This window comes from Haematobia irritans, chromosome 5 (genome assembly GCF_050003625.1).
Source record: "Haematobia irritans isolate KBUSLIRL chromosome 5, ASM5000362v1, whole genome shotgun sequence".
In the NCBI taxonomy this organism is placed as follows: domain Eukaryota; kingdom Metazoa; phylum Arthropoda; class Insecta; order Diptera; family Muscidae; genus Haematobia; species Haematobia irritans.
The window spans coordinates 86,085,762-86,295,916 of NC_134401.1; the positions used below are offsets into that span (position 1 = coordinate 86,085,762).

The 210,155-nt window shown below is 32.3% G+C and overlaps 14 protein-coding genes and 4 long non-coding RNA genes across 23 annotated transcripts; 8 read left to right on the forward strand and 10 right to left on the reverse strand.

The window, feature by feature from the left end:
- Nucleotides 1-3,848: 3,848 nt before the first annotated feature.
- On the reverse strand, nt 3,849-5,043 carry Jwa (PRA1 family protein Jwa). The gene is made up of 2 exons (XM_075309901.1): nt 4,519-5,043; nt 3,849-4,453 (listed from the first exon to the last, which is right to left on the reverse strand). The coding sequence occupies exons 1-2, from the start codon at nt 4,868-4,870 to the stop codon at nt 4,221-4,223; spliced, it is 585 nt and encodes a 194-aa protein (XP_075166016.1). The 5' UTR covers nt 4,871-5,043; the 3' UTR covers nt 3,849-4,220.
- A 1,216-nt stretch (nt 5,044-6,259) lies between these two features.
- Nucleotides 6,260-6,776, reverse strand: LOC142240929 (uncharacterized). The gene is made up of 2 exons (XR_012723436.1): nt 6,531-6,776; nt 6,260-6,473 (listed from the first exon to the last, which is right to left on the reverse strand). It is a non-coding gene; the product is annotated as an uncharacterized LOC142240929 (long non-coding RNA).
- A 2,027-nt stretch (nt 6,777-8,803) lies between these two features.
- On the forward strand, nt 8,804-16,292 carry LOC142238208 (uncharacterized). Its single transcript, XM_075309786.1, has 4 exons — nt 8,804-8,830; nt 10,043-10,150; nt 15,485-15,644; nt 15,702-16,292. Exons 1-4 carry the CDS (start codon nt 8,804-8,806, stop codon nt 15,812-15,814), a joined length of 408 nt encoding a protein of 135 aa, XP_075165901.1. The 3' UTR covers nt 15,815-16,292.
- On the reverse strand, nt 10,771-13,309 carry LOC142238207 (uncharacterized). Of its 2 annotated transcripts, XM_075309785.1 has the most exons (5): nt 12,994-13,309; nt 12,839-12,921; nt 11,739-12,777; nt 11,498-11,671; nt 10,771-11,444 (listed from the first exon to the last, which is right to left on the reverse strand). In XM_075309785.1, exons 2-3 carry the CDS (start codon nt 12,903-12,905, stop codon nt 11,909-11,911), a joined length of 936 nt encoding a protein of 311 aa, XP_075165900.1. In that variant the 5' UTR covers nt 12,906-12,921; nt 12,994-13,309; the 3' UTR covers nt 10,771-11,444; nt 11,498-11,671; nt 11,739-11,908. The 2 variants fall into 2 exon arrangements, with proteins under 2 accessions (XP_075165900.1, XP_075165899.1); XM_075309784.1 differs by having other exon boundaries at nt 12,839-13,308.
- A 1,147-nt stretch (nt 16,293-17,439) lies between the features above and the next one.
- LOC142240430 (cytidine deaminase) lies at nt 17,440-22,655 on the forward strand. The gene is made up of 3 exons (XM_075312138.1): nt 17,440-17,595; nt 17,658-17,850; nt 22,271-22,655. Exons 1-3 carry the CDS (start codon nt 17,532-17,534, stop codon nt 22,473-22,475), a joined length of 462 nt encoding a protein of 153 aa, XP_075168253.1. The 5' UTR covers nt 17,440-17,531; the 3' UTR covers nt 22,476-22,655.
- A 1,937-nt stretch (nt 22,656-24,592) lies between these two features.
- On the reverse strand, nt 24,593-99,675 carry anne (polyamine-transporting ATPase anne boleyn). 3 transcript variants are annotated; one of them, XM_075311189.1, is made up of 10 exons: nt 99,435-99,675; nt 88,953-91,672; nt 51,169-51,457; nt 50,929-51,098; nt 39,791-40,152; nt 39,494-39,692; nt 39,121-39,425; nt 38,862-39,062; nt 36,070-37,912; nt 24,593-29,931 (listed from the first exon to the last, which is right to left on the reverse strand). In XM_075311189.1, exons 2-10 carry the CDS (start codon nt 89,560-89,562, stop codon nt 29,192-29,194), a joined length of 4,719 nt encoding a protein of 1,572 aa, XP_075167304.1. In that variant the 5' UTR covers nt 89,563-91,672; nt 99,435-99,675; the 3' UTR covers nt 24,593-29,191. The 3 variants fall into 3 exon arrangements, with proteins under 3 accessions (XP_075167304.1, XP_075167306.1, XP_075167305.1); XM_075311191.1 differs by lacking the exons at nt 88,953-91,672; nt 99,435-99,675 and adding exons at nt 62,548-62,740; nt 78,338-78,537; XM_075311190.1 differs by lacking the exons at nt 88,953-91,672; nt 99,435-99,675 and adding exons at nt 62,548-62,740; nt 78,201-78,537.
- Nucleotides 33,157-33,919, reverse strand: LOC142239403 (heat shock protein 27-like). The gene has a single exon (XM_075311193.1). The coding sequence runs from the start codon at nt 33,811-33,813 to the stop codon at nt 33,187-33,189; it is 627 nt and encodes a 208-aa protein (XP_075167308.1). The 5' UTR covers nt 33,814-33,919; the 3' UTR covers nt 33,157-33,186.
- Nucleotides 99,676-100,445: 770 nt separating the features above from the next.
- LOC142239405 (uncharacterized) lies at nt 100,446-102,703 on the forward strand. The gene is made up of 5 exons (XR_012723018.1): nt 100,446-100,875; nt 100,941-101,354; nt 101,419-101,747; nt 101,812-102,140; nt 102,205-102,703. It is a non-coding gene; the product is annotated as an uncharacterized LOC142239405 (long non-coding RNA).
- Nucleotides 102,704-103,154: 451 nt separating this feature from the next.
- Nucleotides 103,155-104,393, forward strand: LOC142239406 (uncharacterized). Its single transcript, XR_012723019.1, has 2 exons — nt 103,155-104,117; nt 104,174-104,393. It is a non-coding gene; the product is annotated as an uncharacterized LOC142239406 (long non-coding RNA).
- A 2,730-nt stretch (nt 104,394-107,123) lies between these two features.
- Nucleotides 107,124-108,214, reverse strand: nero (deoxyhypusine hydroxylase nero). Its single transcript, XM_075311192.1, has one exon. The coding sequence runs from the start codon at nt 108,095-108,097 to the stop codon at nt 107,195-107,197; it is 903 nt and encodes a 300-aa protein (XP_075167307.1). The 5' UTR covers nt 108,098-108,214; the 3' UTR covers nt 107,124-107,194.
- A 1,225-nt stretch (nt 108,215-109,439) lies between these two features.
- Nucleotides 109,440-111,187, forward strand: LOC142239408 (uncharacterized). Its single transcript, XR_012723020.1, has 2 exons — nt 109,440-110,139; nt 110,208-111,187. It is a non-coding gene; the product is annotated as an uncharacterized LOC142239408 (long non-coding RNA).
- Nucleotides 111,099-119,771, reverse strand: thr (three rows). The gene is made up of 6 exons (XM_075311196.1): nt 119,345-119,771; nt 118,049-119,077; nt 115,756-116,730; nt 113,171-114,007; nt 112,913-113,116; nt 111,099-112,635 (listed from the first exon to the last, which is right to left on the reverse strand). The coding sequence occupies exons 1-6, from the start codon at nt 119,651-119,653 to the stop codon at nt 111,229-111,231; spliced, it is 4,761 nt and encodes a 1,586-aa protein (XP_075167311.1). The 5' UTR covers nt 119,654-119,771; the 3' UTR covers nt 111,099-111,228.
- Nucleotides 119,772-133,238: 13,467 nt separating this feature from the next.
- Nucleotides 133,239-140,382, forward strand: Oda (Ornithine decarboxylase antizyme). Its single transcript, XM_075311197.1, is given in 4 exon segments — nt 133,239-133,491; nt 139,259-139,424; nt 139,426-139,477; nt 139,555-140,382. Coding segments are annotated over 4 exon segments (819 nt in total). The 5' UTR covers nt 133,239-133,417; the 3' UTR covers nt 140,082-140,382.
- SmD3 (small ribonucleoprotein particle protein SmD3) lies at nt 137,531-138,399 on the reverse strand. The gene is made up of 2 exons (XM_075311198.1): nt 137,924-138,399; nt 137,531-137,866 (listed from the first exon to the last, which is right to left on the reverse strand). Exons 1-2 carry the CDS (start codon nt 138,240-138,242, stop codon nt 137,742-137,744), a joined length of 444 nt encoding a protein of 147 aa, XP_075167313.1. The 5' UTR covers nt 138,243-138,399; the 3' UTR covers nt 137,531-137,741.
- A 3,571-nt stretch (nt 140,383-143,953) lies between the features above and the next one.
- Nucleotides 143,954-146,189, forward strand: LOC142240923 (peptidyl-prolyl cis-trans isomerase-like 3). The gene is made up of 3 exons (XM_075312672.1): nt 143,954-144,071; nt 145,613-145,849; nt 145,905-146,189. The coding sequence occupies exons 1-3, from the start codon at nt 144,069-144,071 to the stop codon at nt 146,148-146,150; spliced, it is 486 nt and encodes a 161-aa protein (XP_075168787.1). The 5' UTR covers nt 143,954-144,068; the 3' UTR covers nt 146,151-146,189.
- A 3,560-nt stretch (nt 146,190-149,749) lies between these two features.
- On the reverse strand, nt 149,750-191,910 carry whd (carnitine O-palmitoyltransferase whd). 3 transcript variants are annotated; one of them, XM_075311386.1, is made up of 10 exons: nt 191,626-191,910; nt 161,199-161,423; nt 160,375-161,112; nt 158,352-158,551; nt 157,946-158,284; nt 155,226-155,291; nt 152,987-153,119; nt 152,677-152,925; nt 152,255-152,614; nt 149,750-150,187 (listed from the first exon to the last, which is right to left on the reverse strand). In XM_075311386.1, exons 2-10 carry the CDS (start codon nt 161,337-161,339, stop codon nt 150,047-150,049), a joined length of 2,367 nt encoding a protein of 788 aa, XP_075167501.1. In that variant the 5' UTR covers nt 161,340-161,423; nt 191,626-191,910; the 3' UTR covers nt 149,750-150,046. The 3 variants fall into 3 exon arrangements, with proteins under 3 accessions (XP_075167501.1, XP_075167502.1, XP_075167500.1); XM_075311387.1 differs by lacking the exons at nt 155,226-155,291; nt 191,626-191,910 and adding exons at nt 154,859-154,918; nt 177,955-178,320; XM_075311385.1 differs by lacking the exon at nt 191,626-191,910 and adding an exon at nt 177,955-178,320.
- A 1,210-nt stretch (nt 191,911-193,120) lies between these two features.
- On the reverse strand, nt 193,121-195,276 carry trsn (translin). Its single transcript, XM_075311388.1, has 5 exons — nt 195,128-195,276; nt 194,979-195,066; nt 194,820-194,916; nt 194,644-194,759; nt 193,121-193,635 (listed from the first exon to the last, which is right to left on the reverse strand). Exons 1-5 carry the CDS (start codon nt 195,200-195,202, stop codon nt 193,262-193,264), a joined length of 750 nt encoding a protein of 249 aa, XP_075167503.1. The 5' UTR covers nt 195,203-195,276; the 3' UTR covers nt 193,121-193,261.
- Nucleotides 195,277-204,415: 9,139 nt separating this feature from the next.
- Pef (penta-EF-hand domain containing protein peflin) lies at nt 204,416-207,199 on the forward strand. Its single transcript, XM_075311108.1, has 4 exons — nt 204,416-204,602; nt 204,656-204,863; nt 206,393-206,536; nt 206,604-207,199. The coding sequence occupies exons 1-4, from the start codon at nt 204,591-204,593 to the stop codon at nt 206,828-206,830; spliced, it is 591 nt and encodes a 196-aa protein (XP_075167223.1). The 5' UTR covers nt 204,416-204,590; the 3' UTR covers nt 206,831-207,199.
- Nucleotides 207,200-210,155: the final 2,956 nt, after the last annotated feature.

The window sequence follows — 210,155 nt, forward strand, 5'->3', positions numbered from 1 at the left end:
GTACTTGATTTGGGTGTGAAAAAGTCTCTTTCGCAATTGTGGAGTGAAGGAGAAGGATTAAAACAACAAAAATATTATTTATTGGCTAGATTTTAATCATGATATAATACTTACCATGAATTATTGTTGTTATAACATCTGTTTACTTTTTTTAAAACAAATTTCACTTAAAATTTATAAAACTCCAACATCGTCAAATGGACGAATTTAATGCGTTTATAGAGCAAACTCCCAAATTCCTCCAGCAGCAATTGTACAAATTGTGGATGATGCAATCAAAACATTTGAACGAGTTACTAGAGGAATTTGGAAGTGGAGCGGATGGTGGAGACTACAACATTAGGGCTGTTTTCTTTTATCACTGGATACCCCAAGCCTTGAAGGACGAAAAGAAAACAGACTACTCGTTTGTCCAGAACAACTCCAAAAATATGCAACATCATGTCATCAGCTGTTTAAAAACAATTACAGAAAAGTGAAATCTTGCATTTTTAATGTATGAGAAGCTCGAATGGCAATAAATATTTACTGTTGCGATTATTTATGACACTTTATCACTTTGAAATTCATGTTTTTCGATAAATTAGTCACAATAAATTGGTATTGTGAATCAAAGAAGCGTCACTTTATTAATATACAATTTGGCAACATCGGCGCAACTTGCACTGATGAGTTGTTCTGGATACAACACCAGTGCAACGATGTTCTGGATAGCCCATACAAATGTTGCATCCAGTGCCAAAAGAAAACAGTCCTATTGTCATCTCTGTAACGGAGGTAGATGCTACAGGTGAGGATTCTACAAGTCCTGAGGATCTTGGGGATTCTCGGGAACTTCGGAAATCGCTTTTGCTGAGAAATCGCAGGAATCTGAGAATTCTCAGGATTCTGATGACGAAGAAGCACCTTGTGTCAAGGTAGTTAAAGGTATGCATGTAAGCATATTAACTATATTTATTTTTATTATAGATTTAATTATTGAATTTATTATATGTATATTTTTTTATTTGCAGCGCCTCTCCGGGATCACGACATATGGCTCCGAGGAGCCGGCGATCTCTGACAAGAACACTTTACTTTATTCCATTTGGAAAGTCGAAAATTGTTCACCTATACCTTTCACAGTTTTACGGCCATTTTCATGTAGCTCCGTTAGGCTTCAACTGCCAGTTAACAGAAAGAAAAATGGAAATATCTTTTCTCCGGTTCACTTCAACGGACAAATTTTCAGCAGTTAAGTTTCTAACTGGCATATGGAATATATACGCAACATGACAGATATGTACATAGCACGGTTTAAAAGTTCGTTAGCTAACGTAGCACTAACGGAGCTTCATGAAAATGGGGCTTAAGCGTAATAACTGCGTTTTTAGCACTTTATTTTCGTTTTTATTTAAGTAAATTTTAAAAAGCTAGTTGCGCTTGGCGTTTCACAAAATATAAAATGGCTCTTCTGACAGTCGTGATGGCAAAATACTTTCATGTACATTTTGTACTTTTTGATATGCTTCCCCCATCACAGTTGGCGATTCTTGTAGTGACATTTACGAGTCTGTGGTAGCGATGAGGATGAAATGGAACTTTGAAATGCTGGCACGGGATAGACGCTGGATCACCAGCCGAATATAGCAGAGTTGCAACTTAAAATCAACATAATTCATTTTTTAAGGAATTATGTTTGATGTGTTTTTATTTGTATAAATGTTATACCTGGAATAATTTATAAGTTTTTATTCAAATTAATAAACTTCTAAACTATCGTATTTTACTTGACCACAATGATTCTTTTACAACTGTTTTAAAATTTACTTTTTCTAATAGTTTGAAGGGGATTTATTGGCGTCATTCTAAATTTATCTAAAAAGTCACCTAATAATTGAACTCATGCAATACTTTTTTGTTGTAACTTGACGTGGTACAACTTCTCAATGGTGACGGCACTTTTGCGACGAGTTTTGGATATCGTATACGACTGTTTTCGACGTGGTCGGGATTCTCAGAAGTGCCGTCAAATTCAAAAAATGTAGACAGGGATGACTACTGCATGAGATGTCATGATGCAGAGGAGAAGGAATCAATTCAACACCTCTTGTGTGAGTGTTACCAAAATCTTCAGACTCCATCTACCAATCCACAGCTCTGGTTTCTGTTGTTTTACGATAGAACCTATTTTAATTTATTTTCGTTGTTTTCACTAAACTAAATTGTCTGTGACTATAAGTCAGCAGAAGAATACTTGAAAGCAATTTAAAATGGCTTGATTTTTTATAGAACATTTAGAACATCAGCGCTTCGCTCGCTTCACATTTAGAACATCAGCGCTTCGTTTATGCGCTTTACAGACTATCAGTTATTCCGGACGACAATGCTCGTGTCGAACATATCCCATATATTGTGCACATTATAAGTTAAGTCCGAAGGCATAATCAATACTGCTGCATGTTTATGGGATCGATAACACATTTACCGATTATTAAGACATCGCCGACAAGTCGTATCGATTCGACACACTGTAAGATTCTTTACAAACACCGACATTTCATCCGGAATAACTGATAATCTGTAAAGCGCATTACGCATTTGGTTCGACACATTAACCCTCTAATGCCCAATCCCACCTTTAGGCGCGCTTCATTAAATCAGGAAGCTTTTAGTAAAACACAATAAAACAAAAATGGGTAAAATAAAAAGAAAACTCAGTTAAAACTTTGCAGCACAGCAGAATTTTACCGTATAAATTTTTCTTTAGTTTTCTTGCTTTTGGGGCATTAGAGGGTTAAAATAAAAAATAAGAAAAAAGTATTAAGCAGGAAAATGTATTTTTTTATTGCTCAAAATTCTAAATCATATCTTCTTTGGTTCTTTTCATGTTTTAGAAAATTTGGATTATGAAAATTCAAATATGCTTGTGCAGACCTTCAGTGCATACTGACAAACTTATTTGGGTGTAGTTTATCGTCATCATCATTGATAAGATTTCAATTCATTTTAAATGAATTAGCTCATAAATTCGATCATCGAGCTCTGCTTAAAACAACTGATAATTTGATAATTTTGATTTGATATTCTTCGAAAGTGACTACCCATATCGAATAAAAAGTATGAATATAGGACCTAATTAGACATAGAACAGAAAGAATAGTAGTGAAATATATTTTTTATGTTTTATTTATTAGTAGGTAAAATAACTTAGGTTTTAACAATATTTTTCGTAATTATTACGTGTGTTTGCAATCACACAAATTTTATAACTGATGTTGAAAGTTTAAGAATCATAAAAATTCGGATTGATGTTTAACTTGAATAGCTATCGTTTTTGTTTGAGAACAAAACAAGTATATGTATATAAAAGAAACTTCTTCAATATCTTAGGGGTATATATTTTGAGAGAATAGAAGAATTCTGATGCCAATGCATAAGGCAAAATATAACAATTATGAGTATGCAATACTCTATGCTTAGCTGTAGATAGATATTTGGAAGAAAATTGGATTTGGATTTTGTAACACTTTATTCATAATTGTTGATTAATAAAAATAGATCTTTTTATGTCACGCAATAAAATTTTTTCCTTAACATTCGATAGTCATAATATTTTTCTTTTATTTGTGGGAGCTAAAGCAATGAAAAAAGTAGTCAACAACGCATAATTGTAACATTGAGCATGAAATGAAAATAATTGCTTTACTCAAAGTGGACCAAAATAATTTTAGAAACATCTAATAAATCAAAAATTAAGAGGGAATTACAAAGGAATATGATTGTCATACATATTTCTAAAATGTTCCCTTTTAAAATATATTCCTTAGTGTGAGAACAATACAAACCCAATACAATAGTTTATGCCATTTATGGAGCGAGAACATAAATATATTGGATTTTAAATAAATTTCATCGCAGAAATGGCACAATAACTGTTGAAAATTCACATAAAATAACCTTGACTAAGGATTACTACAAATATGTTTATAGACTTTGGATTTAGGTCTCAAACATGGGGGTAATATTGTCCAAATCAAAATCTTTTGCCAAACATTTTTGTAATACAAATTTCGACACAAAACAGCTCCGCTTTGGCTTCACCGAGTAATACAATTTTCCAATCCTTATACATGGCTTTAACTGTAATTGAACAAATAAGTATAACAAATCTCACAAAATCATTTTTGCCAATCCATCACATCCTCCAACTCTTATTGCTGCACACAACAATGAATAATTTAACTGAGAACACGATCAGCGGCAATGTTGAAAGCATCCAAAAATGCCCCCATTGGTGTTGAGGGGCCAATATTGACGCTGGCAACAGTGTTGGCGACCTTATTCTTCAGATTTCTCAATCTCAACGACGAATGGATGAATGTCAATGAGAAAGGCAGCAATAAAGTGAAGCAGGACAAGAGAATAGCATCAAACCAGTGCAGCAAAAGGTAACCGACAAGTAAGGCTCCACCTATATTCCAAAATATAAAAACTTCATCAAAAAGGCATATAAATCTAATATGTATAACTACCCACCGAGTATGTACCACTTTTGAGCATCGCTACCACCACTTGGTACTTTAATGCGCAGGAAACGCGTTCGATTACCTCCACTGAAGAAATGTAAGAGTATTGCAATTATCATGGCCTGTACGGTAAGTCCGCAGATTATTTTTACCGGATTTATTATCATCATAAGCCCATAGATGGCCAAAAACAATAGAAAATAGTTTGTCTGATAATACAACAAGTTTTTCACTACACGATTTCCCCATTTGTCAAAATCCTTAATATTGGGAATTTGGAATCTTGCAGACCCCAGCACAAAATCATCAAGACTTCGTAGTGGTGGCAATTCCAAATTCTCGGTAACTACATCTGCTGCCATTTTCGTTGTCTTCGATTCGTGATAAAGTAGTCTGAGAACTTTTTTATTGTCACTAACGACTTTCCAATTATTAAACCCGTTTGTTTATATTCCTGCGAAGTCCTTAACTCCAATTGATTGGTTTCCACGCGTTTAATAATTCTTCTGTCTTGGAGTTAAGATTCCCAAAAACAGATGAATCACAGAGATGACGTCGAAGGGTAACAAAATCTACTACTAATTTTGACACTAATAAACCGACCTAAATAAAAACGCAAGCGTATAATGGATACAACTAAGTTCACGAAAAAGATAGAGCTGATTAGCCAGCTGATGTGAAATTCTTGTTTTGAATTCTTGATAGCATAAGGCCGGTATGCACCTCTAGCGAAAAATTTCATTCCCATAAGAAATGCATTGCTATTTATGCTAACGAAATTTTCGGTAGCGTTCAATTTCGTAAGCTGGTACGCACCTCTAATGAAAATAACAGGGTTGTCAAAAGCATATTTTGGCAGCAAACATTTAATTTATTACAATTATTGTGTGCGTAAAAGTTTTAAAAGGTCTGTAAATAATAAACAATTTATTTGAGGAATATTTGGAACATATACTAACAATTTTTAAAAGCGATTAGCTGGTTTGAAATTTGTGTACACAGCCCTGTTTTTTTTGTTGTAGACTTAAATAAATTTTTGCTACCGAAAATTTCGCTAGAGGTGCATACCGGCCTATATACGTAAATACTCGGTGCAATAGCATATCACTGCTATATAGAAATTGCGAAAAAAAGCGATATATACTAGTGTTGGAAATTTTGATTACTTTTGACTACTCGTTACTACTCGTTACTTTTGAATTGAGTACTCGTTACTATTCGTTACTTTAATAGAAATTAAAAAAAAACATTTTCTTGTTTTTAAAGCTTAGAAAAGCGGATTCCATGTACCACTTTTGTAATAAAGTTTTAGATATACAGGTCTCGTTAGAAACAAATATCCACCAATTTCATTTTTACGATGAGAGCCAATGTTGAAATATTTCAAGGGTTTTTGAATAAGTTTGGCACCTTCTATAAAAAATAGTTTTGACATTATTAATCATACTATTCGCATGAGACGTTGTTTCCAATCAACAGTTAAAGGCCGGTACTATCCCTGCCAACATTTTTTGAATTTGGGGACTCTTTTGAGAATCCCCACTACGTCGAAAACAATCATATACGACATCAAAAACTCGTCGGAAAAGCGCCGTCACTATTGAGAAGTTGTACCACGCCAAGTTACTACAAAAATGTTTCGCATGAGTGCAATTATTAGGTGCCTTTATAGATCAATTTAGAACGACGCAAATAAGGGACCCTCCAAACAATCAGAAAAAGTGCATTTTAAGATAGTTGTAAAAGAATCATTGTGGTCTAGTAAAACACGTTTGTTTAGATATTTATTAATTTGATTAAACATTTACAAATTCTTAAAAATATAACATTTATACCACTATCACATTACATTTAACATAATTTTTGGCATTAATGATGATGTTGAGTTACAAGTAGCGAGTTACATGTTGCTGCGTCTATCAACCAGTGTTTTTATTCCATGGAGGCAGCGTGTCTGTAAAATATCTGAAAAACAATCACTTTATTCCATTTGGAAAATCACCAAATTGTTCACCAATATACCTTTCACAATTTTAAGCGTATAATCTATGTTTTCAGAACTTTATTTTCGTTTTTATTTAATTAAAATATAACAAGCTGGTTGCGCTTGGCGTTTCACAAAAAAAATGGCTTTTTTAACAGTAGGGATGGCAAATTACTTGCATGTACTTTTTGATGTACCTTTTCATGATGGTTGAAGTGACATTTACGAGTCTGTGGTAACGATGAGGTTGAAATGGAACTTTGAAATGCTGGCAGGGATGTTCATTCTTGCGAAAAATTTTTATGGAAACCATTATTTCGCACATAGAAAGCGGCGTTTTTTAGGTAGCTTGGAGCGCTATTTTACAGGGAGCGATATTGGATTAAGTTGGTGGTTGTTGCTTGTTTTTACAAAATAACATTTTATTTTTCCTTGGGCAATTGATCTGCTATTCTTTTGATCCTTTGTATAGTTTCGGAACAAAAATATAGTCCGTGTTTGATTTATAAACCCGCACAAATAGTTTTTAATAAATAAATTATTTCTTAATTCACATTGCAAATGGCGCCGTGCTATAAACGTCAGTTTTTCAACACGAAAAAACAAAGTATCACAAATGGAAAAAATTTCGCAAATTTTTCGCATTTTTTGGTTTTGTGTGGAGTTTCAACGCGAAAACCGAACAGAGTACCGGCCTTAATGCTTTAAATTCGAAACGCTTCCATCTAAAGGTGAGTATTAAGTTCGCGTTTGGCCGCCAAAATCGCCATTTTTCACGACTACTCTTCTTTAATAATCCATTTTCAAAAATAAAAACTTTATGAAAAGTTTCTTTGGGATATTCCCCATCAAGTTATAATAAAATTTGCATCAAAATGGAATAGCTTTATACTTCTTTTTACTGATTTATTTTTCAATTATAGCGGCAAAACGTAATACCCATCTTAAAGGTGAGTAGTAAGTTCAAGTTTAAGGCCGGTACTCTGTTCGGTTTTCGCGTTGAAACTCCATACAAAACCAAAAAATGCGAAAAATTTGCGAATTTTTTTCCATTTGTGATACTTTGTTTTTTCGTGTTGAAAAACTGACGTTTATAGCACGGCGCCATTTGCAATGTGAATTAAGAAATAATTTATTTATTAAAAACTATTTGTGCGGGTTTATAAATCAAACACGGACCATATTTTTGTTCCGAAACTATACAAAGGATCAAAGGAATAGCAGATCAATTGCCCAAGGAAAAATAAAATGTTATTTTGTAAAAACAAGCAACACCACCAACTTAATCCAATATCGCTCCCTGTAAAATAGCGCTCCAAGCTACCTAAAAAAACGCCGCTTTCTATGTGCGAAATAATGGTTTCCATAAAAATTTTTCGCAAGAATGAACATAGTACCGGCCTTTAGCCGCTAAAGGTGTGTACTATGTTCGGTTTTCGAGTTGAAAATCACTTTATTTTCGCGATTACTTTTCCTGAAATAATCAAAATTATAAATGAAAACAGACATATTCCTGTAAAGTCTTGCCGAAATCTAGAGGAACAAGAAATTGCACATCAACTGAGTTAATTTATCTGCTTTATATTGAACTGTTTTAATAAAGTAACCGCGAAAATTTCAACGCGACAAGCGAACATAGTACCTACCTTAAGGTGGGTATTAAGTTCGAGTTTAGCCGCTAAAAACGTCATTTTTTCACGATTACTTTTCTTTTATAATCCATTTTAAGGAATACAAACTTTGTGAACATTTGCTTTGGGCTTTTCCCCATCAAGTTATAATAAAATTTGCAACAAATATGTATAATTTCATGCATTTTTCTTACTGATTTAGTTTTCACTTTAGCTATTTTAGCGGCTAAACTCGAACTTAATACTCACCTTTAAAGTGAAAACTAAATCAGTAAAGGCATCAAATTATTTTTGTTGCAAATTTTATTATAACTTCATGGGGAATAGCCCAAAGCAAATTTTTACAATGTTTGTATTCCATAAAATGCGACTAAACTCGAACTTAATACCCATCTTAAACTAATGAAAATTTTTCATTATTACAATTGCTCTTCCCAAGTGGCAAATGCAATCCTTTTCAAGAAATGAGTTACATTTTTCACTTTCTGTAATACTTTCTTTGAGGTGAAGCCAAATTTTGTTTTTCACGTCATTTTAATAGGGAAACCCGATTTTCCAAAACTTTAATTACTACCCTGCCAGCATTTCAAGGTTTGTTTTCATCGCTATCCTTTTCACGGACGCCCAACAGAAACGTTTGTCAAGATAATTCGCGATAATTCGAAAATTACAAAAACAAAATGTTTACAATCGTAATGGCGACTCAAGTATGTATGTTTTCAGCACTGTCATTCCAGTAACTGTTATGTTCCCATTAATGTAATAAAGTATTTGGTTAGTGTTTCGATTTCATTGTGCACGATTTCTTTTATAAACGATTTCTTTTATAAACCAAAACCAACTGTAAGTATATTGTGAATATTGAAGTGTTTATTTTATACAAGTATAAGCAAAGAAAGCAATCTGGTGATATTTTAAACTAAAATTACAAAATTTGAGGTGTGCGTGTTCCAAAGAATAAAATTAAAAGAAATATCTTCCAGATGGAATTTACCTTTTCACCGTATTGTGTTCAAAGGTATTTTATTAAGTGCCAATTGTTCATGGAAACAAAAGTTATAAAAAGTAAAAGACTAAAAATACAGCTTATAACATGAACTGATACACATCCAATATTTTCCCTTGTTTTATAAGTTAACACAAATTAAAAAGTTTGCATATTTCTTGTTGTTGTTATTTAACAATTTCATGTAATACGCTTTGGTACATCAGCTTGTAGCCAGATCAAGGAACTCTGTGACTAAGGTGGGTGTGTCCAGAGCGATCTGGCGGTAAGTCGGGTTGGTTTAGCAGGACAAGAGAAAAGAAAACCTGCCAGCGTTCTGGCAGGTTTTTATGTTATTCCACTGCGTATCACTAGTTTGCGGTGTCCACACTGGCGCTGTATAGTTTACCACTGACCGGCCAATTGCCTTATAGGTAGCATAGTAAATTCAGTCTCTCTTTTGTTGGAGGTTTGGTCAATGGTGTGGCAGTAAGGACCTAAGGTTAATTTCATTTACATTTGACTTGACCCATAACAAGTTGTAGTAATCACACTTAATACTAGCCATGATAAAATTTAAAAGATATCAGTTTATCATAACATACCTGATCCCTCACCAACCTTTTTTAATAGTCCCATAGAAAAGGACCTATAACCTAAAATTTTGTAAATTAATAGTAATTTTGTTTTACTTAGAGCATGTGTTAAACCCTTTTCGTTTTAAGGCTTTCGTTGTTGTTAATAAAGTCAATAGATGGACAAAATTTCTAGTTTTTAAAATGTTTAAAAACCTAAAAACTAACTATATTGCAGTTCTCTAATATAATTAAAATACTCTGAATGCGACTAGCCAACAAAATGTTTGCAAAAATTTTGCTTGCTGTTATAACTTAATTTGAGAAAGTTTTTAACAAATTGTTTTCTTATATTACAGATTAAGTTGTTCGCTTCATCCAAACTAAAGCATATTTTAGCGCAATTTCCTTGTTGTCATAACTTTATTAAAATATTAAATTCGAAAGCCGTTAATTTTACACAATTGGTAAGTACGATGTTTTTCATTTAGATTTTGTAAAGACTTAAGGTGTGTATTAAGGTCGAATTTAGCCGCTAAAAGCAAAAATAAATCTATAAAACAGAATAACATAACTTGTTTTTCAAATTTGATAATAACTTCAAGGTGAATGATATGAGGAAAAATTCATTTAGCGCGATAAAGCGAACTTAATACCGGCCTTTAAGTTGAACATGTTTGTATTCATGTATGTATGTATATATACATACCTATGAATATTGACAGTGGCAGCGAGAAGATATCAAATTTTTTTTGCCCAAAATGCAAGAGTTTGGCAAGCATGGCATGTGGTTTAAACAAGACGATATATATAACAAGACGATATATATATCGTCTTGTTTAAACCACATGTCATGCTTGTTAAGCTCTTGCATTTTGGGTAAAAAAATTGGATATCTTCTCGCTGCCACTGCCAATATTCATAGGTATGTCCTGGCATTTGTAGCTTTTGCAATATGTCTGGTATTGTTTTCACTCCAAAATCGAAAATTTACATGTTCGTTGACGAAAAATGAGCTTTGTGCTGAACACAAATTTGAACTTCCTTACTTACTTTAATGAAGGTCGACATATAAAAAGTTAGTAAATTAATTTTCCATTTATACATATATATTAAAAAAGATAAGTTTCATAAAACACGTGAAATTTGTTATTTTGCAAGTTGCGGTAGCTTGGATTACCAAATACTATTTACAAAGTAATACATTAAAGCATCAACATTGGGATTCGTATTTAGGTAAGGTGTGTGTGTGTAAAGTACATTATATATAATTTAACAGAGATATATCAACTTAAAAAGTATAGAAAATATTAAGTGTATAATTAAGGAAGCATTTCGATTAATAAACGAATAACTAAAATCTATATAATTTATTATTAGTATTATGCATTAAAGTTCAAGTTTTCAATTCCGCCAAAATTAATCTATCAAAATAAGCAATGAAGCAAGAAACCAACATAAAACTATTCATTAGCCTGGTTGGATCTAATACGCCAATTATATTCGACCAATTATACAATTATATTGTGCCCTTATTTTACTAGGCTATGCCATCAAATGCATACTTGAACAAAGTAAATAAAAATAGGATTTGCGAAAGATTCGAGGCATCCAAAGAGTGAGAGTTACGATGTATGACCGTAGCCGCTGGGGGATTGTTTGTTGCAATTGTTGGCCACATTTGTTAGGCATAACATTCGATTGCTGTTGTATGTGATTAGCATAAATAGTGCGTAATGTAGAATCAATTGAAGTCGTGAACTGTTAAAAGCAAAAAAAATTAGTTTATAAAATCAAAATATTTTTACATGTACTTTTCTAAAGATGGTCTTTCTTTTGCAGTTTTTATGCGTTGAGAACCGTAGCCCGCTTGCGGTGGCTGCTGGTGTTGGACTTTAGCTATAGATGATTCATCTTTATTTTCATTATGAATACGGTTGCGATCATTGGGGGTGTTTTGCAAAATTTGACTGGGGCAAGAGCCGGACCTGAAGATGTAACAAAAAGAAAAATTAAAGATTGTAATATTAACTTTATATGAGTAGAGAAAGTTACCTAACATGCACTGGAGTAATTGTTGATGTGAGTTGTTGTGTTCCGCTTTGTGATTGTTGGTGTTGCTGCTGCGTAGGTTTACTTGTGTTTGCTGTGGAATGCTGAAGCAGCCACTATTGCTGCCCCTGGAGAGTTTGATCTTGATTTTATGTGCGTTAAAAAGTTTTTTTTCAATCCCGCCGAAGCGGATGATGTTGATGTCGATGATGATGATGAGGATGAAATACAACCTGTAGTTGTTGGCTTCTCTTTGAGGGCTTCTTTATCCGTGTTTCCTTTGAAGACAAATTTTGTTGTGGAATGTTTGAATTTCCAGTGCTTGCCCCCATATGATGTGGTGGTAGATCAGGCGGCAATGCTTGGGGAGGTGTTAAATTTGCCAAGGTAATACGGGCGTTTATATTCTCCAAATCGTGACGCATTGAAGATGAATAATTTGATTGTTGTTGTAGTGTTGGATTACCGCTAAATGTGTGATTACTCATTTGCATATGGCTCGATATGGTGGCACAATTTGCAGGTGGAATTAACTTCCAACTATGCATTAGGTGCTGTTGATCCCTGGCTCTTAAGGGTGTCACATAGTTTCCCGGAAATATTCCACTCACATCTTTCCAATTATTGCCTTTAAAGCAGCCATCCAAACATCTTTCAGTTACCATATAAACACAACCTTTTTTCAATTCCAATTCATCGTTCTTTCGTGGTTTGTATGGGTACAAAGCCAAATAGCCCCAAGGCAAAGAAGGTGGGATGTTCTGTTGCACACACAAAACATTATGGCGCGGTGTTGATGCCGCAGTGTTTGATGCCTGCTGAGATTGATTTTGTTGCGGCGAAGTGTTTTGACTAATGTTAGCAGCTGATAAATGATGTTGTTGCTCTTGGGCTGCTGTAGTTTGACCTGTAGCCATTGAAGTACTTGGTCCCATTTCGGGTTCAAAGTCATTTGGAACACTTAAGATTTCAGCTGAATGTCGATTTGTGCTTTGCATAATATTTAAGGCACTGCCATTATTTAATAAAGCATTTAGTGAACCTAATGAAAGAAATGGAAGCTTGTTAGATAAAATTTCTTCTAAGCCTTGGTGTCAACTTACCTGTACATAATTGATGGGAAAATTTCCTTCCACACCAACTTTCAATTGACCAACATTTTAACCGCATACATTGGGGAACAGACCTACTTATTAAATTTAACCATCGACAAATTTTCATAACTTTTGCTTCCTCCTTTCTTTCGTAAATATCATACCGAAATCCAAATAAATACTTTCATACATGTTTGAACCAAACATAATCAAAGAAGAAGACGTGAAATGGGCATGTTGTTATTCTTTTTCCTCAAGAACCAGAGATTAGCCCCATACATGTTCGATAAGTAGTTACAACTTTTTTTCGGTTTCTCTTTTAATTTTGCATTCGTAACAAAATCTAATTCGCTTATTTTAGCAATTTTTTAACTTTTAAAAGAACCAAAACACTTTATGAAATATTTTATTAATAATTTAGTGCAATCAACACAGAAATTTTCGGGAACTTTCGAGAAAATAGCAAAATAAAAATTGTCTACATCAAACCAGTAAGTTCGAAGTGCTTCTCCTACAAGTATGGGGCTAATCTCTGGTTCTTGTCACTAACACTATCAAAGCCCAATTCATGTCTTCCTCTTTGATTGTCTTTGGTTTGAACATGAACTCATGCACCTATCGGCAAGAAAGAACAAGCGATATGTACATCTTGGGAAATAGATAATCTTTGGGCAACACCGCCAGTGAAACAAAACACGAAACGTACGTCAGTTGTTTAAATCAACACAGATACTCCAAATACTCCAAATGGGATTTGGAGTATGCCTATTTCCCTATAAACACGGGAATTCCAACTCCAAAGGGCTACAACAACAACACAGATGGGTAAAAATCACATTTTAAATAGAAACAGTCGTTTTCAACTGACATGTCCACAATTTATTTATTAACGGCAAGATTCTCATCCTCCGATTAATATTTAATCGGAAGATAGACCACTGGTTACTATTTTTTTTTTGTATGGGATTTTATCGACACGATAAATAATAATAAGACATTGAGAAACTGGACCTAAGTATTTATTATACCCTCCACCATAGGATGGGGGTACATTAACTTTGTCATTCCGTTTGTAACACATCGAAATATTGCTCTAAGACCTCATAAAGTGTATATATTCTGGGTCGAGGTGAAATTCTGAGTCGATCTGATCATGTCCGTCCGTCTGTTGAAATCACGCTAACTTCCGAACGAAACAAGCTATCGACTTGAAACTTGGCATAAGTAGTTGTTATTGATGTAGGTCGGATGTTATTGAAAATGGGTCATATCGCACCACGTTTACGTATAGCCCACATAAAAACGGACCCCTAAATTTGGCTTTCGGAGCCTCTACGAGAAGCAAATTTCATCCGATCCGGCTGAAATTTGGTACTTTACTTTTAGTTAATTTTTTCTTCTATGAGAGGATGTAATTTCGTCAATTGCAGTTAAAAAGTACAACAGGCCATTAAAATTTCCAGGTTTTAACAACGCTTTGTGGAAATTTCAAAAAGTGGAGTAAAATTTAGTTCAATTTTCGTGCGAGGTAGTTCATTCTTCCTATAAAACAACTCACTTTTTTTTCTGTGTAGTAAATTTTGTCAATATGTTATTTCTATAGAAAATTTTGTCAAAATGTTATTTCTATAGAAAATTTTGTCAACACTTTATTTCTATAACAAGATTTATCAAAATTTTATTTCTATAGAAAATTTTATGAACTTTTTTTTTCTATAGAGAATTTTGTAGGTCCGTATAAATGCATATCGGGCGAAAGATATATATGGGAGCTATATCTAAATCTGAACCGATTTCAATCAAATTTTGCACTCGTGACTATACTACCAATTGTACTCCTAGTGCAAATTTCAACCAAATTGGGGTAAAACACTGGCTTTAATGGCCGTATAAGTTCATATGGGACGAAAGATATATATGGGAGTTATATCTAACTCTGAACCGATTTCAAAAAAAATTGGCACACTAGACTATACTACCAATTGTACTCCTAGTGCAAAATTTCAACCAAATTGGGGTAAAACTCTGTCTTCTAAGCCGCATAAGTTCATATCGGACGAAATATATATATGGGAGCTATATCTAAATCTGAACCGATTTCAATAAAATTTTGCACATTTCACTATACTACCGATTGTACTCCTAGTGCAAAATTTCAACCAAATTGGGGTAAAACTCTGGCTTCTAGGGCCGTATAAGTGCATATCGGGCGAAATATATATATGGGAGCTATATCTAAATCTGAACCGATTCCTTCCAAAATCACTAGGGTTCTATTCTGACCAAAAACACATACTTGTGCCAAATTTGAAGTCGATTGGGCTTAAACTGCGACCTAATCCTTTGATTACAAAAATGTGTTCACGGATAGACGGACATGGCTATATCGACTCAGAAGCCCACCCTAAGCATTTTTGTCAACGACGCCATGTGTCTATCTCGTCTCCTTCTGGGTGTTGCAAACATATGCACTAACTTATAATACCCTGTTCCACAGTGTGGCGCAGGGTATAAAAATTTAAATTTGTTTAATCATATCATGTGGAATTGCTAAAATATTTTAGTAAAACTTTTCTACTATAAACCTACATTCTCTTTTTAGGTGTAGTTTTTGTAGCGATCATATTAATTTATTTAATATTTATGCATTTTCAGAAAAATTTAATACAACGTGTTGGGGGAAGTGATATGCCTTCCTTTATGCGAGCCGCAATTAAATCTGTGATAAGCGACAAACTAGCAGTAAATCTAACATGGCGTGGAACGCCAACTAAACCAAGTATACAAAGTTTCGTTTCATTCAAAATAATTAAAGGTTTGTTGATTACTCTTTTTACTTAAAAACGTACTAATGTTTTGCTTTCTTACTTAGATATCTGCAACTTAAAATATACACATTGTACAATCACGGACATCAACAGAGTATGTCAGCAGCATGTTCTTCATGCGAGAGATCGCTTAATTAGCCGTAAAAACAAAAATTAAAGCAAATTTTTCAAAACGTCAAATCATGGTCCATTTCGATTCGTATCAATACAACGATAAATTCGTTTTTAAAAATTATACACATTTCAATAAAAATCTCATCATATTATATGCTACAGCCTTAACGTGAGTATTAAGTTCGAGTTTAGTTAGCCGTTCTGCCATTAGCCATTTTGTCAAATGACTTTTCTTTAATAACCAATTTTAAAGAATATAAACTTTACGAAAAGTTGTTTTGGACTGTTCCCCATCAAGTTATAATAAGATTTGCATCTAATAGTTATAACTTTATTATTTTTTACTGATTTGCTTTTGATTTTAGCGGCTAAACTTGAACTTAATACCCATATTTAGAAGAAATCTAGAAGTACAAATAATATTTAATTTAAGTACTGGTACACCGTTATGTTCAATGTGAGTTTATTCGTATAAATTGCAATAAATCTATTTTTATTCAAATTAATAAAAATCAAAACAATCGTTTTACTTGACCATAACGACTCCTTTTCAATTCCCCTAAAATTCACTTTTTAGACCCTTTTTAAACTCACCTAAACGATCCTTTCTAGCGGACCTTGTCTAACACTTTGAAGGGGCTCCTGTTGGCGTCGTTATAAATTGATTAAAAAAGACACCTAATAATTGCACTCATGCGAAACCTTTTTGTAGTAACTTTTACGTGGAACAACTTCTCAATAGTGACGGCGCTTTTCCGACGAGTTTTTGATATCGTATACGATTGTTTTCGACGTGGTGGAGATTCCCAGAAGTGTCGTCAAATTCCAAAAATGTTGGCAGGGTACTTTCCCATATGGTATTGAAGATATCATTTACTAGTAACGAGTACTTGTAATCAAATACTCGTTACTTTCCCAACACTATTTTGATTTTGGAATTCACTCTTCAGTTGTCAAAATGCCGACCAAGCAAGGAGAGCAGCGTATCAAAATTTTGCTCGCGCACAGTGTTGCCAGGCGATTTTTCATTCTTCCCCCCAAATCTTAAGAAAAAAACCCCTAAATTGGTCTAGCCTTTTTCAAAAACCCCCAAAAATTTAAGAATGTAAAAAGTACAAAAAGGGTCCCAAATTTCGTGAAAAAATCCACTTCGAAAATTAAATTTAACACAAATATATATACTGAAAGAAGAGTTTTCTTTTCTGAGAAACGAAATTTTAGACAAATTAAGTTTTCGTTTGATGCTAAAAAATTTTATTTTGAAGTAAATAAAACATAAAATTTGCTCATTAAGATAATACTTTATAACAAAAGACAATTTCGTTTGTTTAAAATTTCGTCCCTGAAGAAATTATTTTTTCTTTAGATGTAATAATACAATATCAATTTAACAAGCAGTCTTACTGTTAAAATGCTTTCAGCTGCAAAGTTAAAATATGATTGTTTCTAATTGCGGCAAATATTAAAGATGCCCTTTCAACAGAAGCGTTTAAAAAAGATAACGAAAATAATGATATTGCATACTTGCTTGTATTTAGGATCTTCTTGTTGGCTTCCTTCATCTTTTTCATGCCAGAATTGTTCCGAATTTGCTTTAGAATTGCTCCACTTTATAAGGTCTAAGATATTTTTTTACCCCCAAAAATCCCTCTAAATAAATGTTACCCCTAAAAATCCCCCTAAACGTGAAAAAAACCCCTAAATTTGGGGGGAAAACACCTAACCTGGCAACACTGCTCACATGCTGTATAGCAACAAAAATGTCAGAATATTTTGTAAATGGCACTAAAGATGGTGTAAATGTAAAGGAATTCGATAAACTGGGTAGGTTTATTAGCAATTAATTTGCAAGGATGTTTTTAATACCGTTAATGTCTTTGTCTTAGATTTATCCGTGCGTGAGTTAATATTAGAAGCTGTCGAAGTCCGTAAACATGCGTACTGTCCTTACAGTAACGTTGCTGTGGGTGCTGCTATACGTACCACGGATGGAAGTATTTACACCGGTTGCAATATAGAAAATGAGTCATATACTGCCAGCATTTGTGCAGAAAGGATCGCAGCAGCGAAAGCTATCAGGTATTGTCTGTGAATATCCATCTTATTTTAAATTCCTTAAATCAAGGGTTTGATTCCAACATAAATAAGTTTGATAAGTTTTTTTCTGTACGAGTTGGAAGAATCTTAAAAAGAGAGTTGTGATTACTAAAAGGTTTAAGGTTGAGGTATACGCTAACGTTTTGTATGGCTACTGGAAATCATTTAAAACTAACACAAATAAGAAGAAGCTTTGAAAATTTTCTGTTCTCTAGGAATGTGGATTCTCCTCGTTGGTAGTACGAAAGGCTTAAATCTACTTTAGTACAAGTGGTCCAATTGACCAGCGTGTAGACTTTTCGATTCTAAACACAAAATGTAACATACCACTTTTTGGCGGAAAGACCTATTTTCGGAGTTACGGGCCCCTAAAGTTATCATTGCCACGTATATTGGATTTAGTATCCATCGCACATAATCATCCTAAAAGTAATATATTTAGAATAACATGGACCCCACTTTGGACTCTGTCCATAGGAGAAAGTCTAAAACCCCGGCCGAAGGCCGGCTACCTATCCTCTTTGGGTTCGCGTTAGCCCACTTTGGACCCTGTCCATAGGAGAAAGTCTCAAATCCCAGTCGAAGGCCGGCCACCTATACCCAATTTTTAAGGGTCGGTATCTCGAAAAGTACCCTCTTCCGACAAAATTTTTACTTAATATTTTCTGCTTAAAATGTACCATGTTTACCAAATACGCAAAAAACGGAATTTTATTAATTTCATGAAAAATTGCTGTCAGAATTAAGAAAAATATAAAGGAAAATACCGATTTTCAGATGTCGATATCTCGAAAACTAGGCTTTTCCGCCAAATTTTTACTTTACATTTTCGATTTGAAATCCCTTCTCCTACACTCAAAAAAAAATTTTTGTTTATTTTTAACAAGTTGTGCTAAAGTAGATTTGTTCCGTACAAAAATCAAATTTTCGATTAATCGACACTTTGTCAAAGAAAGTCGAAAACACGAATAAAAAATTTGGACATCTTTAAATTCGCCTTTTTTAGAAAAGATATGAGAATTCGAGGAATTCCATTAAATTAAATGGGATGTGTTGGGAAAATAGTTTATTCTAACAATGTTGCCGTCCTGCCACAGGAATGTATATGGACAGAAATGTAGTGTACGTAGTGCGATCACTGGAATTAAGTGAATCGTATGTTCTACGAAAGGTTCGTGAGGTCTATGCCATTTCGGTCGATTAAAGAATTTTTGTGCCGCTACTCAAAAAAGAAAACTATTTCTTCAGCGTAGTTTCTCATAAAGGTGGGTACTAAGATCGAGCTTCGCTACTAAAATCAAAAACTAATAAATAAAGGCAAATAACTTTATATGTTTTTGGCACATTTTTTTATAACTTGAAAGCGTAATCCAAGGTACCAATTTAAAAGTTTAAAATACATTAGTACGGAAAAGTAACCTTGAAACAATTACTATGCATTATCACCCGATAATGCGAAATAAATGCCTTAAGGGCTAAAACCCTTAAGGGGGCTATATCCCCCCTAGCTAAAATTTAATAGATTCTATTAATGTTTTATTTTATAAAAATGAAACAGACATCAAGATAACTAGACAATTAATATTTAATAAAGCAACTAAAAGTAGTTGTTCAAAAGGCACTTCCAAAAATGTCCTCACAAAGAAGTTAATTATTTTAATTCAGTATATTATATCTCGTTTTTTTCATATTTTAATGGTAAACTTTTGTTTTTTATACCCAGTAGCATATAATGGTGACGGGGGTATAATAAGTTTGTCATAAGTATAAGTGTAACACATCGAAATATCGATTTCTTCATCGGGGAGAAATTCTAAGACGATATAACCATGTCCGTCCGTCTGTCTGTCTGTTGTAATCACGCTACAGTCTTCAATAATGATGCAATCGTGCTGAAATTTTGCACAAACTCGTCTTTTGTCTATAGGCAGGTCAAGTTCGAAGATGACCTCTATTGACCTCTATTTTGATATAGTCCCCATATAAACCGACCTCCCGATTTGGGGTCTTGGACTTATTGTTTGGGCTCATAGTTTTTATCCAATTTGCCTGAAATTAGAAATCTAGAGGTACTTCAGTGCCATAAAGTGGTGTGTCCAAAATGGAGAGTATCGGTCATGTTTTGGTATATCCCCTTTATAGACCGATCTCCCGATTTTACTTCTTGGGCTTCTAGAATCTGTAGTTAAATCCAATTTGTCTGAAATTGGAATTCTAGAGGTACTTTAGGGCCATAAAAGATGTGTGCCGAAAATTGTGAGTATCGGTCCATTTTTTGGTATAGCCTCTATATAGACCGATTTTACTTATTGGCTTCTAGAAATCGTAGTCTTTATCCAATTTGTCTGAAATTGGAATTTAGAGGTAGGACCATAAAGAGGTGTGCCGAAAATGGTGAGTATCTTCCATGTTTTTGTACAGCCCCCATATATGCCGAACTCCCGATTTTACTTCTTAGGCTTCTAGAAAACGTAGTTTTTATCCGATTTGTCTGATATTGGAAATGTAGAGGTGTTTTGAGACCATAAATAAGTGTTTCGAATATATTGTGTATTGGTACATCATGATAATTGCTTGAAACTAAATGTAAAATTTCCTAAATTTACTTCTGGTAATTATTTGCATAATGGGGGTAAAAATCTACCGATTTTAGATTTCAAATAAAGGCTTTGTTTCATCATTTTCTTGCACACTTACACGAAATTTTTATGATTCCTCTAAAAAAAAAACAAAAATGGTTCTTATAAACCCATAATCTAATCTATCATCAGCCCTCCTGAAATTCTATATATTACCAAATAACCCCTTATGACGAAGAGATTCCAAAGCATACGATTAATATTTGATTCATGCTGGTGGGTATATAAGATTCGACCCGGCCGAACTAACTTCTGTATATACTTGTTTTTTTCAAATAGGTTAAAAATAATTAATAAAATGGTATAAATTATTCATTCTAGAATGCTAAATCCATTCTAGAAAAATCGAACTTTTGAATATAGTCCGGGCAAACGTTTCAGACAACCATTAGAATGCATTAAAAATTATAAAACTAATCTATTTGAGAAAATATCACAAAATTTTTTAATTGACATTAAAAACACGGAATTCTGATGACACCTTAAGAAGTGATGCAAATTCAGTGCAACGGCTGTTGAAATGAGGGACATCTGTCTTATGACAAGTTCATAATATGAAAAATTTTATCACCTTCTGGGTGCTAAAATTTTTCTGGGGTGGTCTAAGCCCCCTCCCCAGAGTCTTCCTACGCTTATGGCTAAAATATTTGTCTTGAAATACAATTCGGTTTTTGATATTTTTGCAAAAAATTTTCTTCTGCTGTTGGTAAAAGATAAAGTTGATATTTTCACCCAATTTTTATGCATTTTTAATAATGAGCCTCTTTTATAGGGTCCTAATGAAGTCACCCTAACAATTTTTTATCTTAATTTGTCTTAAATCTCATTCACATTACACTTCCAAAATCCAATTTAACTAGATTTCAACTGTTGTTTGCCTTATAAATAAGGGATTTCAAATCCACTTTTAATGGATTTCGAGACTAATGTGTATGAGGTATTAATTTGTCGTTTGACATCAACGAAATTTGTTTGGCTTGTAAGAAACAATTTTAACAATAAATGAAAATTCGTTGGTCTAAAATTTCGTTTTCCAGATAGTATTCGACAAATGTTCTTTAAGGTACATAAATAGAAACTGACGGTTCTCGTCGATTAATATTTAATGCATCCTCTACATATATTTATTTCTCCGGTTTACATACTATTTGCCAGAATTTTAATCTTTAACAAAATTTGTCGGAATTTCAATTACTCAACACATAAATTGTATTATTTCCCATTTTCTAGGAAAGATAACGGTTTGATATCAAATCGCTTTCAAAATTATTTTTGGTGTTGGATTTTCACTGTTGGCTGTCATATTTTGCACAATTTCAATCATCTTATTTTATACAAAATTGGAGCTCAAAGTCCCGGATTTCGGCAACCGTCATCGCCCGTTCTTTAGAAATTCATGATTTTTACGTTATAAATAAAACAAGTAAAGACTTTCGCATATATAAAGTTATATACATGATATTAATGTTCGAATTCAAAGATATTGTGTCTATAAAAAATTCTACCGATAAATATTCTAACATTTTTCCGGGGGTGGCTTAGCTGCCCAGGACCTACGCCAATAGATACTTCATTATGCTTTTTCTGGTTTACATTCCATGGTCTACTTCTAACTTTTTTGCTAATGCTTTGAATAAAATTACGTGTCACGTATAATTCATTATTTTCTATTTATTTCTCACCCAATCTTCCGCCTTTTTTTTTTTATTGACAGTGAAACACAGTTCGCTTATTGGAATTACATATTATTTTTTTTTTTACAGCGAAGGTAAACGTGAGTTTGTTGCTTTAGCCGTTGTTGCTCAGCAGGAAGGTTCATTTGCTACCCCATGTGGTGTTTGTCGTCAATTTTTGGCCGAGTTCGCATCAAAACAAGACTTTCCAATATATGCTGCTAAACCAATAAGTCCCCCTTTCCGAGTATTATGCACGAGTATAATGGAATTATTGCCCAAATCGTTTGTTTGAACCATAGATATTAATTACATATAATTTCGACAAGATCGTTTGCAGTTGTGTTATTATCTTTATTTTCTAAATCATTGTGATCACTACCTAACCTAACTAATATTAATTGAATTGGACGAACCCCATATAAGCTATGTTTATTTAATAAATATTAAAAATTAAAAAAAGGGAAAAAACAAATATGTAATACGAAAATAATTGAATTAAGTTATACAGGAATAGGTAAGTAGTGTGGTTGATGGGACGCGTTTTGAATCTATTATATGCGTCCCACCAGAAGCGAAGGATTTTGAACGTTTACACGTTGTTGTGTTATCGTCTATTTTGTATTGCGCTAAATTACCATGAAATATGTATTCTGATTCAATCACAAAATTAATTGATCCAATTAATTTTTAATTGAAATTTCTTCAATCACGAAAATAATAGTCAAAGAACAGTATGAAACTAATTACTTCCGAAATTTTCAAGTATATTTTTAATTGTCATTTAATTAAAATAATAACTGGTATAATAAATATTCGAATTAAAAATGTTTATAACTGATTTTAACTTTTTATATGACTAAAACCGTAATTAGAAATTAATTAGAAATATATTTTTCTGAGTACATTTAGGGCTGTGGTTTAAACCTGAAAACGCCATAAGAGCTAAGATGAAATGGGAGATGTTTCCCTTTATACCTTTTGATCATGATGGGAACATTTTGCATAGACTTTTAATTAACAGTTACTGTTAATTGAAGATAAACGAATAAATATTGGTCTAGGTTTCAATATAAACGGTGACATATCTATGGGTACCGTTTCCAATTGCAATTGAGATTGCGTTTTCTAGAATATAATGCACACATGAAGGACGATGCTCCCCACCTAACGTTTTTTTTTTGAGTACCAAACTACTATATCTGGCGTATAGCACCAACCAGGGGGCTAATCACGGCATTCGATATCGAGAACTTTTGATCGAAATCTAAATTTTTCGGATCACGGTAAATTGCAATCGTAAAACATTTTTCACTTGTTTTTTTACATTGTTTTCGCCATATAGGAATGGTAAATATATTAGTTTTAGTTCGAGTTGTTGCTAATTTGTAGTAAATTTACATATAATTAACATATTTTGAATATTTAGGACTAATGCAACTCCAATAAAAGTTAAACAAAAATTGGTCATAGTCGAGTTCGGGAGTGAGCATCCTAGCTTGGCAAAGAACCATATATAAAGTGCACATGCTAGATCGATATCCTAGAGATTGTGATCAACCCATTACCGTACTATTCCGTGACAACATAACGCTTCTGGACCACCTTGTAAGAATAGTGAATTATGAAGGCTTCCACTCGAAAAAAGTTTTAAGACGGCAGACAATTGTAAAGCGATAGAATTGACGTTGACATGCCACCAAAAATTATTTTCCATTTGAACGCCTCCTTCGTCAGCCGAAATCGTCCATTGAGCCTGCAAAAGGTGACTATCTGACAGTGCATACCATTTCAAAACCATGGACTTACACCAATAACAATGTGCACATTTATTCCTTATTTGTCGCCGAATTTTTTTATTTTCATCTCATCCTCCAATTAGGAAGGAATTCGGAGGAATGTAAAAAGAGATATGGGTCCATAAGATATAATGCAATACCATTTACTTTTTACTTTGAAACCTCCAAAAATATGTTTTTTTTTTCTACATTCTATTTTGTGACGCTAACTTAATTTTGTCATTTCATTTTGTTCTGCTTCGTTTTTTGCTGTTGGCAATTATAATTTCGATCGAATGCCGTGATCCAAACTTTTAATCGTATCGACAATTTTTTCGATACGATTATAAATTTTATATCGAATGCCGTGATTAGCCCCCAGACCCATCAAGTTTCCTTCGTACATACTAATACCCGATGACTGCTAAAGCCATATCGTATCATAAAATTAAAGGATTTATGCGAAGTGCATTTATATGATGCGACTTTGAAATGCGAAGTGCATTTGAATGATGAATCATGAATTACAAAAATATAACAGCTGTTTTTGCAAATTCTTTTTATGAGTGTATATAAGGAATAAGAGAAGAGAGTGTGTATAATTTTTCCCCATTAAAAAAGTTGCAAAAAGTAATTATTTTTATTTTTTTATATTTTTTTTTTGGCTTTCATAAATTATGATTTCTTCTTAAAACAGAACTTAAGAACATTTGTTTAAATATTGTAATTATATTTATATATGTATATATTTTATCTTCTTAATTTATATAAATTACGAAAGAAAAAAATTCTAACAAATATGTATATGTATATAAATCGTACATTTAAAAAAATGAAATATTTTAAAAACAAAAAATAATGTGTATATGTGTAGGGAACTAATACATAAAATATTTTCTTTTTGAAATTAATGGTAGCAATAATAATACAAATCTAATGATATTAAGTTACAATGGTCTATGGGATAGGTAGACAAATTTTTACAACAATATTGAATAATTTATTTGATAGGGTATTCGCAACTTAGCTAAGCGTAAATTTACTATGAATAAAACTTGTATCATGCTGCATCAGAGGAATAAACTTGAAAATTCGAAGATCCTGATTCCTCTTCCACGTATAGGTATTAATATATAAGGGATTTAATTTAGTTGAATATACACATATAATTTTTAATTTATTAATATTTATTAATAATTTATTAATATAGGTATGTAAAATAATTAAAAATTGAGAACAAATTTTGTTTTCAAATAAAAGTAATTTACAATTCGCTTTACTTTTCCACATTTCTAGTTTTAGCAATATTACATAAATAGCCGTAAATCATATAGTAAACTCAGAATATATTTAACGAATATAACACTGTTTTCTATTGATTGCTTCACTGTAGTATAAATACATATCTCTAAGATTGCGACGATTAAACATAAAACACTAATAGATTACGGAAAAATTGATATTAAAAAAATATATAACAAACCGGCAAATAAATGTATAAATAAATTTACTTACTTTAAACCGACAATCAAAGTAAGTAATAACAATTATTATTATTATATTATTAAAAAAATCGAAAATATTTTAACATAAGGCAATTTCATTTCCAAAAGAAGAAATACTTCTATCTATTGCTGTAATTAGAATGGAATGGAATTATACCATCCAAAAAGGATTTCTAATTTTTTTTAAAGAAAAAAATTAAGAAGAAATGAAATTACCTCTAATAAGATTTGTATTAGAGTGCATTGAGTGCAATAGTGGTTTAAGCATTCCATACCATAGCAAATTCGTTACATTTTTTTGAGACATTTCGGATTCTATAAGAATTGTTGGTTTAGTAACAGAATCTAAGATTCCATAGCAATATATCATTAGAGACATACAAGCATCTAAATTTTTAAAAATTTTAAACAATGAGACGAATTATCATCACATATTACTTGGGGTATATTTTTTGTGTGTTCCTGGAGAGAAAAAAATCTTTTTCATGTTATTCAAAGATTCAAAAATTTTCAGAATTTTCAACCATTCACCTTTCACCCTATATTAGGTTTTAATATTTCCATTCTTGTCCTTTTTTATCATTCAAAGTTTATAAATTTCAAATTTTACCATTCCCTTGTGAGTTAGATCCCTAGTTAGTATCTTTGAATAATCATGTCTGATACTGATTTTTTTGAGCAATTGCGATCCAAATCAACCCCAGATGATGTGTTGATTAACTTGATCAATAAATGTCCTCAAACGAGTACGGAAAGTAGCGAAATTGTTGCTTGGAAGGATCATTACTTTGCAGAAAAACACGCTCCGAAATCTAAAAATCCATCAGAAGCATCTCTAAAAACTGCTGGATTAAATCTTTGCAAGTTTTTTGCTGGGCAAACAACCAAGTACTCCGGCATGTTTATGGACATGTTCATTGTACTTGCATGGTATCGTTTGAACCATAAAGACGTGTATACTGAAACAACCTTTTTGAAATCAAAGTCATAAACAGCAATTTCTCAAAGCTATCCACTAACAACAACAGTAATACAAAAAATATATATTTACATATATACAAACGCCTCCACTAGGCATACAAACATGAGTAAAAAATCAAAAATAATTGGTTCTTCTCCGAGAGCTGAGAACCAGAACTATTTTCATCCAAACCGTTGCAATGTCAAGTCCTTCTCTGCCCAATGCGCGGGGAATCATAAAACCGCAGAATGCAAGGCATCAATAGAAAAATGTGCAAATTGCAGTGGCTCGCAGTCTTGCATAAAATCGCAAATGTTTCAAATCAATATATAATAGGTGGGGATCTAAATAGTAGAAACAATTCATGGGGCTGCACCAGAAATAACTGTTGGGGAACATTTTATTTGAGAAGGCTTAAGTTTCTTTATGCTCCTGGATACTCATATATTCCAGCGGATCATCGAAGGCAACCATCAAACTTAGGAATTTCCTGGTAACTAGTTCCCAGATTACAAATTACTCAAAGAAATTTAAAACTAATAAATCACCAGGTTTAGATGAAATTAATAACAGAAGCCTTAAAAATCTTCCGAAAAGAAGTATAAATTATTTCACACTAATCCTAAATTCTTGCTTAAAATATTGCTACTTTCCCAGAGATTGGAAATGCTCCAAAATTATCTCTATTTTAAAACCGAAGAAAGAAGCAACATCCTCAACATCTTATAGACCAATGAGCCTTTTATCATCGGCGAGTAAAATCTTAGAAAAAATAATCAAGGACAAAATTCTCGAATTCAGTGAAAGAAATAATTTAATCCCCCAACACCAATTTGGATTCCGAAGGGAACATAACACCTTTATTGAAAATCTGAAATATGGTTCGCAACAATTTTAGCCTTGGGAAATCAACTGGGAAGGTCTTATTGGACATCAAAGTAGCATTCGACGCCGTCTGGCATGATGGTTTGATTTTCAAATTAAAAAAGTTAAATATCCCAATTGGATTAATTAAAATAACTCAAAGTTTTCTGGGCGATAGAACGTTAAAGGTTTATCTTGGGACAGTTTCTTCAAATTCTAGAAGTATCACAGCCGGATGTCCTCAAGGATCTTGTCTATCGCCCATCCTTTACAATTTATTTTTGTGGCTGCAAACGGAGTTCAAATCTCCCCCACAACCACTTTAGAAACTGATCATAAGGTCAAGCCCAATTTGACTCGTTATATCGCGGAGCCGGAAGACAACCTCACTTCTCAAGAAAGCGGCATAGCCGACAATGTAGAAAAATCTGAGGACGTAGTGGTCGATTCTAATGTAAGAAGCATCTCCAACCAAGAAATCTCAGCCCTCTGGAAGAAAATTAGTGAAGGACTAATCGGGTTTGCGGCGCAAGGAAGTGCCAAATAAGAGGCGATGGAGGCCAAAGCTGCTCTCGGATTAATTGTCATGCATTGTTTAAAAATACTCAAGAAGAGCTACTTCGGTTGGATTACCAATGTCCAAAACTTTAGATAAACATTTTAGAGCTGTCTTTGATGTCCCTGAAGGCTTTCCCCTATTAGTACCTCCTCATTCTTCTTCGTTGAATCAAATGGAATCATTGTTCAAGAATTCCAGTGAGAATTGCCTGGCTTTATTGACCTTGTTGCTGTGCAAATACATTTCCATCCTATCATCAGCGACCGGATCATCCAAAGAATTGGGAGCTACTTTTTGGATCATGTCTCACTCATGTCGGTATGTATGGTTTGGCCCCGATTAAACATCTTAGCAGGCATCTGCTGCTATTGGAATGTCAAACAAGGATTTTGCAGCTATGATTTGTACCGCCTTTACCAAAACATCGATAGATAATATTGTCAGAATGCTCATGGTGTCTGATAGACAGGTAAGCTTATGGGCAACACCTACAATTATAGTCCATATGTAACCTGGAGGTTCAATCGGTTATATAATTCAGCGCATTTCAGCCGTGTCAACAACCGATCAAATGTGGCTCTGATCATAAGATGTGCCGCTTATCTATCATTGACAGAAAGAGGAACACAAATTGAAAACATGATACTTTTGAGTTCCAGAGCTTATAAAGCAATGTTCGATAGAGAGGTGATCATTGCAAGTCGTTACATGAGCGACAAAATGATTGAGAATGACCGAGGTGTAACCGCCGAGGCAAAGGAAATGTATGGCAATTCAGAGTCCAGAGGCCGAACTTCACATAATTTCCCATCTACCGGTCCAAGTCGCCTCCCTGACAGATTTGACTGAAAAATGCACAAGTGAACTTCCAAAGTGTACTTATATATAAGTTAAGTGCTACATATAGGCTAACCACTACTGTATTCAATCAACCTTTGGGTGTGTGTGAGTGTGTATTCACTAACTCTGTCTTAATAAAATACAAATAGTTACGACTCTTTGAAAAAAAAACTATGTTAAATATTATCTTTATCATTATAATTAAATTAAATAAATACCCGAAAACTCTAGGAGTTCTTCTAAGTAACATAGTTTAGCAGTATATTAAATAATTCAGAATTCCTCAATTATTTCGATATTAAGTTTTCCTTATTGATTGGTTCTGTTTTTTTTCCATATTCCATAAGTACAAAATAATATAAATATTCCTACAAAATTGAACTAGGTTTTGTATGCATGCATGCAATTACTTCACTACCCTAATCTTATATCCTTTGTTTTTTGTTACAAATTTCAACATTCCTATCTTCTAATATAGAATTTGGCCTTGGCTAAAACTGTCTTTTAATTATTGGCAGCAACGGCATCTGTTATTGTGGTAACGGCGGCGCCTGTGGTGGCGGTGCTAGTGATTGCGTTGGATGAGGGTAGCGTCATTGTCTCTTGCGTAGACATTGGCGTCATTGGATCCATATCAAAGAAGCTATTCAATGGATTATTATCGTCCGATACGGGAGTATCGAAATTCTGTTCGGCACTAATTTCATAGTAGGCTGGATTTATTTTATTCTGTTGGCCATCCATGGGATTCGATTCAACAACTTCTGTGATCTGTGGCCAATTCTTATAGAATTTCAAATCATACTCAATTTGCATATAGCGACGATTTGAAGTACGCACATCACGGTCACGACGTGCTTGGAATTTTTTGAATAACAAATACTCCACCACTAAAGTTTCAATGACTATGTGTGCCACAAAAGCAGCGGCCCCATACACCAGCATCCAATAGCGGAATCCCATTTCGGGTGGTAGGATTAATTGTAGGAATTCTGACAACCAGCCCGGTGGATAAATTATGAGGTAGATTACAATACATAGATTAACAATGAGTGTTAAACAGAAGGGTATATTGGACCATATGGGCCGACGATAGGGAGCACCTTTGGAGAATACAAAAGCTAAGATGATATATTGAAAACTCGATATAGCAAACATTGTGTAGTTTTCCCAACAGCCCAGATGTTCATCACTGCTGTGCACAAATGGCTCGAACCATTCTTGTTGATGTACATGAAACCAACCTGTAAAGAAAAAAAGTAATAAAAATGCATTTCTCATTCAATTTGATGTAGGTATATAGAATAAAAAAAATCTAAAAATTAAACGATTTTTTAAAATAATAATAATGCATAAAACACCTAATGTACTGTTTGGTATGCCAAGTCCGATAGTTTTGTCAAACTGTATACCGAGCCATTTGGTGAAGTTTTTTTTACACTCGGAAATGTCACCAGCATTACTGAGACGAAAAACAAACACTTTGTATGCAAGGTAAGCAAGCTAACCATAGCACCACGGTGGCTCTCGCATATAGCATGTGTGAGGATGAAGCCCTGTGGAGACTTAACTACATGATGTATATGAAATATCTGCAACGAAACCTACACAAGCCGTCACTTCAAGCACACGTCACACAATTCAAGTTGTAACTTCATTTTCCAGTTCTCAATCGAGTTAAATAGAATCCTTGCAAATGGTGAAACAGAATAAATAGAACCTAATAAAGCAAACACGAAAAATGTTCGAAATTGCATTCATGTCATAATTTCCATAGCTCTATAGAGAAGTTATTTCGTTCTCTCAACGATAAGAATATGCAACACACAAACCAAATGTTGCCAGCATTAGGGATTTCCCCCAAAATTGGGGATAATTTTTCGTGAATGGGACGAAAATATATGGCCTTGTCGGCTTGGTTGTAAAATGAGGTAAATAAAAAAAATTGTTACTGGAGATTTGGTGGGGAATTTCCATAAATTTGGGGTTGTTTCTGGGGATTTTTTTTTGAAATCGGTTCAGTATCGGATTCTGGAATATACAAGGGTGGAAATTTATATTTTACTCAACTTGACTAAGGCATTTTTCTACAATAGTGAATTCATTTCGTGAGGACTCAAGGGTAAATGTTGCTCATTCATCAGTGTTCATCATTGATTTGGAGAATATATACCATAAATATAGATATAATGAACATGGTTCACCTTCATATTTATCTACCACCCAAGTAAATTTTCAAATACATGGTGCTGAACGCCCATTTTAATTTTTCGAACATTTGGAAGAGGATCACCGGTTTTTTGTTTCGAAATCTTAATTTTTTGCAGCTCGCAAACTGGAATGGTAATAATTTTATATATTTTTTCCAAATGATTAAATTATTACTGGCAAAGCCTATTTGATTATTTTTATTTTACGTAAAAACTTGTCAAAGATGTATTGGGGAATTTTGGGACGAATGCGCACCAATTTGGGGTCAAGATTACAAGATAGATATACATTAGTTTTATTGAATAACCTAATATTTGTTCTTGTGTTTTAATATATCCGGCTGATGAGTCCTTCTCTGTAGCTGGTCAAATCCCCCTGCCTCCACCCCGCCATGGTCCGGATCATGGTGTGTACGCTATCCCTATGTCATGGGGACGAGGCCCTCACGGTCGGAAGGGGCGGGAAAGTGGGCGATGGGACCGTTCGCAAAAAAAGAGAGTAAGCAAAATACTAGCAGCACTACGCACATTCTCCATTCCTATTTTGTTTGTTGTTGGCTATTTGAAACACACACAAAATAAAAAGGACAGACCCGCTCACAGTCTGCATTCACTGACTTCTGCCAATCAACTGATAGACGATAGTGTTTGTTTTTCGATTAATAGTTACATCGAGTAGTATACGAAGTTTCGTCTTTGCTAAGACAAAAAAAATAATTTTCACTAAAAAGTTTCAGTTTTACTCGTGTAATCATGACAACAAAATTAAAAAAAAAACAAGTAAGGAAAGTCTAAAGTCGGGCGGGGCCGACTATATTATACCCTGCACCACTTTGTAGATCTAAGTTTTCGATACCATATCACATCCGTCAAATGTCTTTGGGGCTATATATAAAGGTTTGTCCCAAATGCATACATTTAAATATCACTCGATCTAGACAGAATTTGATAGACTTCTACAAAATCTATAGACTCAAAATATAAGTCGGCTATTGCACTAGGGTGGACGCAATTTTAGTAAAAAAATATGGGAAACATTTAAATCTGAAGCAATTTTAAGGAAACTTCGCAAAAGTTTATTCATGATTTATAGCTCGATATATATGTATGTATTAGAATTTTAGGAAATTAGAGTCATTTTTACAACTTTTCGACTAAGCAGTGGCGATTTTACAAGGAAAATGTTGGTATTTTGACCATTTTTGTCGAAATCAGAAAAACATATATATGGGAGCTATATCTAAATCTGAACCGATTTCAACCAAATTTGGCACGCATAGCAAAAATGCTAATTCAACTAAATCGGAGTTAAAAATTGGCCTCTGTGGTCCTATGAGTGTAAATCGGGCGAAAGCTATATATGGGAGATATATCTAAATCTGAACCGATTTCAACCAAATTTGGCACACTTGAATACACTACTAGTTGTACTCCTAGTGCAAAATTTCAATCAAATTGGGCCAAACCTCTGGCTTCTAGGACCATATTAGTCCATATCGGGCGAAAGATATATATGGGAGCTATATCTAAATCTGAACCGATTTCAACCAAATTTGGCACACATGACTACACTACTAATTGTATTTCTAGTGCAAAATTTCAACCAAATTGGGCCAAAACTCTGGCTTCTAGGACCATATTAGTCAATATCGGGCGAATGATATATATGGGAGCTATATTTAAATCTGAACCGATTTCAATAAAATTTAGCACACATGACTACACTACTCATTGTACTCCATGTGCAAAATTTCAATCAAATTGGGCCAAACATCTGGCTTCTAGGACCATATTAGTCCATATCGGGCGAAAGATATATATGGGAGCTATATCTAAATCTGAACCGATTTCAACCAAATTTGGCACACATGACTACACTACTAATTGTATTTCTAGTGCAAAATTTCAACCAAATTGGGCCAAAACTCTGGCTTCTAGGACCATATTAGTCAATATCGGGCGAAAGATATATATGGGAGCTATATTTAAATCTGAACCGATTTCAATAAAATTTAGCACACATGACTACACTACTCATTGTACTCCATGTGCAAAATTTCAATCAAATTGGGCCAAACATCTGGCTTCTAGGACCATATTAGTCCATATCGGGCGAAAGATATATATGGGAGCTATATCTAAATCTGAACCGATTTCAATCAAATTTTGCACACTCGACTATACTACCAATTGTACTCCTCGTGCAAAATTTCAAGCAAATCGGGATAAAACTCTGGCTTCTGGATCCATATAAGTTGATAAAAAATGAAATGCAAGAGAAGACAAAAATTATTTGGCAGTTACGGCTTCCTTTTCAGAGCCTCCATTCTGGGCTTGTTTTAAGGATTGGGCGTCCGGTTGTTTAACATTCAAATGAGCTGGACCTGTTTGTTGAATCTGCACAATGCGTTCGTTCGTTAGAGCCTTATTTGGTGGAGGTGGAGCCTTTACAGTCAGTACTCCGTCCGACGAAATGGTCGAGTGTACGTCTTTGGCATCGTAGTCCTTGGGTAGGGTGTACTTACGCACAAAATGGCGTTGTATCATACCATGTTCATCTTCTCGCTCCTCATGTTTGCCTTCAACAATAACCATGTTGTCAACCGTCTTCACAGTCAATTCACTTGGTTTGAATTGAGACACATCCATGCACACTTGGAAACCGTCTTTACCCACAGTTGGTATTAGGCTCGTACATGAATCGTTTCTTTCACGATGTTGCCGGCGTTTGCTTAGTGCGTATGGTGAGTAAAGGGGTCGGCGCGCATAATGGCTCCATCTGGGACGATGAAAAATGTCCACAGGATTGATGCCCAATGCAAAATCATCATCCAAGAATCGATCCCATTCATCCATAGCACGATGTTCAGTATCCATATCACGAGCCAAATGCATTAATATCGGAACCAGCGACATGTTAAAGTTTTCAGTTTCTTTTGTATAAAAATTTAAAAAAAGTTAACTGCTGTAAGCACAACGACGCGCACAAGTTCAATTTTTGCACTCAAAAATGCAAAAAGTTTATACGGTGTAGAGTTTGGCGACCTTCTAAAAATTAAAACACTTACACTGCTACACAAAGTCATATATTTGAATGTACCAATATACTTATACGAAAAGCTACAAATCGGCAGATCTAGCAGAAGGATTGTTATAGTTCCGATGCGACATAAATTACTACTTTCTGAATGGCAATTCTTCATAAATTCCGTCCGTCTTTGGAACATCTTACCACCCCAAATACAATTTATCAGCAACGCACACTCTTTCAAAAAAGCATTACATGGATACTATCAAAATATACTTTTAACTAATTAATTATTATTATTATTATTATTTTTTTTTTTTTTCATAAAGACTATTATTCATTCATGTATTTCAATTATGTATCATTAATACTCCTGTGCCAAAAATTTTAATCTCTATTCAACTACATTATATATTTCTTATACTTATTGTTTAAAATTTGCATACATATTTTGTTTTTATCTAAATATTGTATATTCTATATAAATTAAACCATTACAAATCACATACGATAACTAAAAGATTTAATCTTGTAGTGTGTGAATGCAAACCTAATAAATAAATAAATAAATAAATAAAAATAAGTGCATATCGGGCGAAAGATATATATTGGAGCTATATCTAAATCTGAACCGATTTCTTCCAAAATCAATAGGGTTCTATTCTGACCCAAAACAGGAACATGTGCCAAATTTGAAGTCGATTGGACTTAAACTGCGACCTAGACTATGATCACAAAAATGTGTTCACAGACAGACGGACATGGTTATATCGACTCAGGGAACCACCCCGAGCATTATTGCCAAATACACCATGTGTCTATCTCGTCTCCTTCTGGGTGTTACAAACATATGCACTAACTTATAATACCCTGTTCCACAGTGTGGCGCAGGGTATAAAAATAAAGACTGCACAATGATTCCTTTTGCATGTGATGGCTCAGTAATGCTAGACATTGTAATCGCTTCGGTTTCATTTATTACTCGACACATTCGAAATATTTGTGAAGTGAATAGCCTTCACTAGAATATGGAGTACATCGAATAGGTATGTACAGTCCTTTGATGCCAATGTTGTACCTCCTATGTGGTTCCAACAGTAACCACTTAAATTGGAAATTTGTGGATATGCATAGACCAGGAATATTAAAATCACTGCTTAATCGCGAGTTAATCAATAAGTTAATCATGTGTTTTTGAGTCCGATTCAAATAATCCTGTCTGCCATAGGAGGCCACGATTATTTCAGCCAAACAAATTCCAGGCAAGTGCAGCCGCCTTATCTTTTATTTATTCATAAAATATAGTAATTTGGATGCCCTGTATACTATCTGTAAGCAATGGTCATAACAAAAGACAGTTGCTGTATTGCATTTCTTTATGATACCTCCAATTGAATCGGCAAAATTTTCCTTAAAAGGTGTGTAAAATACTATTTGTAGAAATATTCCAAATAAACGGTGTTTTGAAAAGTCGGTTTTCGGTTTATCCAAAAAACCCTTTATAACACAGAAAGGACTTTATAACAAATTGGAATTTCATTTGACCAAAATTTCGTTCCAAAGGAAAATATTTTTTCTTAGGTTTAAAGACACAATATATCTCCAGTTTTATCGAGTAATGCGAAAACGTCCTATAGAGAGTGGCGTAGTGGAAGATTATTTTGTGTTACTTAGTGAAAAAATATTGAAAGTCGTCAGTTGTTTCTCATTTTCAGTATTTCTTTACAAAAAGTTCGACTTCGACAGAAACATATGACACAGTAGAAAGGAATCCCATTGAAATAAAGAAACCCGATTAACAGATGGTCAACAACCGGTTTTTGAGGTTAACCGAAAATGCCAATGTCAATCCGGTTAACCGGCTTCGTTTTTAGACATCCTAATTCCAAAGTAGTTCCAAATTAGACGCGATAAAACTTCCACTGGAGAAGTAGCCCTTTTAACATTCATATATTTGTTGAATTTAGTCTCATTATCAATATCTAGAAACTCTGTCATGTCCATAAAAGTTTTGATTTTATGTTCGTCTACAGGAAGTTTTGTATTTGTTTTTTTATGCATCTCTTTAAACTTGTAAAAAATAAACTCAAAAAATTTTAATAACTTCATTTAATATCACTAGATATTGTATTGTTTAAACTTACCTGCCACTTGGAATGCAATTACCACCAACAAATGCAATACTATAGACGCCAACGGTGTCAGCGATATCAATGATGACAGGGGCACCTGTTTGACTAGTGGTCCATTGAATGATTCCGTTTTACCAAAGAAAAATGCAAAAATTGATATCAAACCCAAATCTATATACAAATACTGTTTGTCAGTTAAATTCGAATCGATGGAATACAAAATCATAACCGATATGAATTGCACCATGGAATAGGCAGCCATATACTTGAAAATGCCAAATGAGGTAACCAAAGCAGCGCGTCCCTCTTTTATAACATTGGGTACAGCTGCAATGGTGGGGTTGCGCGAGGTAAAAGGCGAGGCAATCGAAGATTCAGTCTCACTCAACGAAATACCAGTATGGGCTACTTTTAAGGCACCACAGTCGTTAGCACCATCTCCGCACATGGCCACGCAATAATCTAATCCTTGCAATTCCACTATCAGCGCTTGTTTTTGTTCTGGTGACATGCGTGCATAAATAACCCCACGTGTTAAAAAATTCGATAGCAATTCAGGATAATGCTCTTTAACGATTTGCCAGGTTTTACCGACCATGGCAAAACGGTAATTATCACGCCATTGCTTATCCATTAGAGATGCTGCTTGCGTTCCAGATTCACCTTCCCCGGGTGTAGTCAGGCCCAATTCGACATCATTGTGAGTCCATGTGTCAACAGTTTCCACACTGCCACAACTCTTACTATTGGGCATGGTAATAGAGGCGGCACTGGACAAAGACGCCACATCGCCATTCAAACGATGATAATTCGTATCATAGTTAATTGTATCATTGGTATTGGATGAGGTCAAAGTGCCATTGGTTTTACCATTTGTTAATGAGGTAGAAGCACACGAAGCACTGCCCAAGTCCAAGGTATAGTAAAGCTCATAGCTATTATGATCGGCCGCTTCTTCGCAAACTTCAGCACCAGCCTTGTGACGAACATTTACTGTGACCACAGCCTGATTGGAACTAACTATGCCACAGTCTCGGGCTACACTTAAGGCGGTTAAAATGTTATCACCCGTGACCATAATGGTGCGTACATTTGCCTTGGTTAAGGCTCCTATTACATCTGTGGTATCGGGTTTAAGGCGATTTTCCAAAACCACAAATCCCAAAAATTCCAAATCACTTTCAGCACTTTCACGAGGTAAACGCTGTACTTTGGTATAATTAACTTTGGTACTTAGAGACTTATAAGCAAGGGCTATGACACGATATCCTTGTTTGGCAAACACCGACAATTGTTGTGTAAAATTATCCGGTATACTTTCCGGTTTGCACAGTTGCTGCAGCATCTCAGGAGATCCCTTGCAATAGACATTGAAATGTTTCTCACTCAAACGTCGCGTTATCACCGACATTCTTTGAAGATTAGAGGTAAAGGGAAATTCGCGTACTATGCCATGATCATTGACAGCTTCACCATTTAGCAAACCAACATCTGAGAGTAGATCATCCACTGATGATTGACGTTCAACCATTTTGTGGTCGTGGACATCCATGGATTCCATTTGGATTTTTGGTGGTCGAACAACAGTTGGATGAAGCAAACCATATTTTTGATTATCCGGTACACCTTGGGCATCTTCCAAAATCCAACCAGTTGATTCGAACATTTTCAAATCCAAAGGATCACCCATCATTTTGTTGTTCATAATGGTAATTGAGTGACAAGTAACCATGCCAAAAAGAAAATGATCAAAGGGTAAGCGTTCGATTTGTTTAATAGGAATTTGAAATTGACTAGTAGCAGATTTAGGCACAACACCCCACATATCGAGGCCATCTTCGGTTAAAGTTCCTGTCTGTAAATAAATAAGTATAGTTTAGTTTAGTTAGATGAAACATAGAACAGGGGAAACAAGGTCTCTAGGGATTGTAATCAGAACCAGTGCTGCCAGTATTGGGGATTTTCCCACAAATTGGGGATACTTTTTCGTGTACAGGGACGAAATTTTTGAGTTGGGGACTTGGGGATTTGGTGGGGAATTTCCATAAATTTGGGGATTTTTTCGAGAAATCAGTTTAACCTTTTTTTCCGAAATTTTATTTCTATACGAAATTTTTTCTATAGGAAATTTTGTCAAAATTTTATTTCTATAAAAAATTTTGTCAAAATTTTATTTCTATAGAAAATTTTGTCAAAATTTTATTTCTATAGAAAATTTTCTCAGAAGTTTATTTCTATAGAAAATTTATGAAGTACATCTTTGCTAAATCTACCAAAATTTGACATTTTTGGAGAAAAGAACCAGAAAAATGCTGGCAACACTGATCAGAACCAAAACAAATGGATTTTTTCTCAAAATTTTGACAAATACACTTTTTGTCAAAGGAATATTTTAAATAAATGCACTTTATAACTTCATCCAAACGTATATCTGTGAGAAAATAAAATATTTTCCCTCACGTTTTGCTACAAATTTCACCAAAGAAGCCTTATCATTGAATATAAAATAGAATCGTATAATGCAGGTTTACGTGGATATAATTAAGGCTTATCCGAAGAATTCGCAAAAAAAATTAGTTAATATTTAGACTTAATCCTATCAGTTTGCTGCAGGGGATTTATAAATTATGAGACTTAGCTATCGATTTCAATTAATCTATTCAAAAAATCAACTAGACGTAGTGAAGGAAACGGAAAAAAGTAAAAAGAGTACATTTTGATTCTGATTACAAGTCCTAATTTAGAGGTTTGCTAATGTCACTCAGAAATGTCGCCAGAGGGGTTTAATCAGAGTTGAAAATTACCTTATCGAAACAGCAGCAATCTATGCTGCCAGCAACATTTATCGATCTTGGGGATATACAGTAAATACTATTACGTTCCAAACGTTTCTGAGCATAAAAACGTCCAACGGTCATAGCTGCAGGCAATGCCGGAGGCACAACAATGGTAATTAAATCCAATGATTCAACAGCTATTTTAACGGGATCAACTCCCCTTAGGATCTATGGGATAAAATTAACAACTATTAGAAAATGCTAATAATGGCATTAGATTACTTACCTTACTGACTAGAGTATACACGAATCCAATTAATGCAATTACACCCAAAAATTCTATGAACTTATAAGAGTCCTGCTCAAATTTATAATCAACTGGTGGTGGATATAAAATTGAACGTATCAAGCCACCTTTGGCCGTTATATTACCCGTATTGATGACAATGGCCAGAACCTTTTCAGAGCCAATGTAGCGCGTCTGGATGACTTTGGTGCCGCAGAACAGTGTGTGGCGTGCATGTTCCTTTTTATCAAAGATAACATCACGTTTGGAAGGCAAGGGCGTTTTTGTAACTGGCACACTTTCACCTAAGGGGGGACGAAAGATTCCATGGTCAGTATTTGTGATAAGGCCAACACTCCGTATTTCTCATTACCCGTAAGCATAGCTTCGTCAAGGATACAATTGCCGGACAACAAAACAGCATCACATTGCATGGTACAACCACTCGAAGGTATTTCGATAATATCACCTGGCACCAGCCTTTGAGTTGGTAGCTCCCGCACTTCACCTTTTTCACCAACAATCAAGGCCGTACCCGTATTCTGCACTGTCTCACGGAGAGCATCTTGATTCTACAGATACACAGGTATACAAAAAGAAAATGAATGAAATACCAAATGAAGATGTCAACGTAGGTTGCTGACCCATAACCATTATTCCTCGAACATACCTTTTTTGTTTGAGCAATTGACATGGTGATGCCAAATACTGACATCAATATTATAACACAGGCATAGTAGTAGTAATCATAGGTAAACCATAATACAACCGAAAAAATTTGGAAAACATAAAATGGATTAAGTACTTCTAAAAACAGCAACGTTTTCAAATCCTTGTAAGGAATGGTTATTTCATTCGGTCCATATACTAAGCGTCTAGCCATTTGCTCTTGGTTATTCAAACCATGTTGTTGATGGAAATATGCATTCGATATGTCGACATCTAAACCTTGAAGTTTGTCAAATGTTTGTGTTTGTGCATTCCAAGCGTAACGTAATTGTTTGCAGTTGAATATACGGGCACTTGTACAATCTGTAAAAAAAGCAAGGTAAGTTATTGATAGGCATATGGATAAGAGCTTTTGCAAATGATTGTGCAGAAGACAAGAAACAAGAGCAAAATATTTTCATTTAAAAAATAATTAAAAATGGCAATCTAACTAATCCATTGGACTTGAATTTTTAATTTTGCTATAAAACCAAATAGATTCTAGCTTTGGGAGGTCAATAAATAAGCCTCGTTTTTGCATGTATTGAGGCTAACTCCAGTATTAAAACCCCCTTTTCGGAAGTTTTGAGCGTAATTCACTGTGGATTTAGAAAATTTTTCCTAATAATTAGTTGATAGGATGCTGGTGAGAAATGTGGTAGTTTCGAAACGATCCTACCGTCTTGCAATCCAAAGGGGTTTGCTTCAATCAAAATTGCAAAACGGCAATGACGCGACTTTTCAACTTTTAAAAAATTTGCAGTAGAACACATTTGAAACATTTTAGGCATTTTCAGAAGTGCCACCCTTTTCAACATTTGAAAATTGTAGACTTTTTAACTTCTCGATCGGATTAAATCCTTGGTTAATGCTGAGAAACAGCACTTTAAATTAGGTAATCTGGATTTTGCGGCTTACACCATCTAAATGGACTCAACACACTTTTGTCATATGAAAAACAATTTATTCACAGTTTATCGACGGAATTTCTATGGTAAAATTAGGCTTGAAGTTTTCTTTATTTTTTTTATATGGAGGTAGTCGATTTGAAACAAATAGAAAATTAGTAACAGCAGAAACCGGCCGAATGGAAAAATGTTCTCCATATTTGAACATGATGTTCTGCTTACATATTTAGTACACCCAAAAAAATTTGTTCGCAGAAAAGTCTGCTAAAACAGCAAAAAGTCTGCTGAAAAGTCTGCAGAGAAAGCAGTCACTGTTTTCTGAAATAGCAAACATTGTCTGTTATTTTTTAAGCTCGATTACACTAAAACATGTTTTAGTTTGGTTGAAATAAATAAAAATGTCAACTTAGTTGCTATCGTAACACAATTAAAACAATATTTTATGAATATCTATGGTACTTGCCTAAAAAATCTGAATATTTATCAAATTGAGGTATAACAACAAAATGTTTGCCGATCGCATTTAGGAGCTTGTATGTATATTACAGTGCATAAATACACCAAAAGTACTTTTGGTTCTTAAATATGCTTTTGGGAAAAATGTATAACCTAAAAATGTTATAATTTGTTGGCGTTAGACCCCGAAGTACAAAAATATAACAGCAGACATCGAGTGCTGTTTTTCTATGAGGGTAAGGTACTCGCTAACTAAACTTTGCCAGAGGCATAGAAACAAATACTAGTCCGTCTGATTTAGTTTTATTGACTCCCAAAATTAACACGCATCCGTAGTAGTTAAATCGTAATTTGCTCCGCTCCCGCTCCGGAGAAAAAAAACCGCTCCGCTCCGAGAAAAAAAAAATCGCTCCGCTCCGCTCCTCTTCGAGAAAATTATAGTACAAACATTGTATTATTTGTTCAATTGAGTTTTATTTTATTTAGAAAAATCGGGCGGTACATATATGGGAGCTATAGCTAAATTTGAACCGATTTCGATGATTTTTTGCACATATAGTTAGTGCTATAGAAGATTACATTTCGCCAACTTTGAGTAAGATCAGTTGATAAATAAGGGTTTTATGACCTAATTTGACAAAATCGGGCGAGACACATATATGGGACCTATATCTAAATCTGAACCGATTTCGATGAAATTTTCAGACTTAAAGGGTGATACAGAAGATTATTTTGTGCTAAATTTGACGACGAGCGGTTAGTAAAAAAGTGCAACGTGATCCCATTTGTCGAAATCGGGCGATACATATATATGGGAGCTATATCTAAATTTGATCCGATTTCTTCCAAATTCGATAACGTTCGTCCTTGTGCCCAAAAAAACTTCCTGTACCAAATTTCATCAAAATCGGTTAATAATTGCGACCGAAATCCTGTGAACAACAAATACATGGACAGACGGACGGATGGACGTACGGACACCAAGCGCTAGATCGACTCAGGAGGTGATTCTGAGTCGATCGGTATATATTTTATGGGGTCTAAAATCAATATTTCTTGTATGCACATTTTTTGGCAGATCAAACTTATTATACCCTAACCACTATGTGGTTTAGGGTATAATGACTTTAAAACAATGTGTTGAAATATTTTATTAATTTTGAAGATTTTTTCAGAAATATTAAATCCATTTTGACTTCATTAAAACGAAATTTGTATTCATGTTAGGATACACATTTTTATGTCGAATCACTTAGCTATAAGGACAAACAGACTTCATTGAAAAGTTTAGAGACTTTTAGACAAGGAAAAACTTTTTTTCAGAGAAATACGTCTTCTATTCTAAGCAAAATTCGTATTCGTATTTTAAGCATGTGAAATATTTGGCCTCCCGACAATATTCTTTGCGGTGCACCATCTACTATTTAATATGTGATAGAAACCAAATTTATGAAAATGGACCAAGGTTAGGTTAGGTTAGGTTAAAGTGGCAGCCCGATTAAGATTCAGGCTCACTTAGACTATTCAGTCCATTGTGATACCACATTAACTAAAAGTACCTATTACATATGGGCACTTCTAGTTTTAACCGCTGAACCTTCTTGATTATTTTTCTTTGTTGAACCAACCAGATTGTTCCAAAAACATTAGCAGACTGCTTAAGTTAACGTTTTCCAGATCCGCCAGTAATCTGAAGCTATATGCTCCTAAAAGTTGCTTGCGCTTTACACAAAATGCAGGACACTCACACAAGAGGTGTTTAATTGATTCTTTTTCCTCCGCATCATGACAGCTCATACAATAGTCATTATACTTCGCGCCAATAGTTTTTGCAAAATCGCCTATCAGGCAGCGACCCGTTATAGCAGATATCAGGAGTGATATCTGACGTCTCGAGAACATTAGCATATCTAGTGTGCGGTTTAAGTTGAAATGGGGCCATATTTGCTTGGTGTCGTTACAACCCTTGCAATTCTCCCATCGAACATTTGCCATCCTAACAGCCTTCGCACGCAGCATGAGCTTGCAGGTAGCTAGGGGCATACCAACAAATTCCAGTTCCCCTGGAATATGTAAGGTAGTCCCTAGCCTTGCCAACTCATCCGCTTCGCAGTTCCCCGGTATGTTCCTATGGCCAGGCACCCATATTAGGTTAATATTGTACTGCTCAGCCATCTCATTGAGAGATTTGCGGCAGTCGATGGCCGTTTTCGAGTTGAGGAACACAGAGTCCAAGGATTTTATTGCAGGTTGACTGTCTGAGTATATATTAATGCCAATATTTGTTGGAACATTACTTCTCAGCCAATTCGCCACCTCTCTTATTGCTAATATTTCAGCCTGAAAAACACTACAGTGATTAGGTAATCTTTTCGCTATTCGAATTTCCAGATCTTTAGAATATACTCCGAACCCCACTTGTCCATTCAATTTGGAGCCATCAGTATAGAAATCTATATATCTTTTATTCCTCGGGGTCTGTGTACACCACGCCTCACTGTTGGGAATTAGAGTTTCAAACTTTTTGTCGAAAAGTGGTTTTGCCAGGGTATAATCCACTACGTTAGGCACATCTGGCATTATTTTGAGGACCGAACTATGACCGTACATCTTTTCCGACCACAGCGATAGCTCGCGCAACCGCACAGCCGTTGTTGCAGCTGACTGTTTGGCCAAAATGTCTAAAGGCAATAGATGTAGCATGGCATTAAGGGAGTCTGTTCCTGTCTTACTAAATGCGCCTGAGATACATAAGCTCGCCATACGCTGAACTTTATCTAAACAAGTCGGTTTCTGAAGTGCCGGCCACCAGACTACAACACCATATAGCATTATAGGTCTAACTACTGCAGTGTATAGCCAATGCACAATTTTTGGTTTTAGTCCCCACTTTTCCCCTATTGCCTTTTTGCACGAGTACAAAGCTACCGTGGCTTTTCTCGCCCTCTCTTCAATATTAAGCCTAAAATTCAGCTTCCTGTCCAAAATAACGCCAAGGTATTTTGCACACTCACCAAAGGGAATTTCAGTACCCCCTAAGGAAATGGGCCTAACCGTGGGAGTTTTACGATCTTTGCAGTACATGACTAGTTCTGTCTTTGCTGGATTTACACCAAGACCATTATCTTTCGCCCATTTCTCAGTCATCCGGAGAGCTCTCTGTATAATATCTCTGATTGCGGATGGGAATTTCCCCTGACTGCTAGCGCCACATCATCTGCGTATGCCACCACTTTTATTCTTTCTTTTTCTAGGGAAACCAGAAGGTTGTTTATAGCAACATTCCAAAGAAGAGGTGATAGAACTCCTCCTTGGGGAGTGCCTCTGTTCACATACCTTTGTATGTTTGCTTGCCCTAGTGTGGCTGAAATACGTCTCTTTATTAGAAGTTCGTCTAACAGCCTAAGTATACCTGGATCAACATTCAGAGTTGTCAGTCCATTTAATATCGAGCTCGGATGGACATTATTGAACGCCCCTTCGATGTCTAGAAACGCCACGATTGTGTATTCTTTGACAGATAGTGAGCTTTCAATAAAGCTGACTAGTTCATGCAATGCGGTCTCAGTAGACCTGCCCTTCGAGTATGCATGCTGTCGTTTCGAGAGCAAACTTGAATCCACGCTAGTTCTAAGATACATGTCTATCATCCTCTCCAGGGTCTTAAGTAGGAATGAGGATAAGCTGATTGGTCGGAAATTCTTCGCACTCGAGTGAGAGGCTTTTCCTGCTTTAGGTATGAAGACGACTTTTGTTTCCCTCCACTTTTCTGGAATATATGCTAAGTTTACACATCGTTTATATATCACCGTCAACCAGGGGATAACTCTTTCAGCCACTGCCTGTAACTCCGCCGGAGTAATTCCATCAGGTCCGGGGGATTTGAATGGTCCAAAGCTATTTAAAGCCCATTTTATTCTAGATTCCGACACAATTTCCTCGATAGGAAATGATCGCTGAGCCTCTGTTACACCGCCGGAACATGGTTCAACCGTCTGATTTCCAGGGAAGTGTGTGTCCAAAAGTACCTCCAACGTCTCCTCACTGGACGTTGTCCAATTTCCCTCCGATGTTTTAATGAAACCTGGAGCGGTGTTAGTGGATGCTAGTACCTTCCGTAGTCTGGAAGCCTCTGACGTATTCTCAATACTGCTACAGTAATCATCCCAAGAGTTTTGGTGAGACCTTCTCAGTTCTCGTTTATATTCTCTCAGATTCATCTTGTAAGTGTCCCAATCCTCCGGAGCTCTTGTGGACTTTGCTTTGTTAAAGAACTTCCTGCAGGATTTCCTCATATTACTTAACTCCGTAGTCCACCATGGCGGCCGATTTTTTCCCCTTGGCTTTCCTCTAGGGCAAGCAGCTTTCAGTGAAATGTTGAAGGCCTTAGTAATCCGCTCCACTGCGTGTTCGATATCTTGCACAGTGCTCATATTTGTCTCCGGCATTTCCGATATCATCGAATTGAACGATTCCCTATACCTATTCCAATCAGCTTTCCTAACATTTGGCGGAAATATGGTCTTTGAAGTACGAACAACCAATCTGAAACTGATGTAGCGATGATCTGAGAAGCTATGTTCCCTCAAAACTTGCCACTCAGATATCTTATCATTCAGTTCCGGAGAGGTCAACGTTACGTCCAAAACCTCTTGTCTGTTCCTGGTGACGAAGGTTGGTGCATCTCCCTTATTGCAAACTACCAGGTTAGTACGCAAAATAAACTCTATTAGCGACTCTCCCCTTGCATTAGTATCACTACTTCCCCAAATACTATGATGTGCATTTGCATCGCATCCCATAATGAGTTTTGTCTTTGTTTTTAGTGACTCCTCAACTAAGGTCTTAACGGCACAGGGTGGCATCTCCCTATCATGTCCCATGTAGACCGAAGATACCCAATATTTGCATGTGGATATCTCTAGACTGGCTACGACAGTGTCTGCATTGCTCAATGAAGGAAGCAGAAACAAGTTTAGTTCGTTTTTAGCAATTATACATGCTCGATTTATATCGGTACCGGTATTATGCAAAAGTTTGAAACCCGGAGTGCTTAATTCACAGATCTTGTTCTTATATATGTATGGTTCTTGAATAAGAACTATATCTATGTCTCCTTTCATCAGGAGAACTTTTAAGGCAGCACAAGCGGCCTTGCAATGGTGAAGATTTATCTGGAGGAACCGTAGAACCATCCAAATTTTCAACCACCGTCACATCAGCCGCTTCAATTGAGTCATCAAGGGCTTCCTCTTCACAGATCTCGGTGACTCTCGCAACAATCCGCGGTTCAGTTTTGGTGAGGCTTGAGCCTGTAGAAATTTCCCTCATATGATTTTCGCCATAGTCTGCAGGTTTTATGTCTCCTTCGGCTTCACTAGGAGATTTTTCCACTGCTGACTCTACCGGAGGCTTGTCCGTTTCGGAATCCTTTGGCAGATCGCTTTTGTATACCTTCATATGGATATCATGAAAGCCATAACTTACGCGTCCTTGGGTCTGGGCTAGATGTGGCAGCGACTCTATGTTTAATATAAACACCGCATGCCGTCTTGGTCCATCCACCTCATCCAAACGACCAACCTTCCAATCGGCGGTTGGAAGATCTGGGTTACATTCTTTTAGTCTCTCTAGTATTGACTCAGGATCAGGAGGGTTTGCCGGTATCCATGCATGTGCTCTAGGTTTAGCCGGTATGTCTTTTTTATCGACTAACTCCAAAGCGGCTCCTTCCCAAACTTCACCAATTAGCATCAATGCAGCTTTAAAGCAATCCATAGACCTCTGGTCTGCAAAAGCTATTAACTTATATCGTCCTTGATACCATCCAGCATCTTGCCGTCGAGGACTTGGTCCGGGAAACTTTTTTCGCACCTCTGAGTAGACACCAGACATCGCGTTCTCAATTTCCCCCCATTTTTGCCTTGGAATCATACCGTCCAATGCTCCTTTATTAATAATAGCCATCACAAGGCTGTCTTTTGCAACTGAGGCAAACGATCTTTGATCCCGTTTAGAGGATGGCAGCTCATCCGGTGATCGTTCCCTTTTTCCAGCTTCAAGAATTCCTTGAGCCCATTTTAAGGAATCGCTTTGCTTAGCCGACAACGTGCTTGGGTCGACTGATCCTAATTTCTTTAGGATAAACAAAGCATTTCTTCGTTCCTTGAATCTCTTTCGAGAGGGATTGCCTCCTTTTGATGTCGTCACCTTAGAAAAGGTTCGACTTGCCAAAGTGTCACCGCCAGTCGACCCGTCTACAGGTCGACTAATTGGGCCTGACTCTTGGTCGATGCCCAAATTTATAACTTCAGTCGTTACCCGTCCACCGGGCCCTGAAGTTAGCAACCCAGTGGATGACTTTGAATTTCGCTGCATGGTGGTTTATTATTTCCACCACACGTGAAATTCGTAATAAGTACTTATTACGATGAAATACTCCGCTATTAAAAAACACGTTCGTTCAGTTCGACGGTTGAAGAACAAATGGACCAAAATGGACCAAATTCTGTTTGGTCTGACCATCGGACCAAATTTAAAAATTAGAAATCTTTTGGACCAATTTTGGTCCGATCGGACCAAAACGGCAACGCTGATTGGAATTGAAAGTATATACACAGAGTAGAAGTAACTACTCTCCGAAAGTTTTTTTTGTTTTGCAACAGACGTAGAGAAGAGGTTTTGTTATATTTGTAATGTGTGTGTGTGTGTATGTTTATGTTTGCAACAACCTCCATCGACATCAGTCCGTGGTATACCTACGAATATTCTTACTCAGATCTAGTGTTACCTAATTTTGCTTTTTTCCCCTTTATTGTATAATAAATGTATATGCGCACATTTTTCAACCAAAATTGAAACTATCCATAATTTTAATTAAATTTTCGAGAACTAATATCAGAAATAAGAGAATGCTAGGATATAGTACAATAGTAAAGCAAATATGAATGTCCTTACACTGAAAAAAAAGCATGCCCGGTTCCAAAGATTTTGTCTTTACTTTAACAGTTTGGGTATTAATTCCGAGCCAAAGAAGCGGAGAATACAAGTAAGGATACTTTAAAGACGTAATTCTCTTTTAAATTTGGGGGTTATGTAATTACTTCTAGGAAGCAAATGTTAATTTTTCATTTTTTTAGATTTTTTTCGTCAGTTGTTATCAAAATCCTTTAAAAACGAGTTAACGAGTTATTTTTTTTTTTCCATATTAAGACTCGACTTCCAGTAGAAAATATGCTATGTTTCAAGTAAAAAGCGTCTTTAAAATAGTGTTGAAAAACATGTCTTATTTTTTAACGATTTTTTGCATTGTAGGCAAGATGCAAAAAGGAAACAAATTTAAAGACAATTTTATTAATTTTAAAGAATTTTTCTTAATTATTAAAGTCAAGTTGACCTTACCTCAAAAATTTTATCTTTCATGTTATGATACACATTTTTAAGTAAAATCACGTAATTATAAGGACATTACAACTTCATTCAAAAGTTTATTGCCTTTTGGACAAGAAAAAAACTTTATTTTAGAGAAATGCGTCTTCCATGTTAAGCAAAATTTGCATTCTTATTCTAAGGACATGGAATCTTTGACTTCACGACAATATTTTTTTCAGTGTAGAAAACTAAAAAATTAAATATAAATAAGATCGTTTAATTGCATTTATTTGACGTTCATTACAAACATCTTTGTAGTAATACGGGATGAAATTGATCGAAAGTACTGTTGTTACTTTTACAACACATACTAGAGATATATTTTGACATTTGCCGTTTTTGAAAACAATTACTAAAAAACACGTTGTGTTTTCCCCAATGTACGTACGTACAAAAATACATATCGTACATTTTAAACGTTTACTCACACTACGCTAAGTACTAGCTAAATTTGAAATTACCTACACAGTGTAATTTCAAAGTTACACATTTCATTCAAGTAATATTTTATTCGGAGCGGAGCGGTTTTTCATTTGGAAACCGCTCCGCTCCCGCTCCCGCTCCCGCTCCGCTCCGGATTTTAGAAATGCCGCTCCCGCTCCGCTCCGGATTTTAGAAATGCCGCTCCCGCTCCGGCAAAAAAAGGGCTTGCTCCGCTCCACGCTCCGCTCCGGATCCCTGGTTTAGTGTAATCGACTCTTAAAACTAGCGGATAATGTTTGATATATATGCAAACAGTGACTGTTTTGCCTTTTTTACAGTTTTAGCAGACTCTTCTGCTGTGTCCACAAACAAATTTCTTTGGGTGTATCAAATAGTGCAATGCAAATGTTGATTTATTGATAAGTCCAATGCGTTCCGACAAGAACAGTTTTGGATTTCCACTTCTGTTCATTGGGCACTTTGATGCCTTAGTTATTAGAAAGTGAAATAAGCATAACCTTTTTGTTATGAGAAGCCGAGTATATTCTAGTGCATGTTTTGTATCACGGTCTCAAAAATACAATGATTAATTTTTTTGATATGTATAATAATTGGAAGCAGAAATTTATCATATAAACAAATCTAATAAGGATTTGAAAATCCGGACTGCGGTTTCTTGAACGCTTTATTTATTTTTCCGTCACAACAAAAAACTGTTTATTGTATACAAATCTTAATCTGAAGTGCAAGATTACTATGAAGTAATATTTTACTTCATAGAGAAGAAATTTTAGTTTACTTAAACAGCACATTGTTTAGGCAAAGTTTGGTGAATCACAATAATAGGATTAGAGTGGACTCAACCTATTAGAGTGGTCTCAACCTATTTGTCCATTTATAGAACACAATTTTCATTTCATTGAATAGACAAATGAGTTTACTGAATTCACGAAATAAATTTGATTTACTTTGCGAAAAATATTTTACATTTACAGATAAACGTTTTGTGTTGACAATTACGGCAATTTTAATCAGTTCCGTTGGGTTATAACTGTCATTTAACAGTAAGTAAATTGCAAAAACAATAGAGATAAAAAGATGGGAAATTGGCCTACGTCACACCCAATTGTGCATTGACGGTGCTAGTTCCATACATTTCATTTCATTTATTCATAAATTATAATACAAAAGCCTATTGGCCAATAACGTATTACAAAGCAACATCATACCTAAGTAATATAAAATAATTCTTTGTATGACAGAAAAAAATATATATAAAAAATATATATAAAATATATACATGTTTGTAATTTATTTATTTTTTTTTATTTTTATTTTTTAAATGAAAAACTATTATGAAACAATGTTAAATTTTAGGCAACAAAAAAATTTACATTTTCCCCTTTGTGGAAATTTATTTCCTGAACTTAATTTCTTTTAATTTGCATTTTAATGCTATGTCAATACTTGTATACGCGTTTGGTTCGATAAACGAAAAGTATGGACCTAGATAAATGGTTTAATGTTCTCAGCAACCATCTTCTTCTCTCTGTTGTCTTTGGTAGATTGCAAATATTTTGTTTACGTTTGACTTTAACTGAAAGTTGTTCGACAAGAATGACAGACGTATCAGTAGTACGACTTAGCCTAACATAAACGAAGGGAGGTAAAATCTAAAATTTGTACTCCCTTCTGTTTCCGTACTTTTAACTAATTTTTAAGCTTTTGAAATTTCTCTCATTTTTCATTTTGTCAAGAGATAATACAAAAGATGACCTTCATATATACAGACCATTTTGTGGTTTAGAATATAAAAACCAAACATTTGCATGGTTCTTCGATTCTCTATCACATCCAAGGAAAATTGAATTTGCAAACTTACATTTAAATTGTCCAGTGGAAAAATGCATTGACAAATGGAAGTTTCTTTCATCAAGATCGGTCGTTGTTGCATCAACACTATTTAAACCATTTGCCAAAGTTGCTTTATTCGCTTGCGGCGTGCCTGATGATGATTGTTTATTTTTTTTAGCCGCTTTCATCTGCTCCTGCCTACAAACATACAAACAAACGTGAATCACAATAATAGGATTAGAGTTCAAGTAAATCAATTGGCACATACCTCAAGGTATTTATATCCAAATTCAATATCTGTTTAACGTAGTACATTTTATGGTTGCCCTTGTAAACTTCTTCCACCAAAACTTTGTCGGCTTCTTCCAAGCTGCAGATCTCATGTGTTGCCATCAAATACCAGTGTCTCCACCAATGCATTATCAAACGCAATAAACCGCCGGTCAAGCAAATGCATAGCCAACAGAGAGCGGTACGCATAGATGACCGGCGGTAGCCTGTTATTTTCATTTCGTCATCTTCGTTCGGATTTAATAAACCAACACATGGTTTTTTATCTAAAAGAAATCAAAAAAAAAAAATAAATCATTATTATTGAGAGTCGTAAGTGTAATGTAATTTATTTTAGAAGGTGTAGTGTGCAATTTAAGATTTGTAATCTCTTTAAAGTGACGCCTGTAAAACAATATGATTTCATATAACAGCTTGTAATGTCATTAGAACAAATACTGGGAGATTGGCATCCCTTTGCTAACTTCAGACATTCATTAAATAAATATTTTTCTATGAACTTAATGATAATTGATAAACCAACAATGTTAGATAAATACTAACGCGTCTATAAAATGTTAATGACCATTATAATATATAATGGAGTGCTAACTTATTTGTTATATATTATAGAGAGAGATAGAGAGAGAGAGAGAGAGAGAGAGTAATATTATTTCTTTTTTGAGGTGACTTTACCGTCCAACACTCGTATTAAATAGATTGGAGATGCGAAATAGTATTTTCTATTGGTAAAAATGTTGTTCATATATATGCATATTTCCAACGAATCGACGACCATTACAATTCTCTTGCAATGAAAAAAAAATATTTACATGGTATTAAATATTACGCAAACTAAATTTTAGGATGCGCAATTTACAAAATATTAAAGACAAATTTCTTTAAAATAATGAAATTTTAATTAAAATAAATTAATTGAGAGAGAGAGAGAGAGAGAGAGTGAATCTAAAACATATATTGAAGATTTTACATAATTGGTTCAAAGATTATATGAAATTAAGAACATTTTTTTTACTTTAAAGTATCTGCTATCATTTTGATTTTTAAACTGGCGTTTATTTGAACGTGCTTAGCTTTGTAAACAGATATATCCCAAAAAGAGAATTCAAATTCGATAAATGATATATGTTTCAAAATTGTAACTGTCGTGATTTAAAGAGGAGACAGCTCCTTAAAAAATAAAAAAGATGCATTAAAATTCCTAAGGGGAAGTCAAAACCTTTGGATCCAAGTAAACTTTTTTTGGGTGTAGGATCTTTAAAAAAAATACCAACCAATTTTATGTTTTTTATGTTTCTAATTTTAAGAATTAAAAATATTAAATTCATTTAAATTAATACAGCATTATATTAAATTTTAGGTTACGTAATCTTTCGAATTAGTAAACACCTTTTTCAGTGTACCATTGCTAGCTATCTTCAATGCGATTGTGCAATTTCTTACAAGGAAGAATACAATGTGTCATTTCACGAATACTATATTGACCCATTTTTCTCATTACACTCTGTCATAAAGATATTTCGTCTTTAAACGAATCAGATTATATTGCTATTTATAGTGGAGATAAGAAAATAATTTCAGCAGTGGGTAATTCCAAACGTAATTATTCTCTTTAGAAAATGATTATACGTAAAATCTTAGAATATCAACAAACAAATATAAAATTTCATGATATCAAACTAAATCCAAGGGGAACAAAAATTCAATCATTATATCAATCTCTTATCTGTTGCGGGGAATTTATTATACTAATAAAATCCAAGAGTCCTCGAGATGATTGTAAATAATTTTCTTAATTTTAACGATAACACACAGAAAAGTTTTCTTTTAGGCAACCACGAAATCAATTCCATCCAATCAATTGGAGTTTTTTCAATCCCAGAAATAATAATACTGATCAACTTTTTCATTGAATACATACTTAGTTCGTGAAACAATTTGATTTCAATGAAAAATGCTTAACTTTTTATAAAGAAAAGCTTCAATTAATGATTTAATTGAATAAATTAAAATTGTAATTGATAGTGTGACAAAACTTAAATAAATTTTTATTTAATTAAAAAAATAATGAATTGGTATTGGTTGTGCAATTTTATTATTTTCCTACACACAGAGAACAAATTTGTTGTGCCAACCAATTTTTTTGCCAACCGAATTATTTGGTCCCACCTACTGTCACAAAATTTGTTAGAGCAACCAATTGTTGTCTGACACAACTATACAGAAATTTGTTTGGATGACTACATTTTGGGCACAATGACAGTCTAATTGGAAATCACAACCAATAAGGTTTCATTCGTTTGTTAAAGCAATTATCTGTTTTTTGGAAAACCAATTATTATAAAATTAAAGAAAACGTCCGTTGAATGATTTCAGATTTTATTTTATTTAATTGTATTACAAATTAATATTTCTCATATTGATCATTTATCTAATGAAAAATTGGAATGTCGCCCAAATTCGGCGTTTGTGGTTCTTGGTGCACGGTTCTCACAATATCTTCTTCAGTCATCATTTGATACTCACTCTCACAATCGCGATCGATTTTCAGGGGGACTCAGGCATAACCAGGCGAAATGTTCTCGTTTGCTGATTGATTTTGAGTCTGATTATGAGGCACAAAATCTATATATACACCTTTCACAACCCCGGAAGTCGTCATATTCTGATTGATATATTTTATGAAATTGTAAGAAAATTAGGGAAAAGGTTAAAATATGAGAGATATTAATGTCGTTTTATGTTTAACTTACTTACCACTTAAGAATGCAGCTACCGGTTTAAAAGATGGTTATATATAACTCGCAGCAGTCCTTGTTGGGTAGATTGCATTTTTAAAATTGAACTCACGTAATCAAATATTTAAATTTTGGAGTTTCATATATTAACCGAAATAAACAACTTATTTTTTGTCATATATATGTAGTCCATAGCAACAAATTCTCTTTATAACTATAAAATTTGTTAACACAACCAACTTATTGACTAGGCGGACTTTCAGTTGGGTTTGGTGACACATTGGCAAAACAAATCAGTTATCACAACAGGGTGGAATAAATTGAAATGGTTAGATACTTAAATGTATAAATAACAACCAATATTTGGTCGTGTGTACCAACTTTTGGTTACACCGCCATTATTTTGATTATATAAACTATCAAACAAGAGATATAAATAATAATTATTCCACACAATTAAAAATTGTGGGTTTCCACTATCAAACTGTTGTCGTAATCGAATTCCAACCAATCATTTCTCTGGGTGTACTAATTAAAAAGTGTATTGAATGCGTCCCCAAAATATCTTTTCAAAGATTGATTGACAGAAGAGAACGGCAGTGTTCATTATGCATATACTGGCTAATATTTCCATCATACACATAAAAAAATATCACCAACATTTTTCCAATTTAAATTTTAATTGAATTAAAAAAAAAATATTCAATTAAAAATGTAATTGGTTCAACAAATTTTTTAATTCAAATAAGCATCAATCACAATTGGATCAATTAATTTTTTAATTGAGTTTCGTGATTGATACTATAATTTCTGTGATTGAAGACAATTCAATTAAAAATTAATTGCATCAATTAATTTCGTGATTGAAGACAAAAAATATTTTTTTCGGTGTACGATGTTGAGTGTTCAAACTTGCGAGTATACTACTCATTTAAATTAAAAACACAATTGACAAAAAAAACTTCTAATACTGAAAGGAACTTACTTCAATCACTATTTCAATTCAAATTCTTAAAAAAATCATTGAATCATTTTTATAATTGTCATAAAAATATTGAACAAGTAAATGATTCAATATTTTATGAATTTCTTTTCGGATTCATTAACAATTAATTGAAACAATTGAATTCGTTGTCAACGTCTGCGAAGTTTTGATTTGAAAAAAAGCAAAATGGCTATATTTATTCTAGATAATTTATTCATAAAATTTGTATAGATTTTATGATTATATAAGTCTTTTTTATTTACTAACCCATCATTACTGTTTATAGAGTTATGGTAAAATATAAAAAATGAAAATTAGTTGGGTTTCCAATTTTCTGTTTCAAATTTCCATATCCTCATCACCTCTCATTATTGGGAAAACTAATGATTCCAATTATTAAACATATATACAATCTTTAATTATTGAGATCGATCTTTAACGCATCAGCATGTTCAAGAAATAGAAAGAAGTAGAAACATTTTTATTTATAAAATACATCAATGCAGTATATTACCTATGGCAACGTACTTTTTAGTGATTATAATAACTTTGACTTGCATAGAAAACTGTCTAATATTGGTTTTAGACTCCGAATCACATCTGTTCATGCATTTGGTGTTCGCAAAATTCCGGTCCATGTGTTTTTCGGTACAGAAAGGCTATTGAAAAACTCGAATCAAATTTAGATATATTGTCTCACCCGATTTGCACCAAGAAAGCCATATTACTCTTATTTACTAACCAAACTTCTTCAATAGTGGAACCAAAATAATCTTTTGTAGCCAGTGCTGCCGCTACTACTTCAATCGAAGTATTTTGCTTCATTTTCACAAAATTTACTTCGTCACTCATTTCCAAAAATCTGCTTCACTTTTTGTTCTGCTTCAAATTTTTAAATGTTTCCCCATATTACCTAATTGTTTTTCCTATTCCTTTAATTACGATGAACATAGCGTTTTAAACATTGAATTGATAACCGATGTGGACCAATTTTTGCATAGTTGTTAGAGACCATATACTTACACCATGTACCAAATTTCAGCCGGATCGGATGAAATTTGGTATCCTTAGAGGCTCCGCAAGCCAAATCGGGGGATCAGTTTATATGGGGGCTATATATAATTATGGACCGATGTGGACCAATTTTTGCATGGTTGTTAGAGATCATATGCGGAAACCATGTACCAAATTTCAGCTGGATCGGATGAAATTTGCTTCTCTTAGACTCCCCGCAAGCCAAATTTGGGGGTCCGTTTATATGGGGGCTATACGTAAAAGTGGACCGATATGGCCCATTTGCAATACCATCTGACCTACATCAATAACAACTACTTGTGCCAAGTTTCAAGTCGATAGCTTCTTTCGTTCGGAAGTTAGCGTGATTTCAACAGACGGACGGACGGACATGCTCAGATCGACTCAAAATTTCACCACGACCCAGAATATATATACTTTATGGGGTCTTAGAGCAATATTTCGATGTGTTACAAACGGAATGACAAAGTTAATATACCCCCATCCTATGGTGGAGGGTATAATAAAATGAATTCTATTGTTTTGTTTTCAAAAATGTATGCTACTTCAATTTTATTCAATCTACTCCACTTTTTTCAAAAAATCTACTTCACTCAATTTTTCACTAGCGGCAGCACTGTTTGTAGCACTCTTAATGTCTGCAAAATATCTTCAAACTATTGCTCCCATATTTATGTGTCGCCCGATTTTCCGAAATGGGGCTCACTTAAAGTTAAAGATGGTATGCAGAATCACTTAAATCTGCAAAATATCTTTCAAATCGGTTAAGATTTGAGTATAGTTCTCATACATATGTATCGCCAGATTTTCCTAAATTTGGCTAAATAGTAAACCCGGATTTCTGGCCGTACAGAGCTGTAGTTCATGAATTTGTTTTCAAAGATAGAGTTGCCCGTTTACCTCCCCGTACTGTCGAGCCATAAAAAAAAACTGAATACAACCCTGTCTGATTTATCAGAATGTTAGGGGACTTAATACCAAATTATGTAATTTATACACTGATAGCTTTGGCTTTAACTACGATTTAATTATATTTACTGAAACCTGGCATCAGAGCAATGTCTTGAATACTGAAATTTTATGCGATAGATACCAAATTTACAGATGTGACCGCACTAATGGCTTGAAGAAATCAGGTGGTGGTGTCCTAATTGCTGTCTCTACAAAGTATGTTTCGTCAAAACTTGATATTCCTAACGAACATCAAATTGAGTATTTGGGAGTGAAAATAAGGTGCGGCTACAAGTTTTTGTTTGTAACTTGCTCCTATATTCCTCCAGGTTCTTGTAACGATGTTTATAATGCTCATTTGACTGCTATCCGATCGGCCATGGCTACTGCAAGATCCTCTGATTTGATCGGATATGAATCACTCTGTACCAAATATAAGAAACGGATTTCATTCTGAATTTATTGAAAATCTATTGAAGGATGGTGTTTTTCAAGTCAACAACATTCTAAATTATTGGATTTGATTCTAATGAATGAACTAGAAGATGTATTCCTTTCACGCATCAACGCTATTGTAAATCCAGAAGACCCTTATCATCCCACTATCTGTATGAATATAAATAAATATGTCCTATTCAAGATCTGTACGAAATAAAACTGACACGAAAACTGAAAAGAAATACAGTTTTTGTAAAACTGTCTACGGAAAACTGAACTCCTTACTATTAAATGTAAATTGGCATGATATTCTTCCTGCGAACAATCTTGAGGAATCAATAAATATATTTTACGAAACTGTGAACTCATTCATTGGTAAATCTGTCCCATTAATTCGCGTTACTAATTACACTGGTCCGCCCTGGAACAACAATAAATTAAGTAACTTAAAAAACAGAAAGAATAAACTTTACAAAAAGTACAAAAAATCTGGCGCAGCTACTGATTACGCAAATTACTCAATCGCTCGTTCGGAATACAGCGTGTGTAATAGACAATAATACAATAATTATCTATCAAAAATCAAAAATGAATTGAAACTTAACCCGAAATCATTTTACAAATTTTCCAAACGTTCCAAACGTCAATCGAATGTTTATCCAAGAAATATTCACTATGGTTCTGTTGAGGCGGATGATAATGTAATATGTTTTCCAAGTTCTTTGCAACAACATACTCCCATAAGAATTTGAAAGCAATCTGATGTGTACCCATATAAGATAATGGAACATTCTACACTCTCCACTCCTTTTATATCTCCTAATATTGTGCGGAGTTACATGGAAAAGATAAAATGTTCTTTTCGTCCGGGGCCTGATGGATGAGTAACATACTAAAATATTATGCCCATTCTCTATCGACTGCTCTTTCTATTCCATTTAACGAATCTAGTATCTTTCCCACTCTGTGGAAGGACTCATTTATCATTCCACTATTTAAAAGTGGAAACAAGTCTGATATTACTAACTACAGAGGCATTGCTAAACTGAGTGCTATTCCAAAACCAAACAACATGGCTTCCGTAAATCTTGTTCAACCATAACAAATGTCTTGGAACTGACTACAATGATTAACGAAGGCTTTAGAGATCGTTTACAGACTGATGTCGTCTATACTGATTTTAGTAAAGCGTTTGATAAAGTAAATTACTCACTTCTACTGTACAAATTACATCTCATGGGTTTCAGTGACTTAATGGTATCCTGGCTTGAAAGTTATCTGACAAATCACACTCAATGTGTAGTATTTGATATTATTTCGGAATCGATACATGTGCCTTCTGGTGTTCCTCAAGGCAGTCATCTTGGACCTTTATTGTTCTGTTTATTGATAAATGACCTTCCATAAGCAATTCGGTGTGGTAATACACTTATGTATGCTGACGATGTTAAAATTATGAAAATTATCCGGAATAGTGATGACCAAGCATTACTTCAATCTGATCTAAATAGCATGTACAACTGGTGTTCTCTAAATATAATGGAACTGAACATAAAAAAATGCAAGCACATCTCTTTTTATAGATTGAACCACATTGATACAAATTACTATATTAATAACGACATGCTTGAAACTTTTGAATCCTTCAAGAATCTTGGAATACTGTTGGATCGGAGACTAGATTTTAGATCTCACATATCTATGACCGTCAATAAATCATATCACTTGGATTTGTCAAACGCTGGAGTAAGGAGTTTTCTGACCCATTTGTAACAAGGAATTTGTACACTTCACTTGTGCGTCCAATCCTTGAATATGGATCTGTAATATGGGACCCACGGTATCAAATACACTGCAACCGTGTTGAATCTGTACAAAATCAATTTCTACTGTTTTGTTTACGTCGGAACAACTGGACTCCTCAAACCATGCCATCTTACAAGGAAAGACTTTCACTTGTCAAATTGCCTACACTGAAAAGTAGACGTACTATGCTGAATATCTGTTTTATGGTTGATGTTTTTAATGGTAGATTTAAATCTGAGTTCCTACTTAACAGTATCTCATTCAATATACCGTTAAGACCTACTCGTAATTTTGAACTGCTTCGCATTCAGTACTTTCGCACAAACTTTGAAAATAACGATCCTGTTCGCCGACTATGTGATGAGTTTAATAAATACTATAAATATTTTGATCTTTCAGAAGATAAATATACTATAAAAAGACATATTACACTATTATTAAATACTTAGGCATAAGATACCATTTGTAAATATTGTAGTATAGCAATGTTAGTCTGTAAGGATTACTCCATAGATGAATAATTATAATAAAAAAAACTATTCGTCAAAATTGGTTCCGATTTGTATCTAAATCTGAACCAAATCTATAAGCTTATATATTAGGGACTATGAAGTCAAATAAAATGATGAAAACACAAAAGCAATGAATATTTCATGATTTACAAAATCATGAGAAAATATTTTTATAATTGATTTCTTATCCCAACATTCAATAGATTCGATAGTATTTCCAATTTGCTCTTAATTTTCTTGAGCGTGGTAATATATTGAACACTGATTTTTGGTTATTATGTTTTATGATTGTACAATTTTCTTCACAAAGAACAAATGCGATAACATTACGTACAAGTGTTTATGATAACGTTGTGTATGAGATTAAAATTTGCTGATTATGGTTTAACTAAAACATTACTTTCACATTTTTGTTACACACTACAATATATTGTTATATTCTAATATAAGTTACTCTTTAGATACGGAATTTCGAACTTTAAATATACTTGGCAACAAATCTTCCCAAGCATTATCTTAAAACAGGCTAATATTTACACACTACATTCAATATTGCAAATATTTGAGCAATCAACAAGACTTTATCTTTATTCATTATTATAAAGAATAAGAAATTGTATCTAAATGAAATGTTTTATAAACAGAAAATGGAATTTTCCGTTTCTAAGAAACAGGGATTTTTTTCGTTCAACATATATCAGATTTATATAAGTATTATCGTTGCATCCACTTAAGATATATAAAATATATACCAATTTAATGGCTAAAAATAAAAACTTTAGCCATAGGGAATTAGAACTCGACCGAAGAATCGGCGTTCGACCATAAATCAATAATCGACCACAAATCCGCCTTCGGCGTAGAGGTGTGCACGTGAGTAATATTTTACTCACGCACACTCACGACGGAAAAATCTTACTCACGCACACTCCCGCACGATAGTGTTTGGTAGGACTCACGCACACTCACGAAAAGAAAATTTGTACTCACGCACACACACACGAAATGTCGTGACTCACGAAAAAGATCGTGACTCACAAAAAATGTCGTGAATCACGAATAATTTTATTACTAATTTACCTTAGGGGCATGCCTTTGATGAATAAAATATGCTAATATTGACACACCAAATTTTAGGAAAATAATCGTCGGCTTCCGCCGATTATTGCTACTTCGGACAAAAAACCCCGATTCGGTCGAGCTCTATAGTGAATTTAAATCAAATTGAAATGATTTCTTTAATAATTAATTTTAAAGAAAATAAACGTTTTCAATTGTTGCTTTGGATCACTCCTCACCAAACTATAATAAAACTTGGCAAAAAATTATAATTTTATTCTGCTTTTAATTTTAATTTATTTTCGATTTTAGCGGCTAAACTCGAACTTAATTCCCACCTTAAAGTCTTAAACACATTTTTGTTAGTGAAAAAAAAATTAAAAAATGCTATGGTGCTTTCCGTCAGCTATAATGCAACTCGATTAGCATCCGGCATAATTCACGATAGGTTCAGCTTACAAAAGCATTTTGATCTATTGCATTCAGGAATAATGTTATTCTTGATGGAATTCATGGAAAATTACAAGTGGGTATTGTTAGAGCATTCCAGCATTTAGGTGTGAATAAAACGAAAAAACGGTTACAACCTCAGAAATGATCCGAAAAGGCCAGATCTCGAAAGAAAACAAAACTTGAACTGTAAATATCGCAAGAACTGATGCAACACATATTGAAAACTGGTATTGGATTAAGCCATTGAAGTTACAAATGTGCACAATGAAGAACCAAGGAGTTGCTTCGCGTACGCAAAAGTCGCCAATTACCGAGTTTTGTTTTCTCCAATGAGAAGCCATTCCAAATTGAACAGTTTGTGAAGAAACAAAATTATCCGGTTTACTTGCCAAAGAGGTCACTTGAAAATTTACACCATCGATTAGCAACCAGAACTCAAGCGCCGCCAATGGTAATGGTGTGGGCCACCAGGACTCAGCATTATCGCACTGAACGCGCGTCAACCAAAAATGGTGAGGTTTCGCTTCATTTCAACCCTACAATGGCCATCAAACCTCCGGATCTCAATCTGTTGGTATTTTGAGCTTGGGGAATTTATGAGTGTAAGTGCTGGGAATGCGCAAAAATACCGCAGAGCTACAAATCTAAACTGATTCTAAAACTTGTTATTTCTGATATTTTATACATTTTTACAATAAAATTAAAAAAAAATATATATAGAGGTTTACTTTGTGGCACAGCATATCAGTTTTCGATTGTTTTGTTATTAATTATTAGTACTAACCATAATATTATGAAAAAGGTTGAGTAAACTCTATTGAATAGTATCAAATGCAATTTATTTTGGAAGAAAATAATAAATTTTAAGAAAATTAACATTTTTAAAATTAAAACGTTATTTCAGTCCTCACATGACTGCACATTTTATTTATCTTCACAAAAAATACTTAAATTTATTTATTTTTTCATAAAGTAAAAAGTTTTATAAAATTAATAATTTATTTTTCAATTAAATAATTTTAGTTGTACAATTGTTTTAAGACATGGATACACGCATAGAAAATTTTAAATCGTATTTCACGAATATTTAATTTAAAAAATGATTTCAAACAATTTCTTTACATATAAATAATATATAAATTAAATGAACTATTAGTTTTTGAATTAACTTCAATTTAACATTTTATAAATTGAACATTTTTGTAATCGAATTTTTTTAATTAAAAATGTTGGATTTGGATTTAATCCTCTATCACAAGCGCCAAGAAGTCTCATTTGTTTAGAAGATCTTCACCATTAAAGTTCCTCGATTATTAAATATATTGTCAAAATTTATATCTTATCGATAATTAAAATAATTGCTATGATTTTAAACGTACCTGTTGTCACAGATGATTCTATTTCGTTCATTGGTCTGGGCGAATGCAGCAAAATGTGCAGCTGATGATAGTTTGTAATAAGTATTCAACGACATTAAACTAAGGACCACTTATTGAATTTTTTAATTGAATTATGTATCAATTTATAATTATAATTGTTTACTTAGAATTTTTTTATTATTTTTTTTATTTGCTATATACATATTATGAAATTGAGATATTAGTTATTTTTAAACGCTATGTTGTGTTTTGGGGTGCTAGTTTTTAATAAGAACGCACGTGATGTCAAAATTTCGATATATTAACATAAAACAAATTGTTTCTGATTCAATCACGAAATTAATTCATCCAATTAATGTTTTAATTCAATTCTTTGCAATCCCGAAAAATATACTTGATTAAAAATTTGATTTCTTCGGACATTTTCATTTAAGTTTTTAATTACCTCAATTAAAAATTTAATCGACTTTGGTTGAAAAATTTTTAATTGAGACAATCAATTATTTAATGTATTATTTTTTATTTATTTATAATTATTTTTCCTTTAGATGAAATAATTTTCTTGTAATTTTGAGTTTATACTTTCTTATGAGTTTTCCGATTATAATTTTATTTGAATTTTTCTTTAAATGTGAGTTAAAATTTAATGAACCAATGAATAGTATGAAACTAAGTATTTCCGAATAAAATGTTCGATTTTTTTATTGCAAATATGTTTTTATTTAAATGAAAATATCTTGTACACAGAGAAAGAACATGATCAGCCCAAACATTTTTCAAGAGCAAAATGTTATTTTTGGCCGGTGAACATTTTATTTTCTCGACAAACATATACATGGTCGCCGAAAGCAGATACATAATTTTGGAGAAAATCGCATGGTTTCGGCAAACATGTTCCATGTTCACCGTTCAAAAGTAACATTTTGCTCATAATATTTGTTTAGGGTGATCATATTCCTTCTCTGGCTGTATATTTGGAGTTTTTTATTTTTTATTTTTAATCTAAAGATCCCATAACTCAGTTCATTTAAAGATTATTTCCTTAAATCAAAAATAATTTTCCTTGTTTTAAGAGAAATTGGCCTTACTTCAAACACATACGACAAATTTGAAAGATTTGTGACCTAAATCTAAAGAAAACAATTCTTAAAGCAAAGATTGTGAACATTATTTTAATTAAAACATCTTTATTTTAAAGAAATTTGTCCTTAATATTGTGTAAATTGCGTATCCTAAAATATAGGTTGCATAATCTTTCATTTAACCTACACTGAAAAATATTGACCTTTTCAGTGTAAATTATGTAATATTTTTTTAGTGTATAATATACTAAGTCTGTTGCTGTATATTTTTGTATTTAATAAAAACTTGAATGACAACTAGTGTGGGTTGTTCTCCCTCTTTGCACAAATAAATATCTAAAAATTGCAAAAAACTATTTTTTACTAGACTGAACTGTTAGTCTGTCTAAGTTTGCTATAATTGGCCATGGGGCTTTAAAATTACAAATAAAGTATGAATATGAAATAAATGAAAACATTTCATTTATTAAAAATATTAATAGATTAACGTAATTATTCCACATATTCCTTGGGCATTGAATAAATCTGGGTTCTGAGAGAGTTTTGTAATTATAATAAATTCCTTAAATCAAGACATTATTTTTTGTTAAAGAATTTTTGACTCCCAAATAATTAATTGCATGGGGTAGTCTCCGATTGCGATTTAAGATTCGAGACAAATTTTTTTGTACACAAAAGGAATACAATGATAAAAAAATCCTCAACTCAAGCAAGAACTATGTGTATTCACATCACGCAAACGTATATTTTACGCTCAATTAATATTTTAGTTACAACTTTTACTGATTAAGGTACCACAGATTGAGTAAAGTTTGAAACGTACAATCGCACAATACAGCATTGTAAATAGATTATTCTAAAATTAATTTATTTTAATTATATGCAAGTTTGTTTTTGATTATCATCGAATCATACATATTTGCTTTTTGTACATATTTTGTCACGAAACCAATTTTGAAAAAAAAAGACAAAAACTAAACTATGTACGTATCTGTATATTATTTGTCAAACAAAACAACAATAGTAATGTACTTAGTAACTAATAAGGAAGGCGATAACCCTTATCAACAGCTGAGAGAAAGATGAGGGTTACATTTAGATTTTCAACAAATTTACGCATAATGAAAAAGTCATGTGAACATGATAAACAAAATCAAAAATCAAATCTCTAATAAGTTTAATATTGGTGCACCGGAAAAAACAAGAATCTAATTATGAAAATAAAGTATCATTGATACACTCAGAAAAAGTTAACTTTAATCCAAAGATGTTGACCTTCCCTTAAGGATTTTGGTAGTGATTCAAAAGATGCGGCTTCAATAAAATAAATGCATGTTTTTGGAAGCTGTCCAGTTCTAAATCTAGGTTTGAATGTATTATTAGGATACTTTTATCGAATTTTCGCTCTCTTATTCAATATCTCAGTTAATTTAGATCTCAGTTAAATTATATTAGAAGATTAGTTCTTTAAATCAAAAATGTTTTTCTTTACTTTAAGGAAAATTTGCATTACTGCAAAAAACATACAATTTCAATGGAAGAACGCAAAATTTCAAGATTCGTATCTTAAATTAGGTCAATGTTATCACTGTAATGTATATGTTGTTTGTCAATATACCCCCAATATTCACTTCCATTCTGGTCGAAAAATTCCTTCTACAAACTGTCATTAAATTATTATGAATATGGGCATAATAATTTACTTTATAAAAAATTATTTAAAAAAAATAAAGAATTTGGTATTGATTGGAAGCAAAAGATGCAACTCCTTTAAAATAAAGACGTCTTTTATGGAACTATATTGCTTTCATTTATCGAAATTTCTTTCTCGTAGAAAATATCTTCTTAATTAAAAAAAAAAAACAAAAAATTTTTTTTCTGAAGACTCAAGATCTTCAAAATAAGTCATAGCCTATATCTGAAGTTTTTTTATTTTTAATTCAAATTGTTAGCTTTTTTTGGTTTTTGTCGACCTTTCTTGTTAGAATAATTAATTAATCTTTTTTCAATTTTTTAATATGTTATTTATTTTCCCAGTATCGCGATTGCCATATTGAATCGCTTTCGACAACATAAAAATACTTAAATCTACTGTAGATTCACTACACTTGTCAGCATTGTGTAGTACACACTGTGTATTGCACTGCAATATGGTAATCGCGAAATATTGGGAAAATAAATAAAATATTTAAAAACAAAAAAAGACTCGAGCATGAAAACATTAATTTATTAATTGAAACATTCAATATTTCAGTTAATTTAAAGATTATTTATTTAAAGCAAAACATGTTTTTCTGTTGCTTTAAGGAAAATTGGTCTTACTTCGAATACATATGACTTTAACGGATGATGCGAACAAAACACTTTTAGAGCAAAGATTATAAACTTTGTTTTCATTAAAATTTCTTTATTTTAAGAAATTTCTCCTTGGTATTGTATAAATTGCGTGTTCTAAAATTTAGGTTGCATGCTTTTTTATATTAGGTCAATATTTTTTCAGTGAAGGTAGTGGCATACTAATTACGTAAATATATTATTTCATTTTTTATTTTTTTAACAAAAATAAAAAATGAAATATTGGTGTTGATGTATTGTTTGAATAAGCGTATACGCCTTTCAAATGAAAGGGAAATATTTATAAAGCTGGTTTAATTTTGTTAGCAAAATGACAATTTTCCCAAAAAATGATAGCTTATTTATATTTTTATTTTTTCATTATTATTTAAAAAAAAAAAGTAAATAAAAAAATTGGATTTGACGTTTAACATATTTAAAAAGCTGATTCAATTTTGTGATATGCAAGCGTCTCAACGAATACATTGAAAAAAGAAATATCATACCAAGCCATCAATTTGGTTTTCGAAAGGGACATTCTACAGTCGAGCAAATCCATAGGATAACTTTTGATATTGAAGAAACCTTCGAAAAAAAGGAAGTATGTTCAGCAGTATTTTTGGATATATCCCAGGCTTTTGATGGAGTAGGGCATGCCTTGCTAAAACAAAAACTAAAAACAATTCTACCGAAAAGTTACTGTAACTTATTAGATTCGTATCTAAATGATAGATGTTTTCGGGTCAAGCACGGAAATGATTATTCGGAAATCTTTCCAATTCACTCTGGAGTCCCACAAGGCAGTATATTGGGCCCAGTTTTATACTTGTTATATACATATGACCTTCCCTCACATTCACAATGTACGATAGGGACATTCGCCGACGATACGGTCTTAATAGCTAGAGGAAATTGCAATGAAGCGTCAACATTGAAACTACAAAACGCCCTGGTGGAAGTAGATGCATGGACGAACAAATGGGGACTTAACTTAAACTGTTCGAAATCTGTTCACGTTGATTTCACGCAAAGACAAATACAATATAAACCCATTTTCATAAAAGGCCAACAAGTACCTGTGGCTGACTCTGCAAAATACCTTGGAATGACACTAGATAGCAAATTAAACTGGAAACCCCATGTATCAAATAAAACGAAAGCCCTTGAATTAAAATATCGGGAGTTGAAATGGCTGATAGGTAGAAAGTCATCATTATCCATCGAAAACAAACTTATGATATACCAACAAGTCCTAAAGCCAATATGGGCGTATGGTATCCAGCTCTGGGGATGCGCTAGAGAAAGTATTATTCAAGGTATTCAAATACTCCAAAACAAAATCTTGAGAGATATTGTAAATGCCCCTTGGTATATAAGGAACAGTGATCTACATAGGGATCTGAAAATCAACACTGTAAGAGAAGAAATTCAGCAAGCAGCAGACAACTATGAAACACGTCTGCACCATCACATAAATCCGGAAATTCCTAAACTTTTAGAAGCCAATGTAACCCGAAGACTAAGTCGGTATAAGCCTCTAGACCTGAAGAGCAGATTTGCCCAGCGAATTGTACATTGAATCACAAGCTGCATCACATTCATAGTTAAACATATATTAAAAAAACTACTAGTTAGTCTTATATACTAAGGACTAGTCGTAGTATTATACTTAAGCAGTTGTGGTATGTTTAAGAAATAAAAAAAAAAAAATTGTGATCAAAAAGACAATTCTCCTCAAAAATGATAGCTTTATTTCAACGTTCATCACAATGGACTGAATAGTCGAAGTGAGCTTGATACATCGGGCTGCCACCTAACCTAACGTTCATGTTCTCTTCAAATTAATAAACTTTTTAGCATTGAATTCAAAAACGACGGAACCCCGATTTAGTGAATGCCATAAAATGTGCAGATGAGGGAAGCACCGAAATATTCTTAAATAAGATAATAAAAATTAAGTAGATTTTATTTTGAATTTGTGTTTTTTTTTCATAAAAACACACTCACACGAAAAGGCAAACTATTACTTGGAATAATGAACAGTTCTTATGAAGCCGTATTACACAATATTCCATAATGAAATATAGTATAATTAGCTTATAGTTCATTTTTATGAACCCTGGAAGACTGAACTCAATTTTTCAAATCTATTAACAATATAACCCTTTCGCTACCGAATTTGACTTAATGTTAAAAACTTTAATTTTTCTTAATTTTTTACATGTATTAACATCAATTAGTTAAAAATTCTCAATTAGTTAAAAATCAATATGAGTTTGTTCTGAAAACTTACTTCATGAATTGTGGCCAAATGGCCTTACGAAAATAAGCGCTATTTGTCTTATAATAGAGAATCTGATATATCAGTTACAGTTGTTCAACACATGTGTATTATTACATTTACTAGAGACGTCAATCGAAACTATGTCGGGTGTTAGAGTTTGGTGTCATTTTCGAATATCCTTTGTAGTGGACATCGGTAGTCAAAGGGTTAATTTATTTTGTGAAGTCGATCGTAGAGCATATTGAACAAACCGATAGGCGATAAACTGACTCACTACGAAGTATGAGTAACAGTTTCTACGTAATTGAGATCAAAAAGTCGATTGAGATCAAAAAGTGGAAACTAATCAAAGTTCAAAACTTTAATTCTACTAAAGATTTTTCTTTTCATTCTTTAATAGAGGGTTATACGCTACACTGAAGGGTGTTTTTTTTTTGAGGTTTTTTAATATGAATCACTCCGTTGTCTGACAACTGTCAAAACAGTTTAAAGTGATGTCTCTACTAAGTATTGTTTGGCAAATCATCATGAATAGGTTAACTCCAGAACAACGTTTCCAAATCGTGAATTTTTTTTAAACAGTGTTCAATAAAAAAGTTTATAGAGCACTTCGTGATTTTTATGGTGCACACAATCGTCTGCCTGAGACCACGATAAAGAACGTAATTGCCAAATTTCGGTCCACATTTACCCTTTTGGATGCCAAACCACCGAAAAGAAGAAGAGTGCGTATAGAAGAAAATTTTGCTGTCGTTGAGGCCAATGACGAAGAAATCGACAATTTATCGATTCGTCGTCGTGCGCAAGAAGTTTGATTTTTTTTTCTGGAGATACCGGAAGTCGCCACTCTTGACCCTTTGGAAACCAATATTCAACGTGTCATTGCTGAAATACGACCTCAAATGCTTGAGGTGGACGAAAATTGGACCTCCAGAACGACGTATATGCAAAATAGTCGTGGTGGCCATATGCCCGAAATTATATTGAATATTGAATGTTAAATGACAAGAAATTATCTACCAAATAATAAGTCCGTTTCAAATTATATAGAAAAGACAATCAAAATGGAAATGCAGTCTAACAGCCCTCTTCGTTGTTATCTATAAAGTGTTTGATTTTTCGGTGACATTTAATCTGATCTAAATGTTTGCTATCACATTTCGTCACAAAAACCTTGTGCAATTTATTTCTATAGTCGTCGTACACTTATGATAATTTATTGATTGACATTGATATTAAAAATTTTAATAACATATAAAGCATAGATTTATAGTTAGCAAATATTAACGAAATAATTTTTAATATTTATTTATTTATTTTTTTCTTTTACGATTCAGATTTATTACAATTTATAATAAGGATAAAAAAGATCAATGAAGTCATAAATATGCTCTGTAGGTAACTTGGAAATATAGTATAAACAAGTTATTAAAAACTAAATTATGTTAATATTTTTCCTATATATGGAAACACAAAATATACACATAGTAATGAAAAAGTTCTATAACTGAAAGACTTTTATTAGAAAGAAAAACCTAAGATTTCTTCTACACACAAAAAAATAATTTTTGGATTCAATCACGAAATTAATTGATTCAATTAATTTTTAATTGAAATGTCTTCAATCACAGAAATGATAGTATCAATCACCGAAGCCAATTAAAAAATTAATGGATCCAATTAAAAAAAATAATTGATACTATTAATGTTTGTTTTAATTAAATTAAAAATTTTTTGAATTAATTAAAGTTCTAATTGAATATTTTTGAAAATTCAATTAAGCAATTTCTTCAACAAAATAATAGACTCTCCTTACGAAATCTCTCATTACGATTGTTTAGAATTATAGTAATTCCTACTCCAAAATATGACATCACCAAGCTTTGAGTAAATGATATATAATAAATTATCTTTTCAAAATAATTTATCTATATTCACCTTTACTCTCACGCTAATTCTTGAACCCTTCTCTGTAAATTAAGTTAAGGTTTTTCCCCACTTTTGCCTACAAAATCTAACTTAATACAATAAATATATAATATATTAAATAAGTTAGCATAAATTTAAATATAGTATTTATTTGTTGCAATATCTTGTAGATAAAATCTCAAAATTGTCTTAAATACTATATGTAAACCTATGAAATTTTGGATGAATAAAATGAATTGAAATTGAATTGAAATTGAAAATTCAATTAAAACTTTAATTGGATATATTTTGTTGTGTGTGATTTCAAAGTAAAAGAAATTTATAAAGGATATAACGGCTTCAAAATAAGTCGCGCTTTTAAAAATTAGTAAAATTGTCTCTATTCAAGATTAAGGAACTTATGACCTTTCGAAGATAATAAGTTTGAATTATCTTTATATCAAAGAAATTTGTCTTTAATTTTGTGTCCTAAAATGTATGTTTTCCGAAACATAAAGTACAACGTTTGCAATAACCCTTTTGCAAACGTTCACAAAAGTGTGTGCTTTGAATTCATAATTATTTAACACACGTAACATATCAAATTTCCATAATGTGGTAATTCCCACTAGTTGACCAACACGTTTCATTCTTGCCAACAACTGAGTCTACACAAATACATTGAAAAAAAAAAACTATGTACTTTACCTACTTCAAATGCTACTCCATTCAAAATAATTACGAAAATGATCAATATCTTCCCGCCAATGCTGCTTTCGTTTTTCCTCTTGGCAAGTTGTATGGAATTTTTAGCTTGGTAGGTAAATAGGTAGGAACATTCAAAAATGTGATTTGAATTATTGCCAATTGATAAGGTTTAACGACGATAACAACCAGAGTTGTATATTGTGGAATGGGGAGACGACATAATAAAGAGCGATCAATTGGTCGGGGCGGTCAATAACCAGAATTTCGATTATTGTTCTCCATTCGCACATGACATAAATTGTGTATCACAAAATGTTTTTATTATTTTCTTGATTAAGGCATTGGAATTTTTATTTTAAGACGATTGGAGTGGAAAGTTTTTTTTTTATTTGATGTTTTTTTTTTTTGAGAAAAGTTATATTTCTCAAAAGATCAATTTGTGCCTATTTATTTATTAAGTTTTAATGAATTTGGTTACCCACAAGAACATCATTTACAATAACCAAAGTATTATGCTTTGTATCAGACTTATTATGCGGGCAGCATAATGAATTACAATACTCAAACCAATTAATTTAAAATGCTTGCGATATATTGTTATACATTGGAAGCGTCTTTAGGGAATTACGACGCCACAAATAATTGGTCAATAAAGAAGACCAGAGATGGTGTGAGTAGCTATTTTTTGGGTCAAAAAATTGGAAACGTCGAAAACGTCATATACCTGTATAAAATGTAAAAAATGTAGTAAATGTCAAAAAAGTTTTTCAACGATGAATTATCGTTTGTCATTGAGATAAACCAAGAATCGGGCAGCACCCAGTGATAAGAGAGATGTTTACCACTGTGGTATCACAATGGACTGAATTATTTAAGTGAGCCTGAAGTATCGTTTGCTACTCTACCTAACCTAAACTTATCATACTAGACTCTTTTTTTTAAGAAAAAGACATTCGTAAATAGAAAAATTCTAAAAAAGTTTTAAATAAGTGGTTCTGACAAGTTATAATTTACATATTTTTATATTATCCAAATCTACGTATGTTACGAAGGTTTACGACGTTTTTTACGTCGTAAATGTATGTCAAATACCTTACAGTATACGACAGACCATCTCTGAAAAAGACGGACAAGAATAGTGAACATCTGAACTTGCAAACTTCTCAACAATTTGGCTGTTTACTTAGTATATGAATATCACCCTATTTTAATAATTCCAGAGAACCAGAGACGCGGGAGGCATCTTTTGTTTATGCAATGTTCCAGTTTAAGAAATAGGGAAACTCTTCTTTTAGCTGTGGCCCTAACTTAAACTTTAAATCTATTAAGGGCGAAGATTCCAATCTATCTTTGCGATTATTCGAGTTTGGAATGGGCAAAAAGATGGCAAAAATATAATTCTATATAGATTTTTAAAAGCCATTTAGAGCTGAAAAGTATTAAACAATAGGAAATTTTGTTTTATTTGTTTCTTAGCATCAACTACTCAAGATTTTGTCTTGAATTGATTCTTAAAATTAATTGTGTCTCGACTTGGTATCGGTATCAATACAAAAATCGTAAAAGTAAAGTTATTTTATTCGCCAAATATTTAAAAAAAGAATTGAAATTATAATTGTTGTCCAAAGTTGATGCAAAAGAAGTTTTATAAAACAACGTCATTACTGTCGTTTGTGAGTAAAGGCGAATGCAAAGAAATAACATGGAAATAATGGTGTTAATAGCGTCAATTTACAAAAACAACAGAAACTGGCTTTTAAAAGACGTAAAAGTATTTCTCATATACAGTCGTTGAAAAGATTGAAAACATTAATTTGCAGTATTGCAAATTTAAGAAACTGGATTTTGAAAACAGAAATCAAGCGCAGTATCAATTCATACTAAAGGGAGATTTTTTAAGAGTTATACGAAAATTTGCCAAAAGAAACACGCATAAAATTCAGAAATATGCCGAAAATTTTTTATTAGAATTGATAGTAGATTCCATATAATTTCATTTTTGAAGATTATTTCATGCAAATGTTGACCGCGACTGGGCCTCAAATGGTCCAATTTGGCATACTCTTTGCAAAATTTCGGCCAATTTCTCACGAATAAATGCTTCCCTGTTGTCTTCCAAGTCATGAATTGAAGCGAGCTTGTTTGTATAGACATGAGCTTTTATAATTAGCCTCATAACACAGTTTAATTGTAGGATATCCAAAACCGGTTAACCTGATTCAATTACACAAACCGAAACCGGATAGTCAAAAAATAGGCATTTTCGATTAATCAAAAGCCGGATTTTGACTATCGGAAAATTTGTAGAATCAAAAGAAAATATAGTTTGTTCTAAAATTTGTCAGAAAAGACAAATTTTCACCCTTAACATGCCGTTAATTGCTAATTATTTGTTTTTTAGAATAAAATAACCGTTTTTCCAATTATTTTTTCGTTTTAACCGGTTAACCGGTTTTTAAAAAACCTACTTTAAAACATTTTCATCTCACCGACAAACTTTGTTGTTTAAAAAACAATGACTTTCGGTACACAAAAGAAAATATCACCAATTTTTTAAATTAGATAAATTTTAATTGAATTTAAAAAATACTCAATAAAAAATGTAATTGATTTAAATATTTTTTTATTAAAACCACAAATAATTGTATCAATTAATTTTTTATTTAACATTGTTGATTGATACTATCATTTCTGAGATTAAAAAATTAATTAAATCAACTAATTTCGTGATTGAACATCAAACATCACCATCATTTCCGTGCTGTTCTAGTGAAGATTTTTCTGTTTTTTTTTTCATACTAAAATAATAATCTCAAGCACAATGTTTTATGGTCCTTGAACGGATGCGATCTGTTCAAAATTCAATTATTATAAAAATATTTTATGATCTAAAATAAAGTTAAACTCGGCGAATGAGATGTGTATTCTAATCACAATTTTATAGAACCTACATTTAATTTTGGTTTGCTCTCCAGCTTTGGTATTCTCAAACCTCTGTTTGACTACATTATATATCCCTTTATCGATCAATTTGTATGCAAAGCGTTTATCTAAAACTTTGCAAATTTTATTCTATTTTACAGTTCACTATTTAGAAATTTATAAACACAAATGAATTGCCATTCATAAATACCTGAAATAGAATTTTAAATTTAAATTAAAAACAAAAACAAATTATAGAGATATTAATTAGGAGGGAGGATATGTTAACCGTGAGGTATGAGAAATTCTATAGTTATATTTCCAATATCACTATGAGTATGTTGAAGTTACGTCTAGTTAAGTAAGCACTCAGTTTTTGATTTATAAGATTTAATAATTTGTTTAAATTGAATGACCACTAAAAGAATGCATTCCCCTAAATTTTCGAATTCCAAAAAGTTTCTAGTAAATTACGTTTTGGCAAATCGAGACTGTGATCACTCTGCATTCCTATCTCAAATGACTTATTTTTCCAATACAGTCACACACGTTATTATAATTTAGTTTTTTTTTCAAAACTCGTTTTGTTAGCGATCACTGAACTCGTAAATAATAATTGCGTTTGTTTTTTTATTATTTTGTAATCTGAATTACAGACAATAGTTATTTGATATAGATTTTAGTCAATAAAGTTAATTTTATATCTATTTTCATATTTATATAATATTTATTTATTATTTTGATAGTACAAAATTATTCACTATATTAAGGAAAGTTTTTCTATTATATACACAGAAAAAAATTTCACGAAAATTTTTCCAATTAAAATTTTAATTGACTATTAAAAAATATTCAATTAAAAATTTAATTGATTCAACAAATTGTTTAATTGAAACTAAAATCAATCACAAAAATTAATAGTATCAATTAGTTTTTTAATTGGATCAATTAATTTTTTAATTGGCCTTCAATTAATTTTTTAATTGATACTATCATTTCTGTGATTGAAGACATTTAAATTAAAAAATTAATTGGATCAATTAATTTCGTGATTGAACCAGAAAAAAATTTTTTGTGTGTATCTATTGTTTTAGGAAGTCTATAAGCGTTATTGCAAAAAAATCTTTACATTCGAAAAAAGAGAACCCTCCTGGGCACTAAAACATATCCCTATTTTAGTTCATGGAAATTATTACGATTTAGTTAAAATTTCTCAGAAAGTTTACATAACTAATTATTTGTGTACGTTAAAAGGAAAAAATACATAAATAAAGCATAATTATTTACTAAATTCGAATTTCCCATAAAATAGTCCAAAATTTCTTAAAATTTGTAAATTTTATCACAAGTGAGCCCCTACTATTAAACTACGTATGGTGCCAAAAATCACCTTCAACTTTTTTTTCAAACAACGAAATTTTCTTTAACAAGTTAAAAAAAAAAATAAACAATAAAGTATTTCTATTTAATTTATATTAGTGATCAAAAAGTTTAAGAATGCTGAATTCTTAAAATAAAGTTTAGCTCTCTACACTGAAAAAATATTAATACACACAAAAAAAATTATGATTCAATCACGAAATTAATTTATACACTTAATTTTTTAATTGAAATGTCTTCAACCACAGTATCAATTAAAAAATTAATTGAAAGTCAATAAAAAATGAATTGATCCAATTAAAAAATTAATTGATACTATTAATTTTTGTGATTGATTTTGTTTCAATCAAAACATTTTTTGAATCAATTAAATTTTTAATTGAATATTTTTTAAAACGCAATTAAGACTTTAATTGGAAAAATGTTCATGAAATTATTTACTGTTCTGTATACGAAAGATTATCTCACATATATTTAAGGATACAAAATCTGCACAATATTAAGAAAACATTTCTTAAAAATAAATATACTTTAATTAAAAGAAAATGTATAATCTATATTTTTAATTTTTCAATTCTTCACTAAATTTATTATATTCGCTTTGAAATATGCTTTTTTCCGACAAACATGTTACATTTTCTCCATGAAAAAGTAACATTATGCTTTTGAAGCATAAGGTGTAAAGAAAAACATGTTTGATTTCAAGAAATTATTTTTAAATTAAATGAGACATAGAGCCTTAATAATCTTAATCTGAATATACTTGTTTTTAGGCTTACGTAGCACACACCCAGAGAAGGAATATGATCACCTCAAACATGTTTTAAGAGCAAAATGTTATTTTTGAGTGGTGACCATGTAACATGGTTTTCGCAACCATGTTATTTTCTCGGAAATCATGTATCTGATTTCGGCAAGCAGGTTATATTTGACGAGAAAATAACATTTTAGTGACAAACATGTTACATGGTCACCATACAAAAATAACATTTTGCTCTTGAAACATGTTTGAGGTGATTATATTCCTCCTCTGCGTGCAGGTGGTAAAGTGATGCCCGATTCCATGTTTTGCTCAAACAAAGGACATCCCAGTCCAAATGCGTTTCACATTGCAATTAAATCACTTAGAGAAGCTTTCAAACACTCAGAAATGTCACCGGGATTAGTGAGAGAATAATACACGGCTTAAAAACTCTTTGGTGTTCCATCGAAACTGGAGTTGAACCCATGACCCATTGTATGCAAAGCGGGCATGTAACGAATGCACCACGATAGCATTTCAAAGGTGGTGTTTCAAAGGTTCTGTGGAAGCCACCGTGGCGCAATGGTTAGAATGCCCGCCTTGCATACAAATGGTCGAGAGTTCAGTCCCCGCTTCGACCAAACACCAAAAATTTTTACAGCGGTGAATTATCCCCACTCAGTTACCACTGTGGTATCACAGTGGACTGAATAGTCCAAGAGAGCCTGAAATCTCGGGCTGCCACTATGCCTAACCTAAAAGTTCTCTAAGTTCTTCCACGAATTTTAAACTCAGCTATAAAATGATATCACTCATTGAGCATTTATTGATAAATGTGTCTAACCTAACTCCAAGCTCCGGCTTAATTTCAAATAAAAATAATAAATTAAAGGAAAGTTCAACCGATTTTTTCTGATGCAGATACTTATTCAAAAAGGATTCAAGCTATTCGAACTATGCCACTATGCCTAATCTAAAAGTTCTCTAAGTGCTTCCACGAATTTTAAATTCAACTGCAAAATGAGATAGAGCATTTATTGATAAATGTGTCTAACCTAACTCCAAGCTCCGACTTAATTTCAAATATAAATAATAAATTAAAAAAAGTTCAACCGATTTGAAAATGTTTGGTCAGGTAAGAAAAATAAATATCGCATATATTTATTTATCAATAATATTTTTTTGTGCATTGTCGGCAACATCTGTCCAGTCCATTGCAATATAATTTTAATTTTCAATCTTACGTAGTAAAATTCAAACTGATTTACGGTCTTTCTCATGTAGCTCCATAAGGTTTTAACTGCCAGTTAACAGAAAGTAATTTGCAAATATCTTCTCTCCGGTTAACTTTAACTGAAACAATTTCAGCAGTTAACTAAATGTCATATGAATAATGTAGGCGAAATGGTTAGATAACGTATCACTAACGGAGCATCATAAAAATGGGGGCTGGTAATGAATTTAAAAACAAAAATTGTTATTCATTTTAACCACGAAAAATTATTAAAAATCAATTAATCAACAACTATTTTGGTTGCGATTATGACCAAATTACAAATGTTTTTTGTGGTAAATAACCTAAATATGTTCAATAGTGCGAGACGTTAGCTATTTCAAAATACAATAAACATGATTTTTTAAAGCAAAGTATTGTAATGCTTAAACTTTAATCGCAGATTTTTTTTCTATATTTTTTGACGTTCCTTTTACTTCCTATTTTCTTAAAGTTTTTATTTGCTGTAACTATTAATAATTTTCTTATTTATGATCCGCGAAGTATTTGATCGCAATGAAAATAAACCAAGATTTTTGTTAATTTATTTTGGGGTTACAATTATTATTGGTCTGTTAAAATTTATCATAAAATTTAAACTTTTGCATTTAATAATCGTAAATCGTGATAAGCACATATAATTGATTTTAATGAAATATATTTGCTAGCCTTTGCTGAAATCTCATTTAAATATTCTCAATAATTTAGAAAGAATAAATGCTTGCTTTATTACAAGTGTTTATGAAATGAGTCATTTTGAGATATGTCTTAAAAGGAAATTCATTTTTTGTTCCATTTCTTTAAGACAAAGAAAAATATGGCATAGACTAATTTATATACTCCCTTCAGAAAACTCACAAGATTTCCTTCACTTAAATTTAAGTGCAACCAATGATTTTTATGAATTTTATGAAAAAATCGGTTTATCTGTAATTTGAGTTAAATGAGTAATCAAAAAAATTTTTAGACAAAACACGTGCGTTTTTATTAAAAATCTCTTTTATATTCATATTTTTTCACCATGCACTTTTATTTTCACACTCTTCTTTTTTATGTTTAATGTGTAATGATCATTGGATCATTACGCTTGCAAAACTTGTACAAATAATATAGTAAATGCGCTTGTATTGCCGTCTAAAGCAAGAATACATAGCAACCTTTATCTTTTATTATTTTTAATTGTTTCATTTAGACTTGTAAGCACTAAACCAATGTAGCACAACTAAACAACTGTTACAATAAAAAATGTATTAACGACCAACTATGAAAGCCACAAGAACAATAACGGCGGAGTTATCAAATACCGCCACAGCATAATGATCGGATCAGATCAGACACGGTAGGGAGACGAAATATGACTGACGACGGCATGGAGAAAAAAGAACGGAGCACAAACTACGATCAATGAATCGCGACTTTGAGTAACGTTCGCAAGTGTTTATAATCAAGAAAACATGAAATAAGGGGAAAAAGAAAAAATACAAAATAACGAGACAAGAATGAAATAACAATTATCAGCAAGAGAGGAGAAAAGCATTAACGTAAAATAGCGATGCCATATTGTATTGTATTTATTAATTCTCCTTATTAATTAATTTCGCTTGTTTTAGTTTAGGAATTCAGAAAAAACGCTGAATTTTATATTGTAAAAAACTTGTTAAAAAACAGGCCCAAAAATCAGTTCTTTTTTCTTAGCACTCTTTTTCTAATATATATTTTCTTGTCGGTAAGAACTTCGACTTAAAATTTCGAATTATAACACTTTGTAGCCTTAATTATATGGAGGGATGAACATTTTCATTTATGGAAATTCGTAAATAAGCACAGCGGGTACAATCCGGGATTTATACAAATTTTACAAAAAATCCAAATTGAAAAATTCTGATTTTGAAAATTTATATTAACCCTTTCACTACCGAAATAAACCTAATGTTAAAAACTTTTATTTTTCTTCCGTTTTTTACTTGTACTATGCTGTTAGTACAAGTAAAAAGAAAAAAAATGTCATTTTGAAAACCTACCTCAATTATTTCAAGAGCTATATGAGCTTGTTCTGAAAACTTGATCATTGAATTGTGACCAAATGTACTTACGAAAATAAGCGCTATTTGGCCTATAATATCTTTCAAAGTATGAGAAAAAATACAAAAAAGAACCCGAAAAAGTATCAGCTATAATTTTTGTAAAATGTCCATTTACTAGAAACATACAGTAGAAAAATTGTTTCAAATTTTCGTATTTTTCGTTTATTGTTAAAGAAGTTTATAAAAATGTATTTTAGACCGCAACAATATGGACAATATTGATAGCTTATTTAGATTAAAGCCTCTACTTTAAAATAACATCGAGAAATAAATCGAAACTAAGTGGGAAAATTGAATTTGGTGTCTTTTTCGAATGTCCTTCAAAGTGGACATCGGTAGTGAAAGGGTTAAGGTTTGGAAGTTCCTATGCCTTTCAAAGAAGTAGTTTCTTAATATAAAATTTAAAGAATACACTGAAAAAATATTTAAGTGATATTAACAATTACCTAAATTTTAGGATGCAAAATATACAAAATATTAAGGACAAATTTCTTTAAAATAATGAAATTTTAATTGAAATAAAGTTTACAATCTTTGTTTCAAGAATTTAGGATACAAATTTTGTAAATTTGCGTCCCTCTGTAAAAGTCGCATGTCTTCGAACTAAGACTAATTTCCTTAAAAAACACATTTTTGATGTAAAGAAATTGTCCTTAAATTAACTGAAATATTGAAATTTTAGATTTAAGATAAAAACGCTTCAAATATAGGCTAAAACTTATTTTGAGGATTTAGCGTCTTTGGTTTAAAGAAATAAATAATAAATAAAGACTTATTTTGAGGATTTAGCGTCTTTGGTTTAAAGTTTTTTTGGAATTAAAAAAACATTTTTTACTTTGAAGTATCCGTTATAATTCGGATTTTTAAACTGGCCTTTGTTTGTGCGTGAGTACCTTTATTAATAAATCGCGAAAAGAGAATGAAAATTTGATTAATGAGATCTGTATTCTAATTTTAATTTTATTGGTCCTAGATTTAAAGCCAGATAGGTCGCTAAAAAATTTCTTTATTTTAAAGAAGCTGCATCTTTGGCTCGGAATCAATACCAAAATCCTTAAGGGCAGGTCAAAATCTTTGGATCCAAGTAAACCTTTTTTTGAGTGTAAAAACTTAACCCTTATCGGATTTTATTAACTCTGTAACGCCTAATAAAAAAATTTAAATAAAAAAACTGACACTTTTTAGAAAAAATGGTGTCCCCATGTGGGGACATTGGGCCGATTAAGTTGAAATTCTCCAAAAATTTCCATTACCTGGTAGTACAATTTTAAACTAAACTAATAAACCTAACAGTTTTATCTGCACACAATCGAGATATTATACACATTCTTGTAACGTTTTTAGAGTCTTATAGACTTTGTTACATATATGCTAAAATAAAAAAATGACACTTGTTTACAAAATGCGACCAAGTGCACTGAAAAAAAAGCATACTCGGTTCCAAAGATTTTGTCGTTACTTTAAAAAATTTGGTATTGATTCCGAGCCAAAGAAGCGGAGAATACAAGTAAGGATACTTTTAAGACACAATTCTCTTTTAAATTTAGGTTTTGTGTACTTGCTTCTAGGAAGCAAATTTTAATTTTTCGCTTTCTCAGCTTTTTTCTTCATATGCTATCAAAGTCCTTTAAAAACGAGTTAACGACGACTTTATTTTCCAAATTAGGACTCGACTTCCAGTAGAAATTATGCTATGTTTCAAGTAAAAAACTTCTTTAAAATAAAGTTTTGAAAAACATGTCCTATATTTGAACGATTTTTTGCTTTGTAGTCGAGATGCAAAAAGACAACAAATTTAAAGACAATTTCATTAAATTTAAAGATTTTTTCTGAATTATTAAAGTCAAGTTGACCTTAGCCTATAATTTTTTTTCTTTCATGTTAAGATACCCATTTTTAAGTCAAATCACTTAATTATAAGGACAATACGACTTCATTGAAAAGTTTATCGACTTTTGGACAAGAAAAATAACTTTATTTTATAGAAATGCGTCTTCTATGCTAAGCAAAATTTGTATTCGTATTTTAAAGACATGAAATATTTGACCTCACGACAATATTTTTTTCAGTGTGCATGACGAAGGTGTCGGGTTCGATTCCCGGACGGGATGGCACTGGCAAAAATAATTTACATGCGTAAATTATTGAATTCATCAGTTGTTCGAGTGTCTACTGATACATTTACAACCGGTCGCACTTTCATTCGATACATAAAAAAGCAAGACTGAAAAAGAGCGCCACTAGTGAAGAATAGTTGGGAAAACTCAACCAACACTCATTCCCTCTCACCCATTAACAAAAAACAGCTGTTAATCAAAAATCCGGATAACAGGTTGGCTGATAAGTCCCCGGTCTGACACATAGATGGCGTCGCTAGTATTAAATGCATATTATTTTTATATAGTACCAACCTTCAAATGATTCGTGTCAAAATTTGACGTCTGTAAGTCAATTAGTTTGTGAGATAGAGCGTCTTTTGTAAAGCAACTTTTGTTATTGTGAAAAAAAAATGGAAAAACAGGAATTTCGTGTTTTGATAAAATACTGTTTTCTGAAGGGAAAATACGGTGGAAGCAAAAACTTGACTTGATAATGAGTTTCCGGACTAAGCCCCAGGGAAATCAACAATAATTGATTGGTATGCAAAATTAAAGCGTGGTGAAATGAGCACGGAGGACAGTGAACGCCCGAAAGACACACGACAACATCAAAAAAATCCACAAAATGATTTTGAATGACCGTAAAACGAAGTTGATCGAGATAGCAGAGGCCTTAAAGATATCAAAGGAACGTGTTGGTCATATCATTCATCAATATTTGGATATACGGAAGCTCTGTGCAAAATGGGTGCCGCGCGAGCTCACATTTGACCAAAAACAACGTGTTGATGATTCTGAGCGGTGTTTGCAGCTGTTAACTCGTAATACACCCGAGTTTTTTCGTCGATATGTGACAATGGATGAAACATGGCTCCATCACTACACTCCTGAGTCCAATCGACAGTCGGCTGAGAGGACAGCGACCGGTGAACCGTCTCCGAAGCGTGGAAAGACTCAAAAGTCCGCTGGCAAAGTAATGGCCTCTGTTTTTTGGGATGCGCATGGAATATCGATTATCTTGAGAAGGGAAAAACCATCAACAGTGACGATTATATGGCGTTATTGGAGCGTTTAAAGGTCGAAATCGCGGCAAAACGGTCCAAATGAAGAAGAAAAAAGGGTTGTTCCACCAAGACAACGCACCGTGCCACAAGTCATTGAGAACGATGGCAAAATTCATGAATTGGGCTTCGAATTGCTTCCCCACCCACCGTATTCACCAGATCTGGCCCCCAGTGACTTTTTCTTGTTCTCAGACCTCAAAAGGATGCTCCCAGGGAAAAAATTTGGCTGCAATGAAGAGGTGATCGCCGAAACTGAGGCCTATTTTGAGGCAAAACCGAAGGAGTGCTACCAAATTGGTATCAAAAAATTGGAAGGTCGTTATAATCGTTGTATCGCTCTTGAAGGGAACTATGCTGAATAAAAAAACGAATTTGTACAAAAAATGTGTTTTTTCTTTGTTAGACCGGGGACTTATCAGCCAACCTGTTATAAGTACTTATTGTTCTAATTTCTGCACTGGAATTCGATGATGCGCATTCGAAACTGTTGTTGTAATGATAAAAACAAATCATTTTTTTTTATTTTTAAACTACCATCTCAAAAAGTCTAGGGACAAATCGATAAAAGAGATCGGTATTCTATTATTAATTTTCTAATGCTTAGATGTTTTTATTATTTTGGCATTAAATACCAAAATTCTTAAGTGTTGACCTCTATTTAACCTTTGGAATAGAAAACAAACCTTATGCTTATAATTTATATTTATTTTTCCACAACTAATTCTCATTTAAATCAATTTACCACAGATTTTCATTTTAGAATAGATGGCAACTCTGTAGTATCGAGATCAATTCCATTCACTCAGAGTTATGGTTTCGTAAAGGTAGTTAATGTGTTAACTGAGACTGTATAGGTCTGCTCGCTTAAGCACTTTCGGTTTTATCATCAATATCAGTATGAGTGGCAGCACTAGAGGCTCATGGAAATTAAAATAATCATTGTCTGCCAACAACAAACTCATACAGACTAATTTTAATGCTAGCAATAGCGAAATCAATTACACTAGTACACAATCAATAACAATAATTATAAGCCCACTGTGGTTAGATTTTTTACTCTGCTCTCTCCAATGCTAGCAATCTTGTCTTGTCATCCGGTACTCGTATATTTCAACATATTTTTAAATGAGAATAAAAACGAGAATTTTAAAATCAACCATATTTTACTCATTTTACTATAACGCCTTCCATGTTATCTTGCAATAGTGGCATAGTGGTTGTTGGTAATAGCATGATTGGTCAACGGTAAAGATTCATATAAAAGCAAAACTAAAGAGTTAGACCAAATCGAAATCTTAAAATGTTAATTTTTAATTCCGTAAAATATTGATGTAATATTAATTAAAAAGTAAAAATTAAAAATTAAACATCATTGCCAAAAGTTGCAATCAGTTTTGTAGTTTTCTTTTTGAGTATATCAGAATTTTAGTGAAAGTTATCAGAAAGATAACTTTCATTGATTAGTTTTCACGGTTCGACTTATTAGACTACATCAAAAACATGGTGAACTCACCAAGGCACTAAAACGAGTTTAACTTAATTTTACTATATAGCATTTATTAGAGTTTATTTAAAAGTTTCCTTAGCTTTAATAATTTGTTGTATAAGTTAGTTTAATAACCCAAAAAAGAGAAGAATATGTATGAACAATGAGGCATAAAGATTGACTAAAATCGTATTTCCCATAAAATAATTAAGAAATTCTCAAATTTTTACATTTTACCACAAATGCGCTCATTTTGAACATCGTATGGCGCCAATTACGAATTCCAATATTTTTCCTTCAAATAACAAAATTTTCATTAACAAATAGTGGCTCCGTAAGGCAGAAGGTTATTGAGAGCGAAGTCTTTGTGTCACAAATATCTAATTGAAACTTGCAGATATGATGACCAAACCTTTTACGAAAAGATGGCATTTATTAAGCGAACATTTCAATTTATGATAGTTTATAAAAAACAAGTATATACAGCAGTAAGTTCGGCCGGGCCGAATCTTAAATACCCACCACCATGAACCAAATATTAGGGTTTCCTTTGAAATTCCAGGAGGGCTTGAGGACTTGAGGACACTTCCCGAAGATAAATTTAAAGATTTCACCTATGAGGACTATATCAGATTCTGGATTTATAAGAACCATTTTTGTTTGAGGTTTAGAGGAATCATTAACATCTCTTGTAAGTGTGCAAGAAAATTATAAAATAACGTCTTAATTTTAAATCTTAAATCTGTAGAAGTAAAATCTGGAAATTTTACATTGAGTTTCAAGCAATTTTCATGATCAGTGCGCCTTCTACACCCTCAAGAAGTGAAGTCGGTCTATATGGAGGCATTACCAAATGGACCGATAAAAACTTAATCCGATACACGTTTTTGTGAGCCTAAAATACCAGAATATTTACAATTTCAGGCATATTAGATAAAAACTACGGTTTCTAGAAACCCAAGGAGTTAAATCGGGAGATCGTTCTTATGGGCGCTATACTAAAATATGGACCGATACTCACCATTTTCGGCACACCTCTTTGTGACCCGAAAATACCTCTAGATTTCCAATTTCAGGCAAATAGGATAAAAACTTCGGATTCTAGAAGCCCAAGAAGTAAAATTGGGAAATCGGTCTATATGGGGGCTATACCAAAATATGGACCGATACTCACCATTTTCGGCACACCTCTTTATGGTCCTAAAATACCTCTAGATTTCCAATTTCAGACAAATTGGATAAAAACTACGGTTTCTATAAGCCCAAGACCCCAAATCGGGAGGTCGGTTTATATGGGGGCTATACCAAAATATGGACCGATACTCACAATTTTTGGCACACGTATTTGTGGTCCTACAATACCTCTAGATTTCCAATTTCAGGTAAATTGAATAAAAACTGCGGTTTCTATAAGCCCAAGAAGTAAAATCGGGAGATCGGTCTATATGGGGGCTATACCAAAATATGGACCGATACTCACAATTTTTGGCACACATATTTGTGGTCCTACAATACCTCTAGATTTCCAATTTCAGATAAATTGAATAAAAACTGCGGTTTCTATAAGCCCAAGAAGTAAAATCGGGAGATCGGTCTATATGGGGGCTATACCAAAATATGGACCGATACTCACAATTTTTGGCACACGTATTTGTGGTTCTACAATACCTCTAGATTTCCAAGTTCAGGTAAATTGAATAAAAACTGCGGTTTCTATAAGCCCCAGGAAGTAAAATCGGGAGATCGGTCTATATGGGGGCTATACCAAAACGTGGACCGATACTCACCATTTTTGGCACACCTCTTTATGGTCATAAAATACCTCCAGATTTCAAATTTCAGGCAAATTGGATAAAAACTACGATTTCTATAAGCCCAAGACCCCAAATCGGGAGGTCGGTTTATATGGGGGCTATACCAAAACATGGCCCGATATAGCCCATCTTCGAACTTGACCTGCGCGCAGACAAAAGACGATTCTGTGCCAAATTTCAGGACGATAGCTCCATTATTGAATGCTGTAGCGTGATTACAACAGACAGCCAGACAGACAGACAGACAGACGGACATGCTTATATCGTCTTAGAATTTCTCCCCGATCAAGAATATATATACTTTATATAGTCGGAAATCGATATTTCGATGCGTTACAAACAGAATGACAAACTTATTATACCCCGTCACCATTCTATGGTGGTGGGTATAAAAAGGAAAATGTTGAATGTGTTTTTAAAAGTGAACACTTTTACATTACACTTGTTCATGCTACAAACTATAGTCTAGATTTATCCTTAAAGATAATATCGAATGGTTTTTCCTGTTCTTGTAAAATATGTGCACTTTTTGCATTTTAGCCGGTATATGACCATTTTATGTTCTTTTATAAAAAAGTTAGCAGTTCGGAAAGGTTTCAAATCTTGTTATGAAATTGTGTATTTTTAGCAAAAAAAAAACAAGAGTGCTTCAATTGCCTAAAAAGCAGGGTTGCATATGGAGTTGATAGTGACTTAAATAAATGAATGAAGGGGACTTGAATTAACCCATTACCGCCCTCTGTCCCAATATGAGGACACCTGTTTAAAGTCAAACAACTATGAGCTATCCGTTATTTTTTTATATTAAATACACGTATGACAGCTTTATACTGCATCTGATCTATAAACAAAGATAAATCGCCGCATTTGATAAACAAGTGTCATATTCAGTGCGTTATATTCTTGTTATTATTCGCATAATTTTCGTAAAATACTATCAATAGTTTCATGTGTACCAAGTGATCTAAAATCTATAATTGTTTGTATGTAATATCTCGATTGTGTGTATATAAAACTGTTAAGTTTATTGTAAATTAAGTTTAAAATTGTACTGTAATGGAGATTTTTGGAGAATTTCATACTTATGCGATTCAGTTTTTGGGATTTCCATTTAGATTTATATATGACGAGTGTTGGTGTTATTCTATAGAATTGTGAAGTCTGGTCTACCACCCCCATTGAGAGACAAGTTTATTTTTTCCAGGACTGCTAGGAATCCGCAGTTGATGATTCCCCATATGGTAACCCAGTTTTTCTTTTCTGGAGAGGGTGATTCGTGCTTGGAATTGTCTTGCACTCTAATTAAGAAACTTCTCATATTCTGTTCCTATGTTTAGACACAAGCTCACTTCATATTTTTTGACTCTCTGATAAAAATTCGTTTTGTGATGACATTTTAAAATCGGTGCAGATAGGGCTAGAAATTTTTGTAAACATTTACATTTTTTGTGTTTTAAATATATGGCTGGGGAGCCGCGTTATTTGTACATTGCTGAAGAAAATATTCGGATTATAAACTACTTGTATAATATTTGTATAATGTTTATTGGCCTTGAAGGCTTTATATTACAATAAATAAAACAATAAAAATAAATAATCTACCCAATGTCCCCACATGGGAACAGCCTTTTTCTAAAAAGTGTCAGTTTTATATTTAAATATTTTTATTTAGTCGTTACCAAGTTAATAAAAAACCCATAAAATCAATTTTTTTCGGCAGTTTCATTTTGGGCGTTAATGGGTTAATGAAGTGATCAACGTTTTGATCCCTATTGTATACCTAAGAACACACAAGAATATTGTTATTATCTATTTTTTTGTTGTTCATTTTCCGTTCACTCTGTTTGTTTTTTTTTTTTTTTTTGAATTCTTTTCTGCCCGAAAAATGCTATCATACATTTTTTGAGAGCGAAGCATTTCTTGGAAAATGCCATAATATAGGATCCACATAAAACGACTGTCTTCAGTAGAATTTTATGAACTTTTCAATATTTATGCAAAAAATAAATCAAAACATGCAAAATATCCCCAAGCATGTCGCAACTAAAATTGTAATGTTTTATACAAACTTTCGAGTTAAAAAAAACCATAAATTATTCGTATTAACAAAGGGTTTTTATTATTATAAATATTTTTTGGTTTTCTGTATGAGTATATATAAAATATTCCGCTGTAGGGATTGTCAACAATGCAATGAAATTTTGTAGTGCCTAAAAGTATGCTTCAAATTCAATTATTTATTATTACGGGTATTGGCTGAGTAAACGCCATCCGCTATAAATATCTTGCTGTAAATGTAATAATATTGTTTCTTGCAAAGTAAAAAAGTTTTTATGTGAATTTATTGATCCTCCCCTCTCCTATCCTGTCTTATAATTCGTATACAACATTATAGTCGGTTAATTTCAAGGCAAATTCAATTGATACATATTCATATCTATTAACATTCACATACGACAGATCAATTTATTTTTAAACTTACATTTTAACAAAACCTCATGGCAGATGACTTCCAATTCAATGGATTTCAACTGGATGTGTACTTTTTATTTCTTTACTACTCATCTACATGTAGAATACAAGACGATACCAGTAATATAAGGTTTTTAGTTGAATTTTCAACAAGTATATGTGTAAATATTGACTATTTGGTGATGTGATGTATTGACTGAGATTTCAAAGTAAAGTGTTTAATGTAGCTAATATACTTTGTGAACGCTGTAGAGCATAAGGGAACTTTGGAGACTTATCGCTTTAGAGAAGCCACCTGTAAAGTTTTTTAACACAATCAAAGCGGTTCAACGTATGCCGAAGTTTTCAGTCAGGGACCAATAATCAACACATTTTTATACCAATCTCACTTTAATTATGAAGTTAACTTTGTTTTGCATTTCAAATTTAATTTAAATTTCACAAGTCCTATCCACCATTCCTATGTATGAGTTCTCACTCATCGATTTGGCGTTCAAGGAGATGTAAACGTGTTTTTTATTTACTACTATATAAATATTAAATATGTTTAAATTGAATTATGTGTAAATATTGACTACTGATGGATGTGACGCATTGGACGACATTTCAATGTTAATCATTTAATGAGATTAACATGATACAAGAAGAAATTTACATATTTTGTAAATCTTAAATTAGGGTAATTCCGTTTAAATTCGTTCCGTAAAGTTGTATAAAAACTATGCACAAGAGAAATATATATAATTCACTTACCATTCAATAATAACTGAGAATCTTGCTTATTGGGATCAGCATCCTCCTCAATGCTGAATTGATTGGCAAGTCTTAGTTTAGGCGATAGCTTATCATCACTTATTGACGACAGATTATGTATTCTCTGACGTGAGCTACTTGCACTTTTTGATAATGGCGATGTTTCGGCTTCACCATAATTACCAATGCTATGGGTTGGAGTTTGATGGAATTGCTGACTATAGTTAGTGGGAGTTCCTTTAATATTTAACGAGTGATTACTTGTTTGCTGATGATGATTGGAAGATGGTAACATTATTTCAGATTCCACGGGCGATGGTGTTGCATTACCATTACAATTTTGTTGATTAAATGTATCGATAGTCAAACGTGGGGTTGGTGTATTCCACCATTGTAATTTTGCTATATTTGCTTTGTTTGTATAATGTTGTGAAGTTGGAGTGTTGGTAAGTGCTGCTTTCAAATGAGGCATGTCGTGTGAGCTCATTCGATCTACTGTATCCACTATCACTGGATTTGGACTTTCCATATCATGGCCATTTGGTAAACCAATAATTGAGGGAGCAATATTTTGCTCGAGAGCATCTTTCAGGGGGGTATATTTTTGCATTTTGAGAGTATGTGCGTTGACTTTTACACAAATAGTTCAGTTACTTTATGTATAATTTTAAGTCCTCTGTTTGTTTTTTTTTCTAATACAAAATGTTTTTATTATGTTTTTTCTAAAAATTTTGTGTTATTTAAGAGTTTTTTTACTTGGTATATTTTTTAATAATTCTTTTGTTTTATTTCAAACTTGTTGTATGCGTCGCTATATAGTGTTGCAGTTAAGGCTTTCGTAGAGCAGTAGATAATGTCAGCTTCGCAGTTTCCTGGCTCCTGCAGCAGCAACCCGTACATTAGCAACGTGGCAATCTCGGCTCATATTGCATTCAGAACTGACGTTACAACGATAATTACATTCCTCTATGAATTTCTGCTTACAATTTAACAATTCTTTTGGTTGAGTGAGTTCCATTTTGAAAAGTTACCGAATGTAAAATGATATACAACAATAATAGTTACAAAGATCTGAAACAAATCAACCAGAATGCAAAATATGTATGTATTTGCCCTTGTTGTCCGGGTGCTTCTTGCTAATCCAGATTATTTCTTCCGAAGATTTTTTCTTATGCAGTGTATGGGACATTCAAATATAATTTCCGCTTTTGTTTTTTTACATTTCGGTGAAAAAAACAATAGTTATCGATTTTAGACAGGTTTAACGATTGCGAGATCGTGTTTTCAATCGTCTACGCTTCAATTGATAAAGATGATGCTGCCGTTGATGTCGTTTGAAAAAACCAAAATCCGCCAGTAGATATTTGAGGCCTGATACTGGATTATTGCCGCCGAGCCGAAAGCTATGAGAGTTAGAATTGACTTTAAGATGAGATAACTTGGTAAACCAATCGCTAAAGTTTAGTTTAGTTATCAATCATCCGTAGCGTGAATCGTGCATTAAGTGACAACAGTTATATGCTGCGTCACTGGCGGGAAGCTCGTTTATGTCCGGATCCTCAGGTCCTCCCCCGCCACTTCGTTTTTCAAAATAGAATTGTTCAATGTATTCCTTTTGCAACAATACCAAGGATAAATTGGATACTACAATGCCATGTACAACATTGGCAGCTTTAGGAATTGTTTTGTCAAAGAATTTTGCGTATGATGGCGATACTTTTGAGGTGGCTGACAATGCTGGTTTGCAGGCGGCTGCAACTGTTGTGTTACGACGTCTTCGTTGTCTACTTCTGAGTTTTAATTGATTTTTACAACTGTGAACTGAATGCATTACGATTTAAACGAAAATTCACAAAAAACAATTTCAATAAGCGCTACAATGACCGCTTAAGTATTTCTCTTTCTATATAAAATGTCTAGCACCGAATTTTAAGATGAATGGCAAAGTTTTCTTATCTTCAAATAATTCTATGTAGCAGTGTATTTCACAGATTTTCTTTACACTTGAATGTATGAGTTTTCACTTTTGCTGGCGAATATTTTTGTTTGTTTTATTTAGATCTTAGTTTTTCTTTATTCTTTGGTCGTCACTAAATATTTTTTTTTTGTTATATTTACAAGAACGCTTGGATTATTGGACTAATTTCGTTTTTAAAATTAATAATAATTTGAAACTGTTCTATTAACTGTTGAATTACGGCTAATAATAATGAACTTGTTAGATTTATTAATAAATTATTATTTAACAATTGCTTGTTACGTTTACTAATCGTATACATTGATAATGATTTGAATTTTTGTTTCTCATGCACACTTTGAATAATCTTCATATTCATTTCGCACAATTTTGCCTTGGGGTTGCAATGTGAATATCGGTTTTATTGAATATTTCACTTCATTTGTTCTCTATATACCGTAACTTTCGAGAGGTGATGAGCAGTGTTTGCGCAAAAAAAATTTTTGAGAAAAATAAAAAAATTGGTTTTTCAATAGACAATTTGACAGATGATGTTCATTTCACCTCGAGCACTGCATCGCTATGCGAATTATTAAGAATTTTCACTTTGTTTTATGTTTTTTTTTCTCTGACGTCGTTTTATGTTCTGCGTATGGTTTTTACCGGCCTTAATTGTTGCTGTCGCCGTTGTCGTCGCTACCGTGGTCGTGGTCGTATGACGAAACAATTCTCTTTAATAATGGCCTCTATGGCTGCCACAAATCTGTAAGACACAAGAAAACGACGATAAAAATAATATATTTAAGATATGTATGTATCGCAAGTTGAATTCATAAGGAAGAAAATTTTAAAGATATGTATGATTGAAATTCGTTAAAAAATCAATAAGAGCCATTTAATCAATATACTTCTCACTGTTGCTGGTCGTTTGATTTTATGTATGAGCTACAATGTTCGTATGAATATTTCAGAGTTGCCATGGTATAATTCACATATTTAATATGTTGCAATCAAAAATTCAACTTTATTCCAAATAAAATATTCGATAATCATTAGCTTATATCATTATATTCTAAGGTGTTTTTAAAAAACAGAAACTTTCACCAAAATAGTCCACATGCTAATAAATTAACCAACCCTTAATATTTTGTAATAAAAGAAAATTTTAAAATTATTAGGACAATCTCATCCTACACAGAAAAACAGATCACCAAAATATATCCAATTAAAAAGTTGATTGAAGTTAAATTTTTTCAATTAATAAATTAATGGATACAATTAACTTTTTAATCAAGATAGATTAATTAAGTCAATGATTGAAAATTTTTAATTAAGAATCAATTGATACAATTTACATTTTATTCAAACTCGGAAGACTAAGTCAATTAAAAAAGTGATGAAAATTTTTTTAATTTTTAACTAAAAATTTATTTCAAAAAATCAATTCTTTAATCAAACTAAAAACTCTACATTAGTTAAGATAGTAATTGAAAATAGTTACGTTTTTAATGAAAAAAATTAATTGAGTTTTGCAATCATAATCAATTAAATGTTTAATTGAATCATTTAAAAAATTAATTGAAATTTGCTAATGAGATCAATTATTTTTTAATCAAGTATTTTTAATGTCCAATTAAAATTGTGATTGATACTATCATTTTCGTGATTGAAGACATTTCATTTAAAAAAATAAATTGGATCAATTAATGTCGTGATTGTGTATATAGGAGTTTCATGCATTTCTAAAGAGCACAATGTTAAAAATGGATTTTTGTAGAATTAAAATTTTGTGTGGATATTAAAAAGGTTTTTCGATTATACGGAGTCAGATATAGTGAAAATTGGTTTTATAGAAATATTCGTAGTCGATTGTCAATATTACTCAAAAGACTACGAAATAATTTAAAATTTAAATTAATTAAAATTTAATAATTTACTGAGTAGCTGTAAATTCTTTAATTAATTTGTTTAATTTTTATTTATTTTTTTATATATATTTTTTTTTATTTAGTTTTTAGTTTTTTTTTATTTAGTTTGTATTATGTTATATCATTTTTTATTTATTTTATTGAGTCTCTTTACTAACTTTTTATGTTAGTATTGCTGTCTTACTCACATATTCATGTTTTTTTTTACTTTTTTATTTTTTTTTTTATTGTTCTTATTTTTTAATTTTTTAAATTGATAATTTAATTTATATTTTTTAATAGTTTTTCTTAATTTTGTTAATTGTTTTAATTAACTATTGTGTATTTGTTTGTTTCAAATTCAGTTTAGTCACTTATTGATACTATTTTTGTTATTAATTTCTAGTTTTTAAGCGCATAATTTTTATAATTTGTTATTATTGCTATGTTTGTGTAGTTTTGGAATCCGTATATGGCGTTGCGGCTTGGATTCGCCAAGAAAAAATAAATAAATAAATAATAAATGTCATCACAAAGGATATCATTTTCATATTTTATAAAAACTTCCTTGCAATAATTATTCAAATATTTTGAAATTATGCAATTACAAACGTGTTGTTTATTAGGTCTTGTTTAGTCTACTACTCCAACGAAATAAGGGTTCATAGAAGAAGTAAATTGAAATCTTTTACTTAAATTATTTTGCTTCATAGTTTCTATTTTTTAAACAATGCAATATAATTATTTTTATTTATTTTATATTTTCCACTTTACTAACTCTAAATTAAGATAAAAGTACTAAAAATCATTTTTTATAGTATTGATGGTAATATTTAATATAAAATACTGTGAATACTGTGTCGCGCCCTAATAATAAATAAGTGCTATTATGAATACGATACAAAAAAATCTGAATAATTAAATTTTGGTGGAATAAACAATGATCCCGTTTCATACACAGGGTCAAGTCCAGTTTCGTTCGAAATCCAAAAGGTTTTTCAGCGGTGATTTAAATCCAAAAAGTTTTTCTGCCCACAAATTGTGAGCCGTTAGGAAAGCACTCAATGATGGACCGAATATCGTAAGTGGCCCTAAAAAAGGGCTGCAAGTATACCCAACCTAGATTTCGAATAGACAATTTCCAAGGCGTGGATCCGTGAACCCCTTCTCGCATAATGGTAGATCTATCAACCTTGAGGAATTTTCGAAAAAGTGCGTGTCCTTACGATACGTAGGATATAAAAAACTATCAAATAAATGTTGGCATTTCTGCATTTGTACCCTACAATAGAAAATGTTATTGAAGGCCTCTCGGCAGACTGGCCGATTTAGTCGAATTTGCAAGAAATAATTGTAGGCAACACTGAAAATATAACTTCTGGGTAGAGTATGCGCATTGGCCTTCTCTTATCACATGAGATCAATTGACAGCTAGCAATATGAATAGGGCATAGCAAAAAAACATTCCACATGTGTGTCTCGAAATTGCAAATTCCAAAGTTCAAACAAAGAAATCATAAGAAAGGAAAATGTCAAAGAGGAAAGTTTTTTTTCACAGAAGTGAACACTAACACGGTGCACCAACAGATTTGTGAAAGTTGGGGCAAAGGTTAAAGTATCCTTTAGATAAGCATTTTTTTCTGAATTATATTTATTGACCTTATGGGATTTTTATTGCGGCATTATGATATAAAAAGAGTATTTAAACTTTAATTAAAATGAAAGTAATTGAATTCAAATTCCGTTTTCCGGAAAACGGCATACGGAAATTTCATTGGTTATTTGTAGGAAATTTCTTTGAAAATATAAAATTTGAATACTGCGTTAACAAATAGCTATAAGCACACAGAAAAAATGCCACCAAATTATTTCCAATTAAAAAGTTTTTTGAAATTCAAAACGTAAACGAAAAAACATAGTACTCACCTTAAAAATGAAAAATATAAATAAATAAATAAAGGGTGATTTGTTAAGAGCTTGATAACTTTTTTTAAAAAAAAAACGCATAAAATTTGCAAAATCTCATCGGTTCTTTATTTGAAACGTTAGATTGGTCCATGACATTTACTTTTTGAAGATTATTTCATTTAAATGTTGACCGCGGCTGCGTCTTAGGTGGTCCATTCGGAAAGTCCAATTTTGGGCAACTTTTTCGAGCATTTCGGCCGGAATAGCCCGAATTTCTTCGGAAATGTTGTCTTCCAAAGCTGGAATAGTTGCTGGCTTATTTCTGTAGACTTTAGACTTGACGTAGCCCCACAAAAAATAGTCTAAAGGCGTCAAATCGCATGATCTTGGTGGCCAACTTACCGGTCCATTTCTTGAGATGAATTGTTCTCCGAAGTTTTCCCTCAAAATGGCCATAGAATCGCGAGCTGTGTGGCATGTAGCGCCATCTTGTTGAAACCACATGTCAACCAAGTTCAGTTCTTCCATTTTTGGCAACAAAAAGTTTGTTAGCATCGAACGATAGCGATCGCCATTCACCGTAACGTTGCGTCCAACAGCATCTTTGAAAAAATACGGTCCAATGATTCCACCAGCGTACAAACCACACCAAACAGTGCATTTTTCGGGATGCATGGGCAGTTCTTGAACGGCTTCTGGTTGCTCTTCACTCCAAATGCGGCAATTTTGCTTATTTACGTAGCCATTCAACCAGAAATGAGCCTCATCGCTGAACAAAATTTGTCGATAAAAAAGCGGATTTTCTGCCAACTTTTCTAGGGCCCATTCACTGAAAATTCGACGTTGTGGCAGATCGCAGGTCTATTCATGATGAAATGTCAAAGCATACTGAGCATCTTTCTCTTTGACACCATGTCTGAAATCCCACGTGATCTGTCAAATACTAATGCATGAAAATCCTAACCTCAAAAGAATCACCCTTTACATCAAAATAAAAAAAAAATTAAGTGAACCAATTAAAAAATTAATGCATATTAAATTGATTGATACTATCGTGATTTCACCCTTAGATGAATTAATTTTCTTAGAATTTAAAATATTGCGCTTGATTAATCACTTTCTTATGTGTTTTCTGATTTTATTTATGAACCGATGAATATTAAAGTAAGTGTATTGAATCTGATTATTTTGGAAATTACTTGTTAATTGGAAATATTTTGGTGATATTTTTGCCGTGTGCGATTTAAGTTTGGTGTTAGCTTTATCTATCTGGTAGGAAGTGTTAACAAGCTACTTTGTTGAAGTAGCCGGTTCAAATTACTCTTTGTTTGAATTACAAAGAAGTAATTGTTTCTTTCATTCCCAAGCGTTCTATTTGTAGTCAGGCTTCTTAGTGACAATTGGAACAGTATTCCGATGACATTAAGATCCTTTGCTATTTTTCTCAATGTCCATTAGGTAATAATTTGTTTTCGTTTTTAATGTCCTCAAAAATATTTAGCAAATTGTACCTAGTTTTAGATACAGACTGATTTTATTATTAAGACATAGATCTTCACCTTGATAAAAATAAATACTTCATAAGATTGGGATTTCGATATGTTACAAATGTAATGTTATATAACAATGGAAACTGCCTATATAGATTAATTGAAAAATAAATTTTGTGTTAATTAAATACTTTCAAAAAAAGTGAATCTGGTAATTACTGGTGAAATTGGAAAGAATCCGTAAAGACGATGTGTGTATACAATTAACATATTTTAACACCGGTTAAGTTTCTTATAAACATTGAAAATTGGTGTCATACATTAAGGGTTTTGAAATCTACATTGACCTGCGACGAAACGTAATGTTCTTTATCAATCTCGGCGCATTGGAATGTCTACAACCACATGTTCATTACAGTAACAAACAGCAAATTATGTCGTTTTGCAAATAATTGTTTACCTTGCCATTGTATATATGATATTAAAATATAAATATGATTCAAATATCAGACACGAGTTTGTTATCTGCTAACCGTAAACGTATATATCTATGTAATTCAAGATAGTCACTATTGTCGAACCTAAATGATCTATAGGTATATATGATTTTTGCGATTAATGGTGAATCTTGGTTCAGTTAACAACAAATTTGTTTAAATATTTAATAGGAAAATCCACCACCTCTATGGATGCATCTACCACCATACCAAATGAATTACACGTAAACTTCGAATTACCATATCATGAAAATCTAAAAGCCGTACAATATTAATTCTGTTTCGCTATGTATAATAGTATAGAATTGTTGTTAGGCAACAAAAAGGTTTTTTTTTCTAAAATTCCATGGAAAATATTAATATCTTAAAAGCCGTTGCTGTTTCGTTAAATATAATAGTATAGAATTGTTGTTATACAAAGTTTATTTTTTCTAAAATTTCATGGAAATAATATCTCACAATTAATATCCATAGAAATCCATGTTACATATCTTTTTCGAAAATAGGTGCGAAATTGTTAAAAATAAACTAAAACTATTATTTTTTATCGTTTACAGAATTGTTCGCTTAAATAAATTACAAGTAAAGATGGAAATTTTCTATATATCGTTAACAATTGGGTCTGAACAAATGAAATTATTACCATGGTTTATGATTTCTCTGTATATTTTGATATTTAACAAAACAAAAAGAATATTCGACATTATCGTGGTGGGGAGGGAGGCGAATCTTGTTGCCCACCTGCGTCGTTTATTATATATGGGGACCAAATTTCCATTTGGTAATTCAACTTTTTGTGCGGTTTCTCAATGAGACTTAAGTTAGTTCTGATTTTGTACCGATTATATATGTATAGTGAAATCTCTAAAACTTGAGACACTCTGAAAAGCGGACACCTCTCAAAAGTGGACAATCTTCGTGAGATGTTCGTTATACTGTCATATTGAAATGAACCTCTAATTGTCACAATAAAATTAATATGGACATAATTTAGGCGACCGTGAGTGTTCATTTCTTTTCGTAGAAGAATATTTTTTTATTTATTTGATATTATATAGTTTCATATAATACTTAACATCCGTTAGAGTAAAATGCCGATTTAAATGCTACATCATAGATCACGAAGAGGCATTATAAGTCATCCGACCTGTGTCGAATTGCTTTTGATTGGGGTGGGATTTGGTTTTTCCCCGTTCTTAAAGTCCTCACTTTATTTGGCCGTTCACTCCTTTATTTGGACGTATTTTTTGGTTGGATTTTATTTAATACAATGGCAATGCCGAATTTACTCCTAATGATTTCTATTGATTGAAACCTACGGTGCCAAGTTTTATATAAAATCACCGAAAAATAAAAGTGCATTACGAACGGCGCATTAGAATCATGTATTATACTTATATGGTCAATATTATTTATATCTTTCTTTTTTTTAATAATTTAATATTGACGGATCATGCTTTCTTATTTCTTATTTTAACACCGATTTTAATTCAAAACTAACATATGATTTTTCACAAGGATATAACCCCCATGAATAAATATTCGGTGTTTAAAGATGCTTAATACCGTGAAAGTTACTTAAAATATGTAAATGCTTGCTCTGTCATTAGTCATTGTGGTTTTTAGTTGTAAAAAATCATCTGATGAATTAAGGCTACCTTATAAATTATTTGTACCATATAGACACTTTATTTCCTCATAAACATTCCGTCAAAACGAACCTGACAGAATACATCATTTATGTATATTCCGCAAAAGTCTCACATGATCTCAAACGACATTCGACATTGAAGAAACCCAGACAAACGGACAACAGACGAATTATTAAAAAATGAAACTAATAAAACAATAAAAAAAACGCTAATCTCAGGTAAAACATGGAAATAGAAACAAAGAGAATTCATTGACAAATATTTGTTCGTAGATACGCCGTCAAAAATTTAAAAATCTATGAATGACACTTACTGTTTGTGACTGTAGGAATGCAGACATAAAAATGTTGAATGTAATTTTCGAATGTTAATTCGCTATTCGGAAAAAAGAATATTTGAAGATTTTGTGAGTGGTTTTGTGAAATACTGCATGAAAATACTCATAGAATGGCAACTATTAATGAAAGAAATTCATTTTTTTTTTCAAAACTATATTTACGACGAATTCCCGATGGTGATATTTTCGACAATGTCTTAACTCCGTGCCGAATTATACCAGCTTAGGATTAGAGGTGTGCACGTGACTAATAGTTTACTCGCACTCACGACAAGAAAATCCGTATTCTCGAACGAAAACATTTAAATACTCACGACTAGAGATGTCGTGCCCATGATTAGAATCGCGAGCGTTATACAACTCTTAACATCATAAGTGTCCATTTGTGGTGTCACTAAACTTATATGCGAATCAACTGGTAAGCGTTATTATGTTCTTATTTTTCCGAAGACATTTTCGTGGCTCGAACTCACGTACGACATTTGGTTGTCTAAACACACTCACGCCGTTACCATCCGTTACCATTCAGGCGTGAGTTAGGACAAGTTCGTGTCACGTGCACACCTCTACTCAGAATTACACCAAAATAATAGTAGAATGATTCATGTAGCCCATCTTTCGTACATACATGTGCATACGGAAATGCTTCATTTCGTCACTCGGCCACAATATCAACTGAGGTTTCTTAGATAATCTAGGGTGCTAGAAAAAACACTTGAAAATACTATAATTACCTTGTTAATCATGCCCAATTAATTATATCTTCAAATTAAATTCATTAAACCCCAAAGATAACACTTCTTCTGTTACGTATGTATAAGATATTTGTGCTCCATAAAATGGTAAACAGCTGATTAGACACATCCACATGCTATTATTGCATTGCTTTTTATGTATTTAAATTATTGGTTTCTTTTAACATTTTCTTATTTATTTAACAGTTTAAGAACAACCACAAAACTATTTAAATCGACTCGAGTTTGACGTTATGCGAAAAAGTTTGAGTGTGCAGAAAAAGTGTGTGTATAAGTGTTGGGAAAGTAACGAGTATTTGATTACAAGTACTCGTTACTGACTAATTTTTTGAGTACTCGTTACAATTAAATGAGTACTCAATATCTTCAAAACAATCCCAATAAACACAACCACTTGAAAAATGCAAAAATTCAAAGGTATTTCAAACAATTAATTAATTAATTTCAGATCTTAAAATTAATTCTAGTAATCAAAATACCGTTAGAATATAATTAAATTATCCCACGGAAATTTGGATGATGATGCCTAAAAATTTGTTAAATTTTGCCTAAATATGTTGAAGTACCCACATGTGTCTCCCCAATAAACACAAGCATTGGAGAAATGCTTATATTCAATACGCATTCAAACATTTTTTCAATGAATTAGATTAGAATTCAATTTGAGAAACTGTTGAGGAGAAAATCGCGTTCTCAACAAAAAAACAGACATTACCCTCAACAGTAGAATTCAAAACGTTAGCAACAACTTTTCAAAGTAAATTTCATTTTAATGCTTCAAACCTATTGGAAAATTTGTTGAAAGCAAGCAATTTTCAAGGCCATTTGAATTAATGTTGAAGATGGGATTCACTATCAAATTGATATGGCGTTGTCTATGAAAAATGCTTATCCTTGTGTTTGCAATACTTGTAACAATTACTTGACAATTTCAATTGGCATTTTCACCATATTATTATTAATTCTATGTTTTATTATACAATTAAAAGGTAATTTATTCTCTCTAAAATAAAAGTAAAAAAATAAACTTACTTTGATTTCGAAATATTGAAATCAAATACTGAAATACTCATACATATGAAATAGCCCAATAAACACAGGATGAGCGTTTGTCAAATGCAACACCTCTTCAGTTTGAGGGTAAATATCATTTTCAACATAAATTCAACTTGACTTGAAAAAGCTCATCTTCAATTCATCTTCAATTTGTTTGCGAATTACAACCAATTTGGCAAAATGTTGACGAAAACTTTGAAAATGTGTTGAAGATAATTGGAGAAAACTTTGACAAAACACTACCCTGAAATGCAACGAAAAAACCACATGGTTTTCAATACTATTTTGGACAACAAAGTTCGTGGAAGATATACAAAAATGTGGAAATTTTTTAATAATCAATTGAAATTGCTTATAATAATTGGTAAGTAAAACTAAAACACGAAATGAAAACTTTAAGGAAGTCACTAAACTCAAATCTCTTTGCAGACAACAAAAATATTTGGATGCTGATTCTTGGACACATTAAGAGGCTGACCGATGAAAAATGGTAGTGGCTTATCGAGAAGAGAAAGTTTCCATAAATCAAAGTGCAACCAAAAAAACTTGGTATTTATGATTTTCCATATCAACAACTACTGGATGATAATTCGCAATTCACAAAATAACAAATTAAACCGATGATGCGATATAAATTAAACTATCGATGTGATATAGTTTAATTTATATCGCATCATCGGTTTAATTTGTTATTTTGTGAATTGAAATTGCTGGAAATTTATTCCAATTATCTGGACATCAAGTTCCTGAAAATTGCCAGTATTTTAATAACAACAATTTTGTAACACCAACGTTCTTGAGGAAATCACGAAGTACGTGGTCAGTTGGAAGAAATACAAATTGGTAAGTCAAAATAAAAAGTGAAATGAAAACATAATGGAAATCACAAAACTCGATTGTTTTGCAGAAAACTAAAATCATTGAATGGTATATTCTTGGAAGATGTTGGCCGATGAAAAACCGATGAAGGAAACAACAAAGAAAAGTTTTCAGAAAACTTACAAAGTGCAACCAAATAAAACAAAGTGCAACAATTCCTATATCAAGAACTTCTGGATGAAAATGTGCAACATCGGTTTAATTTGTTATTTTGTGAATTGAAATTGCTGGAAATTTATTCCAATTATCTGGTCATCAAGTTCCTGAAAATTGCCAGTATTTTAATAACAATTTTGTAACACCAACGTTCTTGAGGAAATCACGAAGTACGCGGTCAGTTGGAAGAAATACAAATTGGTAAGTCAAAATAAAAAGTGAAATGAAAATATAATGGAAATCACAAAACTCGATTGTTTTGCAGAAAACTAAAATCATTGGATGGTATATTCTTGGAAGATGTTGGCCGATGAAAAACCGATGAAGGGAACAACAAAGAAAAGTTTTCAGAAAACTTACAAAGTGCAATCAATTAAACCAAAGTGCAACAATTCCTATATCAAGAACTTCTGGATGAAAATGTGCAACATCGGTTTAATTTGTTATTTTGTGAATTGAAATTGCTGGAAATTTATTCCAATTATCTGGTCATCAAGTTCCTGAAAATTGCCAGTATTTTAATAACAATTTTGTAACACCAACGTTCTTGAGGAAATCACGAAGTACGCGGTCAGTTGGAAGAAATACAAATTGGTAAGTCAAAATAAAAAGTGAAATGAAAATATAATGGAAATCACAAAACTCGATTGTTTTGCAGAAAACTAAAATCATTGGATGGTATATTCTTGGAAGATGTTGGCCGATGAAAAACCGATGAAGGGAACAACAAAGAAAAGTTTTCAGAAAACTTACAAAGTGCAATCAATTAAACCAAAGTGCAACAATTCCTATATCAAGAACTTCTGGATGAAAATGTGCATTACATCAATTTACATCCCGTCATCAGTTTGATATTTTGTGATTTCCTCTTGCTGGAATCTATTCTAACACACAAGCCAGCAAGTTCCTCGATAGTAATTATTTCAAATTGCCAGCATATTAATGACACCAACATTATGGAGGAAATGGAATTATACATGTAAAAATGTTTAAGATATTTAAAGTTGTATTCATAGTTTTATTTATTAATACGTTTAATAAGATAATTACATTTTGATTGGTATAATATTATTATTTTTATATATTATTAATGTTATTTTTAAGATTATTATATTTGTTAACGAAAAAAATAATAAAATTTACAAAATCCCTAGAAATTTAGTATTGACTTTCAGTTAGAACTAGGATTGACTTTCATACAAATTGTGGTTTGAAAGTATTCGCAACAATGGTAATTTTTTATTTTTCTCACATTGAAAACTGTTTGAGAAATTATTGAGTAGCGATGCATTTCAATTTGAGGATTACAATTGAGAAATTATTGCTATTGTGTTGAATTTTACTGTTGAGGGTAATGTCTGTTTTTTGTTGAGAACGCGATTTTCTCAACAATTTCTCAATTTGAATATTACCCTAATCCTTTGAAAAAGTGTTTGAAAAATTATTGAATTTTAGTATTTTTCAAACGTTTAAGTTTATTGGGAGGATACACATACATCATAGATAACTAAGTAATAGATGACCCATCGGTGTCAAACGAAGAAAATAGAGGGAATTACAAATTCTCTCTGATATTCGTTTTTACAATTTTTCTATTATATCCACAATTCGAACATTTTTGATACAGCAGATGATTTATAATCAAATTAAATATTCAAAAGTTTATATTTGCACAAAAAATTGTGACCAAAACCGCAAAATTACAAAAATGTCACAAAATTCATTTGGGCTTCTTCAACATTTTCTGGTCGGAGAGCGATGGGTCCAAAGACAATAAACTTGAGGAATATAAGAAATTGGCTTGCGTCATAACAAATGTTGCATTTACCATGTTAGTTCAATACATGTTTGTAATTTTTTTTATTTGTTTTTCGTTTTTATTTTTTAAATGAAAAACTGAATTTTCTTAATGAAACAATGTTAAATTTTAGGCAACAACAAAAAAATTACATTTTCCCCTTTATGGAAATTTATTTCGTGGACTTAATTTCTTTTTATTCGCATTTTAATGCAATGTCAATACTTGTCGTATCCCGTTTCGATCTCCTCAGTAGCTAATTTCCTATCTTCCTAGAGTTTATTGTCTTTGGATGGATCCACGGCATCTAACCGATATCAAATTAGCCGCACAATTATTTTCCAAAAGTACAGCCAATGCAATAAGCCGTTGTAGTACTCTTGGTTTGAGCCTTTATAAGGCCACAGAAACTACAGATTTCATACAATCAATCAATAACTGGTTCGACGTGCATAATTCGTCGATAGATTCTACAAACAAAATGGGCAAGGTATTTTAAACTATCATCATACCCCTGTCAGCATTTCAAAGTTCAATTTAATCGTCATCGCTACCACAGACTCGTAAGTGACACTGCAACAATCGCCATTGCGATGGGGGGAGTGTATGAAAAAGTATGAAATGTACATGAAAGTATTTTGCCATCACTATTGTTAGAAGAGCCATTTTATATTTTGTGAAACACCAAGTGCAACTAGCTTCTTATAATTTACTTAAATAAAATAGATAATGAAGTGCTGAAAACATAGTTATTTCGCTTAAAATTGTAAAAGGTATATTGGTGAACAATTTTTGACTTTCCAAATGGAATAAAGTGGTTGTTTTTCAGATATATTACAGACACGCTGCCTCCATCGAGAATAAAAACACTGGCTGATAGACGCTGCAACATGTAACTTGCCACTTGTAAATCAACTTCATTATATTATTAATGAAAAAATTATGTTAAATGTGCTGTGATAGTTGTATAAATGTTATATTTATAAGAACTTATAAATTTTTAATCAAATTAATAAACATCTAAACAATCGTGTTTTACTTGACCACAATGATTCTTTTACAACTATTTTAAAATGCGCCTTTTCTGATTATTTTAAGGGGCTCTTATTGGCGTCGTTCTAAATTTATTAAAAAATGCACCTAATAATTGCACTCATGAGATACTTTTTTGTAGTAACTTGGCGTGGTACAACTTCTCAATAGTGACGGCGCTTTTCTGACGAGTTTTGGATGTCGTATACGATTTCGACGTGGTGGGGATTCTCAGAAGCGCCGTCAAATTCGAAAAATGTTGACAGGGACATGTCTAAGAAATATATGTTAATGTCTTTTCATCAGGAACCATTTGGATGTGCTTTGACTGAACAATTAGCCAATTTAGAAAAGATGAGCGAAATAATACCGAATCTCGTATTACCCAATGATTCCACTGAACTATTCCAAGATGCTGTGATAATGGCGAATCGGAGCCTACCAATGCTTTATGAATACCTAAAAGACAATTTCAACATGACATCCTTATTAACACAATGGTTAACTAAGGATGTTGTAGACGATTTTGACAGCTCCCTACGTATTAATAATAAAAATGCTACTATGAAAGAATTTAAACCTAGACTTAGAAAATATATATTAGGTACACACAAAACAAAAACAAATCACGAAATGAATTGATCCAATTAATTTTTTAATTGAAATGTCTCCAATCACAGAAATGGTAGTATCAATTAAAAAATTAATTGAAGGTCAATTAAAAAATTAATTGAAGGTCAATTAAAAAATTAATTGATCCAATAAAAAAAAATAATTGATTCTATTAATATTTTTGATTGATTTTTGTTTCAATTAAAAAATTTGTTGATTCAATTAAATTTTTAATTGAATATTTTTTTAAAACTCATTTAAAATTTTAATTGGAAAATTGTTCGTGAAATTTTTTCAGTGTAATATTAGTTTTACTACAAAATAAAATAGTTCATATTTTCTTAAAATGGCAGAAGTTTGCTCAAATTGAGTTCATAAGTCTCTCAAATGAGTACATTTTACTTAAATTGTACCTGTCTTGAACTTCATACAGCGCTAAAGACATTTTAACAATTTTTAAATCCAATTTTTTTTCAACATATGAAATTTTCTTAAACAACAGAAAAAAAATATTTTTAAAAAAATTTCTTCAGTTTGACAAAAAGTATTAACTTATTTATAACATGTTGCAATTAGAAAACTATTTTAGTTAAATTTTTCTAAAATAAACCTACATTTTCTTCCACAGTGGGTTCACTTTTTTTTGGTGTAGCGGACTCAAATCAAAGATTATAAACTTGAGGAAGATAGGAAATTGGCCTGAGTCATACCAAATGTTGTATTTACCATGTTAGTTCAATACATGTTTGTAATCTTTTAGTTGATTCTCGTTTTTATTTTTTAAATGAAAAATTTAATTTTCTTAATGAAACAATGTTAAATTTTAGGCATCAACAAAAAAATACATTTTCTTTTGTTTTTGCCTAAAATTTGGTTCGAGTATTAATCTGGTAAATCTAATCTGGTAAATGGTTCGATTTCCTCAGTAGCTAATTTCCTATCTTCCTGAATCTATAATCTTTGACCCAAATGGCACAATACCTGAAGAAACAACTACCGAGACTGAAGATGTCGAAAACGTTGAAAAGGAGCACGATGACATCGATTTAAACGATTTAATAGCAATTGAAGAACTTAGTGGCGGAATGTTCGAGTATATGTTCTGTAAGAATTTCTATGTTCCATATGAACAATATTTTTAGAACTATTGCTCCATTTGGTTGTCGTAGAAGTTATTACATTTTTCTGGACTCCCAACGGCATCAGTTTAAGTTCTTTTATATTAAAAAGGACGTTAATTCGTGATCACTCCCCAAAAATCAAGAATTCCGTCCAAATTCTCAAAAACTCCCAATTTTTTATGAACAAAATTTTTTATGCCCATACATCTTCAACTAAGCATCGTAGAGCGAAAGAGAAGCTAATTAGTGATCACCACCAAAAAAATTGAAAATTCCATCCAAATCCTGAAAAGATCGAGATTTTGACATGAAAAACTACTTTGACATATCTCCTTGTGTCTTTCCGAAATTTTTATTTGAAAAATTACTTTCGCTCATATATCCATACATCGAGCATTGTTTTACCCTTTTCGTGGTAGTCGATGTGGTTCACGCCTTGTGATTCCTTTTTACATTACAAAATACGTACCAATACTTTTGTTTCGATCCGCTATTCTATCCCAGACTGCCAAATTTTATTACAATTTCAAATCCAAACATGTATTACCAAAATTTAAAATTTTTCCAATATTAATTATGGAATACATAAAGTCCGATAATCAAATACATGATGAAAAGCGTTGACATTTTGCAAATTCTTGAGTGGAAGGGAAAATTGGGAAGCTTCTTCCATAACAATGATAAAGATATTTCTTTCGTAATAATAAATAAAGCTTTATGTGACTTATAATTCCTCTTAATTTTGCATTAAAGCAAAAAGTTCGGACCATTTGCAAGGTGCGGAGAAATTTGAACAAATGGAAAACCAAGTAAAAGAAGGGCCTTATCGGCCCAACCAAACTAAAAATTGAGCTTGGCGAAGAGATGGATGAATTGAATTCAACCACTTTACACGATTGGGCTTCAAATTTTAATAGTTTGTTGTTGGAAACATCAAACATACCAAGTTCTAGTATAAATTCCATTTAACTTTTTATTTTTGTTTGTTGAATAGAATAGAAACTAGTTTAAGTATTAACGAATTAAATTTATGTAAAATCATTTATTGTTATTATAAATAAAAAAATTATAAACATTGGTCGTGTTCATTCGTTGATCTTTACTAAACCGTCAGCATACTGGAACTCTGGACTATTCTCATATTCACACATATCCAAGGCTATGACACAGGATTCTTTAACAACACGCTTCTCATCTTCAGCATAACGACTCAAAATATTTATACATTCTTCAGTGGCAATTGCTCCCAGCGCTTCAGCACATTCGTGCCGTACCATCTCATTCTCTAGTTTGTCCTCCAAATTTTCCTTTAAGTAAGGTATACTGCAAGGTTCTTGCAATTGACCCAAGACAAAGGCAACTTCATGGCGAAATAGGGCAGAGGAATCCTTTAAGCCCTCCGTAAGGGCTAAAACAGATTCTTCAGTTCTCAGATTTCTCAAACTAAACATGGCGCGATAACGATCAAATAAACTTTGCTTCGGGTCCAAATAAATAGCCTTCAATTCTTTGACAGTTATATTGTTTTCCGCTGGAGGTGATGGATCTACAGAAGCATAAGGGTTTTTATCAACGACTTGCTTTCCACTTTGGAGCCACTTAACCCGATCCAAAGCTATGGAACATGTTTCTGCCACTTCAACAACTGGGTCATTCTTATATTTTTCTAATATAGGCAAGATCGATTCATCTCCAATGGCACCCATTGCTTCGGCGGCCTCATGACGCACCATTGGTTCTTGGGTTGTGTCTTCCAGAACTTTTGTTAAAATACCCAAAGCTTTCTTATCTTGCATCTGGCCCAAACAGTACGCCAATTCGTGTTTCAATAGGGCTGACTCATCCGAGAATCCTCGACTAATTTCTTCAATCGCCTGGTCGCCTCCCAAGTTCTTCAATGTGAATAAAGCACGGAACCTTTCCTTTAGTGGTCGATCTTTGTTGTTAAGCACTGAACCAATACTTTTTATTTGCTCTTGTGTTACCATTTTGGAAAACAATACTGAATGTATTGATGCGAAAGAATGCGAAACCAAATAAATGTTTATTTACAATCTGCACGTGAAAATACAATTGTTCTGATTACACAAACATAAACGTATCGTAGAGTAACTGGCTTTTGTGATATTAGGATTACCCTGCCGTCAAATGAGTAGCTGACTACCAAAAACACTAACTTTAAGTTCGCTTGTATAGACCAACTTTAAGCTAACTACTATGCAATGCAGAAATTAAATTAATAAAAATGTATACAACACGTCGCTAACGGCAACTGATGCCTTCCGATTGCAGACATCGTCGTTTTTTGTAAACTCATTAGAAAAACGTGCTATCGCTTCGTTGAAAAATTGTTTCTTAAGGTGAGTATTAAGTTCGAGTTTAGCCGCTAAAATTGCCATTTTTTCACGATTACTTTTCTTTAATAATACTTTTTAAGAAATACAAACTTTGTTAAAACTTGCTCTGGGCTATTCCCCATCAAGTTATAATAAAATGTGCAACAAATATGTATAATTTTATGCCTTTTCTTACTGATTTAGTTTTCACTTTAGTGAAAAAACTTGAACTTAATACCCACCTTTAAAGGTAAGTACTATGTAGTTGATTAAAAACTAACTAACATTAAATTAACGTATTGGTAATTAACTTTAAGCTGATTAAAAGTAGTGCAGAGTTGGGCAATTGACTACATCCTATGACATCGCCATCCCTGCCAACATTTTTTGAATTTGACGGCGCTTCTGAGAATCCCCACCGCGTCGAAAAACAGTCGTATACGATATCCAAAACTCCTCGGGAAACCGCCGTCACTATGGAGAAGTTGTACCACGCCAAGTTACTACAAAAAATTATTGCATGAGTGCAATTATTAGATGCCTTTCTGGATACATTTAGAAGGACGCCCATAAGAGCCAATAAAAACAATCAGAAAAGTGCATTTTAAGAAAGTTGTAAAAGAATCATTGTGGTCAAGTAAAACACGATTGTTTAGATGTTTATTATTTGATTAAACATTTATAAATTCTTATAAATATAACATTTATATGTCTATCACATCATATTTAACATAGTTTTTTGCATTAATAAAAGAATGATGTTGAGTTACAAGTAGCAAGTTACATGTTGCAACGTCTATCAGCCAGTGTTTTTATTCTCGATTGAGGCAGCTTGTCTGGAAAAATATCTGAAAAACTATCACTTTATTCCATTTGGAAAGTCAACAAATTTTCACCAATATAACTTTCACGATTTTAAGCGAAATAACTATGTTTTCGGCACTTCATTATCGTTTTTATTTAAATAAATTATAATAAGCTAGTTGCGCTTCAATTGCCAACCTGAAAGCAACAATTTTTTTAACGTCAAAAACAAAACAACCTACAAAAGCCCAAAAAGTTAAAATATTTTAAACTTTTTTTGACGCTTCGGCGCCAAGCTTACATTTATTGTGTGCAGGCTCATATAATTACGTGTGCTTCAACTTTTTTCAAAGCAAAGAATTAAGCGGCGTGCTCATTGCGTGTCGGCCTTTAGGCTTTTCCGTCAACATTTTTACTTAACGTTTTCTCTTCAAAACGCACCTGGTGAAAACTATTACCTAGCAATACCGTATGCTTGGAAATAATAACTTACCATCACCGGTCCGTTACCATACATGAGATTTTCAGTACTACCAAGCAGCAAATTAGTTTGCTGTTTATTCCTATAAAGTACGTGGTTTACTTATATCTCGTCCACGCTCTTGGTGATGTCGCAGAGAAGTACTTCCTCATGAACATGCCCTTAGAAAGTCAATTTTATAGTAATTGCTACCAATTTTAAACCAAGTTACTACGAAGACTATTTTTTTGCTAGGAAAGCCTATATCTACTATCAAGGTAGTTCATGCATACTGGACTATAGACTCTTGTCCTCCTACTTCCCTGGCAAATTTTGGAATCTGGTGGTTCAATCGAATAAAATATTAGAGTGCCTGCAACGGTAAAAACTAGAAGTGCCTCAGGGTAATAGGTATCTTTAGTTAATTAAGGTATCCCAATGGATTAACGTGCTGGATTCACTGGACCTTTATAAAGCATTCAATTCTGTCAATTTTAGATACATGGTGACCAATCTGGGACATAAATTTGGTTTTTCATTCCAAGCTTGTTCACTTGGTCGATTTCAATTTGTTTCCCTAAGGCGTTCCCAGTGTGAAGTATTTCCCTCCTTTCTGGTGTCCCTCAGGGTTCCGTTTTGGGGCCTATTTTTTTCTTTCTTCATGTTAATGACCTGGCTCATTCCATTGTATATAAAATTCTTTTATTTACCACACTTGTGTAATGCATATACTTTGTTAAACTTTTATATACTCGGGTTTAAGAATTCTTTGTAATATATATTAATTGGTCTTCAAGATTTCTGTACTAAAATTCTAAATAAATTAAATGAATAGTCTAAAAAAGAGTCCGAAATAGTACAGGCTGTAACTGAAGCCTAACCTAACCATGCATGCTGATGTAGGCTTACAAACCAAAATTCAATGTCAGACCGTAAACGAAGGAGGATAAAGCCGTTGATAAGAAAGCTATTTGACATTTAAAAGATGTGTTTGCATGTTAATGACCTGGCTCATTCCATTGTATATAAAATTCTTTTATTTACCACACTTGTGTAATGCATATACTTTGTTAAACTTTTATATACTCGGGTTTAAGAATTCTTTGTAATATATATTAATTGGTCTTCAAGATTTCTGTACTAAAATTCTAAATAAATTAAATGAATAGTCTAAAAAAGAGTCCGAAATAGTACAGGCTGTAACTGAAGCCTAACCTAACCATGCATGCTGATGTAGGCTTACAAACCAAAATTCAATGTCAGACCGTAAACGAAGGAGGATAAAGCCGTTGATAAGAAAGCTATTTGACATTTAAAAGATGTGTTTGCGGCTTTAGTTCATTCTTCATCTTTGTATATTAATTAAAACTCCTTAAACCGCTAGATATATTAACTTATACATTAACTTGTATTAAAGATTTATTAACTAAAATGATTAAAGTATGAAAAAAAATTTAAAAAAATAAAAAAAAAATAAAGTGTATTTGAATAAATAAACCTATTTTGTTGAAAAATTGTTTTATATTTGCTGACGCCTTCTGTTGGTCACGGTAGGTGTTGAATCTGAGCCGTTACTGCTAAGCAGCACCAAAGTTTGTTTTGGTGTGCAATTATTGTTAAATTCAATATTTTCATTATCTAAATTACGTCGTCTTCGAGGACGTTGTGCAGGCTCCTTCATCACAACCGGATCTTGTAAGTTTTTCCTTCTTCGTCCACGTGGCTTAAAGGCTGGCGTTTCGACAGGTTTTATACTTGGCGAGTCTTCCAGTATAATTACAGGAGCCACCGTTTTCACGTCTAAAGGCGATTTGCGTACACGGCTTGTATTTTTGGGTCTCTTCCGTTTGTCCACCAATTCTAACTTTTCCATCTTTGTTGCTATTAACTCAAGATTGTCATTATTAGCTATATTTTCTTTGGGTAGTAATTTTTGGACGCTAGATATTGAAGAAGCAACTTTATTTGGTGAAACTGCTGGTGATTCTAATAAATCTATAGAATCGATCATTTTATTTTCGTCGGGTTGATTGGGTTTTTGTTTTTGTGAAGACATTTTCATACGTACAGATTTTGCATTTTTTGTTGTTATTGGTGTCAAATGATCTTTTGCTTGAAACAAATCCTTTACCGTTTGTTTTAGTTCGTTTATCTTTTTGACTTTCACACATTCATTGTCGCTATCATCAGATTCTATAATCTCAATACTATCCTCACATATATTGAATTTATGGCTATCTTTAAGTTTTGTTTTAGTTTCGGGGCTAGAACTGCTGCTGCTGCTACTTACTTGTAGCTTGGGCTTTCTAGACGAAATATTGACTATTCTTTTGTTATCCACGTTGACCTTTTTCTTGATTGATGCTGTGAAAAATTCCGACATACCATTTTTCCCAGAATGTTTTATGTTCTTTTGATTGCATTTGAGCTTTTCTGGCGACATATTATACTTCAAAGCTTTTTCCAGTCTTGCAATAGCGGTTTCATTTCCTTTATGCTTCTCCAACTCCCGCATAGCTTCCACTAATTGTAACTTAAAGTTAATGCGATACACTGCATCTACGTCTAACTGCATTGATTCACATTGATTTAGCCCATAGTTAAGGCATTCAATTGCTTTCTCCTGTGCACAAGTAGCACGGAGAAAATTCACATAGTGTTGTATAGCCATTAGTTCGATGTTTTTAAAATACTTTGTATTGAATTTATTTTGCCTCATTTCAATCCACGCTTTTCCTAATTCGTAGAATGGCTCGAGTTGGACATAGTCCTCTACCAAAAAGTACAGACGAGCATTTAGACATCCAACAGTGAAGTAGGTCCACTTAAGCAGATCATTTTTTGGCATTGTTTTTATGTCAATCGTATATTTGAAGTAACTCTTCAATTCAGTTTTCTGAGAGTGAGGACGAAGCTGCAGTTTACCCTAGAAAATTGCGGATAACATAAAATTATTTTATTGCGGATAACATAAAATTACTTATTTAAATACGAATTATTTGTGTGCATCGAAATTTTCTTATCGCAATTTCATTAAAAATAAAACAAAAACTAGACACGGAATAAAAGTAGGAAAGGTACAAAATTGCAAAGTTGAAATTTGTATCCCAACACCCAATATAGCTAACAATGATGAGGTTTCTGTGGTTTATAGACATTCATCTCCGTCAATGCTTACGATTGTTGGGAAATTTAAAGCTTACCGTTTTTATGGGTGACAACTCTACTGGAACCATTCGCCTTGTGGCTTCTATACCAGCTGAATTATGATTCGCAATAAGTAAATCATTTGCATTTTCATACAGTTTTTCCATCGTGTTAATTTCTTCAAATGTTTTGGGGTTATTTGCGGTCAACTCTTTTAACGTCTTTATGCCCGTAATATACTCAATAATATTAAGTTTGATCTATAAATAGAAATGCTTTGTAACAAAATGTTTCTTCTACTTGTTCTCACTTACCTGAGCAGATTCAATGCATTCCATCTGTAGATTAATCCACATCCACAAGGACATGATCTGAACCATACGCAATGCAAACCCATTTTGAACGCAGCATTTACATGCAGCCACTAGTAACACTTTTAGAAAATTGTCATACAAACGATTGGCGGAGCATTCTGCCATATCTTGAGCCAAACTTGTTACTAGCATATTGTATGATAATCCTTCACTGGGAGTAAAAACAAATTCTCTCAAACGATCGCGAGTTCTTTCAATTTCTTCCATAAGACTATTTTTTAACATAAGATCGTCTGAAACAGAATTGCTGCCTGCGATTGTACAGTCATAATGTTTCCAAAGTAATTTATACTTAATTATATCCAGATAGGCTTTAATTAAATCGTAACATCCTTGGCGATCGGGTAATTCATAGTGTTTTTCTTCAACAAATTGCAATAACATTTGTCCATAGGTTTGTTTCGAATTTCGGATGTAGTAGTAGGCCACTTGCAATGTGGCTAATAGTATTATATTCTGTTTCCGTCTACTTAAAGTTTCCAATAACTCCAAACCATTTGTTATTGCTGGTAGTTGCAATTGTAATTCACGATCCAGAACAAATCCATTTTCGTTCTGATCAAAAAATGACGAATATTCACAAAAGAAAGTCAACGATCGTATTGATGAAAAATCATCCAGTATCATTTGTGATATTTTATAATGAAGCATCCATATCTGCGAAGCATATTCAATATAGCTACCAAATTGCAAATATTGTGCTATTACTGCAAGATCGTCAATGACGGCTTCCCAATCAATTAGTGCATCGTCGCTTGATATTGGTTCTTCATCGAACTGAAAGGGCATAAAAGAAATTTAAATTACATAATGTATGATTTTTCGAAAGAGAAGGGCTTTAAATTTATTGTATTTATGCTGTAAACTAGAGTACAACAGCAAATTTCTAGGTGCTAGTGGTACTTTACAATATTAGTTCGCTAAATAGTTAACCTAGCCTAATGCAAGAGTACATATTAATAGCAGTCAGTGCTTGTTAAAATAACAAACATTGTTATTTTTTCGATTGCATCAAAAAGTTTAGATTAAGCAAACCGTCTATGTGATAATCCAAAGAATATTGCAAAACAATGGGTATTTATCATCTTTGATAAGTGTTTAGCTTTTAGGAATATTGGAGGTTTGTGAATATAGCAGAGAATGCATAATTTACAGGGTGCTATGAAATGTTATATGTTTCGATTAATTTTGTAATTGGAACCGTTTTCAGCTGCAATCAACTATTTTTATTTATTTATTTTTTTTTTCTGTGTACCGTTCACATTTTTTGTTCCGATATTTGATAACGAAAAATCTAACATACTTCCGGACATTAATCTAATTTCAGTTCTCTCATGAAAGAGAACTATATTGATATTTTTTAAATTTTTGTGTTAAGACAATTCGCCAAAGATTTTGCGATTTTTCTGAGTCGATCTAGCCACATTCTTGTGATCTAAGTCTGCGTGCAAGTTTTAGTCCAATCTGGCACAGGCATGTGTTTTGGATCGGAAAAGAAACCTATTGGTTTTGGAAGAAATCGTTTTAGATGTAGATACAACTCCCAAATATATGCACTTATTGGCCCTAAAAATCCTATATGGCTGTGAACTGTTTGGTAGTGCTGATGCTTTTAGTAAACGTCGCCTTGAAACAGCATACAATGCAATCGTTAGATATGTGTACAGTATCAAACGCTTTGTTAGTTGTGCTGGTTACACTAAATGTCTTTATGGTGTAGAATTTGCGCAACTATTAAACATCAGAATGTTAATTTTGCTGGAAAAGATTATCTATACCAAATAACTAAATAATAATAATAAAAATATCTTTATGATAAATTACGTTTTGGGAGATCCAACAGAAGAATTTTAATTATTCCACAACAACATCAGCTACTAGTATCTGAATGGCACTTCTTATTCAACGCCGTTCGCCTATGGAACTCTTTACCTGCATCGATTCAATTTATTGGCAATGCTAATACATTCAAGAATGTCTTATATGGACATTTTTCTGTCTAACACTAATACTAACCTATACACACTATTTTCATTATACTATCTGTCGCTTTTGCTACATTTTTGTTTTCAGTTTTTTGTTTTTAATGATTATGATAAAATATCTCTATACATGCTGTGATTTGTAATTGTAACTTTAAATGAATTGAAATTGTAAATCGTGCCAACATTAATCACATATTGTAATTTAAAAGATTTTGTATATCTTGTAGTATGTGAATGAATAAAATAAATAAATAAATAAAGTCAGATTTTATCCTTTAAAGTTTACACAAGGAGTACAAGTGATAGTGACGTATAGTGTGCCAATTTTAGTTGAATTTGGTTAAAATTTAGATAGAATTCTAATATATATCTTTCGCATCATTTATATTAATAGGACCACAGTGACTATAACTATCGGTCAATAAATCATATATGCACATTTGTGATATTGCAGATTTGTGATATTGCAGATCTGACAAAATTTCTCAATAACCATGATCGTTCAAAAAGTACAAAATGAATAAAATATGTACCTCTCACCTTAGTATAAAATTGTTCAAATGCCTCAAAAGCGTCATAAGCCATTTTGACATATTGAAGCTCTTTGCAGATTGTCATCGCTTCCATTTCTTTATGTAAAAGTAAATGCTCCAATTTTTCTTCAGAAAATTCTTTGGAATCAAGATGTACTTTTTGTGTTCGACTATTTTGTAATGATTGAAGCATTATTGTCCCAATATGACCATATGTCAAATTCTCCAAACGATTAAGGCCACACTTATTGCGTAAATATTTGTGAATAGACATAAATTTGGGCACATCCGATACAGGTAATTTTGTTGAACGCATTGTTATAATAAAATCATAATAGTTTTGACTCGACAGGACTAACGACTTCATTAAATTAATGTTTGCTTTCAAATACTTTGTGGCATGTTGTACTTCCATCCAGTGCAAAAGTTTCTTACGGTAACCTTTTAAGTGTGGTCGTAAGATATGTGTACTATTACTCAAAATATGTAGTAAGCAATCATCATGCGGTAGTGACGTTGACATCTTTTGATCTTCCTCCCCATTTTCTGCAGGATTTGACTTTTCCACCTCCTTAGACGAATCGCTGTAGAATAAACTTATTTGACCTCGAATTTGATTGAAATCTATTTCAGATGACAGCTGCAATAGGGAGGTTATATAGCACATTTGTATTTCTCTTATAATATGAGTATCTGCATCCTTGCACTGGGCCATCGCTTTGTAGACCCGCCTTATTAGTAGAGGAAATTCAGTTTCTGGTATTTTATTGTTGCCCTTTACGAATATTTCACATAGCATCATACATGTGATCGCTTGTCTTTTCGTACAAACACTAACTGCAGCTTGCTTAAACCGCGTAATCAGGACTTGCACATCCTGCGATGCATTATTAACACAATCCATTTTGTCCAAAACTTTAAAAGCATGGCTAGTGATTAAAATTAAAGGCGTTTGAAATTTTTCAATATAAGTATCTGCTATCTGAAATAGGATAAAAAAGTAGGTTGCATATTACGTTGTGGGTCAAAAATATATATGAAATCAATTGTACATTAGAATATGTCTAGTTCTTTTTTTTGTGACACGCCGTTCGGACTAAACTAATCCTAACAGGTAATTTATTCTAATGTTACCGGTGAACACTTCTCAACTCAAAGAGTGCAGATTGATTCTATACTTGTTTTTTTTTCTCGACTGTTAGCTTGGTAGAACAATAAATAATCACTAACAAATACTTCCCAATGCAAGCTAGAATTTGTTTTTTTTTTTTGTAAAATTTTACAATTTTAAGAAAAAATTAGTCCGGAATTTTTCGTATTTTTTTTAAATTTTCAAATCCTTGAAAAGTGCATAAATCCTTGAAAATTTATCAGCAACTTTTTCAATTATTTGTAAATCGAATTATGATTTCGCGATCCTTGAAAAGTTAACAGCAGACTTTTCAATGCTTCCCTTAAACGTTGATTTTGGTCTCAATTAACCCTTTGACTACCGACGTCCACTACAGAGGACATTCAAAAACGAATTCAATTTTAAGAAAAATATATTTTCGCATTTTTTAAAATTTTCAAATATTCCACTTTCAACTTTTTCAATTATTTGTAAATCGAACTATGATTTCGCGATCTTTAAAAAGATATCAGCAGATTTTTCCCTTAAACTTTGATTTTGGTCTCAATTAACCCTTTGACTACCGACGTCCACTACAGATGACATTCCAAAATGAATTCATAATCTAAACCCCCATTTAGTCTCGATTTATTAAATAAAATATTTTATAAATATTTGCCATATTGATGGGTACTAAAATGCATTTTATAGAGACAAAGAAATCGTTTTTTTACTGCACATATTTTTTAAGTTTCCCTTTTATATTTTACACTTCGAAAGATCTTATATACCAAATTGCTCTTATTTTTCTGAAGGACATGTTGAACATATGTGCAATATGAATCCAATTTTTCCTACAGTTAACAACAATAGCTGATATATTAATATAAGTTTGAAACACCAGAACTGAAAAAGAAATAAAAAAAATCCCCTAAAATCTTTAGTTTATGATAACCCAGAAATAAAAAGTGTATTTTAGGCTCACCTAACCTATTCAGTCCATTATGATATCTCTTTAACTAATAGTATAACTACAAGTATAAAATTACTCAATTTTCAGATCATGAAAAATCGTTTACCGAATTCGAAAATCGCCTAAAGTCAACTTATTTTTTAACAATTAGGCGATATTCGATATATTAATTATACGATTAATATAATAATTAAATAATATATGAAATAAACTCACTGATTTAGCATCTTTTTCTTCCGGATTATCATTTCCAAGTTCTTCAATTGGTTCATCTTTGACATTCTGGCAATAAAGGACGAATATGGAAAGAGCTGTTTGTGCAAAATATAAAATTATATGTTTTCGGAGACTTGTACAGCAAGCTAGTGTGTTTAACTTGGATTCTGACGATATACATGGTGCCAACTTCATACTATCCACCAATAATGCAAGTAAAGCAATATAGGAGGACAAGTTTGTCATTTGTTGCCAGAAACTAGAAAAAACGTTGGCATTTTGAATTTGATTGTGAATTGTGCTTAGAAAAACCAAAACATCTTTGAACCATTGTTGACTCATTACAGCTTTAGAGTAACGTTCAAATAATAATCTAAAACTCTTGCAACATTTCGTAATGAGAGTATTAAAGGCTGGCGCAGGATTTTCTACGCATATCAGTTTTATATAAGCATAAAGTTGGGCAAATATACTCGATATTGGTTCATTGGATTGTAGGTGAATGTTATGACGACAGGACTCTAACAATAACAGGCATAACTTTGACTGAAATCCATCGACTACATCGAACAATAGAAATGTGTTTAGAGTTTCTACGATATATTGAGCATGTTCATTAATTGCATCCACTGGAAGAAGAGGCATTTTCTGTTGATTGCTCAACTTAAACAAAGCCATAAACATGCCCATTAATTTTTCACTACCCAAGGTGCTAAATAATTGCTTTATTCGGGCTAATATAGCATTTGGAAAAAGCCAAGCAAATATTTTTCGTAATACATCCTCGTATTGCAAATTATGTGTTTTGTTCCTCTCCAGCATTTCTTCAAATATGCATGTTAAACTTTCGATAACATGATTAAATTCAGCCAACGCTTTATGGCGATTGGTTTGTAGATAGGATTTTTGCAGTAGTAAATGATTGCAATAAATGTTCACGATCGTTGTGCAAACATAATCGGTTTGTAGTTTAGAATTAGGAAAGGAGCATATGTAGTGGTACATCTGTGAAGCCAATTCGAATTGTTTCTGCAATATAAAAAATATTAATGGTTTAATAGTTGGCATCATAAGAATGTCTTCCATGTTCCGATAATGGTAGTCGCAAATAGAAGCAATTGATTCCAATTATAAGAAGTGACAAACTAGAGAATTTTACTTCATTTCTAATGGCATACACATTTGTAAAAGAACAAAAATATCATATTTTATGTTTGGAGGACTTGGGCTTGGAAAATACATTTAATAAATGATTATCGGAAAATGGCCCAATATTTTTGTAACTATTTTTCTTACTTTTGTAACAAGACTGTAATGAAAGTAGCGTAAATTATTCACGTATGTTGTCCAATATTTGATACTAGCATCTGGTCTCAACAAATCAGCAAATACGCTTGTAATTATTTCGGTACATATCTCCGGATGTTTTAGTTCACCTCCTGCTATTGTGTGAATGATCCTGCTGGCAAATATCATTTGATGCTTCTCTGCATCCTGGTGGCCAGAGTCTCCATAACATTTAAAGTATTTTGCAATTTTTGTTTTTGCAGAAAGCACCACAACTTCATCGTCGCTACACAATTCATCTTCAAATTTGTTTTCCATTATTTTAAAAAGCAAGAAACATGTATATGCAAATTTTCTAGTGTTTGATTTTTTAATTTTGGGCGCTGAACAAAACGCAAGAAACAAACAGCTGACGCTACTTCTCTACCGTACGTTACGGTGTGGAATACATTTTGTACAATGTGCAGGGTTGTGTGCAACTGTCAATAGTGGAGTACTAAAGGTTCACACTATGTCCTCGATATCTCTCTCTTAAAATTTGCAAAACGCCTTTCCACAAATACAAAACTTAAGCAACGCAATTCAGTTCAAATCAGCCCTTATTATGCGCTTTACAGACTATCAGTTATTCCGGACAGAATGTCGGTGTTTGTAAAGAATCTTACAGTGTGTCGGATCGATACGACTTGTCGGCGATGACTAAATAATCGGTGTATCGCAGTATCGACTCTGCCTTCCGACTTAACTTATAATGAGCCCAATATATGGGGTATGTTCGACACGAGCACTGTCGTCCGGAATAACTGATACTCTATAAAGCGGATTACAGACTATCAGTTATTCCGGACGGAATGACGGTGTTTGTAAGGAATCTTACAGTGTGTCGGATCGATACGACTTGTCGGCGATGACTAAATAATCGGTAAATGTGTTATCGATCCCATAAACATGCAGATGTATCGATTATGCCTTCGGACTTGTGCACAATATATGGGATATGTTCAACACGGGCACTGTCGTCCGGAATAACTGATAGTCTGTAAAGCGCATTAAATGCCGAATACCGCAATTTTCGTTATACATATTTCATTACATTTTATTATGTTTAAAATTTTGCTTGTTAAATTATTTTTTTATTGTTAAATTATTTTCGCTTTATTTTTTTTATTAAGTTTTCTTTTATATCTAATTAATGTTATTAATCCTTATTTCTTCGTATGATGTCCTATATATTTTGTTTGATCATCTTGAATCACATATTGTACTTATGCGATTGTAATCTTTTGTGTTTGAAACTATAAATAAACAAACTTGAAACTTGCAAAATAAGCTTTGAACACAAATCATACATGCAAATTATATCATGATTTGATGCCCCATTTATATATTTTTTCTTAAGCTGAGTTTTCACGGTTACTTTTTTAATTAATTAATATAGAAATATGAAATTATTTGCAATCAATTCCTTGCATCTTTTCCTTCCATTATTTGGTAAGACTTGATCAAAATATAATCGTCTTCCTACATATTTTTTTACTTTTAGTTTAGTATTTTGGTGAAAACCCCGAACATAGTACTCACCTTTATAGGAGATTTGGATTTTTACGAAAAAAGGATTCGAGAACGGCACAATAAAATCCCCAAAAAGTCGTTCAAAAAATAGTACTATGTGAACGCCACAATATTAACATCGAGTAACTACCTACCCGTTGACGGTTTACTTCACGTTATTTTTGTAACTAATTAAGCCGACGATTTACGTTCCGATACCATTTACAATAATTGCTCTTCCAAGTGGAGACTTTAATGTCTTATTTCCAATAGACAATGGTTCAAGCAAACTTGACGAAGAATTCCTATAAATTGGATGGTATTGAACGAATATCGGCCAGTTTTCCAACAAAACAAACCGAATAATTACACAACCCTTGAAAAGTCGCTAGCTTGCTAGTTAAGTGTTGAAAAAAACAACAGTTTCAAAAGCTATAACTAAATAGTTCCAAGTTTGCTAATTTGTTCAAACTTTTCTTTAATTTTTGTGTTATAAATTCCCAACCATTAAGAGTAAAAATGCCATCACAAATGAATAATAAACTGTAAGTAACAGTTTTACTGTTAAAAGTGTTATATAGTGGAAATATTGATTTTGCAGTGTTGGTGATGAAGATATAATGAAAAAGAGAATAAAAAAAACGGGGAAATTAGCGTAGATAAACCCGTTTTTGGTAGTGATGGCAATTATTTACATATGTATAAGTATATAGAAAAATATATAATTTTTTTATAGTAAGTAAAAAAATTTATGCTTTGTAATTGTTTCTTTTTAAAAAGAAGAAAAGGAAATTTACGAATATGTATATACATACTGCGTGTGGTATACATAGTGAAGTGTGTATTTGCTAAATCGTATCGTCGTGGGAAAGCGGTTGTGGTGGTAATGAAGTTGCCTTTGTGTGTTTTATTGTATTTCGTTGCAATGAGTCTTCTAGATTAATAATACATTAAAACGATATAACAAGGCAAAACACTGGGGTAAATAATCTTTATGTATGTATATGTTTATTATATATACTGCATATAATTTATTAACCTTGGCTTGTAAAAAGTTCGTCAGAATCGTCCTAAATTCAATTTCTCATCTGATGACCTCTCGTTTATAGATCCATATATATGACGTGTAGCTGTAGCGTTAAATCAAAGGTGGTGTAAGTAAAGCAATAACAAATTAAATTTCTAATGCAAACAATCGTGTTGCTTCTTGTTGCACGCAAAAGTTTACGTTTTTTTGGCAACAAAGGTTTTTTGCTTTTAAATTTAATTTTTTTCTTTACTTCATTATCGTGTTTTTTTCTTATCGCTTTGGTTGTTCCTTTTGTTTTTTTTTTTTTTCATATGTGTATTCCTATTTCAGCCATTTTGATGTTTCTCATTTTTGTTGTTAATTAACATTAAACATAGATGAGCGTATGGTGACGTGAAGCAGAGCATGTTAGACAAATTTTATTTTCCAGATGTAGTTATTGTAAAAGCAATAAGTAATTTAATAAATTTTATTCCCCCCCTTTGAGATTCAAGTGAATATGTCATGCCTTACAGTTCCCAATTGTGTAGACATTCGTCAAGTTGGAAAGTTGCTCTCTTCTAGTTGGAAATTGTGATTCATTGATTGTTTTTGTTTGCTTTCTCTTATCGCTCTTATTCTCTTTCACAATAAACTAATGGAGGGCATTCTAGAGAGTTGGGGAAAATCTTTATAAGTAATGAGACATGAAAAAAATAACTTATTAAAAAAACTGTTGTACCAAAATGATATCAAATTAATGGCATAGTATTTATTGGAAACTTTTACTTCATACCGTATGTGAGGTTAAAATTTTTGTCTTTTATTACAAAAGATTTCAATGCCACAAAAAGTGAACGCTACCGAAAATTTCGTTAGCATAAATAGCAATGCATTTCTTATGGGAATGAAATTTTTCGCTAGAAGTTTTTTAAATGTATTTCTCTATAAAATACTCTCGCTTGCTGATAATGTGCCAGTGTTGCCAAGTAATTTTTGAATCTAAATTGTTCTAAATAGATTTTTAAACCCCCCAAATTTTTAGGAATGTAAAAAGGTACAAAATTGTTTTCCAAATTTTGTGAAATGAAATAAACCCTTCAAAAACTCGATTGAAAACAAGTAAGAAAATACCATATCACATCCGTCAAATGTTTTGGGGGCTATATATAAAGGTTTGTCCCAAATACATACATTTAAATATCACTCGATTTGGACATAATTTGATAGACTTCTACAAAATCTATAGACTCAAGATTTAAGTCGGCTAGGGTGGAACACAATGTTAGTAACAAAATATGGGAAACGAAACTTTTCGACTAAGCAGTGGCGATTTTACAAGGAAAATGTTGGTATTTTGACCATTTTTGTCGAAATCAGAAAAAAATATATATGGGAGCTATATCTAAATCTGAACCGATTTCAACCAAATTTGGCACTCATAGCAACAATGCTAATTTTACTCCCTGTGCAAAATTTCAACTAAATCGGAGTTAAAAAGTGGCATCTGTGGTCATATGAGTGTAAATCGGGCGAAAGCTATATATGGCAGCTATATCTAAATCTGTACCGATTTCAACCAAATTTGGGACGCATAGCTACAACGCTAATTCTACTCCCTGTGCAAAATTTCAACCAAATTGGGGTAAAAATCTGGCTTCTGGGACCGTATTAGTCCATATCGGGCGAAGGATATATATGGGAGCTATATCTAAATCTGAACCGATTTCAATAAAATTTGGCACACTTGACTATAGTACTAATTGTTCTTCTTGTGCAAAATTTTAAGCAAATTAGGGTAAAACTCTGGCTTCTGGGGCCATATAAGTCCATATCGGGCGAAATATATATATGGGAGCTATATCTAAATCTGAACCGATTTCTTCCAAAATCAATAGGGAGCCAAAACACATACTTGTGCCATCTGAACTCGGGAGTCTAAGGCCCAAATTGTCATTTAGAAATTTTCTATACAATTAAACTATTTGAAGAACCACTCGCTAGATGTGTAATTCAGTTAGGATTCCCTATAAGAAATATTGAAAAGTTATACAATATTTCTACATTATTTGCGATACAGATATCAAACACAAAGATTATAGAGAGCTAGTGTTCAATATGTAGTTATGTTAACTTAGTTCTGTTGACCTGTTTTCATGACCATATTTTATGTCGTTTGTACATATTTAATGACCGTTATTCATGATACTAAATATGTACCAACTTTTGAACACATCATCATTGAGTTGTCACGCATCCACAACTAAGTAGTCTGAGCGAAGTTGGAATGTTGGTTTGTTCTTCTTCGAGTTTACTCAACTCGTGCGTTATCTAGAAATTCTGTTATCTTTTTAAACTGTAAACAACATAATGCAGTCCTTAATTGTTTACGGTGCCTTACTAGAATTTTCTTATGGGACTATTTTTGTATACATGCGATAAAAAAAAATAAACTATTCAATTTAATTGGAATTGATCATCTTTGATATACATTTATCGCAGACGTTTTTTAGTATGTTGTAGAAGAAAATCTACATATGCTTTCTTTCAAGACAATGTCTGTGTTCTACAGTTGAACAAATTAAATTTTGTATGCCGTACTCAAGTTATATATTTTGAATGTTGTATATAGATAATTTGGTAATAGTATAATTTGGTAATAGGTAATGATGTTTAGTACATGAGAACTAATATTTCTCATAATAAATATTTGATGTATTTGATAGATATATACTTAGTGCCTATATAATTATACTTGCCAATGTAATTCAATAGGGCTCATCCCTGATAAATCACTTTTGTACCGCATTTCAAGTCGATTTGCATTTATCTGCGATATAGAGTTTGGTTACAAACGCGTTCCTACATACATACGGACGGAAAGTAAATTGTTAAGTAGACTCATGATCTCAAAATTCAAAGTTAGTTATTGCTATAGTTATCCAGGTACTGCAAAAGGTACACGTCAATCCCCAATTTACATTTCTTGAGCGTCCATAAGTTTTATTTTTTACCCGTTCTGCCTGAAATTGGTTTAGGGCGTTTTCGATTCGCAAAAAATATGTTGCCTTGGTGTTACACTACTTTTTCCCTAATTGACATTTCGCCCAAATGATAGTGTAATTCTAAAGTTATTGTTAATTTATAATATTGTGAGGTATAAAGGATCCAAAATCTATGACAGTGTCCTTGATATGTTGCAATCAATTTCGAGAATGTTGCACCTTTTTTCCCAATCGTAATCGCCATAAGTAATGCAAGTATTCACGCTCAAAAGACCATACAAAAAATGGTTCAATTGGGCGCCATATACTCTGAACCCCCACTAGAATAATTGAGTGTCCCGAAGGATCGGGTATATGTATTCAGCCTCAATCAACTACACAAAAATTGCTCCTATTTTTCTTCCGATCCACCTAAAATTAGGTAAATGTTTTATTTTCTGTCTGAATATTATAATTAGACATATCATCCGTATAGACCGATCCTAGATTTGATTTATTGATAGTGTTGTCAGATACTTTTACGCCTACATTATGGAAATAAATATAAAAATAAGAGTGTTAAATAATAGGCAGCTATATATAAATTTGAACCAAATTATTGGTTTTAGGATCGCATTGCCATAAACGTGGCAGTACTTTTTTTAATATATCAATCCAAATTGCGTCTTCTCAAAATGGTCAAATTCAGGGAAAACCTCATAATATCGGTATTTTGCGTTTTGCTAATTCGTAAAATAGAATATGGGGGTAAATGTGTCTGCCTATATATTTTTTTGTAGACATTTTTAAATCTAAAAAGTTAGTGAAAGTTTTCTATTTTCACCCACAAATTGTAGTAGAAACTCTAAAATACACTTAGTAGTCAATTTATAGCAAAGGCTCGGTTTGAATAACTATACACTACACTAAATATATTTTCTAAAAATGTTTTCCTTCGGACCACACTCCGACCTCTTCCGAATGCGGAGTCTTTAAATCTGATACCGGACATAAGTTCCGAGAAGTTAATGTCACCATCAGAAGTCCTATAATTCATCATTGAGTTAGATGAATTATAACTCAATGATGAATTATGAAATCCATGTCATTGATAATTAAAAATCATCCTCTAAACATGCTTCAGAATTGCAATCAATCTTGCTGATTCTTTATAACAAATCAGAGATTGTTTTTTAAATCTATGATTGTCTTGCCATTTATCCTTGTATTACTACGAAATTTTTTTGGGTGTACAATCAACTGATATACAAAATTCTTGTCATTCCATCTTACGATCAGGATGCATTTAGGTATTGTCGAAAGTCGAAATGTTGACTTTTGCCGTGTGAGGGATTAATCGAATTTTCGATGTTTATCATAAGTCATTTCGACTATTTCCAATATCATAAAATATAGTTAGCAAATCACGATAAGTGTACATATGACCTTTTTATGGCTAGTCGTGTTCAACAATTTTGCTACACTTTAACGCATTAACGTATTTTTTTACTACATTCTTTAGAAAAAATCTAATCCAAAAAATTCCCCCAATAAAATTGACTTTTTTCTCAATCTAATTGCGTTTGCCTTTTTATTTTCTAGTTCTTATTTGATAAATGTATCCAATTATATCTTAATAAGAATCACATGACAAAACTTAATATGCATATTATGTATATACTATGTATGGTTTTTTTTACTCCAAATAAACAAATCTTCGAGTTGATTGTTTATCTCCCCCACACTCAAATTTCTGAATGCCTGCAGTGAACAAACAGAGTGGAATGGAATTTTCCACAAAAACAAACAAACAAACAACTGAATATGAGGCTGCAATGAATTTAGTACCATGAACAATAAACTCTTAGGACAAACAAATAATTTACATTTACAAGTATATACCAGTTAGTTATTACTAACCTTCTAGTTATTTAGATTATGTATGGGTTTATTGTAGGTCTATAAAATTTGGCATAGTCATCCGGCAAGTGTAAATAGGTTTGTTGTTCGACTACAGGTAAGGGGCAGAGTAGATGATTATATACACACATACATGTGCTGTTGTTGCTGCATCCGAAAATAATGAACCATTTTGTTTAGGCACATTAGCGCTTTTGTTTAAATTTTTACGTAAATTCAACTTTATCTTATCGTTCCGTTTATTCCTCGACAAACAATGAATGTACATTTATTCTAGATAATTTCTAGTTTAAATTCTGATTAGCATCGTATAATATGTACTGTACTAAGTCAAATATATTTACATGTATACGACCAATATAAGTTTAAATTTTTACTATCTTGATAAAGTGGAAATAATTTAAGAGGTTTTGGTAGAATTTCTTCATTTGTCTTCATTTTACACCTACAAGTATTAAGTTAAGACAACAAACCTGATTTTGTTATCTAAACTATTATTGGGCATGTGAAATCGTAGTTTCTATTGATATATTAAAACTGGAGTCATATAAGATTTTTCGAATGAAATATCTTAGCTGTATCATATTTGAATTATAATTTAAAATTTAGCGTGTGTCGTAATAGCTTTATGATTTGATACAGTTGTGACATTTTTCGCTTAGAAAATTTTAATTTGGAGAAATTGAAAGGAGTGTATGATTTACCAAGGGAGCCACCGTGGTGCAATGGTTAGCATGCCCGTCGTGGGTTCGATTCCTGCTTCGACCGAACACCAAAAGGTTTTTCAGCGGTGGATTATCACACCTCAGTAATGCTGGTGACATTTCTGAGGGTTTCAAAGCTTCGCTACGTGGTGGACTCGGCTATAAAAAGGATGTCTCTTGTCATTGAGCTTAACATGAAATCGGGCAGCACTCAGTGGTAAGAGAGAAGTTTACCAATGTGGTATAGGAAGTATGCCATAGGAAGTATGCTATACAGAGAAAATACTACTCACTACTAAAACTAGATAGTAACGTACATTCTGCACGGATAGGTTAACCAATGCACGATTAAAAATTTGAAAGTGAATAGGAATAGGAATTTGTAATTCTTAGCAGGTCTGAAATTAAGCTGTACTTCAGTATGAGTATGATATATTAGGAAAATATATGCCCCGACTTACGGCACATCAATTCTGCCGTTCCATAAGTCTGAGTATGAATTCTTTGATACTATCTTTGTCATTCTGTCGAATGTTTACAGCAGAGATACAAAGTTTCTAGGGGACTATTTTTAGGATTCTTAACGTGGGGAAATTTCGTTTCGAGTTCAAGTTCCAAGTTTTCTTGTTGAAATTAAATACTGATTGAAAAACCTATCAAAAAGTTTTTTAGTAGTTACGCCAGTCCAGAGATGAAATTGAGTGGAACAAATTTTTGTATGTGATCCCTATTTATTTATTTATGTATCTTCGGATTTTAAAAACTTTTGTATATTTTTAATCGAGCATACTTATAACTATAATAACTGGTTTTGATTATATTATATATAAAATAATAATGAAAACAATATCATCGGAAAGCCTGCCTAGTAACTACATCATCTTTTAAATAAAAAACTATTTCAACAACATCAAAAGAACACAATGAAAGGATAATTCCAACACATAACACTGAAATATTATAAAAACACTTGCTCGACGATGAAGGAATATTGCAACGAGAGAAAACGTTTGACACAAAAACAAGAAACACTCAAGGTTTTGCTGACATGTAGAAGCTACGGCATCATACCAAATTACACAAAATTTACAACTTAGGTCTGCTAGCTTAATCATATGGGAAAATTTAATAACTGTAATTTATAAGAATCGGCGGCTGAAAAAGAACATATTCAGCATTTGATTTTTTTTGTTTTTGAAATTTTGACCAGGCTGCCTTTGTATTTTGCCAATTTATTTTGTGGGTCGAAATAAATTTGTCAGTTTTGGAGAACCGTATAACACTGTGGTCAGGATTACTGAGAGGCTCAGCCACTATTGACAAAAGTTATTTTTTGGATATTAAATTATTAATTTAAACTTGAGCAAGTACTATCCAATAAACCAAGCATTTATTATACACTCATAGAAAAAAGTCTGCTAAAAACAGCAGTCGATGTCTGCTGTTATATTTTTGTACTTCAGGGCCTAATGAACAACAATTTATAAAATTTTTAGGTTATAAAATTTTGCCCTAAGCTTATTTAAGAACCAAAAGTAGTTTTTGGTATAAATATTCAGATAAATATTCAGATTTTTAGATATTCATAAAATATTGTGTTAATTCTGTTAGGATAGCTCCTATGTTGACATTTTGCCAAAATAAAACATGTTTTAGTGTAATCGAGCTTAAAAAATAGAAGGAAATGTTTGCTATTTCAGCAAACACTGACTGCTGTCCCTTCTTCAGCAGACTTTCTGCTGTTTTAGCAGACTTTTCTGCTGTCCCTACTAACAAATTTCTTTGGGTGTAGGTATTTCGAATTTCAAATATTTTAAAAAATAAAAAAATTTAAAACGGTATACCAATATAAAATGTTCTAAATTCTACACAAACTTTTCTACGTTTGTATCGAGAACACTTGTAGTATATTGAAATTTTATGTTTAGCATTTATGAAACTATTTTTTTAATTGCAGAAAAATAAACATTAGTTTATTTGTAGTAATATGCGTACCCATTAAATTGATTGACAATTAATTTTCGTATTGTTCTTGTGCAGTTATTTCTTCCAATCTTCCGTTTATATTGATCATCAACCAAACAAATAAATTGGAACAATCCCGAATCTCCAATTTTTATTGGGTTTTGTACATTCCATGTTACTAAATGGGTACAATTAAATTTAATTGGTATATTTTTTGTTATCAATTTACACGTTTTCTTATATTTCTTTTCGCCTTCGCTCTTTGTGTGTTGGTATTTTTACATATGGACAATCAACTTTCTGATTTCCATATTTTTATCACGTGATTTTTTCACTTGTTGTTGTTAACAAAGCATCTCGCCATCTTTTATAAATATTGGCATATATTATAATTTAATAAGGGATGTTTGCTATTGTATTTGTAGAATTGTCAAATCGATATCTACTAAGACGTCATTTAAAAAAATTTTATTTTTAAAGATTCATTAATAATTTAGAATTTCGCTTTATTGTGTTTTTTGCCAACACGTGAATTTATGCTTTTTATTCATTCTTAGTAGTTACTGTATATGTGGATACCTTAATTTAAGTGTAGACTAAGTCAAAAATCATTGTTTTCATGCAATAACTAAGGCCTGGCCAATAAATTTGTTTTTATACAACTTCGGAAAGTGTTGACCCATTATCATGAACTAAGGCGACACGTTGCATATACCATTAAAAAATAATGCTAATCATATTTGAAGACGTTGAAGAATATTCTTTATGATCTTTATTGTGAAATTACGATAATAGCGAACATATGATGAAATCTCTGTGTTGAAATTTAGATTTCTTCACTATCATTCTAAGTTGACTTATCACACTATGATTTTAAGGTATTGATATACATATGTATGTGTGTTTATCATAGTGTATAATGAAATATATATGTATGTGTTGTTAATATTATTATGTGCGTCATTCAATTGTTGTTTATATGGTTATTATGTGGCTTTATTTGATTATTGTTTGTATAGCGAAAACAAGATAGCATATCGTTTGCTTGTTTCAAGAGTGTCAAAATTTTTTTTAGTTAGTAAAAAAATGGATTTACACATGGAAAGTATAGATGAGATATGTATTTCTTGTATTTTTTGAACGAATTGGCTATTTAAACGAACCAATTTGATATAAAATAATGGCATAATAAACTATTATAATATCCCTTTCATTTCTTATGTATAATTGTCTCCATTGTTAATTTTCCTGTCTTGGACGTCTATCAGAGTTACAGTAAAATGAGCTATTTTTCAAAGTCATCATTTTCGCAATGTGTATTGCTTATCATTTTAAATAAATAATGGGGTGAAATTTTCACTGCAAAACATATGAAGCAGAATTTGAAATGCAAAACCAGTCAAAAAGTTAACTATTTCATAGTTTTCTGTGATAATGGGATAACAAATTATTGTGAATTCGACTAATCGACATATTATGATTTTTAAAATCAATCTAATCGACTTTTAATGTTCGGCCAAAATCTCCTATATTTGACTTTTAATTATAAAGTCGAATAGTTTATATTGGGTTAAAATGGAAATTTGATGCAAAACTTTACAAAAATGTAGCACCAGACTCCGACTGCTGTTATTTGTAGACTTTTTCCTATCAGTGTATGAGCGTCGCATAGGGAAAATACAGATAACAAAAACACCTACATACATATATGGGAAAAATGCGTTTTAAATTTTATGAAAATAAAAAATAAATTTATTTATTTTATTTTATTTGCAAAATATTTTATAAATAAATTTACAAAATATAGTTTAAAAGGTGCATAATAACTAGATCATATGCACCTGTCGGTGTTGTTGTTGTAGCCCTTTGAGTTGGTATTTTCGAGTTTTTCGGGAAATAAGCATACTCTAAATGGGGGTTTGCAGTCCTTGGACAGGGTTGAAAACCCTGTGTCTGCCCCGGGCCGTAGACCCGACTGCAACGAGGGCGGGTGTTTAAGCATATGCTGTTTGTTACAAAAGAAAACTAAACTATTCAGTTGTCGTAAATAAGAAGAAAGAAAAAAAGTATAGGTAATTTATATACTTAGAACACTAATTAATCTATTGATATAAGAAAAAGTAGAAAAAGAAGTTTATAAAAAAATAAATTAAAAATTAATTATCTTATGAGGTATTCAAAAACACACATTTCATTCAAGTGGTTTGTTTTTAGTACCTCGTGCTTTTTAAACATATACACATCACATCATCGAATAAAATGCTATCAATTGATTTTGAATTATGTTTGAAGGGAAATTTTCTGATGAAATATTGACCAACTAGATCCGCCAGCATCCTAAGGACTATGATCGGTGGCTACAGTCTGATTCTATTTCCTTTTAGTCGCATCCGTAGAGCAAGCCTTTCAGCGTGAAACTCCCTCTAAAGATATTTTAAATGTTGAAATTCTCGGAAACGTCAACAGTATTATGTATGATGATTTCACATACTTTGAAAAATAAAGAAAATAACTGTAAACGCCACAAAAGAGCTTGTTTCAAATGTAAACCCTGATTGCCAAAATCTAATTTGTTAAGATTTGAATCATAATGTTATAGTTACAACTTATTAAAAACAAATTTTCAATCAATCTCTCTAATATGCTGCATATTTGTTATAATCGATATGAAAATTGTGATGATTTCAATTCATATTCAATATATCTAAACAATAGACAGACAACATGTCAATTATATAATTTTTGTGGCTGGTCATTTGTATACAAATTACCGATTTACAATAAAGATGTTTTAAGAAACTGAAATAAACAGCTGATTATCTAAATGTAAAGTTTTATTATTTTTGGAAGTGTTATGAACGTGATTACATTTAAACTGGAGCTATAAGAAATAAAATAAAATAGAAATACAAGGAGAATATCGACATTTTTGATTAAAAATTTAGATTCTATTCTATTTTCTTTCAGTTTGTTCCCTTTCCTTAAATAAATATCCATGCTAAGACACCTAAGAGAAAAATGAGGGACGACGTGCCACACTTATAGACCTTTCAATTCGTTTTTTTTATTAATTGTTATGCTATACACGTGTGACACTTTTCTTTTTTATTACGTACATTGAACAATTTTACTACAATTGAAAAATATTGCAAAATTTACTATATTATTCAATTATTATAATATAGGGCTAAAGCCTATAATATTGGATTATATTGAACAGTGGCCATTCCACGGGATTTTCCTTTGTAAACATTTTTATTGGGATGTCTTATACAATGCTTGTGTATAACAATCATTCTGGGTTTGTTTTGATTACCACATCCAAATCTTTTTTAACGAGCCTACAAACAAATCAATTGTCAACTGCCTCACATGGTTGTAGCTATGTTACTTGCATATGAGTATGCCAAGAACAAAAGAAAAAACATGTTCGGTACCGGTACCCCACATCTGATTATCATCTGCCACCTCCCGCTACCTTAAGCCAATATTTTTTTGTTTTGTTGTCTGTTAGGTCGTGTTTATTCGTCATCTGTCTAGCGTTTATTTCGATTTTGTTATAAAAATCTTTAGCTTATATTTTTTCATGGTAGTCTTTAATCGGACGCAGAACTTTGAACGTGCCATTCTTCAACGTGAACAAATATATTCAAAAAGAAAAAATATATAGCAACGCGCTGGTTCGTTGTTGTTTCAACAGATGTTTAAAATTTTCCATAAATATTTTAAAAATAATACGAAATTAAAACGTAATATGAACACCATTGTTGGAAGTAGCTAAAATTGTTGGTCTCTCCATAATTGTAATATCGTAAAAGAACTGTGATAGAAATTTTAGTATAATTGTCTGTCTGTAATAAAATTTGTGTAAAAAGTGGTATAACCCATTAGAATATACGCCTTCTGCGTACCGTATTTTGTTTTTGAAAAAAGTATATTGAAACTAATAATGGCTGCTGTAGCTGTCACCATAACAAACTGTGATACCAATAATATTCACCATGTGAATTTTGATATTTCTAGGTAATGTATTGGTGATAGAATTTATGTTTATAGCAAAAAGTTGCTAAAAATAATAAAACAATATTCTGATTCTCAGTCATCTTTCCAAATTGTTAGTTTTTTATTCCATTGTCTTTATTTCCGGGAAGAGATCCGGCCTCTGTTTATAGAACGCAAAAATAATATTAGGCGAAAAAAATAGTTTCCCACTTTAATGATTTTTTAATACCGTCCACGAGAATACATGTTTCCTTGTTTTAGATCTCTGTGTACTATATAAACAATTAATTTCCGAAAAAAAACATATTTTTAAAAAGTCAATAATATTGCCACAATTGTTTAATTGGTTGTGCCAATACATAGTTTATGTATTATATATAAGTTTAGGTTTGTATACGTGTGTTAATTTCACTTCCTCTTTATTGTGATAAAGTATTAATTTGTCTCCATCTTAGTTCTTTTACGAATTCATTTTAAATAAGAAAAACTTACAGAATATATTATTTTAATCATTTATTGAGCAAATCTTATACCGTTCTTGTATTGATTTTTGCGATAAAAAAAATTAGTACCGGCTCTAGTATAGAAATGTAAATGTTTTTCTTTTGAATGCGAGCGACGGTTAATATTTTGAAACAATTTCACTTAAATTTAGTTTGATTTTTATTTGTAAATTTTAGCTTATCCGTTTGAGACACAGCAAACTATACCACTACTTTCTTATGCAAAAACATCAAATAGCACGGTGTGCAAGCGGCATATAAAGTCTGTATTGTTTTTCATTTACTCTACTCTACTCGTGATTTAGATAACAGAAGGGGCTTCTTAATTCATTACAATTTCTCATTTGCACACTTGAATGCACATATTTGACCTTGATACCAATATTAAAGCACAATTTTGATTTGCCATACATTAAAAAAATACAGTAGTTTGTGGAACTAGAATACAATACAAAATTTTATTAAAAATTATTAAAAATGCTATTTTTTCTTCAATTAAACCCAATTCATTATGAAATGTTTCCAATTTTGCACGCTCATCATAACGCACTATTGTAAAAAATTTTTGTTTGCTTTTTTATGCTTAATAACCATCGAAATGGTTTGTGCATAAACAAAAAGATTCCATTGTTCTTTCATACAAATACATATGTATAATAGGGCGGGTTGCATTGGATTTTAGGTGCAGTGCCCTCAATACCAAAATGGCAATAGATTGCTTTCAAATTAGTCCTACATATATATTTAATATTCCATCTCATAGAAAAATAAATGCTACAAATAACACAATTCTTAATTAATTCAACTATAAATAAATATTATTGTAGAATAAAAAAGTACACAGCAGACACCAACAGACGTAAAACATAATAAAAAACTAAACAGATTAAAAAAAAGTGTTTGTTAAAATGTCGACGTTTTAAAACTTTATGCCGCTGGTGATTTTTTTTGGGAAAATTTAATATAAAATAAGAAGGAAATTTTGTTAAGCGCTATTACAAACAATATGCCGATTGATAACATCGACCCAATCTGATATACAGATAGAAATCTATTATTCAATTTCCTTGAATATTTTAGCATGGCATGTCTTCTATGGTTATAGTGTGTACCGTATTGGTTTTGTTGTTCTTTGTTTTTTTTTTTTTTTGTATTTTTCAAATTTTCAACAAATAATATTAAAATAAACAGGATACCCAGATTATCTACACCGGTAAATGTAGAACTTAGTATACCTACATATTTTGGGAAAGCGGAATTTAATGCTTTCTTAATTGAATTGTAATGGTATCTTTAAACTCTCAAAAGTTTATAATTTTTTTGTTATTAGTGTAGATTACTGATTTTTTAATATTTGAATCGGAATACCTTGAAAACAACCAAAATGATCAGTGAATTTCATCTATAATAGATAATATGTTTCAAAAATATGAATTGCCCAAGTGAATGAATATACCACATTTCTTGTGTAGAGGGGCTCTTCTATTTATGTGTGCCAAGTGCGCAATACGTCGTTTGACGAATTTGAATTTGTGTGCTTTTGAAAATGCGAATGTTTTTCTTTTATGTTCCTTCTGCCGTGACAAATGAAAATAAAAAATAAAAATAAAATTGCATGGCACAACAGACACGACGTCGTTACAATTCAATATTAATGAGATTGGACATCTGTTGATTATTATATTAATTTTAACATCTTATCATTATACATGCATAACCTATTTTAACTTGATCCTATTTTAATTAATAATTTTTATTCGAATCTGAAGCGAATATATAAATAAAGAGAGCTGTCCGTCGACAGTCCAGTTAAACAATTATAATACTGTCATGGAATTGCTCTCTTTGTATGATATTCGATAAGCTACAATGAATGTGCTCATTCTAAACTTCTATATTCTTTTATATTTCTTTGTGTCTTGATGTTTGTCCATACTAACAACGGGCGTTCTTTACTGAACACTTAAACATTGTCCTTTGTCAATTTTCTCACACGTTACTTTACCAATATATAGTCAGACGAAATGCAAAGAGTATACAAATTTATTAAAATATAAAATAATAATATAGTTTATTTTTCATCAAATGGTATATTTTTAGTTTACAAATAAAACTTCTAAAATACATAACTAGAACCTTTTTTTCAAATTCGTTTATCAATGATGGTTAATACGTCGATTTGCATTTCGCATGACATCTCTTTACTTACCTAAAAATTAACACCCTAACTTTAGCCTGTCTTGGGGCTGCATTCCTTGATCGAATCACGAAATAAAGAGAGCTATCTGTCGACAGTCTAGTTTTTTATTACTGTCATGGAATTGCTCTCTTTATGGAGTATTCAAATACCGACAATCTAACCATATATGTCTTATTAGCACTGAAGTTTTAGTTAAAAGTGTTAACAAGGATATACAAATTTAGAAAGTTTTGAGTTGTATTAAGGGTCAATCCAGAACTCCATTTAGAGCCACCGGTGAACATGTAGGATACAAATGGCCATGGTCAATCCCGAACTCCATTTAGGAATTATTCGCATTCCCATGTAGGTTACAAATGGTTATGGGCTTTTATCCCAGTTTCTGAGCCATTCAAAGTTATTTACACGTAGCGTGATACGCCGTGTTATGGACGTGAATAAAGTACCCAGAAAATATAATATTTTGGGCTTCTAAGTTCCTTGTGTATTTCTGCCCTAATTGTAAGATGTGTGTAGAACCTTTGAACATTTGTATATCTCTTGACTTTACACATAAAGATATATTGCAACATGCCGCTCACTAAAGAGAATACCCTCTTGGGCACTTCAAAGATTATAGTAGTTTAGGTATTTTTGTTTGTGAAGTAAGCGAATTTAAAGACACCATATCCTTAAAATCCTTGGCTCTAAAAACATTCTAAAATGCACTTCAAATATGTAGTCCCATAATCGAGTGAGATATCATATTCGTTCAATTCCCTATAAAACCTCCTTCGTCTTAATTAATTGGCTGGACTTCAAATATTGTGGCCTACTCTGGCCCAAAGAGTAATGTGGTAAATACTTTTTTTTTGCGAAGACTTGGCAGTTTAATGATAACGTTCGTTGTTGCTTTAGGATTAACATCTACATATGTTATTTTATAAGTCCTGGAACAATCGAGATTTGTAAGAAAATCTGAAGGAATTATAATTCCTTTCGGGAAAATGCTTTCTTGCGCAATTAGTATTGCGTTGGAAAATATCTATTTTTATAAAATGTTTGCTATTTCCTTTTCATTTTTTATGTACTCTTCTATCTGTCATTTAATATTTTCTAGCTAGCTTCAACAAAACGGCATACAAATTTACAGAAGTAGGGTTAGCAAGAATAATATTCTGATCAGCCATCGTAAACATTTGAAACTATTGCTTCGCGACAACCGTTTTCAAGTTTTAGCAAAACTATAAAAATCTATAGCACCCAAATTGTTTGATTTATGATAAAATTTTATCGTAATAAGCCGATAGTCGATCAATTCTACAGTTGACGAAACTATACAGATGGAAAATTCGGAATGTAAATTTTTACGCACGAATTAATTGGAAAACTTTAAAATTTATTGGAAATCCAAATTTACTACTTGAGACTTAATATTTTGGGCCATTATATATTATAAGTCTTAAAATAATGTACACTATTTCCGAATTTGAGTTCATAGTATGAATACCGTTCGATAGGAACGCGTAACACAAATTCCAGAGTAACTTAATGACTAAATCCATAAAGTATAACATTTCTTAGCCATCTCACAATCCGCCGCGACCACGTCCACCAGTTGGACCACCTTGCCAGGCACCACGTCCTCCACCTGGGGCACCAGGAGGCCCACCTCGACCACCTCCAGGAGGACCTCCACGTCCTCGACCGCGGGCTTTAATGAAAACATATTTATATCGTAGGTGCTTTCTATGGTTCTTTCTCTACATACCTTGTGCTCGTAGTATAGCTGCTTTTCCTCTGCCCGCTGTCCCTCCAAGCCCTTTGCCGGTTTGTTTCTTAAACATTGGTGCATTCTTTAGCATGTCCGGCAGTATGAGGAAACGTATTTTCGATCCACGGATATATACATTTTCCAAATGTGCTGTACGCCCATCCCGGTATGTTACCGTAATCTGCGTCATTTGGCAATTCATGTTGTCCTCAGCCTCAATTAATTTTCCTCTGTAGACTTCGCCAGTTATTGTTTCACATGTGATAATGTGGCCCTCAGCCTCATGGAGAACTTTTATTGGTACACCAATAGACATTTTTTAGATGTTTATTAAATATTTTCTTTAGAATATTTAACAATTTTAGTTATTTTTTATTCAGTGTTTAGAAAGTAAACGATTAATGTGTACGGCTTTTTTCAGTGGTCTTTAGTATTTGACAGTTCAGCGCAGCGCCATGTTTTTCTACATCTGAATTTGCTTGAATCACGATGTGTATTGTATGCGTGCTTGACAAGCATAATCGGCGCTGCCAACTGGACAATAACAGACACAACGCTTTTATAGCAGCGATTGGCAACTCAGGTATAGAGAATGAATTTTATATTTGGATCATAGACCGTAGATATATAGATATATAGCAATATAGAGTCTATGATTTGGATGTATAAAACTTTAGTTTGGATGTAAATAATTAAATAAGCAAAAATGAAGTTAAAATTATAAAAAAAAAGAACTACTCATTGAAAAATAGTTTTGAATTCTTACATATTACATTAAAATACAATTTTATTCCTATTATTTACCTATAGGTTTTACCTACTCTTAAGATGAAATTCCTTTGATAAAATGTGAATAAATTGTTTTGAATTTGGTAATAAGAAATATTAAATTATAGTTCTCCGGTTTCGGAAAAAAGAAGTCAACAGTTTCTGTTACGCTACCATAAGATTGGTACTATTTTCAGTTACTTTTTTTAAACTAAAAATATAGATGACAAATGCATTCTTGTTAAAACTTGTCAAAAACGTGAACGATAAGAGCATACGCATTAATTATGTAAAATTATATCGATGTTTCGAAAAAGAATAAAATTACCGCTGTTAAACTAACATCGCCTCCTCTTTCTTGAGCACAATGTGCCAGGGAATGCATTTCTCTTTTAAGAAATAGCAGTATTTCTAGTAGATGTATTATTTTCTTCGAAGAAAGGAATTTTGAAATCAATAAGTAATTGAATACTTGACTTCATCCAAATCACTGCAAACTTTATTTTCACACAAAATAACTCTAGGTTTATGAGATACAAATTTAATTGATTTCTTTTCTTACAGCGACCCATTAAGTAGTAGTAGTAGTAGAAGAGAGTTTACGGAATCTGTCCTTGGCGCCAACTGCGCTGAGAATAAGTTGCGTACCATCTCCACCTCGTCTTGCGCTACCAACATGTCGACTGAGTCCTACTGTATCTCTCTCGGCGTAGGGCCTCTGTGGTGGTCCTGATGTCCCTACCCACCACAGAACAGATCACGATAGGGCGTCTCTCTTAACAGGTTAGTATTTAGGGCAGCAGTTTATCTGCCAAATTGCTATTTCTTATGAAAAACATAAAAAATATGTATTTTTTCAGGTTACACTCGAAAATCTTCTGTTGGTTCGTCTGGTGGCAGCAGTGTCTTCGACAGAAGCAATAGTGCTAGCAGTAGCAGCACTTCCTCAGCATCTTCGGAATGCTCGGATTCGGATGTTCAATCCATTTATTCGGATGATGATTGTCAAGAGATAGTAAAGCAGATATTGAATCAAGACCATCCTACACGCATTGCAATCAAATTTCATGTCACCGAAAAGAAATTCACCAAATGGGAATGCGTTTTGAATCCGGAGAATAACATCTTGTATGTGGCCATGCCAGAAAAACTGGCTCCAGAGGCCTCTCAACAAACATTGTTGTCTCTCTTAGAATTTGCCGAAGATAAGCTGGAGGTGGATGGTGTGGTCATGTGCATCCGTAAGGATCGTGCAGATCGCGCCCACATTTTGGAAAGCTTCTTGCTAATGGGATTCGAACCATTATCCAGAAAAGCTGTCGAGGCACCACCAGCCGCTGAGAAGGATGTCGAGAATTTCTTCCTTATCTATCGTATTGAGGAGTAAACTACGCGGTCAAATCCCAACCAAGCACCGCACCATAGCTGGCATCCTAACACAAAAGTAATAAATACTATAACAACACCGGATACCACATACCCGAATAAACAAGGCCAGTATTTCTGCTGGATAGATTCCGAGATTGCAAAATTAATTAACGCATGTGTTGTCAGCTTATGGACATATAATTTTGGATTTGGGAGAAATATCGTAATCAATGTTAAGAGCAAAGCTAATTATGTCGTATATATCACCAGTAAAATGATAAATTAGAAAAAATTAAAAAAAAAAAATTTAAAAAAAAAAATTAAAAACAATAAAAAATACAAAAAAAAATATATATTTAGTTTTAGTATTTCTCATATATATCGCATTATCGAATTTTTTTTTGCTTTTTTATATACGAAACACGTCAATATATCGATTCCAAAATGTTTCATTTCAAGGATTAAAAATTTCTGTATTAATTTCTTCTAAATTGTCTGATTTCATAATCTTCTATTATATATCTATATTATATTTGTTGTCTCCTATATGTGTTTGATTTAAACTTTACAGTAATATGTTCTTTTTTTGTAATTCATGTATAGCATATTATTATTTTTAAGTTTTAAGACATCAACATTACAATACAATATTTTGATATTTACTCTTATATTATACATAAATGTAACTTTTTCAAGAAACAATAGCCCTAATAATTTTTCTTTTTCCTATTTTTTTTTTTCTTTTCATCAATAAATATTTTCTTTGCAACAAGCTAAACCATTGCTTTATATTTTTTATTTACTTTTAAAGAATGAGTGGATTTAAAAAAATTTTGCTGAAAAGGCACAAACATATTAAATAGCACTTTCTCTCCATCTAATTGAAATACAGACAAATATTTATTCACCGAACAAAGCTGAGTTTCCTTGGTAAAAAGTTGAGGGTTAGGTTTGTGTCGCTAATTTGTATGCAGGAGATTATCTGTTATGTTAGATTATTAGTCGTTTTTTTTTTAAATAAATAAGTGGAAAAGAAACCACAATGTCATGTGGTGAGTATGAAAAATTAGGAATCATTGGAAACACTAGATATTTACGTCAAGAAATTAGAATATATGCCAACTTTTTTTTGAATTTGATGGCACTTCTGGGGCCAAATCACCGCATTCGTCATCGAGTTCTGTTTCGTATAGAGAAACATTTCGATCGCATTAAATTTTTGGATCACCGCATTCGATCGTAATTTATTTTGTCTACTACTTTTTTTACATTGCTGTAAACATATGGTAATAAGAAATTGGAGGATAGAAGAATTTCAAAATAATTTTTTGTTATCAAATTATGTATTTCTGAGATATTTATATTGTTCTTGTGTGTTTTTTTTGTTTTCCTCGTCTTCGGATTCAGAGGATGAGTACAAAGTGGCATTAATAAGGAAAAATATTCGTGACAAAGCAGTCCTTTAGCATTGCCTGAAGTAGAGTAAGTGATTCTATTTTGAAGTGAGTGCTTTTAACTAATTGCGTTGATGATGTTAAACATCCATAGATTTAAAAGACGTTTTCATCTGTCAAAAGAAACTTTTAAATATGTTCTTGAAAAGTTTTTTTTTGAAGCGGCTACTGAGCATTCCTTTCTTTGATCCGTTTCCCTAAATGCAAGTAATATTATATTTTCTTAAATGTATTTTGCTAAAATAGAATAATAATTACATTTTCATCAACTTTTTTCTTTTTGTTTACCTTTTTTCTGCTCAAAAATCACTACATACTTCGTTTTCGATAGCATGCTACCTATCGTGTTCAACTTCGAGTAGAAACAATTCGATAACGACTGCGGGGATCCGCGTAAACTACACTACGATGACGAATTAAGCGGACCTTAGACGGTCGGATAAACACTACGACAGAGGTTCGCCTATTTGTTGTGTGTTCGTTCAAGTTTTACCCTCACACTGCACGAACAATTATGATAACAACATGAAGAAATAAGAAGAAGCATAAACACAAACAATGAAGACGGACGAAAAGTTAGGTTTAAAGCCATTTTTTCAGTAAAAATGGAAGAAACAATAAAAATTCCAAGCTGAATTAGCGATCCCTCATTAATTTCATTGCAGAAATGCTTGTTTTAATTATGAAAATAAATTTGTTTTTGCTAATGTTTGGCGAACATCCCCTTACACGTGAAGATTTGTGCCTCCCAACCGGAAAAAATCAAAGTTGTTTTGACGTCCACGCAATACGTGAACATGGCCTTATACTAGCGGATTTGTCGCCGCAACGTGTTGTGTCGTAGGGTTTATCCGACCGTATAAGGTGCCCTTTACTCGATTTCGACTGCGGTAATTTGGCCCCTGAGAATCGATATACGATATCCAATACTCTTCGGAAAAACGCTGTTACTATCGCTTAAGTGTCAATAAGAGTATCTTCGAAGAGTTAGAGAAAGTGCATTTTAAGAGAATTGTAAAAGAATCATTGCATTTTAAGAGAATTGTAAAAAACGCTGTTACTATCGCTTAAGTGCCAATAAGAGTATCTTCAAAGAGTTAGACAAAGTGCATTTTAAGAGAATTGTAAAAGAATCATTGTGGTGAAGTAGAACACGATTATTTAGATGTTTATTAATTTGAGTAAACAAAAGTAAGTAAGAGTCCGCCTATTGCTGTGGTTATATTTACACACTAAAGGTGGGTACTATGTTCGGTTTTCGAGTTGAAAATCACTTTATTTTCGCGATTACTTTTCCTGAAATAATCAAAATTATAAATTAAAACCAAAATATTCCTGTAAAGTCTTGCCGAAATCTATTGAATTAATTTATCTGCTTCATATTGAACTGTTTTATTAAAGTAACCGCGAAAATTTCAACTCGAAAAGCGAACATAGTACTTACCTTAAGGGTATATTTGAAACCGAAACTTTCGAAATATACCAAGTCATGTGATGTTGTAAATGTCAAGAATTATCAAAAAATGTGCAATTTCTTACCAGATTTTTAAAAGTTTCGGTTTTAAAAAGTTTCGGTTTCGAAAGGGACATAACTCCTTCCCCGTTTGTAGTTTATCGTATGAAGTTACCTTTAAATTGGTCGATTCTACACATTTTAATGGTGCGTTGCCAACCCGTTTTAAATTTCCAAACAACGGTGTACTCGTACCGCCCTCATTATTTACGCCGTTAGAAAACCGAAATATAAAACCGCTCCAATCCAAAGATTATAGAAGAGGAAGATTGGCTACTGAGCACATCAAACCATTTACCACATTAGTTTAATACTCGAACCAAACGCGTATACGACAAGTATTGACATAGCATTAAAATGCAAATAAAAAGAAATTAAGAGCACGAAATAAATTTCAATAAAGGGGAAAATGTAATTTTTTTGTTGTTGCCTAAAATTTGACATTGTTTCATTAAGAAAATTACATTTTTCATTTAAAAAATAAAAACTAAAAATAACTAAAGGTGAGTACTATGTTCGAGTTTTTCACCAAAACACTAAATTAAAAGTGCAAAAATATATATGAAGACGATAACATTTTTATCAAGTCTCTTCAAATTATGGATGGAAAAGATCCAATGTATTGATTGCGAACCATTTAATATTTCAAAATTAATTGATTAAAAAAAGTAACCGTGAAAATAAGCTGGTTTTCAGCTTGAAAACTGAACATAGTATTCAGCTTAAACTCGAACTTAATACCACCCTTTAGTTTTTAGAAAGTGATTTTTAACTCGATTCTGAACATAGTACTGACCTATACATGCATGCCCGCAAAGTATGACCGTTTCCAAATTCTTTGTCTTTACACTAATTGATTCATTTCGTCGAATTCATTTGTAATTTCTTTGAAAACTCGGCGAATATTTTTGAAAAGGTAACGAGTACTAGTAATCAAATACTCGTTACTTTCCCAACACTACTGTAGTCTATAAATTTATCAAAATATAAACAAGCAACATCTGGACATCTGGTGTAAAATAACAATATTAATTAAAATATGGTAATTTTTTGTTTCATCGACGAAATCCTTTCATTCATTCATTTAATATCTGTTGCTGTGTTATTGCTTATAAGAGCCATCCATTTTAAGTTGTATATTTTCTTGCAGTATGTTTCATCATTATGTTATAATTTTTTTTTAAACCATAGTTGCTTATAATGTTGTTTTTTAATCAAAAGGCTCTTGTCGCTCCACTATGCGGATAAAAGGGAGAGTTTGTACAGGAGAATTTTATTTCACTGATTGTTACTTAAGACAGAATCATAAAATATCGCAATAGACATTTTTATTCGTGGTTTAAAGCCGGACTATTCTCGAATGATCATCTCTCAGAGACCAAAGACTCATCCAGAGGATCCGGAATTTGACTTTGAATAATGATATATTGCACGCAAAGACAACTAGTATTGATACAGAATCGACATCCACCGATACGATGAATCACTGAAGATTCACCAAGATTGCTGAAAGGGGTGTTTGGTCGAAACTGGGATTGAACCCATTGCCCTTTGTATGCAAGGGGAGCATGCATCGGCTGCATTCTTTATCACTTCCGGTCGTTCCGAAAATTCAGGTCCTCGACGATCCACTTGAGGATACAAGGTTAGGTTAGGTTAGGTGGCAGCCCGATGTATCAGTCTCACTTAGACTATTCAGTCCATTGTGATACCACATTGGTGAACTTATCACTGAGTGCCGCTCGATTCCATGTTAAGCTCAATGACAAGGGACCTCCTTTTTATAGCCGAGTCCGAACGGCGATCCACATTGCAGTGAAACCACTTAGAGAAGTTTTTGAAACCCTCAGAAATGTCACCAGCATTACTGAGGTGGGATAATCCACCGCTGAAAAACTTTTTGGTGTTCGGTCGAAGCAGGAATCGAACCCACGACCTTGTGTATGCAAGGCGGGCATGCTAACCATTGCACCACGGTGGCTCCCTTGAGGATCCAAACTTAATTGTCAAAAAATTTTAAATTTACATATAGCTTCGGAAAAACTGATTGTTATTTTTTATTTAATTTAATTAAAAAAGGTTGAATAGAAACCTGGAATGAACACAGCGATCACAGATAGTTGGTAATGGGAAATTTTAAAACCTTCAAAGTCCATACCTAATAAACTATTGTTTTCAATTAACTAACTGCCTGTTCATGAAACACAAAATCGACTCTAGACGAATCGTTCATCTAAATTGAAACTAAAAAAACTTTAGATATATTTGCTAGAAAATCCTGAAATTTGTCATGAACTCATTATTTATGATTTACTATCGAACACCGAAACAACTCCCCAGATTCTGGTTTTCGAGATATCAATACGGGATTTTTGACGAATCGTTCGTCTCGAGGAGAACGAAAATTCCACGAATGGGCGGTAAATCAGGACTATTTAGAATTTAACGTACTTTGCTGTTATTAGCTCCACTGATCATCGTTACTTTTATAGAAATTGATATGTAAAATCCCGTTGCATGCACAATGTTTAAGTTCTAATTAAAACGGGTTCTTATTTTCTTTTTTGCGGAAACTTGCTTCAGTCGGTTACATTTCATACGGATGTTGGAGACATAAAAATAGAACTATTCTGCGAAGATTGTCCCAAGGCTTGTGAAAATTTTTTAGCTTTATGTGCAAGTGACTATTATAATGGATGTGCATTTATACGAAATATCAAAGGATTCATTGTACAAACGGGAGATCCCACAAATACGGGGAAAAATGGTCAATCTATATGGGGTCATAAATTTGAAGATGAGTTTAAGGATCACTTAAAAGTAAGACGTTTTTGTGTCTCAGAATTTTCAGAGCTAATATATTAAATATTTACAGCATTCAGATCGTGGCATGTTATCAATGGCAAATAATGGTCCAAATGCGAACGCTAGCCAGTTTTTCTTTACATATGCAGCTCAACCTAATTTGGATTTGAAATATACCCTCTTTGGACGAATCATTGACGGATTCGATGCTTTGGATGAATTGGAAAAATTACCCGTAAATCCCAAAACATATCGTCCTCACGTAGAGAAGAAAATAAATGGTGTAACGATACATGCTAATCCTCTAGCTGGGTAGAACATTAAATGTAATTAATAATAAAAAATATGAAATTCATTTACGTGGTCTTATTTTAGGATTGTATGAATATTATTATCATTATGAAAAGAACCTAAATTCATATATTTTCTTCCTTCATATTCCTCATCAAAGATACTTCTTCTTTCGACTAAATCGGAAAGAAGATGAAGAAGGTAGTGTTATGTGTTAAATGAGACATGTTTGAGTAGTACTCAAAATTTCCTATATCTGTGACAGGATTGCCATTTTGTTCCTATCGGATGGTGGGACCAAATGAAATTTGGTTGATTTTGGTAAAATTTCTGTAGAAATAAAATTTTGACAGTATTTTCTATAGAAATAAAATTTTGACAAAATTTTCTATAGAAACAAAATTTTGACAAAATTTTCTATAGAAATAGAATTTTGTTTATTTAAGCTGAAATCAAAAAAACAACAACAATGATTAAAGAACAAAACCAACAATAACAAAACAAAACGAATGAAAGAAAATTTTGACAAAAATTTCTATAGAAATAAAATTTAGACAAAATTTTCTATAGAAATAAATAGAAATAAAAATTTGACAAATTTTTCTATCGAAGTAAAATTTTCGGAAATTTTTAACTTTTAAATGATATCAATTTAATTTAGCAAAATGGTCCGCTGATGCGAATTTTGGTCCAACTTTGGAAAAATGTCGGTCCAAAATAAAAAATTCATTGTGGCAACATTGATCTGTGATGTCTTCTTTTTATACCCTTCACCACTACTGTGGTACAGGGTATAATAAGTTTGTGCATTTGTATGTAACGCCAAGAAGGAAAAGTCTGAGACCCATCGTTTAGTATACCTATCGTCTTAGAATTAAATTCTGAGTCGATTTAGCGATGTCCGTCTGTCTGTCTGACTGTTCATGTATTTTTGTGCGCAAAGTTTAGGTCGCAGTTTAAGTCCGATCGTCCTCAAATTTGGCACGGTCGTTTTGGGGACAAAGGCGATCGCTATTGATTTTGGAAAAAATCGGTTCAGATTTAGATATAGCTGTCATATATATTTATCCCCGATCTGGTCATAATTGGCGTGTTTATCAACAGATGTTCTTCAAATTCCGTACATCCGAATGTTTTATGAGTCTCGAAAAACTTGCAAAATATCAGCCAAATCGGTTCAGATTTAGATATAGCTCCCATATATATCTCTCGTCCGATTTAGACTCATATGGCAACAGAGGCCAAAGTTTACTACCGATTTTCGTGAAATTTTATTTAGATATAGCTCACATATATAGCTTTCGTCCGATGTCCACTTATATGGCCTCAAAAGCTAGAGTTTTGCCCTGACTTGCTTCAAATTTTGCACGAGAGGTACGTTTAACGGTGTCGTTATGTGTGCCAAATTTGGTTAAAATTGGTTCAGATTTAGATATAGCTCCCATATATATCTTTCGTCCGATTTGGACTTATATGGCCTCAAAAGCCAGAGTTTTGCCCTGAATTGCTTCACATTTGGCACAAGGAGTACGTTTAATAGTATCGGTAAGTGTGCCAAATTTGGTTGAAATCGGTTCAGATTTAGATATAGCTCCCATATATATCTTTCGCCCGATTTACACTCATATGATCACGGAGGCTATAGTTATACTCCATTTACGTGAAATTTTGCAGAGATTGCAGAATTATTATTCTAACAATGCATGTCAAATTTAGTCACAATCGGTTCAAATTATATATAGCTCCCATATATACGTACACCAGAGTTGGGGAAATATGGTAGACTGTTTCATATTTTAGACCCATTTTCAATGAGATTTTCCTCCAATTGACTGGATAGTTTCCACAGAGAATATATTTAATATGATATTTAAGTGTGTCAAGTTTGATCTAATTTGGTTCAGATTTAGATAAAGCCTCCATATATTCGTTTTTCCGGTTTATACAAATAAGGCCAAAATTCCCACACTTAACACAAAATTCTGTGATGATTTCCCCATATCTTAGTCATATCCTAAACACTGTAATGCCAGAATTTCCACAGAACGATTGAGTTTTAAATAAGGCTCCAAGTCGCCCGACTTGACCAAATAATATATCACAACCCACACTTGACCATATATCTTGGCGGGATCTAACCAATATCCCTGTAAAGTCGCCACTGCTAATTAGCAGTATCAAAAATTGTAAATATTACTAAAATTGCCCTATATCTCGAATACATATGTATCACCTGATAAATCATAAATGCTCTTTTGTATAATTGCATTAAAATTTATCTCGCTTCATATTTCCCATATTTTTTTACTATGTTAACATTGTGTTTCATCCCAGGGCCGATTTAAATTGTAATTCTAGAGTTTTTGTAAAAGTACAAAAAATTGTCTCCATTAAAAGTATTTGTATCTGGAAATGCAAACCTTTATATAGCTCCCAGCAAATTTGAAGTAGTTGAGAGTCTAAGAGTATAATATAATCGGCTCCGCCCGACTTTAGACTTTACTTACTTGTTTTAAAAATGTAGTTGCCTCTTTTTATACTTTTGTACTTCCTGGTCTAGAGAACAACTATTTGTAAAATTTGTTGGGTTTTAAATGTGACTCAAGGTATTTGAAATCGTTTTTAACTGATGTCTTCAAAATGTTTCTCTTTGGAGAAATTTGCGAGCATTTATTCCGAAAAAAAATTCTAACTGACTAATCAACCGAAGTATTATTGTCCATCGTTAGCCACAAATGTTTCCATCTTTCTAGCGACACATGAATACCACGAAGGGAAAAACATTCGCATTTTGACTCAATCCGCGAATCGACCCAATTTTTGGCTTCCTCATATGCTGCTCAGTCAGGCCATACGTTATAGATCGGAAGAAAAGGTAATCAGAAGGAACAACGTCTGCTATACGACGAATGGGGTAGGACTCCACATTTTAGTGTTTCAAAATACGCGTTTGTTGGCATTTATCAGGCTATGCTCGGCTCAAACGCATCAATTCATTTCGATACAAAGTTTCTGTTATCTTTTCACCAGTTTGTAGCAGGCCATTGTACATTACACCCGGTTGGTCCTTTTCAAATACTCAATATGAACTTTCCATGAATATTCGGCTTCCATATATTTTTTTTACTTTTCTTTGTTCACCTTAAAGAAGCTGTTCGCAGGCTTCCCGCAAATACTTATTTGTGGGTACACTCCCTGCAAGTGACACATACTGAAAATGAAGGTTTTGGAATGAGGAATATAGTGTCAGTATTGTCTGATGCGTATGTCCCGAACTACGCCATCTGTTTTCAATCCCGTAAAACTAGTTTGCGTACCTTATAAAATATTGCAAAATCCATAGTTTATTATGATTGTAAATTTTTTAATAAATAAGCAAATGTTTATAAAATTTCTTGAGTTTTTTATTTAAAATTTTGTTTATATAGATTAAATAAATTTTCATCAACAAACTTTTTAACTAATATTTAGAGATAAGGATTTTTAAAAGGGCAAATCAAAAATAAATTGAAAAAAATTTCACTATATAATAATAGGAATAAATTTTTAAATAAATGAGTCTCGCATTAGAAAGAAGATGAAAAACAAAAACTTTAAAACAAATTGAACAAATTGGGAAAAGTGTTACGATTTTCTTTACTATTTTTATTGCTAAACTTAAAGTAAATGATAGTATTTGTCTTATTATTAAAAAACATATGGATTCAATAATAACTAAAGCTAATATTGCTAACAATAATAAAATAAAAACAAATGCTTGAAAAATAATTTCACTTCAGCATAAAAATAGAGATGGGATTTCACCATCATCTCGTTGTTTTGTGTGTTATTCAGATAAAAAACATGAGAAAACAGTTGATAATGGTGAATTGCAATGATGATCAGGTGTTGGGCATGGAAGCAATTTTGATGGGATCCAAATTATTTAGCTGCAACGGCTTGATTGCCATTGGAAGCGACTGCTGCTTTACTCTTGGGTGGATATTTCTTCATATGTTCCTCGAACATAGCACGAATATCGGCTAAAGCCTTGCAAATATTGTCGGCGAAACGATGGACATTCTGCAAAAAAAAAAAAAACAAATAAAATAAAATAAAATATAGTATCAAGTGATCTTATCTCAATAGCAATTTAATGATGTTAAACAAAGTTGCTTAATCAGTAGTTTTGTGTTGCTAAAACGGCAAAACTTCTTCAGACGAAACAACAGCGAAAGAAAACTTCAAAAACAAATCTGCTTAAACAACAGCAACGTGTTATTACAAATTCTGATCCAAATTCAGATCCGACTTCTTTTATTTATTCGATCCACTTAAAGTTAGATATGTGATGCTAAGAAAACCCCTAGAGCAACAAAAAATTAGGTTAAATCATTAGCCGCCATATACGATCTTATTATGCTATCCACAAAAAGTGGGTAATGTTGGCCTATAATTTGTTATAGCCACCGATACCCAGTTTTGAGCTTCTCTGAGGGATAAAGCACTATTACAACCCATCCCAGATTTGATTTCTTGGGCGTAACAGAGACTTGTAGTTTTTATCAAATACGATTGAAAATCTGTGAGTGCTTTAAGTTTTTATATACACAAGTCCATAATCACGTACATCGCTCATATGAACCAATCATTAGATATGAAAGTTTATCTCCGCAGAACACCTTTGTATGTGAAGAAGCAAAAGAGGAAGGTCGGTCTATATACTAACTAATGCGAAAGAAACTTTTCACAAAAAAAAAAAAACTTTTCAGCGTTGTCAGTAATGCTGGCGATACTTCTGAGTATTCAAAGCCTCTCTAAATGGTTTCACCGTAATATGAAGCGTCAATCTGAATCGGCTGTAATAAGAGAGTTATTGAATTCAATATGGACTGCGTTCAGTGATAAGAGAGAAGTTCGCCACAATGGTATCACAATGAACTGAATAGTCTAAGCAAGCCTAAAATAGTGGGTTGCCACCATAATTAGTCTTGGTACATAGTTTTGGATGGCTAATGGAACGTCATTTTCCATAAGACATCATATCGGGAAGTTATTTTTTTTTATTTATTTATTCATTTTAATACAAAAGCCTATTGGCCAATAACGTATTACAAAGCAACTATATACCTAAGTAATATAAAATAACAATTCCTTGTATAACAAAAAAAAAAATATATATATAAATATATAAATTTATATATAAATAAATCAATAAGTGACAGCACCTAAAATTTCTAGATATAAATCTACAAGAACTAATAGTAAAAGGTCCAGATAGTTCATGCTCAGATATCCATATATTATGATGCTAAGGTATTATAATGTTCAACTAACTTAAGACAGAAAACATTATTCGTATGGGAAAAAATGCGTAGATAATGTGGTAAATAGTTCCAGCATCTCGCAATTTTCACAACAAAAGATTTCGCATAGACTGAATACCGAATTCTCGGAATAAATTTTTGAGGATTGCGAGTAGATCTACTAAAGGTAAAGCTACGGTAAAGTTCTGCAGGGATTCCACTTTTTATAGTACAATAGAATAGTCGAAGTAAATGAATATTCACAAAGTCAGAAAAAGAACAACCCAAAAACTTCTTAACGTACCCAGATACATGGTCCCTTCGACGCACCGTGTATACAAAACGAACAACTGTATTCACCAGCCTTTTAATAGTCAATACAAAATTCTCATTAGTGCCAGAGAAAATCTCCAGGCCATATAAAATCTATGTTACGCGCCGTATATTAAATGCCACTGGCACAAGAAAACATATTTGGTTAAAGAACATATCCACAGAGTCATTGAGGCATGGAAAGATGGTCCCCTGACTAGCTCAAGCAGGTTAGATTGGTTCCTGACCCGATGTTCTTGGCGCGTAAGCATATTGTGAAATATCCATGCCATAAAGATTTATATTCCAGAAAAAGATAATTGTTCAAGGTATATAAATGAAAATAAAGTCCTGAATCGTTACATTGGTGGATATGACAGGGTGGTTTGTCATATCAAGGTACATTTTACCCTTTATATGTAGGCTTTAATAAAAAAAACCGACCTTTTAATTAATTTTTGAACTTGAACTTTCATAAATGCATGTTTTCTCTTAATTTCTATATGTGTATTCGTTCCGAAAAAAAACTTACCGTGGTTTCACAATGATTTTTAGCTGATATATGGAAGAATATCAAATCTTCTCCGGCAATAATATATGAAACACCATAACCATCATCGGCAACTGGACCAAAACCACCTCCAGAACTAATGCATTGTGGATGCTTTTTCAAATCCATTTTGGGTGTTTGACCATGAGGTGTCTGACTAGTCGATAAACGCCATGGTTCACTGAGTACTTCGTTGAGGAAGGGGGAATCGACTTCCAAGTATTTGGAAACGACATATAAACAGAACAAATGACGATCAATGCCACGACCACACATGGCATCTTGATAACCAAGTTGATGGCGATCACAAGCTTTCTTCAGTAAATCAACACGTTCTTCAATCTAAACAAAAACAAAATGGAAATTGTAAATCATAGTTATGAAAATTTAATAGCTATAACTACCGTCTTGGTCTTATCTTCCATTGCCTTAACCCAGGCAGCTGATTCTATGGTACATGGTCTCACAGTTTCCGTACGGCCTTCACGGAATAAACGTGTCATTGATGCCTCGTATGTCAATGAGAAACGACCAGCATCACGGTAGTAGGCCAACTGTAAAGCCATTTGAATGAAGGCATCTGGAGAAAGGCGACATTTCTTCATGAATCCTTTGCCATATTGATTGTGTACCAAAATTCTGAGATCAATATCCTTTGAGAAGAAGTGAAATGATAAAACATTTTGTTTTGGTTTGCTATTATCAATGTCTTACATTAATCAATTTGTTAGCGTCTAAGGTGGCTTCTTCAATTTGTGGCAAACATGGCTCCAACTTCCAACTAAGACGTGTGGGTGATGGAGGTGGATATTCAGGTGTACCCCTTGTATTTCCATTTTCGTCGTATCTAAATATGAGATAATAGAAATTCCATTTTTTATTAAAAAATTTAGATAATGTAGGTGGATCCAGCACCGCTTTACAAAAAGAAACGCAAACATACAAACAAATAAAACAAATACTAGCGTAGGCATGCACATGCATATATACAAAGGCTAACCATAATCAATCGCTTCAAATATTCATATTTTGACTAATAATCTAAAAAATTCGGTGGAATTTAATATATAAAAAAGTTCAGATGTGGGTTAAGTTTTAAATTGTTGCTTTGGATCATTCACCTTCAAGTTATAAACAAGATTTAATTTTATTCTGCTTCTCTATTTTAATTTTTGATAGTTTTATATGAGGCCAATATATAATTATACCGATATGGAGAAATTGTTGGATGATTCCCAGAGGACATCAAGTACGAATTTTGACCGGATCAGATATATTGTCCCCTTCAGGAGGCTCAAAAAATCAAATCTGTGGATCGGTTTATACGGGTTCTATATATAATTATTGATCGATATTGAGCAATTTTTGTATGATAGTTAGAAGATAGATACTCTCATCACATCCCAGCTGAAAAAGCGTCGTCAAAAAAAAGTAGTGAAAATGTTATTTTTGGATCCGGAAGTGGTGCAAAATTGGCGCAGAAGCGATGAATTTAACATGGGCTTTTCATAGGACAGATGTCCACCATTTCAACAGCCGTTGCACTGAATTTGCATTACTTTTTAAGGTGTGATCCGAATTTAGTGTTTTGGATGTGACTTAACAAATTTTGTGATATTTTGCAAATAAAAAATTTTATATTTTTAATGCATTCTAACGCTTATCTGAAACGTTTGACCTCAAATATTTTCAAAAAAAAGTTATAAAAAAATGAATTAAAAGAACTTCCTGTGTAGTTAAAATCTTCGGCAGGACATTTTTGGAAGTGCTTTTAAAGTTGTGCCTTCAGAAGAACTTCCAAATTTTTTTGCTGGGATGTCGAATTCCGATGTGGATGAAATTTGCTCCCTCAGGAGTCTCAAGAAATCAAATCTAATTTATATTAGGGCTATACCTAAAAAAGTGGTCCGATTCGCAATACCTGCATCTACTACTACTTGTCTCAAGTTTCAATCCGATAGATTGTTTTGTTCGCAAGTTCAACAGTGGGACGAACGGACATCGCTAGATCGGTTCAGAATTTTACCACGACCCAAAACATATATATACTTTATGGGGTCTGAGACCAATATTTCGATGTGTTACACGCGAAAAAAGTTTGTATACCCCTAGGATTTGGCATAGAGTTCTATAATTTTGATAACACTAAATTATGAAATGTTTTTTTACATCATCATACAATAATGTTATGACACACTTACAAAGTACAATGATTCGATTACTATAGTAGTTAGTATACAAAAAAGCGGTGCTTTGGTTAAAGATCAATTATAATGCAAGAAAAATTCATTCAAACTACAATAGCAAATGTATAGGCCATTTGGGAATTCACCAGGGGGAAATAGACGTACTTAATTACGTTATTTCAAAAAATACCAACAACTGGTATGAAACATCAAACAATAAACTAATATTTATGATAATGGAAATTTTTTTGTGAATTCACAAAATATTGACATTTTTAGATTTTTTTTTTAATTTGAAATGAATTTTTCTTTCGAAGTTTTATGGGTTTTTATTGTTAAAACAATGAAATAGAATTATATTTGGGACAAGATTTTAGAATATTTTGTAATGGTGGTTTACCCATCAATATCATCACCAAATATATATTCCCATGTATGACCCATAACCGGTGCATCAGCCCTAAAAATGTGTAAATGTAAAAAAAAAAAATAAAATAAAATAAAATAAAATAAAATATGTTTTAAAATATACAAATAAAGCTATGATAATGTAAATATACATTGAATAAATAAAATAAAAAAAAACCTTAACCAAATATTGACAAACATTGCTTAACCTAAGAAAAAATAAAAAAAAATACTAGTAGACCTCAACCAAAAGTGAACTAATAAATCGTAAAAAATATGCAAAGAAAAATATTATTTTTTGTCTAGGGCCAGCACCAATTCATATTTATATTACACAAGATTTTTTTTTTATTTATTACCCATCGGTAACTAGATCGTCAACCACTAGATTTTCCCACATGTGAGCACCAACAGCAGCATCGGCCCTTTATAATTCATAGATTGTTGTAAAATTTAGTTATTTAATTTAATTATATATATAAAAAACATTATATACGTATACAATTACATGGTAGGTTCTATATTTTTAAAATAATTACAAAATCTCAATCCTTTTCAATTTTCTAATCCTGCCCGAGTTCTATTGGTATTTTGACTTCTTGTAAATACTTTGATATGATTGAATATTCAATTTTCCAGATGCATTCGAAATATTGAATAAAACTGAACATGAGCTCGAGCTTAATGATTAAAATAAATCAAAATAATGATCTTACAATATTTTGTATTACTTAACTCAATGGAATTCTCAAAGTTGTTGTAAGTAGAAGACCAAAATATGGGGCATCAGCATTCGATTGTTGAAATTATGAATATAAAAAATGTGTTCTTAGCTCAAAATTAGGAATTATGTAAATCATTCGTAGTAAAAGGAAATCCATTTTTTTTATCAAATAGATGGCGGTTTTTATCTGAGCCTCTCGACGTTTAAGACCAATCGGGTTCCTTTAGATTGAGTTAGAAAGATGTGATTGATCTGTTTTGTTTGAGCGTGAATCGCTTACACCCAAAGAAATTTGTTGGTAGGGACAACAGAAAAGTCTGCTAAAATAGCAGAAAGTCTGCTGAAAAGGGGAAAGCAGTCACTGTTTGCTGAAATAGTAAGTATTGTCTGCTATTTTTAAGCTCGATTACACTAAAACATGTTTTAGTTTGGCTGAAACAAATAAAAATGTCGACTTAGGAGCTATCTTAATACAACTAAAACAATATTTTATGAATATCTATAGTATTTGCCCAAATAAAACTGAATATTTATCAAATTGAGGCATAACTAATAAATCGTAAAAAATATGCAAAGAAAAATATTATTTTTTGTCTAGGGCCAGCACCAATTCATATTTATATTACACAAGATCGTATTTAGGAACTTGTAAGTATATTAGAGTGCAAAAATATACCAAAAACTACTTTTGGTTCTTAAATATGCTTTGGGGAAAAATTTATAACCTAAAAACTTTATAATTCGTTGTTCGCTAGACGCTGAAGTACAAAAATATAACAACAGACATCGACTGCTGTTTTTAGCAGACTTTGTTTTCTATGAGCGTAGGGACAAAAACAAAAACTAAAATACGCCAGATTTTACAGTTTATCTGATGAGGACAAAAACGGAAATCAGGCCTAACTCCCATTCATAATTGTCACATGAATTAACACAAAAAAAACTTCCTTGATTAAATTTTTATCTGAAGCGTTTGGTGACTGACAATGAAAAGTGGAGCACTTACGACAACGTCAAGTGAAAACGGTCGTGGTCGAAGCGCGCAGAGACGGCCAAAACCGTAGGCCGTGCCAGGATTGACGGCCAAGAAGGTCTATGGGTTAGGTAATGATACTTTCATGTCATAAATTAAACTCTTAACTTGTAACTGTGCTGAGAACAATTGAATCGTCTGAAAAAAAGCAGTCAGCTTTGGGGGAATTATCCATCGGGACAACGCCGGGATGGGATGCATCCACCTTATGGTCTAGGCAATTTTTCTGGCGAAAACTTAGCTTCGACTTCGCAATTGTTTGCCAAAAGAAACGTCATTTACAAGAGAGGCATAATGAGTTTACATGACAATATGTTATGGAAAAACAGCGCATATTTGATCTAAATTAGTTCTTTCTAATTATGGTAATAAAAGCCTTCAATTCCTAGGAAAAATTTATGCTACACTCATAGAAAAAATTCTGCTAACGAACAACAAATTATACAATTTTTAAGTTATACATTTTCCCCCAAAGCATATTTAATTTTATTTATATTTTTGCACTGTAATATACTTACAAGCCCCTAAATAAGATCAGCAAACATTTTGTTCGCTGTTTTTTTTGATTCAATCACGAAATTAATTGATCCAATTAATTTTTTAATTGAAATGTCTTCAATCACAGAAATGATAGTATCAATTAAAAACTTAATTGAAAGTCAATTTAGAATTAATTGAACCAATTAAAAAATTAATTGATACCATTAATTTTTGTGATTGATTTTTGTTTCAATTAAAAAAAATGTTGAAACAATTAAATTTTTAATTAAATATTGTTAAAACTCAATTAAGACTTTCATTGGAAAAATTTTCGTGAAATTTTTTTTGTGTGTATGCCTCAATTTGATAAACATTCAGATTTTTGGGCAAATACTATAGATATTCATAAAATATTGTTTTGATTATGTTAGGATAGTTCCTAAGTTGTCATTTGTATTTGTTTCAGCCATACTAAAACATGTTTTAATGTAATCGAGCTTAAAAAATGGCAGACAATGTTTGCTATTTCAGCAAACAGTGACTGCTTTCCCTTTTTCAGCAGACTTTTTGCTGTTTTAGCAGACTTTTCTGCTGTCCCTGCCAACAAATTTCTTTGGGTGTAAGTGCTGCCATTATTAATAAATTTCTTTGAGTTCTTCGTTCTAAAAAACTAATGATTGGCCATAATTACGAGTAGCATTATGCTCTCGATACTATAAGCACACATGGAAATTCTTAAAATTTAATAGTTAATTAAATCTTAAAATTTAATAATTAATTATTATCTATGGCATACAAATAATCATAAAATTAAATCGATTATAAGGAAATTTTTAACTTACCAAGTGTGTTCCGCATTAAAACCTACACGGCCATTAGTACCAACGCATACAGTGAAACTTTTATCGAACCAACGATTATAGCCATTGCCGTGCAACAAAGTTTTGCCAAAATTGTCCAATAGTTCTGGCCTATTCAAATCGAACTCATATGGAATGTCATCAAGTGATACCACAAATGCTGCCGATTCTACGGTATGTAATGAGACACGATTAACACCACGTGAAAAATGGGTATTACGAACTTCAGCCCATTTTGAACGATTCCAGGCGGTTAAAGCTGCCAAATGTTCTTCACCAGGTAAAGGAGTAGCCTTTGAATTAAGAATCTCTTCCATTTGTCTAGAAAAATATATACAAAACATATAATATGTCCTAAAATGCCATACTAATATTATTTGGGACTTACACTTGAATTTCACATGGTCTTAGCTGACGTCCTCTATAGTAGATTAAGACTTTATAGTAGCAACCTTTGTGCAGAACAACAATATGATTGGAATCTTTGTAGTGGACAATGCGATCAGTTTCCATGCCAGGAGTTCTAACAGTATTAAATGTACGTTCATATTGCCAGGAACACAAGGGGACAATGCCTTGAACCATGATCTAAATGTTTGGAGAAAAAAATGAAAATGCATTTTTTTAGTTTGTTAGATATTTTCTGGAGAAAATCCATGGATTTTTCCATGCCTTCTGAAGGATTTCATCCCGTTCAAACTTATCCTAATTTTTACTCGTTTAAATGTCTATTTCGAATCACGATTGTTTTAGTTATTTTGCGTTGGGATAAATATTTGCCAATAATATGTTTTGGTTCAGTTTTTTTGTTTGCCAACTACACGCTCACAAAAAATCGCTTCTGTAACATATACTCCCAAACATATTTTGCTTCAAGCATATACATTTTTGGGTATTGCCCAAACATTTATATGTTTGATCTCTTCCAATATATAATATGTTTGAAAGCATATTAGTCTAAACAATATATGTTTGGGTAGTCTAAGTTTCAAACATTTTGTATTTTTGCATCCAAATTCAATAATGTTGTCTTCCAAAAAACAATATGTTATTATGTGAACATATAATATGTTTGGAAGCATTTTGCACCCAAAAATATTATATGCTTAAAAAAATTCTCCCAAACAATATTGTGCTCAAAATTTTATTTATTTATTTATATATTTACAATCATAACGAATTATGAAAATAAACAGGTAATATAGGTGCTAACAACATAGGTTTTCGACCTGAATGCTTAAAATTTTGTTTCTGCCCAATTGTATATTCCCCAACATCTTTCTCACTTCCACGAGATTTTTTAGTTCTTAGCACCTTTTTCTGTAATACAAACATTCTAGAAGAAATTATTCAATTGTATGATTTTTTTTATTTTAATTTTAACTTTTGCCGGACGGGGATTCGAATAGCGGACCACACGGTTTGTAAGGATCAAAGAAGTAGCTGATCAATTGCCCAAGGAAAAATAAAATGTTAATTTTGTAATAACAAGCAACAACCACCAACTTAATTCAATATCGCTCCCTGTTAAATAGCGCTCCAAGCTACTAAACAGATATATGTTTATAGGCTATTTCTAAATTAATATATGTTTGCATCCAAACATTTTATATTTACAAACATTTTATGTCCCAAACATAATATGTTCTAACATATTAACATATATGTCCCAAACATGTTATGCTAGTTTATGAACATTATATGCTTGCACTCAAAAATATTGTGTTTAAAAATTTGTGTTCCAAACATATAATGTTTATAGCCAAACATATGAAAAACAGCCTTTTTCATCCGTGTATGATATGAATATTGTGCAAATAATGGTTTTCGTTTAGTTCATTAACCCGTCTGGAAAAGTTTGTTTCGTTATTTATTTAGTGAGGGAGAATCTCTTTGTATTCCTTTTCAATTAGATACACAGAAAAAAAGTAATCTGTTTTATAGGAAGAATGAACATTTAACTAAATTTTACTCCACATTTTGAGATTTTATTGTTAAAACCAGAAACACTTAATGCCTTGGTGTACTTTTTAGCTGCACTTCGCGAAATATTGCAATCTCTCATAAAAGAATTTTAAAAGTAAAGAAAAAAATCATTGTCGCCAAATCATCATAACCATTTTAAACATACAATATCATTTGTACTATTTTTGGAAGTCGTACAAACAATTTCTTTTGCTTTAGTTCATATTGAACTTATATGTGCGGTCATTGAACTTCAAAAAATGTTTGAGACATACTTGAAACAAGGAAAATTTCATTCGGCTGTGGAAATTTCAAAAAAATAATTAAATTTAACTGCAAACAAAAAATTTTTTGGCAATAAAAATAAGTTAAATTTAGCGTTAGTTTAGCTACGGACTTTTTTTCAGTGTACATTGTAAAAGATGTTTCTCAATATTTTCACTCACCGGTTGCAATTCTTGTCTCTCAATCAAACGTCTGAAGCTCAATAACAAATAAATAACATTGGCAGCACGAGCAGCTTGATTATGAGTTAAATCCATAAAAATGGCATCAGTACCATAGAAATTGCTGTTGATCATCAATGGACTGCGTCCGCGTAGATAGACATATTCCTCCCACCAATCGGAAACATAATTGGTTGACCACCAGCTCTTCAATATCAAATACCATTGTAATTTCTTGCCAATTGTCGTTTCGAATTCATGGGCCAAGGCTTCCATACGTTTGAATTTATCATCATCCAATAAGGGACGTACGGATCTCAAATAGCGTTGTGTTGTTTCGCTTACTGATGGCAGCGTTAGTCTGGGCAGTGAACCTTGGAAACTATATAGTCCTGGTTTATTCCAACTCGAAAAGACTTTAACAGCACCGGCCCATAGTTTTGTGGCTAATGAAGTCTTACTACCCGGCGCTCGAGATTCATACATCCAGCCTTTGTACATTAGCAGTAATTTGAGCGTATAACGCATTGTAAAACATATACTTAACCATATAACTAATGAGGCTAAAAAGCAAGCTGTCACTTGCCAATTGATTGTGTTCGCAGGTAAATGTACTAAAATACGATTAACTATATTAAAGGGTGTTCGAAGGCCAGCAAAATGCAGTCCCAGGGCTATGGCCGTTATGAGCCATAAACTTTGTATGTGCGCCGGATAGACACCATTACGTATGCCATTCTGAAAACGCAACATAAAAATAAAGAGGAAAGTGGTTAGTTAATACGTTCGGACATCACTGCAAGACCACAATATGAGAAATTTACCCTTGCTCTGGCTACACGTTTCTTCCATGAACGGTAGCCGGAATTCCAGACTAGATTAAGGACTTCTTGATCATAATTGATATCGAAGCCCTCATGGGTGATAGCAAACGAAAAGGCTACGGCTTGATGGGCTTCAGCCATGGTGAAGGTTTAACTACCTTCCCAGAAGAAATTTTATTTTGATATGTGCAATGATGTTTTGGTTTTCTGGGCCTTTTGGAAAATCTGAAATAAAGAGGAGAAAAAAGTATTCATATAAATTCCATACAATACGTATATAAAGGTTAACATTGTTCATTATACGTATGAACAAGTTTAATTGGTATTATAATTTAGCAACAAATTTGCTATATACACAACAGGAGAAATCTGCTAAACCGGCAAAAAGTCAGCTGAAAAAGGAAAGCAGTCAATGTTTGTTGAAATACCAATAATGGCCTGCTTCCTTCTCGATTATGCTAGAACATGTTTAATTCTGGGTGCTCCAAACTAAAATAACATACTAAGGGCTATTGTATCACAATAAAAACTACATAATCCGAACATGTCCTGTATTTTTAAAAAAATCTAAAATTTTCTCAAATTAACGCATAACAGCAAATAAAATGTTTGCTGGTCACATATATGAGTTTTTAGGAATATTAGAGGGCTGAAATATAAAAAAAACATCTTTATTTCTTGAAAATATTTTAAACAAAAAAATATAAAATGCTGTTCTCTAGACCTTGAATTACAAAATTCATGGTATGTACATCTCGACCGTTGTTTTTTGCAAATTTTTTTCTATGAGTGTATTTTAAAGTGAACAAAAACAAGTATATACAGCAGTAAGTTCGGCCGGGACGAATCTTAAATACCCACCACCATGAATCAAATATAATAGATTACTTTGAAAACTCTTCGTCGTAGCGGGTTTCTTGATATACGATATAGAATTTTAGGGGGTTTGATGACAAATTTTACTTTCAGTTTCAAGCAATTTTCATGATCAGTGCGCCTCTTATACTCTGAAAGAAGTGTTTTCTTTTCTGAGGAACGAAATTTTAGACAAGCAAAGTTTTCTTTTGACACAAATTTTAGAGACAATCGTTGAGTCGCTCATCAAAAATTCGGATTAGTTTGCTCTAAACGAAAATACGATACGGACCATTTTTGACACACCTCTTTATGGTCCTAAAATACCTCTAGATTTCTAATTTCCGGCAAATTTTATAAAAACTACGGATTCTAGAAGCCCTAGAAATAAGGTCGGGAGATAGGTCTATATGGGGCCTATACCAAAACATGGACCGATACTCACCATTTTTGGCACACCTATTTGTGATCTTAAAATACCTCTAGATTTTCACTTTCAAGCAAATCGGCTAGAAAATAGAGTTTCTAGAAGCCCAAGAAGTAAAATCGGGATATCGGTCTATATGGGGGTTATACCAAAAAATGGACCGATACACCCCAATTTCGGGTAATAAATACAGTTTATAGAAGCCCAAGAATAAAAATCGGGAGATCGGTCTATTGGCAGCTATACCAAACCATGGACCGATAAGGACCATTTTCAATTTCAAACAAATTGGATAGAAAATACAGTTTCTAGACGCCCAAGAAGCAAAATCGGGAGATCGGTCTATATGGTGCCTATACCAAAACATGGACGCATACGGATCGTTTTCGACACACCTCTTTATGGTCCCAAAATACCTCTAGATTTCCAATTTCAGGCAAATCGGGTAATAAATACAGTTTATAGAAGCCCAAGAATAAAAATCGGGAGATCGGTCTATTGGCGGTTATACCAAACCATGGACCGATACGGACCATTTTCGACACACCACTTTACGGTCCTAAAATACCTCTAGATTTTCAATTTCCGACAAATCGGATAGAAAATACAGTTTCTAGACGCCAAAGAAGCTAAATCGGGAGATCGGTATGTATGGTGCCTATACCAAAACATGGACCGATACGGACCATTTTCGACACACCACTTTACGGTCCTAAAACCCCTCTAGATTTTCAATTTCCGACAAATCGGATAGAAAATGCAGTTTCTAGACGCCAAAGAAGCTAAATCGGGAGATCGGTCTATATGGTGCCTATACCAAAACATGGACCGATACGGACCGTTTTCGACACACCTCTTTATGGTCCCAAAATACCTCTAGATTTCCAATTTCAGGCAAATCGGATAGTAAATACAGTTTCTAGAAGCCCAAGAAGTAAAATAGGAAGATCTATATTTTAGGCACACCTTTTTATGGTCCTCAAGTACCTTTAGATTTTCAATTTCAGACAAATTGGATAACAACTACGGTTTTTATAAGCCCAAGACCCCAAATCGGGAAGTCGGTTTATATGGGGACTATATCAAAACTTGGACCGATATAGCCCATCTTCGAACTTGATCTGCCTGCAAACAAAAAACGAATCTGTGGCAAATTTCAGGACGATAGTGCCATTATTGAAGGCTGTTGCGTGATTACAACTGACACACAGACGGACATGCTTATATCGCCTTAGAATTTCTCCCTGATCAAGAATATACTTTATATAGTCGGAAATCGATATTTCGATGTGTTACACACGGAATGACAAACTTATTATACCCCCATCACCATTCTATGGTGGTGGGTATAAAACTTGCTTTTGAACTGATTCAAATCTAAGAACATAAATCCCATAGCGTATATCTAAACAACTAACTCCTAATAATAATAAATCTACATTACATCCCCTCAAGGTAGGGAAGTGAGTACAAATTTTGAGTACAACGAATTGCTAATTATTTTCCATATTAGACTACACCATTTCAAATCTTTAACAAGCGATTATACAATAAAATTTTATAACCCATTATGCTAATATAATACAAAAGTATATAAAATTTTCGGTCTCATTTTTAAATTGCCAGACAGTTTTTTTTTTGTTTCATTAGTCAAATGATTTTTGATAACAACCGAAAATGTACATTCGTGATATGATAATGATATCAATTTGGGTTAAGCAATTCTTCTTTTCTTTTGGCAAAACAAATTCCAGACATTGAATCGTCTATGACAATGTCTACTGATAGTATTCAATATATAATGTGGGCCATATGGAGGGACTTATTAAATAAATAAAGTCTGCTGCTGGTGATACCTTGTGATGCAGACACAATAAAATACAAAATAATTTGACAAAACGAATGTGGTTTCGATAATCTTTGAAAAAAAAAATGCGCAACAAACGGTTATAAAAACTTGTTGTGGTCACAAAGAAAGTAATCATTTCCTTATTGCGTCTTTTCATAAGTATTTGGAATAATTAAAATTTTAATGCACGTAGAAAAGAAGTTAATTTAAAAAAGCATTAAAAATTAGGAGATGTTTTTCAACACTTGATTTTAAATGCGTTTTTTACTTGAAATATAGCCTAATTTCTATTACGATTCGAGTCTGAATTTGGAAACTTAAGTTGTCGCTAGGTTAGGTATAGTGACAGCCCGATATTTCAGGCTCACTTAGACTATTCAGTCCATTGTGGAACTTCTCTCTTATCACTGAGTTCTGCCCGATTCTATGCTAATGACAAGGGACCTCTTTTTTTATAGCCGAGCCCGAACGATGTTTCACATTGCTGTGAAACCACTTAGAGAAGCTTTGAAACACTCAGAAATGTCACCAGCATTACTGAAGTGGGATAATCCACCGCTGAAAAAGACTTTTTGGTGTTTGGTCGAAACTAGGTTAGAACCCACGACCCTGTGTATGCAAGGCGGACATGCTAACCATTGCACCATGGTGGCTCCCACCGTTAACACGCTTTTAAAGGTAGCACATGGAGAAAAAAGCTGTAAAAACGAAAGAATTCAAATTTGTTTCCTAGTATCAAGGACGTAAAAATTAAGATACTTCAATTCTCCGCTTCTTTGGCTCGGAATCAATACCAAAATCATTATATATATATATATATATATATATATATATATATATATATATATATATATATATATATATATATATATATATATATATATATATATATATATATATATATAAAATACTACTTTGTCCCAAAATTACATTAATGTACACTGAAAAAAAGCTTGCCCGTTTCCAAAGATTTTGTCTTTACACTAATGATTTTGGTATTGATTCCGAGCCAAAGAAGCGGAGAATTGAAGTATCTTAATTTTTACGTCCTTGATACTAGGAAACAAATTTGAATTCTTTCGTTTTTACAGCTTTTTTCTCCATATATATATATATATATATATATATATATATATATATATATATATATATATATATATATATATATATATATATATATATATATATATATATATATATATATATATATATATATATATATATATATATATATATATATATATATATATATATATATATATATATATATATATATCCTACACTGCAAAAAAATATTTACGTGATATTAAAGATTACGTAACCTAAATTTTAGTATGCGCAATTTACAAAATATTAAGGACAAATTTCTTCAAAATAATGACATTTTAATCAAAATAAAGTTTATAATCTTTGCTTAAAAAATATTAAATTAGGCACACAAATTTTGCAAATGTACGTCCCTCCGTCAAAGTCGTATGTCTGTGAACTAAAGCAAATTTTCCTTAAAGTAAAAAAAACATTTTTGATTTAAAGATATCATCCTTAAATTAACTGATATGTTAAATCTTTAGTTTAAAATTTTTTTTGGAATTAAGAGAATATTTATTACTTTGATGTATCCGTTATAATTTGGATTTTTAAACTGACATTATTAATATACTGTGAAAAGAAAATGAATTCGATAAATGACACCTGTATCCTAATTTTAATCTTATTAATGTCTTCATTCAAAAGAAGCAGCATCTTTCGCTCGGAATCAATTCCAAAATCCTTAACCTTCATAATCTTCGAATTCAAGTAATTTTTTTTGCTTCTCTGCACTGTCTACACCAGAGCTTCCCAACCTAATTTCCCTATGTGAAATGGATTAACCCCAGGACCGGTGCAGGATTAGACCCTGGTGTGTATGGACTAATCTCAGTTCTGGCCAATACGTATGTGAGGGACCGGTCACTTTCACATGGGTTTGTCATTGAAGGGGTAAATTTACATTTTAGGACATGACTTGGCCCCATTCCAAAGGACACGTTCTTGGACAACTTAGTAGGACTACCCCACAGACAGGACATCATGAACCAGTCAAACAAACGCTTAGGAAGCTTTTACATTTTCATTATAAAAATTTAAAAATTGCAAAAAAAAATGGAGTACTGGTACCAGTACTGTGATAGGTCTTTTAGTGGCAATTTACATCAATTTCCGTAGGGTTGCTACCATAAGCGTAGGAAGGCCTCTGGGGAGGGGGCTTAGACCCCTCCAGAAAAATTTTAGCCCCCCCCACAATTTGAAAACCTATTTACGATTTTCCATTGTTTTTATATATCCAGCAAAAAAGCGTTACCAAAAAAGTAGTGAAAATGTTATATTTGGATCCGGAAGTGGTGGAAAATTGGCGCAGAAGTTATGAATTTAACATGGGCTTGTCCTAGGACGGATGTCCACCATTTCAACAGCTGTTGCACTGAATTTGAATCACTTTTTAGGGTGTGATCTAAATTCAGTGTTTTGAATGTGAATTATTGTTATTTTTTTAATGCATTCTTACACAGAAACGTTTGACCTCGAACATTTCCAAAAATTATCGATATTTCTAGAATAGATTTGGCTTTTTTGCGACAAAATGTTATTAATTTTTACCCTTTTTAACGTATTTAAAAAAATACCCATTAAAAATATGAAAAAAAGTTGTAGATATTGAATTTAAAAACTTCCTGTATAGCTAAAACAATTAGCATCTTAATGAGGACAGTTTTGGAAGTGCTTTTACCATAAAGTTAGAACAACTTCAATTTTTTTTTTGCTGGGAAAAATTATGGAATTATTAGTTGCTTTATTATAAATTAATTGTCTAGTTGTGTTGAAGTCTGACTTTTTATTCATTTTTATAAAATTAACCCTCAAATGCCCCAATTTTTTTGCCACAAGAAAAATTTATACGGTAAAGTTCAGTATATGCTGCTAAGCCTCTTGAACAGTTTTAACGAAATTTTCTTTTTATTTTACCCATTTTTGTTGGCTTAAGGTGTGTTTTACTAAAGGCTTCCTCATATAACGAAGCCCGCCTAAAGGCAGGATTGGGCATTAGAGGGTTAAGTGAATCTATAACTTCAGTCTATTAATTTTTAGCTAGGGGGGCTATAGCCCCCCCTAGGAAGATTGTCTAGCTACGCTATTGGTTGCTACTCAACCTAAAATGACGCTCCGCTGTTGAACCTTGTGGCGGCCCCATTTGGAAAGCATTGCAAACCATTTTTTGTCGGAGACTTAAATAGATTTTTACTACCGAAAATTTCGCAAGAGGGACATTTTTTTCAGTGTGTTATGAAAATTTAGCTTAAAATAAAAATGAATCCGTTTATCAGCCGGTAAAGTAATACCAGCTTTTTCATATACAATTTTAAACTTTCGACTGTGATCCAATAGACTATTTACTTTTATGGTTAAGCGATAATTAACAATAGTTATAAGGAAAGTTAATGAACAAAGTATTTTCCATTGCTGTAGGAAAAAACCTTAGACTTAAAATCTACACTCATAGAAAAAAGTCTGCTAAAAACAGCAGTCGATGTCTGTTGTTATATTTTTGTACTTCAGGGTCTAATGAACAACAAATTTTAAAATTTTTAGGTTATACATTTTTTCCCCAAACAAAAATATGTTTTAGTGTAATCGAGCTTAAAAACTAGCAGGCAATGTTTGCTATTTCAGCAAACAGTGACTGCTTTCCCTTTTTCAGCAGACTTTTATGATGTCCCTACAAACAAATTTTTTGAATATGTGTGTAGTAAGGATGCCGGAAATTCACGGGATTTTACCATATTTTCGCTCCCGCTTTGTCTTTCCAATATATGAAATATTACTACGCCAAAAAAAAAAACAATACTTTCCTCAGGAACGAAATTTAGACAAACAAAATTCCGCTGTCAAATAAAATATTTGCTTTAGAGCAAATAATCCCAAATTTATGATACTTTATGATACTTTTACGGTTAAGCGATAATTAACAATACGAGTAGTTATAAGAAAAGTTTATGAACAAAGTATTTTCCATTGCTGTAGGAAAAAAACTTAGACGTAACAAATACACTCATAGAAAAAATCAGCTAAAAACAGCAGTCGATGTATGTTGTTATATTTTTGTACTTCAGGGTTTAACGAACAACAAATTTTAAAATTTTTAGGTTATAAATTTTTTCCCAAGCAAAAACATGTTTTAGTGTAATCGAGCTTAAAAAATAGCAGGCAATATTTGCTATTTCAGCAAATAGTGACTGCTTTCCCTTTTTCAGCAGACTTTCCTGCTGTCCCTACAAACACATTTCTCTAAGACAAACAAAATTCCACTGTCAAATAAGATATTTGCTTTAAAGCAAATAATCCCAAATTTATTATATATATAAAATATATAAAATAATTTAATAGTTTTCGTTGTTTTGATTTAAATAAAATAAACTATGAAGTAAAATAAATTAATTAAAAGATGGTACTATTTGTGCAAATGACTAAAATTGATATCATATCAAACAATGTTTTTCTTTGAGAGGGATTCCGGGAGTTTTCAAAACAAAAATCCCCGCTTCCCGAGACTGGAAAAAGTCCGAGAAAAATACCTAGTGTGTATACTTAGTGTATATTTTTACGTTAACTGCACTGCACGTTAGTAAATACTGTTCAAATGTGTTTTGTTACAAAGGTTACACGTCCCATCATACCTTTGTCAATGACGCAGAATTATTATTATTTGTGGTTTAAAAACGTTTTTGACTAAAGGTTGGTTGTTGTTTGTTGTGCTGTATTATTTTTTTAACATATTTCTTTTTAATAAGTATTGTTATCGCGACGGAGAACAATGTAATCAATACTTGTCATAACAAAAACAAAACAGAGTTCAATTGAAAATGATAATAAATTAATCGATTGAGACTTGGGTTAGTGTTATAACCATTATGGCAGTACAATGAAACTTCCCCATGTAACTATCAATATAAATTATCTTTCCAAGTGGACTAATAACTGCAGTAAAAATGAATTTTTTGATTTGATATCATTTAGACAGAGAAAATTACTTATCATTTTATAGCGTACATGTTTTAAAATGGCTATTATATTATAATATTATGACTTGAAATTTTACATAGTTAAATTAATGATCTTTCTCATTTAAGTACAATTTAACAATATTTTAATTCTTGTGAAATTTAATATTTCTATGGAAATGTCTCATATACTCGTATATCTAATATGGTAATTTTAAGTCATTTCATCGATGTGAGATAAATTGTAATGGATTTACTCCAAACATAAATAAATACATGAAATTATATAGGTAAATGAAATAACTTAAAACTAATAGACAGATAAATATTGACTTGACAAACAATATTATGTAACTAACATTTTAGAATCCAAAATCTACACAATTTTACGGGTAAAATGGTTGTTATATATAAATACTATATTAGTTTGCATCCTTCTGTTGAATTCGAATGTCAATTAAGTAAGGAAACTTGTCATTAATATGAAAAATTAACAGAGGAATCTTAAGTTTAAAGATCAATAAGCTTAAAATATGCTAAGCATTATTGGTATATGCTTCAATTAAAATTTTCTTTGTATATTATAACAGACACTTTATTGTAAAGTATCTTTTATAATATGCTAAGCTGAAATATACCAGTTCGTGAATTGAAATTATTAATTAAAAATTTAGAAGTTGTTCCAACAACATTATTTTGTAAGCACATTAAGAGATCCTCCATCAATCCATTAATTATCCCAAAACATGAATAGAAAATCGATAAAAATAAGTTAAAAACCTTCCACTTCCATGGAAGCTCTAACACGCAAAAAAAAAAAAAACGTTTGGAAAACGTGTACCAAAAACGTTTTTCTTTTGTTAGATTCTTTTTTTTGAATTTCTTCGAAAATTTTAAACTTTTATCACCAGAAAAATTCGTTTATTACAAAATTTTTATTTTTCAATAAAACAAAAATTAGTTTTGAACCAATCACACAGTCCATTACGTTTATATCAAGCACTGTTCTTTTCTGACTTTAATTCATTAATAAGACACATTTTACAGTTTCATAGTAAGTTAATATAGTAGTATGTAATGTTGAACACCTTTTCGGAATCTTCCGAACATATCTGGAATATATGTAAAAAAGTAGTTCGACGCCAACTAAATGTATGTTTCTGTATAATAAAGTATATTTAATGGGCTCGTGGGCGCCGCAAGCTATGCTATATAAATATAACTTATATGGATAATTGTTTATTGATGACAATAACAGCTACATAGCTCAGTGGATAGTGTGTTGGCTTACAAATTGCATAGTCCGCGGTTCGATTCTCCGTCCAGGCGAAAGGTAAAATTTAAAAAAATTAGAAAATCGAATAATTTCCTCCACATTGTCTGTATTACAGAAAAAGGAAATAGAAAATCGAATAATTTCTTCCACATTGTTTGTAAATATTACAGAAAAAGGTGCTAAGAACTAAACAACCTCGTGGAAGTGAGAAAGATGTGAGAGAAAAAGCAATTGCCAGAAAAGATTGTTTTTTTTCTTCTTTTTTTTGAGTTAGTCTTTATGAAATTGTTTTTACACCCTCGAAAAGAATAAACGTTTATCACAAAAAGTATATAATTATCAAATAAACTTCCTTAAAGTAAACAGCAAATGAGAAACGAACTTTGTTTGTCTAAAATTTCGTTTGGGAGGAAAGATTTTTTTTGAATGAAAGTGGAAAATATCTATCGAAAATATAAAAATAACAAAATAAATTAAAAAAAAATGTTTAATACAAAATTTGAACCTGTATTCTTTATTATTTTATGAGAAAATAATGTTTATGAGAAAATAAACGTTGTAGTAAAAAAATTGATGAATATAATAAGTAAAAATTGTGATAAAGTGACATATCAGCAGCAGCTTCTATTTGATATACTCAGAGAAAAAGGGTTGACAAAAAGATATCAATATGACCTCTATAAAAAGTCGAAAATTTATATAGCAGATTTATTTATAAAATTTATTTGGCAGATCTTAGGAAATTTAGCTTAATTTGAGAAAAAATTTCCTTATTTCAATCATTTTTTAACTGTATTAAATCCAATGATAGCAAAATGGAGAATTCTTCGAATTTAAGGACGATTTCCTTAATATCTGGTATTTTTTTTTCGGATGTACTATAGATAGGATGATTTAGTTCTCTCATATAAGCCAAATCGATAATTTCAAAGCCAAAATGGCTCGTACGACAAATATATAAACTTTTGGTCAAGTAAAAATCTGCACAATTTTAACTAAAATATTTTACTAATTACAACATGATAAATATAATTTTATAACTTTTTTCAAATTGAAAAGAAATTTTTAAAAATGATATTTTTTCTGTTGTTGAAGAAAATTTCATATTTTAAAGGAAAATATTGTTAAAATGTCTTTAGTGCTATATGAAGTACAGAACTGACACAATTTAAGGAAAATTTACTAATTTCAGAAACTGATGAACGAAATTTAACATAAGTAAACTTCACCCATTTTAGGAAAATAAGAGCTATTTTAAAATTTAGTAAAATTGTGTACTTCATTTGTATACAGCTTTTTTTCTCATTTATAGTTCACGTCATTAAAGTAAGCAAAGAATAATTAAAATAAGGAAAATTTTCTCACATTTGGCAAAATTTAGCTAAAATCAACTAATTTTCGTGAACTAAAATAAAGTTAAATCCGCTATAAAAAATTTCGTTCACTTTTCTCTGAGGGCCCCATAACCTACATATACACCTTCAAAAACCGTCTCGGTAACATATACTTTACCCTAAGCATATCTTTTTTAAAGACTCCAAATAGTTAGCTCCAGTTTCCAAACATTTGTTTGCTTGCAGGCAAATGTCATAAATATATATTATAATTTTAAAAGTAAAAAAAGATATGTAATTTATTTGTATATTATACCCCAAACATTTATATATACTAGATGTATGCACGTGAGTAATATTTTGCTCACGACGGATAAACCTTATTCACGCACACTCACGCACGATATTTTTTGGGAGGACTCACGCTCACGCACGCTCACGAAAAGAAAATTTGTACTCACGCACGAAAATCTTTCAAATGTCGTGACTCACGAATAATTTTATGAGTAATTTACCTATAGAACCTGACTGAAAACATGAGTATGGTTAAAATCGAGTGCATTATAAAACTCTTACCACCTACACTGAAAAAAATATTGTCGTGAGGTCAAAGATTTCATGTCTTTAAAATACGAATACAAATTTTGCTTAGCATAGAAGACGCATTTCTCTAAAATAAAGTTATTTTCCTTGTCCAAAAGTCGATAAACTTTTCAATGAAGTCGTATTGTCCTTATAATTAAGTGATTTGACTTAAAAATGGGTATCTTAACATGAAAGAAAAAATGTATAGTCTAAGGTCAACTTGACTTTAATAATTCAGAAAAATTCTTTAAATTTAATGAAATTGTCTTTAAATTTGTTGTCTTTTTGCATCTTGAGTACAAAGCAAAAAATCTTTCAAATATAGGACATGTTTTTCAAAACTTTATTTTAAAGAAGTTTTTTACTTCAAACATAACATAATTTCTACTGGAAGTCGAGTCCTAATTTGGAAAATAAAGTTGTCGTTAACTCGTTTTTAAAGGACTTTGATAGCATATGAAGAAAAAAAGCTGAGAAAGCGAAAAATTAAAATTTGCTTCCTAGAAGCAAGTACACAAAACCTAAATTTAAAAGAGAATTGTGTCTTAAAAGTATCCTTACTTGTATTCTCCGCTTCTTTCTAAAATAAAATAGGTTTATTTTAGAAAATTTTAACTAAAATAGTTTTCTAATTGCAACATGTTATAAATAAGTTAATACTTTTTGTCAAACTGAAGGATTTTTTTTAATAATTATTTTTTTTCTGTTGTTTAAGAAAATTTCATATGTTGAAAGAAAAAATTGGATTTAAAAATTGTTAAAATATCTCTAGCGCTGTACGAAGTTCAAAACAGGTACAATTTCAGTATAATTTACTCATTTGAGAGACTTACGAACTCAATTTAAGCAAACTTCTGCCATTTTAAGAAAATATGAACTATTTTATTTTGTAGTAAAATTGTGCACTATATTTGTATACAACTTTTTTTCTTATTTTTAGTTCACGTCATTAAAGTTAGCAAAAAATTATTCAAATAAGGAACATTTACTAATATTGTGCAAAATTTAACAAAAAGCAACTAATCTTCATGGACTAAAATAAAGTACAGTTGGCATTAGAGCCCCTTTTTTCTGGGTGTATGCATGCAAGCGTATGATAATAATAAGTATTAAGAACTATTGTACAATTTGTCGAAAAAAATTACGAGTTATGATGAATTATAACATTGTGATTAGACTACTATCTCAACACCAAAATGATATGAATTTTCAATAATACAAATATATATAAAATCTATAAAATCTATAATACAAAGTTCATTATTAATAGTTTCGGTAGCAGGAGTAATATTATCGCAGCAATATATATACATATACTAAAACATCTTTATAACTTTTCGATTATTGCAAATGAAATAGAAGAAAAAAAATGAATGTAACAAGTTAATAGAAAAGTAGATAACGCTACTAGAAATAAATTCAATGACGTTTAGTTAGCTCAAATCATCTAAAATTGAGTGTATACGTTTGACAGCTGTTGGTTCATTAGTTTATGGATTTTAGCATTATGTATGAGTGAATCAAGTTTACAAATTCTTAATGGCTGATTTTCCTATGGCAGTGTCCGGAAATTCGTCCTTAAGCCAAGTTTTGAGTTTAAAATGTAAATATTTTGTCAATACGCTAAATTTATGTTTTTCTTCACAATAACTAAAGTTGTTTCACTTAAAATGCTAATCAGATGTATACATGTGTCTTTTGAAATCACATGGATTTATTTCAACTTACTCGTACACTATCTTTGTATCAGTTCGGTAACTTTTCACCTGTTACTACTACATTTTATTCAATGCAGGGGATAATGGCTTGTCTTTTCAAAATAAAACGTGTTTGCATCGCTACTTTTTGTTCTGTTTTGTTAACAACCTTTCTGTTGTTGATTGAGTTCAAAGTCCAACCAATGTGTTGGATAATCTGTGTGAGAATAGCATATTACGAGAGGGAAGTGTGCTGTCTTCAAATGTATATGATAAACAAACACATATTTCTATACAATTTTGTTTTGATAAAGTGACATATACTAAACAGTGGGAAGCAGCAGGTACTATTTTCTACACTCAGAAAAAAGGGGTAACAAGAAGGTATAAATATGTCCTCTATAAAAAAGTCGAAAATTTATATAGCAGATTTATTTATAAAATTTATTTGGCAGATTTGATTTTAGTAAATTTTGTCTAATCTGAGAAAATTTTCCTTATTGTGTGCAGGTACCTTAATGACATGCACAATTTTACTAAATTCGAAATTCGTATAAAACAATTCATATTTTACTAAATTGGGTAAAGTTTACTTAAATTGTGTTCATACATTAAATGGGTAAATTTTATTTTGTCTGTCTTGAACTTCATATAGTGCTAAATACATTATATCAATATTTAAAAATTTTTCCTTCAAAAATATGAAATTTTCTTAAAATTATTATTTTTAATAAATTTTCTTCAATTTGACAAAAAGTAATAACTTATTTGTATAAATTTGTAATTAGTAAAATATTTTCTAAAATAAATCTATAGTTTTTTGGTTGTATTAATATGTTTATGGATTACACTTCATATTAAGAACAGTTATTAATATATTTTAATTAAAAGAAAGTTTATATTTTTTGTTCTAAAATAATTTTTCATTAACTTTTGGAATGAGAGATAAAAGTGCTTATTATACTCACAAAAATTGAATCCTATTTATATGGCACTAAAGCCAATTTAATTCTATTTTATTTTCATTAACTTTTGGGATGAGAGATAAAAGTGCTTATTATACTCACAAAAATTGAATCCTATTTATATGGCACTAAAGCTGGAGTTGTTATGTTTTGAGAAATTTTTCTTGTCTTTAATCATTTTTTGTATACGTTTGTTAAATGAACTAAAAAGGGGGATAAATTATACATAAATTAAGCATACAGATTTACTAAATTCGTGTCTCCCACAAAATAGTTCAGAATTTCTTAAAATCTATAAATTTTACCGTTCCCTTCGCTCTTGAAGGGAACTATGTTGAATAATAAAAACGAATTTTGACAAAAAAATGTGTTTTTCTTTGTTAGACCGGGGACTTATCAGCCAACCTGTTATGCCTATACAAATATGTACATTTTGTGATAAACGTTTACTCTCTAACGGGATATGGAAAGAATTTAATAAAGATTAACTCAAAAAATTTTGGAATTGCTAATTGCATCTTCCTTCATATCCTTCTCACTTCCATGTAAAAGCAAATATGAGATTTTAGAAAAATTCCTGTTGTCGCTATAGCCTACATGCTATACAGTCAAGAAGTTCTATTTATAGAAAAGTTTGTTAGACACACATAAGCCACAAAATGGAATAAAATGATATTTTTGCAAACATAGTGCCTCGATCAAGGATAAAAACGCTAGCTGCCGAATGCTGGGAACTCAGCATCACTAGCTCTTGTCAGCATTCTATATGATTTGTGGCAGTTGAATTTTGTAAACATTTTGTAAACAAAATTTACAAAACATAGATATTGTAATCGAATGTTTTCGACGTGGTGGGGATTCTAAGAATTGCCGTCTAATTCAGAAAATTTTGGTAGGGATTAAACCGAAGGGCCAAAGTTTTGAGGACTACTGGACTTAAATTACGAACTCTACTTTTTAAACAAAGTACAGGGACAGACCTCTAGCAAAATTTTCATGATCATAAGAAATGCATAGCTACTTTTCCTAGCAAAATTTTCGTTAGGACTATTTTATCGATTGTTTACATTTGCTCGCATAAAAATATATGGCACAACCGCCATATTGGTATGTAATTCCATAAGAGCTGCATATGGGGCATAAGACGTTCTATGGGTGTTAAAGGACTCCCGCTGAATGTTCCATAAAAATAAACGAACTTATTAATCTAATTTATTTCAAAAAAATAAATGCTAAATTTAGCTGTACAAATGCTAAAATGTAACGCTGGTTTCAAAACTAAAATTATAACGGACACTTTAATGTAAAAAACGGTTCCTTAATTAAAAAAATAAATAAAGTTAAGTGTTAAAGTTAAAGTCAAAATCATATCAGCCTATATTTAAATTAGCTTTATCTTTAATTTAAAGATTCAATTTATCAGTAATTTAAAGACAATTTCTTTTATTCAAAATCATGTTTTTACAGCTAAGAACATTTGCTTTGCTTCAAAGACATATTTTATTGACTTTAACGAAGAGACAAACGTTTCAATATGAGTATCCTAAATTTAGAGAAAAATTAAGTAAAATTTCTTTATGTTATGTAAATTTTGTTTCCCAAAATTTAGGTTAGCTAGAAAACATTGTTTCGTGTAGTATTAAGTTAATATTTTTTTTCAGTGCAACAACAAAACAAATTTTCTCATGTGTATACATTTCATCAATGAACACACAAGCTCGCTCTTTTAGAGAATTCTTATTTTGCATGTTTTCAAAAGTAGGTCAAACTATTTTTGGAAATGCCGGTTTTATTTTTGTTTGATACGCGTATAACTTAGGATAAGAAACGAAAAAATTGCAGCAATAGAGAGAATTCTGGAAAAATTCATTTTCTTGAAATATTAAATTGATATTTACATTACTAAATCTTATACAAAGATCATCAATATTGAAATTTAATACACATATCTGAATAATTTTTTATGTGGAACATTCATATAAAGAAAGCGTGTTCCGGCAGACGACAACGTGACTCAATAATAAAACAATTTAGTAACAGAACTCATTTCAATCATTTTAAACATTTTATTCTACAGAAAATACATACATATATGAAAAAAAATAGACGACGTAAATGAATATTACAATACGTGAATTACTACAAGAAGCAATATTTTCTAGTTACAATTTCTGGATTCTACATCGAAATTAATTTTCCATACGTATACAAAAAATAAAACCAAAGTTTATGTGATGCTGAAATAGCCTTACTCATTGGATTTTCAAAAATAAAGCCATAATGTTCTAATATATTGAATAAGGAACCACGATTTTATTTTAAGTGCGATAAGAAACCAGCTTCAGTCTCAGATTTAAATTATTATTATTTTTACTATTTTATCCGTGGAATTTAAAATCAACATATTTTATCCGTACTAGATAGTTAATTTTTCTGATTGTGGTTCTAAAGAGTGGATTTTCTATTAAACCAAACCAATAGTTTTAGTAGAACAAGGAAATCGTGTATTTATTTTTTCGATGAAAATAATTTTATGTTTTGAGAACTACACGAATTTATTGTAGGTATTTCAAATTTCAGCACCTGAAGTGTATACAATGATAATACTTATTCACAATTTTTCATCTTCATGTATGTGCCCGCATTTATATACATCTAATATACGTATATAAAGAGTAGTTACGCAAAAGTAATCAAAGCAAAACCAGTTTAAAACTATAAAATTAACTAACCTTAATTTAATATTTTTAACAATCACACGCGATTTTTTATTGTAATTTCACGTTAGTTTTTATTGTAACTTATTTGGTTATTTTTGGTTCACTTTTATATTTGAGAGTATAATTTTATCTTTTTTCCACTTTTTTTATTTTCGTAGCGATTTTATCGATTTAATCACTTTTACTTCTGTTTTTAATGCGATAATTATCGTTTTGTGGGATTTTGTGTAGTAAAGGTGGAGAAGAGGTATAACACCAACACTAAGAGTAGATACAAAAATAACACGAAATAAAATTGGGTCTTTGTATTTTCAAATTTTCCCGAACTAGCTTCTCCTTTCCGTTAAACCTTGTTGATCAACAGCCACTCAAAAGCAACTGATTCAAATATCAACGTGGAGGTCTGTACAAAAGCCCCCACAAACAATCGCGTAAGCTTATTGTTGTTGTCATTGCAGCAGAATTGCTTGGCAATACTGAAAACTCATTTGTGTAGATTTATAAAGGGTGATTTGTTAAGAGCTTGATAACTTTTTTTTAAAAAAAAACGCATAAAATTTGCAAAATCTCATCGGTTCTTTATTTGAAACGTTAGATTGGTCCATGACATTTACTTTTTGAAGATAATTTCATTTAAATGTTGACCGCGGCTGCGTCTTAGGTGGTCCATTCGGAAAGTCCAATTTTGGGCAACTTTTTCGAGCATTTCGGCCGGAATAGCCCGAATTTCTTCGGAAATGTTGTCTTCCAAAGCTGGAATAGTTGCTGGCTTATTTATGTAGACTTTAGACTTGACGTAGCCCCACAAAAAATAGTCTAAAGGCGTCAAATCGCATGATCTTGGTGGCCAACTTACCGGTCCATTTCTTGAGATGAATTGTTCTCCGAAGTTTTCCCTCAAAATGGCCATAGAATCGCGAGCTGTGTGGCATGTAGCGCCATCTTGTTGAAACCACATGTCAACCAAGTTCAGTTCTTCCATTTTTGGCAACAAAAAGTTTGTTAGCATCGAACGATAGCGATCGCCATTCACCGTAACGTTGCGTCCAACAGCATCTTTGAAAAAATACGGTCCAATGATTCCACCAGCGTACAAACCACACCAAACAGTGCATTTTTCGGGATGCATGGGCAGTTCTTGAACGGCTTCTGGTTGCTCTTCACTCCAAATGCGGCAATTTTGCTTATTTACGTAGCCATTCAACCAGAAATGAGCCTCATCGCTGAACAAAATTTGTCGATAAAAAAGCGGATTTTGTGCCAACTTTTCTAGGGCCCATTCACTGAAAATTCGACGTTGTGGCAGATCGTTCGGCTATTCATGATGAAATGTCAAAGCATACTGAGCATCTTTCTCTTTGACACCATGTCTGAAATCCCACGTGATCTGTCAAATACTAATGCATGAAAATCCTAACCTCAAAAGAATCACCCTTTATATATGAACCAGTGTGTGTGAGATTGTTTTGTTTTGGGGGGGCAAAAATCCACATAGTAATAGTTTCCCATATTGAGAGAAGCAATTACTATTAGTGGACAACGAAAGAGCGGAATTTTCATGCACTCCCCCTAAAACATTTCAAATGAAAGAGAGTAGTTTTCATTCATCGCTGTAGAATGTCCATATGTAGAGAGTGGGTATTGCTGAAATGTATGAGAAAAAAGTGCTGCATTGGGTGGGATTGCATTTGGCCCAGATATAAACACGTTTTACCCACTAAATGCAATTTGACGAATTTCAAAGCCACAATTTTTGAGCTGTATATAAAGCTCTATTCTCAATTTCTATTTCGTGTTGATTTTAAGCATTCATTATTTTTCTTATCACTGCTATCTAAAAATTTTGTTGAGTCAGTTTGCGTATAGTCTAGAGTCTAGACTTACATATTGTCTATGTACAATGTATGCCTGATATACCAATTTTCGAAATATGCATTTTCAACAACTTCCAGTTATCAAATTGGTCAACCTGATTCCGAATAAGAAACTCAGTTGAAAACTGCGTGCTACCTTACCATACAGCAACACATGCATTACAAGAGCTCTTTACACAAAGAAACCCGTTTCTGTTACATTACACATGAGGTTAACTCATCCATGTAGAGTTGGTTTTATCATAAAGAGAATCATAAATCTGTTGATTACGAGAATTTTCTTTTAATTCGTGGCAAACACACCTACCATAGCTGACATTCATATGGACAGGTTTATTATTAAATGCCATTATTTTAAAGAAACGTTTTAGGTTTAGGTGAGAAACTTGATATGCGTTGATAGGCGAAGTTTTTACCTTACATCGGCATGGGGTCAGGCATGAATATGTGCCTTCGAGAAATATTGATACTAGACTCCACGTTATACACGCAAAAAAATAATTCTTTCCTCCCAAACGAAATTTTAGACAAGCAAAGTTCGTTTCTCATTTGCTTTTCGCTGTAATGAAGTGTATTTGGAAGAAAAGTATATACTTTTTGTGATAAACGTTTATTCTTTTCCAGGATGTAAAAACAATTTCATAAAGACAAACTCAAAAAAAAAAAAAAAAAAAATGTTTTCTTGCTAATTGCATTTTCCCTCACATCTTTCTCACATCCACGAGGTTTTTTAGTTCTTAACACCTTTTCCTGTAATACCAATAATGTAGGAGAAATTATACGATTTTATAAATTTTTAAAATTTTTTTTACCTTTCGCCTGGACGGAGAATCGAACCGCGGACCATGCACTTTGTAAGCCAACACACTAACCACTGAGCTATGTACCTGTTATGGTCATCAATAGATAAATATCCATATAAGTTATATTTATATAGCATAGCTTGCGGCGCCCACGAACCGAATAAACAAAGTTTATTTAACAGAAACAAACATTTAGTTTGGCACCGTGGAGCAGTGGTAGCTACGTCCGACTTGCATGCCAAGGGTCGTGGGTTCGATCCCTGCTTCGACCAAAGTTTTTTTTTTTTTTTTTTTTTTTTTTTATTACATATATTCCAGATATGTTCGGAAGATTTTGAAAAAATGTCAACATTACATTGTACTATATTAAATTTTGAACTGTAAAATGTGTCTTATTAAAGACCTAAAGTCATAAAAGAACAGTGTTTGATATAAACGAAATGGACTGTGTTGATGTTTCAAAAATAACTTTTTTTATTGAAAAAATAAAAATGTTGTAACAAACGAATTTTTTTGGTGATAAAAGTTTAAAATTTTCGAAGCAATTCAAAAAACTCTAACAAAAGAAAAACGTTTTCGGTACACGTTTTCCAAACGTTTTTTTTCTTTGCGTGTATATACTGATTGACTCAGAATTACCCATGCAAGTGGGTATAGGTTATATCCCAGTTTTGATTAAACATCGAACAGTTGTTCAGTGTTCTCGGCTACGAGGAGGTCCACTACATCCATATATTTAAATGAAATTTTAGACAAACGAATTTCGTTTACGATTTTCGTTTCATGTTGCATTAAACATACTTAAATCTAACGGTAAGGTCCCACTGGGCAAACATTTGACAGAAATAAAAAAGGCTTTGTCACCACAGTCAAACCACCAGCAAACATTTATAGCTTTTATTGGGTATATAAAACCACGGCGGGAATGTTTTCCAAAAACCAGATATGTCTAAAATGCTCGTGGAAAAAGTTTGACTCTCAGTTTGATCAAATATTCATATCCTAAGGAGTGAAACTAGTTACAAGTTTTACTTCCTAGAGTCAAATGGGTTTCAAGTATGTTAAAACTAATTGTCTTAAATGTAAAGAAAAATATTAAAGAAATAACATTTAAATTAACTAGGACCCACGATGGTGTAATGGCTAGCATGCCTGCCTTGTAAAGGGTGATTCTTTTGAGGTTAGGATTTTCATGCATTAGTATTTGACAGATCACGTGGGATTTCAGACATGATGTCAAAGAGAAAGATGCTCAGTATGCTTTGACATTTCATCATGAATAGACTTACTAACGAGCCACAACGTCGAATTTTCAGTGAATGGGCCCTAGAAAAGTTGGCAGAAAATCCGCTTTTTTATCGACAAATTTTGTTCAGCGATGAGGCTCATTTCTGGTTGAATGGCTACGTAAATAAGCAAAATTGCCGCATTTGGAGTGAAGAGCAACCAGAAGCCGTTCAAGAACTGGCCATGCATCCCGAAAAATGCACTGTTTGGTGTGGTTTGTACGCTGGTGGAATCATTGGACCGTATTTTTTCAAAGATGCTGTTGGACGCAACGTTACGGTGAATGGCGATCGCTATCGTTCGATGCTAACAAACTTTTTGTTGCCAAAAATGGAAGAACTGAACTTGGTTGACATGTGGTTTCAACAAGATGGCGCTACATGCCACACAGCTCGCGATTCTATGGCCATTTTGAGGGAAAACTTCGGAGAACAATTCATCTCAAGAAATGGACCGGTAAGTTGGCCACCAAGATCATGCGATTTGACGCCTTTAGACTATTTTTTGTGGGGCTACGTCAAGTCTAAAGTCTACAGAAATAAGCCAGCAACTATTCCAGCTTTGGAAGACAACATTTCCGAAGAAATTCGGGCTATTCCGGCCGAAATGCTCGAAAAAGTTGCCCAAAATTGGACTTTCCGAATGGACCACCTAAGACGCAGCCGCGGTCAACATTTAAATGAAATTATCTTCAAAAAGTAAATGTCATGGACCAATCTAACGTTTCAAATAAAGAACTGATGAGATTTTGCAAATTTTATGCGTTTTTTTTTTTTTAAAAAAGTTATCAAGCTCTTAACAAATCACCCTTTATACGAGGGCGGTTCGGAAACTTCTTAGCCTATCAATGAAAGAGAATAGTTAGTTTTTCAAAAATATTTTTATTTTTCAATATAATCTCCTGAAACTTCAATACACTTATTCCAACGCTTTTCTAGCAATTCTATCCCTTGATTAAAATAGTTTTCCTCAAGGTCTTCAAAATAGTGGTTTACAACTGTAATTGCATCTTCATTTGAGGTAAAACGCTTGCCAGCAAGGAATTTTTTTTAGATAGTGACAGGTAAAAGTCACTGGGAGCTAAATCAGGAGAATAAGATGGGTGGTCAAGAAACTCGTACTTTAATTCGTTGATTTTAGCCATTTTTAAAACACTCTTGTGCGTTGGTGCGTTGTCTTGATGAAAAATTATTTTTTTGTGTTGTAAGACAGGACGTTTTTCTCGAATTTGTACATTTAATTGATCCAAAAGGTTGCAATAGTACTCTGAATTTATTGTTTTACCCTTTTGCAGATAGTCAATCAATAAAATACCTTTGAAGTCCCAAAAAACCGTTGCCATAACCTTACCAGCCGATTGAATTGTTTTTGCCTTCTTTGGGGCACTTCCTCCAGCTTCAGTCCATTGTTTTGATTGTTCTTTTGTCTCTGGAGTATAGTGGTGGATCCACGTCTCATCAACAGTTATGAAACGATGCTTAAAATTATTTTATTTCGCTTAAAACGATCCAAATAAGCTTGAGAAATGTTCATTCTTATGCGTTTTTCATCGACTGTTAACAAATGCGGCACCCATCTTGCAGAAAGCTTTTTCATCTGTAGTTCTTCATGCAAAATTGAATGGACTCGATCATTTTTGTGATAAACTTTGACATATTTTTTTTGCATTGTCTGAAAAGATATGAAGATGTGCGACTATCTTCCCTCATATATTTCTCACTTTTCCATGAGGAAGAACTTTATTTAGAGAAAACAAGTAAGAAAGGGACCGACTACCCTTTCTTACAAACGATGTAACAAATTCGCAAAGATTTCAAACTGTGTCTTATTTAAGACTAAGTCAGAAAAGAACAGTGCTTGATATAAACGAATTGGTCTGCGAATTGAGAAACAAAAGAATTTTTTTTGGTGCAAAAATAAAAATTCTATAACAAACAAAATTTGTTGGCGATAAAAGTTTGAACCTTTCGAAGTAATTCAAAACACTGTAACAAAGGAACATCGTTTGCGGTACACGTTTTTTTTTGCTTTGGGTGTGGTGACATTTCTGAGTGTTTCAAAGATTCTCTAATTGAAGTTCCCTACTGTCACTGAGTCAATGGATTTTTTTATATGTTTCAAAAAGAAAACTAATACGTCGATACGGGTCTCATCCTAATTTTATATTTGTAAAATCTTTAAATCTGATTACTTCCGCAAAATGTCTAGATTTTTAAGACTCCACTTTTTTGGTTATAAATCAACACCGAAATCTTTGAAGGAATACCAACATTTTTGAATACAAGTAAACTACATTTTTTCAGCGAGGGTGTTTAGAAATCACATATGCTGAAACATAAATATTTTCAAAAAGTCTAAACTAAACCACCGTTTAACAGTTACGTAAAATTTAAGTGGTACTACCATACGCTGAATAAAGTGGAAAATCTTTAATAATGTCGACCTAGGCGGTTGCTTCTGAAAACCACTGATATGGACTTTGAACCCCAATACCCATTCATTTTGCTTTGTTTAACTCTTGGAATTTCAAAGTTTTTCACAAGTTAATTTAAACTAAACCCTCCAAAATATAATGCAGTCTAACATTCCAGTTTTTTATGGTTCAATATTGTAAATTAATTGATTTGATTTGAATACAAAACAGTTTTATAAATAAATAGATATGTATGTTCTAAATTAAAGCATAGACAGACAAAGAACTTTGAACTTGCTGCTCTCAGTCGCCAATCACATACCGGTATTGGGCGTTGATAACACTGACGATAGAATGCTCTCAACACTGATAAGTAAAAGACATCCCAACAATAGAAACGCAGATGCGATTGTTGTCTCTTTGCCTATACAAAAATTTTGCAAAGACAACATTCATCAGAGCGTTAACAATTTACAAGTGAACACAAGCATACGATTACGCCAAGTGATCTTGTACTCTGTACTTGCTCTTTGAAATCTCCCCTTTCTCATCATTAGAACTTATCTATTAGAATAGCTGTTGTTTGTTTTTGTTGTAAGAGAGTTTAATTGACAAAAAGAAAATAAGCCCCCGTATAACAGTGTTTTCATAAGGAAACAATAAAAAAGTTTTGTCGTACTCATTATTGGTACAAACATTTTTATAGCTTTTACAAAGTTGCTTTGTCAATGCAGAATTTATAAATCGTAATTTTATAAAAAAAAACAGAAAATTTAAATTAGTTTTATTATTTCTACACGGACGTAAAAATTATATGTTTGGAACTCAAATTTTTTAACATAATATTTTTAAGTGCAAGCATATAATGTTCTTATATGTGTTTAGAAAGAGAGACCTAGAGAGTATGCTGCAAGTAAAAAATGGAAGTAACCAATTGGCGCCTTTTCTACCAGTGTATGCCTAAGGTGAAACATAATATATTTTTTTGGACCAATCCTGACAATATATATGCATGAAGCAAAATGTGTTTGGGACATATGTTACAGAAGCGATTTTTTTGAGGGTGTATATTTTCAATCATATATCGTTATGATATACGCCACAAACTATAAAATCAATCAAAGTTAGACTGACTGAAATAGTTTAGAGATAAGATTTAGGTACAAACGGACATAAGGAAATATACCATGTGAGGCAAAATGTCGATTATTTAGATTTTACAAATTTATTTTATATAATTTAATTTAATGACAGCTCTGTTGAATCAACTGATAACGGACAAACAACTGCGAATATGGCATATACAATATTTACTAGTAACAAGTTCTGATTTGGTTCAATGCATTTTTATAAGGTCTTGTAGAACATTTTCAGGTAATATACGAAAATACACGTGAAAATGTGGTGATTTACGCCACATGTCCACATTTTTATGTATTGATCACGTTCCTTTAATCAATCTGTTCAATATTGAACTATATAGTTCGTTTCAAAGATTATTTCCGTTTGTTTCATAATGCCGTAAGCAAAATTTATAATTTTTTTGTTTATAATTGTTTTTCAAAGTAAATGAAAATACTTAATTTCATTTCGATAACCTCAAATTGTGCAGATCCAAAAATTCTATCATTAGAGTAATCATCAAAAATTAAATCAAAATTTAAAATCATCAAAAATTAAAAAAAACGAAAATGATAATCGCAAACATTTTTCACTTGTTACAGTTTTTTTGTGTTTCTTCGACAATTTAATCTGTTATCACCAAAAATATTTTTCAACATTTTTATTTTTGCCGTTAAGGTGAGTACTAAGTTCGAGTTTAAGGTGAGTACTATGTTAAGTTCGAGTTTAGCCGCTAAAGTGAAAACTAAATCAGTAAAGAAAGGCATAAAATTATACATCCTTGATGCAAATTTTATTATAACATGATGCTATTCCCCATCATGTTATAATAAAAGCAAATTTTCACAAAGTTCGTATTCCATAAAATGGATTACTAAAGAAAAGTAATCGTGAAAAAATTGCGATTTTAGATCGAACTTAATACGGACCTTTAATAAAAACTTTTTACTCCAAAACCAATCGATTTCGTTTGTATCAAGCATAAAAAATTTAATATACTACTACTAAATGACGCATTTCCTTTTGATTTATCCAAATTTGTAGAACATATATATGAGCCGATTTGGGTCAATTTTGGGTCTACTTTAATCTCGGGGGTAAAATATGGATATTCTACACATATTTCCCCCATCTAATAAATATGTGGGGCCTATATTTAAATCTGAACCGATTGTGAATAATCCATATCTAAAACGATTTCTTCCAAAATATATAGGGATATGTTCCACAGTGGTTCATGGTATGCAAATATATAATACTTCTACACTGTTTGGGTGTGGTGAAAGATACAATTAAGTTGACAATTTCAAAATAACTTTTTTGAGTTTGCCTTTATATTTAATTCTGTAAAATGTCAAGTTTTATTCCAAAAATTTCAAACACTACTCGTTTATAGCGAGTAATATTTATTTTGTAACGAACATTCAAAATAAATTTTGGGAAAATTGAGATCAACAGAAAAAATTAAAACAAATGTCGATTTATATACAAATTATGCAATGTATCCAGTAAAAAGCGTCTATTAAATAAAGTTTTAATTCCCATCTCTTGTTTCTGAATACGTTATAGTCTTATAGTCAAGTTACAAAAAATTCATGGAATTCGTAAGGCTTTCAATAATATCGAAGATTTATATCAAGTTTTTAGGGACAAATTGACTTCATTTCTATAGTCGAATCTTCTAACTCTAAGGGCAAGACGGCTTCAATGAAAAACTTTGTATCAGAGAAATTCGTCTTCTACACTAAAAAAAATTACTTGGATCCAAAGATTTTGACTTCTTTAAAATAAAGAAATTTTTTAGTGACCTATCTGGCTTTAACTCTAGGACCAATAAAATTCAAATTAGAATACGGATCTCATTTATCAAAATTTCATTCTCTTTTCGCGGTTTATTAATAAAGGTACTCACGTACAAACAAATGCCAGTTTAAAAATCCAAATTATAACGGATACTTCAAAGTAAAAAATGTTTTCTTAATTCAAAAAAAAAAAAAAAACTTTAAACCAAAGACGCTAAATCCTCAAAATAAGTCTTAGCCTATATTTGAAGCGTTTTTATCTTAAATCTAAAGTTTCAATATTTCAGTTAATTTAAGGACAATGTTTTTAAAGAAAAATGCGTTCCTTTACTTTAAGGAAAATTAACCTTAGTTTAAAGACATGGGACTTTAACGGAGGGACGCAAATTTACTAAATTTGTGTCCCAAATTTAATGAAAACAATTTTTGAAGCAAAGATTATAAACTTTATTTTAATTAAAATTTCATTATTTTAATATTTTGTAAATTTCGCATCCTAAAATTTAGGTTGCGTAATCTTGAATATCACGTAAATCTTTAGATTAAAGATAAAAACGTTTTAAATATAGGCTAAGACTTTGGTTTAACGTTTTTTTTTCGAATTAACCCCCATTTTCATGAAGCTCCGTTAGTGATCCGTTAGCTAACGAACTTTTAAACCGTACCATGGACATCTTGCATATATATTCCACATGCCAGTTAGAAATTTAACTATTGACAATTTTTCAGTTAAAGTTAACCGGAGAGAATACATTTGCAATTCACTTTCTGTTAACTGGCAGTTAAAGCCTAACGAAGCTACAAGAAAATGGCCGTAAGACAATATCTTTTACTTCAAAGTATCCGTTATAATTTGGATTTTGTAAATTTTTCATCCTAAAATTCAGGTTGCGTACTCTTTAATATCACCTATATTTTTTTCAGTGTATATATACAGATATAGTATATTTTTGTAATGTGGACGTATATGAGAATGTGAATATATAAATACCTGGGCGTACATGACGTGTATTTGGTCACGCATGCGCTTTTTACATATTCAGACGAACACCTTTATACCGTATCCCGGTTGTAACGAACTATGACACGGTTGTAACTAATTTTGGGTTACAGCGAACAATATTTGTGGGCCATTTAACACGTGTTCATTAAAAAATATCATGTTAATAAGCAACAAAAACCAATAAATTTTTTGAAAAGTCAGATCAACAAAAAAAAGAAAATTTCTTTCAGTTTCAACTAAAATTCCAGTTATTAATACAATGGAAATGAAACAACCTATATGTTATATATTCGGGCTCGGTTAGACTATTCAACCCATTTTTCTAATTTTGCCATTCATACATTTTTACATAAAATTATTTCTCTGTAAACTGTTAACAATTTTTCCGACAGAATTTTACATCAATGTACAGCTTCGCCGCATGAAATTCCATTCTTGTGCAATATTGATAAACAAACTTGTATAATTCAATTCATAGATTATTACACTCTCTTCTCTCTTTTTCTCTCATTCGCTCTATATGATATATCTAGTCAATTTCCCTAGTTGAAACATGTGTTTGTAAGTGATGATAATAATGAAGGCTTGTGATTGTGATAATAACAACAACCAATGGTCCAATTATATTGCATATAAATGTGTTTTTCAATTCAAGATTAAAATAAATTGACGGTCATCCACGATGATGATTCAAACACATATGAACAAATTTAAACCTTTATATTGCACTTTTACACATCTATACGAAGTACACACATACACATATAATTTAAAACGTAAAGCTCTAGCATATTTAGCAGCACAGTAGACAAGATGAAGACCTTCTTTTTATTGAACATAATCAAAACAAACTCAAAGAAAAAACCTGAATAAGAAATAACAATGGAAGCAAAACACCACACGGCGGCGCTCATCTTGAGTGAACGAATAGGTCCAAAGTCCAAGTTTCGCTTTAAAAAGAAAAACAACACGAAAGACAAAAATATAAACCAATAACAGTACACATATGGAGATTTTTTAGATTTCTCATACTATAAAGCTCTCATCGTGGAAGAGTAATAGCTCTTTGATGAAGAGCAAAGAGAATATATTCAATTAAAATAATACAGTATTAACTACAAAATGATATACATCTGTGGGTAAAAAACTGTCAGAATTTGTTTATAATTTTAAAATTTTTTATTTATTTTGGCAAATCTATTTTGAGTCCTTTAAACTAATCCCTATCGACCGCAATTAGGCTTAAATCTACTTTAGTACAAGTGGTCCGATTGGTCCAATTTTTTGCCAGCGTGTAGACTTTTCGATTCTAAACGCAAAATGTAATACACCACTCGGAAAGACCTATGTTCGGAGTTACGCGCCCCTAAAGTTGTCATTATCAAGTATATTGGATTTATCATCGCACATAACATAATCATCCTAAAAGTAATATACTTAGAATAACATGGACCCGTAGAGGTCCTGGGTTCGCGTTAGCCCACTTTGGACTCTGTCCATATGAGAAAGTCTCAAACCCCGGCCGAAGGCCTGCCACCTTTCCACTATGGGTTCGTGTTAGCCCATTTTGGACTCTGTCCATAGGAGAAAGACTCAAACTCCGGCCGAATGCCGTCTACCTATCCCCTCTGGGTTCGCGTTAGCCCACCCACAAACCCCGGTCGAAGGCCGACCACCTATACGTCAATTTTCAAGGGTCGGTATCTCGAAAACTACGCTCTTCCGACAAAATTTTTATTTAATATTTTCTATTTTTACCAAAAACGAAATTTCATTCATTTCATGAAAAATTGCTGTCAGATTTAACAAAAATATAAGGGTAAATAACGATTTTCAGATGTCGATATATGGAAAACTAGGCTTCTCCGACAAATTTTTTACTTCACATTTTCGCTTTAAAATTCTTTCTCTAAACTAAAAAAAAATTGTTTATTTTTAACCACTTTTGCTAATGTAGATTTGTTACTTGAATCTTTCGACTGTCCACAATATGTCTCAATAAGTCTGTTTGCGTACTTTTCCAGTAAAATTATCCAGAAAAAAACTTGCAAGAGAGGAAAAATGGATATTACTCTCTATTTGCCAGGCACTATCTTCGGTTTTCGAGTTGAAAATTACTTCATTTCGCGATTACTTTTCGAAAATAATTTCATATTTTGTACTTCTAATTGACACAGAGAAATATATTGCACATATGATTTGTTTATGACTAAAAATCTGTTGATAATTATGTGCTAACTCTTGCAAGTTTTTACTGGTGAAAAAATCTCCATAAAAACTTGCAATTTCTCTATGGCTCTCTTTTTCTGGCTTTTGGGAGTAAACGAACGACTTCTGATAATTTTCAAAAATTATCGGATACCAGAACGGAGCCAATATGATGGGATTTTCAGCGATGTTTTTGTAGTTACAACTGACAAAATTCTTTCTTTGAAAACTAAAAGGTTTCAGCAGTCTTATCTTTGCTGTAATTACAAACAATCGTTCATCAAAATAGCTGTTACACATGTCTTCATTTATAGCAGATAAGAACCATTTTAGAAAACTTTGTGATATATATTTGTATCAAAATCGTTATCTAACACGGCATTCACATTACACATCCCGAGTACACCTTGACTAGATTTCAACTGTCATTTGCTTAAAAAAGGGATTTCAAATTAATTTGTACGTACGTACGTTAAATGAACTAAAAAGGGTAACAAATTATACACAAATGAAGCATAAAGATTACTAAATTCGTGTCTTCCACAAAAAAGTTAAGAATTTCTTAAAATTTGTAAATGTATGGTAACATTGAACTTGAACTTCGTATTACACTTTTTTCCTTCAAACTACGATTTTTTTAACATGTAAAAAAATAGTTTTTCTAATACATTTTCTTGAATTTGTAAAATTAACTAAATTTTTCCTTTTTGTTGCGTTCACTGTTTTTTTTTTTTTTTTTTTTGAGTGAAGTGTATCCATTTGGCACTGCAAATATTTTAATCCTTTGTTATAGAATTTGTCCACATGAGTATCGTGTAAAAAAAACAAATTCCAAAAGAGGGTCATTGGACGAAAGGAAACACACGAGAAATCAAGTAAGCCACAAAAACAAAAGACGGAATTCCAACTTAACTACAACAGAAGAAGCACCACAACAAAAGGGATGAATGTAAAAACAAAATGTGCTACGTGATGTATGTTGAGCGCGTATTTATGTACACATAATCCCAACAACAAGAAAGCACATCGAATGGGTATGTATGTCACTGCCAAACGGTATGTATAATTATCAGATTTTCTGGGTTTTCGTCAAAAGAAAATGGAAACGGAAATAAATCGTGTTTTTCACTGGAGGCAAAAAAAAAAGAAAACAAAATATATATGTACATACCTAAGATGGTTAAGGTTTGAAATTTTGATTTTACAAAACCGCTCGCACTCAAACACACACACACACTTGCAAAGGTTTTTGTTAAAACTTTTTTATATTTGTTTAGGAGATGAAAAATATATACATAAAATGGTAAGACTATACGTTTTCACATGTACTCCACTTGTTCGATAAAGAATTTTTCTTTTTGTATTTTGAAAAACACTTTTTGTTTTGAAATATTTTCTACCATAAACGTATATACACGAAGTAAACGACGAACAAACGATCAACACATCCGCGTTTGACAACCACACGCAACGAATCCAAAACAGAGAATGATAACTGTGACATGTAATGATGATGGTGTGAGGGGGCGGTAGTATTACAACAAATTGGCCTCAATACAATAGTCGTATAACTACTGCCTTATCGACCTAAGAGACTAATGTACTAAAGAGAAAATTAAAGAGATCTGTGAATAGATAAATGAATCTCTTTACCAAGAGATTGCTTTTTCTAGTGTTGCTAATGTTTTAAAACGAATCGAAACGCTAGATTAGCAGAAATTGCAGACTATTTAGATTAAATTATGAAGCACTTGAGGTCTCTGCCAACATGAAGTTTGCTTCGATGTGTCTCTTAAATGTCTTGCCGTTTGCACTGAAAATACCAATTGATTTTTTGAATTAACAACCGTAAAATTAAAAAATGATGACAGAAAATATAAAATAGATAGTACGTGTGTGGGTACAAATTAAAATTTATTTTGGCTTCTTGAGCATATTGCCTTATTACGTTTTTTCTTGGGCAAAGCTGCCTTAAAAAACTTACTTAAAACTTAAAAACTTAACTTTTGAAATTTGAGACAAGTTTTTCTTTTTTTCTCCGAATTTTTTCACTGTAAATCATTCTAAATCGAAACATCATACATATACACAGTCTCACACAAATTTACATACGGTTAGGTTAGGTGGCAGCCCGATGTATCAGGCTCACTTAGACTATTCAGTCCATTGTGATACCACATTGGTGAACTTCTCTTATCACTGAGTGCTGCCCGATTCCATGTTAAGCTCAATGACAAGGGACCTCCTTTTTATAGCCGAGTCCGAACGGCGTTCCAAATTGCAGTGAAACCACTTAGAGAAGCTTTGAAACCCTCAGAAATGTCACCAGCATTACTGAGGTGGGATAATCCACCCCTGAAAAACTTTTTGGTGTTTTGTTACATACGGTTAAATAATTTATATTTTCATTAAATAATCAAATTTTAAAAAATATGCATATATATCCCTTCGTTTTAGTAAATTAATTTGAAAATCAAAGTAATTGTTAATTTTCAAGAAGATTCTTTTGGTATGGGTTATAAGCAACAACAAGAAACATGTTTAGTTAAGAGGTAAAAAACTCAGGGGTATGTAAACTTATGTGAGACTGTGTATATAACCTACAAGTGGAAACGTTTCTTCGCCAACGAATATTTATTAAATTTCTATTTTAAAACACAAAGAAATTTTAATTGATGTCTTTACTAGACACGATTGAGATGCGCATTTATTGTAATAAAAAAAAACAATATTAATAGTAGTAATTCAGCAATATTTAAAGGAAAAAAATAAACATAAAAACTTTTTTTTTTATATAAAATGTACGTTTATTTTTCCGTATTATGACTTCCATGTTCTGCCCCACCTTCGCCAACTGATGCAGCAGCGGTAGCAGCTTCTTCTCCACCTGCAACACTATTACGAAGACCACGGATGCTGATGTCGTAAACAACTTCTTCAATTTTTTTAACATCATATTTAAGGGCATCGAAACGCTTACGCAAGCCATCGTTCTTTAAATTTAACAGACGATAACCGGAATTTAAATCTGCCATAAATCGTGATATATTTAGTGGACGGTCATAGTCACCCATAGTAACGGAATTTGTAGCAAATCGTGACAACTCAGATGCCATTTGTAGAATCCCCATAAGATAGTCTTCAATGTCCAAATGAAACCCATCAGCTTGGTTGGTTTTTACTGAAAAAACAAAAACAGAGATCAAAATCAAAAAGGTTTTCTTATACTGGAATACAATTCTTTTATATGTCAATTAGACATTTCTTATGGGTAGCAGAAATTTCGTTAGAGCTGCATACGACGCTATTAATAGAGTTACTGAAACCGACTTTCATATGATTTTTTATGGTATTTTTTTTTTGAATTTCTGTACAAACTGCATATGTATAAAAGTGAGCTAAATCAAAATAAAGTCGTATTTTGCTGGTTCACTTTATTTTTTGAAATTTTACAATTAGAAATTATTAAAGTTCTTTTCAAAGATTGTGACAATCTTGCAGTCGCAATTCATAAACCTAAGTCACTTTTGGGTTGTAAAGCATCTTGCCGGACGGCAAATTGTCGGTCCTGAGGCTAGGAAAACCGAAGAGTTAATGTTGAGAAGCATGAGGATGGCCTCAATGTGTGACTGTTTGGTGCGGTATTCCGATGTCGTCATTGGACATTAATTTTAAAAAACCGAGCTAAATGCTTCACAAACATTAAAACTTTTTTCTATTTTAAGGTGGGTATTAAGTTCGAGTTTAGCCGATAAAATCGCCATTTTTCACGATTACTTTTCTTTAATAATCCACTGTAAGGAAAACAAACTTTGTGAAAATTTGCTTTGGGCTATTCCCCATCAAGTTATAATAAAATTTGCAACAAATATGTATAATTTTATGCCTTTATGCCTGATTTAGTTTTCACTTTAGAGATTTTATCGGTTAAACTCGAACTTAATACCCAACTTTAAGGGGTAAGTTTCTGGGCCGTGTTATGGAGCGATAAAAATAAGGTCTACAGCAACAGCCCAACGTCGATTCAATACATTAAATTCGGGAGGCTGACATTGCAGATTAGTCGTGAATGCCATTTGCCTGATATTGCTTTTCGGTATTAAATGGGAATGTCAGACATGAACAATTCATTAAAATAGTGATTAAGCTTATATTCCACCTGTGAGTTTTTTTTTCTTTTACTACTTACACCCTAAAAGTTCAGCAACCGTTTCACGGGTTACAAGGAAACCAGCTTCCAAGTAAACAACCATCGCAATGAGAAAAACCAAACGTTGAGTAATGAACGTCCAATGATCTGAATATCTAAAATAAAAGAGAGATTTGAAATGTACGTCCCACACACAGCGAACAATTGTGACTCACCTGTAATACTGTCCAACTGGAATTATTTCGGCCAATTTTTTATAACTTTCGGAGCAGGATGATATTTGTTTCCTGGCATTGCAACAGGCATAGTCAACTGATAAGGAAATTAATCTGATTTTAAACAAATCCAAACTATGAATGTTTATAACTTCTTACTCTTTGTCAAATCACAGTGTATTACTTGGAGTTGGATTGTGGCCTCCTTCGCTAATTGTTCAATTTCTCTGACTACCACACGTATTTTCTGTAGTAAACATTTTGAAAATTGTATGTTATTGGAGTTCTCTAATTAAAAAAGTACTTACTTCTCGTATTTCCTGTTCATTGTCAATATATTTTTGATAATTTTCAAAAATGCTTAAATTCACAAAGTTACTCATGTTTTATAGCCGGTTCAACTCCACAGATTGTTTTTGTTTGCTAGTTCTGCAAAACTCAGTGTTGTTAAGCGTTAATCAAGCAATGTTGTTAAGTGTTAAAAGCAATCAAACAAACCAATAAACACAAACAAATCTCAATAAACACAAACGTTTGAAAAATGCTAAATTTCAACAATTTTTCAAACATTTTTTCAAAGCATTAGGGTAATATTTAAGTTGAGAAATTGTTGAGAAAATCGCGTTCTCAACAAAAAACAGACATTACCCTCAACAGTGAAATTCAACACATTAGCAATAATATCTCAAGTGTTATCCTCAAATTGAAATGCATCGCTACACAATAATTTGTCAAACAATTTTCGATGCGAGACAAATTCAAAATTAACATCGTTGCAAATACTTTTCAACCTAAATTTGTATGAATGATATCCCCACTTCAAATTGAAAGTCAAAACCAAAATTCTATGAATTTTGTATAATTTATTCATTTTCATCAAAATAAAATATATAATAATACACTATACTACATAATACACTACAATACCAATTGATAAATAATAATCTTATTAAACATATCAACAAATAAGAACAAAAAAAAACAAACAAAACTTTAAATATCTTAAACATTATTAGTAAACACTTTTGCATCGATAATTCGATTTCCTTCTTTTGGTGTCATAAAACAGCATTAACATTTATTAACATGCGGGCAATTTGACGATGTGATGCACATTTTCATCCAGAAGTTGTTGATTTCAACAATTTGTTGTTTTTAACAATTTTAATTGGTTGCACTTGTAATGTTTCTGGAAACTTTTTCTTGTCGATAAGCCACTCATTTTTCATTGGTCAGCTTCTTAATGTTTGCAAGAATGTAGCATCCAAAGATTTTAGTTTTCTGCAAAGAGATTTAAATTTAGTGACTTCTCTAAAGTTTTGATTTAGTTTTTCATATTGACGTACCAATGTTAGGTTAGGTTATGTGGCAGCCCGATGTATCAAGCTCACTTAGACTATTCAGTCCATTGTGATACCACAGTGGTGAACTTCTCTCTTATCACTGAGTGCTGCCCGATTCCATGTTAAGCTCAATGACAAGGGACCTCCTTTTTATAGCCGAGTCCGAACGGCGTTCCACATTGTGGTGAAACTACTTAGAGAAGCTTTGAAACCCTCAGAAATGTCACCAGCATTACTGAGGAGGGATAATCCACCGCTGAAAAACTTTTTGGTGTTCGGTCATAGCAGGAATCGAACCCACGATCTTGTGTATGCAAGGCGGGCATACTAACCATTGCACCACGGTGGCTCCCTAACGTACCAATTATTATAAACTATTTGAAGCAGTTCCAATTAATTGTCCACCATGTTTTCATTGGTCAGCTTTTTAATGTTTTCAAGAACGTAGACTCCATAATTTTAGTTTTCTGCAAAGAGATATACATTTAGTGACTTCCTTAAAGTTTTATTTCATTTTTTATTTTCGCTTACCTATTTTTATAAACTATTTGGTTATTTGTCTAAAATTTTCCATTTTTTTAATTTCTTGCAATTGACCACGAACTTCGTTGCACAAATAAGTATTGAAAACCACATGGTTTTTTCGTTGCATTTTAGGGTAGTGTTTTGTCAAAGTTTTCTCATATTATCTTCAACACCTTTTCAAAGATTTCGTCAACATTTTGGCAAATTGGAAGCAATTCGCAAACAATTTGAAGATGTATTGAAGATGAGCTATTTCAAGTCAAGTTGAATTTATGTTGAAAACTATATATACCCTCAAACTAAAGGTCTGCACAAGTATGCTTGAAAGCGATTTCAAATGGCTTGAATTTTTATAGAACATTCAAAACATCAGCGCTTCGCAAAACAAACCGAACAAATACATCGTTCGACGGCAGCATGGCTTGAAAACACAAGCACAACAAAAGGCAATCGAAACCAAAGCAAGCATAACAAATATCAAATACATGTTGCATAGAACATGTTGCTATTTGGGTTATAAATGTTTTGCGTGGGTTATGCATGTTCTACAGAACCTCAAGCAGCACAGCACATTGGTGTGATTTAATTTTGTTTATTTCTAGAGTCGAACTTTTTGGATTAAAAATGAAAATAAGTTATATTGACTTTCAATTTTAATTTATTTAATTTATTTTATATATAAACAGGCGGTACTATGCTTCTGTTTCACAAAACCACAAATAAAACTGCAAAAATAATGTAAACTTACGAACTTATTTGGAAAATCTAATATAGCTTGAAAGAAAATGGCATCACAAAATAAATGGTAAACTTAGTACCGCCTTTAATGAAAAAAAACTTACGTTCGGGGAATCCGTGGCTTGCAAAATTTTCCTTGCACACACACACACACACAGTTCAATGACTACGCACCAACTGTCCCAGCATTTAATTTTTTGCTTTCAGCTCTTTTAGAAGATGTTTCAAGCGTAACAAAATGTTGCAAACACTTCAGAACATGCATACAGGTTCTATAATGCTTGCAACTTTGATGCTTGGTTTCGAATAGAACCTTCAAAACATCGTTCGTTTGCAACCAAATATGGGTAGGTTATGTTCTGATATTTGTTTTATTTGATGTTTGAATGTTTTGCTTATAGCTATGTTTTGAAAGTTCTATTCATGTTGCAGAACATTTTGAAATTTGAAAATTCAAATATGCTTGTGCAGACCTTTACCTCAAACTGAAAATTTGTTGCATTTGAAAAACGCTCATCCTGTGTTTATTGGGATGTTCAAACCTTATTTCAAAGCGGTAGTGTAATATTCAAGTAGAATAGAAATTGGAGAAAAAATCGCGTTCGCTACAAAAAAAAAAAAAAAAAAACTAATATTGCCCTCAACAGTAGAAGTGTGAAGATTGTGCATTGTGTGGTGTACAGTGCGTTGCGAACCAGAACAGATATAATGCGCCTTGCAGAGTATAAATTTCCGGACGACAGTGGTCCTTTCGAACATATCACAGATATTGGCCATACTATATGTTATGTTCGAAGACGTAATCGATACTGCAGCTGTTTATGGGAACATATTGTCTGGACGGCGCATTAGAATAGGAATTTACAAAGTAACCATTGTAATCTGATAATAGATGTAATTTAAACTGACATTTTCATCCAGAAGTTGTTGATATGGAAAAACATCAAGTTTTACAAATTTTAGTTGGTGGTTGCACTTTGAAATGTTTTTGGAAAACGTTTATTGTCGATAAGCCACCAACACGTTTGTGTTTATTGGTTGCATTACCTTCTCACTCCGAAACGCTTTGGATTTTGTCGGACATTGGTTTGCCAATTTTGGTGATTTATCGGCATTTTGACGATTTTTTTACTCACAAAATGGATAATTCCGATTTTAACGATATTAACTACGTTCTTTAGACACATAGTCTAGGGAGTTTTATATAGGAGTTAAAGTTGAATATATTAAAATAAATTTGAAAATTTTTGGGGAAAAATTCGGAAACAAAACATGGAGTACTTTGGCTTTTCGAGTTTTGTCAAAATTCGTACAAATAATTATGATTCTTCCAAACTCCACAGCAAACGTAGACGTTTTTAAGCAAAAAATTAAAATTAGAGGATACTGGAGAATAATTCATTGGATGGAATATTCTGTTCAAAAAATAACCTAAAATGAAAAAACTCAAGTTGTTTTACTACCAAAATTGATAATGATTTACTCAGTATGTGCAATACAAACTTTTAGTAATTATGATAAAATTATAGTACAGTATAAAAAATAACCACATATACCCTGCCAACATTTTTTGAATTTGGGGGCGCTTCTGAGAATCCCCACTACGTCGAAAACAATCATATACGACATCAAAAACTCGTCGGAAAAGCGCCGTCACTATTGAGAAGTTGTACCACGCCAAGTTAAGGTGGGTACTATGTTTGTTGGCACGAAAAAAACTTCACTTATGCGCTTTACAAATTATCAGTTATTCCGGACGGAATGTCGGTGTTTGTAAAGAATCTTACAGTGTGTCGGATCGATACGACTTGTCGGCGATGACTAAATAATCGGTAAATGTGTTATCGATCCCATAAACATGTAGCAGTATCGATTATGCCTTCGGACTTAACTTATAATGTGCACAATATATGGGATATGTTCGACACGAGCACTGTCGTCCGGAATAACTGATAGTCTGTAAAGCGCATTAACCATTCTTTCGCGTTGAAAAATGAGAGTGTTGACAATACATTTCGAACGAAGAAAACAGCTATTTTGGAGCTATTCCGCGTTTATTTCTCCGCAATTTAATTGACAACATCGCCAAATGTCATACTATTTTTACTTATACATACGCAGCAGCTGATTGTTTACATACACGCATTCATGATAATTGTTTTGAAAAGTGTTTTTCTACCAGTTTTTGGATTGTTTTGCAAAAAAATCTCATACAGCACTGGACACTAATAATTGTTAAGAATAAAGCTCCAGCCGCTCTACTCCTGGTGTCTTACCACATTCTGCAACAGCTTTTACAACATGTGGTACATTGTCTTCTTCAGCTTTTCCAAATGGATACCGTCAATTTGTAACGCACATCAAAAAAACATATAATTCCGGTGTTATGCTAACTTTTACATCATGCGCAGCAATGGACTCATTCATCAACAAACTTAATTCGTTGGTGTCCACAATATCTACACAATCGCATTGCAATACCATGCTGTTGCCGCCTCACTAGCAATTTCAAATCCAGTGGTCACCACCACGGTTCCCACAAAGGATAATAACGCCATTTCATTTGCCAATGTTGTTACATCGGGGGGAACAACCAACTTAAGCACATAACTCAAGTTCAAGGGTAGTCCCTAAGCCAAAGTCACTGTTCCCGACTTATATTTCGTCACAAAGGGATGTTAGTGTTCTATACCAGACTCTTCGTTGACTGAAATTAATACATTGAGAAGCAATTGGCTGGTTTACTGAAGGATGTTATACTCTCCCAATGTATAAGTTCCAATAACTATTTCAGTCACGTTATGAAATTCAACCAGTGTTTTGAATTGATAAAATGCAAGAATGCCGGTAACTGAAATTTAAAAGCCACAACGAAATTAAATCGTTTCATTCCAGCCTATCGCAATCATTTTGGACAAATGATGAATACAAGAAAATTATTTTGCTATTTAAATAAAAATTATTTAATTATTTGCTATAAACATTTATTTTGGATATAACTTTGTTCAGAAAAATTTACTAATTTTATATTAAAAAGTATAAAACGTATAAGACCACCCAATTACTTATACCCCGGTATATAAAAATAAAACAAGTTCGATTATAATTTTATTATGATTTTTTATTAATTTGTACATTTATACACTAATTAAAGACCCTAGAACACAATGTTTTCTTTTCTGGATTATCAGCTTTCTTTCATTAATATTGTTATATTTAAAAATTTTTAATTATCATTTCTCATATTTAGCTTTCATGTTGTTTCCATTAAAAATTAAAATTGCATTAACATTTCTTTTGTTCAGTTCTCATTCATTTACGCCTCTTACACACAAAAAACGAGCTCGCTTAACAAATAGAAAAGGGAGCAATTACGAGGAGCGGTAAAATAATAAAAAAAAAATACAATTCATTTCTTTGTAAAAAATGGGTGTTGAATGTAGAAGCACTGGGTTTACAGAGATAAGACGAAATCGTTTTTAAGCATATTTTAAAAAAGAAATCTTCATCGATTACATCTGCAGTATTATGACAATTAGCTTCTTCTACTTCTTCGTGTTCTGTGCAAACATTATGTAGCATAACATTAGTCAATTCTAAATTAGCAGGGGATGATGATAAATGGTGGCCTGGTTGTATCTCTACAATATGACGCTGATGGAATGCTATTGTTGCTGATGGCTGAAGCGATGATGGTACTGTTGTAATAGGCGGAGTTTCCAACGGGCACCGGTCGCCGATTGGAAACTCCTAGAAGACATTCCTTAGGGGTAAAATTTCACCCGGCCACTTCTTCGCCAGCAAAATCCAATTTAACAACATCACCTGGTAAACATTCCTCCACATCAACTTCATTCTCTGCCGTATTTATACGGTTCAATGTCATTGTAATATCTGGACCAGACTTAAGTCCCACGGTAGCTCCTGCTAAAGCCATTGTAGTGGTGGGAACAACAACATTCGATCCAGCTGCTGGTGATACTATTGTGGATGATTGTGAAACCACCATTGCATTAGTATTGCATTTGTATTACTAACGGCAGCAACAGTCGATATTGCATTTGAAGAATTAGTAATAGTGGCTAATGTTGGAGTAGTATTTGCTGCCACCCCAATGGGACCACTCACTACTTGGGCGGCCGTTGTATTTGGTTGTTGCAATACAATATTTGCGGTCACAGCCACTGTGGTCGTGGCAGGTGTTGAGGGTGCTATGTTGGAGTTGTTCACTGTAGCTGATGTAGTGGCTGCAATTGTGGGTGTCAGGGATGTGAGGGCAGATGCTACTGTGGCAGAAACGGCTACAGAACCAGATGCTGTTATATCCCTGCCAGCATTTCAAAGTTCCATTTCATCCTCATCGCTACCGCAGACTCGTAAGTGACACTGCAACAATCGCCAACTGTGATAGTATTTTGCCATCACTATTCGCCTGAAAGTATTTTGCCATCACTATTGTTACAAGAGCCATTTTATATTTTGTGAAACACCAAACACAACTAGCTTCTTATAAGTTATTTAAATAAAAACGATAATGAAGTGCTGAAGACATAGTTATTTCGCTTAAAATTGTGAAAGGTATATTGGTGAACAATTTTTGAATTTCCAAATGGAATAAAGTGACCGTTTTTCAAATATTTTTCCAGACACGCTGCCTCCATTGGGAATAAAAGCACTGGCTGATAGACAACATGTAACTTGCAACTTGTAACTCAACATCAATCTTTTATTAATGCATAAAAATAAGTTAAATGTGATGTGATAGTCATATAAATGTTGTATTTATGAGAATTTATAAATGTATAATAAAATTAATAAACATTGTGTTTTACTTGACCACAATGATTCTTTTACAACTATCTTAAAATGCACTTTCTCCGATTGTTTGAAGGGGCTCTTATTGGCGTCCTTCTAAATGTATCCAGAAGCGCACCTAATAATTGCACTCATGCGATACTTTTTTGTAGTAACTTGGCGTGGTACAACTTCTCAATAGTGACGGCGCTTTTCCGAGGAGTTTTGGATATCGTATACGACTGTTTTCGACGTAGTGGGGATTCTCAGAAGCGCCCCCAAATTCGAAAAATGTTGGCAGGGATATGTTATATACATATAGCACTCCGTTATTTTTATTTCGTCAATCTAATTGCATTTTTAAATAACAACGCGAACCACTTTTGTATTCTAATTTAACACAAATCATTTGAATAAATCAATTATTTCTTAATTCACATTACAAATGGCGCCATGTTTTGAAACTAACTAATCTCAACATATGGAAGGATTTAAAGCCGACCTAATTAGGGACTATGCACTTTATGTCAGTTTTTCAACTCGAAAAAAACAAAGTACCACAAATGAAAAAATATTTCGGTAGTTTTTCGCATTTTTGGTTTTGTATGGGATTTCGCTTCGGAAACCGAACATAGTACCTACCTTTACTACGAAAAAGTTTCTCATCAGTGCAATTATTAGGTGCCTATTTAGATCAATTTCGAAGGGCGCCAATAAGAACCCCTGCAAACTATCAGAAAAAGTGCATTTTAAAGTAATTGTAGAAGAATCATTGTGGTCACGTAAAACACGATTGTGTAGATGTTTATTGATTTGATTAAACATTTATAATTTCTTATAAATATAACATTTTTCGGTTTATCTCATCACATTTAACATAATTTTTTGCATTAATAAAAGAAAGATGTTGAGTTTTAAGTAGAAAGTTACATATTGCAGCGTCTATCAGCCAGTTTGTTTATTTTCGATGGAGACTATCACTTTTGAAAAACTATCACTTTATTCTATTTGGAAAGTCGAAAATTGTTCACCATATACCTTTCACAATTTTAAGGCCGGTACTATGTTCATTCTTGCGAAAAATTTTTATGGAAACCATTATTTCGCACATAGAAAGCGGCGTTTTTTTAGGTAGCTTGGAGCGCTATTTTACAGGGAGCGATATTGGATTAAGTTGGTGGTTGTTGCTTGTTTTTACAAAATAACATTTTATTTTTCCTTGGGCAATTGATCTGCTATTCCTTTGATCCTTTGTATAGTTTCGGAACAAAAATATGGTCCGCGTTTGATTTATAAACCCGCACAAATAGTTTTTAATAAATAAATTATTTCTTAATTCACATTGCAAATGGCGCCGTGCTATAAACGTCAGTTTTTCAACACGAAAAAACAAAGTATCACAAATGGAAAAAAAAAAATTTCGCAAAAAATTTCGCATTTTTTGATTTTGTATGGAGTTTCAACGCGAAAACCGAACAGAGTACCGGCCTTTAAGCGTAATATCTATGTTTTCAGAACTTTATTTTCGTTTTTATTTAAATAAAATATAACAAGCTGGTTGCGCTTGGCGTTTCACAAAAAATAAAATGGCTCTTCTAACAGTAGTGATGGAAAAATACTTTCATGTACATTTTGTACTTTTTGATATGCTTCCCCCATCACAGTTCGCGATGGTTGTGGTGACATTTACGAGTCTGTGGTAGCGATGAGGATGAAATGGAACTTTGAAATGCTGGCAGGGTAGACATATCTATCGGAAACACCATAAAAAAGCACCTGTTTTGGAAAATACGAGACGTTTTCTTTAGTTTCAAAATATTTAATTTTTAAATAAAAATCTTACTCCATTAATAACAATATTTTAGAAAAATTGATTTTTTATACAAAAATTACGAAATATTTTTGTTTAACCAGAAAATGATTTTTATGGTAATGTTATTTGTATACAAAACTGATTGCTTTATATATTTTTTTTATTGAAATGCATAGTTGTGTAAATTAGCTTTCTGTTTTGTATATGAAATAAATACTTTTGTTTTGTGTTTACCCAAAAAAGATGTTTAATTTTAATATTATTTATATTGCCGATTTTTAAAATGCAAGCGCCGATTATGACGATTTTTATCGAAAAAGTGACGATTTTTCCTTGAAATTTTATTGGCAGCCCTGGTTGGACATAAAATAGATGTTTGTTCTTTACAACACTGTTAATAATTTGTGTCGTCAGGTGGTATTTATTAATTTGTGTAGTAATCTCTATTGTTTTTAAGTAATTTTTGCACTCCAAAACAAATTAGGCTATTTGTTGATAAGGAATACAAGAGCGAAAACGTATTGTTTTCATTCATAAGTAGAAGGAACAATAGTAAAGATGTCGTATGGTGTAAGTTGTTCTACTAGCAATTTCTAACAATTTAATCTAATATTCCTTTTCAGGGTGAATACAATCCGTATGGTCAAGGATATTCAGCTCCTCCGGGAGCATATCCGCCACAAAATGCCCAGATTTCTCCGGAAGCTCAACAGTGGTTTAATATGGTGGACAGAGACAGGTCTGGAAAAATAAACTGCGATGAATTAAAAGCGGCCCTCGCCAATGGAAAAGGGCAGAGCTTTTCCGAAACGGCTTGCAAATTGATGATTAGTAAGTGTATTAAATGTTTATGGTCCAATAGAGTGTTGATATGATAATGGCGGTGTAGTTAGAAAGGTATTTTAATGACGAATGTGACGTCATGATTGGCTCTTCATACATACGCACGGTATTTATTCAATTAATGACGTTATCATTGGGTGTAAATACTATGGATAGCAAAATTATAGAGCAACTCTATGAGTGTAATTAGAATATAGAATAAGCCCTTTTACAACCGTATTAGTTAAGGAAGTAAAATTTATATGAAGAATTCAGAGTACATGTCAATTACCATAAAACTTTTATCAAAAATTTACCGAAATTTAAAGACTATCTCATTTTAAATATTTTGGTTGTTAGGGAAAATTTGTCCTAAAAAAATAAAATAAAATAATTTATCCTCATATGTATAACATTTGAACATTTTGGCTCATTAAATGGAAAATTGAAAATAAAAATATTTAGAGTTTTTTTGATCCATTTTCAGCTCAATGACATGAGGCCTGTTCTTAATAGCCGAGTCCGACCGGCGTTTCACATTACAGTGGTTCGTCGGCTAGGCCCTCGGGAATACGAAGGTAGTGGAAAATAGTTATGGCGTTTTGCTTTGCAGACGTCTTTGTGGTGGTTCATATGAAGCGTGTAGTGTAGGTTTATAGCGATTATAGAGGAATAGGAAAATTGTATAATATCCTGAAGATTTTCGGAAGATAATTAAAGATATTTTATCCTATACTTTTTTCGATATTGCATTAAAGGGTCTATCGACTACTACGAATCTAGTGGTATTTCACATGTTAGTCGTCAGTTTGTGTTGGGTAATCAAACAGATGCCATTTATACTAATTTTAGAGTTCGTAATAAGCGATTATTATATAAATTGGATAGGATCATGTTATCAATATTGAGAGGTATATTCGAGGTGTTTCAGCGTCCCATTGGTTGTGCCTGAGGATAGTCTATTGAATGCGCATGCTATGAAGATTTTCTTCTCATCTGAAGAGTCGTCCTGCAAGATGACCTACATGGTTTTGGCGTAAGATTAATTTGGTGGACTTGAATCTGAGGCAATGAATTTTACCTGAGTTTTAATAATCGCATTACTACATTGGTTAACAAGGCCTTTAGTTTTGTGGGATTCATAAAGTGCTGGGCGAAATGAGAGATCATTCTATTTACCTCCATTGTCAGACCGACTATGCGATCAGTATATATCAGAAACAATTCTTATTGTTTACCCTGTGGCATCTGCATTAAGATGATAGACTTGATCTGATTTCTTATAAATCAAGATTTATTTTTGATTACGTTACCGACGATTAGGAGCCAACGGGTGATGTTGCCCATTCTGTTGAGAAAGTTGGAAAGGCAATTTAACTAAATAAATCTTGAATCTCCGGGCGAACGTTATAAGTGTTATTTTTTTTTTTGTATCAAAGAAAGTTTAAGAGTAGACATTCTGCAGTGTCGTATATCTTATGCATGCATATAATAAAGTACTTTTTAGGTGATATAATATTTTTGGTTTCTTTTTTTAGGTATGTTTGACAATGACGCCAGTGGAACAATTGATACATATGAATTTGAAAAATTGTTTAATTATATTAACCAATGGCTAACTGTTTTTAAAACATACGATCGCGACAATTCAGGACATATAGATGAAAGTGAATTGCATCAAGGTAACATATTTTTTAATATTATCGTACCCATTCATTAATTTTCCATTTTTGTCCTTATTCTACATAGCTCTTACACAAATGGGATTCCGTTTCTCTCCTGAATTCATTAATTTCCTAATTAAGAAGAGCGACCCACAAGGTCAAAAGGAAGTCTCCGTTGATCAATTTATTGTACTTTGTGTACAAATACAACGTTTCACTGAAGCATTCCGTGTCCGTGATACTCAACAAAATGGAACAATAACAATAGGCTTTGAAGATTTTCTGACTGTAGCCTTAGGCTGCTCTATATAAGCGACGAAAAATAAGATATATACAATCAAATTCAAATCATTTAGCATTTCGAATTATTTACTGAAAAGAAATTTAAATCATTATGAATACGATCGTTTAACTTTAGTTTATTACAATAGCGACGCGTGTACATTAAATAGAGCCTTAGTCATTTTAGATGATATTAAATGTATTAGCAGCTTTACATTTTACATATAGCACCCTATTTTATCTGCCCCACTATTAGAATAGCACCCTATGTGAAATCTCTGGAAGATGGACAACAATTCTTTTTCCTCAATGAATATTTGTAATTTTTGAAAAGTGTTTTATGTATTTTTTGAAAAAAGCATTTACAATAATAAAAAAAAAAAAAAAATCAAATCGAAATTGTGCATTTTGTTTTAGAAAAAGATCATTTCCTCTGAGGTAATTAAATATGTAGGGGGGATTTGAAGGGTTCAATGCTACTTTAAGCAGACATCATTCTGGATTCTGTTATAACACCCTTGTTGTAGATGACTGGAAATGCGTGTCCAAGATTCCACATGGATGTGGCACACGATTGGAAGGGATTACCGAAATTTTAGGACATGCAACTTAAGGATAAATTCCTTTCAAATAAGTATTTTTAATTAAGATAAAGTTTAATTAAGAAAGGTTCAGCAAAGATTTGCTTTATCAAAGTTTTTCATTAAGTTTAGGATACGAAATTTACGATCCTCCGTTAAAAGCGATAGTCATTGAATTACGAAAATTTTCCTTAAAGTAAAGAAAATGTAAAGAAATGATCCTACATTTACTGAAATATTGAATCATTGGATTGACGATAAAAGGTTTCAAATATAATCTAAAACTTATTTTGAGGATTTTGTATCTTTCTTTTCGGAAACTTTTTTTAGTTTTAAATTTTTTTGTATAAAACGTCCTAAAGACGACTTAAATTTCCAAATTCAGACTCGACTTCAAGTGGAAATTATGCCTTGTTTCAATTAAAAGACACCTTTAAAAAAAGTATTAAAAAACATCTATTTTTGAACACTTTGTTTTGCTTTTTTGTCAAGATACAAAAAGTCAAACAATTTAAAGACCTATTAGGAATAAGGAAAAAAATTAAGGACATGAAATCGAAAAGAAATCAGAAGAAGTGGACTTAGTAGCAAAATTAAGTCCGAGCCAAAAATCTTTTGATCCGATAAACGTTTCATTCCATTCCAACATTCTAGAAGGAGAATTAAATGCACCTATATATATATATATATATATATATATATATATATATATATATATATATATATATATATATATATATATATATATATATATATATATATATATATATATATATATATATATATATATATATAAAGGGTGATTCTTTTGAGGTTAGGATTTTCATGCATTAGTATTTGACAGATCACGTGGGATTTCAGACATGGTGTCAAAGAGAAAGATGCTCAGTATGCTTTGACATTTCATCATGAATAGACTTACTAACGAGCAACGCTTGCAAATCATTGAATTTTATTACCAAAATCAGTGGCAGAAAATCCGCTTTTTTATCGACAAATTTTGTTCAGCGATGAGGCTCATTTCTGGTTGAATGGCTACGTAAATAAGCAAAATTGCCGCATTTGGAGTGAAGAGCAACCAGAAGCCGTTCAAGAACTGCCCATGCATCCCGAAAAATGCACTGTTTGGTGTGGTTTGTACGCTGGTGGAATCATTGGGCCGTATTTTTTCAAAGATGCTGTTGGACGCAACGTTACGGTGAATGGCGATCGCTATCGTTCGATGCTAACAAACTTTTTGTTGCCAAAAATGGAAGAACTGAACTTGGTTGACATGTGGTTTCAACAAGATGGCGCTACATGCCACACAGCTCGCGATTCTATGGCCATTTTGAGGGAAAACTTCGGAGAACAATTCATCTCAAGAAATGGACCGGTAAGTTGGCCACCAAGATCATGCGATTTGACGCCTTTAGACTATTTTTTGTGGGGCTACGTCAAGTCTAAAGTCTACAGAAATAAGCCAGCAACTATTCCAGCTTTGGAAGACAACATTTCCGAAGAAATTCGGGCTATTCCGGCCGAAATGCTCGAAAAAGTTGCCCAAAATTGGACTTTCCGAATGGACCACCTAAGACGCAGCCGCGGTCAACATTTAAATGAAATTATCTTCAAAAAGTAAATGTCATGGACCAATCTAACGTTTCAAATAAAGAACCTATGAGATTTTGCAAATTTTATGCGTTTTTTTTTTTTTTAAAGTTATCAAGCTCTTAACAAATCACCCTTTATATATATATATATATATATATATATATATATATATATATATATATATATATATATATATATATATATATATATATATATATATATATATATATATATATATATATATATATATATATATATATATATATATATATATATATATATATATATATATATATATATATATATATATATATATATATATATATATATATATATATATATAAATATATATATATATATATATATATATATATATATATATATATATATATATATATATATATATATATATATATATATATATATATATATATATATATATATATATATATATATATATATATATATATATAATATATATATATATATATATATATAAATATATATATATATATATCAAGGTTAAAGGCGAATTTCCAATACTCCCCGACTTAGCGATCAAATGCTACTGCCATTTGCTATCACATACTTGTGCGAATCAGCGTTTTCAACGCTAAATCAAAAAATCGTTCTTACCTTACTGATGTTGAAACAGCCCTGATACCTGCGCTATCTGAAATAATCCCGAGATTGGATCTACACTGTAAATTAATGCAAGCACACCCATCTCATTAATTATATACTTTTTTGTTTTTGCTTCTGAATTTTGAATTAATTTTAATTTTTACAAAGTATTTAAGTTTGTTTGAGCAAATTCTAGCTTTAAATTTGTATCGCTCGAAAGTTCCTCGAATTCTTCTTGAGCTTTTAATGGAATATGTGTAATGTCCTGAATTGATTCATTGAGTGGTTTTTGCACCCAATCAAAATCTTGCTGAAAATATTTCTTGAATTGTTCTTCCAAAGATTCCAAATGATCAATTATAGTCGTCTTGATAAAATTGCAATCCAAATCATTTTCAGTAACAAAATCATTCGTGTATGAAAACATTTCAATTTGTAATTTGTAATTAAACTTTTCCATAAATTTATTTTTTCCACAAATGCTTGGATTATATTGCCCAAATTAAAAATATTTGTATATGTTACGTCCCCCGAAGAGACAAATTTAGTTCGTTCAG

Excerpts from the sequence above, each read along its gene's own strand:
- LOC142238208 (XM_075309786.1), top strand. The coding sequence starts at position 8,804 with ATGTTTACAATCGTAATGGCGACTCAA. Across the intron at positions 10,151-15,484 it reads CCGTTAATTTTACACAATTG|AAAAATTTAATACAACGTGT; the intron begins GTAAGTACGATG and ends ATGCATTTTCAG. Across the intron at positions 15,645-15,701 it reads TTCATTCAAAATAATTAAAG|ATATCTGCAACTTAAAATAT; the intron begins GTTTGTTGATTA and ends TTTCTTACTTAG.
- SmD3 (XM_075311198.1), bottom strand. The coding sequence starts at position 138,242 with ATGTCTATTGGTGTACCAATAAAAGTTCTCCATGAGGCTGAGGGCCAC. Across the intron at positions 137,867-137,923 it reads AGCTATACTACGAGCACAAG|CCCGCGGTCGAGGACGTGGA; the intron begins GTATGTAGAGAA and ends TTTTCATTAAAG.
- LOC142240430 (XM_075312138.1), top strand. The coding sequence starts at position 17,532 with ATGTCAGAATATTTTGTAAATGGCACTAAAGATGGTGTAAATGTAAAG. Across the intron at positions 17,596-17,657 it reads AAAGGAATTCGATAAACTGG|ATTTATCCGTGCGTGAGTTA; the intron begins GTAGGTTTATTA and ends TCTTTGTCTTAG. Across the intron at positions 17,851-22,270 it reads GCAGCAGCGAAAGCTATCAG|CGAAGGTAAACGTGAGTTTG; the intron begins GTATTGTCTGTG and ends TTTTTTTTACAG.
- thr (XM_075311196.1), bottom strand. The coding sequence starts at position 119,653 with ATGGAAAACAAATTTGAAGATGAATTGTGTAGCGACGATGAAGTTGTG. Across the intron at positions 119,078-119,344 it reads ATTACAGTCTTGTTACAAAA|AAACAATTCGAATTGGCTTC; the intron begins GTAAGAAAAATA and ends TTTATATTGCAG. Across the intron at positions 114,008-115,755 it reads TTGAACAATTTTATACTAAG|TTCGATGAAGAACCAATATC; the intron begins GTGAGAGGTACA and ends ATGCCCTTTCAG.
- Pef (XM_075311108.1), top strand. Across the intron at positions 204,864-206,392 it reads GGCTTGCAAATTGATGATTA|GTATGTTTGACAATGACGCC; the intron begins GTAAGTGTATTA and ends TTCTTTTTTTAG. Across the intron at positions 206,537-206,603 it reads TGAAAGTGAATTGCATCAAG|CTCTTACACAAATGGGATTC; the intron begins GTAACATATTTT and ends TATTCTACATAG.
- Jwa (XM_075309901.1), bottom strand. The coding sequence starts at position 4,870 with ATGGCAGCAGATGTAGTTACCGAGAATTTGGAATTGCCACCACTACGA. Across the intron at positions 4,454-4,518 it reads TCAAAAGTGGTACATACTCG|GTGGAGCCTTACTTGTCGGT; the intron begins GTGGGTAGTTAT and ends TTTGGAATATAG.
- nero (XM_075311192.1), bottom strand. The coding sequence starts at position 108,097 with ATGGTAACACAAGAGCAAATAAAAAGTATTGGTTCAGTGCTTAACAAC.
- trsn (XM_075311388.1), bottom strand. The coding sequence starts at position 195,202 with ATGAGTAACTTTGTGAATTTAAGCATTTTTGAAAATTATCAAAAATAT. Across the intron at positions 194,760-194,819 it reads CCAGTTGGACAGTATTACAG|ATATTCAGATCATTGGACGT; the intron begins GTGAGTCACAAT and ends CTTTTATTTTAG. Across the intron at positions 193,636-194,643 it reads GGTTGCTGAACTTTTAGGGT|TAAAAACCAACCAAGCTGAT; the intron begins GTAAGTAGTAAA and ends TTGTTTTTTCAG.
- LOC142239403 (XM_075311193.1), bottom strand. The coding sequence starts at position 33,813 with ATGTCGCTGGTTCCGATATTAATGCATTTGGCTCGTGATATGGATACT.
- LOC142238207 (XM_075309784.1), bottom strand. The coding sequence starts at position 12,956 with ATGAAAATTTGTCGATGGTTAAATTTAATAAGTAGGTCTGTTCCCCAA. Across the intron at positions 12,778-12,838 it reads TTCCCATCAATTATGTACAG|GTTCACTAAATGCTTTATTA; the intron begins GTAAGTTGACAC and ends TTCTTTCATTAG.
- whd (XM_075311386.1), bottom strand. The coding sequence starts at position 161,339 with ATGGCTGAAGCCCATCAAGCCGTAGCCTTTTCGTTTGCTATCACCCAT. Across the intron at positions 158,552-160,374 it reads AGAGACAAGAATTGCAACCG|ATCATGGTTCAAGGCATTGT; the intron begins GTGAGTGAAAAT and ends CCAAACATTTAG. Across the intron at positions 150,188-152,254 it reads AAAATCATTGTGAAACCACG|AATGTCCATCGTTTCGCCGA; the intron begins GTAAGTTTTTTT and ends TTTTTTTTGCAG.
- LOC142240923 (XM_075312672.1), top strand. Across the intron at positions 145,850-145,904 it reads AGTTTAAGGATCACTTAAAA|CATTCAGATCGTGGCATGTT; the intron begins GTAAGACGTTTT and ends AAATATTTACAG.
- anne (XM_075311189.1), bottom strand. The coding sequence starts at position 89,562 with ATGCAAAAATATACCCCCCTGAAAGATGCTCTCGAGCAAAATATTGCT. Across the intron at positions 37,913-38,861 it reads ATTGCTGCTGTTTCGATAAG|ACAGGAACTTTAACCGAAGA; the intron begins GTAATTTTCAAC and ends ATTTATTTACAG. Across the intron at positions 29,932-36,069 it reads AATTGCATTCCAAGTGGCAG|GTTGGTTTCATGTACATCAA; the intron begins GTAAGTTTAAAC and ends TTTTCTTTACAG.